General features: G+C 39.6%; 2 protein-coding genes across 9 annotated transcripts; one reads left to right on the top strand and one right to left on the bottom strand.

Annotated features, from left to right (window-relative positions):
* Positions 1-30,807: 30,807 nt before the first annotated feature.
* SPATA6 (spermatogenesis associated 6) lies at positions 30,808-169,157 on the top strand. 6 transcript variants are annotated; one of them, XM_059136284.1, is made up of 13 exons: positions 30,808-31,067; positions 49,990-50,127; positions 51,727-51,775; positions 74,274-74,315; positions 75,341-75,465; positions 82,852-82,932; positions 87,621-87,914; positions 92,567-92,654; positions 105,093-105,133; positions 118,897-119,081; positions 123,089-123,140; positions 154,698-154,789; positions 166,043-169,157. In XM_059136284.1, exons 1-13 carry the CDS (start codon positions 31,017-31,019, stop codon positions 166,221-166,223), a joined length of 1,419 nt encoding a protein of 472 aa, XP_058992267.1. In that variant the 5' UTR covers positions 30,808-31,016; the 3' UTR covers positions 166,224-169,157. The 6 variants fall into 6 exon arrangements, with proteins under 6 accessions (XP_058992267.1, XP_058992266.1, XP_058992268.1 ...); XM_059136283.1 differs by having other exon boundaries at positions 123,089-123,188; XM_059136285.1 differs by lacking the exon at positions 166,043-169,157 and adding an exon at positions 155,510-155,603 and having other exon boundaries at positions 123,089-123,188.
* Positions 169,158-199,925: 30,768 nt separating this feature from the next.
* Positions 199,926-227,252, bottom strand: SLC5A9 (solute carrier family 5 member 9). Of its 3 annotated transcripts, XM_059136949.1 has the most exons (15): positions 226,975-227,252; positions 220,974-221,192; positions 218,872-218,943; positions 215,892-215,996; positions 215,421-215,585; positions 213,989-214,094; positions 213,376-213,456; positions 212,826-213,031; positions 212,515-212,650; positions 211,936-212,043; positions 209,696-209,846; positions 208,213-208,381; positions 206,543-206,758; positions 203,856-204,015; positions 199,926-200,501 (listed from the first exon to the last, which is right to left on the bottom strand). In XM_059136949.1, exons 2-15 carry the CDS (start codon positions 221,127-221,129, stop codon positions 200,293-200,295), a joined length of 2,040 nt encoding a protein of 679 aa, XP_058992932.1. In that variant the 5' UTR covers positions 221,130-221,192; positions 226,975-227,252; the 3' UTR covers positions 199,926-200,292. The 3 variants fall into 3 exon arrangements, with proteins under 3 accessions (XP_058992932.1, XP_058992931.1, XP_058992933.1); XM_059136948.1 differs by lacking the exon at positions 226,975-227,252 and having other exon boundaries at positions 220,974-221,273; XM_059136950.1 differs by lacking the exons at positions 211,936-212,043; positions 212,515-212,650; positions 212,826-213,031; positions 226,975-227,252 and having other exon boundaries at positions 220,974-221,274.
* Between the last annotated feature and the right edge of the window lie 6,259 nt (positions 227,253-233,511).

The raw sequence follows: 233,511 nt of genomic DNA, 5'->3' as shown, positions 1-233,511 counted from the left end.
ACATTTCATTATATAAAATGTGGGTTTATAAAAAAGCCTCCGGGAGCTCCCTGCTCTGATTGCGTGCCTGTTATGGCCTCGTTTTGTCTCATGTGTCTGATGAGCCTGGCTCTAGCACCATCCGCAGCCAGAGGTCCCTGCCCACACTCGGGGCTGCAGTCTCTGCCTTCACAAGGGAGCAACCCTTGGGCTGAGAGCAGCAGGAGAGAGGTTTTTCCGGGAGGGCAGGCTGGGCTGGTCCAGAGGAGGCCTAGCGCCTCTGTTAACACACCCCGACCCTATTCCTGCACCTAAAGGTAGATACTGCTCAGTGGCTATATGGAGTTTTCCCACTGAATATCCCAAAGGTTTCCTCTGCCCCCAACCCAACCCACTTCCCACCCTGAGGATTCTAAGTGGAAAGTCAGAAGGATTTGAAGACAAGGCTGCTGGAAACCACTTCCAGCTCTGATCCTGCCGGGCTCTGCAAAGTTGCATAAATCTCTTGCCCTGTCTTCAGTTATCCCAGAGCTTCACCCGCTTTCCGTTGCATACTCCTAGATACGGGGGCCTAATCCTTAACCAACCTGCTCTTATGTGTTGGGAGGATCCGGAGAGGATGAACGGGAATGGTCAGGATTCTGGAAAAATACTTGCCAGTATTTTCTCTCCTTCTTCTGGGAAGGGGAGAACTGTCATAAAGGCTACTACTTGGCCCATGACTTGCCTTTGACCAGGATCGTCCTATCATTCATTCTTCCAACAAACTTGATTAAACATCTTACATTCTCCGGTCACTTCCCATTCCTCTCTGCAGCCCTGATTCCTACGTACCCTTCAAGACCTCTCCTCCAGGAAGTCTTCCCTGATCTTCCAATCCACCTAGACAGCTTTCCCTCTGAACTTCTACAGAACGATTGTTTAAAATCTCATTTGGCACTTAGCAATAGCTTCATATTTCACTTTTTTGTGTGCAGGAGCTCTGTCTTCCCAGCTCAACTTGGCATTGTTCTTGGGGTCTTACTCATTGCTCAGGTCCCAGGGCCCCACATGAGGCCAGGCAGAGAGTAACCCCTCACTGACAGTTTCTAGTATTGCTGCTGCTGCTGCTGAGAATGATGAGGATGCCTGCCCCGAGCAGAACATTTCTATAAGGGTGACCTCCCTCCAGAAGTTCATAAATAAGGGCCATCCCTGATACTTCCCCGGAAAAGTGGAGCAAACCTAGCTTACAGGCCTATAGAGGAAACTGTCGAACTTTAACGCTAAGAGCATCCATGGGAAAGAGGAAAAGAAAGGAGAGAAATGGGGAGAGAGACTGAAAGAGGTGAAAGAGAGAAGGTGATTATGTTGGATTTGAGTGTGTGTGTGTAGTATATTTGCACTGTTTCGTAGTTGTGAATGTGTGTGTGTGTGTGTGTGTGTGCACGTGCGTGCACGCTTTACTGAGTATAAGTGACATATCATTGCAGATTCTCAGCACGTTTTTACATCAACTCCTACTCAGAGGTCCTGGGTTAAGTTTCTGTTTGAAATTCTATCTAATCTCTCAGCATTTCATTCATATGCATGGGTTGCCCTTTCTGCCCAGCCTCCCTGGGACTGTGCCCAGCAGGATGTCAAGGCTACCTCTCCTTCCCAGTCCCAGTGAAGGCTGACGCAGATCCCAGCCAGGCCAGTCCCTGGGATGGAAAGTTTGCCAAGAGCCCCTTTCCTGACTCCTGTGGTGGGTGAACTCATGTTTAGGTCTCTTTTCTGTATCTCAGCCTTGGGGTTCCTGTTTTTTTTCTCTTTTTCCTTCTTCAGTCCAGCCTCGAGGAAAGGTAAACACAGCAAACAACCCTGGCATGGTGTGGTGTGGTGTGGTGTTATGAAGGGAGAGGCTCCCATAGCCCCTCCCCCCGCCCCAGCACCTCTCCAGATTGCTCCCAGATTGCTGGATGCTGTGGCTCTGGAACGCTCATTTCTGTTCAATTTCGGAGAGCCTGCTCTAAGCTGAACTGAGTACTGGGCCGTGGTCAGAATGGAGGGTACACCCTTGTGAAATAAATACTTGATGGCTCTGGCCCATAGAGCAGCTCCAGGGGGCTGGAGGCTTTGACTTTGTGGAGATGGAACACACAGGATGGGGACTTGCCCACGTTAAGCCTTGGTGATCACGCATGCCTGCATTCGTTCTTTAGTAAGTTTAACATTTATTCATTCCTTCTTTTGTCCATTCATTCATTCACCCTTAGGCAATCCAAGTGGTTTGTCAGAATGAGGGTTAGCCCAGATGCCCGGATTCAAGCCCGAGTCACCTGCTGTCATCTTTCCCCTCCCAGCCTCATTCTGACCTGCAGAATGGAATTGAAGAACGATTGCTGTCCCTGATTCATCAGATTACTTTCAGGAACTTCAGGGGAAATGGCTGTAGTGGGGAGTAGGCATGAATAGCCTCTGTGTGCACCCATTCTACAAACATACCATACAGGAGGGGAAGAGGGCAAGGACGGGGACTTCAAAATGTTCCATCTGATAGAGGTAGAACTGGAAGGAAAAACATCTAATCCCAGCCTACTAACACTGACACGCCTTTAGAAAAGTCGCTTTTTCTCTTTAAGCCTCAGTTTGCCCATCTATAACATGAGCCTATTGAAGTAGGTGTTCACTGAGGAGTTTTGTCATTTGGGGGTTCTGGGAACCCCCCCTCTAGTCCCATTGCCTACCCTGAAAGATGGTCTCATAGTGACCTTGAGAAGCATGTCAGGTTGCTAGACCCTAATGCTATAGACAGAATGTCTACATAGTATTTTTTTCATACTTGGTTCAGTGGCGTGGTGGTGATGCCAGCCCCCCAAAGATTCTCTCTGTCCTCAGACCTGATGCCGAACCAGACCCCTCTGGAGAGATGAGTACAGCGGGTGACACGGCGAATCTCGTATACAGAAGGTGCAGTGCTGCGGACCTAATTAACATCACCGTGTAACAGACACATCATGGAGCATGCTTGAGCTGCCAGACAGGATAAATAAAACAATGCTTTATCTTAGGTCTTGGTTAACAGTGAGTAACTAATAGACTTGTGCATTATTTACTATGCTTCACTGCACAGACCCGCTGTGGCTGCCCGAGACCTCATGAGAAGGCACGCCCTGATTTCAGGGGTGTGCTTTATAGATTGTTTTGCTAAGCAGCTGGAGAACTGGGACCCTGACTGGGTGTTGTAATAGACTTGTGTAGCGAGGTGGGCACAAGAGTGTGTAGACCGTGGTATCTGACAGATCCACTTGAGATCCGCTGTGCCACCCTGTAACCTTGAGCCCCTCTGTGGACTTCGTTTTCTTCACTTATAGGATTAATTAATGCCTGGATCAAAGGAGGTTTATGAAGAATAAACGGCATGATGTGAACAAAGCCCCTGGCAAATGGAAGTGTCCCTTCAAGGGTAGCTATTATTGTTAGCCACATTCATGTTACTCATATGCTCAGTCTTCACAAGGTAGTCAGTCAAGCAATCGTCCTGGCACCCATGCTTGGAGGCTATGATCCCTCATTATAAGTGGATGATGTGGTAACAGGGCCTTTCTCCATCAGCAGCAGGTGGTCATTTGTCCACTTCTAACAGTGTCCTCCTCCCCCCTCATTATATCAGCATTGATTCATCCATTCATTTGTTCATTTATAATGCCTGCCATGTTATCTTAGTTGGCGTTCCTCCAAAGGCGGAGGCTGGGACAAGCACCTGAGAGCAAGTAGTTTATTTGCTAGGAGATACGTGGAAGCAGAAGTAAAGGAAGAGGCCAAAGTGAGGCAGAACAGGGAGAAAACCCAGTAGAGGGTGTGCTAATAAGCTCATTACCAACTGTGGGGGAAAGGGGACTCGGTCCCTCTAGTGGCTTTCTCAGAAATTGTATAAAATCTCTCCCCAGAGTTCTCTCCCCAAAGGACAGGGAGACAGTTGAGGGTTGCCTTCCTGGGTGTAAATCTCCCTTCATTTCTGGGTTGCTTCTCTGCAAGGCTGATCTGAGGCAGCCAAGGTCCAGCCAGATCAAAGATGCTAGACAAGTACATGGAACTGTGAACTATGGCTGTGCTGAAATCAGGTGGGCTGAGGAGACATGGGGCAAGAAGCACAAGTATCTGCTACACGTAGGCATAGGAGAGCTGAGTGAGGCATGAGTGCCTTGTCTTTGCTATCTCATGTCTAGGAAGTTCAGTTCTGAGTTAAATCGGCATCCCAAGAATCAAGGACAGTGCCCACATGGAGTTGCACACCCAGTGAGTATTTGCTGAGTGGAAAGATAGAAGGATAGATGGATGGTCGGATGGACATATGGATGGTTGATCAATATTTTCCTTTATAAGAATAATTTCTGCCTACAAATGTGTGGGGTAAAGTGAGGTTGTAGGAGGTTGGATGCAGATGGAGTTTGATATATGAAGGTGCTCAAGATGGGGCAAGGGCAGGTAAGGCAAGGAGTCCTCAGGAGAAATTAATCTAGAGCTGGGTCAAGTAAAGTGGGACCAAACAAGTCTATGATGTTAGCCTATCCACAGAGTTGCCCCAATCTGGCCCTTCAGCCTGGAATCCACACCACAGATGGAAGCCAGAGACGGAGCTGAATGAAAATCGTGAAGAAAAATAGTCATCGGGGCACCTGGGTGGCTCAGTGGGTTAAAGCCTCTGCCTTCGGCTCAGGATCCTGGGATCCTGGGATCAAGCCCCGCATAGGGCTCTCTGCTCAGTGGGGAACATGCTTCTTCCTCTCTCTCTCTGCCTGCCTCTCTGCCTACTTGTGATATCTGTCTGTCAAATTAATTAATTAATTAATTTTAAAAAAAGAAAAACAGTCTCAGAGCAGAATAAAAATGGAGAGATCCCAGGAAGACCCAGTAGCCTGAAGCTTTGACTCAAAGGATCTCAGATTTAAATACCTCTTAGGCCTTTGTGAAGCCTTGCCCTTACTAATTGTCCATGTTGCTATTGCATGAAAGCTGAATTTCCCGTTAGTACCTAGGGCCTTTGACCAGGAAAAAGGAAAACAAAAACAGAGTGTTTGAGATTTTATACATATTTTGTTTTTAGGCATCTTTATTTTTTTATTAGAGTTGAAATCTTGAAGTTAAAATCAATTTCTATAATTAACATTTCCTTTTTCCTGATAATATTGATTACTTAGAAAATTCTGAAATTTGAAAAATAGGAAAAAGCATGAAGAAAATAACTCACCACTACCAGGAGATAAATAACTTTTAATACATTTTAAACAAAATTGAGATAATTTTATATATACAGTTTTAGATATTTTCCCCCACTGAGTTTTCTAGATGGATTGTGTCACATATAATTTTCATGTACAACTCTCCGTATTTTGAATATTCTTTGAAAACATTCATTTTTACCAATTATGTAATATTATACCATTCAGATAAAACCTAGTTTATTAACCCAGTTTCTTCTTGTTGGACATTTTGGTTATTTCCCATTTTTCTCTTGTTCTAAATTTTGAACAGAACTATATAAAACCTTCCATAGGCATCACGTCCTTTAAATTTTCCTACAAGCCTGTGAGGTAGGTATGTAATATACAGATTCTCTTCTTACAGATTAGGAAATTGAGGGTTCCAGAGAAGTTCAGTGATCTGTCAATGGTCACTGTCTTGGTTCAGGTTCTCCAGATACAGACCCTCAGGATTAAAGGTAAGGCTGTCAGTGCAAAGGATTTATTTAATAAGAGATCTCAAGGTAAAAGAAGGGAAATGGGAAAACAAGATGAGGAGGGCAAGCCAATGAAGTGTTTGTTATCAAGCAGGTTGCCACTGTGGACAACGAGAGCTTCATGGTGCTGGGGAAACTCAAAAAGCCAGTGTACTCATGTCTCCAAATTATCCCACACAAGGGATGAGGGAGCTGGTAATTTCACCAAATTCAGTTTTGGTTGAGATGGCTCCCAAGGAACCCTGTCACTTCTGAACTGCTGTCAGGGAAGGAGCAAAGCAGGCTCTGGGGGTCACAGAAATGCAGGTGCCATGGGTCACAAGGTAGGCGGTGTTCCCTGCAACAATGACGGAGAGGGGATCAGGGTGGACCCTGAGCCTCTCAGGCCAGTCACACAGTTGTAACTGTCAGACTGGGATTGGAATGCAGGGTGCCTAATTCCAGAGCCCTTACCTTTAATGATTTGGCTTTGCAGAGAACAAAACCTTCCTGTGACCTTGGGCATGTCACTTCATCTCTCTGAGCTCCAGGATCTGATGGGGATAACGCTCTCAGCCATTTCTAACTCTAAGCACTGTCATGAGATGACAGCATGGATGTGTCAGCACTTTGATTACCCGCAAGGCCATTGTTGGGTCAGCATTGCTGACCATTCCCATAAGGTGGGTAGGAATCACATCAGGCAGACATTGAGGCTTTCCTGAGGACGGCTAGTGAAAAGAAATTAATAGAGAATGGGCTGCTTCCTTGAGTGTATTAGATTAACTAGATTAAATGCATAGTATGCAATGTACACGTGGCTCACTGAAGTACAATATAAGTCTCCGATGAACAGCAGAGTGTTCCATGGTTCCACCAAGAGGGAGACAAATACACAATTGCTCATCTCTTATGCAGTGACAGGCTCCAGGTCTGGATTCTCCCAGGAGGGAGTTTAATTGCTCCGTAAGCTTCAAACTCAAGGGCTCCTCATTGCTAAGCTCCTGACGAGCTGCATTAAAGCAAAAATGACAAAGATACCAGTTGACATATTTATTAAATATGTGGATCCCGAAGGAGCCAATGTGGGTTGCTCGTGCCAGGGAAGCTACGGATGCAAAGTCTAGTATTGCTACGGCCTTCCCACTTGACTGAACCTCACACTTAAGGGTAAGGTCAAGACAGACTGGAGATTTAAACCCTGGTCTGGCTGACTTCAAAATTCATGTTTATTCTAGAAGACCACCTGTATGTTCTTCTGTTGAAGAGGTTTTGCAGCTTTACCAACCACTGGAAAGCAAGTGTGAATGAGTTGCACAGAATCATTCCTACACAGCACTACCTATTACCAAGGTTTCCTCACCCTGCCCCAGCCTAGTCCAAGCTGGTATAAGCATTTATCTGGACTGTTTTTGATAGATTGGAACACAAATTCATATTTCAAAGATTTGGGTCTATCAAATCAGCATGTTTACTCCTAGGCACTAAGGCTGTAGTTCAAGTAGCTTTCACTGATGAATTATGGTGACAGTGTCTCCAATGTCTATGACTACTAATTCCAGGAGATTCACATATGCTCTGAATCTTCCTAGCAACCCTGAGAGGAAGAGGAAGATACTACAGTCCCCATGTTGTAGAGTTAGAGACACAGAGTGACAAGACTAGGGCTAATTAGTTGTAGAAAGAGGATTCAAGCTCACTTCAGTCTGGCTTCAAAGTCCAAGCACTTTGCCAGCACACCATCTCCAGCTGTCTAGATGTTCCTCAGCCTCAACATGCAGCTTTAAAAACCTATGAATTGGGCCAATAATTCCAGACCCTCATCTCTAGCCTATCACCATCCCAGAAATTCACATTCATATAGTGAGGCAATGACCAGTCATCTTGGACCTTGAATTATTTGTTTAAAAAAAAAAGAATATTCGATTCCACATACTTTTTATTCTTGCCCCAAATTTCCTCCTCTTTTAATCTTTCCTATCCATGCAAAAGGCACTACCATCTGGTTGTTCAGACCAAAAAATGTTGTTATACCTGATGCTTCCCTTTTGCTACCTTATAATGATACCTAATACACTAATAGGCCTACAGAATACACCCTATCAGTCTGAACACCTCTCTCTGTCTCCATATGGCCATTTGAACAAGCCACGAACACTTCCAGCCTGAGTCAATGCAAAACCTTCCAAAGGATTCTGCTTTAGTTCCACTCCCCTACAGTCCATTCCCCACCCACAGCCAAAGCGCTCTTTTTCAAAAAATGTAAGTCGGGTTCCCTGACTGGTTCATTCAGTAGAGTCTCTGACTGTTGAGCTCAGGGTTGAATTCAAGCCTCATGTTGGGTATAGAGATTACTTTTTTGAAAAGTATTAAAAAAAACCTCTGCCACCGATTTTTTTGTGTTCCCCCAAATTTGTATGTTAAGATCTAATGTCCAAGGGGATGTAGTCAGGAGTTGGGGTTTTTAGCAGGTGCTTACCTCCTGAGGGTGGAGTGCTCATGAATGGGATTAGTGCCTTCTCAAAAAAAGACCCACAGAACTGCCTAGTCTCCTTCTATGTGTAAGCACACAACCAGAAGGCCCATCTATGAACTGAGAAGTCAGTTCTCACCAGACATTGAATCTGTTAACATCCTGATCTTGGACTTACCAGCCTCTAGAACTCTTAGATTTATTAATCTTTTGTTTATGGGTTACCCACTTTATGGCATTTTGTTATAGCAACCCAAACAGACTTGAGACATTATCATTTCCTTGCTGAAAGCCCTTCATTCCCCACCCCCCATTATGCTTAAATCAAAAAGTTTCAAATGGGGCCGTTGAAACTTGTACATCTTAGCTTGGTACCCATGATACTACATGATGCAGCCCTTGAACCACCTCTCAAATTACACTCTCACTGCCTCTCACAACCCTTGTCCTCTAGCTTCAGCCACACTGGCCTACCTATTTCTCAAACATGCCATAGTCATTAGGATTTAGAGCTATCATGCTGTTCCCTCCCCTTGATGCTGCTTATACATCTTCTCCTCAGAGAGCCTTCCCTGAACACCTAACACCAACCAACCAACTGTGGCTGCCTGGTCTATTTCAGCATATGTATCTTACCAGGGTGTTCGGACTACTTGACATTTTCCGCTCTTCAGGTCTGTTTACTGTGATGTTACAAAAAGAAGTGGACTAATGTGACATTCCATGGATAGTCCAAACACTCAGGGCCCCTCCTGACTATACTATAACAGAGAATAAGAACATTAACGTAGCTCTGAAGCAAGACTGACTATGCACAGCTGTCATAAGGGAATGTACTTACTTCTGATATTTTTCTATGATGGGGATTAAAAGAATATATTTACTAGGCCAGTAGCCCATACCAAATGCCAGAGGCTGTTTTGGTGTGTTCTAGTAAACCCAACCAGTAAGACATCCTGCATAACTGCTATTAGGCTATCATTTGCTTACATTTATAGTTACCTACTATCTTCTACCACAATCACATCTTTTTGGTCAGGCCTCAGGATGGTGACTTAAATGGGACTATGATAAGGATCACTACTCCCACTTCTTCTAATAGCTACCATTCTGCTAGAAGCAGTACTGCTTTACATGTATTATCTTGGTAGGTTCGGGTATAATTTTAGGGGCGGGAACATTCCCTTTCCCACCATACTGATTCTTGCTCCACAGATCATGAAATGAACACGAGATTTCTGTAGGCTCCTGAGTGTGTCCATCTCAATCATGTACTTGGAAAATGACCACATTGGATCTACTATGAAATGGATAAGGGCTCGACTTATTCCCAGCTTCCCTAGGTCTCCACTCTAATAAGAAGCCATGCTGGTACTTGGGGTTTCCTGGAAACTTTTCAGTTCAGATCCTATACTTAGCAGCCCTTTAAAGAGCTCTCTGGCGTTCAGTACTCTGGAAAATGGCCATGGGTCCCTTTGGAGGAAGATTGGGGTAAACACTTTCTGTGGTGGTAGAGGGTCCTTCCTAAAGGGAACCTGGCTACAGCTTTCATCAGTGAGTTCTGGATCTGAGAACTGGCTGGAAACTGGGAGGAATCATGATTTTTCCTTCTGGCAGCAGACATCAGCCTTCAGCATATGTGCTTTCAACCTTTTTTGCTTAAGTCAAGAAAAATCCTTATTGTCTGCCCATTCACCTCAGTACTTTGCCACAGATCCCAGTGGGTCAGGACCATGTAGTCACCACTGCGGCTTTGGTGCCCATTATACAATGACATCTACCTTCACTTTGAATACCCAAGTATCAAACCTGGTCTGTTATTCCAGAATGCTGTCATGCTCATTAATATTAGGGGAAGTTTGATAGCAGCACCCCCCAGTTTGTGGTGGTGCATATTAACCAGATGAATAATCTCTTTGTTTCCTAAACCTGGTCCTTTGAAAAGAATAAATAAAATTGATAAAGCTCTGGCTAGAATTATCAGAAAAAGAAAAAGTGAGAAGACACAAACCACCAACATCAGGACTGGAAAAGAGGGTAAGAGTACAGATCCTTGAAATAGTAAGGGACAATTAGGAAATACTATAAAATATTTTATGTCAATAAATATGACAAATTAGATGAAATCCAAAAATTTTATGAGAAACACAAACTACCAAAGCTTATGAAGAGAAAAATGGATCACCCAAATAGTTCTGTATTGTATTAAAGCAATTTATTTTATAGTTAAAAGCCTTGCCACACAAACACACATCCAGGCCAGGATGGTTTCACTGGTGAATTCTATCAAACATGTGAGGAAGAAATAACACCAGTTCCCCACCAACTCCTCTGGCAAGTAGAAGTTCATTCATGTGGTAATATTACCCTGATTTTAGAAAAACAAACAACACAAAGGTATCTAAGGAAAGAAGATTGCAGACCTATATGTCTTTTGAATACAGATATAAAATATCTTTAATAAGAAGTTAGCAAATCAAACACAGCACTGTATAAAAAGGATGAGACATTTTGATCAAGTCTGGTACATGCCTGGAATGCAAGCTTGGATTTTAACATTTGAAACCAGTATAATTCACTCTCTTAGTAGAATAAAAAAAGAAAATCTTATGATCCTCTTAATGGATGCAGAGAAAGAGCTGATAAAAATCCAGCCCTATTCATAGTTAAAACCAAAAAACAAACGCCTCTCTGCAAACTATTAGCAAACCTAATAAAAAGCATCTAGTGTGAATTTTTTTTTTCCCACCAAACAGGCCTAAAAACAATTCCCAACCCAGCAGCAATGAGCATCCCTGGTGCTTACATTGTGGTCTTAAAATACCATTTCTCAATAAAAGAAATCAGTCCTTTTCAGAGAAATGGGTGATCCTGGGGTGGAGGCAGGAAGTACACTAGATGAACCTGGAACATCCCATCATACCAGAGAGCAAAAATGCTATCAATACTGGTAAGATCTAATAAAAAGGACTCAGGAGTCAACTTATGAGGCTCGCAATGGTTAAACAAGGGACAGCCAATAGGATAATAACCATAATGACTGGAAAACACCAGATATTTTTATGTACGTTTCTAGTTCATCAGAAAACAAAACAAAACTAGCCCACTTTTGTAGAATAATGGGAAACTTCATTAGCTTAGAAAACTCATTATCTTGAAAACTAGTACATAGAGGAGAAAAATGAAAAATTTATCTCACCTTTTCTATGTGAACTGGAAAATGTGCTCACATCAAAATGAGAGAAAACTAGGGGTGCCTGGCTGGCTCAGTCATTGACTGAGTTTTACCACTGATTTATTATGTGTGATATGATTCAGCTATTTCCTGGTCTGGTATAGACTTAATTTTTGCATTCCCTTTGTTCCCTTAAAATCCTTAACTACTGAGGTTTTTGCATTTCTCTGTAATTCCGATATCTTCAAGGAAGTTATGCCAAAAGTGAGCCTAGAACAGAGCTTGTAGGGCAGAGATCACAGAAAATAGTGGGCAGCATAAAATGACTTCTCTTATGTCACGAAATCTATGTCTCATCTTTCTTTCCTGGGGACCCCTAACTCTTTCTGCTTACACCTTGAGGGACTCTATAGATTTGCAGATATAACTGAATAGGTCTCTCAGATAACCAAGGGAACTATACTAAGAAATGCTATGCTTCATACCCATAACCTTGATGCTAAATAAACCTGTTTGCTTCTGCTAATATCTGCATAAACACGATCATCTGACTGCAAAATAATAAATCTTCTTTACAGCAAGGATCATCATACCCATTTAATAGATGAGGACTACGGTAGACATGGTTTGTTTAATTTCCATTCATTTCTCTTGTTTTCAGATGTGTAGCAGCCAGGCCAATGGATGTTTTACCCCCACTTTCAATTCTAGAGTGGGGTGTTGATTAGTCTAGGAAGGGCAAATTTCTTTCTGAGAGAGCCACTTAGTAAAAATTTTAGGCATTGCAGGCCATGAGATCTCTGGCCCAATTACTCAACCCTGTCGATATAGCATGAAAGCAGCTATAGACAATCCATACATGAATGAACATGGCCGTGTTCCAAAACAACATTAGCTACAAAATCATGTGGTATAGCGACTTGGTCTGTGGCCCATAGCTTGCTGACCCCTAACCTAGAGCAGCTTTTCTCAACTAGATTCCTCATCTGAACTACCCAACACAGAAAATTATTTGAATGGCTATGCTCTTAAATTCTCCCAAGGATGCCAAAGATCTAGAGCAATGGTTCTCAACCTGTGGTGCTCAATCCCGCTGCATTAGCTTTATCTGGGAAATTGATTGGATTGTAAAGTCTCAGGACCAATTCCTGAATCAGAAACGCTGGGAGTGGGGCTTAGGAATCGGCACTTTAACAAACCCTTCAGGAGATTCTGTATACTCACGTTTGAGAACCACTGCTCTAGAGTCTAGAATCTAGACTAATCAAGAGAAATTCTTCCCATTGCCACAGGGGATGTAGTTAAATTCAGTGGTATAGCTATTCTATAAATGGAATTGCCCTAATCACAGGGACTGCTTTGGAAGTGATCCAAGATGGGGAAATTTTTCAAAAGATTTAACAACCAGCATAACAAGGACTCCAACAATCAGAACAGGTACCAGCCATGGCACCAGAACAGGGTTCTAAAGGCCCCCTCTTATGCCAGGCTCTAATCCTTTCCTTGCTGAATCACAGAGAAGTCTACAGAGTTCTGGGGGAAGAGCCAGAAAGACCAGGTAGGAAGCGAGAGAGGTTTATGGGCGAAGCAGCTATTGAAGAAGTAGATATTTACCAGCTGCATATGTGAAGAAGCAAATTTTGCCACTCAATTTGCATCTCTTTGGCATATTGATTATTTTTTGAGCCGGTTATTTTTAGGAAACTGTGAACACAGGAGAAGCTCTGAAAACCACGAAGTTAACCTTTTTGTAAGAGACATTTACATATACAAGGAAAATCTTTATTTGTAAAGTTGTCTCCCTCGCTGTACCAGGAGGAGGATGACTAAATCTAAAAACTATCATCAATGAAAGTGGCAGAGACTTAAATTTGCATAACAGCCTTATTCTTGTTTATTGCTATTGTTTTTTTGTTACCTCTCATAACTGACTCCCCACCCCTAACATCCTCCTTTACCTTTAGATATTTTGCAGAGTTACTCAGTTTTCCGCGGTCTCTCTCACATGCACAGGAGGTATACATGTTATTGAACTTTTGTTTGTTTTTCTACTGTTAATCTGTCTCATGTCAATTTAATTCTTAGACCAGCTAGAAAACTCTTGAAAGGTAGAGGAAAAATTTTCCTCCCCAACATATGGAAGTGTTTCACTCTTTTAACAACTGGTACAGTCGTACCTGTGCACACCAGCTGCAAAGCTGCCCTGGTTCAACTGCCACAAGCCTCAATAGTCCCCATCAGTGATTATAGAAACAACCGCCAGTCCCCTCACCCCCGCATGTGATAAGTATGTAATCCATAAAATATCAACCTAAAGGTGAAGCTAACCGAGGGAAGAGATACAGCTGAAAGAATCAAAGACAAATTGAGCTGCAACCCCAAAGGAGCCACTCAACCTCATCCTGCTTCTGAGTACTCCATTCACCTGATTTAGTTGGAGTTGAATTTTCTGGCTTTTGTATCTGAAACCATGAAAAGAGGCCAAGAGAGTATAATAAGGAAAATCTTCTGAGGAAAATGTTTCTGAGGGCCTGACTGAACTGCTGTCCTTTCTTCCTGAAGATTTGGATAAGGCAGACCCTCCCTTCTTCATCGGAGTGTCTGGTGGGGAACAGCTCAGACACCCTTTGCCCCAGTGCTTGTTTATTAGTGGAATGCATCTGATCAGAGAGGCCCGCCTGACAAGTTCATTACATATCAATTTAATTAGCTGATTTACATTTAATTTACATTTCAATTAATGTCTTTAGCAACAAAACGCTGCCTTAATAGGGTAATTGCCTGTTAGGCAATATGTAAAAGAATAAATAGTCGCATTCTGAGGAAGAATTCCCATTTTCAATTTTTTATTACCATAAATAACTGAAATAATTATTGCTCTTAAGGGCCACGTCCTCGTTTCCTTCTGGGCCTAATTATAAAGACTTAGTACCTCATTAAGCAAAATGGTTTTAGAGTCACAGAAAAACATTACTCGAATCGTGACTCATTAGTTTCGACAAAAGAGGTAAAACTGTGGTAGCGGGCACATTTGGGGGGGCTGGGGGATTTGACAGTTAATATAGGCAAGCTTTGTCCTCCCTAAGCCACATCATGATAGCAGAAGGTGTTTCTGTTCTGCACACCTGTTGGGATATTGATCTGAGGGATATACAAATAGCCTCTTTTAAGTATTTCTGGAGTTGAGAAGCTCACTCGCTGAATCTTGAGGCAGACATTATAGACCTCTGGATTTTGAAAAAGTTCTCTCTTATGTTAAAATCTGCCACCCCCTTTGAACCAACTGTGGTAGGTGTCTGCCAGGGAAGATACTTTACCAGGGATATGGTTATTACAAAACCATAATTGTGCAATAAGAGAAACTGACCACACAGAATACATGGAATAGAAATGAGGTGGAAAGCATAGAAAGGAAATCAAATGATCTGAGAAATGGGGAGAATGAGACTCCGTATTTTGAGAGTTCACAAGGAAAAGCTGCCATACACCCAAAGGTCAATAGTAGGGGAGGGTTGAGGAAGGTTTGGACCTGAAGAATCAGACACCAGTCACAGTGCAAATGGGCTTGCTTATTCCTTGAAAAGTGGCTGGGTGTTAGAGCTGAAAGGACAAATGCTAAGAATTGAAAACTCCAGGGCCAAAGTATGGGGTTCTTGAGGCTAGGTTGATCCTTCCTCAGAGATCCAACGCCATCATTGCTGTCAACTCCACAGCTGGCCCGCAGCGTTTTTCTGTACTCTGTCAGGCTGTCCTCAACAGTGCCACCGTGTGGGAGAAAGATGGAACAGCAGGAGAGAAAGAGCCACCCTCTGCTCTGTCTCCATTGGACTGTGAAAGCCTAACACATGCGGTTTGAATTTGATCTGCAGTCAGAGGAATGAAGAAAGACTCAGGAAGGAAATACCGGACTTCCAGGAAATAACTCATCTAAGAGCTGAAGGAAGCGAGAATTTTTCTTATTATTTAATCGGGAAAGAAGTGACCATATTTGCACCCTAACATTTTGGAAGTTTTCATTCCAATTATATGATCCCTGGTGCTAGCTATCCCCCTCTCTCCCACTGGAACCACTTCGCTTCATGTCAGCCCTTTAGAAATTAAATGACAGGATTTAGGTCCCTTGGTCCCCCTTAGCTCACTCCTGAAGCTCATTTTCAAAATAAACACCTCTAAACACTCTTTTTTTCTTTTTGGGAGGGGAGGGGATAGTTTTTCAGATCCATTGACACTTAGCCACTCTTGTCTAGAAGTTATCAGATTTATGCATGGCCTTTAAAAAGCAGATCCCAAAATATGCAGGCAAATTCCAGAACTGCTCAAAGCAAGGCAGGGTAAAGGAGGCTGTCAGAATGGGGTCCTCACCTCACCTCCCTTTCCCTTCCTGGTATTTATCTGGTAAGTTGTTAGCAGGGAGTCTCAGCCCTACCAGATCTAATGCTCTTTTTTAATTGCAAGTATTTTGCAACACTTCCTTTCCTATATGCAATTCAAAGAAGATATGACTTGCCTACATGCACAACTTTAAAAAAATATATATGTATATAATTCTATCTGTAAAATGAAGTAGAAATAAAAGAGAAGCAATGTATAATCGAATAATCTGTATTTCCATATGTAAATGTGCTGGTACATAAACAGATGCAATGAAGCAGCACATGCTTTCATCTCTTTATCAAATTACGTGACTCGAAGAACTGCAAATGCAAGCCGGCTCAGTCAGGTATGCTGAACTAGTGATTCAAGCACCACCGCTAGCTGAAAGCAATGTGCTTTTCTAAACTCTTGTATGACTCTTTTTTAATTTGTTTTTGTTTGTTTTTTCTTTTTGTACAACCCTTAATTTTGTTCAGAACTCTGGGTTCTGAACAAAATAAAACAGAGTCTTCTTTTTTATTTAAGAAAAAAAAAATTGCATCATTCTGGAAGAAAGGACTTGGAGTTTATGTGTGAAATGAAGTTAGGCTATAGACTCAGATATTTATGAATACATTTTCCAACCATGAGAATATGTGGAGGGATAGGATTTGGGGAGGCTGGACAATTCTTCGTTGTGCATGACTACCTGGCATTTCTGATTATTTTCCACTAAGTGCCAGGAGCACCCTCCAATTCTTGTGACACCCTTTTTTAAAAGACCCATGTATTTCTGAAACACCTACAGGGTGATACTGTCTTTAGAGACCAATGCAAATTTATGCCTCAATTTCCCTTCCTTCTCACCCCAATTCTCTTTTGAACTAAGAATTCTGTCCTGAAGCCCAGCTCCCTGCCTTCCTCTTATTGGTGCCCAGTGGCCTAGGGATATAGGACTAGCCAGTTCCTATGTTTTCAGCTGTTCCTTACTGCATGGATTACCCAGGGCTCCCGTACAGACTAACATCACACTCTGAAGATCATGCAAACTGCTTTTCCTTGATTGTGAGTTTCTTTATGGATCACGAGAAGTTCCCGCTTGTCCACTTTGGAAACTGTGGCCTCCCATGCCCGTGTCCTACCCCAATTACCTCATACACACTATGTCTGTGTTCACTCCCAACTGCCAGCACCTGTGGGTCTTTACTTTCTTCCATTGACAGAACCCACTCCACCCACATGGAAAGACAGATTGGAATTAGCACTCAACCAATGGCTGATGGAATGGACAAAGACCTCAGATGGGATGGAATAACTCTAAGATGTAAATTTCACACTGGCCCCAAGGGATTAAATTTAACTCTCCCACAATAGTAATTTCTGGCCTTTTATTTGGCCTCCTTCTTTCTCTCGTAAATGTTTCTGGGATCATCACCTCAGTAAACCACTTTACTCAAATAATTGAAGGTTCTGGGAAAACCCAAAATAAGTAATTCTGGGAGAACAGAACTTCCAGGAATCCTTTTTTGTATAAGATCTCCTGGGCCTGGGGCGCCTGGGTGGTTCAGTGGGTTAAAGCCTCTACCTTCGGCTCAGGTCATGATCCCAGGGTCGTGGGATCGAGCCCTACATCGGGCTCTCTGTTCAGGGGGAGCCTACTTCCTCCTCTCTCTCTGTCTCCAGCTACTTGTGATCTCTGTCTGTGAAATAAAAAAAATCTTAAAAAACAAACAAGCAAAACTCCTAGGCCTCTTGGGGAGAGAGAGTGAGTGGAGTTTGACCCTGAGGTAAAGTGTATCTCACAGGATAGCCTCCAGGAGGATCCCCAGGTTTAAGGAACTCATCCTAAAGTAGGAGACCTGTGAGTCCTGTCTTGGAATTTTTGTAGGTTTGTGGGTTGGCAAGGAGGACTCGCGTGTTTCCCTTGAGACCAGCTGCTACCATTCAACTGCCTTCCACCTTAGCCCTGAAAAACATGAACTACGCTTCTCAAGAATGGATAAGAAAATCAGAAAGGGCATTTGCCTTTGGTAAGCTTTATAATAACTCTTCTCAGGAGGCTGCCAGACCCTATGAAGTCTGACTGAGAGCATGTTTTCCCCGGCTGGGGGATGCTCGTCAGAGGGAGAGCAGAGATGCTGGGCACTAGTAAAGAAACAGCTCTGAAGAACAACAGTAATGGCGGCCAAAGCCCATTCGTTTGCAGGGGTAGTAGCCCCAGCGACAGGCCCACAAAGAGGCGGAGTAGAGAGCACCTCATGTGGCATCCATAGCTGGGCAGCGTCAGTGGATCCTGAGGACTCTCTCAAGCTCCCAGCCCCAGTGGGGAAGGAAGGGACTGGGGCAGGCCCTGAAATCCCAGTGACTCTGCTGAGTGGGAGCTTGAGTCAGAGGCCTGAACTCCTGAGAACTACGCTCTCATTCATCAACAGGACAGGGGTACTATAATCTGAGGGAACAAGCGGCACATTTTGCTTTGGTCAGCACATTCCAAAGCTGCCCTGTAACTTCCAACTAGACAGGGGCTTTCTTTCCCTCTTTATAGTTTATTGGCAAAGTATCAAATGTTTTATAGGGCAAATGCCGCCATCCGCCCAGCTGTGCTCAGCGGTTACTGCCAGCGAGCATGCTTCAGTTGGGACTCACACTAGGGTAACTTCAGATTTAAAAGCTGCCTCTGAATGCATCTCTTCATGCCCTTTAAATGTTGCAAATCAAAGAGGCACACAGGGAAGCGCGGTGATTGGCAAACTTCCTGCCACAGTGATGAGAATGTAGTCCTTTGTGTGGCTAGAACAGCTAGGGGTGAAGCGGGGGAGGAACACAGGCAGCCTACCCAGGAGGCCAGACGTCCCAGCGGACACACGAAGCAAGGTTTCCGGGTGAGGTCAGGCTGGGGCACTGATGATACTTCACCAACAACCTGCGAAATCAGGAATCTCCTTTTCGGGCAAGACTGCTCTGGCTCCTGCTCACCCCTCTTCCTTTCCCTCCCTTTCCTGTGTCTTCATTGAGTACCCAGTATAGGACAGACAGACAGCTTTATTGTGTGTTTGGGAGGCTTCAAGGCCCCTGACTTGCATGAGCCCTTCCCCTGGTACCACTGACCACCTGCTCACATGTTTTTGTAAATTGCACAAGGGAGAGTTTAATGGCTGTCTTCTAAGACCCTGGTCTCTTTCCACTCCAATTTCCCCTCCACTTCACTTGCCTTTACATATGGCAGCCGTAGGCATCTTGGGCATGGCCCTAAAGGGAAGTTAAGTTGAAGCTGGGCTTACAAGGTCATGTTTACATGATTCACAGTCACGTCCTATGTAGAATTCCATTATTGCTAGCCATCTCCTCACATAGGAAAGGCTCCCAGGAACACTGCAACTGCCGTAGTAGGGACCCAGCCAGTGCCGTGACCCAGAGATACCAAGGCCTCGCCAACCAAGACATCAGCCACACATCGGTGAGTGAGTCCTGTTAATAAAGAGAGTGTGCAGGATGAGTACTGCATCTGGGGAATGCAAATGCCCTGGGTTCTTACAGCAAGTAATAGAAGAAACTTGATGAAGTTTTCAAAAAAAAATTTAAAAAGCATCTGAGAATTCACCAAACATGACCCATGAGGAGTTGGGAAGCTAAAATCAACTTTGATGAATTCTGGAAAATAAAAACCCAATTTTGACCAATCATCCTGGGAGAAAGACTGACTTATCTTTCACAAAAATTGTTGTCCTAGGAAAAGGTAATCAAAGAGAAAATGTAGGAAGTACAAGAAGATTTATAGTGGTTATCTCAGGCAGTTAGTATAAAGTGATTTTTCTGGATTTTGAGATTTTTTTAAAATTTTGATTTGTGATCTGTTCCATTTTAAATGTTCACTTTTGGACTTAATTTTCCATTAATAATTTTATAATCCTTTTTCTTAAAGAGCCCTCCCCAAATTATATAAGCTTCAGCTTCCACAAAACCCAGCACCACCAAGGCACAATGAGAGCTAGTGGGCATAGAATAACCAAGACCCGATCCTTGGCTTCAAGGGGGTTTCACAGGCCACTGGGCCAGCCCAATACATGAGCTAACAGTCACACGGAAGTTAGGGGCTTTACCTTACTTCCCACCTCCAACTCAGGTTTTTTTCTTTTATTTATTATTATTATTATTTTTTCTTAATTCAGATATTTATAGGGGCTTACATACCTTGCTTCCTCTCATGGTACTTCCATGTCTTACTTCTCCCTCACATCTGAGGCATTTTCAGACTTCCCTCCTCCCCACATCCAAACCTTACAACTCACCCCACTTCTTTGTGCGATTCACAATTGCACTACACTGTCCTGCATCCGTCCTCTGGGTTTCCCTATTCAAACCTGTACAGAGGTCTGGAAACTCTTTCCAAGCAAACAGCTCGAAACAAAAAAATTCCAGAAGAGGAATTAGGCCATCTGTGTCTGTTTCCTTTTTCTCTTTCCACATCTGACCAGCCCACTAAGCTATGTCCTCCTGTGCAACTTTGTCAAAATGATGAGGACATCGAGAACACATAGGAAAATTTAGAGGCAATCATGGGCTATGCAGAAAAGAGTTCCCTCCAATCCCCCATCCCTGGCTGGCATGTGCTTTTGGTGGGAGAAAGTAACTGGATGAAGAACAGGCCAGCTCTGTCCAAATTCCAAAGGCTTTTTCTGCCACAATGCTGGGTGGCAGGGATTCAATAAATACTCCATGAAGGGAGAAGAGAGAGGGATAGAAGGACATAGCAGCACTGATATTGCTTTATTTTATAAAAACCAGCTCCCCTTAAAATCAATCAATCAATCAATCAATCAAATTTTTAAAATAAAAAGTTAAAAAAAAAAAAAAAAACAGCTCCCCAAACCTTTCTGTGTCTTCATTTCAAAGGAATCTTCCACTTTTCTGTGTATGTGTTATTTGTCCTTCTGTCAGGCTTAAGGAAGATGTGTTAGTCTATTTGTTCAAGGCCAATCCCTCCACCTATGCCTCCAGAGTCCCCTAGAACAGAGCTCCCATAATTCTCTTCCTGCTTCCAGGTTTCAGCCTCTAACTCTCTACTTCCTCTTTTTGCTCAGTCTACGACCATACTCAACCTTCCTCCATCCTTAAGATCATAGCCCCATCCCTTGTCCACCACCTTCTGGACCATAGCCCTGTGTAACTGCCATCTGCACACTTCTTTCTTCTGTACCTAGTGTCTCTCCTGCCTTGTCATTCACCCATTAACAGAAACTTACCTAACAAAGGTCACCGATGACTAGGTTCCAAATCCATTAAGTACTTCCCATACTTATCTTACCCAACTCACAACCACATGGGGAACTGATGGTCATTGTGGAAATTCTTCTCTTCGTTGGCTTCTGAGACATTAAACTCGGCCACTTGTTCTTGTGCCTATCCGTGTCTATCCCCTTCAGGGCTCTGGGAATGGAGGCTTTTGTACTCTACATTCTCTCTCTTCCCTTCAAGGACAATAAAGTCACCCCATCTCTAGGCAGACTCTCCCATTTACAATGCTCAGGTTACCATGCTGCAGCATAAGGGGACACTGTCCACTCCACAGTGTATCCCAGATGAGCAAAAGGGAATGCTGTGGGGAGTCTGAGCCATGTTGAAGCAGGACTGCCAGGACTGAGAAAGCCTCAGGCCAAGGCTGAGAAAGCCAGAAGAGAAAAGAGGCCGTGGGGGACTGGAGAGGAGGGAGTAAATGTGTTCTAAGCAGCTCCAAACTATTAAGTGGATCACTGAGTGGAATCTTTAAGGAGGTGGATTTTGTCCTGTTGTAAAAGAGAACTTCGTAAAATAGTCACAGTCATGGGACAGTGGGAAAGGAGCCTCATTAACATGCCCTGCTAGCCCATAGGCCATCTTCGTATGAATTAGGAAAAAACGTGCTTCTTTCTGGCCAGCAGCTGGCTGACAAACCCAGTCCTTGCTCACTACTTTGGGCAGGTGCCCTGGTGCAGAGGCGAACTCGCACTCTTATGCAGTAACTCCCTGTAAGGCAGTGAGCTTTTTGCCACTGGAAGCATTCAACCAAGGACTGGAGAATCTGTTTTGGTTCTGTAGGGAATGAACCTGCTTATAATTCTCTAACCTGGATTACCAAGATGTGCTAGAGTTAGAGAGGAGATGAAGGGAAGAAAGAAATGGAGTATGAGGAGGAGCGATGGAGAGGCAGAGCAAGGTGGAGTGGGGGAGAGATGAGAGAGAAGGGAGGTGGAGAGAGAAGAGAGCCAAGGAGGCTGATGATCTTGAGCTTGTGTCCACACATGCCCAAATCCAGCTGCATCTTTCCTGCGTCATGAGCAAATAATTTCTAGCCATGTCTGCCTCAAGATGTGAATCCCTAGCCTATTGTTTTTTCGTGTCTTGTTTGCTGAGTCCCAAGTTTGTTTCAGGTGGTATCACGGTATGAGCCATAAGTCATCTATGCCAGTGGTTCTCGACCTGACTGCGCAGTGGAATCCCCACCTATAGGGTTAACATATATATTTAAATTTAAAATACATAATATAAATAACAAATATATATTTATACATATATTGTATGTGAAGATATATAATAGTATGTATGATATATACATATATAATTGTATGTATGATAATCATAATATATTATATATGTGTGTGTATGTATGTGTGTGTGTGTATATATATACATATATGTATATATATACACATATATGCATATACATGTAATCAGAACCCTTGGGAATGAAGCCCAGATATCTGTATTTTTAAAACTTCCCCAGATGATTCTGGTTAGGATTGAGAACCACTGGTTCTCAGTTGTAAACATCCTTTTCCCATTTGTGAAATATTCTGCTTCTGGCCTCCCCTACAGCTGTAGGAGATCATGGGACCTAGAAACTGAAGTATGTTGGGAGGCTTCTAGAAAGCTTTTATTTTTCTCTAAAAAGGGACAGGCATGACTTTCTAGTTTGTTGGTGCTGCCCTTTCTCCTTTTTCCTGGTGTGAATGTGGACAGCCAGTCTGAAGACAATCAGCTTCGCAAGGAAAAAAAAGCCCTAAAAACAGTGAAAGGACCTGGGCTTTCAAACCAGGTGAGCTTCAGCACTTCCCCCACCCAACATTCCCCTCTCCCAGACCCCCGGTCCTGACAATCTCTAGACTTCTGGGTATGAGAGATAATTAAATATCTTCATTTTTTAAGCCTTCGGTAATTGACTTTTCTGTTATTTGCAAGTAAAAGCAATTTATCTGGCTATATGTTCTTATGATGAAAGCTATTATGATTTTTTATCCTCTTGAATAAAGAGAAGTATGTTCAGAGCTCATGCTAATGTTCAGAGTTCAGAAAGTGAGTGTTCTTAGATGAAAATGTGCAATGGATGTGGGATCAATTTTTTTTTTTTTTTTGGATAATCTGGCCATATAGAAAGACTATTCAGTTAAAGTTTTGTGTTTTTGTTTTTGTTTTAATTTTTTCAATTTATTTATTTTCAGAAAAACATTATTCATTATTTTATAAATAAATTTCATTCATTTTTCACCACACCCAGTGCTCCAGGCAATCCGTGCCCTCTATAATACCCACCACCTGGTACCCCAATCTCCCACACCCCCGCCACTTCAAACCCCTCATATTGTTTTTCAGAGTCCATAGTCTCTCATGATTCAATTTCCCTTCCATTTTACCCCAACTCCCTTCTCCTCTCTAACACCCCTTGTCCTCCATGATATTTGTTATGCTCCACAAATAAGTGAAACCTTATGATAATTGACTTTCTCTGCTTGACTTATTTCACTCAGCATAATCTCTTCCAGTCCCGTCCATGTTGCTACAAAAGTTGGGTATTCATCCTTTCTGATGGAGGCATAATACTCCATAGTGTATATGGACCACATCTTCCTTATCCATTCGTCCGTTGAAGGGCATCTTGGTTCTTTCCATAGTTTGGCGACCGTGGCCATTGCTGCTATAAACATTGGGGTACAGATGGCCGTTCTTTTCACGACATCTGTATCTTTGGGGTAAATACCCAGGAGTGCAATGGCAGGGTCATAGGGAAGTTCTGTTTTTAATTTCTTGAGGAATCTCCACACTGTTCTCCAAAGAGGCTGCACCAACTTGCATTCTCACCAACAGTGTAAGAGGGTTCCCCTTTCTCCACATCCTCTCCAACACATGTTGTTTCCTGTTTTGTTAATTTTGGCCATTCTAACTGGTGTAAGGTGATATCTCAATGTGGTTTTAATTTGAATCTCCCTGAGGGCTAATGATGATGAACATTTTTTCATGTGTCTGATGGCCATTTGTATGTCTTGATGGGAGAAGTGTCTGTTCATATTTTCTTCCCATTTTTTGATATGTTTGCCTGTTTCGTGTGTGTTGAGTTTGAGGAGTTCATCATAGATCATGGATATCAACCTTTTGTCTGTACTGTCATTTGCAAATATCTTCTCCCATTACGTGGGTATTCTTCAAAGAGCTGGAGCAAATAATCCTAAAATTTGTATGGAATCAGAAGAGACCCCGAATCGCTAAGGAAATGTTGAAAAACAAAAATAAAGCTGGGGGCATCACGTTACCTGATTTCAAGCTTTATTACAAAGCTGTGATCACCAAGACAGCATGGTACTGGCATAAAAACAGACATAGACCAGTGGAACAGAGTAGAGAGCCCAGATATGGACCCTCAACTCTATGGTCAATTAATCTTTGACAAAACAGGAAAAAATATACAGTGGAAAAAGGACAGTCTCTTCAATAAATGGTGCTGGGAAAACTGGACAGCTATATGGAGAAGAATAAAACTCGACCCTTCTCTTACACCGTACACAAAGATAAACTCAAAATGGATAAAAGACTTCAACGTGAGACAGGAACCCAGCAGAATCCTAGAGGAGAACATAGGCAGTAACCCCTTTGATATCAGCCACAGCAACTTCTTTCAAGATATGTCTCCAAAGGCAAAGGAAACAAAAGTGAAAATAAACTTTTGGGACTTCATCAAAATCAAAAGCTTCTGCACAGCAAAGGAAACAGTCAAAAAAACAAAGAGGCAACCCACGGAATGGGATCAATTTTTTTTTACTGATTTTACTAGGTTGCTTGCTGCCATAACAAAGTACCACAGACTTAGAAGCTTAAACCACAGCAACTTAGTTTCTTAAAGTTTTGGTGGCTGAAAGTCCAGGATCAGCAGTTGCTTTCTCTTGAGGCCCTCCCCTCTCTCCTTAGCTTATGTGTGGCTGTCTTTTCTCTGTGTGTGTTTTGTGTGTTTGTGTGTGTGTGTTTCCGAATCCCCTCTTTCTACAAGAACATCATCGGATTGATTAGGACTCACCCTAAAGAATTCATCTAACTTTAACGACCTCTTTAAAGATCCTGCTTCCACATACAGTCTCATTTTGAGGTACTGGGGGTTAAGACTTCAACAAATGAATCTTAGGGGGACACAATTCAGTTCATAATACTGGTAATGAAAATTTGGCCAAGAATAGGCTATTTTCACATCTATAAAGCCCTTTTCTTGCCATAGAAAGTAACATTCACAGTTCTGGGAATTGGGATTTAGACATCTTTAGGAGGTCGTTACTCAGTTTACCACAAGTACTCAGTGTTCCAGGTGCTTACAGCTTATGAGTTATGGATAGAAATCCGTGGTACCTACATCGGAATCCCATTCTTCCCACAACGACTGCATGGATCCAATACCACAAAAGGAACCCTCATTCAGAAATTCTTCCTTAGGACAGGTGTAGCTTATAGTCAAGACAATGCTACTGGCCTTCTGGGGGGCCTTGTGGTTGGATCCAGGCCCTTATTTTTCCTGAAATGGAGACCGTCCCCCAGGTCAGAGCAATGCCCCATTCCAGCAGGCTCAGTTTATAACTAGGGGTCAGAACTTTTACAGTATGTTCTCCTACTCCTTTTTCTTATTTTTCAAAAGCAAGCTGGCCTGTTACATTTCCATTTTCTTTAAGGCTGTTATACAAGAATTTGGAAATGACTCTCAATTGCTTATTTTTTTCTCAAGCTTAACCAGAGGAATGGAAATCTAATTATTATTGACTGGCCTAGCATATCTTACATAGGGAGACAAGATTAATAAAACAAAACATTCTTCTGAGTATGTCTTATTCTGGTTGCATAGTATATTTCAAGCCCAAACGCTTTTCTAAGGAGTACAATTCTTTTAAGAAAATTCTACATAAGAAAATTCTTTTCCTTTAATTAAGGTATAGTTGACACAACATAAGAAAATTCTTATTACAGGATGGTTCCTGCTTGATCTTTTTACTCCAAACTATATCAGAAATTTTTATTTTTTTAATTGTTTTTAAATTTTCTTAGGATTAACTTTAAGTGTCTTTTATTCCTATCTGAAAAATTTAAAGTCATTTTAAAGTCTTGTTTTTCCTTGTTTCTCTTAAAGTTAAATAAGCCCACAATCAGGTGTTAGAAGTTTAGAAATAGTTTTACTTTATAATATACAGGATCATCCTGAGAATCAATTTAAATGACAGAAACATGCTTTCAGGAACACACGTATCTTTTCAAATGCAAGATCATAATGCCATATTTTACATAACATCTATTCTATTAATATGACAATTACTCTTGTTACATTTATTTGGTTGTATTGTTTCTTAAACTGATGGCCATTTTGTTACTGATAATATTAAAATAATAAATAAGGAGAGGTAGCATTTTATAGGAGGAGAAGGGCGGGATTCAGTTCAAATTCCTGGGGTACCAGGTACTATCTGTGAAAGTATGGTCATGTTAATTTACTCTGCGATTGCTTCCTCATTTATTAAATGGGGATATATATACTTTTCTTGTAGAGGTGTTTAAGGTGTATACTAACCTATTTAAAGTTCCTTGTACAACGGCTGATATTAAATGAACTGTCAACTGAACAGTTACTATGGCTGTTATTATTGTTAATAGTGTTATGACTAATGAAGACACTGACTTTGTTGGAAATCAATTCCCTTATAGAGATTGAACATGGATGGAAGACAAAAGAGATCTTTTTTTTTCTAAGTTTTTTTTTTTTCTTATTTGACAGAGATCACAAGTAGGCAGAAAGGCAGGCAGAGAGAGAGGGAGGAAGGGAAGCAGGCTCCCCACTGAGCAGAGAGCCTGACGTGGGGCTCCATCCCAGGACCCTGGGATCATGACCTGAGCCGAAGGCAGAGGCTTTAATCCACTGAGCCACCCAGGCGTCCCAAGATCTTTTTATTTTTAATTTTTTAAAAAGATTTTATTTATTTATTTGACACAGAGAGAGAGAGATCACAAGTAGGTGGAGAGGTAGGCAGAGAGAGAGAGAGAGGAAGGGAAGCAGGCTCCCCACTGAACAGAGCACCCTATGTGGGGCTTGATCCCAGGACCCTGGGATCATAACCTGAGCCAAAGGCAGAGGCTTTAACCCACTGAGCCACTCAGGTGCCCCAACAATAGAGATCTTTAAAAATTCCTCTAGCCTTCTGACCATTTGGCCAGGGAAAGTGGCCTCACTTTATAAATGCAAAGTAGATGTATAAAAGGGGAAAAAAAACCCACTCTAATTTATTCTCTCAAAGTATTCATCCAATGAGGTAGGATTTCTGGGAAAGATTAAGAGCTTACAATTTTTATTGGACTTATTTCCCATAAAGTTTCATAAAGGATGAAAGGAGGGGAAGTGCAGAAGCGTACTATTTCTATTTTATCTGCAGCCTGTGATTATAAATCTTCCTGATACATCATTAATTATAGTGGTGCCATTCACAATTTGGGCTGCAATTCAGGCCCATTAGAATTTTCAACCAAAATTTCATGGCTGGGGCTTAGTAATTGGCAACTGAGCTTTTGTATGAGGCTGAAAGTTGAAGGCTATGACAGAGGGGAACATCTTTAAACTAGTTGCTATAGACTGAATGTTTGTGTCCCCTCCAAATTAATATATTGAAATCCTAATACTAATCCCCAATGTGGTGTTACTTGTGGGTAGGACCCTGGAGAGGTAATTAGGTCATGAGGTTGGAGCCCTCGTGAATGCAAATAGTGCTCTTATAAAAGAGACCCCAATGAGCTTTCTCACTCTATTCCCCTGTGTGAGGATAAAACACTAAAAGGGCCATCTGCAACTCAGAAGAGGGTTCTCACCAGAGCTCAACTATGCTGCACCCTGATCTTGACCTCTAGCTTCCAGAACTGTGAGAAATAAATTTCTCTTATTTATAAGTCACTATGGTGGCCATGGTATTCTGTTAAATAGTCCACGCTGACAAAGACATGTACTGTGCACGGAAAGCCTAGAAACCTATGAGGGGTTTGCCCAAAAGTTCAAGGCTGAAGGATGAACTTTATAAGCACAACGTGAGATCACCAGAGACTTGCCAGTTCGTGGCTGCTAAGGATTGGGAACAGAACAGAAGTGCTTAGGATCAGGCAGTACTGGGAGTACTGAACATTTCATAGTGGAGAGATCTTTTTAATACTTTGTATAATACTTCTGGAATCCAGCTGATACACCAGAAAGTCTGCACTCTAGCAGAAAGAACAATATCCTAGAGTTAGGCCTGCACTAGACCTGCCTGAACAAAGTCTACAACCAAGCCTGTTGTAGACAGAGTTTGGAAGAGACAGAGTTTGGAGTCCTACTTGGAGTCCTACTTGAGTCCTACTAAGTTAGATGGGCTTTAAGAACATCTTGGGTTTTCCACATATCTGCACTAGTGAAGTATATAACTAAGTCTGTATAAGTGCAAGGTAATCACCCCATACTTAAACTGCCTGCTTAAATAAGAATCAACACTCTTCAGAGAAAGAATAGAATCCAGGTTCTTACAACGTATTATTCAAAATATCCAGTGTTCAATAAGAAAAATCACTAGATATACAAAGAAACAGGAAAATGCAATGCATAGTTATGAAAACATTCAATTAGTAGAAGCAGAACTTGACATGGCACAGATGTCGGGTATAACATATATAGGCTTTAAGGCACTATTGTAAATATTTTCAAGAAATAAAGGATATCTTTGAGAGGTAAAGGAAAATAGGGTCCTAAGAGTAACAAATGGGGAATATCAGTAGTCATGTGAAAACTAAAGAAAAAGACCACATGGAAATTTTAGAACTGAATAATACATTAAGTGAAATAAAAAATTCACTGGATGGTGGGAGTGTAGACTGGCAGGGCATTCTGGACAGCAACTTGGAACTTTTTGGTAAAACGAAGACTGTTCATACTCCATGACTTAATTTCTATTCTGCTCATTATATACCATATGGAAAATTTATAAAACTTAAGCATGAATTGGGGAAGATATTTGTTAACACATATAATAGATGTAGGATTAGTAGTCAGGATATATAAAGAACTCCTATAAATCAGTGTAAGAGAGAGAGAGCAAGGGAGCATGACAGAAAGCAAGCAAGAGAAAAACAACCTAAAAAAATAGCAAGAGAACTAGTAGACGGTTCATAAAAAGAAAGTGGCAAGACTAATAAAACCAGGAAAAGGTGCTGAATCTCAAGAATAATAATAATAAGAGACACAAGACAAATCCACAATGAGATACCTGGACTACACACACTCAAATATACAAACATTAAAAACCTAAACAATACCAAATGTTGGCGAGGATGTGGGAAAATAACTCTTATGCACTCCCAGCAGGAACAATAATTGGTTCAACTACTTTGGAAAACGGTATGGCATTACCAATTAAAATTTCTCATGTACAAAACCTAATACCCTGTTAATCTCCCACTGGAGCATGCGCACACTAGTAGACATGTACTAGAAAGTTCGTAACATTGTTAGTAATAGCTAAAAATGGAAACAGGGCCAGTGACCATCAATAGTAATAATATTCACTATACTGGAGTACTATCCAAAAATAAAAAACTTCAGCTACACAGCATTGATACTGGGTGAATTCCACAATGTAGTAGTAAGAGAAGCAAGTCACAGAAAAATACAAGTGGTATAATTTCATTTATATAACATCAGCAACAGGAAGCAAAATTAAAAACATCTAGTTCAGAAATGTACACATAAGGGGTGTCTGGGTGGCTCAGCTGGTTAAGCATCTGACTCTTGATTTTGGCTCAGGTTATGATCTCTGGGTTGTGAGATCAAGCCCCATGTCTGGCTCCATGCTGGGCTGGAGCCTGCTTAAGATTCTTTCTCTCCCTTTGCCTTGACGCATACATTAATAGCAAAAGTATTTAGAAAAGTAAGGGGATTAGTAAAACAAAAGTCAGGGGGTGGGAGAGTGGTTTCTCCCAGGGCAAGGAAGGCAAGCAATGGTTGGGGCATTTCTAAGGTGCTAGTAATATTCTGTTTCTTAACCTGTGTACTAGTTGCACAGTTATTTGTTTTATTGTTTAAGATGATCATATTTTATACTTTTCTATGTATAATGTATTTTACAATAAAAATGATTTTTAAAAAGACTGGATTGGACAATCTCTTAGATTCTTGTCATCTTTGATGGTTTATGGCCCAAGCCCTTTCCAAATGGATTTATTGTTGGCTCTGCATTGACAGTCAATTTAAGCAGTGTACATTGAGTACATGTGAATACTCAGTGAATGGGGAAGCTTGAAGGGAGAGGGGGACACACTAACAGAACCACAGAGTAGGAGACTAGGAAGAACGTGATCTGATTCACACCTCAGTTCTCAGGGAGGCCACAGATTTTACAGGAAAGGTCCTGAGTTCCAGTCCTGGTTCTACCTTCTTCTGGGCAAACCTCTTCTCTAATCTTCCATTTCATCTCATGCTGGCTTTGTAAACTACTGTGAAATTCAAATAAATAATCAATAATAATTACTATTCTTTTACAGTTGAGGAAACTGAGGCTGCACTAGGACTCTACTAACCCAAGGTGCCATCGCCACCTTGGAACTCAGAGCTCCTGAGTCCAACTCCCTCACCTGGGCACTGCCCCACTACGCAAATGGTTAGCTAGCTATTCTCTCCTTTGTTTGGCTTTGAGCCCACGGTTTGATGTCACAGAAGAACTGCCCCGCCCCACCCCGCTCCTTCGGAAGCCACGCCTCCCCGCGTGGCACCGCCTCTGGCGTTCGCCGAGCCCCGCCCCCGGCCTCTAGCCTAGGAGTGGCGGCTCCCGCACCTCCCCGCCCTGCCTCTCTTCCGGCCCCGCCCCTCCTGGCTGCCATGACAACGAGTCCGCGCCCCGCGCACAGCTGCTGCTCGGGCGGGACCCAGGCTGGACCGCGGGCCCCGGCCTGGGGGCCAGAGCTGCCACCGCCGCCGCCACCTCGTCTCCTCCCCGTCCCCGCCCCGCCCCGCGTCTCCTCGTCTCACTCGGGCGCGCGGCCGGGGTCCCTCCCCGCCGCCCTACCCCGCGCGGATGCCGAAGGTGAAAGCGCTGCAATGCGCCCTGGCGCTGGAGATCCGCTCTGTGAGTACGGGTCGCGACCCCTCACCCCCCCGGCCTGGGTGTCGGCGAGCCTCCGGCATTTTCTCGGGGTCGCCTCCCTTATTCACCTCTTTGAACCCCGAGTCACCTCGAACCAACTTTACCCTCCGAATCATCCCTCGGGAGCCTTGTGGACCCGCGTCACCTCTGTCTCCTCCTACTTCAAAATCCTGAAGGCCCTCCCACTCCAGCCTCGCAGAGCTGTCCCACCGCCCCCCCCCCTCCGGCCCCCCGCCGCCCCTTCCTGCCCTCCCACCTCTGCTCTCCTCGCTCTATCCCAGCTTCCAGCTTGGGTTCCTTCAGATCATTTCCAGACCACTTCAGAAAGCCCCTCCTCTTCTGCCCCTAACTTTGCAGTGAATTGGGATGGAGGAGCTTCTCTTTAAATTCCTCTTCTCTGCTCCTGTTCTTTAAGAGTCCCGTTTCTCTCCGGTCGTCAAGGGAGACTTTTTCTTCCCAAATCACTGCAGGCAGATTCTTTCAGACAAATTTCCAAGCTTCTGATTGGTGAAGGAGCCTTTACTCTTTACTCTGTCTTCAATGTGGAATCCTCACACCCAGCAACCAAATTGTGTCAATATCGCACAGAGCACCTTGTCATCTCCCCCGGGGTCAGCCCCTCAGAAACCATTTCAGGTACCTGAATCCCTTATCTTTCTTGTCACTCCAAGAAAGGCACCAACTTTTACAGAGAAACTGCTCATTCTCTGAACTTGCTGGAGAGGACCAGTAACAGTCACTTTCCAAACTTGTTCAAGAGGATCCTGTCCCCAGACCTGCTGTGGAAATCCAGCTGAGGTCTTGAGCCCCCATGCCCTTCCTTAAGTGAGAGAGGTTGGACCTCTCCATGGCATGAGAAATTTGCATCCCTCTTAATCATTTCAGAAGACCCTTCCAATTGTTCTTAAACTCCCTCCTCTTCACTTTTTACAGACCCCTTTCATTCTCATCTTCAGACAAAGCTCCAGCCTCTCTCTTCTAGAGGAAATCCCCAGAGAACCTTTCCATAACCCCATTTCTTTCTTTTTTTTTTTTTTTTTTTTAAGATTTTGTTTATTTGTCAGAGAGAGAGCGCGTGCGAGAGAGCACAGGCAGAGTGGCGGGCAGAGGCAGAGGGAGAAGCAGGCTTCCTGCCAAGCAAGGAGCCCAATGTGGGACTTGACCCCAGGACGCTGGGAAGGCAGCCCCTTAACCAACTGAGCCACCCAGGTGTCCCTCCATACCCCCATTTTAGACATGCCAGCAGTTTGGAGCCAAAATTCCCCCATTCAAACCCCTTTCTCTCCTTCCACCTCTCCCAAGCCCTCTTATCTCTCAACTCTTTATCTCCCAGCAAAACTGGGGCAGGTATGTGTGTGCAAGGGTACTTCTGTATCCAACACCACACCTCTGAGTGCTGCCTCAAGAAGCTCTCCCTACTTCTTCCTGCCCATGGCTTCTTTCTCCACTTAACCCCACCTTGGCCATGCCCTGCTTTCCTGGCTGACCTTCCTCGCATTAGAATGAGGCCGCTGGGCGCACCTGGGTGGCCCAGTGGGTTAAGCCTCTGCCTTCAGCTTGGGTCATGATCTCCTGGGATGGTCCTGGCTGGGATGGAGCCCCGCATCAGGCTCTCTGCTGAGTGGGGAGCCTACTTCCCCCTCTCTTTCTGTCTAGTTGTGTGTCTCTCTGTCAAATAAATAAATAAAATCTTAAAAAAAAAAAAAAAGAAAAGAAAAGAAAAAAAGAATGAGGCCGCTGTAACACAGTCCGTGTTACCTCCCTGGAGGTCACAAGATTGTTCTAGATCTTTTGTTAGGTCTTAAGGAAAGCAAGGCTGGGTAGGACAGATTGTGAGGCAGGGTGGAGGCGAAGAATGTTTCTGGCACTCTTGGTTTATCTCTAAAGCCACAGAGATTTTACTCTGCTCTGTAGCAAGGTACCGCGCTCATCCCACAGCTGCCAAAGATTAGCAACGTCTTTGTAAAGTTAAGATTCCTTTAGCCAACGAATACAGGAAGCTTCCTAAAGGGCTTGACCTGGAACAGTTAGTCAAACGCTTCCTCAGGCATGCCCTGCCTCACCAGACTTTGTTACTGACCGCTGCTTCCTCCCCTGTCAGCCAGTGGGGCTTAGCAGCCCAGTGGTGCAGCTGCTTCCCCTGCACTGCCAATAGAATCTTCCAGAGGAAGTACTTCGTTGTAACTGATTACTACCAGAAAGAGTTGCAGAAATACTTTTGATTTCAGTACCTTTCTTCCTCAGTGTTGATTGTACTGCAGAAAGTGACTTACTTAGTACAATGGAGTTCTGTGTCCGTTGAAGCTGAAGAAATTATGTAGGTGCAAACATTGCTATTTAACTCTTTTCAACAAACACTTGAGTCAGAATTTTACAGTTCTCAGAATCTTAGCTGTCATTGAATTTAATTCCGTTTCACAGGTGAGGCTTAGCATGGCTAGTTATTTGTTTAGGGTTGCACAACTCTTTAGGGACAGCTCTGCAACAAGAAGCTAAGTTTTCGGACCAGCAGAAAGCCTGTTAAATGGCTCTGATGCTGAGAAGGAGCAAAAAAGACCCATTAGCAACCAGACAAGTTAAGCAAGCTTGATTAATTTGGCCTTGATTGAATAGATGAATTATATGACCATAGATACTCTTAGCATCTTCTTTTAAATTTTAGTGTTTTCTTTTCAATTTAATTTTTTATGTTTACATGGTATAAAAGTAAAAACCTACAAAATGATATACTCAGAGCGGTCACACATCCAGCTCTGTCTCCTCAAACTTATTTCCCATCCATACTCATCTGCTGTAGGGAAAGCTACTATGGACATTCATTCTTGTACAACTCTGTGTGTATTGCCTTTTGAAGATACCACGCTCAGATATAGAATATCCCATGTCATATTATTGCCTGAATTTTCCCTTTGTGGTAACATTTAATTTGTTCCTGATTCCTGTTAACTGGAAATTAGATGTTTAGTCTCTGTGTGCCTGTTGAAAGTGACACTCCAGGGGAACCTGGTTGGCTAAGTGGGTTAAAGCCTCTGCCTTCGGCTCAGGTCATGATCCCAGGGTCCTGGGATCGAGTCCCGCATCGGGCTCTCTGCTAGAGAGAGCACGCTTCCCTCACTCTCTCTCTGCCTGCCTCTCTGCATACTTGTGATCAGTCTCTCTGTCAAATAAATAAATAAATAATCTTAAAAAGAAAAAAAAGAAAGTGACACTCCATTCTCCTCCTCCCCCACTCCCTCCACGATTGTGTTTTGCTGTGGTCTTGTATTGGTAGTAATCTCATGTATAATACTGTGTAATATAGCAAGAACATAGTAAACATGAAAGGCTTTAGTGTATAACACAACATTTTGTGTTGCTCCACAGAGCCTTATGACTCCAGAGAAAATATATTGCTAGGAAGAAGGTGTGACTTTTCTCAATGAATCTTTGGAGAAAGATATAATAGGCCAAGTTACTTGTTTTTCAAGAGCAGCAAAAGAATTACATCTCCTATCACTTACGTTTTTAATAGTTGATACATCTTATCTGAGATATGAAAAAGTATTTTTGCTGTTTCTTCTCTCTTCTTTTTGTTAATAAGTCGTTCATTTTTCTTGAGATTATTTGGGAGAATGAAGAAAAAATCAGAAAGAGAATAATAAAGCCTAGTGCCTGGGCGGTGAAACCAGCCAATTTGCCTTATCTGAATAGTGTCAGTTTGAGGTTAGTTTAGATATATAATTCCTTGTTTTTCTTCTGTATACTCCCTTCACCTCTTTACCTCATCAAATTATTGATAACATTGGGGCAAACAAATCTGGGTCCTTTTTGATCCCTACTCGTTTGAATATTTGTGATCCTTCTCCAGCTTTCCCTGGAGTGATTTGTCTCACAATTGTGCTACAGTTCCCTTTGCACACCTTCCTGACCCATTTTTCTTCTTCCCTTCCTAGAGGTGAGGCAATCAATGTCTTGAATTTGGAGTGTATTATTTTCATTCTGGTTTTGTACATTTCCTGTATATTTGTGCATGTCTGTGTGCTACTGGTATTATTGATTTGTTTTAAAACTTTATGCAAGTGGTATTTTACTCTATGTATCCCGTACCTGTTTTTTCCAGTTCAGTTACCAAAATTTGTCAGTGTTGATTCTTGCAGATCAAGTCCATTTCCTTATTGCTATATAATACTATTTATTTTTATAATAGTGATTAATTTATATTCTTTTTTGATAGACCTTTAAATGCCAGTGAAATTTGTTGGGCTACCTTTTTTTACCTTAGTGTTTAGGGCTCCTGCTGGTGTTGTCTAGTATTCTGCGACTTGAATGTCCTATTGAATGTGTAGGTGAAAACCTTCGTACAATTATTAGAGGTTAAGAATCTGTTTTATGTATAAACACAAAGTCTTTTTTTTTTTTTTTTTTTTGCAAGGTGGTATAAAATACATTGGATTTTCTAGGAATACAATTATAGTGTAATTTGAGGAAAGAGTATACTTTGCTTTGTTTGAAAATCTGCTAAGAGTTTACTTTTTTGGAAAATTGTGGCACCAGTGGCAGCACTGTTTGCATTCGAGTTGCCAGTATGGGCACTTGTCATTCTGGTTTAGAAACTGTCCATTTTACATAGATTCCGTGTATAGGTTCAAATGCTGTATCTTCTAGCTTAGTCCTGCCATGGCATTTACATATAAAAATAGATCTTTTATTATAAATTATTTCTGGTTTTTTGTTTTGTTTTGTTTTTACTTAGGGCATTGGTTTAGTTTTTAGTCACATGTATAGTAAATTGCAAACTATCTGTTGTAAAGGAGGGACTACAGACCCAGTGCTCCAGGCACTAGATTTAGAAATGGAACTACTGAGGCTCAGGTGGTTGTGTTGCTTTCATAGGGCTACTATAGCGAATTTCTACAAACTTGATGTCTTAAGACAACAGAAATTTAGGGACCCCTGGGTGGCTCAGTGGGTTAGGCCGCTGCCTTCGGCTCAGGTCATGATTCCAGGGTCCTGGGATCGAGTCCCGCATCAGGTTCTCTGCTCAGCAGGGGGCCTGCTTCCCTTCCTCTCTCTCTGCCTGCCTCTCTGCCTACTTGTGATTTCTCTCTGTCGAATAGATGGATGGAATCTTTAAAAAAAAAAAAAAAAAAAAAAAAAGACAACAGAAATTTATTTCCTCGTACTTCTGGAGGGCATAAGTCCGAAATACAAGTTCGGCAGGGCAACACTCCAGAAAGCTCTGGAGGTGGGTAGGGGATGAAGGGCTGGGAGCTGAGGGGTACGGAGTAGAGGGGTGGGCGGGGTGGGATTGGGATTCTTCCTTGTTCTTTCAGTTTCTGATGGCTCCGGGCATTTCTTGGTTTGTGGCTACATAACTTTAGTCTAATCCAAGAGGTTTCATTTTCTGTGAATAGCCAGTTTATATTCTTTGCCTTTAGGAATTCTAGTGTTTTTTGTTTGTTTGTTTGTTTGTTTTTGTTTTTCTTCTTGTTGAACTATTTCTTAGCTACTAACCTATCAGTTATATGTAATATAAATTTCAACGATCTAGTTGAACTTTATTTTTTCACTTTGTTTTTGCTGTTTTCGCAAATACATTTTTCTTTCTTTTCTTTCTCACTGGGGAACAAATCAATGCTACTGATTTAAGTTAACTCTTTATAGAACTCTATATGCAGCAGGTATACTCACAAATCTGAAGTGTGTAATCACCACCTGGATCAATAATTAGAATATCAGCACCCCACATTGCACTCTTGTGCTCCATCCCTCCCAGCCACTCCTTTTGTGCCCTCCTCTCCCAAAGGTAACAGCTATCAGGACTTCTATCACAATATAATTTGAATTCTTGAAATCTTTTTCTCCACAGTATGAACTTTTTAATGTCTAGTTTTTAGTGAGAATTCAGCCCTGTCATCTTGTAAAACAATAGTTCTTAATCATTCTGTTGTTTTTTTCTCCCTAGCTTTATTGAGCTATAATTGACGCATAATATTGTATAAATTTGAGGTGTACAACAAGTTTATTTGTCCCTACTGTTGTAGGGACACCTGTGTGACTCAGTCACTTAAGTATCTGCCTTCGGCTCAGGTCGTGATCCCAGGATTCTGGGATGGAGTTCTGTGTCAGCCTCCTTGCTCAGCGGGAAGCCTGCTTCTCGCTCTGCCTTCACTGCCCCTGCTTGTGCGCGGACTCTCTCTCTCTCTGACAAACAAATAAATAAAATCTTAAAAAAAAAAAAAAAAGATGTGTTTGATACATTTATAAATTGCAGAATGATCACTGCTATAGGATTAGCTAATTAGCTACTACTTTCATCCTGTCACATAGTTATCATTTAGTTTTTGTGGTGAGGACGTTTAAGATCTATTCTCTTGGCAATATCAAGTATATAAGACTGTACTCGCTATAATTACCATGTTGTACATCAGACCCCCAGACTTGTCAGTCTTACAACTAGAAGATTGTATCCTTTGACTAATAATTATCTCCCCATTTTCCCTATGTCTCCCAACCCCTGGTAACCACCACTCTACTCTGCTTCTCTGAGTTTATCTTTCTTAGATTCAGTATATATGTGGTGTCATACAATATTTGACTTTCTCTGGCTTCATTCGCATAGCATAATGCATTCGAGGCCCATCCAGTTTGTCTCAAATCAAAGAAGGATTTCCTGCTTCCTCATGGCTATAGATTATATATGTATAATCTCACATCTTCTCACATCTTTATGCATTCAGGGACAGTTGGGCACTTAGGTCGTTTTCCATATCTTGGCTATCGTAATACTTCAATGAACATCAGAGTACAGACATCTCTATGAGATCCTTTTTAAAATTCCTTTGGCTATATACCCAGCAGTGGGATTGCTGGATCATATGGTAGTTCAAGTTCTAATTTTTTGAGGAGCTTCCATACTGTTTTCCACAGTTGCTGGACTCAGTTTACATTACCATCAGTAGTGCAGTAGGGTTCCCTTTCCTCCACACCCTTGCCAACACTTAGGATTTCTTGTCTTTTTGATAATAGCCATTATAAAATTTGTGAGGTGATACCTCACTGCGGTTTTGATTTGCATTTCTCTGATGACAGTATGTTGACTATATTTTCACGTACCTGGTAGCCATCTTTATGCCATTCCTGGAAAACTGCCTATTCAATTCCTTTGTATCCATTCTACTGTTGATGGACATTTTCCCAGTTTGGGGATATTAAAAATTGTATTCCTATGAATATTCTTTTTTTTTTTTTTAAGATTTTATTTATTTTGCAGAGAGAGGGAGAGCACAAGCAGGGGGAGCAGCAGGCAGAAGGAAAGGAAGAAGCAGGCTCCCGGCTGAGCAGGGAGCCAGACGTGGGCCTCAATCCCAGGACTCTGGCATCATGACCTGAGTCAAAGGCAGATGCTTAATCAACTGAGCCACCCAGGCGCCGTCCCCCCTCCATGAATATTCTTATATGTCTTTTCACACATTTTAAATTCAGCACATTGCTGAAATCTCACATTAGTTCCAGTCATTATTTGGATTTTCTATGTGGAAAATTATGTTGTTTATGGATAAAGACGGTTTGACTTTTCCTGATCAATGTTTTGTTTTGTTTTGTTTTCTTTCCTTTATTGTATGTCCTTGAGTAGAATTTCTGGTGTAAAGTTAAACAGTAGGAATAGGTTTGACTTTTCCTGATCAATGTTTTTTTGTTTTGTTTTGTTTTATTGTATGTCCTTGAGTAGAATTTCTGGTATAAAGTTAAACAGTAGGAATAATAGTAGATATACTTGTCTCTTTATTTTTATTTTAAGTTGTGCTTCTGAGGTTTTACCAGCATTATATTGAATCTTAACGAATTTGCTGACAGTGGATTATTTTTTGACTTAAAAAAAAAAAACCGTGACAATTTCATATAATTCAGCCTAATGTAATATTGGCTCTAAGATTTTCACTTACTGAATTAAGAAAGTTCCCTTCTATTCTTCATTTTGGAAACATCCTGAGGCATTGAATTATACTGAATGCTTTTATTATGTAATATTGTTCCCATAGTCTTTGAAAGGACACATTTTGCGATGTTGCACTCTTTATATTCCTATGGTAAATTCTTTTTGTTAGAATGCATTATTTTTTATGTATTTGGATTGGCTTTTTTTTAATTTATGATCTTTCGTTTGTGTTCATACATAAGGTTTTGCTATCTGAGTCATACTTGTTTCATTAAGATTTCGGTGTTTTTTTTTTTTTGCCTTTTTTTGGTTAAGGATTTTATTTAACTGTCAGAGAGAAAGAAAGAGAGCATGCAAGCATGGGAAGCAGGAGACAGAAGTAGGCTCACTGCTGAGCAAGGAGCCAGGCTCAGGACTCGACTCTGGGATCATGACCTGAGCTGAAGGCAGACACTTAACCCACTGAGCTACCCAGGGTCCCTTGTTTTTTTTATTCTTAAAACATTTATTTTAAGATATTTTAGACATACAAAAATTATAAAGAGCAACATAATGAACACCCATGTGCCTACCTATCAGCTTAGGAAGTAAAACATTTTGGATGAAGGTGAAGCCTCCTGTGTATCTCTCTAATAGAATCCTTTCTCCCTTCTGCCCTTTGACTACTCACTAATCTGAATTTTGTTTTATCATTTCTCTGCATTTCTTTTTTTAATTTTAATTTTTTCAATTTATTTATTTATTTTCAGAAAAACAGTATTCATTATTTTTTCATTTCTTAATATTTTTCTTATATTACTGTCTGTCTTTAGGGCACTTGATTTGCTTCCAAGTGATGCTTAACTGACATCCCAAAAGGATTGATAATATTGTTTTAAAATTATTTGGTTCTAAATATTTTTATCATTTTTATTGTGATTTCTACTTTAGCTTATGAACTATTTAGGATTTAGTTTCATTTTCAAGATGCATAGGATTTATATATGTGTATATACTCCCCTGTCCCATACTATAGTTACCTACACATATACAAACATACTATCTTTTATTGTGGTGTTTTAATTTAATTGCATGGGGGTATTGAATGACATCTGCATGATACTATTTCCATTGAGATTTCTCTTGTGTCCTAATACTTATCCAATTATTGTGAATGTTCTCTATTTACTTGAAAATTACATATAACTTCATTTTTTGGATGTAGGTCTCTACAACCATTATCAAATGGAGTTTATTTTCTCCAAAATATCTTTAATTCCATATTAATCTTTTTGTCTGCCTGATCTACTAGGTTGTAATGGAGATATATTAAAATTTTCACTGTGTTTATGTATTTCACTTTATTCTTGATGTAATCTAGTGCACTGTGATCTGTAGAACTGGATTCATTTCTACTTACTCTGCTTTGTACTGGGTGTGTACTTTCCCTTTGGAAATTGTAGGTTTCTTCAGTTCTAGGTAAATTCTTAGCTATTATGTCTTTGAATTTCATTTTTTCCCCTCCTGTTTTCTTTTTTCCTCTGACACTATTAGACATATATTGGAACTTTTATCTATTCTCCACATTTCTTAAGTGCTTTTTTTGTTGTAATTTTTACTTTTATATCTTGTTCTAGGAAATTCTTCAGGATTATATTATTAAATTATTAAGTTAAATTTTAAAAATCTCCTGTATTGAGGGGTATCTGGGTGACTCAATTGGTTAAGAGTCCCAACTCTTGATTTCAGCTCTGGTCATGATCTCAGGGTCATGAGATCAAGCCTTGCATAAGACTCTGCACTGAGTATAGAATCTGCTTGAGATTCTCTCTCTCACAGCCCCTCGCCCCTGCTCCTGTGTGTGCACATGCTCTCTCTCTCTCTTTCTCAAAAACAAACAAACAAACAAACAAACAAAAAACCCAGGGACACTTACGTGGCTCAGTTGGTTAAGAATCTGCTTTTGGCCCAGGTCATGATTCCAGGGTCCTGGGATGGAGCCCCACATTGGACTCCCTGCTCAGTGTGGAGCCTACTTCTTCCTCTTCCTCTGCTCGTCCCCCACTGCTCACTTTGTCTCCTGCTTTCTCTTTCTCAAATAAATAAATAAAATCTCGGGGCGCCTGGGTGGCTCAGTGGGTTAAGCCGCTGCCTTCGGCTCAGGTCATGATCTCAGGGTCCTGGGATCAAGTCCCACATCCGGCTCTCTGCTCAGCAGGGAGCCTGCTTTCCTTCCTCTCTCTCTGCCTGCCTCTCTGCCTACTTGTGATCTCTGTCAAATAAATTTAAAAAAAAAAAAAATAAAAAAAATAAATAAAATCTTAAAAAAAAACAAAACCCCAAACTCCTATATTGAGATTTTTAATTTCACTGACTACATATTCAAGGATTCTCATATAGTCTGTCTTCATATTTATTAATTTATCAATTTTTAATTTGTAATTTTTTTAAAGTAAACTTTACCCCCAATGTAGGGCTTGAACTCACACCCTGAGATCAGTAGAGTCATGCTCTACTGACTGAGATAGCCAGCTGTCCCTAGTCTCTCTTTTTAAATGACTGCCAAGTATTTTCCTTCTCTGTTTTAATTTTATAGTTTGGGGTTTTTTTTTTTTTAATTCCTCCCCTCCCCCAGATGAAAAATCCTAACTACTTATTTAAAAATTGTTTTCAGATTGTATAAATTAATTTTCATTTGAACTGAAATTATCTCTGGATTGTCAACTCCATTGGGCTTTTTTAGCTCTTGGAATTGCACTGAAATTATAGACCAGTTTTGGGAGAATTGATATTTTAACAATATTGAGTCTTTCAGTCCATGAACCTGGTGTATTTTTACATCTATCTGGACCTTCAGTTTCTTTCAGAAGTGTTTATTGTTTTCAGTAGACATGACTCACACGTAATCTGTTTAAATGTATTTGTAAGTACTACATACTTCAGGTTTTAATGCTATTGTAAATGGTATTTAAAATTTTTTTCATTTTATAAGTGTTATTGCTGGTATAGAGAAATAGCATTGATTTTTTGCATATTGAATTTATATCCTGTGACATCAGACCCTTTCCTTATTTCTAGTAGCATTTTTGTACAGTGTAGACTACAATTAGATTATCTACAAATATTCAGTTTTATTTCTTTTCAATCTGTATATATTCCCTTTTCTTGTCCTTTGTACTGGCCAGGACCTTTATAATAGTACATTGTTGAATACAAGTGTTGAGCATGGACATACTGACCTTTTTGGCTGATATTGGGGAAGCATCCAGTCTTTCAGCACTATGTATGATATCAAATTCAGGCTTTTTCATAGATATTCTTTATCAGTTGAAGAATTTTCTGCAGTCCTCTGTTTGTTAGAGCTTTTATCATGAATGGAGCTCACATGTGTCAAATGCCTTTTCTGCAGAGAAAGAATTAAAGGGAATTTCTAAGATTTAATGCTATAATACACCTTTTAGAAGTGATTTAATTATATCTAACACATTTCTATATATTGTCTTTTCATTTTCCTGCAGTCCAAGATATTTTTAAATTTGTTTTGTATTTTTTCTCTGACTCATATGCGTGATTTAGGAATACAGTGTTTAATTTCCAAATATTTAGGGTTTTTTCAGGTATTTTCCTGTTATTTATTTCTATTTAATTTAATGGGGCTAGAGAATATAGTCTGCATGATTTCAGTCCTTTTATGTTTGTTGAGAGTTCTATGGCTCACAGTATCATCTTTCTTGATAAATGTTTTCCTGTGCACTTAGAAAAAAAAGTATATCCTTCTGCTGTTGGATGGAGTATTACATAAATGTCAATTAGGTCAAATTATTTGAATGTTGTTGTTCACATTTTCCATACTCTTAGTGATTTTTTGATTGCTTATTTTATCAGTTACTAAGAGGAAAGTAATGAAATTCAGTTTGTTTTCATGTACTTTGATAGTATCTTATTAATTGGTTATACATTTAATTTTCTTATATCTTCTTGATTTTTGAAATTTGAAACTTGAAATTTGACAAATCAAATTTTTAATCAATATGAAAGGCTTCACTTTAACTTGGGTAATCTTTCACTTTCTGAAGTCTACTCTGTATCAGATTAAGACAGTCCCCTAGCTTTCTTACGATATTCATATATTCATATGATACACCCTCTATCATTTTGCTTTTATCCTGAATCTTTAATTTTAAAAAAATTAAGATATAATTCACATATATAAAATATACCCATTTAAAGTGTACAGTTCAGTTAATTTTTATATATTCATGAAGTTGTGAAACAATCACCACTGATTCCAGAGCATTTTCATCACCCTATAAAGAAATCCAATACCAGGGGTGCCTGGGTGGCTCAGTGGGTTAAAGCCTCTGCCTTCTGCTCAGGTCATGATCCCCAGAGTCCTGGGATTGAGCCCTGTATCAGGCTCTCTGCTTAGCAGAGAGCCTGCTTCCTCCTCTCTCTCTGCCTCTGTGCCTACTTGTGATCTCTGTCTGTCAAATAAATAAATAAAAAATATTAAAAAAAAAAAGAAAAAGAAAAAGAAAAGAAATCCCATACCTGTTAGCTGCCTTTCCTCTTCCCTCTTCCCGAGACCCTGGCTACCACTAATTGGATTTCTAGGTCTATGGATTTGCTTATTCTGGACATTTATATAAATGAAATCATATAATATGTGGCCTTTTGTGGTCTGGCTTCTTTCACTTAGCATGTTTATAAGATTTATTCATGTAGCATCTGTTGGTACTTTATTTTTTTTTATGGTCAGATAATATTCCATTGTATGGATATACCACATTTTGCTAATCCATTCTTCAGTTGGTGGACATTTGGATTGTATCTGCTTTTTGGCTATTACGAATAATGCTGCTTGTATGTATTAATACTCTTGCTTGTATGTATAATACTCTTGTATGAATTTTGGGGTTGCTGTATGTTTTCAGCATTCTCAGGTATATACCTAGGAATTGCTGAATCTTACAGTAACTATTTAGTTTTTTTGATGAACTGCCAAACTTTTTTCTACAGTGACTATGCCATTAATATGTTTCCAGTAGCAAAGTGTGAGGGTTCCCATTTTTTGGGATACTCCCAAACACTTGTTTTTGTCCATCTTCTTAATTATCCTAAGATCCTAGTGGATGTGAAGAGGTATCTCATTATGGTTTTGATTTATATTTCCCTAATGACTAGTGATTTTGAACATTTTCATGAATTTATTGGTCATTTACTTATCTTCCTTGAAGAAATAGCTATCTTTTTTTGCTTCATGGGTTCTGGAACTCTGTTAAGTGCACATATATTTTCTTAAAATGTATGTCATATGTGTTTTTAATTGTTGTGTCATTATAAAATGTCCTTTGTTTCTAGTCAATTTTTGTTTTAATGTCTATTTTGTCTGATATGAGTATAACTACTGCAGCTCTTTTTTGGTTACTGCTTGCATAGTTAATTTTTTCCATGCTTTTACTGTCAACCCATTTGTGTCTTTGGAGCTGAAGTGTGTCTCTTATAGACAACATATAGTGGGATTATAGTTTTTATCCATTTTATGAAGCTCTGCCTTTGCTTGGAGTAGTTGGTCAGTTTACCTTTCATGTAATCACAGACAAGGTAGAATTTGCCTCTTTCATTTTTCTATTTATTTTCTGCATGTGATGTCTTTTTTTGTTTCTTTGTTTCTGCATTAGTGCCTTTTGTGTTAACTGTTTTCTAGTGTACCATTTAATGCCTTTGTTTCTATTATTATATTTTTTAGTTATTTTCTTAGTGGTGGTCGTCCTGGGGTTCACAGTTAACATCTTAGTTTATAACAATCTAGTATAGATTAATACCAAATTTAATTTGAATAGCACACAAAACTTTTGCTTCTATTTACTTCCATTCCCTCTCTTCTTAATGATTTTATTTTCATGCAAATACATCTTTATACACATAAGCCTCATCAACACAGTTTGATAATTGCTGCTTTATGTAATTTTATTTGATAAGGATGGAGAAATAAGAGAAAAAAATTATACTGTTGTTATATTTATTTGTGTTTTTTTTTCTTTTTTTTCATGTGGTTGGGAGTTGTCTAGTGTTCTTACATTTCAACTGAAGGATTCTCTTTAATATATCTTGTAGGGAAGTTGTGCTAATGATCTGTACTGTTCATCCAAGAATATCTTAATTTTCCTTCCTTTTTGAAGAGAATTTTTTGTTGAAATTGAATTCTTATTTGAAAAAGTTGAAGTACAATATGCAAATATTATGAAATTCTTTTAGCACTTTGAATAAGTCATCCCACTTCCTTCTAGCTTCATGTTTCTGAAGCAAAATCAGCTGTTAAACCTATTGAGGAATTTTTTGTACTTGCTGAATCACTTCCTCTTGTATGGCATTAAAGATTCTCTCTTCATCTTTGTCTTTTGAAAGTTTGATTATGATGGATGTGGTTTCTTTAAGGTTGTTGGGTGTGTATATTGCAATTCTTTAAATTATGGAAGATTTTGTCCATTATTTCTTTGAATATTCTTTCTGGCCATTTCTCCTCTTATTCTGGGGCTCCTATTACATCTATGTTGTTGCACTTAATGGTATCCCACAGATCTCTGAGAATCTATTCATTTTTCTTTATTTTTTCTTCCTGTTCTTTAGGATGATAATCTCAGTTGATATATTTTCAGGTTCACTTATTCTTTCTTCTGCTAGCTTCTCTAGTGAATTTTTTTTTTTTTTCATTTCTGTCATGTACTTTTCAACTCGAATTTCTATTTGGTTCTTTTAAAAAATGATTTCTGCTTATTGATATTCCTTCTTTGATGAGACATTGTTCCCATACTTTATTTTAGATATTTAGGCAAGGTTTCCTTTAGTTCTTTGTACATATTTATAATAGGTGATTTAAAGTCTTTGTACATATTTATAATAGGTGATTTAAAGTCTCTGTTTAGTAAAGCCAACTTCTGGGCTTCCTCAGAGGTAGTTTCTATTGACTGCTTCTCCCCTGTGTGGATCATACTCTTGTTTCTTTGTATATAATATTTTTTTGTGGAAAATTGAACATTTTAAATAATATAACATGAAACTCTGTAAATCAAACTCCCCCCTATTTCTCAGGGTTCATTGTTTGCTATTGCTTTTTTTTTTTGTTTAGTTACTCTCCTGAGTTAAAGTCTGTATTCTTTGTCAGACCACCAGAGTCTCTTCTTGGTTAACTTAATGACTTGCTAATGACTGGATTTATATATCCTTTAAATGTCTTCAACCAGTAAGTCTCCCAGTCTTTGCTAATGATCTCTGTGTGCTTGTTGGGCATGTTTTCTGAGCCCTACAGGGAGTTTACAACTCTGGCTTTGCCTTCATTTCCAACTATCCCAAAGCCTCAAGGTCAGTGAGAGGTGAGAGATTAGGGTTTCATCAGGTCATTTCTGGGCACATGCACAGCCCTGAACATGTGCATGATCTTCTAAATTGCCAAGAATATATTTTACTTCTCAAAGACAGTACCCTACCCAGCCCTCACACGCCTATATACATGATTTTCCAGCTTTACCTTTTAAGCATTTTGATCAGGTTATGTTTTGTCTCTCTTGTGATCACTGCCTCAGGCATCTGTGGTGTTAAACAATTGCTACTGATTGTATTTGACAATTGCCCTGAGGAGAAAGGCTCTTTATATGAGTGAACTCCAGTTCAAGTCAAATAGAATCCCTGTGAATGAGGGCTTCCAGGGTACTGTCAGACAGATCAAATAATGACAGTTTCCTAGGGATGGAGCTTTTGGGTAGCATTAAACCTGTTCTCCTCCAGTGTCTGTGGGACTGCTGGTTTTCATGGCTACTATAATTCTAAGGATTTTGGTTTTCAAGGCTTCAGAAGACCTGAGTAGAGGAGATTGGGAGTAGAATACATTAACATACCACAATATCACTGTTTTAACCAAAGTTCAGCTATTTTTCTCCAATAAATGCTCTTCAGATTGTTGCACATCTCTGGTTAGTTTTTAGAGCTGTAAAATGTTCATTTTGACAGTTGTTGGTAGTATTCCCTTTTGCTTTTATAGAGGGGCTGATTTTTAGAGGCATTTGATCTACCATTCTGAAAGTACTGTTTCATTTTTTTAAATACTTTTTAAATTTTTTAATAAACATATGATGTATTTTTATCCCCAGGGGTACAGGTCTATGAATTGCCAGGTTTACACACTTCACAGCACTCACCACAGCACACCCCCCACAATGTATATAACCCCACCACCCTCTCTCCCGACCCTCCTCCCCCCAGCAACTTTCAGTTTGTTTTGTGAGATTAAGAGTCTCCTATGGTTTGTCTCCCTCCCTATCCCATCTTGTTTCATTTATTCTTTTTCAACCCCGAAATCCTCCACATTGCATCTCCACTTCCTCATATCAGGGAGATCATATGATAGTTGTCTTTCTCTGATTGACTTATTTTGCTAAGCATAATACCCTCCAGTTCTATCCATGTTGTCACAAATGGCAAGATTTCATTTCTTTTGATGGCTGCATAGTATTCCATTGTATATATATATACCACATCTTCTTTATCCATTCATCTCTTGATGGACATTAGGTTCTTTTCATCGTTTGGCAATTGTGGACATTGCTGCTATAAACATTCGGGTGCACGTGTCCCTTCGGATCACTACGTTTGTATCTTTAGGGTAAATACTCAGTAGTGCAATTGCTGGGTCATAGGGTAGCACAGAACCTCTGTGCTGTTTTCCAGAGTGAAAGTACCTTTTCTATGTCTGTCTTTATCTTTAAAGGAATTTTCTTTGAAGACCACATATTATGTCTTGCCTTTTTATCTAATCTGAACAATTTCTATTTAATTAGAATGCTTAGAATATTTGTATTCATGTAATTATACATGTGGTTGTTTTATTTTCTATTTGTCCCATCTGATTTTCTTTACCCATCCTCCTTCCCTGATTTCTTTTTGGAAAGGTGCTCAGAGTTCTATTAAAGCATGGCAGAATTTGTAGAATTGTGGATGAGAAAAACTCATGCTTTCTTGCATATATTACACATTGGAAAGAGAGTCAGTAGTTTCTAGTAGGGTAATTAGAGCAGCTGTGCTACTTCATAGAAATAGAATATAAGTGACAAATTTGAACTAAGGATGTAATTTTAAATTTTTTACCAGCTACATTTTTAAAAGTTAAAAGAAGTAGATAAATTAGTTTTAATAATAATTTTATTTAGATTAATATATTCAAGGCCTTAGTTATTAATGAGATATTTTATGCTGATTTTATAATGAGTCTTCAAAATCTTTTTGAATACAAGTCTTCAAAATCTTTAAAATCTTTTATTTTACACTCAGTATTTATCTAAATTTTGGACTAGCCACAACTATAGGCATAAGTGGCTTTGAGATACCACATTGAGTACTGTGGAGTTAGAGGGATTCTAACAGATTTGATTTTAATGAGGCATAGTAAGAAATGAAGGTGATGGGGAACATGAAATTTGCTGAGGACATGGATTTTAATAGATTTTAATGATCAGTGGGGGAATATATTAGGACAGAAGTGGAAAACAATAAGAGGGAGATGGAGTCAAAATATCTGGCACAGAAAATAATCTTAGCTGCTATGTACAAAGAGACATGAAGTCTTAGTAATTTATTCAGTTCAGGAATGTGTTGAGATGACAAATGATAATGATTTTCAGTCTAACAATAGCTATAGCTAGTATTAGTTGAATGCTCTGTTAGGCACTTTTCTAAGCACTTTTGAATGTTTTGTATTCATTCATTTACTGTGTCATTTTAAATAAGTGTATCATCTATACTTTTGGGGGGCTCTGTTGTTATCATATATAAAAAATATGAAGCTGTACTTGATAATCTCTAAGCTTCTCCTAAATACCAAAGTCTATGGTTTTGGATATATTGATGAGGAAAATAAAGTTTCTGTCCTCAGCAATTAATTTAAAAAGGTGAGATGTATCCACTAAATTAAAATGTGTGGAGACAATAACTGGGCCTTAAGAGAACTACAAAATGTTATGAGAATCTAAAATGTATTTACTTGAGTATAGTAGATTCGTGGTATATGTTTGGATTAGATGGAAATGAATAATGATAGCTGGTGAGTCAAGAGAAGTTTTGTGTAGGAGATGCAGTTGATTGATTGATTGATGTAAGCCTTGGGAAGTAGTGAGTGTAAATGAGGAGGAGGAGATGGAATGGAGTGTTGAATAATCATCCAGATAATGGGAGAATGTAATGTGTGTATTCAGAGGATAATAAAAAATACTTTGTATTATTGGGGAGCCATTGAGAAATATTACTATGTGGGTAAGTTGGATTCGAATCTTAGAGAGCCTTTAATATCCTACTAAGTGTGTGGTTGATCACTGCCAATGAAATATGGCAGGGACTGGGGAGACTGTGCCATGTAGTTTTTAGAAACCTTATATTTTGTGCCTATACTTTCTGTCAATGATGAGGCTAATTAAGTGCAATTTCATATTTAAAAATTTTCATTGGGCTAGAAACCTATAATCCACTGGCTTTGAAACTTTGTCATATTGCTTTTGATGAGGGTGTATATGGGCTGCTATTTAGAATGGTACAGGTCAGATTTGTGCTTTTTATTGCTAGTTTTTGTGTGTCCTCTAGGATAGTGCTGTGTTTCTGCTGAGTCTTAATCCTTTGTGATTAAATGATGCTGAGTAAGTTTATGTCAGCATTCAGCATAAAGTGGGTGCCTAAGGCTGACTGTTTAAAACTGTTAGTGTCTGTCCCAAGAGCCAGTACACAGAACTTCAAATGTGGCACAAAGAACCAAATGGAAAATCATAGATTTCTCAGAGGGATGGATTATAAAGGCATTTCATTTAACTCTGCAAACATGAGGATCTCTCTCTCCTTTTTTTATTTGAGCTTAATTTTATTAGCTTAGCAGACTAGTGGTTTTATGTAATGCCTTGTAAATTATTTTAGTAGGATAGTTCAGGGGATTCGTAAAGCAGTTACATCTCTCTATCTAATTTCATTCAGGTAACTTGTCCAGGAGTGGTGCTGAAAGACAAGGAGGACATCTATCTTAGCATCTGTGTGTTTGGCCAATACAAAAAGACACAATGTGTCCCAGCCAATTTTCCACTGGTCTTCAATGCCAGAATGGTGTTTGAAAAGGTGAGTTCAAATATCAGATCAAATATTTACACATAATCAGAGTACTTCCGAATTTTTAATGAAAACCCAGAACACAAATTATTGTTGCTGACTATATACTTTTGTTTATTCAAAAGGAGATTTGTAATTTAAATCTGAAAATAAATATTCATTATTTATGCATTGAATCAGTTGCCTCTTTTTTCAGGATGGATCAGTTTATTTCTAAAATTGTGTTAGTGGGCTTTATTTAAAATAGAGCACCTGAGTATTAAATAATTTTTATAAAAAAGGGAGAGGAGACATTAATAGGTATTTACAATGGTAAATGTGAATAGGTATTTACAATTTACAATGGCTATCTTGTGGTACTTCATTCTATGAGTTTCTTTTCTATTTTTCCCTGAAACTGCTGCTTCTGGTTATTACTAATCATATTCCTCACTTTTTTATTTCCTTCTTTCCTTCCTTCCTTCCTTCCTTCCTTCCTTTTCCTTTTCTTCGGCAAGGAGTTACCCATGTCTCCCTCTGCTTCATGCACTGTTCTATAGGTACTGGGTAAACAAGACAAACAGCCTCCTCTCTCAGAGCTTTCATTGTAATATGAGAAACAGAAAATAATCAAGTAAACACAGGAATAATGCAATTTTAGATAGTGGTAAGTGTCATGAAAGAAGTAAAGGGGGGCACCCGGGTGGCTCAGTGGTTAAGCCGCTGCCTTCGGCTCAGGTCATGATCTCAGGGTCGAATCCGCATCGGGCTCTCTGCTCAGCAGGGAGCCTGCTTCCTCCTCTCTCTCTCTGCCTGCCTCTATGCCTACTTGTGATCTCTATCTGACAAATAAATAAATAAATAAAATCTTTTAAAAAAAATTCTCTTCCCCACTGTTTAAAAAAAAAAAAAGTAAAGGGAAGGCAGGGGGACAGGGAGGGGCTGAGTGATTAGGGGGATTATCTAATTTAAAGGATAGAGAAGGCAGTAACATTTAAGCTGAACCTGAATTATGAGACAGTTATCAGTTATTCAGAGGTCTAGGGGAAAAGTATTCAAAGCAGAGGAATAGCAAATATAGAGGCATCTTGTTGGCAGTAAGTTTGATGAGTTGCAGGAGCATGAAGAAGGCCAGTATGACCACGGAAACAAGCAGGGGAGGAACTGGAGGTGAAGATCAAGCACGGATGAAGTTAGAGAGGGCACGTCGGCTAGCCATAATATGTAATTGTCAAATCCTCCATAGTGATCATGGGAAGCAGAGATGAAGTGACAGTCTTCAATAATGTCAAAAGTTTCTTTGGGGGGCACCTGGGTGGCTCAGTGGGTTAAGCCGCTGCCTTCGGCTCAGGTCATGATCTCAGGGTCCTGGGATCGAGTCCCGCATCGGGCTCTCTGCTAAGCAGGGAGCCTGCTTCCCTCTCTCTCTCTCTGCCTGCCTCTCCGTCTACTTGTGATTTCTCTCTCTGTCAAATAAATAAATAAAATCTTAAAAAAAAAAAGTTTCTTTGGTTGGGAAAGGAATATTTGGGGAATGAGAGGGAAAACACAGAGTGTTGTTTTTTTATGTGTATATTCCTCTCACTTCCTCCTCTCCACCTTGCCTCCCTCCCTGCTCTCCCTCTGTAGGTGTTCCCTGAAGCAGTTGACCCTGGAGATGTGGTTGCACAGCTTGAATGTAAGTCTTTAACTTTTAATTCCTGATTCTAGGACATTTTAGAATTATGCTTCTTAATCTTGGGTCAGGTAAAAGTTAAAAAGAGTATACTAAGAATTTTAAAAATCTTGAGTTGATAATTTAAAACAAATTTTTTTAAGATTTTATTTATTTATTTGCCAGAGAGAGAGAGAGCGAGCAAGCACAGGCAGGCAGAGTGGCAGCAGAGGCAGAGGGAGAAGCAGGCTCCCCGCCGAGCAAGGAGCCCAATGTGGGACTCGATCCCAGGATGCTGGGATCATGACCTGAGCCAAAGACAGCCGCTTAACCAACTGAGCCACCCAGGCGTCCCTTATTTTAAAACAATTTTTAAAAACATTTTTCAGAATAAGAATATACCTGGAAATAATAAAATATACATGTGCTGTACAGAGGCTGAGAGTTTTTGCTTTTTCTGTATTAGGTCTGTGGGTATCAAAAAGACTTACTTGAACCTTATATTGATTTAGATGATATGAAGTGTTTTTGATGTAAAGATAGAGATCCATGTTGGGTGGGGCTTTGCCCTGCAAACAAGCATATGTCTTTAACCCCAGTGTATTACAAATTAATAGAGTAAATAATAGAATATTGAAGTAATGGCAGCTTAAAATTATATATGATTTGCATTTTTTATTGCATCTAATATGTTGGTAAATTATTTGAAGTGACATTTTCAAGACTGTGAGTAATAGTAAATTCCTCAAAGTACTAGGAATCAACTATAAAAAGATACATTTATTTTTGAGGGCAGCAATGCAAAGCTGTATATATATTTGGGAATAAGTTACTCAAGCTCAGGGTATGAAATGAAAAGCTCTGTTATCTATTCTTGTGATTAGAGAGGGATCTGAGATCACCGGTTTGGTCTAATAAATATCTGTGGTTCAAAACATCAACAATAATGGGCATCATCAATGTCACCTGTTCTTCCCCCCTGCACCCCACTGGGATTCCAGCCTTGTAGAAACATGGAACCCAGCACCTTGCTGGAATCTGGGCATATGGGGAGAAATAGGCCAGCTTACTGTCTTATCTTTGTGAATTATACAGTTTAATGATTCGTCTCCAGAGAACTCTTTATGGCCAGCGTCAATACCTTATTTATTTTTTTGTAGTTGTTCTAGTGCTTGATATTCTATCTTTCACTGTGGTGGATTAGGTAAGCAGCAGTTTGGTGTTAGTAGGTAAATGCCTTTTCTAAAATTAACATTAAATAAACGTTAATATTTCTTGTACATCTTCTTCAGTAACTGGGAAATTGTTTTGTGTATCTTAGAAAATAAGAATTCTGATATCTAAATATCTAAATATTATCTAATATCTAGTATTATCTCATCTAAATATGAGATAATTATTTCATTCTGAAATTCTTTTTTTCAAAACACAATTCTTTTTTTACTATTTGTGTTTTTTTTAAAGATTGATTTATTTATTTGAGAGAGAGAAAGAGGAGAGTGGGAAAGTGGGAGCAGGGGAAGGGACAGAGGGAGAGAATATTCAAGTAGGCTCTTACTGAGCTCAGGGCCCCATACAGGGCCCAGTCTCACAGACCATGAGATCAGGACCTGGACCAAAACCAAGAGTTGAATGCTTAACTGACTGAACTACACAGGTACCCCTTTTTTTCTATTTGATTTGAAATTTGGGGACTATAATAAGAGTACTTAGTGGTTATTATTGTGGTTATTATTATTTGGAAACGTTCTTGCCTTGCTTTTCCTGATTTAGTTTTTCTCTTAGGTCTCTTCCCATCTTACTGATTCTACTTTTTGGTATCTTTCTCAAACTCCTCTTTCTCTGCTCTGTCTTTAAATATTACTATTCCACTGGCGTTACTTCTCCGGTCTCTTGTTATGTATTTATTTTCTATTTTTCTTCTTGTATTCTGCTCTCCAAAGACTAGGCTTCATGTATTCTCCATCTTCTGAAGACTTACATGTCAGTCCTTATCTTTGACCTCTCTTGTGAGCTATGGCTCCCCTTTTTCTTTTACTTTTTTTCTCTTAAGTTTATAGTCTTTCATTGTCCACTAACCTTATTAATATGAAAAATTAAAAACATACTAAGAGTGGTGAGAATGGGACAATGAAGTCCAATATACCTATTGTCCAGTTTCAACAATTTTCAACACATTATCAGTTTTATTACATGTGCACTCTGCCACTTAAAGTAATTGTGGTTATCTTTAAAAGCACATCTTTACATCATTTTACCACAGGTATTCTAGCTACACATACACGCATACCACTATGCTGGTATCATGCAAGGAAATTAATTATTTCTTAATAATATCAAATATGTAGTCATTATGAAGATTTCCCCACTTGTCACCAAAACATCTTTTTACAGTTGGTTTGCTAAAATCAGAATCCAATCAAGGTATAGTTCATACTCTATGTATCAGTGTTTACCTCTTGAATCTTTTTCTCTGTATTTGTGCCCCTCACTTTTTTTTTTAAGATTTTATTTTTAAGTAATCTGCATAGCCATCGTGGGGCTCAAACCTACAACCCCAACGTCAAGAGTCACACGCTCCACCGACTGAGCCAGCCAGGCACCCCTTTACTGCTGTGAATTTACTAGAAAAACCAAGTCCTTTAGAATATCCTTTAACTTAGATTGACTGATTGCTTCCTTAAAGGGCTGTTGAGTTGTTTATTACTGTATTATGTAAACTGATAATTAGATCTAGAGGTTTGATTAGATCTAGAGGTTTAATTTTTGGCAAGAATCCTTCAGAGTTGATTCTGTGTACTTGTTGTAAAATACCAAGTTGTATATGAGTCTGATGGTCTTAAGTTTAGTGATGTTAAAATTGATGATTTAGCTCCAGGCAGTACCAGCCTGATTCTTCCATTGCAAAGTTCCTCATCAATCTTTCCTCAAGTAACTTTGAGATCTGTCTTTTAAGTAGGGATTACAAAGTGTGATTTTCCTAATATTGTCACTTTCTGTATTTATTAGCTGGAATTCCTCTGTAAAAGAAATCTTCTTTATTAGCAATTTGTTTACTCTGAAACATAGTTCTTCAAGAAAGCCAGAGTCATTCTTTAGTGAGGCATAATTTGCATATCACAAAATTCATCATTGTAATTGTACTTAAATGATTTCTAGAAAATTTATGCAGTTGTGAACCATCCTCACGATTCAATTTGTGATACTGCCATGACCCCAAAATTTCCCTAATGGTCATCTACCAGCATTCCTTATGGCCACTTCCCATCCCCAACAACCACAGATCTATTTTCCCTCTTTGCCTTTTCTAGAAATTTCATGTGTATAGATTCATATAATATATAGCCTATTGTGTCTGGCTTCTTTCACTTAAAATAATATTTTTGAGGGAGAAGGGGGTGGGATTATGGACACTGGGGAGGGTATGTGCTTTGGTGAGTGCTGTGAAGTGTGTAAACCTGGTGATTCACAGACCTGTACCCCTGGGGATAAAAATATATGTTTATAAAAAATAAAAATTTAATAAATAAATAAATAAATAAAGTGGGTCTGTCCACTAAGCCATAAAAAAAATAATAATAATATTTTTGAGATCTATCCATGTTGTTTTATGTATTAGTACTTCATTCCTCTTTATTGGCAAGTTAGTATTCTATTGTATGAAATTTATTTCCCTTTCCAAAACTCCAAAACATTGGAGTGAAATTAAAGATCAGCTAAAAAAAGCAAATGAAATGACACAGCATGTTTATAGATCAGAGATAGTTCATGAAGGCAGTTCTTCTAAAAATTTTTTCTACATTTAACATTATTTCTATTTTATGGACATTTGGATGAGCATTGCATTATTTCTAGTTTTTGGCTCTTATGAACAGTATTGCTATGAATATATGGCTATAAGCTGGATTGTATAATATGTATAATGTTTAACTTTTTAAAAGATTTTATTTATTTATTTGCGAGAGAGAGTGAGACAGTGAGGGAGAGCATTAGGGAAGAGGAGGGGCAGAGGGAGGGGGAGTAGCAGGCTCCCTCCTGAGCTGGGATCCTAGGGCCATGACCTGAGCAGAAGGCAGACAATCAACTGAGCCACCCAGGCGCCCCTGTGTTTAATTTTTTTTTTTTCTTTCCATTTTTTAAAAATTTAATTTCTTTTCAGTGTAACAGAATTCATTGTTTATGCATCACACCCAGTGCTCCATACAATACGTGCCCTCCGTAATACCCACCACCAGGCTCCCCCAACCTCCTACCCTCCACCCCTTCAAAACCCTCAGATTGTTTTTCAGAGCCCATAGTCTCTCATGGTTCATTTCCCCCTCCAATTTCCCTCAACTCCCTTCTCCTCTTCATCTCCCCATGTCCTCCGTGTTATTTCCTTTGCTCCACAAATAAGTGAAACCATATGATAATTAACTCTCTCTGCTTGATTTATTTCACTCAGCATAATCTCTTCCAGTCCCGTCCATGTTTCCATGTTGCTACAAAAGTTGGGTATTCATCCTTTCTGATGGAGGCATAATACTCCATAGTGTATATGGACCACATCTTCCTTATCCATTCATCCATTGAAGGACATCTTGGTTCTTCCCACAGTTTGGCGACTGTGGCCATTGTTGCTATAAACATTGGGGTACAGATGGCCCTTCTTTTCACTAAATTTGTATCTTTGGAGGTAAATACCCATAGTGCAATTACAGGGTCATAGGGAAGCTCTATTTTTAATTTTTTGAGGAATATCCACTCTGTTTTCTAAAGTGGCTGCACCAACTTGCACACCCACCAACAGTGTAAGAGGGTTTCCCTTTCTCACATCCTCTCCCACACACGTTGTTTCCTGTCTTGCTAATTTTGGCCATTCTAACTGGTGTTAGGTGGTATCTCAATGTGGTTTTAATTTGAATCTCCCTGATGGCTAGTGATGATGAACATTTTTTCATGTGTCTGATAGCCATTTGTACGTATTCATTGGAGAAGTGTCTGTTCATATCTTCTGCCCATTTTTTGATATGATTATCTGTTTTGTGTGTGTTGAGTTTGAGAAGTTCTTTATAGATCCTGGATATCAGCCTTTTGTCTGTACTGTCATTTGCAAATATCTTCTCCCATTCCGTGGGTTGCCTCTTTGTTCTGTTGATTGTTTCCTTTGCTGTGCAGAAGCTTTTGATCTTGATGCAGTCCCAAAAGTTCATTTTCGCTTTGGTTTCCTTTGCCTTTGGAGACATATCTTGAAAGAAGTTGCTGTGGCTGATATCGAAGAGGTTACTGCCTATGTTCTTCTCTAGGATTCTGATGGATTCCTGTCTCACATTGAGGTCTTTTATCCATTTAGAGTTTATCTTTGTGTACGGTGTAAGAGAATGCTCGAGTTTCATTCTTCTACATATAGCTGCCCAGTTTTCCCAGCACCATTTATTGAAGAGACTGTCTTTTTTCCACTGTATATTTTTTCCTGTTTTGTCGAAGATTATTTGACCATAGAGTTGAGTGTCCATATCTGGTCTCTCTACTCTGTTCCACTGGTCTATGTGTCTGTTTTTATGCCAGTACCATGCTGTCTTGGTGATCACAGCTTTGTAGTGAAGCTTGAAATCAGGTAACGTGATGCCGCCAGCTTTATTTTTGCTTTTCAACATTTCCTTAGAAATTCGGGGTCTCTTCTGATTCCATACAAATTTTAGGATTATTTGCTCCAGCTCTTTGAAAAATACTGGTAGAATTTTGATTGGAATGGCATTAAAAGTATAGATTGCTCTAGGCAGTATAGACATTTTAACAATGTTTATTCTTCTGATCCAAGAGCATGGAATGGTCTTCCATCCTTTTGTATCTTCTTCAGTTTCTTTCATGAGTGTTCTATAGTTCCTCGAGTACAGATCCTTTACCTCTTTGGTTAGGTTTTTTCCCAGGTATCTTATGGTTCTTGGTGCTATAGTAAATGGAATCGATTCTCTAATTTTCCTTTCTGTATTTTCATTGTTAGTGTATAAGAAAGCCACTGATTTCTGTACATTGACTTTGTATCCTACCACGTTACTGAATTGCTGTATGAGTTTTAGTAGTTTGGGGGTGGAGTCTTTTGGGTTTTCCATATGAAGAATGATGTCATCTGCGAAGAGAGAGAGTTTGACTTCTTCATTGCCAGTCTGGATACCTGTTTAATTTGTATTCTCTTATCTTAAGTTTCTTCTAGTTTCTTGGGCTCTGTCCTAGCTTTCTGGTTTCTTGGGCTCTGAACCCTGGGTGGTCAGTTTCTATAGTTCTTACAGGTTGCCAGACTACCGTCTTTGGGACTTACCTTAAACCTTTTGAATTCACCAACTACTAGAATGGGCTAGCATTTGCCCAGTTTCAGCTATTTTTCTCAAATTGACCTGTGCTTCCCAGTGAGCACCTGCTGGCTATTTTGGGGATCTCTTCCCAGGTCCTTTAGATTGCCCCTTACTTCCTTCTGCTTCCCTTAATAGATAGATGGTGATATCCATGGGTTTTGTGACTGTGAGTGGTTTGTAGAGATATCTTATCACCTTACTTTTTTTTTTTTTAAGATTTTATTTATTTGTCAGAGAGAGCGAGCGGGAGCGAGCACAGGCAGACAGAGTGGAAGGCAGAGTCAGACGGAGAAGCAGGCTCCCTGCAGAGCAAGGAGCCCGATATGGGACTCGATCCCAGGATGCTGGGATCATGACCTGAGCCGAAGGCAGCTGCTTAACCAACTGAGCCACCCAGGCGTCCCACCTTACTTTTTTATAAATGTTGTCCATAGGTTTATGGTTTTGCTATGTAATTGCTGCGTCTGTTTTTATGAGGGGATTTGGGAAAACAAACTCTGGTGCTTCTGCTTTTATTTTCTGCTTTGTGTTTTTGTTTCTGCCTTTCATATTAGAGGATGTCATCAAATTATTGGCCATCTGTTCATATTTGAAGAGCAGAAGACTAGTATGCTTTTAGAAATTATATGCCAAAGATGCCTGGCACTACTAATTACTGAATCTGTTGGGGTTCCTCCTCGATGGAGATTGTCAGTATGGACTTTCAAGTTAAGATAATTTCTCTCGGTCATCTTATTGGAAAACTTAGGATTCGGCATCTTTTTATGTCTTTTCTCTTTAGCTGGTCATGTTCAGTAGAAAAATAAGTTATATCTTTCTCCTAGAGGCTATAAACTTGGCTACTACTGATTTTAGAACCTTGTGGAAGAACCAGCTGTGGTAAAGTATCAATATGTAGCCCAGACTCTTCATCTACCTGTTTTTAGATAGTACCCCTGCTATCAATGATATCTGCTGTTTCCATTCCAAGGACAACAATGAGCAGGACAAGGATGACTAATCTTCCCTCTTGCCTCATCTTCCCTCCCTCCCTTCCACCCTTTTCTCCCTGTCCCACCCTCTCCAAAAAATAAACTTCCAAACTTACCTGCTTGGATATGAGGAAAGACAGTTTCCTAGCAGTGTACACTGGAGGAAGGATCTGGGTTTTTGACTGCTTCTTAAACTTTCAGCTGCTCTGGCTTTTAGCCCCATTGATTCTGTCATTTCCAGAGGTACCTGGCACCACCAATTACTAAATCTGTTATTACTAAATCTGTTAGGAATTCCTGAGTATAACATGGATTGCTTCTAAGATTTCCTGTCTATTGGCTTAAGATCCTTTCTCCTGTTAACTCAGTTACCACTTCTGTTCAAATTGTTTCCTCTCAGGTTTTGCCATTGAGAGAGAGAGAAAGAGAGAGAGAGGGAGTGTGTGTGTGTGTGTGTGTGTGTGTGTGTTTAATCTTTTGTTTTTTTTATTGAGGGTTCAGAAGGGAACATAGCTAATGTGTATGTTTAACCTACCATGTTTAACTCAAGCATCTATTTATAGTTCTTTGAAATATTGCAGTGTGAGGGATGCCTGGGTGGCTCAGTTGATTAACCATCTGCCTTCAGCTCAGATCATGATCCCAGGGTCCTCAGATCAAGTCCCATGTTGGCCTCCTTGCTCAGTGGGGAGCCTGCTTCTCCCTCTGCCTGCTCTGTCTGCCACTCCCCCTGCTTATGGTCTCTCTAAAAAGTAAGTAAATAACATCTTAAAGAAAAAAAAAAGGAAATTGCATTACAGTGTGAATACCTGTGTAATCAGAAGAAATAGAGCATTGCTAGAACTTATATCACCCTTAATCGCTATTTCCTCTCTATTTCACAAAAGAATTTCCATTTTAATGTCTAATATAATTTAGCTTTGTGTATTTTGGAACACTAAATAAATGGAGTCATACTGTGTGAATTCTTTTGTGCCTGACTTTGTTGCTCAGCATTTTGCTTGAGAAATTTATCTGTGGTGTTGTAACTAATCCATTCATCTTTACTGCTGTATAATATTTTATTACATGACTCTACTCCAATTTATTTACTCTGTTCTTTGTGGACATTGATGGGCATTTAGGTTACTAGTTTTTGCTAATATTTTAAAAGATTTTATTTACTTATTTGACAGAGAGAGAGATCACAAGTAGGCATAGAGGCAGGCAGAGAGAGAGGGGAAATCAGGCTCCCGATCAAGCGGAGAGCCCGATGGGGGGCTCTATCTCAGGACCCTGAGATCATGACCCAAGCGGAAGGCAGAGGCTTAACCCACTGAGCCACCCAGGTGCCCTGCTATTTTGAATAATGTTGCTGTGAGCATTTCTGATTACATGACTTGGTGCTCATGAGCATGCATTTCTATTTGGTGTATACATAGAAGTAGAATTGTAGTGTCTTAGGGTCAACATGAGCAGACATTGCCAAACAGTTTCAGTGTTGTTCTACCAGTATACACTCTGCCATGGATGAAAGTAGTTCTCCATGTCTTTCCCAACTCCTGGCATTGCTGGACTATTTCATTTTAGTTATTATAATGGGTGAATAATGGTTTTATTGGGCATTTACCTGAAGACAAATCAGGTAGACCAATTCTTTATTTATTTACCAATCTTTCTGGACACCTTTTTATAATATATGTGAAGTGTTTTATTCATTTCTGTATCAGATTTTCTTATTAATTTGTAGGAATGTTCTATATTTTCTAGTTACAAATCCTCTGTTAGTTTCCTGTAATGCAGTATCTTCTACTCTGTGGCTTGCATTTTTTATCTATTAGTTGTTCTTTTGATGCACAAGTTACTTTTATGATAGCCTAATTTAATAATGTAGTTTGAGTTATTAATTTTTTCTTTATGCTTAGTGCTTTTTTTTTTTTTTTTTTTGGTCATGTTTAAGAATTCTTTTTTTTGGGCGCCTGGGTGGCTCAGTGGGTTAAGCCGCTGCCTTCGGCTCAGGTCATGATCTCAGAGTCCTGGGATCGAGTCCCGCATCGGGCGCTCTGCTCAGCGGAGAGCCTGCTTCCCTCTCTCTCTCTCTCTGGCTGCCTCTCCGTCTACTTGTGATTTCTCTCTGTCAAATAAATAAATAAAATCTTAAAAAAAAAAAAAAAGAATTCTTTTTTTTTTTTTTAAGATTTTATTTATTTATTTGACAGAGAGAGATCATGAGTAGGCAGAGGCAGGCAGAGAGAGAGAGAGGAGGAAACAGGCTCCCCGCTGAGCAGAAGGCTGGACGTGCAGGGCTCCATCCAAGGACCCTGGGATCATGACCCGAGCCGAAGGCAGAGGCTTTAACCCTCTGAGCCAGCCAGGCACCCCATGTTTAAGAATTCTTCATTTATTTACCAATCTTTCTGGATACCTTTTTATAATATGTGTGAAGTGTTTTGTTCATTTCTGTATCAGGTTTTCTTATTAATTTGTAGGAATGTTCTATATTTTCTAGTTACAAATCCTCTGTTAGTTACCTGTGATGCAGTATCTTCTACTCTGTGGCTTGCATTCTACTCTGTGGCCTACCCTATGTTATGAAGATGCTCTTCTATCTTCTGTCTTCTAATCTAAAAACCTTATACCTTTACTTTTTACATTTATATTTATACTTTACCTGGATTTCATTTTTATCTATGGTTTGAAGTAGGGATAAAATTTCATTTTTATTTTATATATGTGTGTGTAAAATGCTATTTGGCGAAAAAACTTTTCTTATTCTCATCACTCTATAATGTTACTTTGTCATAAATTAAGTGCCTCCATATATGCAATTTTTTTTCTAGAGTCTCTGCCCTGTTTCATGGGTCTGTTTGTCCATTCTTGCGTATATACTATGCTTTCTTAATTACTGTAGTTTCAGTTTTGATATCTGGTAGTTTGAGTCCTCCAGGTTTATAATTTTTGAAAATTATCTTAGCTATTTTTTTGTGTTGTGTCTAATGTACTAATTTTAACCCTGTGTACTCATCAGTGATTAGTGACATCTGTGTATATCAGTAATGACCATTCACCAAGACTTAGTGTTTCCATTGCCGAAAAAGGTTTCTGTGTGCCTCTACCAGTCAGTGCTCCCCTCAAAATAATCACTATTCTGACTTTTATCAACATTGATTATTTTTGTCTATTCTTGACCTTCATATAAATTAAATCATAGAATATACTTCTTTGATATGGCTCATATCTGTGTGAATCATCTGTGTTGTTTGTCTCAGTAAACCATTCTTTTTTATTGCCCTTTGGTATTCCACTGTATGACTATACTATAATTTATTCATTTTTCTATCAGGATTATTTTTAGTCTTGGATTTTGATGAATAAAGCTACTATGGGTATTTTTATAAATATTTTGGTAACCATATATATTCATTCTCTTGGTGTAGTCTTAGGAGTAGAATTTTTGGGTCATAGATTAGGTATATAATTAGTTTAGTTAATAATGCTTAACAGTTTCCCAAAAATAACTATAACTATTCCTAGTTGTTTGGTGTATTGGACATTGTATGTGAAAAATTGTAGAAAAAAATGGGGGCATGGCATCATGCTATCTTTCTCCAGATAACTTTTCTTTGCTTTTATTTGCCTGTTCTAGGCTGCAAGTAACTGGCAATCCTTGATCATGTCAGTCTGATGTCACTAATTAAGGTCATTTGAAGCCAGGTTTCAGTCCTTATCAAAACCAGGTTATTTCCAGTTCATCTTTGTTCCTGGGCCCTTTCAGGAGCTTAAGTATAAAAAATGTATGAAAACCTCTCCTTGTTGGTAAGCTCTACAGTCATATTTTGCTTCTAGGTCTGCAAGACCATCAAAATCTCAGCTGAATTTATCAAGTTCTTCAAGTGGAATTAACAGATGCCCTTAGAGAGAAAAAAACTCCAATATCTGGTTCATCCTCCTGGATTTTTCTTCTTCTCCAGGCTGTAATTTTTCACAGCCTTATTTGCTTCTCTGTGCTTTCAAGCAGATTTTTTAAAATAGTTTGACCAGATTTTTAAAAAATCTTCTTAGTAGGATGATTGGTCTGCTTTGTATAAATTGCCATTGTCAGAAGCAAAAATCTGTTCTCCATTAATATCCTTTCTACCTTCATCCTGTCTCTGTGTACTCTCCCATTTCTTTTTTCCTCCATTATGTCTGTTTATTCTAAGTGTATATTATTTGGCTGATACTGTGCGGTTAATTATTAGAGCTTTCTGTAATCATATTTTTTTTAAAGATTTTATTTATTTACTTGACAGTGAGACAGAGAGCACAAGCAGGCAGAATGGCAGGCAGAGGGAGAGGGAGAAGCCTTCTTCCCCCTGAGCAGGGAGCCTGATGCGGGACTCGATCCCAGGACCCTGGGATCATGACCTGAGCCAAAGGCAGACATTTAATGACTGAGCCACCCAGGCGCCCCTGTAATCCATATTTTAATTTGATATACACATATTCATATTCCTACATGTTAGTTTTGTGGATGTACTTAGAATCATGTTTCAGGGTCTAAGATAAATCTCTTTGAATTTTAATTTTAATTGTACTTTGGGACAAGTGGCATTTTTACATTATTCATTCTTCCCATTTAGATATGCAATGTTTATTGACTTACTTAAATTTGTTTTCCTTCTGTCTATTACTAAGGTTTTGGGGGGATATATGTGTGCACACACGCACCTGTGTATGTATGCATATGTGTGTGTACTTGCCACACATATGTTTATTTTGACTGTTATATATTCTGTGGCTTTTGGGAATAAAGCTTTTACCCAATTTTCTTTTCTTTTTTTCCTTCCTTTTGTGTGTGTGCACACGTGTGTGTGTGTGTGTGTCTGATATACAGGGAGGTGACCAAAAAATATTTATCTCATTTCCAATCATTTTGCTGAACTTTCATATCGAGTCTGATGTCTTTTGTTCTATTTAAAATATTTATTCATGATTCATTTCAATATCTTTAAAAAATATTGTTAATTTGTATTGAAATTTGAGCACATGGCCTATAATACTACTACTTAGAATTTACTGATATTTTTTCCCTGGGCATCTAGGATAGAGATCAAATAAAAACATGGCATGGGTGCTAAAAAAAGGTATGTTCTCTCTGTGTTGGCTACAACATTTGAAACTCTCTGTATCTTATTTTACCTTATATATTTCATTAAGCCAGATATTACATCGAGGCTGACATACAGGAGATTCTTCATGAAGGGTCATAGCTAACATTTGCCTTCCTGGCTTTTATTCTAGCTGAGTTTGGTGTTGCTGATTGACCCTCATGACCTTCAGATTGGTACCAACATAAGTTGCTTCTCAGTGCTACCTTTTAGTCTTTTTACTTCTTAGAGAATTTCTTGTCTAATTTCTCTTATAGGATACTCCAAGCATTTAAACTTCAACATTCTTAAGATGAACAGATGACCCTACTTCCTACATTGCCAACCAAAATTGAGGTTATAGTAGTGATCTACCTTCCTTGTCCTAAGTCACCTACATTATTAGTCATTTTTATCTTATTTCTCCTGGTATTAGAGTTTTTCTGCTCAGTGTTTTTCTATCTGCTTGTCCCCTTACCTGTCTCCTTATGCCATTTCTAGTGTCTTGGTCACTAGATTCTTTTTTTAAACAGATTTATTTATCTGAGAGAAAGAGAGAGAGCACATGCATGCGAGCAGGGCTGCGGGCAGACAGAGTGAGAGAAACTCAAGCTGACTCCATACTGATTGCAGAGCCCAAGGCAGTGCTCAGTCTCACAACCCTGAGAGCACAACCTGAGTCAGAACCAAAAGTCAACGCTTAACTGACTGTGCCACCAAGCACCCCTCAGTCATTAAATATTTTTAATTCCTCCTGTATCTTCAACTTCTCTCTTTTTGTGAACGCTCACCCCATATAAACATGCTGTATATTCCCATCTTAAGAAAATATATTCCCTGCCTTCATACTCACCCCCATCTAGCTACTGTCTGATTCTTTATTTTACTCCTCATTCAAAATACAGTTTCCTCATCTAACATTTGTATTGTAAGTCTCACTTTTTAGTTCCAGTAGGCTGTAAAGGAAAACAGTACAGACTTTGAAGACCATTAGAGCCAAGATAAAATCTCAGCTCAGGAATTTAGGATCTTTGGAAACCTTAACCTTTAGGCTCTGTGTCTTATCTGAAGGGGAGCACTGACTTCTTAAGGTTGTTTTGAGGACTAGTGTGAAGCTCATAGAAACTTAGTTCTGGCAAACAAGATATTCTCTAGATGGTAGTAAATACTACTGTTATTTTGACTACCCTTATCCTTTTTTTAAAGGTATATTTTCTGGTTTGTAATCATGTTTTTCAAGTAGTTGAGGTTGCAGAATAAGTGACCTCAGGAAAATACAGTGTTGGTATGTATAGAAAATTAAGACAGCTTATCCCAGTCTTGTTAAATGTGTTTGATTCTAACAAAATTCATTTTATTTTCTAGAAGACAGGACTTTTCTTGGTGGTCAAGAATTAGAATTATTTTGAGTACAATAGATCAAGTTTCTTAAAAGCCTAGCTCTTATTTTAGCACCACGTTTAGCATTAATCCTTTTCTGTTTTTCCGCCTATTGGAAAAGGGATGAAAAACAGCATGGTGTAGTCATAGAATGTGCAATGTGATTCAAGGGATTATAGTAAAGTTCTCTTACACAAAAGTTGCTTATCCACTGACCTATCATAAGAACTGGAATTTTTTTCCAGCTTTTTGATTGCCTATGCAGACTCCGTAACTCGGAGAGAATATAGAGGATTCAGAAATAAATCAAATATAGGCCCATTTTAGTAAAAGAAGAATGAGACATATAAATAAATAAGCAGAATCTTTGCATAAGTGGATTATGTACTGGATTGGAGGAGATTAGAGCTGTTGTATGAGGCAGTCACATGGAAGTTGATATTACTCAAAATTATGACAAAGTCCTGTGTTTGAAGGGACGATTTCCAATCGTCTTCAGTGAAAAGTGATAGGGACCAGAGGTTTAGAAATTGTAATAAGAAAGAAGATGAATGGTTGACAAAATCAGATGATAAAGACTAAAAGGAGATGATTAATTTCTTGGTAAGAGTCCTCCTGTAAAAACTTTTTTCCCCCCAGTTTTATTGGGAAATAATTGGCATACATCATTGTATCAGTTTAAGGTGTACAACATGATGGTTTGGCTTATGTATAATGTGAAACGATTACTATGTTGGGCTTATTTTATTTGTTTTATTTATTTTAGAGAGGGAGTGCGCACACCTGAGTGTGCACTGAGCTGAGTGTGTGGTTGGGAAGGGCAGAGACAGAGGGGAGAGAGGATCTTAAGCAGACTCTGTGCTTAGTGCAGAACCAATGGGGGGCTGGATCCCATGACCCTGAGATCATGACCTAATTGAAACCAAGAGTCAGCTGCTTAACAGAATGCACCACTCAGGCCCCCCTACCATGAGAGGTTTAGTTAGCATCCATTATATAGATACAATACAAAGAAAAGGACAGAAAATTTCTCTTGTGATGAGAACTCTTAGGATTGACTCTCTCAACAGTATTCCTGTATGTCATACAGCAGTGGTAATGGCAGTCATCATTTGTACATCACATCCCCAGTACTTACTTATATTTATAACTTGACCACCTTCTTCCATTTATCCTTCCCCCACCACCTGCCTCTGGTAACCACAAATATGATCTCTTTTTTAGAGTTTGGTGGGTTTTTTTTCTTTTTGTTTCTAATTCCGTATAGAAATGAGATCATAGAGTATTTGTCTTTCTCTGTCTGACATATTTCATTTTGCGTAATGTTTTCAACATCTATCGGTGTCATTCCAAATGGTAGGATTTCTTCTTTTTTATGGATGAACAGTATTCCATTGTATAATTTCTTCAGATTTAGTGGAAAAGGCAGAAGAGAACTTTAACAAAACAGTATAATGGGAGTTTTCATGGTGATGCTTTTAGAGCACACACACAACTTTCTTTAATCAAAAATACTTTAAAAAACCTTTTTATTAAGAGAAAATTTAATAAATATACAAAAGTAAACAAAAGAGAAAAATAGACACCCCTGACTTATCACTCAGTTCAGTAGTTATCAACTCATGGCTAATGTTTTATATCTATCTCCCCTCTTCTTTTAGAATATTTTGAAGTAAATTACTTTTTTAAATTGCTTTTTTTTTTTAAAGATTTTGTTTATTTAAGATATAGAGTGAGTAAGAGAGAGAGAGAGAGAGAGAGAGCATGAGTTGAGGGAGGACAGAGAGAGAGGGAGCAGCAGACTCTCCATTGAGCAGGGAGCCTGATATGGGGCTCGATCCCAGGACCCTGGCATCATGACCTGAACTGAAGGTAGATGCTTAAGTGACTGATCCACCCACATGCCCCTATACCCTTTTTTAGATCATCACTTTTTTTTTTTTTTAGATTATTTTGAAGTAAATCTCAGACATCATATGACTTTATCTATAAATACCAATATCTAAAATGTAGGTTTTGGATAGATAGCCTGTTTGTTTGTTTGTTTTTGAGCTTCTTGCCATGTTTTGGTATCAAGGTTTTCCTGAGCTTATAAGACAAGTTGAGAAGTGTTCTTTCTTTTATGGCCCTTGAAAGAGTGTGTATAGGGGCACCTGGGTGGCTCAGTGGATTAAAGCCTCTGCCTTTGGCTCGGGTCGTGATCCCAGGGTCCTGGGATCGAGCCTCACATCAGGCTCTCTGTTAGGTAGGGAGCCTGCTTCCCCGTCTCTCTCTCTGCCTGCCTCTCTGCCTACTTGTGATCTCTGTCTGTCAAATAAATAAATAAAATCTTTAAAAAAAAAAGAGTGTGTACATAATTGGCATATTTTCTAACTTAGAAGTTTGAAAGAATTCACCAGTGAAGTCACTGACTTAGTGTTTTGTTGTCGCCGTTGTTGTTGCTGTTGTTAGGTTTTAACTAACAAATTGTGTGTATCTCTACATATATATATATATATATGTCTGTGTGTGTGTGTGTGTGTGTACACATGCATATACACATATGCATGTGTACATATATAAAAAACCATTTCATTTTTCTATATAGAAGTTTTAAGTTTTCTTTTGGTAGAAACTTGTTTGTTTTTTTTTTTTAATAAGGAAGATCATTTTGAAGTAAACGTCAAGATTGGATCAGATATGGGTATCTAAAATAAAGGAACAACTTTACCTCACACCAAAAAATACCAGTTTCTTACCATCGTCAAATATCCACTCAGTTAACATTTCGCCAATTGTATTATAATTGTTCAGTCATTTTTGTTTGAATTATGATTCAGATCAGGTACCTTCAATACATTCAGTAGCATGGATGTATTCATAATGTCTTATTAGAATTTTTGAATATCTCTATCTCTTTTAATTCCTGATATTAGTAATTTGTGTCTTCTCTCTTTTCTCTTGACCAGTGTTACTATGTATTCATCAGCTAATGAATTGAATCTTTTATTATTTTGATCCTTTTCTTGGACGATTTCTCTCTTTTCTAGCGCAGCCAAGCCAGAAGGGTTTTTTTGTTTATTTTGTTTTGTTTTACTTTATATATTATATATTATGTCTTTGTAGTTATTTTTTATATATTATGCCTTTATTTGTATTTTTGTTTTCTATCTTTATATGTCCTTGTATTTTATGTGTGTGTCTTGCAAGCAGATTTGAAAATAGTTTTCTTTCTTTAAAAATACAATCTGAAAAAAATTTTAAATAAAAATAAAAATTCAATCTGTCTTTTAATTGGCTGATTTAGACTTTTTCTTACAATGTGTGATATAATTATAGAAACTGGAAACAGGCCATTAGTTATCAGGGGTTAGGGATGGGTTTGGGGAGGAAGGTGGGTGTGATTACAGATGTGATGCAGCCCTTCTGTATCTTGACTGTGGTGGTGAACACAAACCTACAGATCCAACAGAAGTATATAGACCTAAATATAGGCACACACTCACACAGAAATGAATATAAATAAAACTGGAGATATCTAAAAAAAACAGTGGATTGTATCAGTGTCACTGTGGTTGTGATATATTTTACTATAGTAGTCCCCCCTTATGTTGGGTTTTGCTTTCCATGGTTTCAGTTACCTACAGTCCAGTAGCACATGATCCTCCATCTGACCTGTTATTGTCAGAAGGTCAATAGTAACCTAACACTATCATTCACCTCACTTCAGTAATACCCTAACAATCATTCACCTCACTTCATCTTATCATAGTTATTTTATCATCTCACATCATCACAAGAAGAATGGTGAATACAGTACAATAAGATATTTTGAGAGAGGGAGAAAGATCACTTTCACATAATTATAGTATTTGTTATAATTTTTCTATTTTATTATTACTTATTGTTAATCTCTTACTATACCTAATTTATAAATTAAACTTTATTAAAGGTATGTATATACAGGAAAAAACATAGTAAATATAGGGATCAGGGCTGTCCATGATTACAGGCACCCACTGGGGATCTTGGAATATATCCCCCACAAATAAGAGGGGACCATCATGTATTTTTGCATTGGGGGAGAATGGGTAAAAAGTATATGTAGTATTATTTCTGTGTTGCTTCTTACTGCATGTGAATCTTCATCTCAAAATAAAAAGTTTACATAAAAAATGTATTTACTGATATATTTTGGTTTAAATCTACCATAATATTTACTTTTTATTTGTTCTGATTATTGATTTTTATTGTTCTTCTTTTTTTCTTCTATTTTCTGCTCTTTTATTTCTACTCTTTCATTAATTTGGAAGTACATGTTCTTTACTATTTTGTTTTTTTCAGTGGTTACCATAGAGATTGAACAATGCATGCTTTACTTATCAAACCCTAATATATATATTTTTATATTTACCTTTTCTAGGAGTGGAGAAGCTTAAAGCTCCTTGACTTCATTTATGTCCCTTCTAGATTTTATGTGTTTTTTCTGTCCTGCATTTTAGATTAGTATGCAGTTAAACTACACAAAATATTATTGTTATCGTTATATCAGCATCATCTTTTCACTTTACCACTGTATTTTACCTTTTTGGTTGTTCTTTATTTCCTTTGTTTTTGAGCTTCTTTCTCAGTTTAATGCTTTTTTTCTGAAGAAAATTCTTTCACAGTTCCTTTCTCGGTGGTCTTTTGGTGATGGGTTATCTTTTTTTTTTTTTTTTTTTTAATTTGAAATGTCTTTATTTTTTCTTAATTTTTGAAGGGTAGTTTTGCTGAACTTGGAATTATTGCCTCCTAGCTCTTAGAACATACTGATTTCATTCCCTAAGTTTTTGTTGAAAAATCATCTGTCAATTTTATTGTTATTTTGTTAAAGGTATTCTGTCATTGTCCACTGGCTACTTTTAATATCTTCTCTTACGTCTTTTTTTCCTGTAGTTTTACTTTGATGTGCCCAACTCTGCATATATTTGTTTATGTATGTGTATGTATATTTTAAAATATATTCCACTCAGTGTTTGTATCTTGATATCTTTCTTAAATTAAATTCTCCGGCATTAACCTTTCAAATATTGCTTTTGTCCCTTTCTCTTCTTTCCTTTTACAAATCCAGTTACACATTGTCAGACCTCTTACTGTATCCATTTTTCCCCTTTTTTTATGTTCTCTATCCTTTTCGCTTTCTGTGTTTTACTCAAGGTACTTGTGTCTTCTAATTCTGTTGAGCTCTCCAGGGTCATTTATAATCTGATAAATATACCTGTTATGGGTTTTTTTGTTCTTTTTGTATTTTTCAGTTTAAAAATGTCCCCGTGGTTCTTTATAATAGTTTCTAGTTCTCAACTAACATTCTCAACCTTGCATTTTATTTTATTAAATGCATTAAGCATATTTTAAAACCCAGTCTGATAGCTAATTTTTCTGGATCTCTTGTTGACCTGTTTTTGTTGTCTGTTACTTTTCTTGTTTTTCTATCCCAGTTTTCATTTTTCCTGTATACTTGGTCAGTTTTCATTGATTGTCAGACTTCAAATGTAAACATTTTTGCAATAATTTAAAAGCTTAGATGATAGTATTTTCTTTTAGAAAAGATTTATGATTGGGATTTGGCAGATATCTAGGGGGCATTAACAATTCTGGACCACCTTTATTTGGACAGGATTTGGGATAATTCAAATTTAGCCCTTAGTTCCTAGTTGGCTGTCCTGGTTCATTTGGGTTGCTATAGTAAAATACCATAGACTAGGTGCCTTATAAACTATAAAAGTTTTTTTTCTTACAGTTCTGGAGGCTGGGAAGTCTCAGATCAAGGTGACTGGTGTTTGGTGAGAGTTCCCTCTCTATTTGTAGATAGCCGTCTTCTCTCTGTATCCTCATGTGACAGAATGAGAAAGGAAGCTCTCTGGGGTTTCTTTTTAAAATCTCATTATAAGGATTTGCCCTACCTCTCAAAGGCCTCAACTCTAAAAGCACATTGAGGACTAGGATTTCAGTATATTAATTTTGGGGAGAATATAAGCATTCAGTATATAGTGTTGGCTATCTATTTTTGGTTTACTCTTTACCCTTGTAGTTTATCTTTTCAAGATCTAATCTTACAGCCTAGCCAGTTTGTTAGGCCATCATCTCTTAACAGCATACCTCCCCTCCTGCCTCTTTCCAAGGGCATGAAGGGCACGATACTCCCAATTTTTCATCCTTTACTTCATGAATTTACCAAAAGCTATGTTCAGCTTCTCAGTCTCTAAGCTACCTCTATCGGGACTGTCAGATATCTAAAAAGAAAAGCAGCCTCAAATGCCTCAAATTATTTCTCTGTTTCCCTCTTCTATTGAGTTTCAGACATTGTGTTTTTACTACCTTTTTATGTCTCTCGTGCTTTCATTGTTTACCTTTTTAAGTTGATTTTTGCAAAAGGGTTATTTTTCAAACACCTGATCTCTCAGATTACCCTGCTATGTTCTGCTTAAAGCTTTTGAACTTTTAGTATAGTCTTTTATAGCACTACCTGTAGTGCCTTCATTGTACATGTGGCTTGTAGTTATAATTTATTTGTGTGTTTATTTCCTTTAATGTTTATATTTTCAATGCAATGTAAAGTTCTTGAGGAAAAGAGCCATATCAGGTTTTTTATTTTTTTTACTTATTCCAAATTATAACCTATAGAAACTATTTAATATTTCTTCATAAATAGGACACACTGGTATTGGGTCAAACGATTGAGACTTTCCTTGGATGATAATGGCAGAATTTAAAGAAAGAAAGAGATGATGCCTTTTTCATGGGTCCTAGAAGGGGAGACGAGACACAGTTCATCTTCATCTTTTATTCTTATTTTTATAAATGTATTATAAAATACTTCAGGTGTATTAAAAATACAAGGAGGTATATAATATATCCTGTTTTCCTCACAGCACTGCTTAAGAAATAAGACATAATTTATATTCATAAAGATATATAGAGAGCCCAGAAATAGACCCCCTCCAAAATATAATCAACTGACTTTGATAAAAGAGCAAAGGCAATACAGAGGAACAAAGATAGTTTTTGTTGCTACAACACTTAGGCATCCAAATGAGATAAAAGGAATCCAGATACAGACAATATACCCTTAACAAAAATTAACTCAAAATGGATCATAGACCTAATTGTAAATGCAAAACCATAAAACTGTTAGAAGATAACATAGGAAGAAACCTAGATGACCTTGAGTACAACAATGCCCGTTTAGGGGCAACTCCAAAGATAACATCCATGAAAGAAATAATCGATATGCTGGATTTCATTTAAATTAAAAATTTCTACTCAGAGAAAGACAATATGAAGAGAATTAAAAGATAAACCACAAATTAGGAGAAAATGTTTATAAAATGTTGATAAAGGACATTTATCCAAAATATACAAAGAACTTTTAAAACTCAATAATAAAATAACAAGCAACATTATTTTTAAAAATGGGCCAAAGACCTTAAAAGATACTTCATCAAAGAAGAAGATGGCAAATAAGCATATGAAAAGATGCTCCATACCATATGTCTCTGGGGAAATCCAAATTAAAACGAGATAACACCACATTACTAGAATGGTCAAAATCCAAAATACTGACAGCACCAAATGTTGATGAGGATATTGAACAACAAGAATTCTTCTTTTATATTCTTATATATTGTGGGTAGGAATTCATAATGGAACAGCAATTTGGAGACTCTCTGGTGACTTATTACAAAACTAAACATATTCTTAACATTTAAACCAGCAACTACCCTTTTGGTATTTACCCAAAGGAGTTAAAAACTTAAACGTCCACATAAAAACCTGAACAAGGGTGTTTAGAGCAGCAGTTTTAACTACCAAAACTTGGAAGCAACCAAGATGCCCATAGAAGGTGAATGGATTAATAAAATGTGGTACATCCAGACAATGAGTATTATTCAGCACTTATAAGAAATGAACTATCAAGCCATGAACAACATGAAGGACACTTAAATGCATGTTATTGAGTGAAAGAAGCCAATGTGAAAAACCTGAATACTGTGTGATTATAATATGACATTCCAGAAAAGGCAAAGCTATGGGAACAGTAAGAATATCAGTGGCTGCTCGTGGAAGCAAATTGGAGTGGAGGAGAGAGATGACCAGGCAAAGCATAGAGGAAAGCCAGGAAAGTGAAAATACTATGAATGATACTGTAATGGTGGAATATGTCATTATGCATTTATTTGTCTAAACCCAGAGAGTGAGCCCCAGGGTAAGCCATGGACTTTGGGTGACTATGATGTGCCTATGGTGGCTTATCCTTATTAAAAAAAAATGTGCCATTCCTGTGAGTGCTGTTGATGGTGGGAAGGGTCTGCCTTTGTGGGGACAGGGATATGTGGGAAATCTCTGTATTTTCCTCTCAATTTTGTTGTAAACCTGAAACTGCTCTAAAAAGATAGTATTAAAAGAAAAAAAAATCAGAAAAAAAGCCCAGAGAGATCAAAGGGATAATCTCTACTATTGATTAATAAAGCCCTAAGAGACAAAGCAACCAAAAAATATACATAGTATACTAAGATATAAACATACATAAACATAAACATGTGCTAAGATATATAAATAAACAAACAAATAAATATATATATAAACAAACATATAAACATATATAAGCATATATAAACAGCAATTACTTTGACTTTTAGATACTCTCATGATAAAGTAACTAATTTTTGTTTATTGTTAATTTGTTTAAGGAAATTTTTCTTTAAACTTTCAGATGATACAGCATTGTTTGAGTTGATTCAACTAGTTCCACCAGGTACTGTATTATATTTTGATAAGGTAATTGATATACAAACCCATGTCAAAGAATGCTTTTAAAAAATACATATTTTTCCCTTCTTCCCAAATTAAGAACAATGTTGAGTTTCTTATATTGGTCCACTGTGCACAAATACATAAATACATAAAGATTGACATAAATTGTGTTGGGCTATATTGTTTTAAGTTGAATAAATAATAATAAAGAGAAGTGGGAAATTGTATGCTATTCTCCTAGCATATTTTGTGCCATTCATAAAAACTGACTTTGCGTTTTTGTGATTTTCCTTAAACTATATTTTTTTGCTTATAAAGTAATTATCTTTGTTTTTGTGTGTTGAGTGTTACTGGGAATGGGGGGGGTGGAATAAAACCTTAACTATTTAGTAAATATTACAAATTTCCAGGGTAGGTAAAATTAAAATTGAGATATGGAGGATAGCTTGATTTCTGTTATTTACTTCTGTGATTTTTAGGAGAATTCTATCTTAAATAATTATTCTGTGTGAAAAATGGAGAGTTATGTGTTACTGAAATTTAATAACCTTAAAGATTTTGATTATTACATATATACCTAATTTGTGTAACCACAGATTCTAGAAAATACCTTCATTTTTTTCCCAACATGTAACCTAGTGCCTTATAAGGGCAATTAGAAAAGAATGGAAGATAGAAAAAATTTATGGAGCTGATCATTACATTTTAGATTTGTAAATGTTATAACAACTTGATATGTTTACAAGCACTTTTTTCCTCTGGAACACATAGGTACTCACAAAATTTACATGAATATCTCCCTTCTATAAAAAGGGGAGGGAGAAGTAGTAATATGTACTACATTTCTGAGTAAGGAATCCATTTAACATAACTTTCTTTTAATTTTTATTTCATAGAAAAAAAAAAAAAGGCCCTGAAGCAGAAATTTCAGTAAGGCATCAGGCACTATAAATACTGTACTTGATGATTTTATTTCTAAATAGAATATTTTGTTATAATTTGAATCATAGGGTATCTTTCTTGTAGTGGGTGAAACACTGTCTACATATGATGAAAATACACGAGATTTCATGTTCCCGGGTCCAAACCAAATTTCTGGACACCATGATTCAAACCGCCAGGTTACCATGAGGAGGATTTCTGGCCTTCGAGTAAGTGCTTACAATTTTCTGAATCAATCTGTGATGTGGGATCATTGTCAAAAACCACCACATATGCTTTAATACCTGAAATGTGAAGAACTAATTCAGAGTTTAACTTGGTTCAAAACATAATTTTTTTATGAAATTATGATGTTATTTTAAACATACTGAAATCTGAACAAAACCCATGCATCTTTCATCCAAAATTGACAAGCATTAATTTGCCTTATATCCTTAAGATTTTTCTCCTCTTTTTCTGCCTCCCACCTCCCTACTTTCCATGTCTGTCTCTTCTTTCTTCTTTATTGTTCTCGCAAAAGAAAGACCAATAAACATTTGAAAAGATGCTCAATTTCATTAGCATATAGGGAAATCCAAACTAAAACAACCTGATGATTTCATTCTTATAGCCATAGGGTTGGTAAAATTTAATAAAATCTGACAATATTAGAAGTGTGAAAAACTCTTACATGCTGCTATGCCATGTAAGTTGGAACCACCACAATTCAGAATTATCTAGTAAAGGCAAAGATTCTCATAGCCTCTTGCCTTATAGGTATGTAACATGAAAATGTATTCTCTCTGGTATACTAAGAGCCTTCCTAGGGATGTTCATTGGTAGCATTGTTCATAATAGTGAAAAATCAAAATGATTTAAATGCTCATTAGTAAGAGTTTGGATAGATTAATTGTTGTATGTTCATGTCATGGAAATATACATTTATATGCCTAAAAGTGAAAGCAGCGCTGTGACAGCCAACTCTACCATCCTTTCCCCCAACACCTTTCAACTTTCGTTGGGTGATTTAAAAATATATTTATCCCGGAAAATGTCTTCTGCTTAGAGAAACTGAGAGAAGACCCTGCTATTTCAAAGAAGAAGAATAGCAAAAGATGTCTAGGTTGAAATAATTTGGACAAACATTTTTTTACTACCTTTATAAAATGTTAAAGCTGTATGAGTAAGGAAAGTGGGGTGATCCATGAGCCAATATGGTGAATTAAATACTTTTCCCTTGGGTCTAGGTTTATGATATACTCTGTTCTGGGAAATAGGAATTTCAGCTTGCTAGCAGTGTTAAAGTTGACTAACTAGCAAATCTATGAAAATATACTTCCTTTGGGATATTATCAGTGTCTATTAGCCATCTTCTGTATTATAAAAATCTTCAAAGAGTGTTTCAGCAAATGTATGGAAGCTTGCAATGAAAAAAATATGATTTTAAAATTATGGTGTTTTGAAAGTAATTTAAAATGCTGTATTATACCAAATTGGCAATATAAATATCGAAGTATGGACCATTAATAAGTATCTTCTTCATTTTCTTTGGGTTACTTTTATATACATTCAGGTGTTGGATTACTAAGGCAAAAAATACACACACACACATAAATATATAAATTAAGACTTCTGGTAATGGTGGTTTGAAGAGGTTGTAATTCCTCTCTCCATAAAAAAAAACAGGTATAAAACTGGACAAAATTATCACAAAAAATAATTTCAGAACACCGGAAACTAACTGGCAATAACTACATTATACACCTGAAACTAATATTGCACTGTATGTTAACCAACTGGAACTATATTAAAAAAAAAAAGTGTTTATGCTTAAATAATGGCTAAAGCTTTGGATAAAAATGGCGGCCGCATGGATCTTCTTGCCTGGGACAGCTCCCATACCCTGTGAGGCCAATGAGAATTGTAGCTTCACCAATCCTGGGGTTGGGCGGAAAAATCAGAAGCTCTGCTACCAGAGAGGTCAGAATCAATTTTGAAGGGTGAGACTCCCTTCAAAATTTGAGCTCCCCAAATCCTCTGCATTTCCTAAGTGATGGGGAGCAGTAAAGGTGTCTTTTGTTACGTTAATGAGGTGACTTTTGGAAAGCTTCTCCGTAACCTAAGGATGGGGGCTGGTTGCCAGGAGGAACAACCCTGGTATTAAAGGGTTAGGACTTTAAGACCCTTGAGGCTGGAGATTGCATTAAAATACCAATGGCCAGTGATTTAATCAATCTTGCCTATGTAATAAAGCCTCCATAAAAAACCAAAGGGCCTGGGTTTAGAGAGCTCTTAGGTTGCTGGACGCATGGAGGCAGCTCCTGGGAAAGTGGTTTCCCTGGGGAAAGCATTGCTCCATGTCCCTTCCCACATACTTTGCTCCATGAATCTCTTCCATCTGTCTGTTCATCTGTATCCTTTATCATATTCTTTTGTAGTAAATTGGTAAACAGTAAACAATTTCCTGAGTTGTGTGAGCCTCTTTAGCCAGTAAATTGAACTGGGGTGGCAGTCACGGGGACCTTCAAATTATACCCAATTTGTCAGGAACACAGGTAATAACCCAGACTTGTGATTGCATCTGAAGTGGGGTAGGCACAGTCTGGTGGGACTGATTCCTTAACCTCTGGGATCTAATGCTATTGCCAGGTAGCTGGTGTCAGAACTGAGTTAAATTATAGGACCCCTACCTGGTGTCACAGAGAATTGCTTGGTGCTATTGGAAAACCTACACATTGGAATTGGTGTCAGAATCGTAAGGACAGGCAGTGTGTCTTCACTGGATTTGGATGCAGGTGGTTGAAGAAACGCCATAGCTTTGATAGGCCAATGGCAGTTTCAACTAGAGGGAACAGCCAACTAGAGGGAGCAGCCCATCTGCCAAAAAGTTCACAGAATTAAGGGAGCAATAGAAAGGCTGAGATAAGCTCTCCACCCATTCCTGGCTGACTCTGAAACAATGTACATGCCACGAGACCATGAGTGCCCAGCAAAAAATGAAATTCAGTAGAAATTACAGACCTGACTATCTTTGAATGTATTCCCCAAGCCACATACAGATGATCAACGAAGACTGGAACGTTTATAGGTAGATTGGATGACCACCAAGCCATGTAGACAACAGGTGAGATTCCTAGAAAGAATGGAAGAATCAAAAGATACGGCACATGTAAACTCAAGAGCCAAATGGCAGATAAAAGTCCAGTCATATCAATTATTCTATTTAAATGTGTAAAACACTCCCATCAGTAGTTTATTGTCCTGGCAGATGACAGTGCACCCTTCCTCAGAATTCTTGTGACATCTGTCTGAGTCTTGAACCCATTGCTGTGGCAAGGGGTTCTTCTGGGATTAAATCTTGGCACTCTCGCAGACTACCTGACTAAACTTGAGCAAAGCACTATCATATGAAGATCTCATAGGGCTGCTGGGTACATTAATGAAACGTAAATGGTTATAGCAGTACCTGGCATGGAGAACACTCTGAAGTATGAGTGACATGCTGATGGCTGTGGAGATGATTACAGCGCTGATGTTAATCCCCCTTAAGGCTGTGGACTCCATACAAACAGCATCTGTGGCTTTCTCATCTTTGAACTTAACTCTTAGCACAGTACTTTGCATGAAGTAGGTACTTAAATGCCACTTGATTGAATTGAATGAATGAATCACATCTTACAGACTTCATAGAGGAACTGACATTTGAGATGGAGTCTAATTAATTTTATGTGTCAACTTGGTTAGGTTATGGTGCCAAATGCTAGTCTAGATGTTACTGTGAAAGTATTGTATAGATGTAATTAATATTTACAAGCAGTTGACTTTAAGTATAGGAGATTACTATTGACAATGTAGGTGGATCTCACCCAATTAGTTGAGGCCTAAAGAGCAAAAACTGAGGTTTCCTGAACAATAAGGAATTCTGCCTCAAAACTGTTATGTAGAAATACTTCCTGAGGGGCACCTGGGTGGCTCAGTCGGTTGGGCATCAGCTTTTGGCTCAGGTCATGATCCCAGGGTCCTGGGATTGAGCCCTGTGTGGGGCTTCCTGCTCAGGAAGGAGTCTGCTTCTCCCTCTCCCTCTTCTTCTGTGCTTTCTTTCTCTGTCAAATAAATAAGTAAAATCTCAAAAACAAAAAGAAAGAAGTGGCAGGGGGTGGGAGGTTGGGGTACCAGGTGGTGGGTATTATAGAGGGCACGGATTGCATGGAGCACTGGGTGTGGTGAAAAAATAATGAATACTGCTTTTCTGAAAATAAATAAATTGAAAAAAAAACTATAAAAAAAAGAAATTAAAAAAATTAAAAAAAAAATACTTCCTGAGTTTATAGCCTGCTAGCTTGCTTACAAATTTCACACTCAAGACTGCAATAACAACTTTTGTCTGATTTGCCAGCTTGTGGATTGCCCTATGGATTTTGGGCTTGCCACTCTCAAAATCACATGAACCAATTCCTTAAAATGAATCAATCTCTTCCCCCCATATATATACTATATACTAATATAGTATATTACATGTTAGTTATATATATGTTCTGTTTTCCTGGAGAACCCCAACTGATACATACTAGTTTTGAAAGCTCAGTGAAAATAATAGCTAAAACACTGAGTATTTGCTATGTGACCAGTGATATGTATGGGGAAGGGTAAAGTGATAAGTTGTAATCCAGGCTATGGTAGTTATAAAGTATGTCCACACATGATTTGTTACTTCTCTCTTCCAAAGGCAGAGCTAGTTCTCCAGACTATACTTAGTAACTATAACAGATAAAACGTGGTGAAGTGACAGTATTAGACTGGAGACCAGGTCATTAAATGCACTGTGGCTTCCTCCTTGCTCTCACTCCTTTATCAGTCACTTTGGGCTAAGCCAACTGCCATGTGTGAAGACACTCAAACACCTCTATAGAGAGGACAGAAGCTGGAAAGGCTTTGCTAGAATGTCTGTGAAATCTTGAAAGGTCTTGAAGAAATTCAGATGTGTGTTTGCAGGAAAATAAGGTAAATGTTATTGGAAATTAGGGATAAAAGGGTTCCTTGTTATGTAATGACAGAAAGTTTAGCCACACAATCACCTGCAGTAATGTGGGAAGGAAAGAAATACGAAATGGATGGTGTGTCTAAGACTTTGAGATAGAGAGTTAGAGGGTCTGCTTGGTTTTCTCTTGCTGCTTTATAGCCAAATATAAAAGGACAGAGATAAGCAAAAGGAAAGGCTGTTCAGCAAAAATGAGTTGGAACTTACTGTTCCTAAAGATTCCCAGCCTTTCCTGATGGCAAATAATGCTAAAATTAATGAATGACTTCCGAAGAAAAATCATCCCAGGCACTTTTGGGAAATTGTGGTCTGACAGTGAAACCAAAGGCATAACTATAAAACCCTTCATTAAAATCTCAGAAAGATCCAAGATGTTATCTCAGAAAATAATTTAATCAAACATTGATTTTTTTTCAAAGATGCTTAAGGGCAGTCTCAGCAGAAGCCAAGTGTAGAGAGGGTGTAGCTCATGTCTAATGGAATAAACTTTAAGTAAGATTCATATGAGAACCAAAAATTTTTTTAAGAGCACTATATTGGTAGAAACACCACCAGCTTGGTCTGAAATGCAGAGAGATCTCACAAAACGAATAGGCCTTTGAACCCTCAAAATTCTGTTGACAGGACTCACACTCAGAACATTGTGCAGCTCCAAACATGGTCTACTTCTCCTTGAAAAGGAATAATAATGCAAAGATCAGGAGCAAGAGCCCAGAGGAGCCCAGAGGATAGTTATTTCTGGGCAGGAACAGGACCAAATTTCTAATCAAGGAACTTCTAACGTTCTCCTGGCTGTATTTTAGAATTTCTATGGGCCAGTGATTCCCATCTGATTCTTAATTTCTCCCTTTTGAACAAGAATATCTGGAGTAATTACCCTGCACTTGCCGCATGTGTGTGCTTTGGGTACATGTGGGGCAGATAATTTGTCTCTGTGGTTCATAAGTCTTCTAACTCTGAGGGAACTGTATTCGAGAAACTATCCTTAAAGAACCACATCGAAGGAAGCTGAATAAGGATTTGACTTAGATGCCAACATCCTGGATTTCAAGCTGAAGCTGTAAAAGGATGAGACATTTCTTCTTTTCTTTTCTTTTCTTTTCTTTGTAGAGCATGAGTTTGGTTGACACATGAAAGGAGTATAAGTAACATGTGGTCAGAGGGTGAACCATGGTGGTTTTAAAATATGTCCACAAAATTTTTGGTACTCCTGTGCTAAAAAGGAAATCTAACTCCTTTGTCCTTGAGTCTGGCCTATACTTCAGGACTCTAATAAATAGGATGTGATAGATGTGACAGTGTTAGATTTAGGAGACTAGGTCATAAAAACAGTTATGGCTTCCTCCTTGCTTTGCTTTGGGAGAACTAGCTGCCATGGCATGAGGTCACTTGAGAGGTTTGTGGGATAGAGGAGCTGAGTCCTCTTGCTAAAAGCTAGAAAAGAACTGAGGCCTCCAGCCAAGAGCTATCTGAAGAAGCCTTAGGAAGCAGATCTTCCTGCCCCAGGCAAACCTGCAGATGACAGCAACCAAAACAACATCTTGACTGTAATCTCATGAGAGATCTCAAGCCAGAACCACCCCATTCAGCCTCTGCCAGATTCCCGAACCATAAAAACCATCTGAGATAGTAAGTGTTTACTCTTGTTTTAAACTGCTAAGTAATATCCTGTTAGGCAACAGGATAAGTAGTAAGTGGGCATTATGGACTTCATTAGTAAAAGTTACATTTGCAGAATTACATTTAGTTAATTCTTAGGCAACATGTATTTACCTTTTCTATAATACGGTGGTTGGAACTCCCAAGTTAGTATGCTGGAGGCTGGGTCTGTAAAGGACAAATATCTGACTTCAGCTATGTTAGAATAAAGTAGCACTGGGCCTACACAGTATCTTTAATGCTTTGGTGAATATACAGCTGGTATGCTTCCAAATATCGAGGCAGGCGCTTCGTGACTCTTCCTTTGAATTTTACCATTTGTCTCCACTTATTTTAAAACAGTGTTCAAGCTGATGTTTGAAAGGTTGTGAGAAACAGAAGCCAGGTTCATTCATGGATCTGAGTGTAACCTATACATTATGGAAAAAAAATGTTGGAGGTATTGGTAGAGACTTCTTTCTCTTCTGTTTTCAGGAACTGCATATCTGGAAGCTGTAATTTTTTTTTAACATGAGGAGACTATCCAAAGTGTTTCTTCAGTATATAGTTAAGTTTGTCTTAATTTGTAAAAGTAAAAAGAACTCAAATCCACTAAGTGTTCTTATATATTTATGACTTTGATATTTTATCATAGTTTAAAATCTTAGAATAATTTGACAGGGAAGTTCTTGACAATGAAAAAATATAGTAATTTTTACATAAAGGTAATATAATCACTTCTATGGGAATCATCAGCAATGAAATGGTTTCTTGCCAAAATTTAGCATCACTGTATTGTCTTTATCTTTAATAAGGTCAAACTAACAAATGAAGCAGCTAAATCTTGACAGGTATCTGTTACTTCAGGTCATAATTTTATCACTAATAATTCTATTTTTTTTAAAATTGAAATATGTAATACTACCCTTTTTCCCCTCAGGGAATTGCTCCAAAGCTGGAATTTTCTACAACCTCAGTGATTACTGAATGTCTGATAAGTTCAAGGAAGTGCCGCACTCAGGTTGAACTCATTTATTTAAAGTATTTAATTGTTTAACTTATTTGTTCATATTTATGGGCATTGGGCAAGAATTATTCTTGTATTTTGGCTGTAACTCTTTTCACTTTGGGGGGTTATTCTTCAGTTTAAAGAAAACAACTATCAGGGCGCCTGGGTGGCTCGGTGGGTTAAGCCGCTGCCTTCGGCTCAGGTCATGATCTCAGGGTCCTGGGATCGAGTCCCGCATCGGGCTCTCTGCTCAGCGGGGAGCCTGCTTCCCTCTCTCTCTCTCTGCCTGCCTCTCTGCCTACTTGTGATTTCTCTCTTTCAAATAAATAAATAAAATCTTTAAAAAAAAAAAAAAAAAGAAAACTATCAGAGGCATTTAGCAATTTGGTTGCATCTTACATGGGCGAGGAGAGAATTTGGTATACATGATAGAAGGCGCCATGATGTTATTGCTATTATTTTGTAACTCTATTGGCCTTTTTTTTTTTTTTTTAACCAGCCTGCCAGAAAGGTGTTGAGATCAAAAAGTCCCATGGAGAACTAGATCGAGTTAAAGGTGGCTGCAGAAAGTTCAAAGGATACCTTTTAGCAAATGTGACCAGAGGTTCTCATGCAGGGATATTGGTGTTTAATGAGTATGGTTTCTTGAGTGTCTCTAATTCTTATATGACTCTTGCTCAATCTGATGGCCATACGGTGTAATCAGACCAAGGGAAGCTTGGACAGTCCAACCTAAGTACTTTCTCTGTTTGTATAAACTGCCTTTAGTAAACTGAGATATCTGGACCTAATATTTCATTCTTGTCTAACTTTTTCACTGAGTCACTAGGATCATCTTACAGCCTTGTCCATAGGTTAGCTAGTAATGTCTAGGCTTCACTCATATGCAGTTGCATTATGATTAGGTAACAATGACTAGGCTGTGATGAAGAGCCACTAACATATAAAGCCCAGAGGACCCAAACAAGACAGGACTGGACCTATGATGGAAAGAGTGCAGTATTAATTTACTGCATTCTCAGTTTCAGAGTACATTTGTTAAGGACAGTAACAGTGATGTAAGCTAAGAAAGGTAAAGCGCGATTATATAAAATTATCAAGGGGATCATTCTTATTTTGTTTAGCAAGATACATAGTGTGCCTGTTTGGCTATAGTTAATTATCTTTGAAATGCAAACTGAAATGCAGCTATTAGAGATCTAAATAACTATGCTTACCAAATGCAAAGATGTTACTGACCTGTTTTGAGTTATGCACTGTGTATATTTGTAAATTGTTAACAGTATTTTACCTGAACTCAGATAAAAATTTTTTCTTCTCCTTGGGGTATGTCCTTCTAGTGAGTGGATAGAAAAGTCTTTTTTTTTTTTTTTTGGTATGAACTATGGCATATGCACAGAAAAGGACATGCCAAGTGTACAGCTTGGTTGAAAGTCTTTTGTAAATGTAAAATTGTGCCCTCATCAGTAGTCTCATTAGGCTTAGGAACTAACATTTTCCTCTGTAAACTTTTGGGAAGACTCATTTCTTTATTTAACTTGCTATTTCAGTATTTGTCATTTGTTCTTTACTGAACAGATGTAAGAAATTAGGATAGGTCTTAGAATCAGTGTTTAAGGAAATATGCCTCAGAATCAGATGGATCTGGGTTCAATTTCCTCACAAGACTGCCGTAAAGATTAAAGTAGAGAATAGGTGATGTGTCTGGCACATAACATATAATTAATGAATTTGATGGCTGTTACTAAGATTTCTTTTAAAATGATAATTAGGAGATAAGACAATAGTTAAAATACAAGATAGAAAACATTATCTGGTAGGCACAACAAAGTATACACTTGCACATTAAAATTTTAAATGTTAACAGCCAGAATTTTGATCTTATTTGATCTTATTTAAGAATGTGATAAATCTGCTTTTTAAAAAGTGAGTATTAGTTACAATTAAAATTTTAGTGACTACAAAGCAGCATTTTCAGGTTCAAAAATAAGAATGAGACAAGCCATTTTGGTTTTTAGAAGAAGAATGAGTAAAAGAGGCTATAAAAATATTTAAGTTTACAAATACTTATAAACTTTATTCCTTTTGGCATATTATTTTCAACTGTCACCAGTTGAATGGATTGAAAAAATTATATTTTTGTGATTTTTCTGAAATTAAACTAGTTTTAATTAAACTAGTTTTCTACTTACTTTTTTTACCTACTAAAGGTAGAATTTAGTATTAATTAGTTCAATATCAATAGTAGTTGTATTAATTTGTATGCTGCATCAGGTAGTTTTTGCTGTGTAAAAAGTGACACTAACTTAGTGGCTTAAAACAAACCATTTTTCACAGTTCTGTGGATTGGTTGGGTGATTCTTTTTGGTCTGAACTGACGAGGCCAGGGCTGAATGATCTAGGATGGCTTCATTCATATCTAGTAGTTGGCTGAGTTTTTGGTCTGGGAGGGACATTACATTTCTCATAATTTGCTTGATTTTAGCTGGGATGGTGGCTACAAGACTTTCATCATCTAGTAGGCTAATTTTGACTCATTCATATGGAAGCAGGGAGGTTTTCAAAAAAAGGAGTAAAAGACAATAGCACTTTTCAAGTCTCTCTTTGTATCCCAAGCTATTATCCTGTTGGCCAAAGGGAGCCATCTTGTTACCAGCATATAACAGCCACTATTTTAAGTTTTCCTGTGCAGTAACAGGATACATTAAGGATCTGGTTGAATTAGATAGCATGTATCTGTACTACATATGCCACAGTTTAGAACTTCCTCTATAGTATTCAACATTCAAAAGTTGTAATGAAGGAAGAAGATGGGGTTAGTTATTTTAGGTTTTGTATAATCAGAGGCAGGTAAGGAGGAACTTCACAGCAGTGCTGAAGTGGGTGCTATTGGGTTTATCTGGGTCTGGAGGTAAGAGATACTAAAAATATATGAAGGTCTGGGGGAAAAGAGGTCAGCCGGTAGAAGATTCAGTGAGAATAAAAGGAGTAGAATGAGGAAAAGTAGTTTTGGTCAGTAAGGGATTTTCAAAGTTTCAAATGCAATGGATCTGTGTAATGATGAAATCTAAGATGATGTGGAAAAAAGCAATGAAAGCTGAGAAATAGAAGTCCAAGTCCAAGGTCTTGGAAAGATTCACTGCTTGAACATTTATTACACCTCAGAAGTCCTTGTGTGTGCTAACGTTCCTGCTTCTGTGCCTCAGTGTGATGTCATAGAGATAGATGAAGTGTGATAAGGTAGGAAATTCTGAATTACTTGTTGAAGTCATTGAGCAAGGTGGGAGAAGGACCGGGAGCATATCAACAGCTGTAGAGGAGAGATGAGGAAAAAATCTGATGCTGCAGGTTTGTATGAAATTCAAGGACTTATTTTCCAGTTAGGAAAATATATATTTTTCCTGTTTATCTTCTTTTTAAAAATATGTGACCCTCTTCCCTTCTATATCACATTTCTGTTTTAATATTTACTTAGAATAGATACCCTTAATGAGTAGGGAAGGAGGGGTTGAGAAAATAGAGAAGGAGGTAGGAGTGATGGGTTTTTTTAAATGATTAAATAAAGTTAAGAAGACAAAGTTTCTCACCTGTCCATTTTCTCTAATATTAGAAATATTATAATTCTAGATAATGAATCAAGAGGTCTTATATTATTTACTTGTAATCCAAATTTTAAGGCACCCATAAGGCAGAGACTAAATAAAATGTTATCCTAATAACACAAAAAAAAAATTTAGTAAGGTAACATTTACTTTTTAAAATTTTTTAGACTGCTAACCAGTTTTACTAGTAGAGTACTAGTCATTGAAGTTTAAATGTGTCTTTTACGTCTTTTTACTTTTATAAAAATATGGAACCAGAATTAAGATGATATGACTATTGGTCATTGAATTGTAAAGTTTTATTTTGGAAGAGATCTTAAAATTCTAATCACCTTATATAATCCAAATATATATTTCATGAAAATATGTATAAAGCTGTTTTTCAGATGTTCACATTGTATATATGTTTTTAATCATAGCAGTATAAATGAAACTAACTTTAATAGTTGTCTCCGGAAAGATTTCATAAGCAACAAATTAGTCATGTCTGTTTGTAACATTACTAAAGAGAGCCCTCTTGGGGCATCAGGTGGTTCAGTCAGTTAAGCCTCTGACTCTTGATTTCCTCTGGGATTATGATCTCAGGTGTGTGAGATTGAGCCCCACATTGATCTCCATGCTCAGCATGAAGTCTTCTTAAGATTCCATCCATTTCCCACTTCCCTTCCCCAACATTCACACACACACTCCTAAAACAAACAAACAAACCAAAAAAAAAAAAAAAAAAAAAAAAATCCTCTTAAATTATATAACCAATTACTTGGAAACTTAATTACAAATGATAAACCAGTGTTTTTGTTAATTTTTTAGTACACTGAAAACTAATTTTTCTGATCTTGTTTCTTAGGTTTTTCAAGTGGTTAAATATTATGCTTTTATTTTCATAAGTACTTGTTAGACTTAAGAATACCATGGACTTTATTAACTACTAGACAAAGAGTAACTTAGCATAGATAAGAAAGACTAATCTAGTTGGGTTTGATAGATTGTATGTGCCTTAAATTAATTTTGAAGTCTTTTTCTATGTGTAATTTATAGATATACAAATATCCCTACATATATCTTCTGCCCAAGTTAATTTTTATTTTTAATGTTTAGGATAAATTTATTTACCATACGGCTCCAGTTGAAAAATCACACGGCAGACTGCAGACCAGAACATCAAGATCACAAAAGAAAAAATCCAAGTCACCTGAGAGAAATAAATATTGCATAAATGCAAAAAACTACGAACAGCCTACCATTTCTTCAAAATCACACTCTCCATCTCCCTACACAAAAAGACGCATGTGTGAGCTATCTGAAGACACCAGGCGGCGGCTGGCCCATTTAAATCTGGGACCCTATGAATTCAAAAAAGAAACAGATAAACCTCCATTTGTGATTAGACATGTATGTGTTCTCTTAAACATTTCCATTTGAAACCAAGCTAATCTGTTCTTTCACTAAAATGTTATTCTGAAACTTATTTCAAAATCTGGCTTCTATTCAAAATTTTCTTTCCTGAACTGTTAGCCTAGCAATCTAAAACGTAAAATTAACTTAGAGTAAAAGAACATTCTTTTGTCAGTCTTTAAACCCGACAGAGATCAAGTTCCATTATGAATACCATGTTAACTCCTATAAGTATTCATTTCCTTTCTTCTTCTACACTGGACAGTGTAATAACTCTACAAATTGAACTTAGATGTAATTGACATTAGTACTAAAATGGCAGAGTAGGGTTTTAAAAGAGGACCAGCTTTTCTTTATGAAAAGGAAAACTCCCCTTTTCTAGCCTTTTTAAAAATTATAATGGAGAGTTAATTTTCTTTGATATTATGTCCCTTGGATAAACCTTATATAATGGATCTTTGAAGCAAATCATTATTTGATGAGGATGGGAAGGCCTTTGAACGTGAAGAGAATAACTTAGGGTAGCATAGTTCTAATCTTCCCAAACAGAAGACTGCTTTTGATATGGTTTAAGCTCAGAGCTTGTGTTCATGTCATAGTCAAGTAAACTTCGGGTAATCTTAAGGGTCTGTAATATTTCAGAATGTTTAATAGGGGACTTCCTTAGAATTCTCATAGTTTCTTGAATTTTTGTAAAGAATTTTTATCCTAAAAGCATTTCTTTAACAAAAGCTTGTAATAACAATAATGAATGTTAAGATTTAAGTGCCTACAGAAGTAAAACAACTTTTAGGGTTATCTATAAAGTTATTTCTGACTTTAATGTCTAATTCATTTTTTCTAAATTCTAATATGTAAATGTAAATGTAAAGATGCTTCTTGGGTAGTCTTAATGGGGTTTTGAAAATATATCATCAGAAAGTTCAGATTTTTTGTGTGTGATATATTTTTCTTAATTTTAGATGTAATTATATTAAACAACATTTCACTCCATTTTTACATTTGACTATAAATCCTTTATGCTTTTAACCTTAGTAACAGATAATTTTCATTGTAAAAAGAAAACTTATAGTGGGTACTTTTAAATGATAATATTCTATTGAGATTATTGTGATTATGTTTGTCCTTTTTCTATAGAATTGGTTTATAGGTGCTGACCACATTTTTTTGTTGTTGTTTGGATGTATCCAGATAAGATTTGCTTGTTCATGGCAGTTTCAGAAAAGCTTTCATTTTATGTCTGCTCATAGTTGTAAATTAAGTTGAAACGAAAGGATATATTAAATTCTAATCTGAAGGAATAGTAGCATTTTGATTAAAATGCTTAGTGCAAAATAACCAGTAATAGTGGGAGTTAGCCACAAAAAAAATTGTTGAGGGAAATAATTGCTCTTCCAATGCTCATTAAATTACTGTTTTTCACACCAGTGTTCAAAGTGGAATAATCCTAATATTGCTGAGTGTAGGCTTTAATGTTTTCGTTGAAGAGATTTCCTTCACAGCTTTCCAATGAACAGAAAAAAAATGCATGCTTCTATGGCTACAGTTAGAAAATTGCTTCCACTGGGGTGCCTGGGTGGCTCAGTCTGACTCTTGATTTCGGCTCAGGTAGTGATCTCAGGTTCATGAGATTGAGCCCCACATCAAGCTCTGGGCTTAGCGGGGAATCTGCTTGAGATTCTCTCCCTCTCCCTCTGCCCCTCCCCTTCTCTCTCTCTCTCTCCAATAAATAAATAAATCTTTACAAAAAAAGAAAGAAAGAAAGAAAGAAAGAAAGAAAGAAAGAAAGAAAGAAAGAAAGAAGAAAGAAAGAAAATTGCTTACATCGAAAATCCTGGAAACAGGATTTTTCCAATTGTATTTACATAGAGATATCTTTTCTTCCCCTGTAGCCATTCATGATTTCAAAAGCACTTAATAAATTGATAAACAGAATTTTAATTTCATGGGCTCTTGGGTGGCTCAGTTGATTAAGTGTCTGACTCTTGATTTTGACTCCGGTTGTGAGCTCAGGCTGGTGAGATGATCCCCACATCTCGCTCCGAGCTGGGCATGGAGTCTACTTAAGATTGTCTCTCTCCCTCTGCCCCTGCCTCCTCCTCTGTATGTGCCCTCTCTCTGTCTTTCTTTCTCCCTCCCTTCTCCCTCATCTCTCAAAAAATAATAATTTTACACATGCATATGTACAGAGTTAATACTTTTAGGAAAGACATTCTAGTTTTGCATACGTTGTGAGAAAAACAGTCTTAACCTAGTAAGGAACAGTTTCAAGAAATCAACTAGCATGCTTCCAAACAAACTGGCACAACAATCCCAGAAAAGTTAAGCAGAATTACTTACTTTTTCCTTGATACAGAATAGGATCTTTTTTTTTTTCTCTTTTCAGTAAAATATAACATGAAATGTACCACTTCAGCTATCTTAAAGTGTATAATTTCAGTGGCAGTAAGTACATGTTTTGTAACTGTTGCTGAAGTCTAGTTCCTTTTTCTATAATCCTAAACAGGAACCCTGTACTCATTAAGCATTTACTCACCATTTCTCCCTTTCTTCAGCCCCTGGCAACCATTAATCTGCTTCCCATATGGATTTTTCTATTCTGCTTTTTCATCTAAGTGGAATTATATAATATGTAGACTTTTCTATCTGGGATTTTTCATTTAGCACACTGTTTTCGAGTTTCATTCATTTTATAACCTGTATGAGTACTTGGTTCTTTTTATGGTTGAATAATATTTCATTGTATGGATATATACCACATTTTGTTTATTCATTCATCTGTTGGTGGACATTGGGCTGTTTTCATCTTTTGGTTATATGAATAGTGCTTCCATGAACATTTATACACAAGTTTCCACTTGAATACCTGTTTTCTTGCCTAATTTAATACCTAGGAGTGGAATTGCTGGGCCATGTGGTGTGTCTATGTTTAACTTGTTGAGGAATTGTCAAACTGTTTTCCACAGTGCCTGTCCTATTTTACCTTCTCTCCAGCCATGTAAGAGGGTTTCACTTTACCTGTAGTCTCACTAACACTTACTATTCTTTTTGTTTTCTTTTTATTATAGCCATCCTAGGGGGTGTGGATTGGTTTCTCATTGTGGATTTTTTTTTTCTCATGGTTTTGATTTGCATTTCCCTAATAAGTAATGATGTCAAACATCTTTTTATGTGCTGTTAGCCATTTGTATATTTTCTTTGGAGAAATGTCCATTCAAGTTCTTTGTCCTCTTTTAATTGTTCTTTTTTTTTTGTCTTTTGATATTTAGTTGCAAGTTTGCTTTAAATATTTAGGATTCTAAATCCTTATCAAGTATGATTTATAAATATTTTTTTCTCATTCTATGACTGATCTTTTCACTTTTCTTTTTTGAAAAATTTTTTAAAATTTTTAAAAATTGTGGTAAAATATACACAATATAAAATTTACCATTTTAGCCATTTTAGTGTATAGTTCAGTCGCAGTATGTACATTCACATCATAAAGTAGTATCTCTCACTACGATTTTGATTTGTACTTCCCTAATGATTAGTGATACTGAAAATTTTTCTTGTGCTTATTGGTCATTTGCATATCTTTTGGAGAAATATGTATTTAAGTTCTTTGCCTACTTTTGAGAAGTTTTTTTCAGAGTTGTAGAAGCTTCTTTATATATTCTGGATATTAATGCCTTATAGATAATTATTAGCAAATATATATTTTTATTAAATGGTTTGCTTTTCACTCTCTTAATAGTGTCCTTTAAGGGGTGGCTCAGTGGGTTAAGCCTCTGCCTTCAGCTCAGGTCATGATCTCAGGGTCCTGGGATCGAGTCCCACATCGGGCTCCCTGCCTGCTGACCTACCTACTTGGGATCTCTCCCTCTCTGTCAAATAAATAATATCTTTTAAAAAATAGTATCCTTGGGGTGCCTGGGCTGCTCAGTGGGCTAAGCCTCTGCCTTCGGCTCAGGTCATGATCTCAGGGTCCTGGGATCGAGCCACACATCTGGCTCTCTGCTCAGTAGGGAGCCTGCTTCCTCCTCTCTCTCTGCCTGCCTCTCTGTCTACTTGTGATCTCTCTCTCTCTGTGTCAAATAAATAAATAAAAATCTTTAAAAAAATAGTATTCTTTTATGGGTGAAGTTTTTAATGTTGATGAATAGAACTATCTTTTTTATACTTTATATCACTCTCTTTTCTTTTTCATTAGAAAATGTGCTTGACTACAATAATCTGTGAACTATAAAGCACTGAGCATGCTGGGCTCTGAACACAGCTGAGTAAAGACACTGTTTGAATTCAACATCTGTCTGAGTAGCAAATGGCTAAACTTGCTTTTTAAGTATGGCAAAATAGATTCCTCTTTTTGTAGTTTTATAATGGAAGGCCAAGTAGGCAATGGGATAATGGACATTTCAACTATAAATTTGTTAATTTTAAAATAGACTCAAATTTATAATTAAAAATTTCTGGAGTTTAATTTCAATTTTATTTAAACATGAACAGCAAAATAATCAACTAAGCTCTGGCTTTAGAACATGCCTGAATCACACAGGCATTATCCTGTTAACCTGATGGCCACAGTCTATGTGCTTGAGTTGATTTTCTGGTGCCGTGAGACTAAGAGCATTTAGGTTCTTTTTGACTTTCAGTCCTTCTTCTTCTAGGTCGACCCCCCAAGTCCCAGGGCTGATGCTTTATTTGGATCTTCTGGCAGAGACTGTGAAAGAGATGGATGGTCCAGGATGCACAACGGTAAGTTAAAGGTTGTCTCTCTTCATTGCTTTAGTTGCCTTGGCTACAGCCAAGCCTTTCACTTGCATCAATGAACAGAAATAGATTCTTTGCTGTGTTTGTGGATAATAAGGCATACTGCTACTTTTTACAACTTGTGGGACACCCAGATAGGTACTGTCTAAAAATAATAGAATTTCTGTGCTGCTATAAACTTAGCTCCCTCTTTGAGATTCAAATTACATAGTAGCATATTAAAGACTGATAACCTCTTAGTGAAGGAAAAGAAAGACTTTATTTTGCTTTGCTCAACAATTTCTAAGTTTATTTGACTATGGAACCATGTTCCTACCTTAACATATACTCCTTAGTTTGTGGAAAAGGCTTTGGGAAACACCATAGTAAAGAAGAGTTCAAGGTTATGGGTTTAGGAATACATTTACAGATATATTTAAGTACTTTGTCACTTTTAAATTGGCCATTTTTGAACAAATCATTTTAACAACTTTGATAGTCAGTATATTACAGAATGAAGATAACATGGTATATATGACCGTGTAAAATGCCTTAGCACACAGGCCTTAATATCCACTGTCATTATAATAATGCTTACATTTCTGAAAAGATAATGTCCTTTAAGTTTAGTTTATAGGAATCTTTTTTTATCATAGGCCCTGGTTCTAAGGGTTAGAGAAGTTATTTCTTAAATTCAATCTGAAGATGACTTTTATGAAGAAGATGAAATAGTATTATGTAATTAGGGATATTTGAGTGTTAATATCTAGAATCATTCGTTGGTCAGTTCAGCAAGCCTTCCTGAGCAGCCTTTAAATTAATTCACTACACATTGATAAGGGCATAGAAGGAAGAGAGACAGTGAAAAAAACATGATCATAAGATGTCGTGAGTGTCCATCTCTCTTCGTTTCTAAACTGTAGTGTAGAATCTTTTTTTTAAAATGGGGAAATGATATATTTTTCTCTGAGAACATCCAGAGTTTGTGCTCATTTATTTTCATGTTTTAGCATTAGCAGGAAGATAGATGTGGTAGTCAATAAGTCTTTAATAACCACCATAGAAGATTATATGAAATTAGGAACAGATGTTATACTGTTTCCCCTCTTGGAAGAAATGTATGGACATTGAACAAAAGGTTTAAGAACAAGAAAATAAAAAATAACTTCAATATAGATATTCCTTTGGAAGATGTTTTTGGAATGCACTGAAGCATCTGATTTTTCTTGATAATTATTAGGTACTTGCCAGTAGAACTGTTAGAGTTTCTAGTAACTTTTGATTGCCATAGTCAGCTACCTATGTAGAGGTACAACCAGAGAGGTTAATAGTGAGGTCAGCTTTTGTTTTTTAAACTTTTTATTTAGACATAATTTCAGATTTATAGAAAAGTTGAAACAGTGTAAAGAATCCCTATATACCTTTCAGAATCCACAAATACTATATTTGCTTTTCCCTCTTCCTCTCTGTCTCCTCCCCAGCACAACCCCGCCTCCATCTCTGTGTGTGTATATAAAGTTTTTTTTTTTTTTGGTTTGGTTTTTTTTTTTTTTTTTTTTAAAGATTTTATTTATTTATTTGACAGAAATCACAAGTAGATGGAGAGGCAGGCAGAGAGAGAGAGGGAGGAGGAAGCAGGCTCCCCGCTGAGCAGAGAGCCTGATGCGGGACTTGATCCCAGGACCCTGAGATCATGACCTGAGCCGAAGGCAGTGGCTTAACCCACTGAGCCACCCAGGCGCCCTGGTTTGGTTTTTTTTGACAAGGACATTGCTATGGACAGAATTGTGTCCTCCAAAATGTTTATGTTGAAGCTCTAACCTGCAATGTGGTAGTATTTGGAAACTGGGCCTTTGGAAGATAAATAGGTTTAGTTAAGATTCGGAAGGTAGAGCTTTCATGATAGCATCAGGGCCCTTATAAGAAGAAAAACCAGAGATCTTGCTTTCTCTCTCTGCTTCATGAGGACACAAGCAGAAGGTAGCCATCTTCAAGCCAGAACTAGAGCTATCCCCAGAACCTGACTGCACTGGCACCTGGATTTCAGACCTCTAACCTCCAGAACTGTTGTATAAGCCCCTCCCCAGTCTATATGTTATTTTGTTATGGCAGCATGAGGAGACTAATGCAGATATTATGTGATATAATCATGAAAATCAGATAATTGACAATGATATGATAATAATAACTAATCTATAAACTTAACTCAGATTTTGTGCCTTGTCCTCATAATATCTTCATAGCAAAAGAAATTCCACATTATGCATGGGCTTCAGTTAACATGTCTCTTTAGTTTAGGTTTTTTTTTTTTTCAGTAAACACATTTCAGCAGTTTAACTTTATAACAATTAACAATAAACGTGTTACATTTTTTCAGTCAATGCCAGCATTTGGGGATTTTTTTCTCTTTCATTTTCATTTGATTTGATTTCTTTTCTGTGTTCCAGAATTCATTGTTTATGTATCACACCCAGTGGTCCATGCAGTATATGCCCTCCATAATACCCACCACCTTACCCCCCTACCACCCACCTTCCCTCCAAACCCTCGGTTTGTTTCTCAGAGTCCACAGTCTCTCATGGTTCGTCTCCCCCTCCAATTTCCCCCAACTCACTTCTCCTCTCTATCTCCCAATGTCCTCCATGTTATTCCTTATGCTCCACAAGTAAGTGAAACCATATGACACTCTCTGCTTGACATATTTCACTCAGCATAATCTCTTCCAGTCCTGTACATGTTGATACAAAAGTTGGGTATTCATCCTTTCTGATGGAGGCATAATACTCCATTGTATACATGGACCATATCTTCTTTATCCTTTCATCTGTTGAAGGGAATCTTGGTTCTTTCCACAGTTTGGCGACTGTGGTCATTGCTTCTATGAACATTGGGGTACAGATGGTCCTTCTTTTCACTACATCTGTGTCTTTGGGGTAAATACCCAATAGTGCAATTGCAGGGTCATAGGATAGCTCTATTTTTAATTTCTTGAGGAATCTCCACACTGTTTTCCAAAGTGGCTGCCCCAACTTGCATTCCCACCAGCATTGTAGGAGGGTTCCCCTTTCTCCACATCCTCTCCAACACTTGTTGTTTACTCTCTTTTTAATTTTGACCATTCTGACTGGTGTAAGGTGGTATCTCAATGTTGTTTTGATTTAAATCTCCCTGATGGCTAGTGATGATGAACATTTTTTCATGTGTCTATTAGCCGGTTGTATGTCTTTTTGGAGAAGTGTCTGTTCATGTCTTCTGCCCATTTTTTGACATGATTATCTGCCTTGTGTGTGTGTTGAGTTTGAGCAGTTCATAGACCTTGGATGGCAGCCCTTTGTCTATAGTGTCATTTGTGAATCTCTTCTCCCATTCCCTGGGTTACCTCTTTGTTTCGTTGACTGTTTCCTTTGCTGTACAGAAGGTTTTGATCTCGATGAAGTCCCAAAAGTTCATTTTTACTTTTGTTTCCTTTGCCTTTGGAGACATATCTTGAAAGAAGTTGCTGTGGCTCTCAAGATTACTGCCTATGTTCTTCTCTAGGATTCTGATGGATTCCTGCCTCACATTGAAGTCTTTTATCCATTTCGAGTTTATCTTTGTGTATAGTGTAAGAGAATGGTCAAGTTTCATTCTTCTACACATTGCTGTCCAATTTTTCCAGCACCATTTATTGAAGAGACTATCCTTTTTCCACTGTATGTTTTTTCCTACTTTGTCAAAGATTATTTGGCCATAGAGTTGAGGGTCCATATTTGGTCTCTCTACTCTGTTTCACTGGTCTATGTGTCTGTTTCTATGCCAGTACTATGCTGTCTCGGTGATCACAGCTTCATAGTAAAGCTTGAGATCCGGCAATGTGATGTCCCCAGTTTTGTTTTTCTTTTCCAACATTTCCTTAGCAATTCAGGTTCTCTTCTGGTTCCATACCAATTTATGATTGTATTTTCCAGCTCTTTGAAAAATGCCAGTGGAATTTTGGTTCAGGATGGCATTAAAAGTATAGATTGCTTTAGGCAGTATAGACATATTTTTAAAATTTATTTATTTTTTATTTCTTTTCAGCATAACAGTATTCATTGTTTTTGCACCACAATGTGTATTCTTCTGATCCATGAGCATTGAATGGTCTTCCATCTTTTTGTGTTTTCTTCAATTTCTTTAATAAGTGTTCTGTAGTTCCTCAAGTTAAAGGTAAAGGATTCGTACTTGAGGAACTGCAGAACACTTTAGATTTCTTTAAAATGGATCAGTTCCCTAATCTATCTTTGTGTTTGACACTGATGATTTTGAAGAGCATAGGCCAGTTAATTCGGTTGAATGTCCCTCAATTTGGGTTTGCTTGATTTTCCCTCATGATTTAATTTAGATTATTCATTTCCCCCCAGAATACAACAGATGTGATGTGTTACTCTCAGTGCAACATGTCAGAAAGCATGTGATACTTCTTTGTTACTGGTGATACTCATTTGCTCTTTAATTAAGATGGGGTCTGCTAGGTTTCTGCATCATAAAGGTGCTATCTCTTCCCTTTGTAATTAATGGGGAGATATTTTAAGACTATTATATCCTGTCACCTCGACTTTGACTCCTTTAGCATACATTGATGATTCTTGCTTAAAACAATTTATTGCTGTAAAGTTTGCCAAATAGTGATTTTTAAAATTCCCTTATTCTTTGTACATTTATTACTTGCCCTTCTACTGTAAAGAGTTTTTCCATCTCATTTCTCTACTTTAATGTTCCTATCATTTGACTGCCTTTTTTGTCTAGCCATTGGGTGGTTGTGCTTTAGGGTCTCAACAGCTATTAAAATGCATATGGGAATTTCTTATGATAGAGTGAATTTTCATTAGTGACTTTAATGGAAATTCTTAAACCTTTTCTTGCCAAATTATCCTACCTAAAAATTAAATTTTTATAGGATACCATTTCACCACCATTGACTATTTTAGTCATCATAATAATCGCATGAGGATGAATTTAACTATATTTGATCAGGAAAAATGACAGAGGCCTAGACAGGTTAAGTGGCTTGTTGGAGAGTTCCAGAACAGTCCTGGTTGGTCTGGGGTCCAGGGTTTCTTGCCCCAACTTCCTTCCTCCCACCACTCTTCCCACTTACTCTATTTCCACTTACATGTATTTTTTTTTTTTTTAAGACAAGTTTTTCAAGCACGTTATCTTTATCTGGAATTTCCATAGTATATAATTCTAATTGTAATTTGTGCAGTCCTTTTGAAGAGATCCAGCATGTCTTGCGTTACAAGAATGTTTATAAGCTTTATCCGACCATTGATATTTTTGAGGAGGAAATTGAGGGCATCATCCTGGCCCCTTTTTTATTTGCTTAGAATATGAAAAGATGTTAGATTCTGTCTCCTCTTTGAAGGAATCTTCTCTTATTCTCTTCATTTTGAAGATTCTTTTATGAGTTTCATTTCCACCTAAGATTGTAATCTTTTTATGAGCTTCAACTAACCTCTTTGTTTGGTGGTTATTGTTTGTAAAGTAAAATAAATTGGAAATTATATTCTGAAAGCTAGTATGTCATTACTGGAATAGAGGATAATAAATGGTAACATTTTACTATTCTGAGTAAAATAGCAAATAGTCATTTTATATGTATACTTACTAGCAAGATATCTTGTTTCAGCTTTTATTTAAATGTGTGCCTCATCTCACAGAGCAGTGGGCAGCTAAACTATCATTTTAGGTATCCCTTTTTTAGTTTCTTCATTTTTTATTATTAATTAAACATTTTTATCAACTTTAGTAAGCTGTAATTTATATATCATAAAATTCACCTATTCTGAGTACACAACTGAATGATTTTAAATAAATTTGCACAGTTATAAAATCTCCACAATCCATTCTAAGAATATTTTTATCATCCAAAGGAATTTTCTCATACCCATTTGCAATAAATCTATATTCTCACCTTGAGTCCCTGGGTTGTTTCCACTTTTGGCCATTATGAATGGTGCTACTTTGAGCATTTTCATTGGAGTCTTTGCATAGATACATGTCTTTATTTATTTATTTTTTGATACCTGGGAATGGAATTACCAGTTCATATGATAAATCTGTATTTAACTTTTTAAAAAATTGCCAGTTGTTTTCCAACATGGCTCTGACATTTTACATTCCCACCAACAATGTATGATGGTCTAGTTTCTCCACATCTTTGACAACACTTGTTATTATTGCCTTTTTTTAACCATTCTAGTGGATAGGCAGTCCTGTCTCACTTTAATTTACATCTTTAATTTAATTTACATTTAATTAATTAAATTTACATTTAATTAATTAATGAATGAAATTACATTTTAATTTAATTTAATTTACATCTTTAATTTAAACTTTAATTTACATTTGACTAAGGGAATTGAATGTTTTTTCATGTGCTTATTAGACATTAGTTTATCTTTTCATGATCATAATTCTTCAGCCACTGATAAGTTTGCTGTTTGCTAAACTTCACACAAAAATGGGGAAAGTCTGAGTCTTTTGCTGATGAGATTTCAGAAAGCAATAGAAATAAGAAAGATGAAAACATCAGAGGTCAGAGTAACCAGTTTCTGGTGAAGGTATCAAAAGTGATCAAGAGACAGAAAACACATGTTATATGTCTTTCCTTTTTAGAAGGTGGGATCCCCTAAGAGATATTAAACCCTGGTTTTATTTCATAAAGCTGGGCATCTTAGTTTTGCTTCCAGTTACAGGGACTGGCATATAACAAATACATGGCTGTGTGCTCCACGAAGATTCACAGGAGAGCAGAGGCCAACCTTAGGATGTTATGTGGGCATTAAAATAGTAACAGGATAATTGCTGATAAAGGACTCCAGGGGGAATACTCTTTGAAGTTTTGTAGGTACACACATTCATCAGTAGGGATGTTTTGCAATAGTAGTAGCACTCACTACCAGAATGGGGTTCAATTCCTTGAAATCATGAAAAAAAAGAAGATAACAGTACCCTTCCAGGTGGAATACTGTAGAGGTTGCCAGAATATGAATTGATTCATAGGGAACACATATTGGCTGTAATCATCAGAATGGAGCTCAAGAATTATTTTGATAGAAAGGATGAGCTAATACAGGGATGCTAAGTTTTAGATTAAAGTTTCTTAAGCCGTTCTTGGTTAAAGTCAGGACTGGCCCTTTAGGACTGAGTCATATTTGAGCCTGGTGGGTGAGGGTCCACTGTGGAGAGAGGAAGGATGCAAAGGCTCTAAGTTATCAGAATACTCCCAGCAGAAATGGTGACCTTTGTACAAAGTGGATCTTTGTTTCTATATTAGATGGTTGCTATGGAAATATTTTTTTTTTTTTTTTTTTTTTAAAGATTTTATTTATTTAACAGAGAGAGATCACAAGTAGGCAGAGAGGCAGGCAGAGAGAGAGGAGGAAGCAGGCTCCCTGCCGAGCAAAGAGCCCGATGCGGGGCTATGGAAATATTTTGATGACTGATTAACACATTTGTTTGTTTGTTTGTTTTTACAAGATTTTATTTATTTATTTATTTAATTTTTTTTAAGATTTTATTTATTTATCAGAGAGAGAGAGGGTGAGAGCAAGCACAGGCAGACAGAATGGCAGGCAGAGGCAGAGGGAGAAGCAGGCTCCCTGCCGAGCAAGGAGCCCGATGCGGGACTCGATCCCAGGACGCTGGGATCATGACCTGAGCCGAAGGCAGCTGCTTAACCAACTGAGCCACCCAGGCGTCCCACAAGATTTTATTTATTTATTTGACACAGAGAGAGAGAGATCACAACTAGGCAGAAAGGCAGGCAGAGAGAGAGAAGGGGAAGCAGGCTCTCTGCCAAGCAGAGAGCCCGATGTGTGGGGCTCAATCCCAGGACCCTGGGATCATGACCTGAGCCAAAGGAAGAGGCTTTAACCCACTGAGCCACCCAGGCACCCCACCACATTTGTTTTTAACACATACAGTTAGTCACTACTTGATACCTGACTAATCTGATTATATATCACATCCATTTTGTTAACAAATCCAGAATGTGATGTCATTTTTGAGACTAAAGGCATTTTGATTCTCTTGTGTGAAATAATCAAAGACCTTAGTTCCATTACTTTTGGACAATAGAGGAGGTCAGCTTCCTGAAATGTAAAGCAGAAATACCTACTCATCTTATGTGTTCTACCAGTCTGCTCACGCTGCCACAGCAAAATACCATAGACAGGGGACTTAAACAGGGGATGTTTATTTTTCTCACAATTCTAGAGGCTAGGAAGCCCCAAATCGAGGTGCTAGCAAAGTAGGTTTCATTCTAAGATCTCCTCTCTTGAGTTGTAGAAAGCTGCCATCTCCCTGTATGCTCACATGACCTCATCTTTGTATACACAGCTTTAGAGAGAGAGGGAGAGTGTGTGAGCACATATTCATGTGCAAGCTGTCTGCTGTCTTTTCTTAGAAAGATGCTCTTTCCATCATGAGGGTCCTGCCTGCATGACCTCATCTAATCCTGATTACTACTCAAATGTCCCATCACTATGGGAGTTAGGACTTCAACATAGGAATTTTGGGAGGAGACCAACATTCAATTCATAACACCTATTCTATTTCATGAGGTTATTAGAGAACCAGGTAATAGCTAACATTTATTGAATGTGTTTTCTGCTGGCCTTGATTCTAAGTACTAATATTCATTGGTTACTTAACAATAATCAAGAATTTTATAGGCGCCTGGGTGGCTCAGTGGGTTAAAGCCTCTGCCTTCAGCTCAGGTCATGATCTCAGGGTCCTGGGATCAAGTCCCACATTGGGCTCTCTGCTCGGTGGGGAGCCTGCTTCCCTTTCTCTCTGCCTGCCTCTGACTATTTGTGATCTCTCTTTCTCTCTCTGTGTCAAATAAATAAATAAAATCTTTAAGAAAAAAAAAAAGAATTTTAGATACTATTATTTATCTCCATTTTACAGATCAAGAAACATGAGGTTTAAAGAAGTAAAGTCAAAGGTGATCAAGGTCACAAACACATATATACATGCACAGTCTGAATTAGCTCTAATTTTTCTTCATATTTCTCTCTTTTTTTTAAATTTATTTTTTATTTATTTTCAGCATAACAGTATTCATTATTTTTGCACCACACCCAGTGCTCCATGCAATCTGTGCCCTCTATAATACCCACTACCTCCCACCCCCCGCCACTTCAAACCCCTCAGATTGTTCTTCATACTTCTCTTAAGTGTGACCCATCCATTAATGCTCAGGTTAGCTTTCTCCTCCTTAGGAAGTTTTCTCTGATTGCCTTCAACCTTGAGAGATTAATCTCTGATATGACTTTTTAAAATAACATTAATTGCCTGTACCATTCTCGCTTAGCCTCTTCTTTTATGCTGCTGTTATTCAACTTTGTGTAACTTAACCAAGGTAAATTACAAGCATTTCACAAGCATGGGCCATGACTTTTATCTCCTTTATCTCCTGCTTTTAGAATACAGTTAGTGTGAGGTTAGTGGGTAATTATCAGTAAAGGTGATGAAGTGCAAGCGTCCGGAACCTCAGTTAACAGCTGGATCTCTAAAAATAAAAGAAAATTATAAATCTGTCTCTGTTAGGGTAGATTTATAAATGGTTTGTGGAAAGCAGAAGACATACTGGAGTTTTAATATACTGATAATTTTAATATTACATTAGCTGCCAGAAAGGATATATACCAAGTACAGAAATTATTACCTTAATTTTCAAAGTTAGCACGTGTGGAGAATTAGGTTCATTATGTCCATATCATTCTTTTATTTCTGCTGCTGTGGCCAGCTATACATTATTAGACTTTATGGAAGAGAAGTTGAGCTGGGATCTATTTTTATTTTTAATTTTGAAAAGCACTTGAAGTAAGTTGAGTCTTACTGACTTAAAGCGTAAAGTTGGCCTTGTGTGCAAGACATTAATGTTTCAGCTAGTCACTGTAATGGTTCAAGACACTTGGTAAACAAATAGACTCAAAATGGATGAAGGACCTCAATGTGAGAAAGGAATCCATCAAAATCCTTGAGGAGAACACAGGCAGCAACCTCTTCGACCTCAGCTGCAGCAACATCTTCCTAGGAACATCGCCAAAGGCAAGGGAAACAAGGGCAAAAATGAACTATTGGGATTTTATCAAGATCAAAAGCTTTTGCACAGCAAAGGAAACAGTGAACAAAACCAAAAGACAACTGACAGAATGCGAGAAGATATTTGCAAATGACATATCAGATAAAGGACTAGTGTCCAAAATCTATAAAGAACTTAGCAAACTCAACACCCAAAGAACAAATAATCCAATCAAGAAATGGGCAGAGGACATGAACAGACATTTCTGCAAAGACATCCAGATGGCCAACAGACACATGAAAAAGTGCTCCATATCATTCTGCATCAGGGAAATACAAATCAAAACCACAATGAGATATCACCTCACACCAGTCAGAATGGCTAAAATCAACAAGTCAGGAAATGACAGACGCTGGCGAGGATGCGGAGAAAAGGGAACTCTCCTACACTGTTGGTGGGAATGCCAGCTGGTGCAACCACTCTGGAAAACAGCATGGAGGTTCCTCAAAATGTTGAAAATGGAACTGCCCTATGACCCAGCAATCACACTACTGGGTATTGACTCTAAAGATAGAAATGTAGTGATCCGAAGGGGCACGTGCACCCGAATGTTTATAGCAGCAATGTCCACAATAGCCAAACTATGGAAAGAACCTAGATGTCCATCAACAGATGAATGGATAAAGAAGAGGTGGTATATATACACAATGGAATACTATGCAGCCATCAAAAGAAATGAAATCTTGCCATTTGCGACAACTGGATGGAACTAGAGCGTATCGTGCTTAGCAAAATAAGTCAAGCAGAGAAAGACAACTATCATATGATCTCCCTGATATGAGGAAGTAGTGATGCAACATGAGGGCTTAAGTGGGTAGGAGAAAAATAAATGAAACCAGATGGGATTGGGAGGGAGACAAACCATAAGTAACTCTTAATCTCACAAAACAAATTGAGGGTTGCTGGGGGGAGGGGGGTTGGGAGAAGGGGGGTGGGGTTATGGACATTGGGGAGGGTATGTGCTTTGGTGAGTGCTGTGAAGTGTGTAAACCTGGCGATTCACACACCTGTACCCCTGGGGATAAAAATATATGTTTATAAAAAATAAAAAATTAAAATTAAAAAAAAAGACACTTGGTAAACAAACAAGATCTTGTGCCTTAAAAGAAAGCTATTTAATTGACTGACTATTGACTATCCTAGGTCTCTCTATATATAATCATTTCTTTTTTTTGTTTAATAAGGTGGTTTGGTAAAATAAAATATAGAATGTTAGAATGCTTTTGACTAGAATGTGTAAGGAAGTGGAATTGCAAATTATGGTTCTGATTTGCTTGAATGTCAATATACAGAGATTATAATACTTAAGTGTTGACTTCTTTAAGTAATGAGGAAAACCCAAAACCCGCATCTGCAATATAGTGGTCTTTATCCCAGGAGAGAGTTAGAATAGTTTTATGATCCACTTTGTTAGAGATACTGTGCTAGGAACTTTCATAAGCGGTATAATTTAATCATTACTATGACTCTCCGAGGCAAAGTAGGCATTGTCTTCATACTTTTAAAATGAGGAATGAAACACGGATTACTTATATAACTTGACCAAAGTAATATATTTGATAATTGGTGGAATCAGAAATTGCATTTAGGCTTGTTTGACTTAGAACTTGAGACTAACGATGTTGATGATGAAGTTAGTTTATTTATTTTATTTATTTTATTGCCTCACATGTAATACTCGATATAGTATTTAAAACAATTTATGAAAGAAATACATGAGACAGATGAATATGAGACTTAGAAAGGTTAAATAATAAGTTCAAAGTTATATAGGAGGTGCTAGTGACTGAACTGTATTATGGATGTATTTGTCACAAGGTCTGTGCACTTGTGCTACCACACTCTAAAGCTGGTCCTCTTGCCATTATACTCACTTGACTGTAGTGTAGACTCCCAAGAATGGGAACACTTGCAGTTTGGCAATACCTATCAAATACATATATTCAAATTATATTTCATCATAAACTGGTTTATCTACTAAAGATTATCCATTCCATGTAGGTGAATTGATTTAACAACAAAAAAATTATTCTGGTCTATATTCTGATATCTCTAACTCCAATGAAAATAGTATTTGTGTAATCACCTAATTACTGAAGAATGGATACAGATTTTAGCTTACTGTGTATCATCTTTACTCATATGGCATTGTTGAAGGATTTTAAGATACTTTTGAATACTGCTGTATGAAATTATAATCATAGAAATCAAAGAAATTATAAACAAATAAACATAGAAATTGTAGCAAAAATCAAAGATGAAACCAAATTTTCTTCTTTTTGATATGAAATATCTATAATTTAATTCTTTTGTACATCCTTTTTCAGATCATGCTCATCTTGGCTGCTACAGACCCAAGGATTATAAGGTATGTAAGTATAAATCACAGAATGATAATTGTCCTGGCTTTCACATAAAAGCCATAATGCACATAAATGTACATTTCTTATATATATGGTCAGAGATTATTTTAATCATTTAGTCAAGAAAATGGACAAACAATATTGTCATATCATAGAATATCATTATTTTGGCTACAATGTCAAGTGATAGAACAGACTTCTTATTGAATGTCTTTGTACAGCAATTTGTGGCTTTTGATTATTCATTTAGGTTAATTACTTTTTGAATGTGTTTGTGTATTTGTGTGTGAAAGAGAGACATAGACCAGAGAAATTGGTGGCTACTTTTAGTAATAACTTGCACAGTACTATTTCTCAACTTCATTCATAGACCATCCTTATAATTTTTAGAATATCTGCATGTAATTTGTGCTGTTTTCTTTAAATTCACTTTTTATTTACCTCACTACTATAAATGAAAAATCAGTATCTTATGCTTTAAATGGATGATTGCTCAAAAGGATACAGTGAAAACAAAACAATGTTACAAAGTTCTGGCTAGATAAACAAAACAATGTTACAAAGTTCTGGCTAGGTTGTTTTCCAAAAGCTCTGAGGCATGCTCTCTATTTCTTAAAATGAGATAAGCAACGATAGAGAGGTGTAGGAAACATACCAATAGCTAACTGAAGGTTTCTGACTGAAAGAGAATTGAAAAGATAATATCGGTTTTCTTTTGTAATTCAGTGTTATTTAGTCTATGTCCATGTGCCATGTAAAATAATCCTGTATATCATCTAAAATCACTTTGGATACCATAATAAATTATGTGCCATACCACTAATAGTTTGTGTCCTCCATTTTGATAAGTATCATCTCAGAGTTTGTCTTTTCTGTTCCTAAGTGAAAGCTTTTTGATAAGGTGTGTCAGTGTATTTGAGAAAACAAAACAAAAACAAAATCATAGCTTTCCTTGTAATACCTTTGCTTATTTACTTGAAGACAATCTATTCTGTGTTTACTAGCACAGAACAGCATAGTTTGAGTACTTTGCCATGCTTTTGGGCATGATAAAGGAAGTATGGGACAGTTAAGTAATGAATCAAGGCAATGTATGACTGAGAACTCAAATCTAACAGAGTATCAGAATCATCTAGGTGGAACTTTTTAAAAAATTCATTCCAGGTACTAAATTGAAATTGTTGAGAAAGGAGACTGGAATTTTTAAATTTTTAACACATTTCCAGGTGATTCTGATGCAGCTCTCTTGCCATCTATCCAAGGATTGGCGTTTGAGAACCACTAGCATAGACTATGAGTATAGCATTGGTATTGGTGGAACTGTCTCTTGCATAGTGTGTGTATATGGCTGTGCCCTTGTTTAAGGCTGCTGCTGCAAGAGTGTGTGCTTGGCATAATTCACCTGTTGCAGATCTGTCCTATTATGTGGAATGTATTACACACACACACACACACACACACATACAAGCACACTGGTGTGTGTAATATATATGCATGTGTACACACATAGGTCAAAAAGCATAATATTCCTTATCTTGCAGGGTAGCCACCCTCATTTGGTCTACCTAAAGGATAAGCCTGTCTTTGTACATTTCCCTCAAGTTATGCTTCATGATTTTTATAATCATGTATTTATTTTCATCTTTATTTGCATCTTTGTTTAAAATATGTTTGTTTTCCTAATCTCTAAGTTCCAGGGTGGTAGGGACCTTACTGATCTGCTTATTGATAATTGCTAGTACCTAGAATATTAGCTGATATATGGTGTGGATTCCTAATATATGTGTATTGAACAATTTTTTTTTAAGATTTATTTAAGAGAGAGAGAAAGATAGAACAAGTGGGAGGGGTAGGGGAAAGGGAGAGAGAATCTCAGACAGACTGCCTTGAGTGTAGAGCCCAACCCCAGCATGACCTGAGCCAAAACCAAGAGTCATACGCTTAACCAACTGGGCCACCCAGGTGCCCTGAGTGGGTTGTTAAGAGAAAACAAGTAAACCAAATATATAAAAATACAGAATGGAGAGACAGGGATAAAGTTTATAAGCTACTAATCTTTATCTTATTAGAGTGACTGTAATCCAGCTCTATGTTGGCTGGTCCATTTAAAGATAAGTGTACAATCTTCTTTCCCACTTGAATTCTTTGAAAGAACTGAACTTTAATTGTCTCCCACTATCATTTCTGGATTCTTCACTTTTAGGGTTAGAGTGAAGTTGATCATTCACACTATCCTTGTTAAAGCAGTAGGTGGTAAGTAAACTCACAGGATTATTTTTATATTCAAGGGGTAGATTTTCATTGAAATGCATATATAGCATTGAAGACTGCTAGCTTCTCTATGGAAAGAATGAACGTTCTTATAGGCACATAGTAGCTGGCTAATAAATATTCAGGGAATAGAACACTAGGATTTCTACAAGTAAAAAAAAGTCATAAAGGTGGGAGTGCTTACAAAAAAATTTCTGGAAAAGGACTTTGCTTGAATCCTGTTCAGAAATATATTTTGCATAGACAAGAGAAAGAAAGCAATGTAAAAAAGTCTTAGGATTTATATATATATACAGGGTCCTGGGAGAAAAGAGAAAAGAGAAACAAGTAGTTTCGTTTGAGTAGAGGGTAGTACTGAGGGATAAAGGCTTTTTAACATCCTTACTTTTCTATTTTTCTTACATCTTCTTATCTCTATATCTGCTGCCTCCCCTTTTAAGATTTGTAGCTGTTTGATCATTATCTATTCTTTTGACCAAACTCAACTCTCTTTACCTTGGAAGCCTTACAACCCAACTGTTCTCATAAATGCTTGTATTCTTTTCACTTCTTTTTTTTTAATTTTTTATTTTTTATAAACATATATTTTTATCCCCAGGGGTACAGGTGTGTGAATCGCCAGGTTTACACACTTCACAGCACTCACCAAAGCACATACCCTCCCCAATGTACATAACCCCATATTCTTTTCACTTCTACCATTACTCCCCTGAATCATTGACTTCTTCTCTCCAATGTAGTTCCAATATGCCTGTGTCGTAGGCATTCATTTAGTATATGGGTTCTCAGTGGAGATTGTACCACTCAGTAGAGTGTACCATCTCAGTGGAGATTGTCAAGGTGGCATTTAACAGGTACCATTATTACAGTAATTTAGGGGAAGTACTCTTGATATTTAATAATAAGGGATGCTAGATATTCTGTAATAGTGGGACAATGCCAAACGGTGAGGAATTTTTATGTCCCACATGGTTTTTAGCTGTCTCACCAACCATAATGGAGGTGAAAAACATGTTCATAGTTATTAGAACAATTCTAACTCTACATAAAACACAGGTACCTTTACATTGTTTTGAGATACATATTATAGGGATACAAGTATTTTATAAAGCTTATACCTTTGTTTTGTTAAAAATATGTGGTATAGTATTACACTGTGATGAAGTATAGGGCAGCTCATTTATTTTCCTGGTTTTCTTGTATGGAATGGCTTATGATCTTCTTACATTTTAAAACTCCAAACTATTTATGTAAGTGACTGTAAGCATCCACTATGTTTTCTAGAATAGTCATGCTTGAGCATTTATGTATTAAAGTACATATTTTAGGTCATGTTCCATTAATTTCTCTTTATACTACAGTTAAGACAATTTGTTGATTTTTGATACATTTCATTTCAAGATATAAATGAAGGCAATACAAAATATTTGTTTTTAAATGAGAACTGTCTTAGTTTGGGCTACCATAATATATATCATAGACTGGGTGATTTAAATAAGAGAAATTTATTTTATCACAATTCTGGAGGCTATGAAGTACAAGATCAGGGTGCCAGCCAGTTTGGTACCTGGTGACAGCTCTCTTCCTAGCTTGCAGACAGCTGCCTTTTCACCATGTCCTACATGGCAGAGAGACAGGAGTGCATGAGAGTGCAAGCTCTGGTATCTAAGAACAGTAACCCTTTCAGATTAGGACCTCACCCCAAAGACCTCATTTAACCTTAAATCCTTACTCCAAATGCAGTTAAGTGGGAGTTAGGACTTCAACATATGAATTATCCAGAGACACAGTTTAGTCCATTGCAGGGACTTTGGGAGTGAAGGTTGAAAAAATCAACGATGACATATGTAATCAGTGTATGAGTAAATGAATGGATATAAATCTAATAACAGAGTATTTCTGAAAGGATTAATAGAACCCATTTTACCTGGGTCTTGATAAAGATATCCTTTCTAGCTTCAAATTTGCCTTCAGTGCTATTGATCATTTTGTTCTCTTGTTGATTCTGTAACACACAGTCCAACCTAAGTTCTACTTCTTCTCCTTCTCATTTTCCATACATAATGTCATATTCTACTTTGTCAGAGAACATATAAGTCAGTTGTGGATGGAATTATCCTCCATTATCTTCATCTCTACTTCAGTCTTTCTGTTAATTTCCACTTTCTTTTTCCTTCTACTCTGCCTTCTTAATAACATTAACACCTTCTTTGCCTTTATTTATTTATTGGCTCCATCTCTTTTGACCACAAACATAATAATAAAAATCAAGTTAAATGTATATAATGGGTTCCAGTTTTAAAGCTTTTCATATGGATTATATCACTGGATTACATGTAGCCTTATAATTAAACAATAATTTTTATTCCCATCTTAAATGACAGAAAACAAATTCTACAGAGCTCCTGAAAAAGAGCATACCTCTCAGTCTGCATCGCCCTATCTTTATCATCCTCTCTTTCTCCTTCTTTTTACTGCTAGACATTCAAATGAACATTGCTTCCACTTCTTTATCCATTACTTCTAAACTATTTGGGGAAAATGAATTTTATGAGAACTCTCAAGCCGGAAAGTTCTTATATTTCTTTGAAAGGGATAGGAAACCACCTTAGTGGAAGTGGAGAAGCAGACCTGGCTTTAGGCAAAGTTATGATATATGTGTGGAATATATGGTTGATTTCGAGTAGCCTTACATCACTCTTAGCATCCTCGAATGCCTAAGCATCGCTTTATTACACTGGGTGCCTCTTGGACTTAGAAGAATATGGATTTAATGTATCTTCCTAAACCCCTGAAAGTAAGTGTAATGTTTTGTTCATTTTATCCTCACTTGCTATCAGGCATATAGGTGTCTGGTGGACACTTACATATTGTTTGAATTTATGAATAAATATCACATCAAGGTCAGAGTTTTCCGCTTGGATTTTTTATTCCCTACCACTTAGTTGTTCCTGCTGCTCCTGAACTTACACACTGTTCCCATGGTGTCATCACTATCCTTCTCCAGGTCATGTCTGTATTTCTACTTCTGGATTTTTAACTCATTCAATGTAATGCTAGAAGTTCTGAAACTTTACTATTTCAGTGTCTTAATGAAATGTAAGTGTATTTGTCATTAACAACACAGTGCATCTGTTTCTTAAAAGCCTGGCTGTGACCTAAGTCACATCTTATATTCCATTGACAAGAACTGGTCACATATCTAGAAGCACAGGAGGAAGAGTGGCCAGCAAGTAGAAACCTGGTTAGGCCGCTGATCCCGTTCATCTTATACCAACCACATAAGAGGGAACACAAATTTTAGGGGACAGCTAACCGTTTCTGACAGTCTGCCCCCCTGGACACAAAATATCTCTGCATACCTTTCTTCCCTCACATAGAACATACTCATGTCCTCCTCAAGAAAGACCACCTGTGTGGCTCCGTTGGTTAAGCATCTGCCTTTGGCTCAAGTCATGATCCTGGAGTCCGGGGATCGAGTCCTGCATCTGGCTCCCTGCTCAGGAGGGAGTTCGTTTCTCCCTCTTACCTCTCCCCTGTCATGCTCTCTCCCCTTCTCACTCTCTCAAATAAATAAATAAAACCTTGGCCGGGGGGAGCTTCCATGCAATTACTTGAGTCTAGCTTGAAGGCCAGGATCTTTGGGTGATGGAGGGCCAGTCCATCAGACCTGCATTGGGTGACCTGTGAGTTGACATACTCTTTCCCCTCTCTCATATTCCCACCCTACCTGAACCCCATTTCTAATATACTCTGTTAGAGTAGGAACAGGATAGCTGAGAAAATGGGATACTTGGAAAAGGAAGAACTAGAAGGTAAAGAGCAATTGTCAATCTGCAGCAATGCTGAATCCTGCCAGGCTTGCCATCCTGATAGCAGAAGGATTTCTTTGCATAGACATTGCTGAAATTATGATGCTTACAACAGTAACTGTATGGTTAAAATTATAGTGTAAATACACGAAAACAACTTGAATCTAACTTGGAGGGGCTACAGACCTAAAGGGAGGCAAACACAGGAGTCTGGCAATATTGGCCAGTGGGTTGCTTGCATACTTTGTGCCTCCGGCCCCTTGTTGTCTCCAATGGGAGACCTGACACATCCATAGTTCTAGGAAGATGGAAGGTATGGGAGCAATTTCTCCTAAAGGTATGTTTTCCCAAGGAGAAAACAAGAAAAAAAACCTAAAGACATTTTCATGATATTTTGACAAGTGACACAGGTCAGTTTTATAGTAAAAAAAGGATTGTGATGTGGCCTGTTCACCCATGGGCCTGACTGGAGGATGGATTTAGTAGCTTAATGTTTTGTTCATTTTCCCATGACCTTCCTCTTAAAGACTCACAAAAAGAAATGAAAAAGATAGAGACATATAAGTATTGTTAATGAAAGACAGACTTCCACTGGGGATATGAGTTTTCAGACCTGATCACATAATGAAAAGATTACTAAAGGTTCTGCATTCCTTGAAGACAAAGCAAGCATTTGGGAAGTTGAGCAAAAGGAAGTCAGAGCCCAGCCTCAACACCAAGATTCACTCACCTCACTATGTGGTCAGAGAAACTCCCAGGAGGGAAGCTTGAGAAGTCTCAGAAAAATAAAGTTTCTATATTGAAGGTCTTCACTGTGGTAGCAAGGGTATATCTATTAATATCTTAATGGGCTTCTAGGATTGTCTACTGCCAAATCACCAGAAGTCCAGCACAATAACTGAATAGTCTGTTGATACCAAGCAAAACTGGGTTTGTGACATAGTGCAGTAAGGGAAAGCCATCACCTTGACAGTTGGAGTAGTGTCTCTGAAAGGGGAGGGTTAAGGGCAGGTACTTATAGGGTTTTGGGGTCTGAACTCCAGTGTTTCAAGGTAGGGCTTTTACTGAGGGAATCTAATTGACAAAGTTTGTGATATAAAAGTTTAGGATTGGGGCACCTGGGTGGCTCAGTGGGTTAAGCCACTGCCTTCGGCTCAGGTCATGATCTCAGGGTCCTGGGATCCAGCCCCGTGTCAGGCTCTCTGCTCAGCAGGGAGCCTGCTTCCTCCTCTCTGCTGCCTCTCTGCCTGCTTATGATCTCTGTCTGTCAAATAAATAAATAAATAAAAATTTAAAAAAAAAGTTTAGGATTAATGGACACAAAGATTGGGGTCTTAAAGCAAGTCTTGACAAGTGAACAGTTTATTTGATAAGGAAGGATTTGTCCATTTCAATGATCTGTCCTGAGAAGGGAATTGTTTGCCCAGATTAAGAATCTATTGTTTCGAGAAGGAAGTTGATTGATAATTGAGCAGACTGCTTTCAGGTAAATGACTTATGGGAATGTCCTGAAGCAAATGATGGTTATTTACTGGTTTGTAACATAATTTTGGGGGGCAAGAATTTCCTTAAATTCATGGTCAAGTCATGTTCAGGTAAGTGGGCCTCATTTCTCTGTTCTGATAGTTATACCATGTGAATGCAGGTGGTCTCAGTTCTCATGTGGCTCACTAAAGTTATAAATGCTTTGCCATCAGTGTGTTGCACATTTTTGTTAGATCTATTCCTAGAAACCTTATAGTTTTGGTTCCTACTGTAAAGAATATTTTATGTAAAATTACCTTTTTGTGTATTTTATTGATATGTAGGTTTGAAGTTGATTTTTGTATAACATTCTTATCATAGTTATTCTTGAATTTTTTAATAGAAGAAACTGCAAATAATCATCTGCAAATAATGAATTTTATTTCTGCTATTGAAATTATTTCTCTGTCTTAACTGATTAGAATCTTCAATACGATGTTCAGTAAAAGCAGTAATAGTGGATGTGACAGAGACATTTATTGCTTATTTGTTATTCGTGTCCTCTTCCATCCTTTCAAGCCCTCTTTCAGGTATATAGGGCCTACTCTCTCTGGGCTATGAAGGAAAATTACGTGGATCCCTTCCAGGGTGAAGCGTAAATGAATGGGTATGAACTCTCTCTCATTGCAGTGATAATGAGGCCTCATGTTCTGGATCAGACAGCCATAAGTTGTTCAGAGTGCCTCATCAAAACAGTCCTTGGACAGTTTTGTGAAGTGTAATTTCTCTTGCTAACCTCTATTACTGTAAAGCACAGGGGGAAATGAACCTTTATTATGTTAAGCCACTGATTTTCAAACTTAATTTGCTACTGCAACATAGCCTAATACAGTGTGCCTTCTTGTCTTGATCCTATCTTTGATAGGATCATGTCTAAGGTTTCACACCTTTGAATGTTATTTGCAGTAGACTTTTGTTAAATATCCTTTAACAAGTTAACAAAGTTCTTTTTGAAATTCCCTGTTTGCAAAGAATGTCTTTTTGATTATAAATGGATGTTGAATATTATCAAACGCCTTTTTTGCAGCATCTATTGAGTTGATTAATAGATTTTCTAATACTAGCCTATCCTTGTATACTTTGAGTAAACCCAATCTGGTCACGTTATGTTCTTTTTCTTTAATGTTACTAAATTTAATTTTTTAATATTTTATTTAACATTTTGTCCATAGATGGCTTCTAGTAAGGGTGCTCTGTAATTACCCTTCTGCTATCCATTAGTGATTTGGTAGCATTATTATGATTGCATCATAAAATTAATTGGAGATGTCTTTTTTCTTTGAGGACAGTTTGTTCCTGAGCTCTATATTTTGGGTTATTAGTAAATCAGATTGTGAGACCATCTTCTGTGAGACCTTCCTTTTAGGCATCCTGAGGGGCTTGGGCTCTGGGAGTTTTCCACTTGGGAGATCTGCCGTAGGTCTCTCGTATGTCACTGGCCTGAGACCCCCTTACTTGGTAGCTATTCTACTTTGCTTCAGTTTCCTTTGCTATGAAGTACAGAAGATTAAAATATCTACCCCATAAGACTGTTGTGGGGATGAAACAATTTATTTATATAAATGCATAGAACAGTGGTCTAAGATGGGACACACACACACATACACACACATACACACAAGGATTGATCTATTTAAGGAATGACTTATCACTTTCATTGCATTATTTAAGAATTTCTTCTGAATCCTCCAGTATAAAGGAAGTACATCTTACTAAAACCAAACCAGATAGTTGAGCGTAAGGATTTTTAAACTAGATAAGATAGGAATTGATTACTTACTTGAAATAGGATTCACTAAGGAATTTTCTTGGCAAAACTGAGAAACTGCTCTTAGTTACCAATATCTGTTTCTGTCTTCTTCTTCTTCTTCTTCTTTGCGGGGCGGGGGGGATTTATTTATTTGGGAGGGAGCACAATCAGGGAGGGGAGCTGGTAGAGGAGAGAGAGGATCCCAAGTAGGCTCCCCACTGAGTGTGGAGCCTTATGTGGGGCTTGATCTCATGACCCTGAGATCATGACCTGAAACCAAAAGTTGGAGCCTAACTGACTATGCCACCAGGTTCCCTGCTTCTCTCTCTTTGGATGAGAACTGTACTTTCTTATCATCAAAGCAATACCTATACTGAACTTTTTTCCTGCACTCCTTATTCTCAACTACTTCCCAGCTAATTCCGTTAGAATTATTTTTATTTATTTCTTTAATTTTTATGCCCCACAACAAAGGAGAAGTTTTAGAGCATGTTGTTGACTACCAGGCACTAAGTAACTTTCAACAGATACTTGATGGATAAGTGAATTTCCTGTTTCCCATTATACTTAGTAGTTAATTCTTCCTTCTATTAATTGGATCTTGAAGTTCCTATAAATATAAAATGTTATGGGGCGTCTGGGTGACTCAGGTGGTTAAGCCTCTGCCTTCAGCTCAGGTCATGATCTCAGGGTCCTGGGATCGAGTTCCACATTGGGCTCCCTGCTCAGCGGAGAGCCTGCTTCTCCCTCTCCCTCTGCCTGTCACTCTTCCTACTTGTGCTCTCTCTCAGTCTATCAAATAAATAAATAAAATCTTAAAATATATATATATATATATATATAAATGTTATAGCCATTAATATGATTTAACTTATCAGATTATCATGTAAACAACTTTACAGGAATCTCATTTCATGAATATAGTCTAACCAGACCTTTAAATATCACAAGTTTAAAAAGTGTGTCATTTCCATCATTACATTTATGAAATTACAATTAATTTTATATATGAAGCTTTTCTATTTACAACAGTTTTAGATTGGGTCAAAAATACTAAATTTTTTATCTTGATACACTTTAACATTTTGAAATTGTTACATATTTGAGGTCTCGGCATTTAAAGGATAATTTCCATAAATGTAAAAACAAAGAACTTTATGCTGAAACATGAAGATTGCTATAAACAGAGGACATAAATATTATTCTGTCTCATGAGCTACACCCTCTGCTTTGTGTTTTCACTAGTCTTACCACATTTTTGTGGCAAACCTGGGAGATCATTTGCCTGGTTTATAGATAAGGAAAAACTTGGAGGGGAAATGACCTGCTCAGGCAGGGATTTGAACCCAAGTCTTTGGACTGTAAGCCAGTGTTCTTGAGGAATCATCCAGGAAAGGAACTCTTCTGTAATGAGCCAAAAACATTAATATTCCATTTGATTTCTGAAGTGAATAAGTACCCTATGGAAAACTCATAAGAGCTATGGAAATGTTTCTTAAGCTAAGGTTTAAGACTGAAAGTTTGAAATGGATTCTTATCAAAGACTCACCCCCTCATTATACATGTCAGTCCTCTGTTTAGATATAAAACATTACAGTACAAATATTTACTCTAATTCCACGCAAAGTCTACATCCTGGCGGTGATCCCATTGCACAGTTACTTGTTATAGACCTCTTTAGTTCTAATTTGCTTCCTCTTTGTTTTGTCAGTACTTGTTTGTTCATGTCTGCCGTCATGGATTGTAACTTCTTTGAGGTTTTGTCTGTGATATTTATTTTTATCAAAAATATATTGTGTATTTATCTGTGTCTTCTACCATGTTCAATACTTTTTACATAAAATATGCTTAATAAATGTTGAATAGTATTGAGTTATGGCGTGCACACACTCTCTCTCTCTCTCTCTCAAATATATAAGTAAAATCTTTAAAAAAAAAAAAAGAAATTAACAAAGAGAACACAATCTCTCTAGCATAAGCCAAGGAGCTCATATTTGGATATAACTCTAGAAACAGTATTACAGCACTTTTTCTTTCTTTCCTGTCTCTCTTATATATACTCTTAACATTTGTTGACCATGGATCTCTTTGATCTTTTTTTTTTTTTTTTTTGACATTCACTGTGCTTTTACTTCATCTCTGTGAACAGCTAACAGTGGAACAATTTTCGATTTTTTTATTCAGTCTACATCATATATTTCTTGATCAGTTATTTGGGACTGTAACTGAGCCATTTGAATTACATGCTATTTTGTTCTAGGATTGAAAGCTTGATTCAGCTCACTGCTGACTCATCATATGTGGCTATAATTCTGGAAAACAGTGAAAATTGTGGTAGTATTGAAGCAAAAGTTGTATTGGACTGGTAGTTCAATAATAAAGGACTTACATTTATTGTATAACTAATTCATATACCTAGGTATTCTATAAAATACTTTAAATTGTAGATGATCTATAAGATATATATATCTTATAGTAGCTATAAGATAGCTGTTATTAACCCTATTTTACATATGAGGGAAATGAGTCTGTGAAAGATTAGTTGGCTTTTCTAAAGATCAAATTGACCTCCTTTAAGGTCAGATATTTACCAAGTAATACTTCTAGGACATTGACTCATAAAGGCAGGGACTCTGTTGTGTTCAATGCCATTGTCCCAATACTTAAAATAGTGGCTGGAGGTTAGATGTTTATTAAATGAATGCAGTTCCCCTCTCTCATTCTCTCTCGAACTCAACTCCACAGATTATCACTCCCATCACTCCATCAGTGCTACTCTTGCTGATGTTACTGATGATAACCTTCCAATTGCTAAAATACAAAGGTCTATTTGTAATCCTTTCTAATTTGATTTATCAGAGGTATTTAACTCAGTTACTCCTCTTACTTGAAATGCTTTCTGTCAACTGACAACACATTCTCCTGTTTCTTCTCCTTCTTCCCTGGTCACTCCTTAGTCTCATGTTTCCTTCTTACCTTCTCAGCCTCTCAGAGTATTCCTAGGACTCTGTCTTCAGATGTTTTCTTCTTTCTATTTATGCTCTCTTCCATGGTGATACCATGCAGTTCCCTGTATTTTTATTCTGGGCTCTTCTCCTGAATTCTACTCCTCTGTGTTGTGATTAATAAATTAATATGTGAAGCTCAACATGTCCAAAAGACAGACTCTTAACATCCTTCCATCCTTCCAGGTGGAAGGGTATAACTAAATCATACGAACTCAACTCTTCAGGTTGATTAGGCTGAAAGACTGGTGTTATCTTTGACATCCAGTCCATCAACAAATCCTGTTGGCTCTATCTTTCAAATGCCTTTTGAGTCTAATCACATTTCACCTCCATTATCACTCTGATACAGTCCAACATCCTTTTCCATATTTTATTGTAATCAATTCCAAGCTGATTTCCCTGCCTCTGCCCTTGGTACCTCTGTAGACAGTTCTTAACACAGTAGCCAGGGAGAACTCATTTAAAAAAAAAAAAAAAAAAAAAAAAAACAGTCACAACATAGAAGCCTAAATCCTTTAAATCTACCTTTTTAACTTCACTGCCTACTATTTAGTTCAGTGTTGTTGGTTTCTTTGCTATTTCTAATATACCAGGCCATGCTCTCCACCCCACCTCACAGGGTCTTTAATTTTTTTTTTTCCCTCATTTGGAATGATCTTCCTATAGATGTCCCCATGACTTATGTCTTGTGTTCTTTACTAAGGTCTTCAGGCCTTTACTCCTTATATCTTTACTAAGATATTCTCTTTCTCTGTGAGGTCCCCATTGATTATCCTATTTAAAATTGCAACTCCTTCCTTCTATACCCCTCCCACACCACCTATCAGCATTTCTTATCCCCTTCCCTGCTTTATTTTCTTCTCATGCTACTTACCATCCTTAGGCATACTATATATTTTACTTATTTACCTTGGTATGTGTGTGTTTTTAAAACTATATTCTTAGTAGAATGTAAATTTTATTAGAATCGAAGTTCCACATAGTAAGGGTAGGAATTAATTTTTCGGTCCTGACTTACTCATTTGTTCCCAGAACAAATGAATCAATGTATGAGTATTGGGGTGGAATTCTGTTCTGATTGACCTCATCACTAAACTGGGCTATAATTAGTTTCAGTGTATTGTCCTTTGTTTTATATGTACACCCCTACCTTTACCCCACTACTACTCAAAGGCCCTTGGAATTGATAAGGTTTTATAAATTTTAGACATGTAGAATGAACAATCCAGATATATTCAATATTTACTCTTACAATGATAATGATGACTGCTACATTCTGAAATTTACCTTCAAGTACAGCTATGACATTATACTTTTTTTTTAACTCTTAAAAATGTTCTCAGGTTGTGTGTATGTATAATATTACCACATTTATTGTGTGTATACAAATATTTTTTAAACAGGTTATCAGGACACCCCATGGAAGAGACTTTGATGAGTCTTTGGAAAGGTGTGATGAGTACTTAAGCTCACGGTCATGTAGCAAGCCCCAGCATTCAGCAAGGACCTTACTCGTCCATTCAGCACCCTCAACGATGCCAAAGCATTCTCCCAGCCCTGTGTTAAATCGAGCTTCTCTCAGGGAAAGGTAAAGCTTAGTCTCTCTTTCTGTACTAATTTTTTTGAATAATCATCATTAGAAAAGACAAGATAGCAATTATGTATGTGAAATGATTATTCATACAAGTATAATTCAATCTTTTATTAAAGGGCTTAATTTTTGTTTAGAACATGACATAATACATATTATATGGTACTAGATACTCCTCCCCAACCCAGTCCTCTTGAAGTAAGTTTATTAATTATTGGCGAGTTTATTAATTAGAGTCATTTAAACCCTAATTAAATACTGTAATTCAGGGGCGCCTGGGTGGCTAAGTTGGTTAAGCGACTGACTTCGGCTCAGGTCATGATCTTGGAGTCCCAGGATCAAATACCACTTCGGGCTTCCTGCTTGGCAGGGAGTCTGCTTCTCCCTCTGACCTCTCCCCTCTCATGCTGTCTCTCTCCCTCTCTCTGTCTCTCAAATAAATAAATAAATAAAATCTTTAAATACTGTAATTCATGAAAGTGAAAAATAGTACACGTTGGTTTGTTTTCAAGAGACTCATAGGGATTTAACATATGAATATCGCTAATGCATAAAAATAGCATAGGTTATACTTTCCTTTTAGTGGTAATGATGATGCCATATATCGTTGGTATATGGTACCTGATTTCCTCAAACAACCCTCCCGCAACTCCCCAGGAAATCTTAACCATGTAAAGATTCCAGCCGTCCTTCTAAAAAACCTTGGGCAACCAAAGTTAGACACTTGTTACAACTGAATGTGAAAGAAATAATTCCTCTTCATTGGTTTTTGTCATTGTTAAGTTCAAGTTGGAAATTCCTTGCCTCACTCACTAATAGTAATGTAGAAAACAGAGTTGTCATAAATTAAAAAAAAAAACTTTAGTTAAAAAATTTTATAGGAATTTGAACACCTAAGAGAAATGCTATCAACAAATGGAAATAAAATCTGTCTTTACAGATGGTATAAAAAAGCTAATGTAACACACTAAATTTGTACGGCTTATTACAACCGTCGGACATAATTGACAAAATTCAAACTAAATGTATAGTCTGTCAGAAAGTTCATCTCAAAACTGATGATCTGAGCAAGAGTGTATCAGTTTGGAAGCTGTATTAAAGCATCTCTATTCTGAAGAGATAGATTTGTCTGTTTTCTTTCTTTGCCCTATAAGCATTGAGATGGATGTATGGAGGTCTGCTGGAGACCCTAACCCTGAGATGGGGAATTTTGATTAATGTTGCTTCTAGGCCAATAGAATCCTGCCTGAGGTATCATGGAGTTCATAGATAGGACAGATAGATTAAAAGATGTATCTCTGTATTTACAGAGAGAGATACATATTTATGTTTCTGTAGGCTTTAAAGTTCAAGAGAGACTTTTGAAGAGAGATTTTCCTGCTGAAGTCTGGTAACTTGTGTCTCAGTTGTCAGGGGACTTTCTTTAATTTCCATGTCTGTTCAGATGTGCGGTCAGTGCTACTCTCTTTTTCTGTACTTTTAGAATTAAGCACTTGTGATTTTATTCATTAGGTTCTTTGCCACCTCTGTAGATTTTCAAGAAACTTTTTACTCGTATCTCCTTGGATATGTTTTTATAAACATTGTTTTATTCTTCTATTTTGCACAGTTCTCCAGTTGTCTACCACTGTAGTACAGTATGAATTTTAGTCCCATGTTATTTTATCCTTACCTGTAATTTTGTCCCAGCTCCTGAAGCCTGTCTTCCCAATTTGATAAAATTCTTCATTGAGGCTATACTCAAAGAGTCTTCACTGAGGTGAGCTAAAGTCAACTGTCCCTTTTTCACATTCCAGTGGAAGTGATGGCTTCTAGTAATGAGCGGCATTTGTACAGTTATCATGATGGTTAGTAATAGATATAATTCTTTTCTAGAAGGAAATGAATAGCTCTAATTTCACCTATCACTTGAGGAAGGTGCTTCTAAAATAAAAGAATATAATGACATTGTAGTTTTAAATTCATCTAAATAAGTTAATAAATTTATATTGGGGTATGCCTTAGGATGGATAAACCTTTCTACTTTCACTAAAGAAGAACACCTCTACTTTGAGAGTATGTTCCAAAAAATATTCAGATTTACTTATCAAAGAAATTAAAATGTCTATAGGACATACTACTAGGAAGAAAAACATTTCATCCTTTTTAGCACACACAGTACCACACCTTTAAATATAAGACGTTCTCTGATATGACTTTTTAGGTCACTGAGCAGTATACTTATAGGTTGTTTATAAAATCCAGTGGAATCAGTACACAATTTAAGCTGATGTAAATGTAGATTGTACGTCCCAGCAAAATTAGGAGTGTGACAGAATATATAGCTATAGGAGATTATCTTGGTAATTATTCATTAAGATGAAATAAGTTTTCCTCTAAGATTACTGTAAAATGTTGACTCCTTAATCATGTATGTGAATATACAGACTTTCAAAAACTCTATTAGTGACTGTAAGCAAATGAACTTCTTTATTTATAGGGAAGGTGCTTTTTGCTTTAAGCCCATTTAAAAAAATATCTCCAATAGATTTAACACACATAAAATGGTTGCAATTTTTATTATAAGTGTTACATTTCAGAAACAGTGTTCTCCTCCAAGTATAAATATTAATATTATGGTTTATCATTTGTATTAGGCTATAGAGTTATTACTAAAATCAGACTTAGAAATACTAGCAAATCTAATTAAAAAGAAGCTGATATTCCTTTTAATCATGCTTATGGTTTTAAATTTTGTAAATGAAGTTAAATATAGTTAGGTAGTCATTTCTTATACCACAGCACAGACTAGTGGATCCTTGAATAGTATCCTGAAGGGATCCTCTTGGAACTGCATATTTGGATCTCAGATTTTCAAAATGGGTTACGTATATAGCAAATGACAAAGTCAGACAATATATTTGTGTAGATGCAGTAACACTTCCTTTTACAAATGTAGGATATTAAAATTTAGATATAGTTGATCATCCATTATTGATAGCATTCTTTGAAACAGATCATATAAATCATTTTTCCTGCTTAATAGTTTATACTTTGTATAAACATATAAATTTATAACTTTGCAAGAACAAGCTGGGAGAAAAAAAGGCAAAGATGTAAGGCACTTAGCATTTTAGTACCCATTCCTTTTTAAAGGAATTATCAATAACGTTTGATATAGATGAATTATAATCAGGTGGACCTGGAGATATGAATATTCATTATTCCTTGTATAAGGTAAATATAAACTAGCTTAGTTAAACTAATGCCAGTTTTGAGTTTGGGAAGGACATTAGAAAGAAGAATGGTTGCATTATTTCTTCTGTAATTCCAAAACTCAGATTTTAATAAAAGCCACATTTTCCTTTCCTGTTTTTCAGTATTCACTTTAAACACACACACACACACACACACACACACACACAGAAGAGACTAGGGGAGTGATATCTGTGCTAAGAGGGGATTATTCAATTTTTATGTTCCTCTGTATTATGGAAGAGTAAGAACATGTTTGGATTCTAAATATTTTCGTCTATTTAAACATTTTGCTTCATTTCATAAAACTAGTTTTATTTTTCTGTATACAGAAAGGAATTTTTCCCACATAATTTAAGAAAGTGGGATTAAATTACTGGAAAATAAGAACTAATTTTAAAGACACTATACTTGGAATTATTGTTCTAATCTGAACATCTGTATCTTTATTTCTTGATAAATTCTGAAGACTTATGTAAGGAAGTAATTAAATGGTCAGATATATAGGTATGCTCTCCCTGATTCACACCAAACTTTATTAAGACTACTAATTACACATATTATGAAGACTCAATACTTCTGCAGAGAACCAGTGCCTGATTTTACATCTGCCTCTCATCCTTGGTCTCAATGAAGAAAATATGCCATTTTAATCTTTCTGTGTTATCACACAAGGATAAGGGGAAAATGACTTTCTGTGTCTGGCATTTGAAAAGATTTATTTTTCTCTCCCTCTGGCTACAAGTCACCTTTGTTTTTTATGCCCACAGATTCCATTCTGATTGGTGTTCACCTTCAAACTGCGATGAGATCCATGACCGGGTAAAAAATGTCTTGAAATCACATCAGGCTCATCAAAGACATTTATATGTTAGTTTCTAAAATTTTCTCTTGAAGGCCTTTTCTAATTGGGCAAGAAAACCAGTGAAGATGCTTAAAGCCTGTAATAGTTAATCACTGGAAAGAGAAGAAAAAAAGATACAACCTCCATTCGACGGAAGTCAGGGGTTTTGCTAAAGGCAACATCTCTAACTTCCTGCTTGACCTGAGTCATTATGTGAAATGTTTGATATCATCTGAACTCTAAACAATGTTACGAATAATTATCTCATAGTCAGTAAGTAGTGACTTTATGATAATTATTTCATAGCCTTCAAAGTGTGGAGACTTGTTTTGTGGCCTAGTATAAATTCCATTTCCCACAAATAGTTTTTATTCTAAATGGTAGAACAAGGGGACATGGGGTGAGATACAATTATTTTGAAGCAGTTTCTGAATTGATTTTTGTGTTAATTAAAAATTTAAAAGAGGAAAAGAGCAGATCAGGTTTACTGGGTTTAATACTAGAGAACATCAATATGAGAATATTTTCTGGGTAAGGCAAATAAACATTTATGAAGGACAGCTGGGGAATAATTACAGTGTATTCTTTTTGTGTTTGCTTTTTTTGTTTGTTTCATTCAGTAGTTTAAGAAACAATCATTTATCATGAGTGTCCTGTTGGGTACTAGGCTTGGTCCTAATGATGTGACTGGATTATGTGACATTCTATCATTTTGTACAGTTTTAAGTTTCTATATGCATACTATCTTTAAATTAAGCTTGTTTTCAAAGTACAGTATACATATGGAAAAGATACAAACCATAAGTAACAACTTTATGAATTGCAATAAAATCAGCACAGTCCTGTGTAAACCATCTACCAAGTCAAGAAAAAAAAATATCAGCTCTGCAGAAACTTCTCCTCTTGTCTCTCAGCTACTTTCACTCCAAAGATAAACCTTCTCCTAACTTTTAATAGCAAGATTAGTGTTGTGTGTTTTAATCTTTATATAAATGAAATCCTATGGTATCTACTTTTTTCTCTGACTTGTTTCACTTTGACTTCACAATTCAGACTTCTTTGTACTACAGACATTATATTTAACAATAGTTCTTCACTTTTGCTGCTATATGGTATTTTATTATATGAAAATACTACTGCTGACTTATTTATTCCTCTGTTGATGGATATTCAGGTTGTTTCTGGTTTGGGCTATTATAGACCTGCTATAAGCATTTTATGCATACTTTGGGTATCATTGTATTCTTCTTATTGGGGTATGTATGTATTCTTATTTGGGTGTCTATGTATTCTTCCCATTTGCAATTGCCCAGTCATAGGGTATGCTTTAGAAGCAGCTTTAGAAGGTGCTGTCAAAGAATTTTTCAAGTGATTTTAACAACCTGGGTGTGAGAGTTATACTTGCTTCACATCCTTAGCATTACTTGATTGGTATGTGTGTGTGTGTGTGTGTGTGTGTGTGTGTGCACGTGTACTTGTGCCTGTTTGTGTTTTCATTTTGCACTTTGGGTAAGTAAGAAGTAGTTTATCATATGATAGTTCCAGTTTGCTATTTCCTGATGACTAATGAGTATAATTCTTGGCCTTTGGCTATTCTCTTTTGTGAGTACTTGTTCAAGTCATTTACCAATTTTTGTACTGAATTGTCTCCTTTTGGTTTTTTTTGTTGAGTTCCATATAGACCCTTGACATGAATTTTTAATTATATCTTTTGTAATTGTCTTTTTTCACTCTGTGCCTTGCCTTTTTATTCTCTTAATGACGTCTTTGATGTAAAATTCTTAATCCTAATGAATTCAATTCATTATGGTTTATTGTTAACATTTTTAGAAATTTTGTGTACTTCAAGACTGTCTCCTGTATTTTCCTCTAAAGGCTTTCTTTCCCATTTAAATATATGATCTGATGAAAATTATTTTTTCTGTATCATGATAGAAAGGTATCAAGTTCCAACGAAGGTTTAAGCCTCAAGATTTCTTTCTAGTTATGTTAATTTTACATATTTGGAGCTATGTCATTGGTGGGATACAGATTTCAGACTGTGGTATGAACCTTTTATTATGAAGGTTCTTCATCTCTTCCTTTCTAGCAATATTCCTGTGTGACAGTATGTTTGATCTGATATTTATAGAGTTACAATGGCTTTCTTTTGGCTAGTCTTCCTTTTGGCTAGTCTTGGCATGGTATATATTTTTCCACTTTTTGTTTTTATCAATATATTTGAAGTGCATATCTTATGAGTAGCACAAGGTTTTTTTGAAGAATTAAAATCTTGAACTTCTATATAAATTGATGTGGCTTTGGTTTGGATTAGTATTTTTTATAACTTACTTACCTTTTTATTTGTTATTTATTTTTAACTTTTCTGTTATTCGTTGCTCTACAGATTTCAACATGTATTCATGACAAATTATTTTTTCATTGACCTCTTCCTTATAATGGGGCCCTAAATTATTTAACCCTTTTTAACCTGCCCCCTTTTTTGCACATTTTTGTCATGTATTTTAAGTCTACCTATATAAAACACACAAGAAATTAATTTTATTTATATAGTAATGTTTATTCATATTAGCCCCTTATTTAGCCATTCTATTATTCTTCTTTCTTTCCTGCAATTCCATGTTCCCATATGGATTCTACAGTCATTTTCCTTCTGCCTTTAATACTTCTTTTATGATATTCTCCTGGCTATCAATTCTGATTTTGTTTGAAAACATCTTGGTTTTAATTTTATGGGGGTTGATTTTATTGGATATAAATAAATGGTTGGTTGGTTGGTAGTTGGTTGGTTGGTAGTTATTTTCTTTGGTGTTTTAAAGAAGCTATTCCATTGTCTTCTCGCTTTTTTTGTATGTCTTAGAAAGTAAGCTATTTACACCTTTGAGGTAATATGGGGATTTTCCCCCTCTCTGTTGTATTTAAGATTTACTCCTCAACTTTGTGTCTAGTAATTTTACTATTATATACCTACATTTGGCATTCTTGAATTGATTCTATGTTAAGTTTTCAGAGCTTCCTAAATTTGTAGGTTGATATTTTCCATTAGTTTTGGAAAACCTGTAGCCATTCTTTCTTTAAAGCATTCTTATGCCCCATTGCCTGTTTTTCTGGAACTCCCAGTTATACTTACATTAGATGTTTCGACTTATAGAAGATTTTTTAGGGGCACCTGGGTGGCTCAGTGAGTTAAAGCCTCTGCCTTCAGCTCAGTTCATGATCCCAGGGTCCTGGAATCAAGCCCCATATCAGGTGCTCTGCTCAGCAGGGAGCCTGCTTCCTCCTCTCCCTCTGCCTGCTTCTGTGCCTACTTGTGATCTCTGTCTGTCATATAAATAAATAAGATCTTTTAAAAAAAAAAAGATTTTTTAGATTTTTAGACTCATATGTATCTTGTGCTTTTTTTAAGATACTTTTAATTATTTTTTCCCTCCCTAATTTGGATACTTTCGTTAGAAATGTCCTCTAATCTGCTAATCCTGTCTTGTGTTTATATTGATGTTAAAACTATTTGAAATTTTATGAAAGACATAACTTTTCAAGAATTTTTTGAAAGACATAAAGTACCAAAACTAACTCAAGAAGAAAATGATAATCTCAGCAGTTGTATATCTATTAAAGAAATTGAATTTGAAGTTAAGAATCTTACGTAAAAGAAAACACCAGACCCGGATGGTTTCTCTGGTGAATTCTACCAAATCTTTAAGAAGATTTCTGTCTTACCAGACAGAAAGTAAAAGGAAAACCTTTTATGAAATCAGTATTTTCCCTAATATCAGACTATGACATAAAAAGAAAAGAAAAATACAGACCAGAATCCCTAATGAACATATATGCAGAAATCTCAACAACACACTAGCAAATCAAATCCATCAGTTCATAAAAATGAAAGTATATCATAATCAAGTGGTCTCCTTCTAGAAATGCAATATAAGTTCATCTTACTGATGGGTTAAATAAGAAAAAACATATTTCTTCTGTATGTCATTTCAATAAGCACAGAACAAGTATCTAACAAAATCAAACTCTATTCTTGATAAACATTCTTTTTTTTTTAAGATTTTATTTATTTATTTGACAGAGAGAAATCACAAGTAGACAGAGAGGCAGGCAGAGAGAGAGAGGAGGAAGCAGGCTCCCTGCCAGAGCAGAGAGCCCGATGCAGGACTCGATCCCAGGACCCTGAGATCATGACCTGAGCCGAAGGCAGCGGCTTAACCCACTGAGCCACCCAGGCGCCCCCTTGATAAACATTCTTAGTAAAATTCAGGTAGAAGGGAACGTTATCAATCTAATGAAGAGCGTCTTTGAAAACCTACAGCTAACACTTTATACTTAATGGTGAAAGAGTGAATATTTTCCCCTAAATTCAGAAACAAGGATGCCCTCTCTTAACATTCCTTTAACATCATACTGGGAGTTTTAGACAATGCAGGAAGATAAGAAAAAGAAATAAAAGGGATACAGATTGGAAAATAAGAAAAAAATACCTTATATTTGCAGAGGATATGATTTTGCAGAGAATTCCACAGGAGCTCCAGAAAGGCTGCCGGAACTAATAAGTGAAGCTAGCAAGGTCATAAAATATGAATAAAGTCAATTTTTTCCTATATATCTGAAATAAATAGTTGGAATTTTAGATTAGGAAATCCAAACCAGTTACAGTAGCACCTGATAATGAAGTCCTTAGGTATAATCCTAACAAAATATGTGCAGCATTTGCATTCTGAGAACTACAAAATGCTGTTGGAAGCAATCAAAGAAGATAGAACTAAATGAAAAACTACACCATGTTCACAGATTGGAGGACTCCATATGAAGATGGCAGTTTTCCCCAATCTGATCTCTAGATTCAGTTCAATCATAATTAAAACCCTATCAAACTTTTTAATAGAAATTGACAAGCTGATTCTAAAATGTATATGGGAGGAACAAAGGAAATTGAAAAAACAAAAACAATCTGAAAATGAACAAAGTTGGAGGACCCTCTGCCTAATTTTAACACTTACTATAAAGCACAACAATGAAGACATTGTGTTGTTGACTAAACAGTAGACACATATGTCAAAGGAATAGAATAGATACCCCAGAGATAGACCCACATCAATACTGTCTACTGAGTTTTGACAAAAGTACAAAGTCAACTAAAGACTTTGCATTTGTTGTCTTTTCAATGCATGGTTCTGGAGTTTTAAAAATGCACATTTAAAAATAGATCATAGACCTAAAACATAATAGAAAAATCTATTTATATTTGTAAATTACTTTTAAGATAGGACAGCAAACCCATGATCCATAAAAAAATTGATAAAGTGAACTTGATTAAAAATAAAAATTTTCGTTCTCTGAAAGATAATATTAAAAGAATAGAATGACAAGTCATAGTCTGGATGAAAATATTTTCAAATCACAAATATAATTAAGGATTTTTATCCAGAATTTTAAAAAAAATCCTTTTCAAACTCAGTTGCAAGAAAATAACCCAAATAAAAATGGGCAATATATCTGAACAGGCATTTCACCACATAAACATGAAAAGATGCACAATAATCATTATAGAAATGCAAATTAGGGGCGCCTGGGTGGCTCAGTGGGTTAAAGCCTCTGCCTTCAGCTCAGGTCATGATCCCAGCATCATGGGATCGAGCCCCGCATCGGGCTCTCTGCTCTGCGGAGAGCCTGCTTCCTCCTCTCTCTGTCTGCCTCTCTGCCTGCTTGTGATCTCTCTCTCTGTCAAATAAATAAATAAAATCTTTAAAAAAATAAAAATAAAAAAAGAAATGCAAATTAAAACAGCAATGAGATATCACTGCTACCTATTAGAATTGTTAAACAGAAACAAAACCCCAAAAAAAACTTGTGTTAGTAAATGCTGTGAAGGATATGGAGCAATAGGAATTCTCATTCAGTGCTGGTGGGAAAGCCCAATGGTTATAGCCACACGACAGCTTGGCAGTTTTGTATAAGGTTAAATACACTTATCATAAAACCCAGCAATCCTGCTTTTAAGTATTTACCCAAATGAACTGAAAACTTATGTTCACAGAAAAACCTGTACATGAATGTTTATAGTAAGTATATTTTTAATTGCCCAAAATTAGATGCAACCAATATACTCTTCAAAGACAAATGAAGGTCAAACAATGGTATAGCCATTAAATGGACTATAACTCAGCAGTGAAAAGGAGTGAGCTATAAGGGGTACTAGGTGGCTGTCAGTTAAGTGTCCAACTCTTGATATTGGTTCAGGGCATGATCCTCAAGGTCATGGGATCAAACCCCGCATCAGGCTCCGTGCTCAGTGAGGAATCTTTTTGATATTGTCTCTCTCCCTTTCTGCTTGTCCCTCCCCCCTCTCTAAAATAATACATCTTTTTTTTTAAATGTGGGCTTATAAATTCATACAACAACATGGTTAGTCTTAAATTCAGTTTGCTAAATAAAAGAAGTTAGAACTCCAAAGCTACCTATTGTATGATTTTATTTATATGACATTGCTGAAATAGCAAAGTATAGGAGAGGCATGAGAAGTTGACTACAAAGAACCCAGGCTCACAGAGAGATTTTTAGGGTGTTGGAGCTGCTAGGTACTGAAGTTGTTAACATGTGACTTTTCTTTGAAAAACTGCCGGAAATGTACATCAGAGAGAGAGAACTTTACTGAATGAAAAATAAAAGAAAAAACATCAAGTGTGATGTTTGGGCTTCTGAGGATTTAATGCAGATTATACCAAATTATCTAAAAGTCCTAAAAATACAAGATATGGCTATAAATTAGCTTACCTAAATAACTTTGGAGTATAGGGTTTTGGTTGATACTGTGAGGATAAAGACAAAAAGAACTATTTAATCACTATATTCTTTTGCAGGGATTTGCAAACATTTTATGCAATGAGCCAGAGAGTAAATTTTTTTTTTAATATTTTATTTATTTATTTGACAGAGAGAGAGAGGGAACACAAGCAGGGAAGGAGGGGAAAGGGAGAAGCAGGCTTCCCGCTGAGTGGGGAGCCCAATGTGAGGCTCAATTCCGGGACCCCAGGACCCTGGGACCCCGGGATCATGACCTGAGCTGAAGGCAGATGCTTAATAACTGAGCCACCTAGGTGCCCCAAGAGTAAATATTTATTGTGCCATAGGGTCCCTGTCATACTACTCAGCTCTGCTGTTATAGCAGTAAAGCAGACATATACAATAGGTAAACAGATTAGTATGTCTGTATTCCAAGTAAACTATATCCATATGCACTAAAATGTGAATTTCATGTTATTTTCATGAAACCTTTCCTCCCATCTTTTAAATGTAAAGATAAAAATTACTTTTACATATCAGACCTTACAAAAGGGCCAGAATTACCATGGGAGTTAAAGTTTGCCAACCCCTGCTCTAATAGCTAAGTGTGTTTCATACAGGGGTATGGATTAGCAATTCTAAGAATACTTTACATTTATATGAGAGTTGAACAAACAAGTAAAGAAGTCATAGATAAATACAACCAGGTTTTTCACTGTGAGAAAAGACATTTGACAAACAAGGTGAACCTATGATTTTAGTGTCTAAAGTAACAGTTTAATTCATGTTTATTTTAATATTCATACAGATAGATTGACTCAAATACAGATATGAGTGTATTTGGGTTAGTACACATCTGTATTTCCTACTTTTGTCCTCCAGAAGGGCCTAAAAGGAATGACAATCCAGTAGCAATGAGCACACCCAGCTCCCAGATCTTGGTTTCTAAATACCTGTATTCAGTAAAAGTTGCCAGGACTCTTGGAGCAGTAGCTGATTCTGGGGCTGGGGAAGACAAAAAACAGATTAGGACAGAAGAACATCTTATAGCATGGAAAGTGAAGAATCACTTAAAAAAAAAAAAAAAGGAAAGGGGAGTGAGGAGGACAGGGTTATATCAAAAGAATATAGGAGCCAATCTGAAGTCCCAATGGCCATTGCTGGAATAATTTGAGCAACAAATAGCAATATTTGGATTATAACCCAAAGAATAAAATAAAGTCCATGAGTACATATTGATATAAGTGAAACAATGAATGACTGAGGAGGAGAATGGACACATCTTCCTTATAGGAGATTTGTAAATAATAATTGTGGATATGGCCCCTTCCATGAGGTAGAGCTTAATTCTTCCTCCCTCCAGTGTGAGCTAGACTTAGTGATTTGTTTCTGTTGAAGAGAGCATAGAAAGGAGAAATTGTAACTTGAGAAATCTGGCAGACACCACCTTTACAAAGTGGTCAAGGTTTTTTAAAAAAAATTTTAAGATTTTATTTATTTATTTGACAGAGAGAGATCACAAGTAGGCAGAGAGGCAGGCAGAGAGAGAGAGAGAGGAGGAAGCAGGCTCCCCGCTGAGCAGAGAACCCGATGCGGGACTCGATCCCAGGATCCTGAGATCATGACCTGAGCCGAAGGCAGCGGCCTAACCCACTGAGCCACCCAGGCGCCCCGAAAGTGGTCAAGGTTAACATCAGTAATGATAACTCATGCTGACATCCGGTGTTCCTTGATATCAGGCGATATGAAGGGCACTGCTCTGTGACATTGTTTCCCAGAGCCCATAACTCTAGTTAAACATGAAAAAATATCAGACAAAATCAAATTAAGAAGCTTTATACATAATACCTGACTGGTACTCTTCCAAACCGTCCAGGTCATGAGAGACAAGGAAGAACAGAAACTTGTCACAGTTTGGAGGAGACTGAGGAGAAATGATCCAAAAGCATCATGGTATCCTCTGTTGTATCCCGGAATAGAGGTGCATTACTGGAAAAACTAGTATACTCCAAGTATAATCTGCAATGTAGCTAATTACTGTACTAATAATTGATTTCTTTGTTTTGCAAAATGAACTGTGGCTATATAAGATGTTAATATTGAGAACATGGGTGAAGGGTGAAGTTCCTGTATACAAGAACTCTTTTCTTTTTGCAACTGTTTTGTAAATCTAAATATTCAAAAATAAAAAGTTAAACTACTGTTGACCTTTAAACAATACAGAGTTCAGAGGCTCCACAACCCCCTTGCACAGAAATCTGTGTATAACTTTTGACCCCACAAAACTTAACTACTGATAGCCTACTGTTGGCCAGAAGTCTAACCAATAACATAAAACTGTCAATTAACACATTTGTGTATGTACTATATACTGTATTCTTACAATGAAGTAAGCTAGAGAAAAGAAAATGTTATTAAAATCATAAGGAAGAGAAAATATTTTTATAGTACTGTAAAAAATCTGCATTATATGTAGATGGACCGCTCAGCTCAAACCCTTGTTCAGGTCAACCATTCTAAGTTCTTCATTTCAGCTCTTTGGGCTTTTAACCGAGAGCTGATATGATTATAGGCTCCTTTCCTCACATAGCGTACTATGTGTAATTCTTCTTAGGCAACACAGCAGAAAATCCCTTCTGCTTTTCAAATACTTTCTGCTTAGCTTTTTGTCCCTTCACCCTGCACTGATTCAGACATTCTGCAAGTATCTTAAGGGAACAGTTAGCTCAGTTTTGTACCCATAATGTCTCATTGGATTTTGACCTCTCAGGTTTTTAATTTTGTACATCTAGCATAGTGAGACTGCCAAAACCCTACTGATTTCTCTGTCTTCCAGCAGTGGACATGTGGTTGAACAAAGCATAGATTCCCAACATTTTATTCTATGCTGAACATACAAGACCTTTAATTCACCTATTATCTTACAAACCTTTAGGTCTCTTACAGACCTTTAATTCACCTATTCTCTCAGAAATTTGGCACCACTTGTACTACTGTTTAAGCAGCTTCTTTGTGCCTTTAAACAAAAACAAACTACATACAGGCACATGCACACACACACCAAACACATACATACATGAATGCAGTTGTCTTAAACTAGGCACTAATCCCAGTATCTTAAATTGGTTTACTCTAGGGGTAGCCTAAACACATTCTATTAAAATTAGTCATATTTTTCTGCCTATGTTAATTCATATATATTGAACATTCTCCTCCAAATATCTGCATGCTCTGTATCTGGCACTATGCACAGCACTGGAGATTTTTGCATGTAAGCAAATTTCCTGTCCACAGGAACTTTTATAATCCAATGATTATTTAATAAACCAGCAAATAAATATAAAAGAGTAAAAAAAAACAGTGTGGCACAGTATATGATTAAATATAAGAATAGAAAGCATAAACAATTAAAGTCATTGTTTTTCCAGAGAAAAACAAATTGATTACATAGAAATAAGTGTTCATTAAATGTTGACTGCATCCCAGTCACTCTGTATATGTTACTCCATATTATCATTGCAATAATCATAAAGTAATTACTATTAAGGAGTACTATTTTAAAGATGAACTCAGAAAAGTTAAGTGGCTTGTATAAGGTCATATAGATATTTAAGATGATTGGAACAAAGATTTGAATCTAGATTAATACTTTTTTTCATTTCAGCATGTTTTTATTGAGGTTTTTTTTGTTTGCTTTTTTCATTTAAATTCAATTAGCCAATATATAATACATCATTAGTTTCAGATGTAGTGTTCAATAATTCATCAGTTGAATATAACACCCAGTGCTCATATACTCACATCACGTGCCCTTTTTACTCTCTGATCTTAACCACTAAGCTCTACAGAAATAAACACAAAAAGTACAATCTGATACACATAAGTTAGATAATATAAATTCCCAAACATAAACATGTGGAAACATGCAAACATAAGATCCATCAACAGAATACATGCTCAGAAACAGAAATAAATACTAACATTTAGAGAAGACATTGTTTTTTGCACACTCAAACACACTCTTTGGACACCGGTCAGATCAAAGTTCAGGTTGGTCCTCCTTGAAGGATGCTCATAGACAAAGACATATAATCTTAAATGTAAATACCAGGGTTTTAAAAATTTACTTTCTACTTCACAAAGAATTTTACAAACTAAAAAAAAAAAGGGGGGGGATTTTATTTATTTATTTTTTACTTCACAAAGATTTTATTTAAATATCAACCTATTCTGGGACAGCAAAAAAGTCCTTTATGAATCATTAAACATTTGACTAATATGGAGGAGAATAAACCATAATATGTTGAAAGTTTGATAATCATTAAACAATGAAGAAAACCTTCAAACAAGTTAATGAAAGTCAGTGATCAGGAAAGATTTAATTGAAAATAAAATCCCAAGTGAAAAGGGAGCAAATGATTTCCACTTTTATTCAAGAAAATGTAAGATCACTTCAATGAAAACCCCAGTCCTTTTGCTATTATGTCTAAATCCCAGACACTTGTGCCTCTGGCAGAAATAAGAGAAATAGAGGGAAACACAGACTATAGAATAGGCAGGGTAAATAGAAAACAGTAAATTTATACCCAACCATATCAGTTAGGTACATTAAATACAAACAGAATAAACATTATAATTGAACACAATGATTGTTATGTTGAGTAAAAAGTCAATATATGCTTATTTCAAAATACCTCTTAAATAGAAACAGAAAGGTTGAGTCATGTTTTGTCTTTCATCAGTAAGCACATAATGCCTGATTAGTTCATATTCTCTCTTTCTCACTGTCTTGCTGTATGTAGCAATTATTTTTTGCCTAGATGCTTTAAATAGAAGAAATAAGAATAAATGTGACTTAATCCTACCAGCCTATCCTGTACAGAAATGCATGTTTTTAGGTAAAACTCCTTGTGGAAATAATCCAGGTAAAGCAGAAGGTCCTTATTGAGCCAGATCATGGAAAACCAGGCTAAGATGTGTAGACTTTATCTTGTAATCCAGAAATCATGAATGCAGATGCTTTCAAGGTGATAAAATTAGAATATAACCCAAGTCCTCATTTTCTGTGGTAACAAAATGATCTCAGAACAAAAATAACAAACTACCATTGGAGATACAATCATTGAAGACAGTTAAAGAATTTTTTCTCATTTCTGTTTTTTCATAACTATACTCAGCTACCTTTTCAGAGCATATACCATTATAATATTCTACAGTATACACTCTACTTTACATTCTTCATTTAAAGCTCTACGTGTAAATAACTAATGTTTGCCATTTTATATCAGTGTCTTCTCCAATCATTGCAGTTGTCTGAAGCTCTTCCCTAGTAGATTCCTAAGGAGGCTCATGGGACAAATATTCCCTGAGTTGCACAAAGATGATATTTTGTCTGTAATCTTTGTACCTGAAAGTTACTTTGGCTGGATATAAAAATCCTTGGCTTATATTTTCTTTATTTTAAGTATGTTACTTGGTTTTGACCCAGAATGTTGCTGTCAAAATCTGTTTAAAATCCAACATTCTTCCCCTTGTGAGTGACTTGCTCTTTTAGCTTGGAAATCCAATTGTGGTGTTTTTTCCCCCTTCCTTTTTGAAGTTTGCTAATAATACCAGAATGCATCATGTGTTGATTATTCTGGATTGACTTTTTTCACCAATGTATGTCATGTGTCCTTCATTATCTTATGAATATTGTATTTTTTTATTTCTTAATTAAATTTTTCTTTTTCAATTTAAATTTTATTTAGTTAACATAAAGTGCAATATTGATTTTTGGAGTAGAACTCAGTGATTCATCACTTAAACACTCAACATCCAGTGCTCATCACAAGTGCCCTCTTTAATTCCTATCACTCATCTACCTCCCTCTACCTCCCTCTACCAACCGTGTTTGTTCCCTATCATTAAGAATATCTTATGGTTGGTTTCTCTCTGTCCTTCCCACTCCCTTCCCATATGTTCATCTGTTTTCTTTCATAAATTTCAAATATAAGTGAGATCATATGGTGTTTGTCTTTATCTGACTGACTGATTTCACTTAGCATAATACACTGTAGCTCCACCCATGTTGTTGCAAATGGCAAGATTTCATTCTTTTTGATGGATGAGAAATATGTGTGTGTGTGTGTGTGTGTGTGTACACACACACACACACACACACACATATATTCTTCTTTATCCACATCTTCTTATCCATTCATCCATTGATGGACATTTGGACTCTTTCTGTAGTTTGGCTATTTGTGATAATGCTGCTATAATACATCAGGATGCATGTACATGTACTCCTGTGGATCTGTATTTTTATATCCTTTGCGTAAATACCTAGTAGTGCAATTGCTGTATCATAGGGTGGTTCTATTTTTAACTTTTTGAAGAACATTCATACTGTTTTCCACATTGGCTGCACCTGTTCATATTCCAACAGTGTAAGAGGTCTCCTCTTCCTCCACATCCTCACCAACAACTGTTGTTTCTTTTGTTGTTAATTTTAGCCATTCAAACAAGTGTGGTGTGGTACCTCATTGTGGTTTGGATTTGTATTTCCTCATGGTGACTGATGTTGAGCATCTTTTCACACATCTGTTAGCCACCTGGATGTCTTCGTTGGAAAAGTGTCTATTCATGTCCCATGCCCATTTCTTAACTGAATTATATATTTTTTTAATATTGAGTTTGAAAAGTTCTTTATAGATTTTGGATAATAACCCTGTATCAGGTATGTTGTTTGCAAATATCTTCTTCCATTTCATAGCCTGCCTTTTAGTTTTGTTGTTTGGTTCCTTTGCTGTGCAGAAGCTTTTTTTTTTTTTTTTAGTTTATTTATTTATTTGACAGACAGAGATCACAAGTAGGCAGAGAGGCAGGCAGAGAGAGAGAGAGAGAGGAGGAAGCAGGCTCCCTGCTGAGCAGAGAGCCTGATGCAGGGCTCGATCCCAGGGCCCAGGATCATGACCCGAGCCAAAGGCAGAGGCTTTAACCCACTGAGCCACCCAGGCGCCCCTGTGCAGAAGCTTTTTATCTCGATGTTCATTTTTGCTTTTGTTTCCCCTACCTCTGGAAATGTGTTTAGGAAGAAGTTGCTACAGCTGAGTTCAAAGAGGTTTCTGTGTTCTCCTCTAGGATTTTGATGGATTCCTGTCTCACATTTAGGTCTTTCATCCATTTTGAATTTACTTTTGTGTGTGGTGTAAGAAAGTGGTCCAGTTTTATTCTTCTGCATGTTGCTGTCCAGTTTTCCCAATACCATTTGTTGAAGAGACTTTCTTCCATTGGATATTCTTTCCTGCTTTATTGAAGATTAGTTGACCATATAGTCCAGCTCCAATTCTGGGTTTTCAGTTCTGTTCAGTTGAACAATATATCTCTTTTTTGCCAGTACCATACTGTCTTAATGACTACAGCTGTATAATATAGCTTGAAATCCAGAATCATGATCCCCTCTAGGTTTATTTGTCTTTTTTAACTATTTGGGGTCTTTTGTGGTCCTATACAAATTTTAGGATTGATTATTCTAGCTCTGTGGAAAATGCTGGTATTTTGATAGGGATTGCATTTTTTGTATAGATTGCTTTGGGTAGTACAGACATTTTAACAATGTTTGTTTTTCTAGCCCATGAGCATGAAATGCTTTTCTGATTTTTTGTGTCCTCTTTAATTTAATTTAATTTAATATAAGTGTTCTGTAGTTTTGAGAGTACCTATTTTTACCTCTTTAGTTAGGTTTATTCATAGGAATCTCATTGTTTTTGGTGCAATAACAAGTGCAGTAAATTCTTGATTTCTTTTTCTGCTGCTTCATTATTGGTGTATAGAAAGTCAACAGATCTCTGCACATTGATTTCATATCCTGCAACATCGCTGAATTCATGTATTATTTCTAGCAATGCTTTGGTGGAGTGTTTAAGATTTTCTACAGAGAGTATCATTTCTTCTGCCAATAATGAAAGTTTGACTTCTTCCTTGCTGATTTGGATATCTTTTATTTCTTTTCTTTCTGACTGTTGAGGCTAAGACTTCCAGTACCATGTTAAATAGTAATGGTGAGAGTGGACATTCTTGTCTGGTTCCTGACCATGGAGGAAAAGCTCTCAGATTTTCCCCACTGAGAATGGTATTAGCTGTGGGCCTTTTGTGTATGACTTTTATGATGTTGAGTTATGTTTCTTCTACACTTACTGTGTTGAGGGTTTTTTATCAAGAAGAGATGCTGTATGGAGGTTCCTCAAAAAGTTGAAAATAGAACTACCCTATGACCCAGCAATCACACTACTGGGTATTTACCCTAAAGATACAAACGTAGTTAACCCAAGGCTCACATGCACCCCAATGTTTATAGCATCAATGTCTACAATAGCCAAACTATGGAAAAAACCAAGATGTCCATCAACAGATGAATGGATAAAGAAGATGTGGTATATATATATACAATGGAATACTATGCAGCCATCAAAAGAAATGAAATCTTGCCATTTGCGATGACGTGGATGGAACTAGAGGATATCAAGCTTAGTGAAATAAGTCAATCGGAGAAAGACAACTATCATATGATCTCCCTGATATGAGGAAGTGGAGATGCAACGTGAGGGGTTAGGGGGGTAGGAGAAGAAGAAATGAAACAAGAGGGGATTGGGAGGGAGACAAACCATAAGTGACTCTTAATCTCACAAAACAAACTGAAGGTTGCTGGGGGAAGGGTGGAGGAAGAGGGGTGGGGTTATGGACATTGGGGAGGGTATGTGCTATGGTGAGTGCTGTGAAGTGTGTAAACCTGGTGACTCACAGACCTGTACCCCTGGGGATAAAATACATTATATGTTTATAAAAAAATCTAAAAAAAAGAATAGATGCTGTATTTTATCAAATGCTTTTTCTGCATTTATTAACAAGATCATATTTTTTTCTTTTCTTTTATAAATGTGGTATATCACATTGATTGATTTGTGAATATTGAACCAATCTTGCAGTCCAGGAATAAATCCCACTTGATTGTGGTGAATAACTTTTTAATGCACTGTTGAATTTGATTTGCTAGTATTTTACTGAGAATTTTTGCATCCATCTGCATCAGGGATATTGACCTATAATTCTCCTTTTTAAGTGGGTTCTTTGTGTGGTTTTGGAATCCAAGTAATGCTGGCCTCGTAGAATGACTTTGGAAGTTTTCCTATCATTTCTATTTTTTTGAACGTTTGAGAAGAATCGGTATAAATTCTTCTCTAAATGTTGTAGGGTTCCCTTGGGAAGCCATCTGGCCCAGGATTTTTGTTTGTTGGGAGATTTTTGGTTATTGATTCAATCTTTTTCTGATTATGGGTCTTTTCAAATTTGCTATATCTTCCTGTTTCAGTTTGGTAGTTTGTAAGTTTCTAGGAATTTGTCTGTTTCTTCCAGATTGCCCAGTTTGTTGGCATATAATTTTTATAGTATTCTCTTACAATTATTTGAATTTCTGTGGTATTGGTTGTGATCTCTCTTCTTTCCTTTGTGATTTTATCTATTTGGGCCCTTTCTCTTTTGGTAAGTCTGGCTAGGGGCTTATGAACTTTATTAATTCTTTTGAGGAACCAGCTCTTAGCATCATTGATCTGTCCTTCTGGGGGTTTTGTTTGTTTGTTTATTTCTGTATCATTTATTTCTGTTTTAATGTTTATTATTTCCCTCTTCTGCTGGCTTTAGGCTTTATTTGCAGTTCCTTTTCTAGCTCCATTAGGTGTAGTGTTAGGTTGTGTATTTGAGACTTTTCTTGCTTCTTGAGATAAGCCTGTATTGCAATATACTTCCCTCTTGGGAACTGCCTTTACTGCATCCCAAAGGTCTTGGACTATTATGTTTTTATTTGCTTCCATGTGTTTTTTTATTATTATTTTTTCTTTAATTTTTTGGTTAACCCATTCATTCTTTAATAGGATTTTCTTTAACCTCCATGTATTTGAGGTTTCTCCAAATTTTTTCTTGTGGTTCAAGTTTCATAGTGTTGTGGTCTGAAAGTATGCATGGTATGATCTTGATCTTTTCATACTTGTTGAGGGCTGATTTGTGACCCAGTATGTGATCTATTCTGGAGAATGTACCATGTGCACCCAAAAAGAATGTGTACTCTGCTCCTTTAAGATGAAATGCTCTGAATATATCTCTTAAGTCCATCTGATCCATTGTGTCATTCAAAGCCATTGTTTCCTTATTGGTTTTCTGTTTAGATTATCTGTCCATTGCTGTAAATGGGATGTTAAAGTCCTCTGCTTTTACTGTATTATTATTAATGAGTTTTCTTTATGTTTATTATTAATTGATTTATATATTTGGGTGCTCCAATTGTTAGATGTTCTTGATGGATAGATCCCTTAATTATGATAAAATGCCCTTCTTTATCTTCTACACTCTGCTTTATAATCCAGTTTGTCTGATATAAGTATGGCCATTCCAGCTTTCTTTTGATGTCCTTTAGCATGGGATTGAGCCCCACATTGGGCTCCCTGCTCGATGGGAAGCCTGCATCTCCCTCTCCCACTCTCCCTGCTTGTGTTCCTTCTCTCACTAACTTTCTGTCAAATAAAATCTTTAAAATAAAATAATAAAATAGTCTCTTGTAGACAGCATTTAGATGGATTTTTTTTTAATCCATTCTGATACCCTGTGTCTTTTGATTGGAGCATTTAGTCCATTTACATTAAGAGTAATTATTGAAAGGTATGAATTTAGTGTCATTGGGTTACCTGTAAAGTTGGTGTTTCTGGTGATGGTCTGTGCTCCTTTCTAGTCTTTGTTGCTTTTGGTCTTTTTTCACACTAAAAGAGTCCCCCGTAATATTTCTATAGGGATGGTTTAGTGATTATGATCTCTCTTCATTTTTGTTTGTCTGAGAAACTCACTCTCTTTCCTATTCCGAATGATAGCCTTTCTGGATAAAGTATTCTTGGCTGCATACTTTTCCCTTTCAGCACATTGAATATATCCTGCCACCCTCTTCTGGCCTGCCAAGTTGCTGTGGATAGGTCTGCTGCAAACCTGATCTGTCTTCCCTTGTAGGTTAAGAACTTTTTTTCCCTTGCTGCTTTTAGGATCTTTAATTGCCTCTATATTTTGTGAATTTGACTGTGATATGCCTTGGCAATGGTCAGCTTTTATTGAGTTTAATGGAGGTATTCTGTGCTTCTTGGGTTTTGATGTCTGTATCCTTCCCAAGATTAGGGAAGTTTTCAGCTATAATTTGCTCAAATAAACCTTCTGCCCCTTTTCCTCTATTTTCATCTTCTGGGACTCCTATTATATGAATGTTTTTCCATTTTAATCAGTCTCTGAGTTCCCTAAATCTACCTTCATGATCCATTACCTTTGTTTTCCTCCTCTTTTTAGCTTCTTTATTTTCCATAATTTATCTTCTGTAGTACTGATTTGTTCCTTTGCTTTGTCCATCCTCATTTTTATGGCATCCATTTGGTTTGCACTTCAGTTATAACATTTTTAATTTGTGGCTGAGTAGATTTTAGTTATTTATCTCTGTAGTAAGAGATTCTCTCCTGTCTATGTGCTTTTCAAGCCCAGTTAGATCCTTATACTTGCTGTTTTAAATTCTTTTAAATTTATATATTTTTAAACTCGGGGTAAAAGATGGCTACGAGTGATTTTTTTGCCTACTGCTATTTTCACCCCTGTGTAGTTTCTTCCCACAACATGGGAATAGGGCTGATCTGTGCAAACAACAGACTATGGAAGAAATAACAGTGTATGACTTCTGAGGCTAGATCAAAAAAACATTAAAGCTACTTTTCTTGTTCTCTCATAAGATCATTTACTCTTGGGAAGACAAATTGTCTGGCCATGAAGACATAGGTAACATATTTTCCATCTGTTTTGTGAGCATGACTTTTCTGGCATGCTTCCATTGAGGGCTTCTTATTTGGTCTCCCCCCCCCCTTAAAACTTTTTATGAAATTTAACCCATTTATGATGATTACTTTATAAAATTATTTTTTTCTGAATTTTTAGAAAGGGACTTAGGATCTAGATTAATTTTTCTAAATGTGTAGTTTGAGAGCTTTTTTTTCTGTTTTCCTCATTTGTTCAAAAGTATGGCACCTTAGTTTCTGGTATTTCCTGGCTTTCTTTTTCTACCCAGTTCTTATATAGAAATTTTCTTTTTTTTGTTTTTACTTCCCTGTTCAATTTATATATGTTTTAAAGATTTTATTTATTTATTTGACAGACAGATCACAAATAGGCAGATAGGTGGGGCGGGGCGGCGGGGAGCAGGCTCCACACAGAGTGGAGAGCCTGACAGGCCTGATCCTAGGACCCCAGGTTCATGACTCGAGCTGAAGGCAGGGGCTTTAACCAACTGAGCCACCCAGGCTCCCCAAATTCTTTTTCCAGATGTTTACACTCAGTGAGGGTTTTATCTTGGAAGATGACTTTGGTATGTTAGTTTGAGTTAACAGTTTCCAGACTGCTCCAGCTTCTTCAGAATTTATTGTAAATCCTTTGTATTCATCACTAGGAGAGTGGGAAAACCTCTTCCGGTTTCAGTTTCTGAACTGACCCACCAAGCTTTTGAGTGAATACTTTTTTGTTACTTTGAACTTACTTTTTTTATCAGATGCTTCAACGTTTTCCTCTGATTCATCCTCCACAGATGGTGTTACCTTCTCGTGTACCTTCTGGGGGTTTATGAATGTCTCCTGATATTTTGGAGTTCATGGGAAATCTTGTCTGTTAATTTTCTTGCAGATGTTTCTAGATGCTATTCTAGATAATTTAAAAAATTTTTATTTCAGTATAATTACTCTAATCCTAAATTCTACAGCACAGTGAGTTTTTAAAAAGTGAACCCATGGGTAAACAGCATCCAGGTCAGAGACATGACATTACTAACACCCAAGAAATGCCTCTGGTGCCTCTTTTCAGTCACTACACAACCTATCTTCTAATATCTAACAACATACAGATAAGTTTTATGTGTTTTTTAACATTTCATAAATGGAATCATGTATTCATCCTTTTGTATTTAGTTTCTTTTGCTGATCATTATGTTTGTGACATGCATGTGCTTCATTTTTATAATCATATAGTGGGAATCAGTAAGCTATAGTCCACAGACAAATTCCAGACTTTTAAATTTTAAATAAAGTTTTATTGGAACATGAATTAGACCCATTTGTTTATATATTATCTATGGCTATTCTCAAGTTACAACAGCAGAGATGAGCAATTGTGACAAAGAACAAATAACTTGCAAAGCTGAACATATACAGTATTTGGCCCTTCAAAGAATAGTTTGCCAACCTTTGCTTTATAGTATTCCAGTAAGAATAGCAAAATTTATCAGTTAATTCTTTTTATTTGGGGCTAATACTAATAGTAATGCTATCAATATTATTGTATATGTTCTTTGATGAACATTATATGTATTCCTGTTGGATATATACCTAATATGGAATTGCTGGTCATAAGAAGGAATGTAGAATATACTGCTAAAAAGTTTTTTCAAAGTGTTCCAGTATCAGTGGTTTTCTCTCAGTTCTAGTTTTCTATAGCCTTGCTAACACACTGTATTTTCTGAGTTTTATTTCCCCATTATGGGTATTCCAGAGGCTTTGCATATTCTGAAACTGTGTTATTGGATGCATACAGGTTTAAACTGTGGTGAGGTTTTTTTTCTGGTTAATTGACCTTTTTGTCATTGTGAAATGTCTTTACCTCTAGGAAAGCTTCTTGCCTTCAAATATAGTTTGTCTGATATTATAATAAGCATATCAACTTTCTTTTGGTTAATGTCAATTGGTACTTTTCATTCTTTTACTTTTACCCCTTATGTGTCCTTATAGTTAAGATGTGTGTCTTATATAGTTAAGTTTTGTATTATTGAGTACTTACTTTTATTTACTGCAATCACTTAATTACTGATATTCTGACGGATCTGTTCATGTTTGTTTTTTAAATCTCCTGTATGTCTCCTTTGACTAAGATATTTTTGTTCCCTCTCCTCCCTCTTTTAACTCATAGGGTATGCATTTGCTTATTATTCTTTTAATGTTGCCCCATAAAATACATGTCGTCTCTGTTATAATTTAAGACACTTCTTTTCTTTACCAATTTTTTGATAATGCTAGAATTTTAGAATACTTATACTCCATTTAAACTCCTTTCTTTTTTATTATTATTATTTTTAATATAATTTTTTATTTTTTATAAACATATATTTTTATCCCCAGGGAACTCCTTTCTTTTTAAAAGTTATTGTGATACATTTTATTTCTGCTTGTATTTTGGATTCCAATAATGCATTGATACTATTGTTTCATATAATAATATTTATTTGTATTGGCCTACATATTTTGTATAGTAATATTTATATTTGCCTACATATTCATCTCTTTTGATGCTTTTTAGTTTTTCTTTTCTTTTCATTTTAGATCATTTCCCATTTGCCTGAAAAATTTCCTTTAGTGTTTTTTTGTTTTTGTTTTTGTTTTTGTTTTTGTTTTGTCAAGGTCTGCTAAGGGTCTGCTATTTTTTTGTCGCGGTCTGTTTTCATTTTTATTTACTTATTTTTATTACTTAGGTGTTTATTTATGTATCCATAAATCTATGAGAAAGTTTTCCTCACTGGATATAAATGTATATGTTGGCAGATGTTTTTCTTCCTGTACTTTAAGAATATCATTTTGTTATCTTATAACTTCCATTATTTTCTTGATAAGCCTATTGTCAGTCTTAACCCTTTCTGCTTATAATGTCTTTTATCTCTGGCTTCTTTTAGTATTTTCTCTTGTCATTAGTTTTAAAAGATTTGATTGTATATATTTTTTTTAAACATTTTATTTATTTATTTGACAGACAGAGATCACAAGTAGGCAGAGAGGCAGCTGGAGGTAGGGGACAGGCTCCCTGCCGAGCAGAGAGCCCAGTGCAGGGCTCAATTCTGGGATCCTGAGATCATGACCTAGCTGAAGGCAGAGGCTTAACCCACTGAGCCACCCACGCACCCCTGGTTTTATGTATTAACCTTGCCCAGAGTTTCTTGAATCTGTGAATTCATTACTTAAATTAATTTAGGGAATTCCAGCCCTTTATTTCTTTAAATATGCTATATTGACTATACCTTTATTCCTTCCTTCTTGGGTGTCCAATTTCAACTATTAGACCTTTTGATTATCTCCCATAGTTTCTTGCACTTCTTTCCATATTTATCTTTCTATTTTCTCTTTTATTAGCATTTCCTATGAACCTATATTCTACTTCACTGATCTGGTCTTCTACTGTTTCCAATACACTGTTAAACACATCTATTAAGTTCTTTACTTCTGGGGCACCTGGGTGGCTCAGTGGATTAAAGCCTCTGCCTTCGGCTTGGGTTGTGATCCAGAGTCCTGGGATCAAGCCCCACATCAGGCTCTCTGCTCAGCAGGGAGCCTGCTTCCCTTCCTCTCTCTCTGCCTGCCTCTCCGCCTACCTGTGATCTCTGTCAGATAAATAAATAAAATCTTTTTTAAAAAAAGTTCTTTACTTCTATTTAATATTTAGATTTAAAATGTCTCTTTGATTAATTCTTATAAATGCCAGTGTTTCTGGAAAACCTTAACCTTTGTTTATTTTGTCCAACTTTTCATCTGTTTTCTTGAAGATACTGATCATAGTTAAAGTGCTTATCTCCTAATTCTGATACATGGATTACACTTGTGATCTGCTTCTTTTGTCTTTTTCACTCTTACATGCTATCCTGACTATACTGTGCTGACTATAGCACTTATTTCATAATAAATTCTAGACATTATTTCTAAAAGAACTTTAGATCTTTCTAGATGATGAAAGGGTTCTCTTTTTCCTCTATTAGACAGGTTGCATCAGGGGGCTAACCTTGATTCAAAAGAGACCAGACTACTTTGAGGCTATATTGATGTTTTGGTAATCAACCTCTAGAGCTTTGAAGTCAGAGTTTTTCAGGTCTTTGTCTTCTCAGTACCAAGAAACTGAGGCAGTTTCTCTCCTACTTCTCAGAAAGTTTAGGTTTAGTTCCTTATATTTCCATACCAGGAACCTTCAGAAAATATTCATATATTTGAGTCCCTTCTCATCTCTGTTTTTATGATATCAGCTCTGCATAATCACCAAGATGTCTGCTGGTTTCTCTGTCTTCCAGTACAACTTCTATGACTAGTTCTAGCTGCTCCCAGAAGTGATCAGACCCTGCTCCCAGTATAAATGTGATTTCAACCAGTCAAGTGTCAATTCACTACATTTCAAGGCTTTAAACTTTGACCTATTCTGTTACCAACATCTTTTTTCCTGACAGATGTTTGTCTTCTAACTATCATCTAATTATATGGATCTTTTGCTTTTCAGTCATTTTTGGATTAGTTTGTTTTCCCCTTCCCCAAACTGGCATAATTCAAAATTTTGGCAAATATTGTGACAAGACACTTTCATGTGTTTGAGGTTCTTCCAGTTCTCAGTTTTATTTTTCGAGTGTGGTGTGATTCACAAAAAAAAAAATTCTGCTGGGTACTCCATCCCCAGAAATAGCCTTTGCCTGAGCCAAGACCAGATTTTTTAGCCTAGCTTGTCCCAAATTGTCAAGTCTTTCCAGTTTAAAAACAGTTACAGGTCCTTAAGTGTCACTGCTATCTCCAGGGTTTTTGCCTCTTGTGTTTTGAGGGCCTCTCACTATAGATATTTATCTCTTATATAGGTCTTTATCTCGTAAGTACCATGAAATTGTAGGAACATTCAGAGACTTTTGGGTTAGCTCTATACCCTCTAGTCCCACACAGCTTCATAAATCAATAAATGTCATAACTGAGAAACTGGTTGTACATCTAAGGCCTCATAATACTCCAGTTACATTACTCTACTCTTTTACAACCATCAAAAACTTTGTTGGTTTTTCTGTGTCACAGCAATGACTCTTGTTCTAATAGAAGCTCTGGTTCTTAGCATCTAGCCCATGCTCACGATATGCAAACACTTTGAGGAAAAGTGGCTGTGCAGATCATCAGTCCACCTTTGAAAGTTACTCTCCTCTGAAATGTTAGTATCACTAGTGTTTTGGTTTTTGCACCTTTCTAATAGTTTAAAATATATAAATTTTTTTTTCTGGATTTTCTAGTTTTCAATAGGGGTATTGGTCTGCCATGAATTATTCCTTGTAACCCCAAAACAATTCCTGCATGTTTTTATGAGGGGATTTTTGCCTCTAAATACTATTTGTTTTTTATTACTACCACAACAAAGTACCACAAGTTTAGTAAATCAAATTGATTATCTTAAATTTCTGTACACCTAGCATGGATCTCATTAGGCTAAAATCAGTGTGTCAGCAGAGATATTTTCTTTGTAGAGTTTCCAGGGAAGGATCAATTCCTTTGCCTTTTCCAGCTCCTAGTGACCACCCACATTCCTTGGCACGTAGCCACTTTCCTCCAATTGCAAAGCCAGCAACACTGCATCTCCTTGACCCTTATTCTTTTTCAAAAAAAAAAAAAAGATTATTTTTGAGAGAGAGAGTGCGTACATATTGGTGGGGGACAGAGGGAAAGAACCTTCAAGCAGACTCCTCACTGAGCAAGGAGCCCTATATGGGGCTTGATTTCATGATCCATGAAATCATGACCTGAGCTGAAACCAAGAATTGGATACTCAACCATCTAAACCACCTAGGTGCCCCTTGACCCTAATTCTTAGTCACATCTCCCTCTTTCTGACCATAGCCATGAAAGGCTATTTCTGCTTTTAAGAACTCATTTGATTAAATTGGGCCTAGATAGATAATCCAAGGTAATCCTCCCTTTTCAAGATCCTTAGCCTTAGTCAAATCTGCAAAATTCTCTACTGCTCTGTAAGGTAACATGTTCATTGGTTCTGAGAATTAAGGTATGGACATCTTTGGGTACCCTTATTCTGCCTACCATACACTGTCACTAACATCTTCCTAGAATTCCCTTCTCTGGCAGTTTAAAAAATTTTTTCATCGTTATTTCTTTTCAGCACTTAATTTTGTACACTTAGCTGTGATTTTCTCTTGTTTTTATATAGTTTGGCATTTGCAGTTCTTCTCAAAAAGCAATGTCAGACTTGTTCCTTGTGTACCGTATATATGCCTCTTAAGGTCTTTTTATTTAACTCCTGGACATTTTCTGATGGATATGTTTTATATTATGAATATATTCAAATCTGTTGCATGCATGTTTGTTTTCTTAAGATACCATTTATGAATAAAAGTTCTTAATGTAGCCCAGTTTTCCTCTTTTTGTTTAGTGTTTTGGTTAGTCCTTTCTTATGTGCATATAAGACAACTTCAGCTAACCGTGATTCTGAAGATATTCTCCCATTAAAAAAGTCTTTTATCATGTTGCCCTTCACATTAGATCTACAGTGTATGTGGATTTGATTTGTATGTATAATGTGAGACTTGGATGAAGGTTTATTTTTTCCCCTATGTTTATGATCCATCATCTTTTTTCAGGTGGCCATTTTTTCCCTTTCTCTGTTTACGTGGAAATAGTCCTGGATTCTTTTCTATTCCATTGGGACTGTATATATATGAGTATCTTTCTGGATTTTCTTCTGTTTCATTGGCTTCTCTCATTTTGTAGTAACCTCATACTTTTTCATTTGCTGTAGGTTTATAATAACTCTTGACATCCAATGGCTACAGTTCTTCAGGTTTGTTCTTGCTTGCAAGTGATATGGCTATTCTTTGTTCTTTGAATTTCCATCTGCATTACAAAATCAGCTTGTCTGTTTTAAAAAACATGATATGATTTTGACTGAGCTTACATTGAATCTGTGCTTTAACTAGGGGAGAACTGACATCTTACCAATATTGAGTCTTCCAATCCATGAATATGATGTCTTTTAAAATTAATTTAGAGATTTAATTTCTCCCAATTATGTCATAGTTATCATAGTTGCATTTCTTTCAGGAGACTTATTCTTAGATGTTGGATATTTTAATGCTACTATCAGTTGTATATTTTGAAGTTGTATCTTCTTTTTGGTTTTGGTATAATGACTGTAATAGATTTTTGTGTAATGACCTTGTATCCAGTGACTTTACAGTCACATATTAATGTTAATATATGGTACTTCTTTCATGTTTATATGTATAATATAGTCTGTAAAGAATGACAGATTTATTTCTCCCTCTTTAGTCTTTAAGCCTTTTATTTCTTTTTCTTGCCTTACTGCACTGTGTAGGGTTTCCAAAGCAATATCAAATAGATGTTGTGAAAGAGGGTATCCTCTCTGGTTTGCCATCCAAAGAGGAAAGCTTTTTACAATTCAACATTAAGTATGATGTGTGCTATGCATTTTTGGTAGGCGTTCTTTGCCAGATTACAGACATTCCTTCTATTCTTTTTTTTTCGTTGAGTTTTTTTAAATTTTTCATTATAAATATATGAATTTTTTGACATTGGGATGATTAAATGCTTTTTCTCTTTGTTTTAATGTGGTAAATTGCTTATTTGATTATTCAAATTTTAACCCATGCCTGCATGCTTGGAAAAAAAACTCCTGATCATAATTTATTTATACACACACACATACACACGCACACACACGCACACACACACTACTGGTTTTGATTTGGTAATATTTTACCTAGGATTTTTACATCTTAGTTAGTGATAGTGATGAGTCTATAAGTTTCCTTTCTTGTAATGTCTTCCTTAAGTTTTTGCTGGCCTCATAAAAATGATTAGGGAGTGGGGTCTGGATGGCTCAGTTAACCATCCCACTCTTGGTTTCGGCTCAAGTCATGCTCTCTTGGGTCATGTGGTGAAGCCCGGCGTCCAGTTCCCCACTTGGCAAGGAGCCTACTTGAAGACTGCTGCCCTTCCTGCCATTTGCTTGCTCGTACTCTCTCTCACTCTCAAATAGATAAATAAGTCTTTAAAAAATGATTTGAGCACTGAGCATTATACACAACTGATGAATTATTGAACTCTACATCTGAAAATAATGATGTACTATATTTTGGTTAATTAAATTTAAATTATAAAAAGTGATTTGGAAAATACTCCCAATCGTCCTCTGAAGAGTTTGTGTAATATTATTTATTTCTTAAATGTTTTAAATAAGCCCATCTTTGTAGGAGAATTTAAAATAAAGAATTTGCTGATTTTGTTTCACTGTAGCCAGATAACATACTTCATATTATTTTAGTCCTTTTAAATTTATTGAAACTCATTTTATGGTTTAGTGTATGGTCTCTGCTGAAGAAATTTTTTTTTAAGATTTTATTTGTTTATTTGACAGACAGAGATCACAAGTAGGCAGAGAGGCAGGCACGGGAGAGGGAGATGCAGGCTCCCCGCTGAGCAGAGAGCCTGACGGCGGGGCTCGATCCCAGGGCCCTGGGATCACGACCTGAGCCGAAGGCAAAGGCTTTAACCCACTGAGCCACCCAGGAGCCCCTCTGCTGAAGAATTTGTTGTATATACTTGAGAAGAATGTATATTCTGCTAGTCTAGAGTGTTCTGTAGATGTTAGATCTAGTTGATTCATAGTATAGTTCAAGTCTTCCATTTACTTGTTGATCTTCTGCCTTGATTGTTCTATCCATTGTTGGAAGTAAAGTACTGAAGTCTCTAACTTAATATATTGTAGGAGTTTTTCATTCTCATATTGTGTGAGTCAGGATTCTCCAAGGAAACAGAAGCAAAAGAACATGTGTATGTGTATATGTGTGTGTGTTTATATACATAAACACATATATGGAGAGAGGGAAGTTTGAAGGAGTTGACTCATGCAATTGTGGAAGATTGGTGAGACCAAAATTTGGTGAGGTAGGCTGAATACTCAGGGAAGAGTTGTAGTTCAAATCCAAAAGCAGTCTACTGGCAGCATTCCTTCTTCCTTGTGGGAGGTTAGCCTTTGGTCCCTTAAAGCCTTCAACTGACTGGATGAGGCCAGCCCACATTATGAAAGTCAAAGTCCATTCATGTAAATGTTAATCTCATCCATAAAAACCTCATGGAAATGTCCAGAATAATGTCCCACCAACATCTAGGCTGCATGGCTGAACCAAGTTGACATACATAATTAACCATCATATGTACCTTTTCACAGCCTCCCTCTAGCAATTTGTCAAAGTTCCCATTTAAGTATTCTTTAATTGGTCTTCCCTTCAGACTTTATTATTCTTTATTACAATTATAAACCAGGTTATAGAATTAGAAAAACCTTGGGGTGCCTGGGGGGCTCAGTTGGTTACATGTCAAACTCTTGGTTTCAGCTTGGGTCATGATCTCACTGTCATGAGATAGAGCCCATAGAGGCTCCATACTCAGCGTGGAGTCTGCTTCAGATTCTCTCCTCCTCTCCCTCCCTGCTCACACACTCACTCTCTCTCAAATAAATAAATAAATTCAGTTCAAATCAATTCAAAGTTAGCCCTTCAACTTCTTATCCCTTTGTCTTTAAGCAGTTCTACCTAAGTTTTCTCTATGTTATGAATTAGGAAATTAAAGCCATTAAGGCAAACTGATTTGTCCAGGGTGATAATGCATATTAGAACTATTTGAATTCTTGTCCTTGTACACAATCCACTATAAATCATGTATTGAATTTGATAGTAATAAAATATACCTTATAGGTGTTTTAACTATGTATGAGAACTTCATTTCTTTGAGAATGACAGGTGTATATTTTATTTAAATACTCTATAATTAGTGAGATTGCTTGCTGCCTTTTAGTTCTAGTTATGTTTTAGACTAACCACCTTCGTCCCTAAATTTTTCAGTTTGCAAGCATGAGTAGAAAGCAGGGGTAGTCTAAGTAAGATGTCAATCACATGTATAAGGCTTAGTGTTCATTGATGAGAGGAATCTTAAAAGAACATTTAATTTAGTGCCAGTTTTAGGGAAGGAAAGCCCACAGCTTCTTTTAATAATGTTTACTTTATTAATGACTTTTGCTGGAAGAAAAATGTTTCTTCGTGGAAATCTTGAGAAAGTTTCTTCTGAGCTATATTATTTAGGACTACCCTCATAAAAAAACAAGTAGATACTGGCTGAAAATAGATACAGCTGAAAGTTTGAGCCTAATTTTCATATAGGAGAGTAATCTAATGGCTTGGGATGGAGATTTTATTTCATTTGCATTCTAGGAGGCAGTATAATGTAAATCAAGTTAAATCTAAGTTTAAATTTCAGTTCTGCCACTTAATAATGTATGACTTTGGCCAAGTTATTTAATTTTTTGATTTTACTACCTCCTTTTTCATAAGGTTATCAAAGGCTTAAATGATACACAAGTAAAGACAACCTAACACAGTCCTAGATACCTTACAGGAACTCAGCAAATATTGGTGTCATCTGTTTTTTCTGTATTTGTATGTTGGCAAATGGGAATGTTGACAAGGAATAAGACTGGAATCATTTCTCCTTGCCCTAGGGATGTGTTTCCTGGCACTAATGAGAATGATATATCTCTTCAAATGCTTGCTCTACTCATAGTTAATACCTTATAATAAAGTATGATTTTTTTTTATCTCTTTACTTTTATATAATTTGACCTTTAAAAGAAAGACTGTACCAGGACTCTTACAAGATATATGTATTTGTACTGAAAATATATTAAATGTCACAGAATATAGTCTTAAAATTTGAAGGGAATAACCATGAAGATCACCTGGTCCTTTGTGTTTCCTGGGGCAGAATTCCCTTCCATGAACTTCTTGAACTAGATGTGTATCAACACTCTGCCAGAATAATTTCAGTAATTATGATCTTACTTCCTCTAAAGAACATCATTCTGATTTTAGAATGCTCTATTAATTAGAATGTTCTTCCCTATTTTTTCCTTTGTTCTCCTTATAATTCTGCCCTTGCTTCTTATTACCCATAGAGCTTCTCAGAATAAACAGCTATGGTTCCACAGGAACCATATCTTGGTCATTTTTTTTTTATCTCATAGGATAGTAAGTACCCAATTCAATATAGGGATTTATTTAATGAATACTAAAAGTTCAGATTTTTTTAAGTACTTCTGTATTTTTTTATATATAAACTTTAAAATTTAGTCAACATTTTTTATTTCTCTTGGTCAAAAATTATTTTTTTCAACTGTATTGACAAAATTAAACAAGGAATATTGATTTATGCTTATGTATAATACCACTTATATAATTTAGAAATGAATGGCTTTTTCCAAGGAAAGAATTAAAAATTAAATATTATTTATATCTCTTTCATTCATTCCTTCTTGTAGCATAATCTGTTTCTGAAGATTGAAAACATATTACATTTTTTAAAATTTCTTACACTTTATTTTGTAGTGTCTTTTGTACTCATTACAGACATTAATGCTCTACTTCACTGATTCATCAGACTGTACAAAAATAACCAACATCCAGCTATATGATATTTAAGAATAAGATCTAAAACCTAATGATAAGGGAAAATGGAAAATAGAAAGGGAAATTTATGCCATCCAAACACTAAGAAAGCTATTTAGTTACAGTAACTGTAAATCAAAAAAAGGGGGAAAAAGCATTAATAGAAATAAATGGAATTATTTCATAATGATAAAGGGTTCATTCACCTAGAAGCTATAACAATTCTAGATATATATTCACATTTTCTGTGATTTTTTTAAATTTGCTCTATATTTTATTGCTTCCATTTTTTAAAATTTTATTTTTTCAGTGTTCCAAGATACATTGTTTATGCACGACACCGAGTGCTCCATGCAATCAATGCGTGCCCTCCTGAATACCCACCACCAGGCTCACCAAACCCCCTACCCCTCTCCCCTCCCAAACCCTCAGTTTGTTTCTCAGAGTCCACAGTCTCTCATGCTTTGTCTCCCTCTCCGATTTCCCCCAACTCCCTTCTCCTCTCCTTCTCCTAATGTCCTCCATGTTATTTCTTATGCTCCACAAGTAAATTAAACCATATGATAATTGACTCCATTGCTTCCATTTTTTTAATTGAATGCTCTCTTCCCAATTTCATGCCATCAGCAAATTTTTTAGAAACATTTTTCTTCATTATCTTTATTCAGCTGATTTCTCACATAAAGTAAATGACTCCCTTATTAATACTAATCTTTATAGCAATTGATTTGTGATTACTGGCTTCTTTTGTTATCCATTTGCCTTTATGTCTGTTCCTATCTGACTGAGGGATAACAAGGATATTGGCTAATTGTCGTGAAAGATATTTGATACTAAATTATATGTAATTACCATACATAAGAACATAGTTGCAGTGGATGATATAGTTTACAATCTATTTCTTTAAAATTCTATAGCTATGGATTTTGATACCAACTACCTTGCCCTTCATTTTTGCTTCTTTGCTTCTTTGGCTTATTGTTGCGTTTTGGCTTATGAATAATAGGTACATGTTTGAATGCTTACATTTGCATAAGTTTTCCAGGTACTTATTCTTCAGAGTGTAGGAACAGTCTTTCAGGAGTCACATAACAATGTGTAAGATATTACTATGTATCTTACTACATATCTTGACACAGTATCAATTCTTGTTCATTTATTGATGCAGGAAAACATCTACCAGGTATCTAGTCTTTGATAAGCCTTATTAACAAAATATAATAAAACTATATTTTATTGAGCAGAATCATGAATCATGAATTCTCACCTACTCTTTTTCTCTTTCCTAAGAAATCCATGCATTTAATTCATTTCTTATAATGGGGAGAGGGAGAGCATTTCCCAAAGAAACAGAGGCATCATTTTAATTATAAAATGAATTAATGGAAATCTCTAAACTTTTCAGGATGAGAGAGATCCAGAGAAAGAAGATGAACTGGAACTGAAAAGAGGTCTTTTATACAGAGACTCTGCCTATGACAGTGACCCAGAGTATAGGTATGAGCTGGATTAATGCAGTGTGTTGAGATCTTTCTCACAGTTGGCATAAATATAACCTTTTTAATCTGCCTGGATTTGTGGGAAATTTAGACTCAAATTGATAATTATTTATTAGTAAGTTTTATTTTTAATTATATAAAATCCTATTAAAATACTTTAATGATTTCATTACTGCAACTTTTCAGTGAAAACAAATATAGTCAATTAAGGGTGATTCTGTCCATTTTACTTAAGATTTTTAGGGTATTTGACTGGCCTGCAAGCCCACATATCCAGGGTTTATTTTCAGGTATATTTATTCTCATTCAAACAACAGTTGCCATAATTTTGGACCATGAGTGAACTTGTTTTTAATAACACAAGAAAAACTGTTCTTCTAGCCTAACATTTCAGAAATGTTAGTAATAACAAAATTTTTGCAAGATTATGCTAGAAAATGTCATGAAGATTTGTAAAAGCTCTGTGTCAGTTGCCACAGAATGTGATATTAAAAGCTGAGTGTAAATTGTGCGTTTAAGTAACTGAAGGTTCTCTGCATCCTTTGGTGTTACACCACTGATTACCACATGGCTTCCACCTTCTGAGTTTCCTGAAAAACAAGTATAAGAAAAAAAAAGTTCCAGATAATGGAATATATCTTATTGCTAACTTGAGTTTTGGACTGAAGTTTCTGATCTTTACCCTGATAAGTTAGTACTTATTTTGCCCCTTACACAGAGTATAAATGTGAACTCCTTTCCCAAAGCTACTGCTTCCCAACCAACAGACAACCTGGGCCTCCCATCAAGGGAGTAGCATATTACAGGTGAGTTTGAAGAAGCAATCCAAACAGGAAAAAGGAGATCCAAGAAAGTTCACACCTCAAGAAAGAAGACTTTTTTACCTTTTATTATTATTATTTACTTAAAGCTCTAGTCTCCAGATTGCTACTATATGGATTAGCCTCTCAACTTTAATTCTTAATCTATATAATTGATTCTAATTTGGGTAAGAAAGGATAGGGTTGGTAAAGGAAAGTGTCTGATTTGCATACTTTTCATATGAATAATAATTACCTGGGCTGCCTCTTAAAAATATAGAGTTCTCCTTTCTACTCCCTTAGATTCTAAATCTTTACATAGAGGGGTGAGACCTAGAAAGCTGCATTTTAAGAAATATCATGGATGCTCCTAATGCAGCTAGTGTAAGGACCACATTTTGAAAAGCACTGGTCTGTATTTAAAGTTTGCTGTAAACCTGAGTATTGGTTCTTTTTCCAGTTCACCAAGCAGTGTTACTGGCTAAGCTTTTGATTACCTGAGACTGTTTTGGTACCCCTCAGGTAAGAGTTAAGCAGAGTATCAAAAAAGTTCTGCTTACACATTTTTTTGAGATTCTTTATATTCCTTGCCACTTATCTTATATACACATTTATTTTTTTAAAGATTTTTTACTTATTTATTTAACAGAGAGAGATCACAAGTAGGCAGAGAGGCAGGCAGAGAGAGAGAAGGGGAGGCAGGCTCCTCACTGAGCCAAGTGCCCAATGTGGGACTCGATCCTAGGACCCTGGGATCATGACCTGAGCCAAAGTTAGAGGCTTAACCCACTGAGCCACCCAGGTGCCCCCTTATATACACATTTAGACTGATTGAACCGAGTGGTCAGAACTTCAAGACCTCTTTTATAAGAATATATTTTATATTAGCTCCAGAAGCTATTGAAATGATCAGGATATTATTTTAGTTTTATCCCTAAGACATATTAAATATTCTGCCAAGGAATGACTCTCATTCTACTTTCCATCTCAAAGATGAGAGAACGTGCACTCGGAGTCATCACCCACTGGCTTGCCTTACAGCTTCCATCAGCAGACAACAAGAGGAGATTTGGGGTCTTGGCTTATATCACCCCTCTGCAGACACAAATTAACACAGAGGTCCTGAGGAAGTCTGCATGGACCCCTGGAATGGCTGAGTGAGGAGCTCAACAAATCCTCTTCCCCAAAGCAACAACTAGACAGAAGTGTCAGAAACAATAATTTTAAGACTCTAAAAATTGAAAAGCATATAACAAATTGAGAAGCACTTATCAAGAAAATCTACTGAACCTCAGTAAGGGCAGTAGGAATCTGTGGCACTTTGCCCAGAACTCCTGGTTCCCAGCTCCTTGGGGCAGTCCTGCTGAGAGAGCTGCAGTGTGGCTGCCAGAAGAGACTGGCTATATGGAGCAGAGCATGGGAAATCCCGTGTGCACGGAGATTAATAGAAACAACAATGACCCCACTGGCAAGCTGTAAGAGAAGGCTGAGATCTAACTACTTGTTGGTACAGATAAAGATCCAGGGACCAGGTAGCCAGTGTTGGTTTTGATAAAGTTGTACTTACTCTAGTAGTCTGGAACATTATGTGGGTGTGTTAAGGGTGTAAATAAGTCCAGAAGAAACTGGAGAGGCCCTTAGGGAGCCGCTAGTCCATGGCTGAATGTGAGGCCTTGTGAAGGCACAAAGTAATATCCAGGGAAGGCTTGCAAAACAGATACACTTTGAATCTATATTCCAAGTCACACATAGATAGATCCATTGGCAAAAGATGGAACAAGCCTTTCTGACCAATTAGCTAGTCACCAACCTATGTTAACGCAGGGGCAGCCCCTAAGAGTACAAGCTTCAAAGTAGAAAGAATCATTTTTTTAAAAAAAGAAAAGGAACAAGAGACATCAGAAACTATACAGGGCAAGGGAAACAGACTTCAGGCATTAGTCCAGGCAGGATACTAAATGAATAATCAAAAACAAAACCCTGGTAAGGTCAAAATCCAGAGTTGTTGCAGTTTTTATCTAAAGTATCGTTTTCAATAAAAAATTGTGAAACACACAAGAAATAGGAAAATCTAACCCATACAACTGAAGAATGAATTACTATAAACTGTCTTTGAGAAGGCCTGGATATTGGATTTAGCAACTGTGTTCAAAGAACTAAAGGCGATCCTGTTTAATGAATTAAAGGCATATATAATGGGAGTGACTCTTCAAATAGAGAATATCGATAAAGAGATAAAAATTATTTCTTTCATGTTTTGCTTCAAAATTATGCCTAGGACTCCATGCTTGATCTTGTGATCTACATGTGCACTGTGGCTATCATCCATGGAGCAGAGCAGAGAGGCCGTGCTTTCTATAGGAGGAGCAGAATGGGAAATTGGAGTACCTGTTACTGTACACGGCAGCCTGTGCATGCTAGCTGTCCTAGGTCTTCTGACATCTTTGAGTATAAAATTCATTTGGAAGAAATCTCTTTTATCAAGGAGTTGTTAAGTAATCTTACTTAAAGTGCTTTGGGGTTTGGAGCCGGAGTTTGGGAAGAACTTTCTACCTGTGCTGACCTCCCTCTCTCTTATGTGCTACCTATATTTAAGGAAATTTTAGACCTTCATGGTGGTAGCCTTGCCAGTGCCCTGGGTCCTAGTGTGCTTTTTAGTACCCGCTCTGTATAGTTCAGATTTCTTCAGTTTTCAGGGTGTTTAAATTTCTCCATATTGTCGTGTACTTCTGGCATAACTGTCTTACTTGAACCTTGTTCCTAATTAAAGACCAGGCATGAGTGATCCTTCATATAGATGGGAGTTGGTCACAAAAAGAGAGAAGTAAGGATAAAAATAATTTTAAGTTCATCATTAAAATGTGAATTGGCCTGTTATGACTATTGTCTGAAATTTTTAATCATATTCTTTTATGGAACTAGCTAGTGATATAAACTGTTTTCTATTTACTTATGCATATTTTTCAGGTTATTAAGAGTAGAAATATGTTCGATATAATGTTTTAATTGTGAAATTATTTGTAACTGAGTAATTTAAATTTTGACTCTATTTATTTTTTTTATCTTTATAGATTCCAGTATAGTTAATATACAGTGTTATCTTAGTTTCAGGTGTACAATATAGTGATTCAGTAATTCTGTGCTTCAGCTGGTGCTCATCACAAGTGCATTCCATCATTCCCATCACCTATTTCACCTATCCCCCACCCCCCTCCCCTTCCATACCCAGCAGCTGAGTATTTTTGAATAACACAGGCTTGACTCTAGTTTTCATCTCTTCCCTATTGGTCACTATTTGATTAATCAGATGAATCTACTAAGATATAATAACAGCCAAAAGGCTGCCTTTAATATTTAACAAATAGAAGAAAAAATCTAAATATTATACGGACTTAAAATCTCTTAAATAACTAAGAATAAACCTTCATTTTTAAGTGAGATAAATGTTATTTGATTCTATTTTGAATTCACTGGATCTTGTAGTATTAACTCAAGTATCTTAAAATCCTTTTTCATTAAATACTTAAGGTTGAACTTTTCTTTTTAAATAAATTTTGTCTAGGGGCACCTGTGTGGCTCAGTGGGTTAAAGCCTCTGCCTTCAGCTCAGGTCATGATCCCAGGGTCCTGGGATTAAACCCCACATCAGGCTTTCTGCTCAGCAGGGAGCCTGCTTCCTCCTTTCTCTCTGCCTGCCTCTCTGCCTACTTGTGATCACTGTCTGTCAAATAAATAAATACAATCTTTAAAAAAAAAGTTTAAATTTTGTCTAAAAGGTATATTGATATTCAGAAATATTGGGGGTGCTGCATATTTTTGTGATTTTTCAAAGTGTCAAGATTGTAGCTTAGGAGTCTAGAAAACTCTCTGATGATTAAGACAGGGCAATGTTGTATTCATTTTTTAAAACAAAAATATGACCTTGGTAATTAGACTTAATATTGATGCCAGGACATGTCCAATGTTCCAACTTGTTGCCTGCTTAAAAAATACTACTGAGCAACCAGAATGGTTTTAGGACTACCAAATCTTGGCAGACTGATTTAATTCTTTAAATAGATCATGAGAAAGTAATACATTAAATACAACTTTCAGTAAGAATTGTGATTTTATGACATTCTCATGAACAACTAGGCAGTTATGGTCTGAACTAATGTTAGGTGGACTGCGGGCTGGATGATGACATGGAAGAGACTATTACAGCAATCCCGAGTTAGATTCAAGAGGCATAATAAGCAGTCGTTCATGATGATATGCTTGAACTGTAGTTGTCTGAGCTCTAGTGATAACTGCCATTAGGAATAAAAAATGCATTTATTATTTTATGTAACCAGGACAAAACAGGAAAACCCTCCTGAAGTATCACAGCTGTGCTCTTCATTAAACCAGTTTTATGGGTAGTTCTCTTTACTCCAAGTATGGGAGGGAAGTCAGAATAATAAAAATAAATGAGATGGTCTTTATGGGTTTACCCTGAATTCATGAAACTGGATGGAGGACTTAAAATATCAGTTTAAAATACTATTTTTTTGTGTTTAAATAAAGATCTCTTGCCCCCTATATACATATTACTAAAAATAATGCTTGAGACTGGAGATTTTGGAGTAATCTTGATTCAGTCACCCACTCAGTAGAAATCCCTTCTGTGTCCTCCCATTGTAGGCTCATTATTCACTCCAAGATAAAATTATTTGACTTCTAACAGTTAAATCTTAATTTATTCTTACCTCTTCAGATGTACCTGGTATTTTATGAATCTCCAAACTGTCTCATGCCTTGATTCTCTTACAATACAGTGCCCGGAATAACTTATGTCTTCTTGTTTATGAAATGAACACCTACTTATTCTCTAGGAGTAAGGTCAGGTTTTTGCCTCTTGTGAGATCCTTTCATGACCTCAATAGACTGTTAGGCATTTTCTCCCTTATCCTGCCACTTCCTCTCATGTATTTCATTTGAATTGGCAACATTTTTCTCACAGTAACTATTCTATCATGTGTCTGTCTTGTCTTCTGTTAAATGTGAGCTCTTCTTGAAGGCACAGATATGTTACTTATCTTTGTTTTTGACAGTCCATCAAAGTCTTTGACATGTAATAGTTCAATTTCAAAAAATTGTTCCATTATTAAAACTATGTTCTTTATTAATAATGATCAGTTACATTGCTAAAATTCCATCATTTAAGTAAACTTATATTTTGATTGTGGTATTTAATAACATGTCTAGATAAGGAATCAAGAAAGGAATTAAAAACATTGAAAGCTCTTAGACTTTGTTGTCAGTGGCTCATTTCTACACATTCTTAGTCATAGAAGAGGGGGGAAAAAGACCTATAAGTAACCAGTGTTTAGTAAATTTCTCTGAATGTACTTCTTTTACAGTTTACTATATAGTTTCTGCTAATGATAAAAGAAGATAAATGGCAAGATGCAATTTTTCCCCTAAACTTTTTTGTTCCTATAGAAAACAAAGTCTCAGGGGACCTGGGTGGCTCAGTCAGTTAAGTGGCTGCCTTCGGCTCAGGCCATGATCCCAGAGTCCTGGGATGGAGCCCCATGTCGGGCTCCCTGCTCAGCGAAGAGCCTGCTTCTCCCTCTCCCTCTGCCTGGTGCTCTGCCTACTTGTGCTCTCTCTCTATCCCTCTGTCAAATAAATAAATAAAATCTTAAAAAAGAAAAAAGAAAAGAAAATAGAAAAGTGTCTAATTCAGTGCTTTCTAATGATAGTTCCTAGACCAGTGACATCAGCATTACCCTGGTATTTGGTATCTTTAAAAATACAAAATACTTTTCAGATTTTAATAAACTGTAATATATCCTCTTCCTGTTACATATTCTAAACCCCAAGACTTTTGAGTACTTCCATTCCTACTTTTCATCCATTCATCCATCCATACATCCACCCACCTATATGTCCATCCATTCCAATGCCTCTAAACATACATCACATCCTTAAAAATATTCCATATTTTGTGAATCAAAGTTTTGCTTGATAGGAACCTTTGTTGGGTATTATGGGAAAGATCTTATTCTTTTATTATATAAACATCTTTAATCATATTGACTCTTAAATCACAATTTTGAAATATAGAATGTCATCTTTGAAGTCACTTTCAGCTCTGATTTTTTTTTTTTAGTACAAATGGCCAGTAGCCAATTTTATAATCCTCATGGCCTTTTAATTATTTCTTTCAATTAATAGTTTGGGGATAGCATATCCATCTTCCCTTCTGACCTTCTTTTCAATGAGTATTGAGGTATTTTGAGATATTTTGTCTGAAGACTATGTATAGAGTAGTATATGCTTGGCCTTCATTTGGCATAGGAAACCCTGATGTAATTAACATCAGGGTTTCAAGTGAGTTCATTCTTTTCGAAGCAAAAAATTAGTAATGTCCTTTGTCTCCTAATTCATGCTAAACTTTCCAAAGACCTTTGTCTTCTTTGCATATATGCTAGGCCTTATCAACACCTAGGAATTGAAGCTGTGCAGTTCTTGGATATTATCCTGGTCTGTTCTTTTTTCTCTTTTTCTCTTAATAGCATTATCATAATTAAATACAGGGCTCCCTACTTAAGTAGCAAGAGTAAATTAAAACAAAATGTACCACATTAATAAAATACTATCCCCATTTTGAAAGTAACCGTTTGATAGTATGTAGTACTGATGCAGTATTTTGTAGAATATAGTAGGAATTCACTAAAAGGCTTTGAATTAATGAATGCTGAAGATACTCTTGGTAAAATAGAGGACTATAATTTTTAAAAGCCTATTACTATAATAAAGCTTTTTAGAGTCACTTACACATATTAAACTTACTAATATATTCAGTAATGAAAATCAGAATTGACTCAATATGTTCACAGTTCATTAGAGATTTAATGCTTTCATGTCTGGAAGTAAATATCTTTTTTAGGATTATGGTACTGCATCTATCTGTGGACCATATTAGGATCTGTTCTGTGTTCACATCTCTGTTTTGAAATTCAGACTTCCAGGCCAAACTAATTCCTAAATTCTCTCCAGAGAATTACAATATTCTTTATTAAATTGAAGAACTTTGCAATTTTAAATAGCAATAAACTCACTGCCAAATTTTACAAGCTCTAAAAGCATCAGGATGTATATTTTGGCCACTTTAGCTCTTCTTTACAGAACCTTATCAGGTTTACATTTGCTTCTAAAAAGCTTTCTGAATTTTATTTATTCATTGCAAGCCACAGAGGTGATACTTTACGGCAGCTTTGAGACATGAAAAAAAAAATGTATTGTCTAATGGAACCAAAGCAGTAACAAATCTATGCCAGGTAACATTAATTATAGTAATTGATGATAGAGGTGGTAATTTGGTTTACAATCTCAGAAAAAATCTACACAATGTTGTTTAAGGTTAGCGGCTATGCTGCTACTTTACCTCTCTGAGTGTGGGATAGAGGTGTATGTTAGAAATTCAGACTTCTGTTCAGTAGTTTATCATAGTAGAACTAGCCTGGCAACTAAACAAAATGTAGAATTCAAAAAAGAACATTGTTAGCTGGCCATCAGCATGTAGTAAAGTCAATGATTGTGGAAAAAGAGATAAGGACAAACCTGTGTTTTGTGAAATTTTAATTAGTTCATGACTTATTGCAAAACAATACAACAAATAAAAACAACCAACCAAGCAAAACACAACACTGTGGGATTCCTAAAGTAGTATGAGGGAACACAGGCAAATGCCTGGGCTGGTAGATATGGTTGCAGAGGCAAAAAAGATGTAGAAATGTTTCTGTTAATACATTTGTGGGTGTATGATTCCCCTATCATTTGATTCATACGGCAAAAAAAAAAAAAAAAAAAAAAAAAAAAAATGACAATAGGAGTGAAGCTTGGTGAAAAAATATCTATGAAATCAGAAATTATATTCAGTGGCTAGACTATTTCTTCAGCAAAGCTAATGAAAGAAATGTAACTATATCAAAGCAAGAACACTAAGACTTAGCTAAGCCCCTTTGAATAATTTTAAATATTATACTGACATAATTAGAAATTGTCTTAGTTATCCCTCCTTAACTGAATGGACAAGATAGAAGTAATGATAGTCATGTTTTAAAACACCTTTGTTATCCCAGAGACTCTATCATTTTCAAAATTTTCCAGTGTGAAAGAGGCAGCACCCAAGTGTGAAGAAAGTATGATAGGATCTAGTAAATCTAACTAAAAAATATGAGGTAAAATTTCATTTTAGCAAGGCCTACAGGGGTAGAGAGACCTATTGTCATGGTTCACAGAAGTGAATTTTTAAAAACATATCACATATATTACTTGTAAAAGGGGAATATATTTAAGGTTTGTGCATCCTAAGTAATAATAATAGTGATAATATGATAAATGAATACCCCTTTACTCACCATTCAGCTTCATAGAACATTAGCCATACCTCTAAAGCCACCTTATGCTCCTAGCCAATTTCATCTCTTTCCATAGAGATAGCTATTGTTACAGCTTTTCCATTGTTTTTTCTTTGTGGTTATACCACACATGAATCTATCCTTCAGCAATAAGTTGTTTAATTTTCCTTGTTTTTCAGTTTCACCTACATTGATGCATGTGGCTATAGATCATTAATTTTCCCTGCTGCATATTATATCATTATAGGCACATACCATTTTATCCATATCTGATCTAATGTAGATGGATATTTAGGTAGCTTCCAGTCCTTAGCTTTTTTACAGAGTGTTATTATGAACATGTCTGTACATGTCTCCTGGTACACAAGTGCGAGAATTTTACTTCGTTACCCGGGAGTGGGATTACTGGCTTGAAACTGCTTATCCAACCTTATTGGGTCATGCCGAACTCTTCCAAAATGAGTGTCTAAATGTTCTCATGACTTTACGTCCTCATGGACCACCATGTCAGGCTCCAAGAATGATAACCCAAACTACTCCATGCCTTTTTTCATGGTGTCTTTTATTGTGTTCAGGTGTTAGATTGACTTCAGGTCAAATAGCAAAGTCTTCTTATAGATACACAGCCCTGAGAGTTCCTGTTTCACAATTGACAATAGAGGTAACATCATTGGACTGAGAAGTAAAGGAAGAAATTGTTTGTTGGAAGTGAGATTCCAAATGCATGAATAAAATATATGTGGCATTTAATAAACAACATACAGTTTTATAGGGTACAAACTTCATAATCTCTATCATGCCTGAGAGTCTTATCTATAACAAGTAATTAATTTCTTGAAGTCAATTATTTATTTAAAAAAAACCTCAGTCCTTGAAAAAGTCAACATTTTGTTTCTGGCAAATATGTTAAGCCCAGAACTTAATATTTATGATAGTAAACTTGTAACTTTGGTATGTTTTTAAAAGTACTATCAAACTTTCAAAAGGAGTTGCCTTTTCTTATTACCATTATAATTAACTTAGTCCTGGTCTATTTCATAGCTTCCTATCTATTCTCTCTTTTTTCTTCAAGACCCTCAAAACTGGATCCCTATCACTTCAAATACACTTTTTGGCCTTGTTTTCCATTTTCTAGAAGTTGTTCATATTCAGGCTAATTTCCTGCTCCTCCTTGAGGACAATAGCAGTGTGCCATAGTGGAAGGGGCCTTAAGACCACAGATGTGGTATCTCTTTCTGTTCTGCCAGTCACTAGTTGGGTGGCCATAGGCAAGTCCCTTGACTGAGCTTCAGTTTCCACAGCTACCAACTTCAGAGTGTCCTCAGATTTTTAGGTAAATATGGAGTACCTAGTTGTTTAGTGCCTTGTGGTTAATAATGTCTATGTGCAGAGTAAGCACTATACTATACATTTTACACATATTATCTTTGATTTTTTTTTAAAGATTTTATTTATTTATTTGACAGAGAGAGAGATAGTAAGAGAGGAAACACAAGCAGGGGGAGTGGGAGAGGGAGAAGTAGTCTTCCCGCTGAGTGGACAGCCCGATGCAGGGCTCTATCCCAGGACCCTGGGATCATGACCTGAGCCAAAGGCTGCTGCTTAACCGATTGAGCCACCCAGGTGCCCCTTGTCTTTGATTTTTAAACAACACTGAAGAAAATACAGTAAAGGAAGCTGAGACTTGGGATGACTAAATAAATTGCCCCAGGGTCCATAGCTTATAAGAGCTGTTACCCGGTTTCAGGTCTGCCTAACTGGGGAAGCCGGAAGCTCTCAAGACTGGCCTTCCCACAGCGTCTGCACCCTGCTTTCACCACATCACACGCATCTCCCTTCTCGGCATTCTTCGTAACTCTCTCAGGCACAATTTTCACTTTAGTGTTTTGTAATAGTTTCATACAAGTAGGGTCACTCTTTGAAGGCACAGACCTCATTTTCTTTCATTTCTTGCAGCCCAGAGTATCACACCCTCATAAAGTACTCAGTAAATATTTGAATTATATAATACTACCTCTAATTGAGTTTCACCAGTTTTAATATTTTATATCCTTTTTTATAGCTCACTTCAGCGGCCACGTGGCACTCTCCATTTGGATGATGGTGAATACTGGTCTAACAGGGCAGCCTCTTATAAAGGGAAATCCCACCGACCCATCTTTGAGAACAGCATGGACAAGATATACAGGAACTTGTACAAAAAGGCCTGTAGTTCTGTTTCTCATACACAGGAAAGCTTCTGAGACCATCCATGATAAATTGTATGGGTGTCTGTGTCAACTTCTCAATGAAAACATTTGATGTGATCAATATCTGTATTCTTTTTTTTTTAAACAGGTGGTTCTGAATAGTTAGATGTGAATAAGTTTATTGCTTCAAATGGTCAATTATCACAGGCAGTCCTTTTATTTTTAATCACAGAAGAGAGTGCTCTGTTCTAAAAGTCAAAGCTCTGCACCGTAATCACAGCTTCCAATCTGATTATGAGAAGAATGTTCTGCCACATATAGCTCATATCTCCATCTACAAATCCCAGAATAGATTCTCTCTAGAAATGGTCTGCCTTAATCACCTTGTGATTTTCTTTTCATCTGCTTGATTGGTTATCTTGTCTAAGATTAATATGGACTCCTTTTTCTTGGTAATAAGCAAAAAAGATATACTGTACAGAAATTAGTTTCCTAAGTTTAAAACCCGTATTTTACTAGTATTTCCTACTTAGTTCTCCTCCCCAAAAAAGGCTCCTTATACTTCTTAGCTAATAAGAAATAGGGTTTTTTTTAAGTTTATATAATCATTCACTTCCTCTTCTTTAAAAGAACTAAGTTACCTACAATACGGTCAGCTAGAAATAGCAGTGGCCATGTGTGACCCAAAATGTGAATAACTGATTTTTAAAAATAGAGTTCTTTGCATGATTTTCTTTTAAGGTCCTATCTCTTGGTGCAACCAGATTCAGAAAATAGCTTTTGTTAGCATGTAGAAACTCAGAAAGAATAAAGGGATTATATTGTATTTTAAAACTCTTTAGAGTTTTCATAGGTACCAAGTGACCCAGGAAAGTAGTATCTTTACCTAAAGGACACTTTAAACCATAAAGGGGAGTAAAATATTATACAGAATGCTTTGTACTGGAAAATCCGGTAGTTGATAAAATTAGCTCCTCTCTACCTGCCTTATCCACCCCTGTGAGGCCAGTGAGTCTTTGAAGATATGAAGAAATCAGTCACCTCGTATTTATCAGAGTAAGTGGAGGGAAAGTAGAGAATAGAAAATAAGTAAACTTGGCTGACAAGCTCGAAGAGTTGACTATACAGTACTGTTCTCTCACTGACTCTAACTATGGTTGGTTTTACAGTTATGATTTAAAAAAGAAAAAACTTGAACTCCATTTAAGTTGAAATTAACATGTAAAATTGAGTGATTTGTTTTGTATTAGGAGAAAATATATAATATTTGTTATATAATAATGGGATTTTTAAACTTCATGTTTAGAGTGTTCTGACATGGCAATCAGTGATGTATGGGAAAGTATGCCAGAGAAAGGGGCCAGGAGGCCTAGGCTTTATTTCATCCTGCCATTCTCCTGCTGAGTCTCTTTAATTCTCTTGGCCCAACTCTCCTCAGCTATCAAATGAAGAGAATGAAGCGGATCAGCATTTCTTGAATTGCTTTCCATGGACTTCTAGTCTAAGAGATGGCTGTAGGCATGTAGATACAGGTGTTTCATTAGTCATATAAGCTGAGGAGACTCTCTACACTAGATTCACACTCCCCAACTTAAAGAGTCATAGGTAGGAAGGCAGGAGTGAAAGGCAGTGCTATCGATACTGGAACAGCCGTTCCAGACAGAGCTGTCCAGGCAAACTAGCAAGTATGGCTGATAGAGTAAACACTGGCCTGTTGGAGGCACTAAAATATCCTGGCATAACCCTCTCTCATTCTAGCATTTGGTCTGGAGTCTGACACATAATTAGTTCTCATTAAATATTTTTTGAATTAGCCCAGAATTTCCTAAGTGAGCATGTAGCAGTATTTGTCATTATGGCGATCCTTCCCCACCCATCCCACCCCCTCAGCTCCCCACACTCCCTTTCAATTATGCCGTCCTCAGGTCCATGTAGACACTGTCAGGGAAGTAGTACACCACACAATCACAGAGTTACCCCTGGCTGTAAGTTGTAGGATGGCGTTTTGTACAATGAGCTTTTGAAGGTCAGCAATGACTAATCCTTTTTTTTTTTAAACAAAAAATACCATCAGTGAAACTTAATATGTTTTGATTTTGTTTTTGTTTTACATGTGGAAACAAATGAAAAACTCTTCCATTTAAAAGGTCCTGCTTGGTGAAAAGAACAAATACGAACTTCAAAGAAAATTTCACTTTCATAGAAAATCTCCCAAGTGAATAACTGCATCAAAAGTTACCTATTACACCTATTTCTGCCATCGGCTATAGAAAGACCACAAAAAATTAGGTCTCAAAGGGGAACTTGAGAATATGATATTCTGAAAGGTATTCTCCTGTGGATTACATTTGATTTCTCTCTGAAGGATCAGATGAAGAAAATTTCCAGATATATCTAGTGTCTTAGCTAAGTATCTATTTCTATTTCCTGGGGGAAGGAGTGGTCTTTGTTGCTCTCCCTATTACTATGAATTCTTATGTTAAATTATTGTTAAGGAGTAAAACCTTTAAATACTAATAGTTGTCTTTTCTCATTGTAAGAAGCAGAAAGATGCATTATTTCCTTAGCCTTTTAAAAATATTTCTTATAATCTTGTAATAGTCATTGGATTTAATATGAAAGATAAATTGATCTTACTTCTTCCTTTTAAGGTATTTTTGTCCTTTAAAAAAAAAAAAAAAAAAAAGCCCTGGGAATTTCAGGAAGAAAGATGTCAATTCAACTTAGAAAAAAGATTTGTGATTTGACAGAGTGAAGTCTTCATGGTCCCACTATTAGCTATACAATCTTGTTCAAGTCATTTATCCTTCTTGGAGCTAAGTTTTCTTATCTATAAGGTGATGAAGGGGTTAATTTAGAAGAGGCTTTTAATGTTCCAATATTGCTGTAATTGTGTAATTGATTAACATGGAAGATAAATAAGTTCTAGGCTGCAGAGTTGTATTGTAACTTCAAAGATTAATCCCCTGATTAAAAATCTGGAGCAGATAGAGTATCCTTCTTGTGTTCATTTTCCAATAGTAGCTTTATTGAGATATAACTCATATACTGTAAGGTTTACCCTTTAAAAGTATACATCTGCATGGTTTTTAGTATATTCATAGAGTTGTGTGGCTATAACCACTAGCTAATTATAAAATTTTTGATGACTCCAGAAAGAAATCCTGAACCCATCAGCAATCACTCTCCATTCCCTTCTGCCCTCCCCTCCTGGCAACCAGTAATCTGCTTTCTGTCTCTGTGCCTGTTCTGGCATTTCATATAAATGGACTCATATGTGACCTTTTGTGTAGCATAATGTTTTTCATAGTTCATCTGGGTTGTAGTGCACATCAGTACTTTATTCCTCTGGTGATTAAGTAACAGTCTTAATGTGGGTGCACAACCCTCAGTTGATGAGCATTTATATTATTCCCACTATGGGGATATTATGAAGAGCACTGGGGCATGAAATTTGTGCATGAGTTTTTGTGAGAACATATCTTTTCATTTCTCTCAAGTGTAAACGTAGAAGTGGAATTGCTGAGTCATACGGAAACACCGTGTTTGACATTTTGAGGAACAGCCCAACTGTGTTCCAAAGGGACTCCACTATTTTACAATTTTTGTGTTTTCCTAATTTTACCTTAGGATCTTGGGCTCGTTACACATTTAAGCATCATCCACCCATTCATCACATGTTTACTGAGCACTGTGTTAGTTGTAGAGTGTATCAGTTTTTACACATACAAGTGTGTGCATACCTGCACGTGTGAAGAGTCTGCTGAAAAAACATTGTATTCCAACATTTATAGTGGTTGGTAACCTCTACAATGGAAGACTACAGGAATGGGGATATAATACAAGAATGGGGACACAAGGCATTCTAGCTTGAAACAGAACTTGCAAAAGCATAAAAATGGGGGAGAGCATGGTTGTTCAGGAAACTCCACGTGCTGTCACGTGACGTTTGGGAAGATGGGTTGAGCACAATAAAAGAAGGGCAAAGAGAATGATAGGCCTGGAACAGCACTGGAAGAGGTGACCTTTGAGCTGGACATTGGAAGATGGGAATGATTTTTGAGGAAAGGAAACCAAGATGGAATAAACTAAATATTGATCAGGTTTTATTATGAGGGGAGAAGTGGGATAGAAGGAAATATTTAGTAATCAGTTAAAAATTAAAGATCTAGAACTTAGGAGAATTCAGAAGTAGAGAATGGATTTTGAAATCAGATAAAATAATGAAGTGAGAGAAAAACAAATGAAAGCTGTCTGCCTTTCTTGTCCTAATTGGTACAGGACTATTATAGGTGCCCTGACGGAAGGAACCTCAAGCAATTGCATGTTTTGCTTATTGTGGAGGCTCTGGTGGCTAGCATGTTAGAGGGCCACTCTTTTAGAAATTAGGAATAATAATGGAATTATATTTTTATTATAATTAGGGAAATAGCTAGAAATTCATGTACAAAATGAAGAGGTAAAAGAGGAAACCCAATTTTTTGTTATGAGTTATTATATTATTTATCTCTGAGTGATGCATTTAGTTGGGTAATATAAAATTTCTTAGACAACCAGAACTGGTGAATATTCATCCGTTCAAAAATATTATCAAAGGTCTTCTCTGCTCTAGGCAATCTGCACAGCACTGACTCAGCATCCAAAGATCAAAAACGTAGTTTTTGACCTGAGTCATGGGGGGAGACTGACATTAATTTACTTTTTATATTGAGAGAAGTACTGTAATCAATGATAGAAATGCTATAAAGATGAAAAGGAAGTCCTAGTTAATTCTTAAAGGTGTCATATACTTTAGGAATTAGTAACTAATGATAATTAAAATTAGCTGGTATTCTACTAGATGGTCTGGATAGTATAGGCCTTAGAAAATCACTAGGACTTTTATTAAAGTAGGAAGGAAATAACCCAACACAGAACAGATATGAGCATATATACTGCTACACTTACCTTGTTCTTTATAGGTTAATATTAAGTCCTTATTCTCTTTACTAAAAATAACTACTTTTGAGGGGGAAAATGTGTGTTGCGTATAAGAGATTCAAGAAAGTACATTTTGGGGGGAGGAGTCAAGATGGCGGAGAAGTAGCAAGCTGAGACTGCTTCAGCTAGCCGGAGATCAGCTAGATAGCTTATCTAAAGATTGCAAACACCTGAAAATCCATCGGCAGATCGAAGAGAAGAAGAACAGCAATTCTGGAAACAGAAAAACAACCACTTTCTGAAAGGTAGGACCGGCGGAGAAGTGAATCCAAAGTGACGGGAAGATAGACCCCGGGGGGAGGGGCCGGCTCGGCAAGCGGCGGAGCAACCGCGCACAAAATCAGGACTTTTAAAAGTCTGTTCCGCTGAGGGACATCGCTCCAGAGGCTAAACCGGGGCGAAGCCCACGCGGGGTCAGCGTGGCCTCAGGTCCCGCAGGGTCACAGAAGGATCGGGGGTGTCTGAGTGTCGCAGAGCTTGCGGGTATTGGAATGGGAAAGCCGGCTACAGAGACAGAGCCAACAGTAAGCTCGCAGCTCCGTGTTACCTTGAACCGGTCACAGGCTCGGTGAGCTCGGAGCGCGGCCGGAGGTCAGGCAGACGGGAGTAACTGGGCGCTGTTCTCTGAGGGCGCACTGAGGAGTGGGGCCCTGGGCTCTCGGCTCCTCCGGGCCGGAGACCAGGAGGCCACCATTTGTATTCCCGTCCTCTGGAACTCTACGGAAAGCGCTCAGGGAACAAAAGCTCCTGAAAGCAAACCCGAGCGGATTACTCACCCCGGCCCCGGGTAAGGGCGGTGTAATTCCGCCTGGGGCAAAGACACTTGAGAATCACTACAACAGGCCCCTCCCCCAGAAGATCAACAAGAAATCCAGCCGAGACCAAGTTCACCTACCAAGGAGTGCGGTTTCAATACCAAGGAGAGCAGCAGAATTCCAGAGGAGGAGAAAGCCAAGCACGGAACTCATGGCTTTTTTCCTGTGATTTTTTTTAGTCTTGCAGTTAATTTAATTTTTTCTTTTTCTTTTTTTTTTTCTCGCCTTCGGGTAAAATTTTTTTTTAACTGTTACCTTTTTCTTTTTTAACGATTTTTTACTAGTTTATCTAATATATATATATATATATTTCTTTTACATTTTTCTTAGGTGTTTTCTTTCTTTAAAAATATTCTTTTCTTTTCTTTTTTTCTTTTTTTCTTTTTTCTTTCTTCCTTTTTGAACCTCTTTTTATCCCCTTTCTCCCCACTCACGATTTTGGATCTCTTCTAATTTGGTTAAAGCATATTTTCCTGGGGTTGTTGCCACCCTTTTAGTATTTTACTTGCCCCTTCATTTACTCTTATCTGGACAAAATGACAAGACGGAAAAATTCAACACAAAAAAAAGAACAAGAGGCAGTACCGAAGGCTAGGGACCTAATCAATACAGACATCGGTAATATGTCAGATCTAGAGTTCAGAATGACAATTCTCAAGGTTCTAGCCGGGCTCGAAAAAGGCATGGAAGATATGAGAGAAACCCTCTCGAGAGATATAAAAGCCCTTTCTGGAGAAATAAAAGAACTAAAATCTAACCAAGGTGAAATCAAAAAAGCTATTAATGAGGTGCAATCAAAAATGGAGGCTCTAACTGCTAGGATAAATGAGGCAGAAGAAAGAATTAGTGATATAGAAGACCAAATGACAGAGAATAAAGAAGCTGAGCAAAAGAGGGACAAACAGCTACTGGACCACGAGGGGAGAATTCGAGAGATAAGTGACACCATAAGACGAAACAACATTAGAATAATTGGGATTCCAGAAGAAGAAGAAAGTGAGAGGGGAGCAGAAGGTATACTGGAGAGAATTATTGGGGAGAATTTCCCCAATATGGCAAAGGGAACGAGCATCAAAATTCAGGAGGTTCAGAGAATGCCCCTCAAAATCAATAAGAATAGGCCCACACCCCGTCACCTAATAGTAAAATTTACAAGTCTCAATGACAAAGAGAAAATCCTGAAAGCAGCCCGGGAAAAGAAGTCTGTAACATACAATGGTAAAAATATTAGATTGGCAGCTGACTTATCCACAGAGACCTGGCAGGCCAGAAAGAGCTGGCATGATATTTTCAGAGCACTAAACGAGAAAAACATGCAGCCAAGAATACTATATCCAGCTAGGCTATCATTGAAAATAGAAGGAGAGATTAAAAGCTTCCAGGACAAACAACAACTGAAAGAATTTGCAAATACCAAACCAGCTCTACAGGAAATATTGAAAGGGGTCCTCTAAGCAAAGAGAGAGCCTACAAGTGGTAGATCAGAAAGGAACAGAGACCTATACAGTAACAGTCACCTTACAGGCAATACAATGGCACTAAATTCATATCTCTCAATAGTTACCCTGAATGTGAATGGGCTAAATGCCCCTGTCAAAAGACACAGGGTATCAGAATGGATAAAAAAACAAAACCCATCTATATGTTGCCTCCAAGAAACACATTTTAAGCCCGAAGACACCTCCAGATTTAAAGTGAGGGGGTGGAAAAGAATTTACCATGCTAATGGACATCAGAAGAAAGCAGGAGTGGCAATCCTTATATCAGATCAATTAGATTTTAAGCCAAAGACTATAATAAGAGATGAGGAAGGACACTATATCATACTCAAAGGGTCTGTCCAACAAGAAGATTTAACAATTTTAAATATCTATGCCCCCAATGTGGGAGCAGCCAACTATATAAACCAATTAATAACAAAATCAAAGAAACACATCAACAATAATACAATAATAGTAGGGGACTTTAACACTCCCCTCACTGAAATGGACAGGTCATCCAAGCAAAAGATCAGCAAGGAAATAAAGGCCTTAAACGACACACTGGACCAGATGGACATCACAGATATATTCAGAATATTTCATCCCAAAGCAACAGAATACACATTCTTCTCTAGTGCACATGGAACATTCTCCAGAATAGATCACATCCTCGGTCCTAAATCAGGACTCAACCGGTATCAAAAGATTGGGATCATTCCCTGCATATTTTCAGACCACAATGCTCTAAAGCTAGAACTCAACCACAAAAGGAAGTTTGGAAAGAACCCAAATACATGGAGACTAAACAGTATCCTTCTAAAGAATGAATGGGTCAACCGGGAAATTAAAGAAGAATTGAAAAAAATCATGGAAACAAATGATAATGAAAATACAACGGTTCAAAATCTGTGGGACACAACAAAGGCAGTCCTGAGAGGAAAATATATAGCGGTACAAGCCTTTCTCAAGAAACAAGAAAGGTCTCAGGTACACAACCTAACCCTACACCTAAAGGAGCTGGAGAAAGAACAAGAAAGAAACCCTAAGCCCAGCAGGAGAAGAGAAATCATAAAGATCAGAGCAGAAATCAATGAAATAGAAACCAAAAAAACAATAGAACAAATCAACGAAACTAGGAGCTGGTTCTTTGAAAGAATTAATAAAATTGATAAACCCCTGGCCCGACTTATCAAAAAGAAAAGAGAAAGGACCCAAATAAATAAAATCATGAATGAAAGAGGAGAGATCACAACTAACACCAAAGAAATACAAACTATTATAAGAACATACTATGAGCAACTCTACAGCAATAAATTTGACAATCTGGAAGAAATGGATGCATTCCTAGAAACATATAAACTACCACAACTGAACCAGGAAGAAATAGAAAGCCTGAAGAGACCCATAACCAGTAAGGAGATTGAAACAGTCATTAAAAATCTCCAAACAAACAAAAGCCCAGGGCCAGACGGCTTCCCGGGGGAATTCTACCGAACATTTAAAGAAGAACTAATTCCTATTCTCCTGAAACTGTTCCAAAAAATAGAAATGGAAGGAAAACTTCCAAACTCATTTTATGAGGCCAGCATCACCTTGATCCCAAAACCAGACAAGGATCCCACCAAAAAAGAGAGCTATAGACCGATATCCTTGATGAACACAGATGCGAAAATACTCAACAAAATACTAGCCAATAGGATTCAACAGTACATTAAAAAGATTATTCACCACGACCAAGTGGGATTTATTCCAGGGCTGCAAGGTTGGTTCAACATCCGCAAATCAGTCAATGTGATACAACACATCAATAAAAGAAAGAACAAGAACCATATGATACTCTCAATAGATGCTGAAAAAGCATTTGACAAAGTACAACATCCCTTCCTGATCAAAACTCTTCAAAGTGTAGGGATAGAGGGCACATACCTCAATATCATCAAAGCCATCTATGAAAAACCCACCGCAAATATCATTCTCAATGGAGAAAAACTGAAAGCTTTTCCGCTAAGGTCAGGAACACGGCAGGGATGTCCATTATCACCACTGCTATTCAACATCGTACTAGAGGTCCTAGCCTCAGCAATCAGACAACAAAAGGAAATTAAAGGCATCCAAATCGGCAAAGAAGAAGTCAAATTATCACTCTTCGCAGATGATATGATACTATATGTGGAAAACCCAAAAGACTCCACTCCAAAACTGCTAGAACTTATACAGGAATTCAGTAAAGTGTCAGGATATAAAATCAATGCACAGAAATCAGTTGCATTTCTCTACACCAACAGCAAGACAGAAGAAAGAGATATTAAGGAGTCAATCCCATTCACAATTGCATCCAAAACCATAAGATACCTAGGAATAAACCTAACCAAAGAGACACAGAATCTATACTCAGAAAACTATAAAGTTCTCATGAAAGAAATTGAGGAAGACACAAACAAATGGAAAAATGTTCCATGCTCCTGGATTGGAAGAATAAATATTGTGAAAATGTCTATGCTACCTAAAGCAATCTACACATTTAATGCAATTCCTATCAAAGTACCATCCATCTTTTTCAAAGAAATGGAACAAATAATGCTAAAATTTATATGGAACCAGAAAAGACCTCGAATAGCCAAAGGGATATTGAAAAAGAAAGCCAACGTTGGTGGCATCACAATTCCGGACTTCAGGCTCTATTACAAAGCTGTCATCATCAAGACAGCATGGTACTGGCACAAAAACAGACACATAGATCAATGGAACAGAATAGAGAGCCCAGAAATAGACCCTCAAATCTATGGTCAACTAATCTTCGACAAAGCAGGAAAGAATGTCCAATGGAAAAAAGACAGCCTTTTCAATAAATGGTGTTGGGAAAATTGGACAGCCACATGCAGAAAAATGAAATTGGACCATTTCCTTACACCACACACAAAAATAGACTCAAAATGGATGAAGGATCTCAATGTACGAAAGGAATCCATCAAAATCCTTGAGGAGAACACGGGCAGCAACCTCTTCGACCTCTGCCGCAGCAACATCTTCCTAGGAACTACGCAAAAGGCAAGGGAAGCAAGGGAAAAAATGAACTACTGGGATTTCATCAAGATCAAAAGCTTTTGCACAGCAAAGGAAACAGTTAACAAAATCAAAAGACAACTGACAGAATGGGAGAAGATATTTGCAAACGACATATCAGATAAAGGACTAGTGTCCAGAATCTATAAAGAACTTAGCAAACTCAACACCCAAAGAACAAATAATCCAATCAAGAAATGGGCAGAAGACATGAACAGACATTTCTGCAAAGAAGACATCCAGATGGCGAACAGACACATGAAAAAGTGCTCCATATCACTCGGCATCAGGGAAATACAAATCAAAACCACAATGAGATATCACCTCACACCAGTCAGAATGGCTAAAATCAACAAATCAGGAAATGACAGATGCTGGCGAGGATGCGGAGAAAGGGGAACCCTCCTACACTGTTGGTGGGAATGCAAGCTGGTGCAGCCACTCTGGAAAACAGCATGGAGGTTCCTCAAAATGTTGAAAATAGAACTGCCCTATGACCCAGCAATTGCACTATTGGGTATTTACCCTAAAGATACAAATGTAGTGATCCAAAGGGGCACATGCACCCGAATGTTTATAGCAGCAATGTCCACAATAGCCAAACTATGGAAAGAACCTAGATGTCCATCAACAGATGAATGGATCAAGAAGATGTGGTATATATACACAATGGAATACTATGCAGCCATCAAAAGAAATGAAATCTTGCCATTTGCGACAACATGGATGGAACTAGAGCGTATCATGCTTAGCGAAATAAGTCAAGCAGAGAAAGACAACTATCATATGATCTCCCTGATATGAGGAAGTGGTGATACAACATGGAGGCTTAAGTGGGTAGAAGAAGAATAAATGAAACAAGATGGGATTGGGAGGGAGACAAACCATAAGTGACTCTTAATCTCACGAAACAAACTGAGGGTTGCCGGGGGGAGGGGGTTTGGGAGAAGGGGGTGGGATTATGGACATTGGGGAGGGTATGTGATTTGGTGAGTGCTGTGAAGTGTGTAAACCTGGTGATTCACAGACCTGTACCCCTGGGGATAAAAATATATGTTTATAAAAAATAAAAAATTAAAAAAAAAAAAAAAAAAAAGAAAGTACATTTTGCTATATTTCTATAGATCACCTCCACAAAAGTACTGAACATGAATTAGTAAAATAAATCAGGACTCTTGAACTCAGGGAGCTCATTTTGACTATTGATGGAGGATCAGACAAGCAATGCTAATATAGTGTCCAAGGATTTCCTTATTTTTAGTCTTATGCTTTATGTAGGCTTCTCTAGTTCAGGAGTATTTCCTCATCTTTGTGTTTCCAGCACCACAATCTGAGCATACCTTTATTATAGCACTTAAACTGAATTACAAATGCCTTTCTTGTGTGCCTTTTTCTATTGGTCTAGGGCCCTGTTTACTTTTGTATCTGTGGCACAGAGTAGTTGTACAAGGTTTGTTGAATGACTGCATGAAAGAAAAAATACATAAAGGGCCACTAAAAATGATACAAAGCCCAGCTACCTGGACAGAAGGAATAAGAAGACCTGATAGGACTTGCTTTCAGCTAGTTTATCCACACCAGTAGCCAAAAGAGAAAACAAAGAAAGAAAAATCCTAGTTGAACCATGGTCCTCAAGAAGAAAGAAATGGTTCATCAGTTGAGTTAGTGTTAATGTAGTGCAATCTATTTTTCAAAAAAGTAATCTCAAATTAAGAAAAAATAAATTATATGATGGCCTTTTTGTTTGGCTGTTACTTGACTAAGCAACTGAAATGTACAGCATTCAGGTGCCAAGGGCCAGGTCCTACTCAGCTGCTGCAAGGGGTGATAAGTAAAGAGTTAGGCAGTGGACCAAGCAAGCAATTGCCTGCAATTGTTTCCAGCGCCTTCTATTCCAATGGAGTTTAATTAAATCCCTTCTATGAAATGCAAATTACATGGTTCCCAAGAAGAGCCTTAAATGTTCTTTCCCAATGTCTATGTTTTATCATTCACGCATAGGCAAATGTTTGACTGAACGATTGAATAATTTTCCATCTTCCAGCCTTCAGATGTAACTAAGGTACTCAATCTAGAAACTGTGGCTCTCTAGATTAAGAGTTGGTATATTAAGGCATTTAAATGAATATTTAAGCAAAACTGTCTCAATGAAATAGTTTTTTTAAGCTAATATCTTGAACCTTAGTATGTTGCATTCAAGTTATGCTAAATCAAGTAAATGAACCTGATGGAAGAGAATGCATTCTGCTCTAATTTGTACTATATCAATGTTTGCAGTATATTGGGGGGGCAGTTAGTAAAGGTAATTTTTTGGTTTTTTAAATTCTCATCCTCATCTAAGCATCATCTTTAAAATTCTTAAAACAAGGGAATTAAAGTCATACTTACGTAAGGACACCATCTGTACTTGATGATATACATACGTTATATTATTTGATCTTCCCAACAGCCCTGTGAGCTAGGGTAGGTATAAGTAATCTCAGTTTTAAAGACCAGATAACCAAGGATCAAACTGCTATGATTGGCTAGTGATAAATACAGTCAGTATATGGTAAAGCTCAGATTTGAATCTAAACCCAATTCTTCCTCTCAACAAGTAAGTGGTTACAAAAACTCAGCTTGTTACAGTTAACATTTTTAAATGGTGGGGCTAGTTCTTCAGAGAACTGCTATAGATTACGACCCCAATTTAATTAATATTAATGTAGTAAAACCTTGGGCAAATTTCCAACATCCAAACACTAATAATGAATAGAGATCATTTCATAAACTAAGGTAGAAGTTGGTGGAAGTATATGAAGGGAACATCACTGAAGATTTATTTTAACCTGAAATTTCATGGTAACCAGAAATGATGTGTGGGATAGTTCCAGGTAAAAAGACAATGTGCTTTCTGTGGAGCACTAGTTACCCTCTTTGAGTAACTACACATTCAAGCGTCACTAACATTTCTCTTTTTAAAAACAGCTTTATTGATGTATAATTGGTATACAAAGAACTGTATCTATTTAATATGTAGAGTTTGATAAGTTTGGACCTGTGCAAACACCTATGATACTGTCAACACAATCAAGGTAATAGTCATGTTCAACACATTCCAGTTTCCTTGTGTCCCTTTCTTTATGTATTAAATATAGACACCATGCCATACAGTAGTTCTCTAGAACTTACTCATCTTCGAGAACTAAAACTTTGTTATTACTAACAAAGATGTTATCAGATATCTGGTTTGCCAATATTTTCTCCCATTCTATAGGTTGTCTTTTTCATTCTGTTGATTGTTTCCTTTCCCATGCAGACAACTTTTTAATTTGATATGGTTCCATTTGTCTATTTTTACTTTTGTTTCCTTTGCTTTTGGTGTCTTACCTAAGAAATCATTGCCAAGATCAATGTCAAGAAGGTTTTTCCCTGTTTTCTATTAGGAATTTTATAGTTTCAGGTCTTAGGTTTAAATCTTTGATCCACCTTTTTTGTATGTGTGGTATAAGGTTGGAACTTCCTTCATTTCTGCATATGGATGCTCAGTTTTCTCAGCACCACTTACTGAAGAAACTGTCCTTTCCCATTGTGTGTTCTTGGCAGGAGGGTGCCAAGAACAGTTGACTATATATGTGTTGCTTTATGTCTGGACTCTGTCTCATTGCTATACTCTTTCTTTATATCAGTGTCATACTATTTTAATTACTGTAGTTTTGTAATTCAGTTTGAAATCAGGAAGTATGATGCCTCCAGCTTCTTTGTTCTTTCCTAGATCACTTCAGCTATTCTGGGTCTAAAGATTCCGTATGAATTTTATGATTGTTATGTTATTCTATTTCTGTTTAAAAAAAAAAAATAGTGCCATTAAGATTTTCATGGGCATAGAGATAAATTTGTAAATCACTTTAACAAGTCACATGGTAGCCAAATAAATATACACACGCACACACACACACACAACATACAGAAGATACACAAAATAAAAAGAGGAATAAAGCATATCCCTACCAAAAATCAATAAAACACAAAGGAAGACAACAGAGGAATAAAGGAACAAAAGAACTACAATATGGAAAACAAAATGTCAAAGTAAGGCCGTTCCTATCAGTAATTACCTTAAATGTAAATGGATTAAACTCTTCAATCAAAAGACATAGAGTGGCTGTATGGATAATACAAACCCAACTATATGCTATCTACAAGAGACCCGCTTTATATTTCTTTATATTTAAGGACACACACAGGCTAAAAGTGAAGGAATGGAAAAATGGTATTCCAAGCAAATACTAAATAAAATAGAGTATAGTGGCTCTATTAATATCAGAAAAAAAATGGGCTTAAAATTAAAAACTGTCATGAGCATCACTGTATTTCTGTTGCATTAGTTTAAAGATGTTTAGTGTATGATATAATTCAGAAATAAGGTGAGAGGAAACCTTTAATGTCTTTGAACATGTAATAGAATTGAGAATAAGTGTATTCTATTGGAGACTTTTAACAATGAAACACGTTATTCACTAGAGTTTTTGTGTGTTTTTTAGTAAAATTAGTGATCAAAGGAAGGAACAAAGGAAGAATTTACATATATATATATAGCTTTTCAGAAAGTCCTTCCAAGAGACTGACAGCAACATTGCATAGTAGAAAAAATACTTCCTCCACAACTTTTCTGAACCTCATTTTTTTTTCTACCTGTGAAATAATAAATACTGCCCTACATTATTCAGAGAAGTGTTAGAATTAAATAGGAAAAATAAGCGTGGACATTCTTTGGCATATATGAAGTGCTATCATAATTGCTTTTTGAAAATGATCTGGGAAAATGAATTTGCAATTTCAAAAATATTCCATCTAGCACAATAGCAATGCTATTGGTTTTAAAGTTGAACAAACCTCAGATTTCTTTCTCTGATTTTGTAACCTCTGTGTTACTTAACCTCTCTGAACTTGTATTCTCACTTGTAAAATGGAAGATATTTTCATAGAGTTATGACATTTATTTTAAAAAAAAAAAACATTTTTTTAAAGTAATCTCCATGCCTAAGTGGGGCTCAAAATCACAACCCCCAGATCAAGTCGCATGCTCTACTGACTGAGCCAGTCATGTGCCCCCAGTTGTTATGACAATTTAAAGAGTTAATTCATGTAGAGCACCTCATACAATGCATGGTGATCAATAAAGGTAACTGTAATAAATGAAATTCCAAACCAATATAAAAGTAGTATTTTGAAAAATCTTAATCTGATTGGAGAGCAAAAAGTGGAATATGAGCTATGTGAATAAATGTAAAAATATTCAAAATTATTTTAAGAAATGAAACCGCATAACTCAGATTTTTGGTATAACTTTCAGATTTGCTAGTTATTTAATTTAGTAGGTTGTACAGCATATGGAAAGAGCCACATATACCTGGGTTTGAATTCTGTACTGTGGTGCTATCTGGACATATTGAACCTTATTTTTATCATTAATAAAATGGAATGATACCTATCTGGGATGGCTATTATGAAGAATACATTGGGTAAATGATGCAAATATTGTAGGTAAATGATGCAAAGTGACTAGCATTGTACTTGACAAAATGCTTAAAATGATTTAGGTCCCTTTCCCTGTCATTAGTTTCGTCATTGTATGCAGAAATCCACCCAAGCGTACACAGTTGCCTTAGCATCATTATTTCTATTTTTTAAAAATCCTGTTAACCTTGTATACACGTGTGCCTTTTGGTAAAGGTTTTATGTAGCTTTTACAAGTGAAACTAAACACATGACCTCAGTCTCTGATAATATTGCTCACTTCCACTCTGTATATGGCTTCTCTTACTTGTGAAGATATTATTTTTGAAATAAAAATAAATTTAGTTTGAGTGTATGTCCTATAAAACCAGTTTTGATCCTAGGACGTTTATTTTGTCCTTTATTTGTTTTAGATTTAGCACAGATCTGTTTTATAAATTAACCACATATATATTTTTTGACTTGGGGGTTGTTAGAGGTAGAATTTAGAGTAAGTTACCCTAATTCAACAGAAGTAGCAAGATGATGCAAGCTTTTGAATTAGGAAGTATTTTCAAGTGTTTGTGTGGGGAAAATGAAAAAAAGGTACATTTGACTTCAGTAAATTTTTATCTACCAATTTTCTGTAGCTCTTGAAAATTATAATGAATGTGATTGAGCAATTACCTTTTTGAGAAGACACATTTAGATGCCGGTCAGAGAGGTGTATGTATGCACACACACACATGCACACATACACTATCTTAAGAAACCAATCTTAGGTTTACCAGGTAAATTCTAAAAAATCTTTAATTACAAAGGTTTCCTTTAGAGATCTCAACCCAAGATAAAAACAAAGTAAAATTTTAAATATATTTAAATATTTTTGGAAATTGCTGGCTAATGACGCTATTGATCTTACTGGCTGTGAATTACTCACTGTCCAGAAAAATAGTCTAGTGGTTAGATACACAGGCTCTGGAATCCCACTGCTAGATTTCCTTTCCACTTCCATTACCTAATACTGTCTTACTTTAGAAAAATGAACAGATTGCTTTACATCTTAGTTTTTTCATCTGTAAATGAAGATAACATTACCAGTCTCATGGGGTCACTATGAAGATTAAACGCGTTAACAAATATAAAGGGCTTGAAACATGCCTAGCACCTCGTCAGGCCTCTGGAAATGATATTTACTATGATGATGATGTAGCTAACTGTGGGACTCATCTGAAATATGCTTTCTGAAACATTACTTAGTAGAGCTTCCTTCTCCCTGTTTTTAAGAATATGCTGCTATTAAAAAGTTATATTGAAATCTACCACTGGACAAGGACATGTTAAAAATATTTCACATTTTCCTAAAGGATAGAAAAAATATGCTATCCTGTTCTTTGTGGCCCGGCAGTTGTTCACATATGATATATTCCTAAAACTGTGCTGCATAAAGAATGTGTTTTGGCATAGAAACTGCATAATTTGGAGAGGTTTTTGTTGATAATCTTAAACAAAAACAGTCAAACTCATTTCAGTTCCACTGGAAACCTTTGGGGCCAGCGGGGGGTGGGGGGGCAGGGGGGTTGTTTTTGCCAAATGAGAGAAAAGATGCCAGCTTTTGAATTAGGAAGTATTTTCAAGTGTTTGTGTGGGGAAAATGAAAAAAAGGAACATTTGACTTCAGTAAATTTTTATCTACCAAACATTCAAAGCCTTGGAAAACTATTTTCACTAAACTTTTACGATAAATAATGATTTGTATTTTATATAGCCTGTTATGATTTTCACATATTTTTATAGAAATTATAACTCCCCATAACACCTTTATGAATTAGGTAGGGCTGGGATGATAACGTCCATTTTTGACAAATGAGAAGACTCAGGTTTGGGTTAAGCATCTCTTGTAGTCCACAGTGGGAGTGTAAGTGGCTGAATTAGGATTTAAACCCAGATATTAATATTTTCCAATATTGTTTGGTTTTCCTTAGGTATTGGATTTAATATCAGACTTTAAGAGATAATATTTAATTCATTTGTATTTTTGGAGGAGGCTTATTGTCCCTCATTCAGATTTGTTTATATGTTTGTGAATATCTACAAATACGTGCTTTTCCTGCTCCCTAATCTGCTCCTACCCATCGGCCAATTCATCTGCTTATTAACAGACCTCTGTTACCTTGAACAGCAAAGGAAATTAAATTACTCAACTTGAAACTGTTAACAGCTCTACTAAAAAGTTCTGTGGGATTTAAAGAATTCAGTGGTCTAACTACAAATAATTAGAAATTATCATGATTTGGAAATAACTTTTTCTTAGGTATAGGATTCCGGAGTAGAATATCAGAGACATACCTAATATTCATCTCAACAGTGGAATATGGATGAAAATATAGCATCCAGGTCAAAAACTGGAGAAACATTTTTTTTTCTTACAATTTCATTTATTTATTTGTCAGAGAGAGAGAGAGAGGATGTGAGCACACAAGCAGGGGGAGCAGCAGCCAGAAGGAGAAGCAGGCTTCCCTTGAAGCAGATGGCCCCATGCGGGGCTCCATCCCAGTACCTGGGATCATGACCTGAACAGAAGGTAGACGCTTAACCCACTGAGCCACCCAGGAGTCCCACTGGTGAAACTTTTGGTTATGTTCCAACTCAGTGGTTCCAAATCCTGACTGATCAGAATCATGTTAAATTTAGGTTCCTCATCTCAGTCTTTGGAGAGCATGATGCAGTAAATATAACCATTTTTATGAGTCTCTTTCAGTGATTGTGATGTTTGCCCCAGCTGGAGGGTCTAGCACCTATTCACATCTTCCTCTGCAGTAAGGAGCATGTAGGACTTATCTTGTGATTTAAATTTCTCCTCCTTTTTTTTTTTTTTTGAAGATTTTTAAGTAATCTTTACACCCAACATGGGGCTCAAACTTACAACCCCGAGATCAAGAGTTGCATGCTCTACCCACTGAGCCAACCAAGCACCGCCCCCCTCCTCCTCTTAAAATCTTTTCATTTTGCTAACCTCTTCAGCATCTGAATTTTTTTTTTTTTTTATTTTAAGCACAAAACATTTTGAGCTCCAAGAAGTGATAAAGGCTGGCTCTTGATTCGCATATGAATTATATACCTTTTGGGTTATCCATGGCTAACAAAAATCAGATTTTTTTTCTCTCTTCCTCTAAAGAGTTTGCAAGGTCATTCATTTATCTATGTACTCATTAGCAAAAACACTGGACACCTACTGTGAACTAGTTATTGTGAGTGGCACTGGGCAAATATAAGTAAGATACATCTTGACCTCTCACAAACATAAATACGGTATGTTCTAAAATGTTAATGTAAGGGCCTATTTAGCCAGAGCAGCCCCACCTCAGTTGAACAGCCATTTTGTTGTTTATGCAGTAAAACTTACATTGACCCTGCCCCCCTCCCCCAGAGTAACTTATTTAAAAGCAAGTCCGGGAAACCAGTCCCACGTAACAAAACCCAAATACAAGGGTAGGTCAGGTCAGGTAGAGATAACAGCCCGAAGGCAGGGATGAGTCTGGTCAGGTGGAGATATCCAATCAGTAGAGCGCGCATAGCTACTCTCTCCCTAGCTACCAAGGAGTGCAGGCCCTGCCTTTTGGGTGCCAGTTCTCACCAAAGTGATAGGCTAGTTCAAATGTCTACTACAGAGTAAATTGTAATTCAGTTGGTCACTTATGTGTGACCTAACATGACTGTGCAGCTTTCTCTGTGGTTACAATCTCATTGGCCACCTGTGTGTGACCAGGTTGAACCACATGGCCTTTGCTCTATAAAAGTTAGTCTGTGAGGCAGGGAGGGGTCGCCGTCTCTGTAAGAGATGCGGCCCCGGCCGGTGGGTTTGATTCTCGATGCTTGGCGCGAAATAAAGCTTTGCTTGACCTTCGCTTTATATCAGCCTCGCTCCTTTAATCACGGATCCATTATTGGGGGACCCAACATTGGGGACCCAACAGTTAAGTATAGTGGAAATATACAATATAAATGGATGAAAGAGATGTTTGGGTGGATGCTTTAGGAGCATGAAAGAGGAAGCAATGAGTAAAGGAAGACATTACAAAGCAAAACTTTATCTCAGTCTTAATGGATGATTTGATTGGAAGGGGAAAGGCAGGGAGGGCCTCAGAACTCTCAGGGACATGAAAAAAGCACAGCATATTCTGGGGCCTGCAGGAGGTTTAGAATAGTCAAGGTGTAAAGGTCTATGGTAAAACTGGGGCCCAAGATGAGGATGAGATGTAGATGGAAATTACATCAAGGCCCTTCTTCACATGCTTTACTATAGATTGTGAATTGTGTCCTCGTACCCTGAAAGATTGTTAGGTGCTCAAATAATGCCATTTCCCTCTCCTAGTATTATTAAGCAGATGTAGCGGACATCCCAAAGGTCACAAGTCAGATAAGAGTCAGGCTTTTGTAGTCTGTTTTTCTGGCTATTTTTCTTCTTTTAGCTTATTTATTGCACTTGCACGGTAAACACTATAGATGAGCGAAGAAAAAAAATATCATTCTCAAACATTTCCACTGAATTTTCAGTCTACTTCAGCAGATGGTATAAATACTTGAAAAGATCACAGTAAGAGATATCACAAAGGAATCTATAATTGCTGAAGAGTCCATGAATAGTAGGAGTTCAAAAGACGGAGGAACCGGTGCCCTTGATCTGAAAAGGCTTCCTGAACACAGAGGGACGTGAGTTCACACTGAGGGGTGGGTCAGATTGGAAGAGGTAGGAAAGGAGAAGCGTCTTTAAAAGGGAAAATACTGAGCAGCAGCAGAAAGGTGTGAAAATGAGGGTTAACCACTGTGTGTGAGGGCAGCATTTGGTCACTTGGCTGGAGCTAGAGTTTTGTGCAGGGAGAACATCAGTAAATACTGACAATAAATAAATGTGTCTTCCACATGAAATGAAGCCTTCAGAAAACCTAGTGAGAAAGTCTGTTGCTGAATTTACTTTTGGTCCATCTTAAAGATCTCACATAAAACTCTTCAGCTGAACTTTAAAAAATAAATATTTTGTAATAGAAGAGCATTTTCTGGCTCTTTCAAGACACTCTCAGATCCTAAAGTCATTGCCAGAGATTTTTCAGCTTAAACTCATGCTGTTTAAATGCATTCGAAAGAGATTTAGATAGCCTTTAATGTTTGATTTAGATTTTTTTTTTCAAGAAAAAAAAATAGAAAAGTCTAACCATTGACCTTGTGTACACAGAGAGCATAATTGTCACATCTTCAATCTGTTCGATGCCTGCATGTGGTTCATTGTTTGCGTATAGCCAGTGAACTTTAGGGATAATTCCTTCTTGTCTCCAACAAGGATGAAACTATCCCGATAAGGGCCACCATTGCTAAGGCATCAGAGATTAATATAAAAACATTTTCTGATAAACTTAGAATCGCTGTTATTTTATATCCATATTCTAGGTGGATATTTCAGCTTTAACTGGACTTACCAAACATTGCTTTCTGATTTTAAAAAAAGCAATACTTTATAAAAATTAAAAAATTTATAGAAGTACTTGCTCACATAAAAGTAAAAACTTGGAATAACTTGGTAATATTTTTGTATGTTTTATTGTGATAGTCAATATGCAATTGCTACAAAGCTGCTTTTTATAAATACTGTATCTTACTACTTCAATGTTAATATGTACACTTGAATTTTTCTAAAATGATGCATAATTGCATCTTTAATGATTATCTAACATTGCATTGGTATACTCCAGAGCAACTTAACCATTCCTTTATGGTTTGACGTGTAGGTGTGTATGTGTCTGTTACACACTTCAACTGAGGAGAAACGTGTTTGCACCGAAAGCAGGTTATATGATCTACTTATGCAACATGCAAGCAGAAAATAGATGACAGAAGGGTTGTTCTTCCTTCTTTGTTTGTTTGTACCAGAACACTCTATTATTTACATACATTTTAGCCTCTGTGCCATTTTCAGAAGCTTTATTTGTCTCACTTACTTTTTGGTTTGGGTAAGGCTGAAATAGAAAATCCATCTGTGAAGCATATTGTATATTCACATTGAAGGCTAAAAATCCATTTTTAATTAAAACTTTATTCAGCTCTATGGTTCACTTTGTCCTGTTTTTATTATGAAACACTTCAGTCTTCTTCCTAAAACACATATGTCTTGTACATTTCAAGATGTTCCTTGTTGCTCATGCGGAACTAGCTCCTTTATGCTGTCAGCTCACTGCCATATGTTCCGGCTGTTCATTTTGCTTCCTTTCTGGCATTTGTGTAGGCAACATCTTGTATGTAATACAAGTTAGTTTCATTCCCTTCGCTTTTATAAAACTTGTTAGAAGGTAAAATAGCAAACTGGAAACACTGAATGATTCTCTGGCTTGTTAGATTACACATGAGTATAAAGGATGTAGCCTCTCTTAAGTTCTTAATGTTTATAAGATATGAAGAGAAAATATGTCCAGTGAGACCAAAGTCTTGCCAGATGTGAATAATTATGATTAAGATATAATTGATGCTACTTGGCAAGGGCACATATTATATAAATTGCAGTTCTTTATATTGATTATTAAACCAAATGTGAAGATTGGAGGGGAAAGGAAGCATAAAAATCAGATTATCCCTTTTATTTTCAGCAACACACCATCAGGTTCTCATCTGAAAATATCTTTGTAGGATTGTCCACACCATGTAAATGATCTTTAAGGTGGGAGGGGCAGAGAGAGAGAGAGAGATGGAGAGAGAGAGAATCTTAAGCAGACTACACCCAGCACAGAGCCTGACACGGGGCTTGGTCTCATGACTCTGAGCTCATGACCTGAGCCAAAACCAAGAGTTGGAGACAACCAACCAAGCCACCCAAGTGCCCCTCCATGTAAATGATTTTTAAGATAAATTGGGTTGTACTTCAAGTTAAGTATATTGAGATGAACTAATTTAAAAAGTAGTGATGTTTGAGTTAAATCTGAATTAGAAAAGGCAATGATATCTGATGGTATTATAATAAAGATTATAATAAAGAAAATTCTGTAAGGATGGGCTTTACATTCTCTATTATATAAAGTCCCTGAATAGTATAACCTCAGCTACTTGAACCCTAATGAGTTCTGAATATTTGAATTTCTCAAAGAATTCCATTATACTTCCATTAAAATATTTGTTCTTTTAACTATTGACTGCAGCATCTAAATTTATCACATATTTCCTAACCTCCTTGAACTAGACATTCTAATGCATTCTTGATGATTTTGGCTCACCAACATGAACAGCAGGTGCTGTGTCAGCCCGCACAGGCACAGGGCTGCTGAGGTGGAGGGGAGCCTTTGTGCCCGAAGTCACTGCCTCTGTGTGATTACGGTTCTTTGTTTTATTTTTAGCACTGATGCTACTTTGATGTCTGTCCTGTCCTTGCTGACAATTGGCACATCTCATTATCTCAGAATTTCTTCTTCCTCTTCAAATCTTCTGTTTCTGGCATAGAGCAAACTTGGGGACCAGGTCACCAGTGTAGAATGATCCCATAAAACAATAACAGAAGTGTCCTGTCAGCTACCTCTTATGTATTGATGATACGTCATCAGCTCTGACTAATAATGTTTGCCTCCAGTTCCATCCATCTGGATGAACTTACTGTGTCCAAAGACGTTAGCTGTCAGTATAAATGTTAATCTGTTTCTCCAAATTTGGAGATAAATTACTTTGGCCTAATGTTCTAACTTCATAGAAATTTTAACATGAGAGAAGCACAGGTGCATTTCGACTACCCTGAGTAGTCGAAATATGATAACTTAGTATATCATACACCTTTACCTTACATTGATTATAATACATATTTTTTTTTATTTATCATCTTGCACAACCTAGTATGTAAGACTTATCATTATCCCAGTACAGACATCATGGCATATTTAATTTAAGCTCCTGGTGGTTTCCCTCTGAAATGGAAACCCTTCTTCCATCATAGCACAAATGAAAGAGCTAAGATATAAGGTTTTATGTATTCTGTGCAGCCATTTTGAAATGGGCTAATAAATTTTTATTCCATCAGTAACATTTGAACTTAGCATTCTGAGTCATGTCCTACAGATTTACATATTTGATAAGCACTTTGCTGTCACTGAACTAAGAGAAACACACATCCAGCACTCAACTTTAGTGGGACACTGGAGCATTTCTTGAACTCTGTTGAGCATTTTTTTGCCAGGTCCAGTTCTAGGTGCCAAGGAAAGCAGATACAGGGATAAATGAAGTTCCATTCCTACTTTTGAGGAACTTCAAGTCCTAAGGAGAATGAGACAATGAGGTAGGTTAAACTTCAATGTGGAAAATGCGATAATAAATAAAAACAAATCCAGTTGTGAGCTCTAGAAGCTGATGGGAGAGGAAAACAAAAAAAAGAGTTGAGGGCTGGTGGGCAAGTAAAGGGGCAGGAGAAAAATTCTTTCTCCCTGATTCAAATTAAAACCACATTGAGATACCACCTTACACCAGTTACAATGGCCAAAATTAGCAAGACAGGAAACGTGTGTTGGAGAGGATGTGGAGAAAGGGGAACCCTCTTATGCTGTTGGTGGGAATGCAAGTTGGTGCAGCCACTTTGGAGAACAGTGTGGACATTCCTCAAGAAATTAAAAATAGAGCTTCCCTATGACCCTGCAATTGCACTACTGGGTATTTACCCCAAAGATACAGATGTAGTGAAAAGAAGGGCCAACTGTACCCCAATGTTTATAGCAGCAATGGCCACAGTTGCCAAACTGTGGAAAGAACCAAGATGAACCAACAGACGAATATTCATTCGGAAGGAAGGCAGGAAGATGTGGTTCATATACACTATGGAGTATTATGCCTCTATCAGAAGGGATGTATACCGAACTTTTGTATCAACATGGATGGGACTGGAAGAGATTATGCTGAGTGAAATAAGTCAAGCAGAGAGAGTCAATTATCGTACGGTTTCACTTATTTGTGGAGCATAACAAATAACATGGAGGACATGGGGAGATGGAGAGGAGAAGGGAGTTGAAGGAAATTGGAAGGGGAGGTGAACCATGAGAGACTATGGACTCTGAAAAACTGAGGGTTTTGAAGGGGCGGGGGTGGGAGGTTGGGGGAACCAGGTGGTGGGTATTAGAGAGGACACGGATTGCATGAAGCACTGGGTATGGTGCAAAAACAATGAATACTGTTACACTGAAAAAAATAATTTAAAATAATTAAAAAAAAAAATCCTTCCTCCCTGTCTCCAGGACCAGGAGAAATACCTGTGCCCAACCCACTTGTAAGGAAGACCAGACATGCATTTATTAACATTTTGAATGCTGTTACTCTTCTATCTCGGAAAAACAAAATATCTAGGTACAGAGTACTGTGAAGACAAAGAATCTGATCAATTCTGCTAGAAGGAGAAAGGAAGGAAAAGTTGAGACATTTGAGCCTTAAAGGAAGCATGGATGTTAAGTGGGCAGAGAAGAGCAGCAGGGTAGCTAGCTCATGCAGAGAGAACAGCCAGGACAAGGAGGACCACACCATAACAGAGACTACCCAGCCTGCCGCTACGAGCTCTCGTGTCTTCTAGCAGAGGAGGAAGTGCGGGGCAGTGTGCTAAGAGCCCCGGCTTAGTCAAGTCAGCCTGCTTCCTGTCCTGCTGGAATCATGCACCGATGGTGTGAGTTGGTGACAAGGGGCCAAATAATTTCTTTGCCTCCATTTTCTCATCCCAGAAAGAGAAAAAGTAATGTCTGGCCCAGGGTTTCATGTTGCCCAACTGTAGGAGGGAGGCACCCTTCACACTGCACACCGAGGTCCTACCTATCTCAGGCAGGTCGGGAGGGTTCAACAAGGGAATACAGATGAAGACTTAACATAGTGGCAGGCACTACGTGCTCAGTAAACATGAGCTATTGTTCAGCGGTCTGCTGCAATTTTAAGGAATGAATCTCTTTGGAGTCCTTTTTATTTATAAAGGTTTATGCATCCCTATCCTTTTTAAGACATCTGTGTGTTTCGAGATTTATTTGAGTACAATGCAAGATGCCCTTTGCCTAATACTCTGGGCTTCAACCAAAAGCAAAACAGAACAAAAAATTAAATCCCTCTAAGAGGCTTTGAATGATCAATCTTTTGTCCCCAGTCTTGGTTCATTTGATTCATGCCAATGTATAGAAGTGTCAAATATATTTATTTTTATTAATAAAACCTGTCTTCTGTGACCATCCAGCATTTCCTCTGGGAACTTTTTCTGGTATAATTTTGTGACCCTGAAGTTTAAAGATGTTTGTTTTATCTTTTCCTTTTATATCCAAAAGCAAGTCTGTTTGGAATGGATTAGTTGGATAGAACATCTGACTCAGAAAATGGGACAGCCATGAATTTGCCTGAAGATTCAGAAACATGGCTAGGGGACAGTGATTATTACCAGACTTCAAATGTCAGCAAACTCTTCAGGGTTGCAGGAGAGAGAAAACAAAACACACAAGGTTTAATGGCTTTTGCTATGGGGGGCAGCCAGGATGAAATTATTTGCTGAACACATGAGTCTTTTTGTTACTTGTCCAACTGGATTAATTGAAGCCTGTTAACACTCTGTCTTGTAAAACAGAACATAGCCCTTAGCTACTCACCAGTCCACATAGAGAAGGCAGAGGTTATCGTCTGTCTTCAGAGATCAAGTCAGCAAAGTTTGTGAATGTAGCAAGAACCATGACTAGGTAAAGTCAAAGGAGTTTGGTCAGAGGCTCCTGGGTGGTTCAGCTGAGGCATCCGACTCTTGGTTTCTTCGGCTCAGGTCATGATCCCAGGGTTGTGAGAATGAGAAGAGGCCTGCCCTGCACTCTGTGCTCCGTGGGAAGTCAGCTTGAAGATTCTCTCCCTCTGCCCCTCCCCCACTCGTTTTTCCTCTCTTATTTTTCTCTCTTTAAAATAAATATATAAATCTTATAAAAGAAAAAAAGCTTAATTAGTCACAATTTGGAATCAGACTCTGAGCCTAGGGTTCAGAGGGCAAGATGTTCATTAGGGAATGCCCTGGCTCCACACCAGCGGAAGGAAGGACACAGGACAGGGTGTAGGGAGAGGTTGAGCTGAGATGTGGGCCTGGTCGCAGCCTTGGCCAACCCCAGGGGGCTATTGAGCTAAAATGACCCATCAGACTTGTCTCACATGACGCTGAAATGACAATGCCTTTATACTTACTAGTCAGTGGATGTGAGCTGCTCCCAGAAGGGTGGGACCCCTGACAAGGTGGGTCTGAAATGGGGCAGTTCCTTGTCAGTTTCCGTGAAGTGGGCCTCCCCACAAAACTGCCAGTAGTTGGCGCATGTCCTTCCTGTCCTCGCCTCGCCCCAGCTCCAAATTCTATTGTCACACGTGTGTAATCCAAACCAGTTCCAGAAGCCTCCCCGGACAGAGAGAAGCCCCACCCTCTCCCTTTCCCAGTTGACCCCAATGAAATAAAGCCTCAAGTGACTCACTATCCAAAAATTACTTAACTTCTGGGCAGCAACCCCCCCCACCCCCAACACAAAAATACAGATTCAGTACTAGCTCTGTGTGGTAGGTTGTGTTTTTCCCAAGCAGGAATTATAAGGACCTTTTACAGCCCTGATCTTCCCAGGCCCCAGACCCACAGACACAACAGTATGCTCAGACCTGAACTCATCATTTTACTGGATTTGCTTTTAGCGTATATCCATCCATTCACCAATCCTTATTTTTATTGTGTAAATATATATAACAACATTTATAATTGTAACCATTTGTAACTATATAATTCAGTGGCATTAAACACATTCACAATGCTGGGTAACCATCCCCACCATCTATACCCCGAAGTTTTTCATCGTCCTCAACATAAACTCCATCTCCATTAAACAATATTCTTTCCTTCCCTCCTCTCCCTGTCCCTTGGGAACCTCTATTCTACTCTGTGTCTCTCTGAATCTGCCTATACTAGGCATCTCATATGTGTGAAATCATACATTTGTCCTCATGTGACTGGCTTATTTCGCTAAGCATAACGTTCTCAAGGTCCATCCATGTTGTAGTAAATATCACAATTTCATACCTTTTTATGTTACGTGGTATTCCATTGTGTGTGTATACATTTTGCTTATCCATTCATCTCCCGGGGGACCCTTCCTTATTTCTTCCCTTTCTTGCAGTGATACCCCAACAATCTCGTACACAGCCATCCCTTAGCAGCCTCTGACCCTTTAATTTCTTCTCTTTCTCTTGTGTTAACAATTTTCCTAAACAAACAATAAGGTGCTCCCTGGATATGTACTCGCTGCCCTTCCTCCCCCTCCCTGACCCTATCCCATTCTTGGCTCCATCATGGCGCTCCATTTACAGTGGCCTTCCGTGGCCTTAGCATTGCCTCTACCTGTCTCTCCAAGCTGGTCTGCTCTATACTCCTTCACGTCTGATGCTTCGGCCACACCAAGCACCTCACTCTTCCCCAAACATGCCACGCCCTAGGACCAACTTGTCTTGCTTGTTTCTTCTGCCTGGAATATAATGCATTCCAACTTGTTTCTTCTGCCTGGAATATAATGCATTCCATTTTTCTGCACAGAAATCTCTACTCACCATTCAAAATCCAAATTAAATGTCGTATCTGTGAGCATACCTCCCCAACTCTGCCAGGTAATTTGTTTCTCTCTCCTCCATTTCCCCAGAGTATTTTGTTCCTTCCTCTACTTTCAGTTCTTATTGCAGTGCACTGCAATACCTTACTTGTCCGCCTTTTCTTTATTAGATTGACTTCTGCTTGGACTGCCAATTTTTTGCACGTCTATTCTGTGTGCCTGGAAGCTAGCACCATCCACAAAGACTGCTGCCTATGTGAGCAGGGCAGTGGGGTGATATCTGAAGGCAGAGTCCCGTGTCTGGTCTAGAACCACCTGCATTACTGAGTGATGGGGCTAGGCCATCTCATGGCCCCTCTGAGTTTGTTTCTTCATTTGTAAATAATTCAACATCCTAGAGTGTTACTGAGAGCTGCATGAAGTGATTGATGTGGAATTATTTTTATAAAACAATTGTGAGTGGTCTAAAATGGCCAGTTTCTTTAGTCTTCATGTACTTCTCCTTCCAGATTAATCTGCCCTTCTACAGGTCATTCCCAGTTTTGTGAATTATTCTTTTAAGAATAAGTCACCAGGGGCGGCTCAGTGGGTGGCTCAGTGGGTTGGGCCGCTGCCTTCGGCTCGGGTCATGATGCCAGGGTCCTGGGATCGAGTCCCGCATCAGGCTCTCTGCTCAGCCGGGAGCCTGCTTCCCCCTCTCTCTCTCTGCCTGCCTCTCTGCCTGCTTGTGATCTTTCTCTCTCTGTCAAATAAATAAATAAAATCTTAAAAAATACTTTATAAGGATAAGTCACCAATAGTGGGGATGTAATTTGGAGTAAATGATTCATTTGAGTTATCGTCACAGGGCTGGGTTTGTTTGTGTACATGGTTGGAAATGCAGAGATGCATAGTTTAGGCAGTAAAAGAAAGAACTTTCTAATGGTCCATATAGTCCAATGGTGGCTTCCAGCTCTGAAGTTAGGGAGTTCTCCATCACTGGAGGCATACAAGCAGAGCCTGGGGAGCTTTACTTATCAAGGAGGCCAATCAGAGAATGTATGACCTGGCCCGAGGGGCAAAAGAGAGCTGAGCTGGCTGACCTGAGGGTCCTTCTCTTTTAAATTTACACACAAACCACTCTGAGAGATGGATGAGGCTTTTGCATTTTATTCAGGGGATAAGGTAAAATGGAGGAGGTTTTCTTTCCTCTTTAAATGAAAGTTGTGCATTTTATGTAATACCACTGTAACAAATCTGACATTTCTACAGTGTGAGTCTGAGCTAAAGCTGAGATTTGATTTCGAAATATGAAAGTAAACTGTTACTAGCTCAATTTAAGTCTCTAGGATTTATATTCATATATATAACCTTTAAAGTTCTCCCAACTTTTCACCCTGGAGAAAAAGAAGAAATTACAGTTATCTTACTTAGGGCCGGAGGTTGAGAGACACACTAGTTGTAGGTTAATGGAAAACTGACCCTGTTTTGCCTGGGCTCCCAGCAGCTTCCACCACCTTCCAACTGATGTGAACTCTCACACCCAGGGACATAGTTACGAGCCTCACATATTAAATTGAGTGCTTTTGTAGTCCAAGCTCGATTACAAATCACGTTTTGAAATGTTTCTTCATGGTATTTTTAAGAGCACGATTGGTTTTTAAACATCAGCCTTTCACAGTCCAAAGCAACTTCTTAATGTCGTTATTGCTCATGGCAAACCATTTCAATTCTCCAGAAACTATCTTCCAGGGTTTCTCTCTTTGCGCTGTTTCCACCCAGCGCGTCGGTGTGTGGCTTGCTTTCCTTGTACACCAACTCCACCACCGCCCACTCCCCCCCCCCCACCTGCCCCAGAGCTGGGATTGAGCCAAAAGCATGCCATGCTGGCATTAGAAGACTCCTAGATCCCATCTCCACTAATTCCTATCTCTGCAGCCCCTGCCCCACTCTCATTAAGAATGAAGAAACTGAGATATGGTGGGGCCCAGGGGTGCTCACAAAGCAAGTAGTAGCAAAATCAAGCTCGGTCACGCGGACCTCAGAGTCTCAAAAGACTGAGTTTGGTTTGCCAGAAGTAGCACATAAAAGCAGGTACAAGTAGTCTATTTGTCAGGGGATCCCAAGAGGCCACAGGCACGTGAGGAAATGCGACAGTGTTTCCTCATTAGGGAAGGTGGCTGTTTAGGATGCAGTCATAGACAGGTTAGCACCGTGGGCAGCCAGGGCTCAAGTCCCTGAGAAACTTTGCAGAAGGTTCACAGCAAGCACCGCCCCCCACCGGCCCCGGTACAGCGCTGAAGGGCTTTCCACAGGAAGTCACCCAGCAAGCAGCGCTGGTGCTGGCCTGGGAGACACGAGTGGGGCTGGGGCAGCTGCTGCATCAGGGCTCAGATGCAGAATCCGCATTGGTCTCTGGCCAATGAATCTCAGAGCTCTCTGCCTTCGAGCCAAGAGGCTGGAAAGAAACATGATTTGTAAAGGGAGATTAAATGTGCAAGGTCCATATTTGCAAATGAGCAGTGTCCCTATTCTGTGGGAACGTGCCGTGCACTTTTTGCACCTTGCCGCCTTGGTTCATGCCATCCCTCCTGCTTGTGACTTGTCCTAGAAAACTCCTACTCATCTTCCAAAGTCCAGCTCCATCATGAACTTTTCTGCTATGGCCTTTCCTGATTCCTCAGGAAAAATTAACCACTCCCCTGCTTTGCTCTGACAGCACATTGTGCTGGCTCTGAAATAACAGACGACGTAGTGTCAAGCATCCTGTGCGCCCATCTCAGCTCTACTAGTAGCAATAATAGCTAATGTTTACTGAGTTTAATTATGACTTTATGTGCCAGTCACTGTTAAGAATACTTTATGTAGATACTTATACTTATGTATCCCTTCAATGGCTCTACTATGAAGTAGCTGCAGTTAACATCTCCAATTTGTAGAAGGGAGTCAGAGAGGTTAAGCAGCTTTCCTGGGATCATGTTAGCTAGGGGCAGAGCCAGAAGGTTCCAGAATGTCAGGCTACCAAGTCCCTGCTCTTAACCACTCTGCCGAACAGCCTCTCTTTGGCCGCAGTAGAGAAGGAGCGCCAAGGACTGAACCCTGACGGTACTGCTGGCAGTTTTCATAGGGTGTCCTACGAGGCTAGGAAACTTTGTAGAGAATCTGACAGGGATAGGCAACACAAGACTTACATTTAACAAAGATCATTCTTGCTGTGGTGGTAGGGTGAATTGGAAGAGGAGAGCTTGAAGACAGAGATGGGTGACGGTGGAGAAGCTGGTGCAGCGATCCGGGAAAGAAGTAACGAAGTTCCAGGCTTAGCATGAGCTAGTCCCTGTTTACCTCCCCCGCCACTCCCCAACGCAGCGGGGCTACCTCCGGTGTTTGTGCAGGCGGTGCCCTGCACACGTGATCTGGCCAGGGGGGCAGGTAGGGGCGGAAATGCAGCCGCCTGTGAGCCCTGGCGAGGGGTCACACACACCAAGAAGGAAAGGCACTTTTTGCTCACTTGTGCAAAGAAGCCAGGTGGGCCAGTGGGGACCTTACCAGTGCAGACATTTTAAACTACTTTTTGTTTCCTGATTATGTCATGGTTTTCCCCCACCTCTGTGTTTTGAACATTTGGTTTCTTCTGCGGAGGATGCTCTTTCTGTCATTAATGTATTCTTTCACTTGATGGTGACTTGGTGGGGAGCTTACAATTTACAAGGTAGGATGAATATCTGTGGAATCATTCTACAAATAGATCCGTCTGACATTTTCTTCAAAGATGAAGTCAGGGGACCATGAGACTCTAGGCTGGGTGCTGAGGGCTTCGCTGTTCTGGAAGGCAGCTGGCCGTAGTAAGGTTGTCGCTGGGAATTAGGGCTTCCCTTAGGATGTGCAGAATTTTTACACCAAGGTGAGCCAACTAGGCAAAGAGGGTAGAGAAGGAGAGTGGCCACTTTTGTCAAGGAGCATGCTCACGCATCTGTGGGCCAGAGGACAGAGGTCTGGACCCAGACAGGCTCACATCGCAAAGAGAGGGGACACTGCGGAGGAGGCCCTGCAGGACGACGGAGTCTGTAGAGGGGAGGGAGGGAGCACCACAGTGCAGACAGCAGGAGCTTAGAGACTCAGAGGCCTGTGGGGAACCCTCAGAGGCTGCTGGAAGCTTTCAAAACAGAGATGTTCGATACTTAATTTCAAATTGTGCCTCTGAGGTTTCCTTCCCCAAACCTTCAGTACGTTTGGCGGCACACAAATGCTTCTACGGAATGGTTTTGGGGAAAATGATGGGGGAAAGCTGAGTTCCCAGTAAAGGTCAGTGGGGAACAGCAAGGAAAAGCATGGCCAGGTGAGGTGACAACAATGAGGTCAAAGGTCAGAGGTCACAGAAATGTGGAGGCAGCACCAATAGGAGGTGTTCATAGAATCAGCTGTGTTTCAGCCTCAAAGGGCTAGAATTTTATGTGTAGCCAAGTGTGGTGAGTGACTAGTATAATGATCAGAGACAGCGCTGAGGAGGCTCAGATGAGAATAGGGGCAGCCTAGACACGAGAGAGAAAGGAAGGGACCTTCTCGCTGTGTCCTTGGTAATGGGACAGGACTGGGTTCTCTTCTGGACATCTGAGGCGTGGTGTGTACAGTCCAGCTGAAGGAGGCTCCTCCCCACGGGCTGGCTCCCCAGGTCGCAACCCAGCCAGCCACCATGCAAACCTTCCAGGACCTTAGAGTATTACTAAGTCACCATTTACTGGCACTTTCACTTTCTGGGTACAAAGTCACTTGGAATGTGGTCCTTGGCTCTCGGTCCTTGCCCCTTGGACTATCCTGCTTAGTTGGGGAGAGCAACATCACAGGACAGTGATTGGTATGTGACAGAGGCAGGCCCAGAGGAGGTGGGAGTGGGAGAGGGAGACTGGCCTGGTTGTGGATGTCAGACAGCTCTGGTCATGGTATTTTCCAGGCTGGGTGGATGCCTGGCAGGCAGAGGGAGAGAGGGGCATGGGCCCAGGGCAGTGACTCGCAGGCTGTCCATGCAGCCTTTCTGCATGGCTACTTCTTCACAAGTTCTGTCTCTCCAACTGGACTTCAAATGCCTTAAGGCCATGGAGACTGCAGGGTTTGGAAGTGATGGTGGGAAGGGGCAGAATTTGAGTGGCACCAAGGAGAGTCCCCCCCCAGAGCTCCCTGCCCAAACATCATCTGTCACCACGCTTCCATTCCATCCTGGCCCCTCATTCCCTGGGGTGTGTCAGGGGAAGTAAAGGACCTCGTGGGTAGGTGCCTGCTGGAAATAGATGACTAGGGGTTGGGAACTAGGGAAGAAGGGGACAACGTGGGGAGGGAAGGGATGCCAGTGAGCAAAGATGCACTTGGACTTTTGCAACGTTCTTGCAACCCCATTTCTTATGCCTTCCACTTGTTTAAGCCTCAACACACAGGTACAGTAAAAGCTCCTGAAAGGAAGCACCCAGGGGGTGGGAACAGTGTTTCTGAGGTAGAAACATAGGTAGTAAAATGGACAAAGAGCTGGAGTCAGAAGACCCAGTATGAGTCCTGCTGTGTGGCCCTGAGCAAACCCAGAGCCCTCTCTGGTCTCCCATTCTCCACATGGCCTCTCCACGTGGCTGGTGTGCAGCCTGGGACAGGGGCTTCTGCTGGCTCGGCCTCCATGGTCCCCGGTTTCCACAGCAAGACAGACTGGCCAGGCTCCGGTCCAGTTTACTCGGTCTCCACTGAAGCCAGGTCTACGGAGTCAGGCAAAATAGCCCCAGAGGAAGATGTTGAGGGCCAGGAGCAGGATGGCATTGACGTTGCAGACGGTTCTCCAGAGCGGCTCCTCGGCGATGCTGGTCAGCTCCCGCTGGCGCGCAGCCATCTCCTCGGGGCTCCGTGCAGGCTCGGGGCTGCCGGCCAGCCCACAGAACCAGTCCCACAGCACCCTGCCCCACCACCTGCACCGGGCTGGGGACCACAGCCGGGGGAACAAGGGAAGCAGAAGGGAAGGTGAGGCCAGGTGGCAGCCAGGGAGAGAGAAGGGGCAGGGGAGGGGGAACTGGTGAGACACAGAAAGGGGGCGCACAGAAAGAGGGGCAGGTGGTACTGGGGCCTTGCTGGGAACCTACAGACTGGGCGCCCAGCTGAGACTGGGACAGAGCTCTGACCCCAGCGTCCAGTCCTCCAGCAGAGCTTCTCAGTGATGCAAGTAGGGGGATGCGGTGAGGATAATGGGGTTCATCCCAATTCAGAGCATGAGGATGGAGTGGGACATGATCTCTTCCAGGACAGCTGGGAGCCACGTTCCCACTCCGGGCTGGCCTACCTGAGGTCCTGTGCTAACCACCCACCGGCTCCTCTGAGCCGCAGCTTCTCTCTCACTTAGGTTAACTGCGATGCTCAGGTCTTCTCCAGATTGCTTTGAGCATCAGATGAGAATGCACATTTGCTAGCATTTCGAAAAGTGAGCCTTGCTGGAGTAGCAGGGAGAGGTTCAGCTGACTACGGTTCCAAACACGCGTGAGACAGCTGGTGTGGATCTGACTCCCCAGCACCCAGATGGGGCTGCTTTGAGGTGAAAGGGTAGCTCAGTTCTTTAAAAACTAAGTTTAAAGGAAGTAATAAAGTAAGTATTTTTAAAGTTTTTTTTTTTTTGCATTAGCAGATGCATATTAAAATTAATATTTCATCGAGGTCAGACAGAACCCACTGGAAATGCTTTATGATCTTAATGACCTTGGAACTTGGTACCTGGTAAGCTCAGTGTGACTACAGCGTCTCTGGTCCCACCAAGAGACCACCTGGTTTCGCTCCCACCTTGTATCCAGGAGGACACAGGCTCAGAGAAAGGAGGGGACCTGCTTAAGGCGGCACTAAGCAACACCAGGCGTGTGGCATTCCAACGGTACTGGGTTGTAGCATTTTACAAGCCCATTCGAGAACTCTCTTCTGACTCTCAGGGCCGCCCTCAGAGGCCGGTGATGCACAGGGCATCGCGCCAGCTCCGAGGCTCAGAAGTCACATGGCGGTTGTTGGTGAGCCATGACCTCGTACATGTGAGTGTGTGTACACTTCTTTCTGACCTATTCTGCTGTCCTTAATATTTTTTTTCATCTTTCTTTTTCTAGGACATAAAACTACACTGCCATGTTGTTGTTTAACTCAAGGACAACAAAGATGAGGCTTCCTCTGCCTGTGGACCTTTTGAGAGGGGGATTCCAGGGGTTGCCTTCTAGGAGCGGGAAATGCCTCCTTCATCTTTTGGGGGAGCAAGCCCCCCACACGGGGCTGGCATTTCTCTGCTTCTCCAGCAACAGGTTCTGTGCTGGGCCACAGGGACCGCCAGGGAAAGCCGTGATGATGGCGTCCGTCTGTCTCGTGCCGGGGTACCACCGGGACAGTGCAAGTGGTGCCCTTCCTCCTTCTGCTAAAGCTACCTTCCCAGCTTCTTCCATCCCTCTCTTCTCTTGGATCCACCTCCTAGAAGGGCCTCTGCTTCCTCCCTGCCATACACTTTATAGGAACCTAGACCAGGTTCTTGCCTTGATGGGGGGAGAAACGCTTTTGAGACCCATCTGGTGTACGGACCACAAAATGTGAAAAAGAGACAAGAGGTTACATTGTGCAAAGCAAAACACACTGAAACTAATGGGACAACTGATTAGACAGGGGCCAGGGGTGTTGACTTTGAGCATTGGTGGGGCTTTCTGAAGTCAGCCCATACGGGTTTTGCCCTTGGAAGTTTGTAAAGGGTTACATTCTCCATTAAGCATAGGTTTTTAGAGTGGACCGCAGGCGTTTAATTGTCGCAGCTTGGGCAAGAAGATGAGAGTGTTGGCTCTTAGTGTGATGCTGGAGCTTATGATGTCATTGACTCCAGGCCCCTGGCTGCTTCTCTAGCAGGGCCTTAAGCAAAGGGGAGGGAGTCAAGACAGGGGGACAATTTCTCAGGCCTAGGGGAGCACAGGGCCCCCCGAACCTGGCAAAGACGAGGGACCTGAATGGCGTGCTGCTGCTGGAAGTTCAGCTCTACCAGCTGGCACTTTGATGATGTCACCTATGCTCTCAGCTAAACACGACTTATTAGAAGTACCCAGAGGCTGGGAATGGGACTAAGACACTGTGGAGGCCCAGAAGGAGCCCCACCCAATCCAACAGGAGAAGGCTGCTGACCAAGGCACCCCAACTCCACCCACATGCTGGAGTTCCCTCTAACTGAGGCAGGAAGTAAATTTAGGACTTAAATATCATTAAATTATTAATTCCTGAAGGCAAGAGAAATTGATTTGAGGCTTTGCTTGCCACCTGATTTAACTTTTTTGACTGTAATTTTTCCTTAGGAAATTTATAATTTAGGAGATCTCTATAAGGTCATTATATCAGACTATTCTAATGTGGCTATTTAATCACATGGTGGGAAGGTTACAGTTGTGTTGTGTCTAAAGCAGTAACATTAAGTCTTATGCCAATTTTCAACTTCAGACACTGTGTGGCCTTGGAGTACATCTCACTAAGGGACTATTCGAACACATTTAAGGACCTCTAGGAGGCCAAAAGTATATGGCCATCAGCAGCTCGAGGACGATACCCATAGGAATGGTTGTTGATCTAGAGGAACCTTGTGAAGAGGGACAGACCAATACGGACCCAGGGTTGCCATGTGTCTGGGTGCCTCAGGCAGAATGGTTAAGCCCTGAGGGAAGTAAGTTTCTTTGATGTGCCTCATGTTTCCTTCCATCTGGAGGGAACTCAGTTAGCGTAACACCCTTTGATTTCTCTGCCCTTAGACTCATTCAGCCCAGGGGAGGTGAGGGTACTTCCCTGCTGGTAGATTTGGGAAGCATGAAGGGGGCACACTTGGCTGTGTCCCTCCCTTCTCCTTCTTGTCAACGCAGGGCTCACAGGGGTAGGAGGCTGATGGGAACCTCTGTCTGACACTGGGCTTCACCATAAGGAAATGCACCTCCCCATGGATATAAACAAAATCTTTCTACTTATGTATATACTTAAATACAAAATATTTCTACTTATATTTATACTTATACTAATTATATAATTATCTACTTATATTCTACTTTCTACTTATAAACAAAATCTTTCTACTTCTATATACTTATAAGTATATATATACTTCTATTTTGACTCCTGCCTTGTTTGTCTTGTTTCTCTAATAGTTTGGTAGCCATGTGGGAAGGGAGGAACAGTCATTTTCTTTTTTTGGCATCCGAGATCTCATCCCCAAAGGAGGGTCTCTGGGGCCCCATGACACGGCATCCCCATGACCCCTGTGTGATGTGTGCCTCCAGCGTGGCCCCAGCCTACCTCCATGCTGGTCCCGGCCCTGGCTGGAGCTCTCTGTCCCTCCATCTCCTGGAGGGCTCACCCCAGTTGGCATCTCCAATGTCCCCAGCGTGCCCTCTGGGGCTTCCTTCTCCAGCTCAGGGTGGGGACCGTTCCGTGTCCACCATGTCAGGCGAGCAAGCTGGAGGGAAAGAAAATACTGCTTGAGTCAGCGGAGCGTGAGGAACAGGCACAGGGCTGAGTCAGGAGGCCTGGCTCTCAGCCCGAATGCCCTTTCCTTTGAACAGCTGCGCCCCTCTGAGCACCTGCTCTAGGCTCCCCACTCATAGACTGGGACGAGAGAAGCTGGACAGAGAGGCAGGCGCCCCATGACAGAAGGCTTCCAAGATCAGGTTGTGGAGTTGATACTCTTAAAAAGAAACTCATAGGCGATGGAGAGTCCCTGCAGACTTTAGACAAAGAGACGAGACTCTGAGCTGCGAGATTTAGAAAGCTCTCTTGGGGTGAACTGAGGGATCCAGGCTGGAGGCTGCTAGAACAGCAGAATACAAAATACAGAGCACTGGGGGCAGTGTTCAGGCAAGGAAGCAGTGAACATGGCTCTCAGGTTCCTGCCTTGGCCCATCAGCTGGGGCACGGGAAGAGCTCGGAGACTTTGCCTACAGAATGCCTGCGGGGCCTGCTGCCACAGAACAGAGATTGTCCGGGTAAGGAGCAGCAAGCCTGCATTCCCTGTACAGCCCTGGTGGCTTTCTCTCTTCTCCCTTTTTGGTGGCACAGCAGAAAACCCAACAAGTTCTCTAGCTGGTATGGGTTGGGCCCAACCAGAACTATCTGAGCTCTGTACTATCTCCTTTCCAAAAAGCTCTTTTCCTGGCCCAGCAGCTCTTGGTTACAGATTGGACCAACTGTCCCTCCCCTGTCGCCGAATTCGTACAGACATGTCCAGCACACCGGGGGAGCGGCTGTCCTCTAGGACCCTTTCCTCCAGCGCCCAGCTATGTGTCTGTACGGTCTCAGGAGAGCCCAGGCTGCTTCTCCACTTGTAAGGACCTCTCAGTAAGCGTGGCTTCATACTTCCACGGTGTGCCATTAGCAGTGTATGGGCGGTGCCTCTTTAAAGCTGGATTTGGGTTTGAATCTTGGGCAAGAGCGAGAGAATGGAGTTTCATCTTCCTGTAGAGCATATAAACCAGCTCAGGGACAGTGTGAGTGAAAAGGGTTAGAGGCCATAGGTGGGTCCCTAAGGGACACCATGAGGAAGGCTTCAGAAGAGTGAGCAGAGGGTTGGAGGGGAGTGTGTCACGGACATGAGCAGGACGTGGTGTGTGGTGGCTAGTTCTCCTCGGAACTCACTGGCGACGAAGATGCGGATATGATCATTCATTTCTAGCATCAAGGGGTCTTGGTGAGCGCAGTTTCTGTGGGGAGGTGGGACACCAGCCGGACTGGATGAGGAGACAGGAGGTGGGAAGTGGAGGCTGCCAGTGACCACCCTGCAAAGTCCGCTGTTGGGGAGCAGAGTGGGAGGGAGGAATGGGGCTGGGGAGGGGATTTCAAGTGAGAGATTCTTCCGTGTGGGAGTGAGGCAGTAGGCAATGGAGAAGCTGAAGAAAGCAGTGGGGAGAAAGCACTTCTAGAATGAGCCACCAGAGAAACTGGCCTGTCTGGACTCCTTTGTCTGTAGGAATTAGTGATGTCAAGGGTATAAAGTCATTTTGCAAACTCTCCAGCACTGTACAGGTAATGCCTTCCTCCTGAAGTTCTGGGACTAGCTTCTGGCACCAGTTCTGTTATTCACTGAATTCTATAATCCTCCCCCATTCATATGGTAAAGTCCTAACCCCCAATACACCAGAATGTGACTGCTTGTGGTGATAAGGCCTTTAAAGTGGTAATTATGGTTAAATGAGGACATCAGAGTGACCCCAATCCAATAGGGCTGGTATCCTTATAAGAAGAAGGGATTGGAACACAGACACACAGGGGAAGGGACAGGGTGAGGACACGGAGGCAAAGGCAGACATCTGCAAGCCAAGGAGGGGGGCCTCAGAGGAAAGAACTCTGCCAACACCTTGATCTTAGACTTCTTGCTTCCAGAACTGTGAGAAAATAAACTTTGGTTGTTGAAGCCACACAGATGGCAGTGCTGTGTCATGGCTCCGCCCATGAGGTAAAGATGAAAGGTTTCAAAAGACTGAGGACTGGGAAATCTGTCAGCACAGGAGAGTGGGGTGCTGGCCCTGGGCTCTGGGAGACTCTATGTCTTTTCTTACCTACCTGTTCCTTCACTGACCAATGAATCCCTACTCCTTCTTCTAGGGCCAGCTCAAAGTGACCTTGCCGGGGAGCCCTCTGCCATCCCCCAGGGGTGACCGCCCCTCCTATGCTGGGCGCCTTCCCACATTTTCTCCTGGTAGGATAACTGTCGGCGTTGGTGTCTGTCCTGGACAGTCGGCAGGGACAATTCGTCTTTGTAACCCCAACACAGTGCCTGGCACACAGGACAAGTTCACTGAGTAATTTTCCAATTGAGTAAATTACTTTTCACCTGGGATTGAATAATCCAGTGAGCTCCTCTCCCAAGAATGTGTGTATGGCCACAGAGGAGTCAAGCCACTGGAATGAAGCTCGGTGCTAGAATCCCAGGGCCCAGGGGGGGGAAGGGACAGCATTTCGAGGGGCCCCAGTCCCAGCACTCTACTTGCCTTTTCCTCAGGGATGGGGCTTGTACAGAGGCTGACAGCGACGATGACGATGGCAGTGAGCCCACAGAGCAGGAGGGCAAAGTAGAGGTAGTGGATGTCCTTCAGCACGGCCGGCCTCCGGTCCACCTCCCCACAGGCTGGCGCTGGGTAGGAGAACTCCAGGATCATGCGTACAAGCCCCATAGCCAGGCCGAACATGAGGCCCCAGAAGGCTCCCTGTGGAGAGAGGGCAGACATGGGGGCGGGGGCCCTGGCAAGCTCAGGTCTGTTACACCGTTTGCGGGCCCACCTCGGTGAGCAACCCTGTAATGCTGAGCCTTTGCTGAACTTAAAAGCAGGCAGAGTGGTGCCCTGGGCAGGACATAGTCTCCAAAGTCAGCCAGACGAGGATTTGGATCGTGGCTCCATTCCAGAATGACTGAACAGGTGAGACAGCCTCACTGGCTTAGAGTTTTCTCATGCGCAATGATAGAAGAAATTAGTATATAGTAAGTATAGATGCTTGCTATTCAGCTAGAATGGGATATACTTTTGTAATAAGTCGGGAAAACCAGGTATCCCATCCTGATTTTCTGTCACAATAAATAATCAGAATAGAGCTCTTCTTTTTTACCAAGAAAGAAAGAAAGAAACAACAACAAAAACAAAAACAAAAAAGAAAGAAAGAGGAAAGAAAGAAAATCTCCTTCTTTGTTTATAACACCACTTGAACCAAACCTACACCTTTCCCCATATGGGTCAGAAGGCTCATATTTTAAAAATGAGGTGCCGATCCTGACAGCAAAAATTCTGGAACAAACAGAAACACCCAGAATTCAGCCAAGACCTGCTGTGCACCTGGTTATCAGCAGGGAGGTTAAAGTTCCGGAAACGATAAACATGTGGCCTGGGTACCTGTCCTCCCCCCAAGGAGAGGAGCTTCTGGGTGTCCTTTGCAATGACGTAGAGCTCTCCTGTGGCTCATGTGGAACCGTGTCCATGACATCCTTTAGCCCCCAAAGCACAGCCCACACAATCGGGCCCCTCTTTTTCTCTGCTTTCCTGGGGAGTAACCAAGGCAACCGTCCCGGCCCCTCTAGCTCCTCCCAGCCCATCAACCTGCAGCAGCTTCATCAGCGATGCACCTGCAGGGTCATTTGTGGCTGGTGTTTGCCCACATACAGAACCTTATGGGGTTAGAGAGGGAACAGACCCCAGAGAGCCTCCCATTTGTCCTGGCCTTTCGCGCACACTCTTCCACGTGTCGGAAACATTTTTCTCCTCCCCATTCATTCTTCAGTCTAGGCTCAGATGTCCTTCATCCAGGAAGTCTTCCCTGGCCCCTTCCCAGGCATCCCCTAGGTTAGGTGCTCCCAACCTCCACTCTCACAGCAGCCACTAGACCTTATGGTTATTCGCTATTGAATCATCTTTCCTCTCACCTGGCCCAGAGATGGTGGACCTTCATGAAACTTATAAACCATCGCATCTAGAAGCCTCCATAATAGGATCAATGAAGGCTTATCGAGTGAATGAGTGAATCAAAACCCTACACTATGGATGGAGAGATGGAAGCCTGAAGGAGGCAGCTGGTATGCCTATTATGTCCCAAAGAGACCCCAGGCTATGGACAGCCCAGACCTCCCAGCCCTCTGGTGTGCAGGGAGAGACAGGGACCCTGCTGCACTCACAGGCTCTGTGACCCTCTTGCAGAAAATGGCCAACAGGAAGAGGGCGGTGATAGGTGGGGCCAGGTAGCTGGTGACAGACTGGATGTAGTCGAAGAGCTGCCCGCTGTTGGAGCTCTGAATGATGGGGATCCAGAGGATGCTGATGACAACCAGGAACACCACGAACACTCTGCAGAGAGGGCACAGGGCTAGAATTTCCCTTCTTTGGGCTCCTTTAGCTCTAACCCGCCACTCCATTACACTGGCACTTATCTCAGAGTGGGGACTCCACCTTCTCCTCCTGACTTCACCTCAACTGATCCTGGTTCAGGCCCAAGTACCCTAAAGCACTGTCTGAACAATTTTGCATGCACGAGTTGAAAATTTTGCTTGGGCGCAATAATGCCACTGGCCAGGAGATGGCGCATGAACCCTACAGATGGATGAAATAAAAGGCATGAGACCGCCTCAGTAGAAGGAAGGGAGCATCTGAGCACCTGTTCTTTCCTCTCCCTTCCCTCCCACATTTCCCGCCTCAGGCCCCACTGGAGCCCCATCCCTCGCAGATCCTTAAATGTTCAGGCCCTACACACAGCACCCCCTTAGGCAGCTGTAGACCAGAGCCATCCTGATGGAAGGAACAGTGAGCGCAAAGGCACAGAGATGGAAGAGGGTAAATTATTGAAAGTCAAGTATCATCTTCCAAACGGAAAAAATAAACGTGTTCATCCAGAAACCTGAGTCACGGAGCCTTAAGTTATGAAGCAAAGAGTCCGGAAAGTGCCCCTTAGCCCCGTGTAAACTACTAGCCTAGGGAGGAAAAGAAAACAAGCCACCAAATGATACTTTGAAAAGCACAACATCGAAACCAACGAGATGAAGTTCAAGTTCTCCTGCTTGTTGTTCAAGGCTCTGTGTCCACTGGAGACAGCCATCCTGTCAACTTCCTGGCTGCAGCAGCTCATGCTGCATTACCTGTGCTACTACTACCATGCTCAGCCCTCAGCACAGTCAGACCAGTACACATCGCCCCGGTGTCCCCAGCACAAGGTTTGATGCAAGGGGAATGCTCAGGGTGAGTCTGATGGAGTAAATTTAACACGCTTTCCGTTTTCCTGGGATAATGACCAGAGCTATTCTAGAGCTCCTGGGGGTGAGCTGCTTGCTAACTACCCCCAACCCCCTACAGTTCACCTTCCCTTTCTTAAATGCTTTGTCAGCTTCTCTCACTTACTCAGTCATCAGAGAAAGAGAAAATTGAACAGACAGGGAAGAGTTTTTTTCTCCTTATTCTGGAAGTGGAGGAATGTCCAGAGCTGGGGAGGGACTTATGTGAGGTCATGCGGGAAGCCGGAGCTAGAACCAGGTCCTACAACTGCCAGTGCCGGGGCCCAGACCCGGCCGTGCCCCTGCCCCCTCCCTCCAGGGCAGCCCAGGGCAGGGAGGCGAGGGGAGAGGGGTCCTGCCTGCAGGAAGGGGTGCTCCAGAAGAGGGTCCAACGCACCTGCCCACCACCATCAGCTCCTGCTCGGTGGCTTTCTTTCGGAGGCGCAGCCACACGTCAATGGCAAACAAAGTGCTGCTGCTGTTGAAGATGGAGGTGAGTGAGCTCATGAGGGCAGCCAGGATCACGGCGATCATCAGGCCCCGCAGACCTGGGGAGAAGCGAGGTCTCCGTGGGCAACCGGCCGGTGAGGGCCAGCTCTGCCGGGGGCCACGGAGCCTACAGTGTCCAGAAGAGCCGGGGGTTTGGGGTGGTGATGGCTTGCAGGAGGTTCCCATCTGGGCGGGTAAGGAATCCAAGAGCCATGGAGGCCGGCTTCTGGGTAAGCACTGCCTCTGTCTTGCTCTGCGGCCTTGAGCAAGTAATCTGCACCCAACCTCCTCAGCTGCATCACCGAGAGTAGTGGGACTGGGTGACCCTGCTGCTTTGACTCCTTGGTCTGGGTTTCAGAGTTTGTAGACACTGGGTTACTGGCCCCTGCTGGGGAGGAGGGTGCCTGTTAAGAATGGAGTGTTTTGGGGGTGTCTGGGTGTCTCAGTCATTGAGCACCCACCTTCAGCTCAGGTTGTGATCCCAGGGTCCTGGGATAGAGCCCCGCATCCAGCTCCCTGCTTGGCGGGAAGCCTGTTTCTCCCTCTCCCACTCCCCTCTGCTTATGTTCCCTCACTCACTGTCTCTCTCTGTCAAATAAATAAATAAAATCTTTTTTAACAATCTTAAAAAAGAAAAAAGAATGGAGTGTTTTCTGTCTGTGTGCCTTTTAATGGACACAGTGGTGTCGGGTTAAGGCCCTGGCCTGGGAGGCAGAAGGCCTGGATTTGTTTCCTGGTTCTGCAAGTAACTAGCTGTGTGATCTTTGAATGAGTTCCTTCCTTTCTGGACCTATTCTCCCCCTGTTTGCAGGAGAGGGTAGAACCCACTGATCTCTGCGGTCTTTATGACTCTAATGATCAAGCTTCTAGAAACAAGTCGTCTATCTAGGGAGACCACTTTCCATCAGCCCAACCTCGGCCCTCTTTCCTCTCAGTCCAAACATTGGTCTCTCCCTGAAAGAGTTAAGGCGTCCCAAACAAACCGAGGCCAGCACCTTCTTCTGGGGTCTTCTGTTGCTTCCTTTGGTAGCAAACTCCAATCTCCACAGCAGACACTCAGTTATCCTAGACCCCTCCTCTGCTGCCCTCCCAAGCCCCCTCCCTCGATCAGCCTCCCTGTGGATGGCCAGTCCCAGCCAGGCCCCCCACCATCTCTACTGTTTCTTTGATTCATTTCTTTTTCTACAGGAGAGAGGGGAGAGCTCAGCTCGAGCACTTCCCTTATAAACCTGGCTTTTGCCTATACCCCTACTCTCAATATCATCGTGAGCCCAGGACCTGGGAGCCCTCTCTGGATCCCTCTGTCTCTCTCATCCCTTAAATGTAATCAGCCACCAAATCCTGCCACCTGTACCTTACAAAGATCTTTAAATCCCTTCTGTCCACCCCAAAACCACTGACCTGGCCCAGGCCATCAGCACCCTCAGCTGGGCCACCGCAAACCCGTTAACCTTCCCTCTGCCTCCCCGAAGCTAAGCTCTCCCTCAGACTGCTCCTTCTGAAGATCGAATCCCCTCATGTGCTCTGGCCTAAAACCCAGAGGAAAGGCTCTGCTCCACAGTGAGGGGCACGACCTCCTCTCCACCTCTGCGGCCCATTCCCCCTGCAGGTAAGCCCCATGAGGCCGCTTCAGACGTCCTGCTCTCTGGTCAGCCCTCAGCCTCAGCACATGCAGCCCCTCCCTCCCCGCGACATTTCCCACCTGCATCTGGCTTTGTCTGCTTAAAATGTTCCTCGGGATTCAGCTCCATTTCCTCTCCTCTGGGAAACCTCTGAGGTTCCCCCAGGCTGGGTCAGGTGCCTCCTTAGGGATCCCTCAGCCACACTGTGTCCCCACACTGGTGACGCAGCATTGTATCCTCAGTGAGCCCAGGTGTCCTGAGGATGGCATAAACCCCAAGCACAGGGGTGGGTCTTTCATCCCTGCATCTCCAGGATTAGACCCAGACTGGGTGTGTAGACGCTTGTGAAAACTCTGTGTGTGTGTGTGTGTGTGTGTGTGTGTGTGTGTTGGGGAAGGAGGTGTGGAGGTGAGGTTTTATCCCCTATTCCCATCCATATTCATCCTTAAAGCCCCTCCTGGGTAGCAGGGATTGGAGGAAGCTGGGGGATGGGCGTGAAGGGCGACATGGGGGAGGCAGGACTCACCGACGGGCATGAGGGCTATGACCAGTTTAGGGTAGGCGATGTTGGAGCAGCCCACTCGGGCCCCGCAGATTCTTTGGCAAACGTCAGGGTCTACACAGCCCACCTCATCTATAGAAGACGTGATGGCCATTAGAGCCCAATATTTGCTTTCCAATGGGAAGAAACTACAGGAAACCTTTTCCTGCTGACTCTGGAGAGAACTAGCATCTCTTGTAGGAGCGAGAGGGTCAAGGGGCAGGCCGATGTCTGGGTACCACAATCTAGCCATCTCCAGGAAATCTCTTGACCACATACTACCCTGCAAAGCCTGACAGACTCCTATGGGTTTGAGGCCTTATATCTCGCTTAAAAGGCAAAAATCCTTAGAAGTCACCAAGAATGCCTTCATAGGTCTTTCCCTTATAAAGGGAAAGTAGGATTTTAAGATGACATTCAGATACAAATGTCTTCTTCTGAAACATTTACTGTATGTTTGGCCCACAAAGCCTGACACACGATGTATTCTTAATAGAAGTAACAGGTGGGCTCCCCCACCCTCCACCCCACCCCACCCCCAGTGCAACACCGTCCAGCTCCTACCTGGGTACAGGGCCCGGCTGATCATGCCAGGCATGACAATGAAGAACATGGGCAGGATCTTCAGATAACCCCCCAGCACAGAGCCCCCCTTGGCATGGGACAGATTCTTAGCAGAGAGAGACCTCTGCACGATGACCTGAAAAGGGAGGAGCAGTGGCAGGCTGCTCAGCTTGGTGGGGCTCAGCTCAGCCACACGTGAGCCCTGAGGTGGTCCGGGAACAAGGCCCGACCCTCTCTGCTTCTAGATGCATGGTTTTCCCACAGGGAACCACCCGTATGATGGGCTGGGCCAAGCCTGGCTGGGGCATCACCTGGTCCGTGCACCAGCACCACGTGGCCAGCACCGTAAGCCCGAAAATGAGGCCAGGCCAAGGAATGTCCCCATTCACAGGGTCCCGGAGCATGTGGAAGGCGTCAGACCGGGGGAGATGGCAGGTGGTATTGGGGACTGTGGCATTAGGGATGGCCTGTCTATACCGCTGCTCCAGGCCTGGGTACCAGCCTACCTCCTGAAAGCCTGTGGAGAGAGACCACAGGAAGTGACACGGCCCTGAGACCCCGCTGGGCCTGTCCCATGCCCCTACCCTAGCTTCTAGTCCCATGTGGGGCCCTGGGGCTTGGAACTAGTATAGGATTTGGGAATCGGGGAGGGACATGGGGCTCAGACCCTTAGTTGGTGTAGCGAGAACTTTGCTCATTTGGAACCCAGTGTGTGTGGGGGGGTGGAATAAGGCTCTGTGCTCTGGAAAGTTCCAATCAAACCACGGAGGTGAAAGTCCAAGACAGATCAGTAAGAAGTTTCTACATGATTGGCAGGGGTGGGGGGTGGGGGTGGGGAATATATTCAGGTCTCTACCTTACCCAGAAACATGAGGACCAGGGCGCCCCCCACCATGATCACCGTCTGCAAGGCATCTGTGTAGATCACGGCCGTGAGGCCCCCTGTGGACCCAAGGAGAGGGCTCATCAGTGGACACCAACAGGGGGTTCCTCTCTGTGTGCCTACCCTGTGCTTGGCCACACTGAGAAGCCCTCTTAGCAGGTGGATTCTCTCTGTCTGCCTTCCCCCCACTGGCTGGTCCTAGCCACAAGCACTCTGGTCTAGCTCTCTCTCTCCCCAGCAGGCCCTGAGTGTGGCCACTGTGCCTCAGTTAGTTCTTGTTGTTAATATCCTAGGGCTATTCCTCTGCTGTGCTGGGAATTTCCACCTACCCCAACTCCACTGAAATTCCCCAGCTTTGCAGGCTGACTTAGCCACGAGCTGGGGTCCCAAGTGCCCAGACCTGGGGGAGACAGGGGAAAGCGGGCTGGTGGCTTTGTCCAGAGCAGGTCCTGATGACCCCAGTCCCGATAACAATCCCCTAGTCGCACCCCTGCTCACTGCTACATCCCTAGGCATCCCTCTCCACCTCCTTCTGTCTCTTGGTCTCTGCTCCTGATGCCACGCCCCAGTGCAACCTGTCCTCGGCCCTACCAGCAATGGTGTAGACGGCTGTCACCACCAGCAGCATCACCGTGGAGAGGTAAAGGTTCCAGCCTAAGGCCATCTGGATGAAGAGAGCTCCAGAGAAGATGTCAGTCTGCAGAGAGCCAGGACCCAGGAGTCCAGGTCACTTGAGGCCCTTGCTGTGGCCACCAGGGTATGTCCCCTCCTGCTCAGCGATACCAAGTGCTGGCAGCCCTCATCCCATGATGAGGGTGAGCCTAGAGTGCTGTGCTGAGGAGGACGGGCTTGACCTTGCAGACACTGAGGGGCCATAGGGAGTGTCGAGCAGAGGAGCCCCACATCCAACTTTGGAACCGGGAACAATGTCATCTGGGGCGCTGATGGGAGAGTCTTTGCCCAGAAGGCAGGGGTGAAGGAATAAAGTGAAGACAAAGGAGGTGAAGCGGGGAGCAGGGGTCGGAGAAGAGAGAGCGGGTCCCCAGAGGCTCGCCGCCTGCTCCCTAGCAGAGCAGAGGCAGCAGAGGCAGCTCCGGCACCCACGGACATGCAGGGGCAGGAGCCCGGTGCAGAGGACCGCACTTCCAGACACGCCTCGTGTTCAGGTTTATTAGAGGACTCTGGAGCGCCCTCTGCCGGAGTGGCCTTGGGCTCATTTTCAAGCTTGGTCCCTGTCAGTCAGTGCCTGCTTGCTGACCCCCTGCACAGCTCTTTAATGAGCCCATCCCAGGTCTACAACAGGGCAAGGTGCAAGGACCCCTGGACTGGGGCACAGGACCCAAACTTTAGTTCCAGTCCCACAGCTACATTCTGTGTGGATGTGGGCAAGCCATCTGCCTTAAGTGTGTTTTCTGAGTGCAGGTCAAGGAAGGAAGAATAAGGACCTTTGTTACTGTAAGATTCTAGGTAATCAATGCATGGTGCTAAATGGAGAATCACTTAACGGAAAGATAAATGAATCAATGAGCTCTAGATGATGGAGTCTTTGAATAGAGGGACTGTCATTTACACAACAGACATTTCTTATTCATCTGTGATCACTCCACTGCTGAGCGGGGGCTTGCATTGAAGGTACGTGGTTTCATCCCTTCTTCCTCCCTTCCTTCTACCAATCTATTAGCTGTCCATCCATCCATCCATCCATCCATCCATCCATCTATCCATTCCCTACACCCAACAATAAGCCATGACACAAACTCAGCATTTTCGGGCGGCTGCATAGCTCAGTCAGTTAAGCATCTACCTTCAGCTCAGGTCTTGATCCCAGGGTCTCGGGATGGAGCCCCCGCATCAGGGTCCCTGCTCAGCAGGGAGTCTGCTTCTCCTTCTCCCCCTGCCCCTACCCCTGCTCTTGTGCACATGCTCTCTCTCTCTCTCTCTCTCTCTCTCAAATAAATAAACTCTTAAAAAATAAACTCAGCATTTTAAAGAAGAAGGTGGCCACACTCCAGTGGGTACTCACAGAAATCTTGGTGAAGATGTAGAGGATAAGAGACAGGACAGACATGTACACCTGGATCCTGTGGCCGCCAAACCGCTTCTTCAGGTACTGCGGCATCGTGACCGCCCCGGCGGCGATGTACACAGGGACGAAGATCCAGCCCAGGGCCAGAAGCAGCCAGGTTGCCTTGGAGAGTGGGGAGAAGTAGGTCTCTACATCCTAGATGCAGAGAGAGGGGCAGCCCCTACCCTAGGGGGAGAACTGAGCCAGGGAGCAAGGGACTGGGACCTAATCTTGGTGCTGTGTGGTCTGATGAGTCCCTCTTCCTTCTCCAGGCCTTGATTTCCTCATCTATAAAATGGGTTCTTGATTTACCATGCAGCCTCCCCAAGCACCTCCAAGGTTTCTCTCAACACTAAAGACTGGGATGGGGGTCAGGGAAGCTTCAGACCTCCATTTCCCCCTGAGAAGCCTCCAGGTCAACTTCCTTACATTCCATTCAAAGCCGCCCACAGCAAGACCTCCAGCGGCTCCTGTCCCAGCCAGGCCAATGAACAAGCCACTGCCCACGTTGCTGGACATCAGAGAGGCTCCAATCTGCAAGGCACAAGTGGGGTCAAGGTTCAGGGTCAGTTTTAACCCAAATCAGTCTGGAGCCAGGACCACAGGCCTCAGGAGCTGTGGACAGAGCAGGAGCTGGGCTCAGGAAATCTGAGATCAGAGGAAGGAGAGGACATGAGGGAGCACAGAGGAGGAGGGACGGACCTGACATTCACTGGGTACCTATGTATGCAGGCACTGCGCGAGGCATTTAATATGCAGCAATACACTTGATCTTCATGAACATTTCAAGGGATGGGCATTAATCTTTTCAATTTACAGAAGAAGGAAATAATGTTGGGAAAAACAAAGCCACTGGCCTCAGGCCACCCAGTGAGTGAGTGGCCAAGTGGGAAAGAAGGAAAGCCTTGGGAAGCAGGGTCACGTAGGGAGGACAAGGCTCTGCACTGGGCTGTCCATCTGGGGGCCTCCAGAGATGAGGATGTTGAGGGGAAGGAGGAGGTCCCCTCGAGAGGGATTGGAAAGGCCCCCCCGTGACCCCAGTGCCTCCAGGCTCCAGGGCAAGGCCAGGCAGAGGGAGAAGCCAAAGGGCTGACCATAGGCTGAGCTAGCCTCTGAGTTGAGGTCATGTTTCTCTAGGAGGCAGCCAAATACTCAGGCCTTAGAGACACTGACATAAGGACCATAATGGTTAGTACAGTTAGTACGTAAGCAGCATCGCCAAGTGTCGGGCAATATTCTAAGTTTCCTATGCAGTCCTCACCATAACTCTGGGCCGGATATCCTGTTACATCCCCAGCTGACTGAGGGGGGAACTCAGGCACTGATAAATGACTTGCCGGAGCTCCAGAACCAGTGAGTGATGAACCTTTGAACCCTGGCTCCGGTAACCAGACTGACTCCAGTAGTGACTGCACAATTATTGCTGAGCTCCTAATAAGCACTCATTACTATCACCTTTTATTATTGGATGGGATCCTTCGTTGGGCAGGGGGAGGGTCAGAGGGAGGGGCTCTGGAGCCTGGGCAGAGACCAGCCCTTGGGGACAGGCCCCCAGGGCCAGAGGTGTAGACTCTGCTCTGGGCTTGTCCTCTGTGTCAGCCTAATAAAATCACTTCCTCCTGCAAATCCTGACTCTACACTTATAAAATGTGGGGACTCAACTGTTCCCACTGCCTGTTTTAGAGGTTGCTGGGCGGTAGAAAGCGAAAACAAAGGAAAGGTACTGAGGCCTTCAGAGATCAGACCACAGACAGCATAAAGGCATAGAGATTACAACCGGTTTGACGTTGCTCATTGCCTCAGGCACCTCTGCCGCCACACACTCGGGTGATCCTGGGGATGCTGGTGGGGCCGGCGCTGGAGCACCTAGCCAGGGCACAGAGCACTGGGCCTTAAGGCCCTGAGGCTGCTCTAGGAGCAGGGAGCTGCCTTGAACCCACTCAGCACAGGCTCCTAGCTCACGACTCAAGCAGACATCGGTCATCAGGGTTGGAAGGGGGACCAGATGGGCCCCCTGGGACCAGGGATGCTGCTGCTCCTGCTCTTGGCTTCCCAGCCACACACTCTCTTTGGGGTACAGGATGGGGGGTGAGGCACGTCTCAGGACTGTCACAGACTCCCGTAAGCTCCAGGGTTGTAAATGGGACGGAGATACCCCAAGCAGGGCTGGCTCTGCTCAGGCTGAAGCCTGCTCCCAGGGCAGGAGGCCCAGCTCCACACCACACACACAGCCGTGCCCCACAGAGACGGCCCATCTCCACACTCCACTGGTCTCGGGAGCACCCTCCTCGTGTCCAGAGGCATGGGGTTTCCTCACACCTACAGTGAGACACAGAGTTTCACATGGAGCAGGAAGATCTGCTCTCTGCAGGACCGGATGAGCACCCAGGCCAGCCCCTGGTCACTCCCCCAAATGGATCAGAGAGGTGCCCTGTCCTGCTTCTCGTCTCTGCTAGTGACTCATCTCCAGGGCTGTGATAGGGGGTGGGGCTGGGGATCCAGCAGAGAGGAATGGCCTCCAAGGGGCTTGCTTTCTTTTGTCGAGGGGATGGCAGGCACCACCGGGGACCCAGTTACTCTCCCTGTGAGCTGCCAGGCCCTTCATCCCCTGCTGTCCTGGGGACTCTCACACTGAACACACGAGATCTCCCTGACCGGAACTCCTCCTATCCCAGATACCCGAACCTTCCAGAGAGCTCTGTCAGAATCCTGGGCTTCCTCTCCTCTTTAGTGAGTCTGTCACCTGTGCAGGTGGAGAAAGTGGGAAGAGCCAGCATAGGGTGTAGGGATGGCTGGTGGTGTGTAAGTGCATGCACACGGGCGTGTGTGAGCCGGGTGTGTCTGCGCGTGTACACAGCCGCAGCGCCCTGGGTGCTGACTCTCCTACCATTCGATTTCCAGGCAGGGCGTACCTCCCTCCGTGCTGTTTCAGGAAGAGGAAGTCAGTTTTGCGGACTAAGAGAAACAAGTGAGGCAGGCGGATAGGGGAGGCTGGGGTTGGCAAAGTCGTCGGGATCAGTTCCCTGAGGTTGCTGGGGATGGACGTCTGTGGTCCCCCTCACTGCTCCACGGTACTAAGCAGATACGTCTCCTTCCCATCTCCCATGGCTGAGGCCAGAGGCTTCCCGGAGATACTCACAAGCCCCCCTGCTTCCCTCCTGTTTTCTGTGAATCTGTCTGTCCAGCTAACGTGAGCTTCTCCAAGACAGGAACGTTCTAGGTTATTTCTTTTGGAGGGCGCTCACCCAAGGTGTGTGTTAACAAGATCGTTCTGGTGGGGGGGGTGACTTGGGGCCATAGAGAAGGAGCCCAGAGTGCCAGGAACCCCACTCATGGGGCTGAGACATTAGCAAAAGAAGACAAGACGAAGATCCAATGGTGGGAGGGGCAGGGAGGAAGATTGACTCACCGGCCACCAGCTCATGGACCTCCCTGCCAGGAAATAGCCACCAATTGTGCCTCGGCTCGCGCGAATGGATGACTGGAAAGGAAGGAGAGAGAGCTGAGGGTTTCTGGAGCTCACCCACCTCTGCCCCACCTCAGCAACCTGTCCCTGGGCTCAGGCACTGGGGGACCACGAGACCCAGATGGGCAGTTTCACTGGTTTTACTCTACCTGCCTTTGGGAGGGGCACCACCTCTCTCTGGGCCTCACCGTTCATCCTCCAGGGCTGGTGTGAAGAGCCAAGGGGTCAACAGAGGCTAAAGCCTTGGCGAGCAGCACCGTGTTGGGCAAGCGTGCAAGATTCTGGTTATTGCCACCTTAGCCCTCCTTCTGTCCAAACTCCAGTTCAGGAAGTGATTTATACCTGATCTCCTTTCTGCAGGACTCCCATACTGGGGCTAGGATGGCAGAAAGCCCCACAGGCCCAAGCAGAGAGGGGCCCCATTTGGGGCTTCTCTGCCCTGGCCTGAAGTGGGACCACACTGTAGGAGCCCGGCCAGTCTCCTCATCTGAAGAACAAGAGGAGAGTGGATGTGAGTGAGTTCCTCTGGAGCCTCAGGGGCTGGGAGCATGGATGGCAGGCATGGAAGCAGAAACCTGACTTTATTAAGATGCTAAAAGCTCGGGATGCCTGGGTGGTGCAGTTGGTTAAGCGTTTGCCTTGGGCTCAAGTCATGATCCCAGGGTCTTGGGATTGAGCCCCACATCGGGTTCCTCACTCCGTAGGGAGCCTACTTCTCCCTCTGCCTCTGCTGCTCCCCTGCTTGTGCTCTTTCTGTCTCTTTCTGACAAATAAACAAATAAAATTAAAAAAAAAATGCTGAAGCCAGCAGGTCTCTGATTGGGTCTAGAGGTGGGAGACATACCTGAAGAAGAGGAAAGGAAAAGAGAAAAGGGGCTTCTTTGCCCCAAGGAAGCATCCCTAGTCACTAGGGAGTGTTGGGAGAGGGGAGGGGCTGGTTCTTATGAAGCCTTTGCTTGAACTTCACCTGCCACCTGTCACCTCCGGCCCTCGGGCAGGCCAGATGAGCAGAAGGAATTCTTCTCACACGTGAGGAAACTGAGGCCGGAGTCAGGGAGCAACTTGCCCAAGGTCACTGAGGAGTTGGTGCCTTTCCTGCCAGGAGTCGGTGACCAGCCTTTTGCCCATTTCTTCCTCACATCAGCCTTGGGAGGAGGGACTGTTCACCCCGCTGTACAGCTGAGGGAACTGGGGCCCAGAGAGAGTGTGTGACCCAGCCTCAGTAAGTGACTGCCTGGGACTCCCATCACCATCTGCCACCCAGCAGCATCTGAGGGGGCTGGCCCATCTCCCGAAGGGGCCGTGGTGACACCTGCCATGTCTTGCTCCTTGCCATGCCGGGCACTGGGCCAGGTGCCTAAATGTGTCATGTTACTCTGGGCCATGACCCCTCTGTGGAATAGTCTTTATCGTTCTCACTGTCCACATGAGAAAAGGGGGCTCACAGAGCATTCGCATGTTCCCAGGGCTCCGGGGCTCTGTCAGCTGGGATCTGAAATCAGGGCTCCCTCCTCTCAGAGCCTGGCCCCAGCTCCAGGGCTAAGGCTCTGGTGGACAGTGGAGAGCAGAAGGACCTTCGGAGTCACCTGGCTCCCTTCCCATGAGCACCCAAACCCAGCTCCATTAGAAAGCGCCATTCCTTGCCAAGACACCCACCGGTGGAGGGGTTGGGTAGGCCAAGAGTGGAGCGATCACAGAGCTGGCAATCCTGGCATGGGAAGGAGGGCAGGAGTGGGGATGGGGGATGGGTGGGGCCAAAAGCCGCAGATGCACAGAGACAGGGAGTTGGGAGATGGGGGTCCTTGCCTGGTCTGCCTCTGCTTGCTATGTGCCCTCAGGCATGTCACACCCCTCTCTGTGCCACAGTCTGCCCATCTATAAAAGAAGGGACTGGAGAGAAGGATTTCGGAAGGATTTCTGCATCTTATACCTGTGCCTCCCTAATCCACCTTCCTTCTGCCCACCCTGCCCCAGCTTCACCCCCAGCCAGAGAAGGGAGCTGTCCCTGCCTCCCCTGTCAGCCTCCAGCCTCCAGGACTACTCACCCAGACCCCCACACCAATGACAAAGATGAAGTAGACAACCAGGACCCCGATGTCGTAGGCGTGCAGGCTGACTCCGGAGCCTAGCGCTGAGCGTGGGGCTGTCACAGTCCTGACCCCATTTCCTGACGCTCCAGTCCCCATTGTTGCCAGCTCCATGCTTCTCTGTTAGAGTCACTCACCGCCGGTTGGACTTTGAGGCCCTCCTGGCTTCGTTCCTTCCTTTAATGATTAAACAACCCCAAGTGCCATTAGTTGCTAAGAAAGCTCTGAGCCCCAGTGGCACGGAAAGTCCTGGTCCCCTTTCCTCCTAACTGCCACCCCATCCTCTGTGGGACTCTCTCCCTTCCCCTGCCCCCAGTACACACACACACACACACACACACACACACACACATGTACACACACATGCACACTCCCACCCTTGAGAGCAGCAGGAGGAGGAAGAGGAGGAGGAGAGGAGGAGAATCCTGGAATTCTGGAGCTGGGAGGGACCTCCGAAGTCGAGCAGTTCAAACTCCTGTTTATGTGGAGGGGAAACTGAGGCCCAGAGAGGCTAATGGTCACACAGGGAAGTAAGGTGGAGCTGGGACTAGAGTCCAGATTTCTTAGTAGTGAGTTCAATGCAATTTTCCTCATTCCCAGAAGGAAGACCAGGGAAACAGTCCTGTGACCCTTGCCTCTACCATGTCACGTACTGCTACTTCCACTCCCCCACCCCCGCCAGCTGTCATTTTTCTTTTTATTTTCTAGTGTAGGAAACTGAGGCCCAGGAAGAGACATTGTTCATTCCAAGTCACAGTGTGGGCCCGAATTCACCCCTGCTGGGTGCTAGGACAAGTGGATTGTCCTGGAAAAGACAGACAGCTCACTGTGCCCAGAAGTCCTGCTACCCAGGACCCAGGCGGCCTGCTTTCCCATCCCAGCAGCACATCTCACTGAACTGCAGAGTGACCGTGGACAGACCGCCCTGACCACCCCCAGGCCCATGTTCACAGACACCCCACGCTGAGCACCTTCCCCTCTCATTTTACCTAACCCGAAGCCGGCAGCCTGGGCCTGCAGCAGCATCTCCTCTGATGCATCTGAGACCCATCAGTGAGCCAGCCGGCCATCTGAGCAGCCCAGAGTCCAGAGAGTGCCAGCAAGGGAGCGAGAGAAGTGCTGAAACCTTGAGGATAGATATGTGAAGCTTGTAATACAAAGCCCAAGCTTTGACCTGTCAGTGAGCCCCAGACATCCCCCCCTCCCCAGCGCCTGTCTAGTTTTGCTCTATGTTATTTGTGTCCCAGTTCAGGACAAATTAAAAACAACAACTTAAGGGCACGAGAGGCAAGGCCATGCAGGGCGGCGCGGGAGCCCGGGCAGACGGCCGCACAGCGCATGCGCATCCTCACGACCCGCTAACATACGAAGGATGACGAGGAAAGACAGGCCAAACTGGAGCGAACAAACCGACAAGTTAGGTTCCATCCACGCTCGGCCAAGGGCGTTCCCACACAGCAGCTGAGGGTCTGCGTGCACCGAGAAGCACCGAGGAAAGATCACCGTGTGGCCATTACGGATTTCCATTTAGTCAGCATGGATCAGGGAATACAGACAGGAAGAGTTGCTTCCAAAATGGGTTAACAGTGTAGACAGGTGTTGGCATTCAAGGATGAGGCCTCACATATGCAGGAAATCCTCTCCGAGAGGTCCCGAGACGGAGGATGTGGTCTCGCTGTGGCTCTCGCTGGAGCGACGCACCTGCGCTGCACCTGGCTCGGGGGCGGGGACACCTGCGTGGGAGCTGTCCCTCCCAGGCTGGCGGGAAGACAGCGGCTCATGCAGGACCGTGCCTGCGGCACAAGGCATGCCAAGATTCGCCCACCTGCTTCCTTTTAGCTGAGGGGCTTATGGAAGGAGCAACAGAGTCCGGTCAGGAGGGCTCCAGGGAGGGCCCTCTCATGGAGTGCCACAGAGGGGCAGCAGACCGGGGAGATGGAGAGACTCAGGTCTGGCTGACAATAGCCCCTTCCCCCCACCCCAGGAATGCAGAATAGCCCACCTTGGAAGGGGGACCTACAGGAAGAGCGGTTAATTTTAGATGAAGTTAGGGTGTATAACATATGGTGTGGGACGTTATAATTCCTAAGTAGTATCTGCAGTAAGACTGTGTTCTTCGAGTTACAGTGGCCCTGGTCATGGCTATGGCTCCCTGGTCAGGGGGACATGCTTGCAACTGGTCTAGGGGGGACAGAAGAACCATACTTGAGAAAGCTGCTTTTCCTACATCCTCTTTATTCCATGTGTAGTTCTCAGTAAGTAGAAGCCCAGGAGCTTGACTTCCGGTGTTCAGGGCCTGTGTCTCCCTTAGGCTTCAGGCTGTGCCATCATTGAAGAATCTGGAAAGCAGTGTTCTTGGAATTCTGGGGCCAGTGACTCCCTCCAGACTTACAGCCTTGCCTTGGAAGGTCACCACCCAAAATGCAGTCCCTTTGGACAAACTGTTCCCTCCCTATCCTCCCGAGGCTGTGTTTGGCCTGCCCTTCCCCACCCTCCTGATGGCTGCTCACATCCAGCCATGTCCAGGGCCCAGGGCCTGTGGCCTCTCTACCCTCCAGCTCCTCCCCGGTAGGCTGTGCACAGCCGCCACAGGGTCCAGGTTGTCCCCTCAGCAGTCTCCTCATGTGAGGCTCCTCCTCCCCTCGTGCCCTCAGAGTTTGGGTCAGAATCCTTGCACTTCTTAGGTGCTGCGTGTCTGGAAGGGCCACATTCCCCATTTGCCCCCACCTCCAGGTGGGGCAGGTGCCCCCACATCTGTGCTATGTCCTCCTCCACCATGCCTTCCCAGAAGACTCCTCTCCCCTAGCCTGGGGAAGGTCCCCCTCCCTCCCATTTATCTCACTGATGTGGACTTAATAGGTATGAGCCCTTTCAGGGACCTGGGTGCCTCATTCCTGTTCCTGTCCCTGTGAACGGACTCAAGTCAGCACTTAAAAAGTGGAGGACATTTCTGATAGATTGTGCTGGGGAGAGAAGGGCAGGGAGGCACAGCAGGAGCAGACAGGGCCCCTAGGCAGAGGGAGGCAGGAACACCACGGAGGAGTTGTACGCAGGTGTGGTGTGTTCAGGGAATGGCTTGTGGAAGGGACAGGGGCTGCAGCTTAGGGTCTGGAGGGAGAATGTGGAGGCAAGGAGGTATGGGAAGAAGGGGGTGGTGAGACATATTCTAGAAAATCCCTCTGGGAGAACACAGGCAGCAACCTCTTCAACCTCAGCTGCAGCAACTTCTTCCTAGAAACATTGCCAAAAGTAAGAGAAGCAAGGGCAAAATGAACTATTGGGAATTCATCAAGATAAAAAACCTTTTGCACAGCAAAGGAAACAACAAAACCAAAAGAAAACAGCCAGAATGGGAGAAGATATTTGTAAATGACATATCAGATAAAGGGCTAGTATCCAAAATCTATACAGAACTTATCAAACTCAACACCCAAAGAACAAATAATCCAATCAGGAAATGGGCAGAAGACATGAACAGACATTTCTGCAAAGAAGACATCCAGATGGCCAACAGACACATGAGAAAGTGCTCAACTCCACTCAGCATCAGGGAAATACAAATCAAAACCACGGTGAGATACCACCTCACATCAGTCAGAATGGCTAAAATTAACAAGTCAGGAAATGACAGATGCTGGTGAGGATGCGAAGAAAGGGGAACCCTCCTACACTGTTGGTGGGAATGCAAGCTGGTGCAACCACTCTGGAAAACAGCATGGAGTTTCCTCAAAAAGTTGAAAATAGAGCAATTACACTACTGGATATTTACCCCAAAGATACAAATGTAGTGATCTGAAGGGGCACCTGCACCCCAATGTTTATAGCAGCAATGTCCACAATAGCCAAACTATGGAAAGAGCCTAGATGTTCATTGACAGATGAATGGATAAAGAAGATGTGGTAGATATCTACAATGGAATACTATGCAGCCATCAAAAAATGAAGTCTCACCCATTTGCAACAGTGTGAATGGAACTAGAGGGTATTATGCTAAGCGAAATAAGTCAATCAGAGAAAGACAATTATCATATGATCTCCCTGATATGAAGAATTTGAGAAACAAGACAGAGGATCACAGGGGAAGGGAGGAAAAAATGAAACCAGACAAAATCAGAGAAGGAGACCAACCATAAGAGACTCTTAATCTCGGGAAACAAACTGAGGGTTGCTGGAAGGGCGGGGGCATGGGAGGGAAGGGAGGGCTGGGGATGGACACTGGGGAAGGTATGTGCTATGGTGAGTGCTGTGAATTGGGTAAGACTGATGAATCACAGACCTGTACCCCTGGAACAAATAATACATTATATGTTAATTAAAAAAAAAAAAAAAAGCAAAGAAAATCTCTCTGGGGGCTAGGATGATGTAGATGAGGGAGCTGGCAGAACAAATTAATGAGACTGGAGCCTAGTGGAAAGGATAGAGAGGAGAGAGTCCTGGCTATTCTTACTGAGCTGGAAGTGTGTCTATCTTTGCAGCTTCCTCTCTCACCGTGTCCCTTTCCTTGACTGTCGTGTCAGGGCCAGGACACTCCATGGCGGGCGCCCCGCCCCTCAATGGTCCTTCCCTTTGACTCCCAGTGCCTGTAAGCCCTCACTCCCTCTGCAGAGCCACGAGTGAGCCACCTTGGATTGTTCCATTCCTGAAAGGACCCACGCTGTAGCGAGGGTGGGTAGGGCAAGAAGCCCTTGGCTAAGGGAATGAGGCACTAATGGCAAGATCTTGAGCATGAGGCATGAAATGCTGATGATACGAAGTAGGCTGGGGCCCCCTGAAGCCACAGTGGGATCGGTGTTTTCCATGGGGAAGGAAACCACCTATCATGCTGCTGCCTGGGTATCTGCCTCTCCTCAGGCACTCCAGCCCCAGGCCAACCCCAGGCAGGCTCTGTTGTAGCTCTGGCTGGCCTCGCCCTCCCTTCTTGCAAGTTCTTCTGGAAAAACCACTCGAAGCCAACCTTCCTGCTATGAACTTCCCCTTCCAGAACAATGAGGGGTAAGGACTACATTTGCCAGCACATGCCAGAAGTTTTGGGTAGGTCACAGCCCACGTATGATCGAAATTGTGATGCTTGCTATGGGAGCTGCCTTCATAATTCCCATTTTGTTAGGCGAGGAGAAGAGCTCATTGGTGATATCCTGTAGTTATGACTTATTTGGATTTTGAATTTAGTTTTGGTTTCCTCTAACAGCTGGTCTATATTTTCTCCTAATCCTATGTCTCTAGGGAGAGAACAGAGAAGGTGGATGGGTCTATAGAAGGGGAGAAATCAGCTCCGCTCGGCTTCCTCTCATGGGACCTCTGAGCAGGGCACAGAGATGGCTGGACTGGGGTCTGGATCTGGCTCCTCTCCTGTCATGCTTCCCTTAGCCACCCTTCCTTCGCTGGCCACCTCTGTTCTACCCCCACCACTTTGCTTTATCTCTCAGCTCCTGTGGCCAATGATTCCCACTCCCCTGCCAGGGACCCATCATCTGATCAACTGAAACCCAAATGCAATTCCACTGGACTGATCTCTGAGCACAGCGCGCTAGACTTCATCAGGGCTGTGCCATCACACAACTCCGGGGGCACCTTCCCCCAAGAATGCATCAGTGGTGCCCTGGCACCATGGAAGGCAGTGGCTGTCCTCTCTGCAGGAGGGAGAGAGGTAAGTAGGGCCCGGGAGGCCTGCAGAGGCCTTGGCTTTTTCATGGCTCTGCCCCACCCCACTCCCAGCCACTGAAAGGCCAAGGCTTCTGGAGGGCTCCCAAGTCAGGATTGCACAGTGGGGAAGGGGGGAGGCCCCAGGTGGGCAGGCTTGATGCTAAATTCCAAAAAGAAAGGATTGTTAAATAGGAGAAAGGAGGAAGAAAGACAGTGACAGAGCCCCAGTATTGGGGACAAGAGATGAAAGAAAAAGAAGAGGGTTACAAGTTCCAGACATTACAGATGCAACACTGTCAAACCCACTGACCCCTACCTGTGCTGCCCGGCCTGGACAGAACCTCCTGGGTTCGGCTGTCAGCCTCAGGATCCCTGTCCTCAGCAGCTCTGGCCAGACTCCCAGAGCTCAGGTTGTGGTGGGTGAGCCCTGGCTCGTCCTGCAGGTGCAGGCATGGGGAGGGCCCCAAACCTCCCTGCAGCCCACCAGGCCGGTTCTGAGGAATTGCACTTGTCCTGGCTCTGTGACGTTGTTTTGGGGTAAAGAGAATTTATTCTGTGCTCAGGGCTCTCCAGGACCCCAGGGTCAGACCAGGAAGACCACAGCTCGGAGTTGGCTGCCGAGTCTGCGGAGACAGCTCTCCCACACCCAGGCAGACAGGTTTCCCTGGGCAGACAGGTTTCCCGAGGCATTGATTGGAGCTTGGGAGAAGGTCTGGGGTTGGGTCACAGCTCATGCACAGGTGTGATTGGCACGTGCACACACAGCTGAGCCACAGGGGTGACCGGCACGTGCACACACACACAGCTCGTGCACTGGTGTGACTGGCATGTACGCTCTGAGGCACAGGTGTGACTGGCACATGCACACACACACATACATACACACACAGCTCATGGACAGGTGTGACTGGCATGTGTACACACACATAGCTCGTGTACAGGCATAACTGGCACATGCACACAGAGCTGAGCCACAGGGGTGACCGGCACATGCGCACGCACATACAGCTCGTGCACAGGTGTGACCGGCATGTGCGCACACACATGTGCATGTGTACATACACTTAACCAGCAGCTTGTCTAAGAAATGCTGTGAAGTCGTCCTGAATACAAGTCAGATGAGTGCAAGTTCATTTAGGCTCCTACGTGCGCCAGCTGGGGGATGGAGGCAAAGCCCTTCACCTTTTTCTGTCCCCTTTTCTCTTCTCTAAAATGGTGATAGTAACTATCTCAAGAGTCTTTGGAAGAATGAATTAACACAGTGGATTTGAAATTGTCTTATCAGTGGCCAAGTCCAGTGTCTGTGGGAGGCCTGGCTGTTAGCTGAGCCCCCATGGGGGTTTCGGCCTCCGTCATGAGCCCCTGTGGCCAGACTGCGATGGCTGACTGGTGGGTCGGAGAGTCACAGATGGGGTAGGAATTCGAGCCCTGGGTCTGCTGCTCACTAGCTACACTGTGATGGAAGAGTTATTTAACCCACAAAGTACAAAATTTTGCATCTGTAAAATGAGGTAAAAACGCACTGGAAAAATAGAGAATTGGGAAAATGAAATAGATGACATGTATGTAATGAGATGCTGAACTCGGGGCTGCCAGACTATTTCTGTCTTGGGTCTGGCTGCGGTCCAAAGGGTGAGAATGCTCTAACAGGTGCCTGACCTCGCCCACACACACCTAAATGTGAGACAGAACTCCTAGGGAGCCTTGCCAAGGTGGCCTTGGCAGTGGCAGAGCTCAGCGTGTCTGTGGCCCCGCCACCACCCCTCAGCAACAACACTGCGTCCACCCTGAAGTCCACGGGCCCCAGCTGCTCCCGGCCAGAGGCTGAGAATGGCTGGCACCGTGCATGTCCTTTCCTGCAGGAAGCGTGGCTCATCTAATGGGCATCTCTGGCTGGAGGATTCTTCCCAGCCAAGGAGAAATCTTCCTAAAGCTCCCTAGAATCTCCCTGTCCTTCCCTCTTCCCTCCCAGTTACCCCCTGCTTCCTCCCTTTTGTCCTCTAGTTGCTTCCCCCAGCTAATCTCTCGCCTGTCTGATGTGGTCTCTGTGACAGCTTCCCGAAGGGACTGTGTGTGCACCATCCCTCTCTTGAATTCTGGGTTATATGAGACCCCACTATAACTCCTATTAGTTGTGTTATAACTGCTTGTCTGTTTCCCCTGTTAGGGGCGAATTCCTGGAAGGCAAATGTTTGTTGGATTCATTTCTGTCCCTAGGGTATAGCCCAGGGCCTGGTACACCTTGGATTACTGTTACATTTTCATCAAATAAATGAATGAATACATATGGCATTCGTTTCCTCCTTTCCTCTGAAAGCTCTTTATAAAGTATAAAACTCAAAACCATGCAAACTAATACATATCAGCTGGGACTAAGTTTGTATATAATACATACCCAAGTTAAGAGTAGCTTAAACATGGGGCGCCTGGGTGGCTCAGGGGGTTAAAGCCTCTGCCTTTGGCTCAGATCATGATCCCAGGACCCTGGGATTGAGCCCCACATTGGGCTCTCTGCTCAGCAGGGAGCCTGCCTCCTCCTCTCTCTCTGCCTGCCTCTCTGCCTACTTGTGATCTCTGCCTGTCAAATAAATAAATAAAATCTTAAAAAAAAAAAAAAAAAGAGTAGATTAAACAAGAAAGATTTTTTTTTTTTTCCACACAAAAGTCTGGAAGTAGAGTGAACAAGACTGGTAAGGTTAGTTCACAACTTCTTAAGAGAACTGAACTCCTTTTATCTTGTTGCCCTACCATCTTCCATCTCATTGTTAAAAATGGCTGCTCCCACTCCAGCCATTGCCTTGATATTCCAGTGTACATGTCCTGAAAATTACACACAACATTTCCACTGATTTCCCGTTGCCCAGAACTCAGTCATGCAGTCCCATCTAGGCTTCAGGGAAGGATGGGAAATGCTGTTAAGATTTTGGGTGGGGGCGCCTGGGTGGCTCAGTGGGTTAAGCCGCTGCCTTCGGCTCAGGTCATGATCTCAGGGTCCTGGGATCGAGTCCCATATCGGGCTCTCTGCTCAGCCTGCTTCCTTCTCTCTCTCTCTCTGCCTGACTCTCTGCCTACTTGTGATCTCTCTCTCTGTCAAATAAATAAATGAAATCTTTAAAAAAAAAAAAAAAAGATTTTGGGTGGCCTGTGCCCCGGCAAGAATCTGTTTTTTACTCATTAACAGAGAAGAATGGATGCTGGGGGATCCTAGGAGACCCACCCTTTATAGTCCAAACAGCACACCATTGTCTTATTATCACTGTCCACTAGCTCTGATTTAAAATGTATACCCAAGCTGAAAAGTTATACATTTGGAATGATTGGATTATTATATATTTTTTTAATTTCACACAATGCTAGCCACAAATTTTTCATTTTCTAATTTCTATATAATACACAAAGAAATGAAGATAACGTTATTGCATATAGATCCATAAGAGCCGGGACTCTGACACACTGGTTCAGAAACCCTCCCTATGGAAAGGAGACGCTCACGAGTAAAGCCTAAATGGTTCTGCCCTATTAAATGTCCTTACTCTGAAGTATCATTTTCAGAAGTTACCACATCAAATAAGGAATAGAGGCATCGTCCTCACTTCATAGTGGGAGGAAGGAAGGCCCTGAGAAGTCAGCATGTTTCCCAGGACCACAGGACCTTGGGCAGAGTTTACAGGAGGACAGAGATGGACACCCAAGACCACCAGCTACAAGATCGGTGCTCTGTCCTTTTTGTCACCCTGCCCCAGGGCTTCTTGGAAAGGGTGATGGTTGTGCTCTTTCCTCCCAAGCCCCCCAAGAAGGTGTGCGTTCAGTCGCCACTGGGGAGGAGGCTGGTGAGCACTAAGCTGAGAGGCACAAGACACACCATCCTGGGTTTATTGAAGACTCGAGTGTTCCTGTTGGGACAGAAGATGGGGCTGGAGGACTTGCACTGAGCTCCACACTGCCTGCAAAGGACACAGGGGCTCGTATTGGGTGTAGTGATGCAGCACAGCAGCTCTGAGATCAGGAAATGTTTGTTCTCTTTTCATGGAAGGCAAGTTTTGACCCTCAACTTTCTGGTGAGAAAACGGAGGCTCAGAGAGTTCCAGCCACTGGTCCGCCCAGAGGCAGGGGCAGGGCAGAGTAAGAGTTGAGCACGAGTCTCCCCCGCGGCTCAGCCTCTGTGGAACACCCCCTCCCTTTCTCCCTCCCCAGGCCACTCCACTGCTCTGACCCCTGGCTGCCGCTCCCTGCCCACCAGACCGGACCAGGATCACTACCTAGATTATTCTGCAGCTAGAAGCCTGATAGCCTGTGAGGGCCTGTTGGAATCAGGTCCCATCGACTGGAGAGAGGAAATCTCACCGAGAGAGAGACTTGCCCCTTGTCAGGCTCGCAGTGCCTACTCGGCTGGACTCCATTGTCTGTCCTTTCCCTTCCCTGCAGGAATTATGTGAGGACGTTTCCTCATTTCTGTAGGCCTCCTGGGTCTCCTGCATCCCGAGGTGGCAAATGTGATGGGCAGATACGGCCTTTGTTGCCTGCAGCAGATAGGGTCTACTCTAGCTCACTGACCTCAGCAAACCTAGTAGGGTTTAAGGAGAATCATCCTGGGATGGCTATCCAGCTAGTCGCTGGCTCTGGTGGGGCACTGATCCATAGTGATCAATAAATGGTCAATCAGTAAGACACCAGTCAATCATCAATTCATTTGTACTTATCAGCATTCACAGCTCCTATGGCATATCACTGTGCTTGGCCTGTGACTGGAGAAAATAAAGTGGAGAACGACCCTTCCTTTAAGGAGACTGAGCTGGAGAGCTTAGAGGTAGCAAGAGAGAAAGGAATAGGGGATGTGAAGTAAGACAAGCATAGGGCCGAAGGACACAAGCTTATTAACTGTGTGACCCTAGGCATGTGGCCTCACTTCTTGTAGGCTCCATCTTCTGAGACCCAGCTTGGCTGGTGTGAATGCGAAAGGAGAGGGTACAAAACCCTTTGCCAGTAGTTTGCGCTGTCTTGGTGATAGCTGGCAAACGCAGGTTGAAGGCGCACAACTATAGCTATTTACAGTCCTATCGGAATTCAGAGAAGGGAGAGAGTCATATGTGGATTCTCTTCAAAGGCCCTGGCTTGCAGAGTAGGTCCTTCTGACACCTGTGGGTCTACCGCCCCAGAAAGGTTTCCCTTTTCAGAACATGCAGTACAAGAGATGGCCACTGGGAGGAGGAAGAGGACAAAGTTTGGCATCTTCCATCTGGCTGTCCCCCTAGCTGTGGAACCACTAGGTGACTGCCCTTTCCTCCACTAGGTGACTGCACTCCCCCACCTTTCACCTTGTATTTGAAACTAAACTTCCACGTACCATATCTGTAGATAGATGGGGACTCACTAGGTTTTACGTGTTGCAGTAAGATGTCAAAAGTTCCCAAAGACATTCCTGGCATGTGGGAGCCCGTGTGTCAGAAAAATATCTTGATTCCATTTTCTCTACCCTCCATCTTGCTCCAATACTTTTCCCCAGTTGTCTGTGTCACTCTCCCAATAGATCTCTGGAAATACGCAAATATCTGCAATTTTCTGTATTTCTCTGAACTTTTGGAAACTTTCTCTGGAATGCTGTCACTATTTCTCTGAAATATTCAGAAGCTTCTTGAAACGCTGTGACTTTCTGTAAATCTCTGGATTTCTCTACTCTTCAAAACCACATATGCTCTCTGAGTCTCAGTGACTCTCAGTCCATCTGTCTACCACAGCTCATTATCATCTCACAAACGTTGTTGGGCAAAAAATTAAAAAAAAAAAAAGAGGGGGGCTACTTGTGACAAACGTTTCCCACTCACCAGCTTCGGGAAGCGCTTGCCTCCTAGCTCAGAGCTACACCTTTCTTGCTTGGGGGGAAGGTGGAGATCAGATGACTTCCCAGCAGGGAAGTTTCAGCAAGCCTCAGAGCCAGAGGAAAGGACCAGGCATTTGGAGTCCATCCAAAGAGTCTCGATTCCCGGGTCCTCATCGTACTCTTTGTGTGACCTTGGGACAAGTTGCTTCTGCCTCTCCATCTCTCTCCTAATCCTGTGAAAACAATCCTGCAAGGTTGCTGTAAGAAGTAGAGAGAGTAAGAGGTAGTCAGGTGTAAATGCCTGGTGAATGCCCACTGCTTTCAGTAAGAGTTCAGAGGATGGAGAGGATTGCCGGTGTGTTTCCTAAACCCTTGGCAGGGAGGGGCAGTGTTCAGAGTCCGCCGCATTTCAGAAATCACTTCGTAAGCCTGTGATATTGCCTTCTCTGCAGATTCCGTGAGACTGTGGACCTGCAAGAGTTACTTTTTTTTCCCCCAGTTTTGAGGTATAATTGTTAAATAAACTTGTTAATACATTGAAAACATAGGATGTGATGATTTCATATACATTTACACTGTGAAATGAACCCACAATCAGGTTAATTAACACATCTGTCACTTCACATAGTTACCTTTTTTTGTTGTTGTTGAGAATGCTAATATCTATTCTCTTAGCAAATTTCAAGTATACCAGGCAGTATTAGTGACTACTGTCACCAAGCTGTGTGTCACACACTCAGAACTCATTTATTCTGTAACTCTAAGTTTGTACCTTTAGCAAACAGATCTCTCTTCCTCTATCCGTGAGCTCCTGGCAACCACCGTTCTATTCTGTTTTCGTGAGTTTGACATTTTTTGGTTCCACATACAAGTGACACCATAGAAGTATTTGTCATTCTCTGTCTGGTTATTACACTTAGCAAAATGCCCTTTGGTTCATCCTTGTCACAATACCAAGATTTCCTTCTATTTTTAAGGCTGAATAATATTCCCATGTATATTTTTATATATTTATATGGGGATATATACTTATAT

This window comes from Mustela lutreola, chromosome 10, assembly GCF_030435805.1.
Source record: "Mustela lutreola isolate mMusLut2 chromosome 10, mMusLut2.pri, whole genome shotgun sequence".
Taxonomy (NCBI): domain Eukaryota; kingdom Metazoa; phylum Chordata; class Mammalia; order Carnivora; family Mustelidae; genus Mustela; species Mustela lutreola.
Note: the sequence above shows the minus strand (reverse complement) of the source record. Positions and strands in the feature narration are given on the sequence as shown.

Bases quoted from the DNA above. Each gene is read 5' to 3' on its own strand.
- SLC5A9 (XM_059136949.1), bottom strand. From the start codon at position 221,129: ATGGAGCTGGCAACAATGGGGACTGGAGCGTCAGGAAATGGGGTCAGG. The intron at 214,095-215,420 runs GTGAGTACCCAC...GGCTCTCTGCAG, and splicing joins ACATCTTCACCAAGATTTCT to ACTGACATCTTCTCTGGAGC. The intron at 209,847-211,935 runs GTGAGTCCTGCC...GCTTCTCCCCAG, and splicing joins CATAGCCCTCATGCCCGTCG to GTCTGCGGGGCCTGATGATC.
- SPATA6 (XM_059136283.1), top strand. From the start codon at position 31,017: ATGCCGAAGGTGAAAGCGCTGCAATGCGCCCTGGCGCTGGAGATCCGC. The intron at 74,316-75,340 runs GTACTGTATTAT...TCTTTCTTGTAG, and splicing joins GATTCAACTAGTTCCACCAG to TGGGTGAAACACTGTCTACA. The intron at 75,466-82,851 runs GTAAGTGCTTAC...TTTTCCCCTCAG, and splicing joins GGAGGATTTCTGGCCTTCGA to GGAATTGCTCCAAAGCTGGA.